Below are 283549 nucleotides of genomic sequence, written 5' to 3'. Positions count from 1 at the left end.
ATGAGATTGAGTATCTTTTCAGATACTTACTGGCCATTTTCTTTCTTTCTTTTTTTTTTCTGTGAACTGTCATGTAACTGGTTTAATTTTTGCTTTTTTTCACTTAATATTATAATGTGAAGATTGCCAAGAGAATGGATCTTGAAATTTCTCATCACACACACTCACAACATTTTTTTGTAACTTTGTATAGTGACTAGACTTATTGTGATGATCATTTTGCAGTGTATAGAAATACTGAATCATTACATTGTACACCTGAAGATAATAAAATGTATGTCAATTATACCTCACTATATATATAACATTGTTGATGTAAGAAATGTCCAAACTTATACAGAATTTTTATGAATTTATTTGAGCCAAAATTGATGACAGGGAAGCAAAATTCCAAATGCTCCGGAAAATGACAGTTTTGCAGGTGCTTTTTTTTTTTTGAATGTTTTTTTAAAAAAAATTTAGAAGGAGAGAATAAGAGAGAGAAACATCAATGTGAGAGAGAAACATCAGTCAGTTGCCTCCTGAACACACCCTAACCAAGGGCTGAACCTGTAATTTGGGCATGTGCCCTGACCAATTTGGAGACCTTTTGGTGCCTAAGACGACGCTCAGCCAACTGGGCCACACGGCCAGGGTTTGCAATTTCTTTTAAGCGTTTGAAATTAAGAAGAAAGAGTAAAGAAGATTATATGAGTGTGGGAGAAAGCAAGATGGGGGTTGGATTACAAGATCATGTTCTTTCTTAAAGGTGGGTATACCTTTAAGGGGTATTCTAGCATTTCAAAGGTGTTTAACCTGGATGCATAAGAACAGTGGACAAGGCTGGCTTAAACCCAAGAGCTGGGGCATGACCCCACCATGACCTGCCCAGTTAGGAATTTATGATTTATTACAGTACCCCTTTTTTGTCTGCAGCATGAACTTTATCTAGATCAATAATATAAAGCAACATCATCATGAAGAACTGTATATTATTTCATTCTATCACTATACCATAATTATTTTATTTTTGGATAGATTGTTTTCAATATTTTCCTTAAAAATTATAAATTCTTAGCCCTGGTCGGTTTGGCTCAGCGGTTAGAGTCAGCTAATCGTCCAGATAGACCCGGGTTCAGTTCCCACTAAAAGCACGTACCTCGGTTGCAGTTTGTCCCCGGCCCTGGTTGGGTTGTGCGGTTGGCAACCACTCAATGTGTCCCTTTCACATTGATGTCTCTCTCTCTCTCTCTCTCCCTCCCACTCTATCTGAACAAAATATGGAAAAATGTCCTGGGGTGAGGATTAAAAAAAAAAATTATAAATTCTTAGATGAGGAATTGTCGGATCTTAAAGGTGTGTGTGTGTGTGTGTCTGTCTGTCTGTGTAATGCTTTTTGAGGCTGCCCAATGAAAGGTTCACCCCATTTTGCACTCAGACCAGCAGACTAAGGGTGCCCATTTTTCCATACAAAGGTTTTCAGCCAAGAGGTAAATTCTGGAGTTTATATCATGAACTCCACATGCCAGAGGCTACCCTGTCCTGCAGCAGCCCCAGAAGTCTCCAGTATTGCAGGCTTGAGCATATTCCTTTGTCTATCACTGTGAAGTTGAAACTACAGACCAACCCTTTTTAGTTACATGCTCATTCATTCCGCAACTATTTATTGAGCATCTATTGTGTGCCAGGGGTGTTTTCTTGCCCTGGAGATCTCCACTAAAAATGGTGACAGCAACAGTTACACATAATTAAAAACATTATAACATTAAAAAAAAATTGTTTTAAGTTTTCAATTACAGTTGACATTCAATATTATATTAGTTTCAGGTGTGCAGCATAGTGGTTAGACATTTATATAACTTATGAAGTGATCACTCCGGTAAGTCTAATACCCACCTGATACCACATATACTTATTATAATATGATTGACTATATTCCCTATGCTGAACTTTGCATTTCATGACTATTTTGTAACCACCATTTGTACTTCTTTTTTTTTTTTTAAATCCTCACCCGAAGACCATTGATTTTTAGATAGAGTGGAAGGACAGAGGGAGGGAGAGAGAGACACACACACATCCATTGGTTGCCTCCCTCATGACCCAGACCAAGGCTGGGAATTAAACCTGCAACCCAGGTATGTGCCCTTGATCAGGAATTGAACCCGAGATGTTTTAGTCCTCGGGCTGACGCTCTAACCGCTGAGCCAAACCAGCCAGGGCTGTACTTCTTAATCTTAGAAATACCATAATAATAAGAAACTGCTTGGTTTTTAGAGAAAACCCAGTTACAGACTGTGTGAACTTGGACAGGTTGCCCAATTTCTCTGAGCCTCAGTTTTCTTTTACATTTAATTGAGATTATCAAACGTATGTCAGAGAACTGATTTAAAAAGGCCGACTGCCTGGTTAGCATAGGGATTAAAAGTATATGCTCTGGGCCCTGGCTGGTTTGGCTCAGCGGTTGGAGCATTGGCCCGTGGACCAGAGAGTCCTGGGTCTGGTTCCCGCTAAGGGCACGTACTTCGGTTGCAGTTTGTCCCTGCCCCGGTTGGGTCGTGTGGGTGGCAACCAGTTGATGTGACTCTCAAGTCAATGTTTCTCTTTCTCTTTCTTCCTCCCTCTCTCCCTCCTGCTCTATCTGAAGATAAATGCGAAAATGTCCTCAGGATGCCCTGGCTGGTTTGGCTCAGCAGTTGGAGCGTCGGCCTGCGGACCAGAGAGTCCCGGGTTCAGTTCCCACTAGGGGCATGTACCAAAAAAAAAAAAAAAAAGGATGACCTCCGGTGAGGATAAAAAACAAAAAAAGTATGCGCTCTGGGGTTGGCTTTAACTCAAGCGGTTACTTTGTCATGGCAGACATTAAAAGTATGCGCTCTGGTCAACAATAAAAAATAAACTTAAAAAATAGCCCTGGCCGGTTTGGCTCAGCGGTTAGAGTGTCAGCCTGCGGTCCAGAGAGACCCGGGTTCGGTTCCCACTAAGGGCATGTACCTCGGTTGCAGTTTGTCTCCGTCCCTGGTTGGGTCAGGGCCATGCAGGAGGCAGCCACTTGATGTGTCCCTTTCACGTCAATATTTCTCTCTCTTCTCTCTCACTCTTCCTCTCTCTCCCTCCAACTCTATCTGAACAAAAAATGGAAAAATGTCCTCAGATGAGGATAAAAAATAAATAAATATATATATAAATAAATAAACTTAAAAAAAAATAAAAATAAAAACAAAAAAGTATGGACTCTGGAGTTGCCTTTGTGATCACAGACAAATTACCTAACTTCTCTGCACTTTGCTTTCCTCATGTTTAACGTAGGCATAATCATACATACCTTATAGTGTTATTGAGAAGATCAAATGAGGTGACATCTGTAAAGTACTTAGCATAGTACTGAGAATCCAGTGAGTGCTCCGTTAATGTTATTTTTAAAAAGCTTTATTGCAGTATAATTTACATATTGTTATGAGATGAATTGTGTCACCCCAACATTTTATATGTTGAAGTCCTAGCCCCTGCTATCTCAGAATAGAACTTTATTCAAAGATAAGGTCTTTAAAGACATAATTCCATTAAAATGAAGTCATTAGGGTGGACCCTAATCCAATATGACTGATGTTTTATAAGAAGAGGACATTTGAAGACACACCTGTACGGGGGAAGGTGATGTGAAGATAAAGGGAGAAGACGACCCTCTATAAGTTGGAAAAGAGTCCTGGAACAAATCCTCCCCTCGCCGCCCTCACGAGGAATGACCCTGCCAACATCTGGACCTCAGATGTCCACCCTCCAGAACTTGAGAAAATAAATTTCTGTAGTTTAAGCCCCCTGGTCTGTGGAACTTTGTTATGGCAGCTCTAGTGAACTGATGCACATACCATAAAATTCAACCATGTCAGTGTTTAATTCAATGGTTTGCTTCAGTGAACAGAGTTGTGCAATCTAATAGGAGAATACGTTCACTTCCGCGAGAAATCTTGTCCCCATCCGCAGGAACTCCCCATTCCCACCGTCAGCCCCAAGCAAACACGGACTTTCTCTTTGTCTCTATAGATTTGCCTTTACTAGACATTTCAGTTAAAACATCATCTCCAATGATTAAGAAATTTTACATTTTATATCGTGATCCTCTGTTACAACTTCTTATGCTGAGTCCAAATTTACTGCCCTGTGACTTCTACACAATAACATATTCCAATTACAGTTTATGTGTAATGTAAAAAAATTACGGTATGTACCACAAAATAATTGGAACGGCACTGAAATATTCTGTCCAAATGACCACTGTAATCATAAATTAAGAAATGATCCCTTTGTTTCATGCAAACAATCAGGAAAAAGAGTGACAAAAGAGACTAGGAGGGAGATGCCTTTTGGAGTTGCAGGTCAGAGACAGCTCAAGAAGGATTTCAGTAGAGCTGCTAATGAGAAAACCTCTCTCCGTGGTGAGACCTGAACTGACAAGCTATTCCCCCAGAGCTGCTCAGGCACATCTGATAACTAATCAAGACATTCCATCAAGACCACGTGCTCGGGGCCACTCCCAGACGCAGAGCGTCCCCACTGCCAAACAGCGTGGAGGCTGCCCGAAGACCGGGCTCTGTGCGACGCCCCTCTTGTTGAAAAGATCCATTCAGATGAAATCTATCTAGGCCCTAGATTCTAGGGCATTATGTCAAAGCTGCAAATGAAGAAGTCTTTGCTTTCTCACCCAGGTGAATTGCCCCCTACTGACCTTACCAGCCCTGAGTAACTACAACCCGAAACCATGCGTAGCTGTCCGTCTGCACGCACACGTAACCGCTTATCTGAGACCATTTGTGAAGGGCGGTGTGCGAGCCAGGTACTGTTCTGAGCGCTTGGGAACCAGGAGTAAACAAAGGTCCCTGCCTGTGTGGAGCTAGCATTCTAGAAGAGAGTCAGAAAATAAACACTAGACACAGTAAATAAGTTAACTAAAGTGTTGCATTGGAAAGTGTTATATTAGAGAGAAGGTAAGAGGGACTGGAGTGCTGGAGGAAAGCATGGACAAGGTTGCAGTTTTTTTTTTTCTGCTTTTTTAAAGCCACTATTCAGGTATGACTGACATACCAATGCTGTACGTATTTAATATGTATGACTCCATGGGTTTGGAGACACATATATGTCAGTGAAGCCCTGGCCAGTTTGGCTTAGGGGTTAGATCACTGGCCTGCAGACCGAAGAGTCATGGGTTCGATTCCCAGTCAAGGGCACGTACCTCAGTTATAGGTTTCGATCCACGGCCCCGGTTGGGGTTGTGCAGGAGGCATCCAACTGATGTGTCTCTTTCACATCTATGTGTTCTCTCCCCCTCCCTCTCTCCCTTCCTCCCTGCCTCTAAAAACCAGTGGGAAAATATCCTCAGGTGAGGCTTAAATAAAACCAAAACAACATATACGTTAGCGACACCATCACCACTCTGTACCTTAGACATATTCATTACCTCCAAACGTTTCCTTATGCCCTCTTTTTTTTTTTTTATCCTCACCCCAGGACATTTTTGCATTTATCTTCAGATACAGGGGGAAGGAGAGAGGGAGGAAGAGAGAGAGAGAAACATTGACGTGAGAGAAACACATCAACTGGTTGTAACCTGCACGACCCCCACTAGGGCCAGGGACAAACTGCAACCGAGGTACGTGCCCCTAGCGGGAACCGAACCTGGGACTCTCTGGTCCACGGGCTGACGCTCTAACCGCTGAGCCAAACTGGCAGGGCCTTCTGCCCTCTTTATTATTATTTTTCCTTCTTCTTTTCTTTGTGATGAGGTTGCAATTCTAAATAGGGTAATTTCCATAGGCCTGATTGAGAAGGCGGCATCAGAGCAAGACATCAAGGAGGGGAAGGAGTCAGTCAGCAGTTATCGCTGGGGAGAGGGGTCGGGGCAAAAGGAACAGCCATGGTAAAATCCCTAAAGCAAAAGCATTCCTGGTGTGCCCGGGGAACGTCCCAGGGGCCAGCGTGGCTGGAGCAGGGGGAGGGCAGCAGAAGATGAGGTCAGGTGGGTAGCAGGGAGCCAAACTACGTAGGATCTTGGTGTCCCTTGCAAGGACTTTAGTTGTTATTCCAAGTGAGATGTGAAACCAGGAAAGCAACCTGATCTGGCTTAAGTTTGTAAAAGATCCGTCTGGCTGGACTGGAGGGGAACAGGGATAGAACAGGAGCATTGGTCAGGAGCCCAGTTCAGAATCCAGACAAGAGATAATGGTGGTTGGGATCAGGAGCCATGGACGTGTTATGTTTGTGCAACTCGAGATTTATTTACCCAGCAAATATTTATAGGCACTGTGCAATGTGCAGGGATGCTGTGGTGACCAGATTAGTGATGGTCTCTCCCCTATTACTGTAAACAATTAATGGTAATGGTTAACATAGGTAGAGGGCTTGCCCTAGGTCAGGTCGGCTCTAAGCAGTTGAAAGGTATTCTCTCAGCCCAGCCGGTGTGGCTCAGTGGTTGAGCGTCATCCCATGCACCAAGAGGTCGCAGGTTTGATTCCAGGTCAGGGCACATGCCCAGGTTGTGGGCCTGATCCCCAGTTGGGGGCATGCAGGAGGTGGCCAATCGATGTTCTCTCTCATCGATGTTTATTTCTCTCTCCCTCTTCCTTCCTCTCTAATATCAATGAAGAAAAAAATTAAAAAAAAAAAAAGATATTCTCTCAGTGATCCTGGACCTACCTCAAAGCTCAGGTGCCACTGTTCTCCCCACTGAAAGGTGAGGAAAGTAAAAAACTGAGAGGGTTAGTATATAGCCTGAACGTGCACAATCAGAGGGTCAGAATGCAAGTGCTCAGGGATGGGCTCCACAGCGCCTCACTTAAAGACAGCAGGTGTGATGGGGGCGCTCCTAGGCTGATATGAGAGGGAGGAGATAACACCAAAGCTGAAACTTAATAGGAGTTTGCCCCCGGAAGGGTGGGTGTAGGTAGAGGAGAAACAGGGGTGGAAGGGGTGTGTTCTGGGTACAGGGAAGAACATGCACAGACAGACCTAGAGGTGAAAAAGCAGGACCTTGGGAAGACTGAATAAAAATCCCACGATGTTGTTGGAACCTTAAGTGTGTGGGAGGTGATGGTGGTGATTTAGAATGAACCAGAAAAACAGAGAAGAGAACTTTGGGGTAATAAATCTATGGATCACTAATCTACTAATCACATATTTGTCTTTAAATTTTTCTTCCTGGGATCTAGTGCTGCAAATATATCAATTGAAAGAGAGTGGAGGGGGGTGGGAGCAGAAAGGAGGGTGTCATTGGCGGGAAAGAGGTGGTGGTGGTGGTGGTGGTGGTGGTGAGTGGATCTTGGAGTCAAAGAAGCAATGGCAGCCCAAGAAGTAGATTGCAGTGGGGAGGCTAAAGGACCCCCTTATCTCCATCACTCCTCCGATCTAACCCAATAAATATACTTAGTAAAGCAATGAGCGAGCTATGCAAACACAACTTTAAAGAAAGCCCCCCTGCCCACGTTTCCATCAGACTCTGGCCTCTGTTATGGACAAGCCTAACTGAATCCTGCTCTATCATTGATTAGCTTTGAAATAATATGAGTTCTTTCACATCTAAAATGTTTGTTTCTCTACTCTTTAAAATTGGCGTGCTATTACCCATCACTTCAGCTTGTCATCACTCAGCTGAGCTAATGCATACAAATCACATGTTTGACAGTTTCCTTTACAGAACTCAGATAGCTAAACAACAACTGCATGTCCTGACAAAGAGGACATTTTTTATTATCCCACAAATTGGACAAGTGTGATGGGAATAGAAAAAAGATTGAAATGTTCAAGTTCCATAAATTCTATCCATGTCTGTCCAAAACTTTCTATTTAACTTACTTCAGAATAAGATGATAATTTCTTGGCATCTGATGTCTGGAAGTAGGAGAATGCACTGACTTCTTAAGCAGAGACTCCCCTGGGCTTCCAGAGTGAGACCTGGCACGGCCCACTGAGAAGAGCCCAGACTTTGAAGCCAGCCTGGCTTGGGATTGATCAGGATGATGTAGTTGATTGCTCATCAGTGGCATCGGGAATGGATTTGTACTGCCTTGCACTCGCATGGCTTTCCTTCTCCGGATACTTGCCCTGAATTGCTTCGTGAGATAGCAACAACGTGGCAAGGAAGAAAGCCTTCTACAAAGTATTGTAGTCTTTGGGAGGGAAAATCTCTGGGAAATTCTACCCAAATTCTTGTGGGATGCAGACAGGTGTCCACAAAGGACGTCAGCAGGGCAGTTCGGAGGCCGTGGGACCGTGCGTGGTGCAGGCCTGCAGGCACGTGCAGCAGGAGCAGGACTGCACCCTCAGAGCCAGGGTCCCAGATGCAGTAAGAGGAACATGAGAACCTGCTTCCCCCGCTGGCCTTTGTACTCTTCTGTTCACGTATTTGTAACTTAAGTAGTTAAGTGGGTAGAAGTCCAGTGTGCTCAGTGATTCCAAACCTACATTTAGTGTCACAAAGAGGACCTAGTAATGGGTCTAGTGACAATGACAATTTCAAAGCAAGTATGGATCCCAAAACAGGAGAGATGTGGCCTCGATGCTTGGTGAAAAGTGGTACATCTATGAAAACCAAGACTGCCTGTGTGTGGGGACAGTTGGGGAAAAGCAGGTGTGCTGGGGGATGACCACATGTGAAATGAATTCTGAGGCCAAAGATGTCTGAAGGGGGGGGCCTGTCCAGGGCTCCCAGGCAGGATCAGCAGCCCTTATTAAAATGCCATGTGCATTGCTGCCTGAAGGTGGCATCTCTCACTCTGAAGGATTCCTATGAAGATTAAGAAGCCTTGAAATACATTTTTGGGAGGTCAGTTCACATCTGTTTTCTATTTGACATGTTCTGTCAGCACTTCTGTGAGAACACAGCCATTACCCCAGCCTTGGAAGCCAGAGGCAGCTGGCTCCTCCAGCCGGGCACCTCCCGGGCCCTCAGTCCCACCTCAGTGGAAGAAGAAAGGAAAATGCAATTGCATTCCAGCTTCAACACTGTTTGTGCCACCCTCCTAACTCTCACCTGTACACTGTGCTTCAAAGAGCAAACAGGTGGGAAGAAATTGACCTGGTTAATTGGTTGTTCTCCCTCCCATAAAATAACAACAAACAACTTAGAAGCTTTTCAATCATCTGATGTGTTTAGTTTGTTATCTAGCAAGCGGTAACAAGAGAGAAATTCTCCTGATTTTTACATTTACAGTCCACTAGCTAGGGAACTGGAGTTTTCCCAGGAGGCATATTGCAAAGTGACTGGCCCTAGGGGAAGACCCAGAACTCAGTAACACAGTGACCTAGTGATGTTTATCAGAATGAAGATTTCCAAATGGCACTTATCAGTGTGTGAAGGCACTTATCACAGTAAAGAAACATTTCCATTGATTTGGTTCAAAGGGCAGCTCAAGACACACAGTGAGTCACATCCCTCCCCCCCTGTCTACCTCCCTGCAATCCTCCCACCACCCCTGGGTGACCTAGGCTGGCTTCACCAGGGTCTGGATTTGAAATTACAAGGCATCTGTGACTCCACTTTCCACTTATGTCAATGTTTAATGACAGACCGCCAATGCTTATGACAGACCGCCAATGCTTAATTCTGATGATAAGAATGCATTGGGTGGGAGATGGACGGTCAAGGCTAGATTATCAAGATCTTGGCTGAATACCTTTCAAGCTTTTGAGCAGATGAGAAAGAATGACCAAGTACTGATGCATAAAGGCTGCGTGGGTGGGAGGCTAAAACCCCCATGACCATAAATACTTTGCTTTTCAAGTCTAACTGTTTGTGTTTCCACTAGTAATTCTGTGATGTTTTAAAACTAGCTTTAAAATGAAGAAATGTTTAATTTTATTGATCACTATCCACGTGATGTGTTTCTAAGACTGTTTATTTATTGGTGTTTCTGTAAAAACAACAGCAACCACTTGTTATTGTGGAAACAGTCTCGGTGGAAATCAGCAGGACTTCCTTTGATGTTGGCATTTTCATTGCATGCCTCCCCAGAAATGCTTGACTTAATATTTTTACAATAGAAAAAAAAGCAATAAAAGATTTTGCAGCCAGATGTCCCTTAAAAAAACAAACGAACTGCTGATGGAGAAGCTTTTCTCATGTGGAAAGACATTTTAGTTAAGATGATCAAATGAAATCAGTTATACTTAAAATTTCTGGCTTTTTAAAATCTTAGTCAAATAAAGCTGTGTATTCTAAGGCATAAATCAAAGGTCATTCTTCCGATAAAGAAAGATTCTGGGGATTGCCTTGTATTAGGGAAGGCATTTGAGTAGTGACTTCAGCCTTGGCAGGTGATAATGCTGTTGAAGTCATGTTCAGAGGATGGAAGAATTCCAAGATCTAAGTCGGTTTTGGACTGCAGACACTATGCTTGCAATTTGTATAAGGCGCTTTTTACTAGTTTTCTGATCTGCACCAAACCATGGCTGCCAACTCTCTCTCCTTTTTAAAAATGTCAGTAATAAATAACTGCTAGTCTAAAACATTCACCTGTCAACAAAGTGATGTATCTAGTGGAGGGAGTCAACAACCAAGAATGAGAGAGACTTCAGTTGGTTTCTCCCCCTCATATTTCTCTTGGTAGAATCCATCCCTGTGTAATAGTTAACTCTCTTTTATCTATTTCATACCAAAGCAAAACCTACATAATCTAAATACACTTGAGCTAATCCTTCAGCCTTGCTACCTTACCACTATTGTAACTGCCAAGAAGTTGTAAATACAGCTGACTTAAGTTTCACTTTAATCAGTTCTCCTGCTCATCGCTCTGACCATTCTTCCTTCACTGCCCAATTTAAATAAAAAATTAAAAAAAATGTTTTTCGTTATTGATTTTAGAGAGAGAGTAAGGAAGAGGAAGAGAGAAACAGAAACATCGATGAGAGAGAACATTGATTGGCCGCCTCCTGCATGCCCCCTATTGGGGATCGGGCCCACAACCTGGGCAAGTACCCTAACTGGGAATTGAACCTGAGACCTCTTGGTGCATGGGTCGATGCTCAACCACTGAGCCACACCGGCCGGGCATCAGTGCCCAATTTAAATGTCACATCCTCTGAGCCTCACTTTCCCATTCTCAGTTGCCCCTCCATGAATAAGTTCTCCTTTACTTTGCATATATCTCCGCTGTGCTCATCACTCTTGGCAGGCGCGTGTTTATGTGCCATCAGCAGGGGCTGTGCATCATCCATCTTTAAGTGACAGCACTTGGATCTGTGTCTGTCTAAATATTTGTTGATTAAAAGGGTGTCACATGCTGGGCACTCTGATGGGATAAAAGATGGAGGAGTCGGTCCCTACTCTCAAGGAGCATACAATGTAGTAGGGCCAGAGAAGATCTGGCCATAAGTACAATATAAGAATGTGTTTGGCAGGTGGCGTTATCAGTGAAATATTTGATATGGGCTTTGAAAGATGACTTCCAAACTACGGATCTGCATCAGCAAAGGGAGAGAGCATGTGGTATATTTAAGTTGTCTGGTGACTCTGAAGCTGTCCACGTGATAGGTAAGTGGCAGGTAAGGTTGGAAACTTGGTTCAGCCTAGATGGCTGAAGGTCATAGGTTTTGGATTTCCTCCTTTGAATGATGGAGAGCTAGTAGAAGTCTCTGAGGCACCAAGAATATTGTGGGTAGGGTGGACTGCCATTGCTTTGAGGATTACATATAACTGGATTGCTGAGAAGAACATGGACAGGAATCGTGACTAAATTGCATGTCTCATTCTTGCAGCTACTGAATGTAGAGCAGCAGAAGGACATGATCACAGCAGTGTGTTAGAGGGGTGATTTTGCCAGGGTGCGAGGAATGAAATTTGGATGAGGGTCAGGAGGCAGGTGGACCAGTTGGGAGGCTAGGAGTCTTGAGGACCTGAATAAAAGCTTTTTAGGTCCAAGGAAATGGGTAAAGTGATTTGCAGCCTCGATCAGTGTGAGAACTCCATCAACAGTTACCTAGTTGGAAGGGACCTGGTTTGGTCAGGGGGAGGGGTGAGAGGTAAGATGAGAAGTTGTAGTTCAGATGTATTAAGTCTGAGGTGCTGGAGGTATCACCTCACACCTGTCAGAATGGCCACCATCAACAAATCATCAAACAACAAGTGTTGGTGAGGGTGTGGAGAAAAGGGGACTCTAGTGCACTTCTGGTGGGAATGCAGACTGGTGCAACCACTATGGAAAACACTATGGTGTTACCTCAAAAAATTAAAAATTGAATTGCCATTTGACCTAGTGATCCCACTTCTAGGAATATACCCTAAGAAGCCTGAAACACCAATCAGAAAGAATATATGTACCCTTATGTTTATAGCAGCACAATTTACAACAGCTAACATCTGGAAACAGCCCAAGTGTCCATCAATAGATGAGTGGATAAAAAAGCTATGGTACATATACACAATGGAGTACTATGCAGCAGTAAGAAAGAAAGATCTCTTATCCTTTGAGACGACATGGAGGGACCTGGAGAGCATTATCCTAAGTGAAACAAGCCAATCAGAAAGACAAATGTCACATGATCTCACTTATTTGTGGACTATAATGAACAAAACAAACTGATGAACAAAATGGACCCAGAGACATAGAAGTAGGGTACAGACTGACAAACCTCAGAAGAGGGGATGGTGGGGAGAGGGAAGAGATAAACCACAGAACTTATATGCATGTATGCGTAACTATGGACATAGACAACAATGCTGGGGACAGGGAAGGGGGGGATTGGGAGGAGGGTGTCAATGGGGGGAAAAGGAGAAACATCTGTAACAAAAATAAATTAATAAAAATAAATAAATCAATCTCAGGTGCTGGAAACACATCCTACAGGATATTTCCAGGAGGTCGATGGAGATATGTGAAAACGACATGAGGAAGAGAGAAATTTGGTTATTCTTCACATAAATGGGTGGGTGACAAAGCCACATGACTTGGTGAGCCCATGGAAGTGAGTGGGTCTCAGATAGAAGATTCCAGGACCAAAACTTAAGAAAAGCTTTCATGTAGGGGGAAAGAGGGAAAAAGCCAGCAAAATTGGCATTAGGGTTCTAAGAGGGCCAGGAACAATAGGTGCTAGAGAGATGCAGACAGTTCAAGGTCCATGAAGATGAAGACACACCTGTGTGTCTCATAACTGGAAAATCACTGTTGAGTTTCAAGAGGGCATTTCAGTGAGTTGAAAGATAGGGACATAACCAAAAATCCAGCAGGGAATTGCAAACTCAAATGCTTACAAGGACCTGAGAGGTAACAGGTGAGCACAGAGGGTCAGAGGAGACTGTGATGACCAGGTGATCACATGTCCCACCCATGAGTAGCAGCTGTGCCCAGACCATTGTTGCCACGTGGAAAGGGCAGCCCAGGGCAGCCAGCTGTCTGACCTTTACAGAGAAGACCAACTGAAATCCTTATTTTTAAGTGAAATTTCCTAATTTAAGAACACTGTGAGAGTCAAGTGAAACACTTTTATAGGCTGTATCTGGTATTTGCGCCACCATTTCTAGAAACCGTTGCTAGGCTTGAAGGCACTGATGACAGGTCAGGAATCCTTTGAGAGGAAAGGCAGTGCAAGAGTAACCAGTCTGGTGGGTGTTTTAGAGACTGAAGTGCTAGCAGGTGTCAAAGGGAAGATTGAATATCCTGGGAGAGAAGTCCAAGGAGGGGGCAGAAGGCATGAGATTTTTAGGGAAAAGAGACACCTTTTCTTTTCAGAGGAGAGGGAAGAAGAGAGTGAGAAACAGAGAGATGTTCAATGTTGACAGTGAGGGTTGAGGTAAAAGACGGAAGACTAAAGACTATGAACTGAATGTCACCAGTGAACTCTACGAAGAATATTTTGGGATTACTGGCTGAGAATGAGGTAGGCAAAGATTACACCTGGGCCATGGGAGGATAGGTAGTGTTTGCAACAGTTCCCACGGTCAGGAGTTAATATGTGACAAATTAAACAAATAAAGACCTGGTTAAGATTGATTGCAAACATCCATTGGGATTTTCCATTCAATCAATACTTTTTAAGTGGCTTCTGCATTCTGGGCACTGGGCTAAGCCCTGGGGATTTCCAGTCAAGTTAAAGAGATAGTTGAAGAAATAAGTAATGATCACAAGACTGTACATGTCCTAAAAGGCCTATAAAACAGGGTTCTATTGAGAAAATGAGGAGAAACATCCTGGAAGACTTTCTGAGGAGGGGGCATTTAAAGACTGTGTTTGAAAGATAAGTTGTAGTTACTATGAAAAAATGGGGAAAAGTCAGAAGAGACAATATGTACAAAACATTAGAAGTAACAACAAACATGGTGCATTCTTGGAATTTCAGCTAAGTCTGTGTGTCTGAAATGGATTGCCCTTGGCAGAGTGAGGGATGAAACTGAAAAGTCAGCATGACGAAGCATGAATGGTCATGGAACTTGGATTTTCCCTATAGACAAGGAAAAGCCATAGAAGAATTTCAAGCATGGCAGTTACATCATCCACTTGTTTGTTAGAAAGAGCACACTGGCTAGAAGCAAGAAGATCAAGAAGGAGGCCAATTCTGATGTGCAATTGTGTACCTAGCCACAAAGGATACATCTTGATTGATTTCAGTTAATGATAGCAATCTCAATCTCTTTATCCACTGATTGATTAAGGGTTGGGGTATGCAACCCACTTTAGGTTAATAGGGTATAAAATGATATCTACAAGATGTTTCTTGGAAAGAGTTCTCTGATAAGGCGAAATGCTTGAGAAGAAAGCTTCTATTGCCCCTTTCTTCCTCTCTTTCTGCTTGTTGCTCTATAAAGATGTAATGTCTGGAGCTGTAGCAATCAGTTTGACAATATGAGGCAATATGCCTAAGGATGAAAGCCAACAAGTCGAAAATGGCAGAGCAGAAGAAAAACCTTGGGTTCTTGGTGTTGGAGGAGGTCGTTGAAAGGATGTGACTGCCAGTTGACCCTCAAACTGGACCCAAGCATTTGGCGACTCCTTCTCCTTCCCCTGTCCTTGGAATGTGCATTCTGTCCACCATTCCTATAGCCAAAGCCCTTTCAAGGACACAACCTTGAGAGAGTACTATGTTGTTGGTGGAGACCATCTGGACTGTGAACCTATTATAGCCTCTGCATAAACTTTTAAGATTCTGGCATTCTGGTAGATGTGGAGAGCTGCTGAGTTTGCAGACAAGACAAGCCTTCAATGTAGGTTCCCTTGCTTATAAAACTGCCACCCCAGCCCCACAATCTGGAGTGGTCCACCTCACTCTTCAATCTGTCCCTGCTCTCCCTGTAAGGGATCCACTTTTAGATTTCACCCAGGTTGTGAACCAACATTTGGTGACACTTTTGTTTCCAAAATCACTCTGGGATGGCCTGTCTTAAACTTAACCAAGTCCATGACGAGTGCCCTTATGGTTTAAATCATGATTAGCTGGATTTTTTGTTAATTGCCACACTGCCTTATATGGGGCCATCCTAGTAGAAAGTCTAATGAGCAAGAGTTCTCAAGCAGCTAGAGGGACTGCACTCATGTAGCACACTATTTCTGTGCTCAGGAGATAAGAAGCAAACTCTGGATAATTTTTTACCTCTCTTACCAGTCTTTACTCTTCCCTTCTGCATGTCTTCCCTGGAGTAGCAAAAACTGCTTTATTCATCCTTGTGCTCTTTTTTGTAGCTTTCCTTTCTTTCTCCCAAACAGAATTCATTTCTCTCATTTAAAGTCCCAGTGTCTTGCCCGGCTGGTGTGGCTGTTTGAGCGACATGCACGAAGGGGTCGCCAGTTTGAGATTCCGGGTCAGGACACATGCCCAGGTTGTGGGCCCAATCCCCAGTGGGGCGCATGCAGGAGGCGGCCAATTGATGTTCTTTCTCATCGATGTTTCTCTCTCTCTCCCTTCTTCTCTCTCTAAAATCAGTAAAGAAAAAATAGTAAGGTCCCAGTGTCTTGGCATTTATTATATTAAATTATAGTTAGTTAGGGGGCCACAGGTCTTATTTTCTTTATCTTAGTGCCCGTGGCACAAAGGCTGAAAAATAATAGATGCTCAAAAAATGTGTTTTAAATGGAATTTTGAGATGGGGGGCCTGGCCCAGCCAGTGTGGCTCAGTGGTTGAGCATTAGCCCATGTACGAAGAGGTAGCTGGTTGGATTCCCGGTCAGGACACATGCCCAGGTTGTGGGCCTGATCCCCGGAAGGGGGCATGGAGGAGGCGGCCAACTGATGTTCTCTCTCATCGATGTTTCTATCTCCCTCTTCCTTCTTCTCTCTCTAAAAAAAAAGAACAAAAAGAGATAGGGGGGTCCTGAATAATTGGACTTATTTTATGTTTCCCCAGATTTGCCTCACTGACCTCCAAGCTGCTTGCTAAGTGGAGAGTCCTGGTGTTTACCTCTCCTGGGGTGAGGACCATCTCAGCAGGCCTCCACCGCACCCACACAGCGGAGCTGCCCTGCAACCGGGAGCCTCAGGCCAGCTCAACCTGACTCATGAGTTTCTGTCTCCTCCCACCACTTCTAGGCAGTGCTGTGGCTTCTCCAGTGGCTGCCCGGAGAGGTCTTGGGTTACAAGTCCAGGAGTGCAAGGGAGTTATCACCCCTGTGGGGTCTACTTTCACCAAAGTGAGACAGCAGGTGAAACCAGCACATGAACCCCTCCCCCTTTCTCCCTGATGGACCACTCTGTGCACATGATGCCACATGGCCTGACCCAGCGACTCGCTGGGTTTTCTCATGAAGCCAAAGCCAATTCCCTTATGCACCACTTTGTGTTTGTGTTTCTCCATCCCTGACTGATTTCCTCTTGCTGTCCTGGAATTGTATCCTCTTCTTTCCAGTAACATTAGCATATAGCCTGGCCTCAACCTTTGTGTTCCAGACTAAGACAAAGAATTACAGCTATTATTCAAAATCACTTTTCTCATTGTACACTTGTGGACGCCACTTCAGTTTAACTTTTCTTTCAGACATAGGCATCCAGGGGTGCCAAAGCAGCACAGGACTTTTAAAAGCTCTTTTTGTGTAAGTAAACCATTATTCACGAGTGGCATTTCTTAAAAATCAGTCTGTCCCTTTTTTAAACACTCTAATGGAGGTGAAACGAGGTCTCAAGGGCAGTAAATTAACTCCTAGGATAAGCAAATATTTAAGTATCCTTAATTTTGAACACTGAGTTGTTAGTTTGAGCTTGATAATGATTCCTTTAAAGTGATATTATTTCTCAAGGCATCAAGCCTGTGTTGACAAGTTTCTTGAAAGAGGGTTGGAAGAAGAATTGAAAGATACATAATTATCCTTTGCTTGATGTCTGGTTATCTTAATGCCATCTAATATCAGGAAAAGCTACAGCAAGTGATCAGAGTATTTGAGTTATTTTCTTTTGACAGATGTGGAACACTGTATTATTCTGTAAGCATTATTCTATTAATCATAGACATCTTTTTTTGATGTTGTTAAATTTGTTTTATATTGAATACATGCAGGAGTTATGTATAATTCATAAAAAGGTCCTCAGGGGGGAAATGAAGCTTCAGTCTCAGGGGCAGCACAGTCATCTGGCATTTATATGGATGTCCCTGAAGAGATCTGGAGCCATTAGCAAGATAAATGAAAAACATAATTTACAATAAAGCATTAACCTACATAATCTTGTCTGAGATATAAACACCATAGTGTTAAACTGCCCAGAACAGAAGCACATGGACAAACTGAAAAAGAAAAATAATATATATATTGAGTCCACTCTGGGAATGACCAACAGGGGAGTTGTACAAGTTGAAAGAGACCCATCAAGAAAAAAATCAAATATAATAAATCTGGCAAAGATTACATTCTTGATCGATTTAATTTCAGATTATTCAACCATACTTTCTTGAGAATAGAAAAATCTTCAGAACTCTCCTAAGTGAGATGAGAAAATAATAGCATTCATACTGAAATATATACATGTTAAACACAGCCAACTCTCAACCATCCTAATGGATGAGGGTACAGTACACCTCAAGTCAATTAGCAAATGTTTGTTAAATGCTAATCATGGGGATTTTGCCTAGAGACCATGGCCTAGATTCCTGCATGTCCCCTGACCAAACAGGAGAGTCCTGCAACAACTATGACCTGCTTTATGATTTAGCTTGCCTAATCATCAAGGCCCTCTGGAGAAGGTGACAGACCGGGAAGGAATGGTAAGGGACGTAGGATGGGTTAAGGGAAGAGAATTTTAAAAAGACGGTGACCCAGCCCTAGCTGGTTTGGCTCAGCAGTTAGAGCGTTGGCCCACAGACCAAAGAGTCCCGGGTTTGATTCTGGCCAAGGGCACGTACCTCAGTTGCGGTTTGTCCCCTGCCCTAGTTGGGGGGTCGTGCAGATGGCAGCCAATTGATGCATCTCTCTCATGTCAATGTTTCTCTCTCTCTCTCTCTTCTTTTTCCCACTTTATCTGAAGATAAATGGAAAAATGTCCTCGGGTGAGGATTTTTTTAAAAACACGGTGATCCAAACTTTGTCCCAAGAATAAGAGGAATAAGAAAAAGCCTTTGGATTTACTCAGAAGCAGTCACTGGTGTTCTTCAAAAGAGCAGTTTCAGACACTCTATCTTCTGACCATAATGAAATAATCGGAACTGGGATTACCCCTGAACAACTAGAAAACTGGAAGAAATATATGAAACCACTATTTTCAGACTTTGGACTGACTACAGGTAGTGTGGAACTGTGATGTCTGAGAGAAGGTGGCCCTAAGGTCAGCCCGGCTTTCTGCCTGGAGACACAGGCCTGGCCATGAAGCAGGGGAGGGATCTCAGGTAAAACTCAGTGGTCTTGTTGAGTTGAAGAGAGAAAGATCAGAGTTCAGAGAGCCGGAGCTGCTGGAAGTTGTAGGGCAGAGGTGCAGAGAGGAGGAAAGTACAATACCCAGAAAAAGAGCTCCACAAATCTGCATGGGCTCATTCTGAGTTTTTGCTGAACACAGCGAAACGGAAAAGTGCCTGATCTTAGCCCAACAGAGGATACACCTGGAAGCAAGATCCCAACAGACTGAGAATAATGCTTCCTAGACTGGCGGTTCGCAGCTCCTTTTACACATTTTGAATTAAAGAGGGAACTAAGAAAGATTACATGAAGGTAGGAGAAAGCAAGGCAGGGATTGGATTACAGAATAGTTCAGATTGTGTGTTCTCTCTTTTTTTTTTTATCCTCACCCGAGGACATTTTTTCGCATTTTTTGTTCAGACAGAGCGGGAGGGAGAGAGAGGAAGAGAGAGAGAGAGAAATATCGATGTGAAGGAACACATCGAGTGGTTGCCACCCACACGACCAACCAGGGCCGGGGACAAACTGCAACCGAGGTACATGCCCTTAGCGGGAACCGAACCCGGGTCTCTCTGTACCGCAGGCCGACGCTCTAACCGCTGAGCCAAACCGGCCAGGGCAGATTGTGTGTTCTCTTGAGGGTGGTTTCTGAGGGGTCTGAAAAGAGGCATTTCAAAGATGTGTTAACCAAGATGCACAGAAACAATGAACAGAGCTTGCTTAAGGCAAAGTTAAACCTTTTACTAAAAAGTTATGTGCCTGGGGCATGACTACTCACCATGACCTGCCCAGTTAGGAATGTATAATCAGATCACACTGTGTGAGTTTACTTTCCGTAGAACCCTTTTTTCATCCACATCCTAAAAGGGTCATGCTTTAGTAATGTTACCAAACGATTCCTGGAATAAAGGTTACTTTATGTCTCCCCTAAAAAGGCTTCAAAACAAGCCCCAAAGGATCAAGTATCTTTACTGCCTCCTCGACAAAACATGACAATCTTTAAAGGAAGCCAACAAAATCTAGACACTCAACAATGTAAAACCCATAGTATCTAGCATCCAAAAATAAATAAGTAAATAATAATAATAATAATAATTAAACATGCCAAAAAACAGGAACATGACCTGTAGCCAGAAGAAAATTCACTCAAAGGAAACAGATCCAGAAATAATAGAGATGGATAGAATTAGCAGACAAGAATATTAAAGCAGCCCTGGCCAGTGTTGCTCAGCAGTTAGAGCGTCAGCCACAGACTGAAGGGTCTCAGGTTTGAGTCCCAGTCAAGGGCATGTACCTGGTTTGCAGGTTTGATTCCCAGCCCCCGTCAGGGTTGTGCAGGAGGCAACCCATTGATGTGTCTCTCTCACATCCATGTTCTCTCTCTCTCTCTCTCCCTTCTTCCCTTCTACTCTATCAAAAATCAATAGAAAAATATCCTCGGGTGAGGCTTAATAACAGCAACAACAACAAAAGATTGTTAAAGCAGCTATAATAACTATGTTTGACTAATTAAATGAAAACTTTTTTTTTTTTTTTTATCCTCACCTGAGGACATTTTTCCATTTTTTGTTCAGATAGAGTGGGAGGGAGAGAGAGGGAGAGAGAGAAACATCGACGTGAAAGGGACACATAGAGTGGCTGCCACCTGCATGACCCAACCAGGGCCGGGGACAAACCGCAACCGAAGTACGTGCCCTTAGCGGGAACCGAACCCAGGTCTCTCCGGACTGCAGGCCAACGCTCTAACCGCTGAGCCAAACCAGCCAGGGCTTACATGAAAACTTGAACAAAGTGAGACAAATGGAAGCTTTTATTTATTTATTTTTATCCTCACCTGAGGACATTTTTTGATATTTTGCTCAGATAGAATGGGAGGGAGGGAGAGAGAGAGAGAGAGAGAAACATCGATGTGAAAGGGACACATCGAGTGGTTGCCACCCACACGACCCAAACAGGGCCAGGGCCAAACTGCAAACGAGGTACGTGCCCTTAGTGGGAACCGAACCCGGGTCTCTCCAGACCGTAGGCCAATGCTCCAACCACTGAGCCAAACCGGCCAGGGCCAAATGGAATATTTTAAAAAATTCCTTTCTGTGTGTGTGTGTGTGTGTGTGTGTGTGTATTCCTTTTTTAAAAGAAAATATTTATTTATCTACAAATTTTTTAATGTATTGATTAGAGAGAGAGAGGAGAGAGAGAAACATTGATTTGTTTCCCTTATCAATTGATTTTTTTTTTTATATCCTCACCCGAGGACACTTTCTCCATTTTTTTTGTTCAGATAGAGTGGGAGGTAGAGAGAGAGAGAGAGAAACATTGATGTGAAAGGGACACATCGAGTGGTTGCCACCCACACGACCCAACGAGGGCTGGGGACAAACTGCAAACGAGGTACATGCCCTTAGTGGGAACTGAACCCGGGTCTCTCTGGACCGCAGGCCGACGCTCTAACCGCTGAGCCAAACCGGCCAGGGCTATCAATTGATTCTTATATTTGTTCTGACTGGGGATCAAACCCGAAACTTTGGCATATTGGAATGACATTCTAACCAACTGAGCTCCCAGCCAGAGCTTGGAAGGTATATCACCCTAGGATATCTTTTCATTGATTTTTTTTAAGATAGAGTAGGAGGGAAGGTGGGAGAGAGAGAGAGAGAGAAACATCAATGTGAGAGAGACACGTCGATTGGTTGCTTCCTACACAACCCTGACGACAAGATCTAGGCATCAAACCTGAAACCGAGGTATGTGCCCTTGACTGGGAATCGAGCCTGCGATTCTTTGCTCTGCAAGCCGATGCTCCAACCTCTGAGCCAAATAAAATTTCAGCCCTGGCTAGTGTGGCCAGATGGACATCCTTCCATGAAACAAAAGGTTGCCAGTTCAGTTCCCGGTCAGTGCACATGCCAGGGTTTGGGGATTGATCCCCAGTAGGGAGCATGCAGGAGGCACCTAATGGATCTCATGTGGATGTTTCTCCCTTTCCCTCTCCCTTCCATTCTCTTTAAAAATTAATAAAATAAATAAATATCAATAATTAATTAATTAAATTTAATTAATTAAATTTTAGCAAAGTGTGGAGAGGGAGGACAGAGTGGAAAGGGAAGACCTGAGGGGACAAGGTGAAGGTAGTGGGCAAAGACTTTTTATTCATGGCGTGTGGCCGCACAGACAGAAAGGGGCAGCAAGACTACCAAAGGCTTGGGATGTTGTTTTTTTCCTAGGGGGAGGGAAAAAAAAGAAAAGCTAAAAATGAAAGCCAAAGAGAAAGAGGCAGTTGAGAAAGGAAGATTTAAGTTTTAGAAAGAGGAAATTATATGAGGCTAATGGTTCTAGGAAGCTTTAGGAGAGAACACTTTTATCTCTGAAGAGAAGAAGAATGACTTTTTCCTCACATAATGGAAAGAAGATGAATATAAAATAGAGACAGAAAGTTTAAGGGAATGAAAGCCAGGGTAACTAATGGGCTTTCCGTAAACAGGAGGCAAAATCATTCACTGAGAGACCACAGGATTGGGGAATCCAGTGAGTGAAAAAAGGAGACGAGGGAGCCCGAATCTCTTACAGGAAACAAGCTCAGAGAAAATATAAGAGATAATAAAAGGACTGCAGAGGCGTAACACCAATTAGCCCCATTTACTGAACATGGGGAATTGATTAGATTCAAGAATTAGGAAGAAGGAAATCATCGAATGCAAAGGAGGAGAGATTTGAGTTTAAATGTTAAAAGGAAAATGGTTTTTCTTTTGAGTTTGGTATGCTAGATCCTAGCAAAAAGGTTCTGGGGGAACGATGTTGTCGAGGGGGTTAGAACTGTGAGGGACTGTACACTGTACTACACGGTGAGGTGGACGTCAGGCCAAGAGTCAGAAGACAGAATGTTGTGCCTGGTCTCCGACATGGCCATCATTGTGGGTTAGTCATCTCTTCTCTGTGTCTGTTTCTGCATCTGTGAAATGGGCAAAGTGCCAGTTACGCCTACTCTGGATGAATTGGCACAAATCAAATGAGAGTGCACATGAAAACACTTTGCATGCTGCTAAACGCTGTCAAATGTGTTTTAGACCTTTTAGGGGGTATTTATCCAGCTTACAATAACTCATCTTTCTGAGAGTTGCCTTCCTGTCATGAGATGACTCCACTCTCCCAGTTGTATTGACTACATCACTATGCTCACCTACCCACCATTGAACCAAGACTGAATACCTGATCTTGAATGTGCCGGTCAGAAAATTTAGAATTCAGATCAGGTCATCCTATTTGAACCGGTCATTTGAACATAAATGTAAAGTCTGGAGCAATGAGTTGGTCATCTTCTGCCTGCTGAGGGCATAGAAATGCAGAGAAAGCCAGGCAGGGGAACGCTGAGCTAAGCGGAAGAGAGAGAGGACTAATACTTCTGATAGCTGTGAAGTGTCAGGTTCTTCCCCCTGAGGGCTGACTGCTGTATGCCTCGGGAGTCTGTAACACATTCCTGTGTCCTGGTAATGCAATCCTTTTTTTTTTTTTTTTTGGCATAATATAGCTCAAAGTTTGTTCTGTAATTTTCAACTAAAACATCTTAACTAAAGCAATATAGTGGGTTAAATAGTGTCCCCCACTTCCCCAAATCATGTCTACCCAGAAGCTCGGAATGTGACCTTACTTGGGAATAGGATCTGCAGATATAATTAGTTAAAATGAAGCTATCCTGGATTAGAGTGGTTTAATCCAATGGTTGGTGTTTTTATAGGAATAGAAGACACAAGAAATACACACAGAAATGGCTGCCATCAACAAATCATCAAACAACAAGGGCTAGTGAGGGTGTGGAGAAAAGGGGACTCTAGCACACGGCTGGTGGGAATGCAGACTGGTGCAGCCACTATTGGAAACAATATGGTGTTTCCTCAAAAATTAAAAATTGAACTGCCACTTGACCCAGTGATCCCACTTCTAGGAATATACCCTAAGAAGCATGAAACACCAATCAGAAAGAATATATGTACCCCCATGTTCATAGAAGCACTATTTACAATAGCTAAGATCTGGAAACAGCCCAAGTGTCCATCAATAGATGAATGGATAAAAAAGCAGTGGTACATGTACACAATGGAATACTATGCAGCTGTAAGAAAGAAAGATCTCTCATCCTTTGAGATGACATGGAAGTACCTGGAGAGCATTATCCTAAGCAAAACAAGCTAATCAGAGAAAGACAAATATCACATGATCTCATGTATTTGTGGACTATAACAAATAAAGCAAGCTGAGGAACAAAATAGACCCAGAGACATGGAAGTGGGGTGCAGACTGGCAAACCTCAGAAGAGGTGGATGTGGGGGGAGGGAAGAGAGAAACCACAGAATTGTTACGCATGTATGTGTAAACAAGGGCATAGACAATAATGCTGGGGGTGGGGAGCGGGATTGAGAGGAGGGTGTCAGTGGGGAGAAAAATAGAAACATCTGTAACAAAAATAAATAAATTTTGAAAAAGAGAGAAAGAAACAAAGAAATACACACAGAGAAGAAGGCCATATGAAGACAAATGTAGTCAGAAATTGAAGTTTTGCTGCCACAGGCCAAGGACTGCTGGGGCCACCGGAAGTTTGAAGGGACAAGGAAAGGTTATCCCCCAGATCCTTCAGAGGGAGCGTGGCTCTGCTGACGCCTTGATTTTGGACTTCCCACCTCCAGAACAATGAGGGAATACATTTATGATGTTTTAAGCCACCCAGTTTGTGTACTTCATTACAGCAGCCCTAGGAAGTGAATCTAGGACAGTTCACCTCCAAACTACTGCTTTCGAGCTTGTTGCTGTGGAAAGGGCTAAACTCTATGGCGAGGAGAAACTCTTGGGGCTCTTAAGTGCCTTCCAGACCCATGGCCCCCTTTTGAGAAACAAGCCTCTAATGGTTTGCTCTGCATACGGTTGTTATATTTCTTGTCACGTAGAACCAAATCTACTACTCCAACCACTCTTCACTGGAGCCAAAGTCCCCTGGGAATGGGCTACTCAGAAGGAGGCAAAAAAGAGCTTGGTGTTGCCGTGGCCGGTTTGGCTCAGCGGTTAGAGCATTGGCCCATGGACCAGAGAGACCCAGGTTTGGTTCCCACTAAGGGCATGTACCTTAGTTGCAGTTTGTCCCCGGCCCGGTTGGGGTCTTGTGAGTGGCAGCCACTCGATGTGTCTCTCTCACATCGATGTTTCTCTCTCTCTCTCTTCCTTTCTCCCTCCCACTCTATCTGAAGATAAATGCAAAAATGTCTTCGGGTGAGGATAAAATAAATAAATAAAAAATAAAAACACACCAAATGGAGATATCAGCGTAAGTTAAAAAAAAAAGAAGAGCTTGGTGTCAAACTGTCTAATGGGGACACCGTGCATTAGACAGTAACAAATCAATTAAACTCAACCAGGAAGTATAAATACTAAATAAAAAAAAAGAGTAGGCAATATCCCCACTCCATGCTGAGCCTTTGTTTTATTTCTCTATGAGCCTATTGACATCCCTGTCTGGGAAGCTCTGTGATTAAGAATGGCTGCCCAGCCCAGCCAGTGTGGCTCAGTGGTTGAGCGTCAACCCATGCACCAAGAATTCACTGGTTCAATTCCCGATCAGGTCACATGCCCAGGTTGTGGTACATGCCCGATCCGCAGTAGAGGGTGTGCAGGAGGCAGCCAATCGATGTTTTTCTCTCATCATCATTGATGTTTCTATCTCTCCCTCTTCTTTTTTTAAAAAAAGAAGAATGACTGCCCAGCTAAGGAAAGAGGACATCCTATGCTACCCCATGAATCCTAGCAACAAAGTCCCATTGTTAGGGATCATATGGGCATGCTTCCTGTTTCAACCTGTCATAGTCTTCTCAGGCTGCCATAACAAAATATTGCAGACTGGGTGGCTTAAACAATAGAAATTTATTTCTCACAGTTCTGGAGGCTGGTAAATCCAAAGATCAAGGTGCTGGCCAAGTCTCCTGATGAGAACTCTCTTCTTGGCTTGCAGATGGCTGCTTTCTTATGTCCTTACTTGGTCTTTCCTTAGTGTGAGCATTTAGAAAGAAAGAGAGATCTCTCTCTTCTTATAAGGCCACTAGTCCTATCACATTAGAACCCCAACCTTATGACCTCATTTAACTTTAATTACCTCCTAAAAGTCCCATATCCCAATTCAATCACATTGTGGGTTAGGGCTTCAACACCTGGATTTGGGAGAAGAGGTACACAATTTAGTCCATAAGGTTCAGCAAAACGTAAAGGATTTAACCATTAAAGGTTAGAGCATGTATGACTGTGGTGACCACAGAGATGTAACGTACATTTTGGGGAGTGTGACAAAGCAAATAAAACTTGTCCTAAGCTTTGCCATTGCCTCCTGTACACCCTGGTGATGCACATACCATCTCTGGTTCTCTAAAGCCTTCCTTCTAGAATGTCGGCCAGGGAGCTTGTTCCATGGGGTTGGTTCAGCCCCACCTGAAGGAAAAGGGCATTCTGGGAGTGTGTGCAAAGGGTCAAAATTATTTTTTCTCATAAATTCTTTTTTTTTTAAATCCTCACCTGAGGATATTTTTCAAATATCTTCAGATAGAGTAGGCGTTGGAGAGACAGAGAAACATCGATGTGAGAGGGACACATTGACTGGTTGCTTCCCGCATGACCCGACCAGGGCCGGGGACTAACCGCGACCGAGGTACGTGCCCTTGGCCAGAATCGAACCCACAACTCTTTGGTCCGAGGGTCAACGCTCTAACTGCTGAGCCAAAACGGCCAGGGCTTTTCTCCTAAATTCTTATTAGAATCTTCACCAGACAAACAACTGTCTCATTATTGATTCCAATGCAGGGGTCAGAATGCAAGAAAATATTAGATTAGTTTTGTCATCTTGCCATGACACAATGTGCTTCTAACTACATATATATGTGAATGTATACTTACATACATCTATTTCTGTTTATTGTCATACTTCCTACACGCTAGGCATTATGCTAGGTGATTTGTATATATTAATTTATTTTATCCTTATAAAAATCTCATGAAATAGGTAATATTATTATACTCATTTAACAATCTAGAAAATTAAAACACAGAGAAGCTGAATAACTTGCCCAAGCTCATACATAGAGTTAATAAATGCTGATGTTGGGACTCAATCCATACAGTCTGGCTTCAGAGTACATGCCCTTAACTACTAAAGCCTGTTATAAATAAACAACTACAAATGTAAATAAACTACAGTGAAAATGTAAAAGGTACTGGACCAGAAATTATGTAAAAAGAGATATGGAATCAGAAAAGTATTATGTTACACTCTTGTGGATGAACCATCTCTCAGCCTACTAGTCTCTATAGACTTTGATGGTCCTATGGAACTCTCGGTCCCAGAAGTAAATACAACTTGCCTTGGAATATGACTGTACTAGTGTCTGGCTCCATGTGTTAACTTGATCTGTTTTTGGACAGTGGGCAAGCCATTTGGTCGATGTGGAAAGACGTAGTCTTTCTTGTCACATTCTGCACGTCCTGAGCAAAGAGCTGCTAGCTCCGGGGCTTTGTCCCCAGGGCAGAAAGGGAAGAAGATTGTGCTCCTTCCCATCACTCTTACTAATCAAGTGCCCCTGTGTGCTCCAACAAGAGGTTCTTCTTAGTTGAATGAATGGATGTGTAGAGAGGCAAGAGGCCAGGACTTATGGGCTCAAGAATGTGCAAGATTTATTGGAGCTGCTGGTTAGAACACTGCTGTTTTCGTAAACCGGACCAAAATGCTCTCACACCAAGCTTTCAGCAATAAAATAAATAGCCTCAGGTGTCTATCGACCTAAGAGGACCTGCTTGTAGTTGACATAATTGCCAAACCACTCGCTGGGAACTTGACAGATGAATCCTTTAGCTTTCAATCCAGGATGAGAATTTGCACCAAAAAATAAGACTAATGCTTCTTAAAGAGAAATATAAATTTCTGTTTTCTTAACATTTCATTCATTCATTGAACAAATCTTTATTGAGTACTTACTATGTGATAGGCATTGTTCTTAGGGATTGGACATCAGTGAGCAAAACAAAGATTCATGCCCTCAAAGGGTTTATACTCTAGCATGGGGAGATAGGTGATAAAAAAAATAGACATAATAAATAAGTAAATTATACAGGGTGCTAGGAAGCTCTAAGTGTTATGGAAAAAGAAAGAAGTAGAGCAGAATAAGAAGAGTTGAAAGTATTTAGGGCTGGTTGCAATTTATTTTATTTATTTAAGACAGTGTTTATTTTATTTTCTTTTTCTTTTTTCTTTTGATGTTGTTAATCCTCACTTGAGGATATTTTTCCAATGATTTTTAGGGAGAGAGTAAGAGAGAAAAACATGGATGTGAGAGAGAGACATCAATTGGTTGCATCCTGCACAACCCTGACAGGGCCCAGGGATCAAACTTGCAACCAAGATACGTGCCTTTGACTAGAATCAAACCCAAGACCCTTTCTTTGGTCCACTGGCTGACGCTCTAACTGCTGAGCCGAACCAGACAGGGCAAGGCTGGTTGCAATTTAAATAGAATAGTCAGGGTAGGCCCTATTGAGAGGTGACATTTGAGCAAAGACTTGAAGGAGTTGAGAGGATCAGCCAAATACACATCTGAGGAAAGAGCTTACCAGGCAAAGGAAATAGCAAGGTAGGAGTATGTCTGGTGTGTTTGAAGAACAGCAGGAAGCCAGGGTGGTTAAAGCAGAGGGAGGGGAAGGGTGTTGTAGGACTTTTACTCAGAATGAGAAGGGAGTCTATTGGAGAGTTTTGAGCAGAGGCATGATATATTCTCTCTTACAACCAGATCACTCTGACTGCTGTGCTATGAGTTGGCTGTATGAGAGCCACAGTGGAAACAGGGAAACCAGATAGGATGCAATCACAATCGTCAAGAAGAGAAACAATGTTGGCTTAGACTGGATCGTAATAGTGGAGGTGGTGAAACGTAGTCAGTCAGTCAGTTTTGACATAGAATTTAAGGGTAGAGCCAGTTAGAGTTGCTATAAGTTAGATGTGATGTGTAAAGGGGGAAAAATGAGTTAAATAACTACAACCATCAAGATAGAGAAGGCTGTAGGTGGGGCAGGTTGTTGGATAGAGGAGTCTGGAGATCAGGGATAATGTTTGGGCTGGAGATGTAAATGTGGGAGCTGTTGGCATACAGATGGAATTTAAAGGCAAAGCCTGGATGAGGTCACCAAGGAAGTGAGTGTGGATAGAGTGGAGGTCCAAGGATTGGGCCTTTCAGCATTCCAACATCAAGGGGTTGGGAGAAAAAGGAGGATTCAGCAAAGGAGATCAAGATGGAGTGATCAGAGGCAGGAGAAAAACCTAAATGCCAAATTTTGGAAACCAAATAAAGAAAGTGTGTCAATGAGGAGGTAGGTGTCAACTATGTCAAATGCTGCCAAGAGCTCAAGTAAGAGGAAGACTGAGAATTGATCATTGGATTCAGCAACATGAAGATCACTGGCGATTTTGCTAGCAAATGTTTTGTTGGAGTGGTGGGGAAAATCCAGATTGGAATAGATTTCAGTGTGAATGGGTACATTTTATTTATTACGTATAAATTATATTTCAATAAAGTTGATTTAAAAGCACAAAAAGAGGGGAGGTATGAAATAGGATAACCAACACTTAGAAATAACACAAGGCCTTCTGCGCTCACAGCTCATGTTAGCTTGTTCTACGCCGGTGGGCTCGTACATTGATGGAAATAGCACAAATGTCCATCAACACAGAATGGATAGATACATTATGGTGAGTTTGTTCGGTGGAATGTTATAGACTAAGCAGGGCTCAGCAAACTACAGTGTAAAAGTCAAACCTAGCACAGGCCCCATTTTTAATGCAGTTTCACTAGGACATAGCCACAACCCTTTAAATATTGTCTGTGGTTGCTTTTGTGGGCTACAACAGCAGAGTTGAGTACTCGTGCTAAAGTCCTTATGGCCCACAAAGCCTAAAGTGTTGACTGGTCCTTTACAGAAAAAGTTGCCAACCCTGGACTGGAATAATCAGAACGAGTGAACTATTGGTATTCATAACAACATCGACTAACTTCACAAATATAATCTTGAGGGAAAGAAGCCAGATGCAGAGAACACACTGTATGATTCTACTTGTATGAAGTTCAAAAATCGGAAAATTAATCTATGGTGCTACAAGTTAGAATAGTGCTTACCTTGGTGTTAGTGACTGGAAGAGGTCAAGAGGTCAGCTTCTAGGGTGCTGATGATATTCTAATTATTTTCTAGTTAACATCCATCACCATAGTTACAGAATTTTTCTTTTGTTGCGATGAGAATTTTTAAGATCTACTGTCTTAGAACTTTCAAATATGCAATACAATAATATTCTCATTCTTGATCTGGGTGCTGGTTAGCAGGGTTGTTCACTTGGTCAAAATTAACTGAGAGCTTAGGATTTTGTGTGCATTTCTAAATGACTAAAGTGAAGTTTACTAAAAATTAAAAATGGAGCCTGGCCAGTGTAGATCAGTGGTTGAGCATCGACCTATGCACCAAGAGGTTACCGGTTCGATTCCCAGTCAGGGCACATGCCCAGGTTGTGGGTTAAATCCCCAGTGGGGGACATGCAAGAGGCAACCAATCAATGTTCTCGCTCATTGATGTTTCTATCTCTCTCTCCCTCTCCCTTCCTCTCTCTCTAAAATCAATAAAGAAAAAAATTTTCAAAATTAAAAAAACATATATATATGTTTTTAATATATATATTAAATATGGTGCCCTGGCCGGTTTTGCTCAGTGGTTAGAGCGTCGGCCTGCGGTCCCGAGAGACCCGGGTTTGATTCCCGCTAAGGGCGCGTACCTCGGTTGCAGTTTGTCCCCGGCCCTGGTTGGGTCATGTGGGTGGCAGCCACTCGATGTGTCCCTTTCATGTCGATGTTTCTTTCTCTCTCTCTCCCCTCACCCCCATTCTATCTGAACAAAAAAAAAATGAAAAAATGTCCTCGTGTGAGGATAAAAAAAAAAAATAGTAAGAGAGGAACTGGAGACAGGGGATATAACAGATGAAGTAAGATTAAGAAGTTTTTTGTTTTTGTTTTCTTTAAATATTTTTTCTTTATTGATTTTTAGAGAGAGAGGAAAGGAGAGAGAGAGAGATAGAAACATCAATGAGCGAGAATATCGATTGGCTGCCTCCTGCATGCTCCCCACTGGGGATTGGGCCCACAACCTGGTCATGTGCCCTGACTGGGAATCGAACCAGCAACCTCTTGGTGCATGGGTTGATGTTCAACCACTGAGCCACACTGGCTGGGCAAGAAGTTATTTTTTTAAGTTGGGAGAAATAATAACATGTTTGTATGTTTATGGGAGGAGAAAAGGGAAGATTTCAGAAGCAGGAGAATGCTAAAGTGATGTTCTTGGCTAGGTGAGCGGGCATGCAATCTGGCGTCCCATACAGGAGCTGGCTTTGGACAGAGTGCAGGGAGTTCAACTATACTAATAACACAGTTTGGATAACGGAAGGCACCTACCACCAAGTGCTTAGCTTTTTTCTTTTTCTTTTTTGGTGCCTATCTTTTCATTTTGTTTTGTTTTATTAATCCTCATCTGAGGATATTTTTTCCATTTTTTTTTAGAGAGAGTGAGAGGAAGGGAGAAAGGGAGAAAGAGAAAGAGAGAAATATCAATGTGAGAGACACATCAATTTGTTGCCTCCTGCTCCCGCCCCAATCAGGGCTGGGGATTGAACCTGCAACCCAAGTACTTGCCCTTGACCGGGAATTGAATCCTCGATCCTTTGGTCTGTTGGCCGATGCTCAAACCACTGAGCCACACCAGCCAGAGCTGGTGCCTATCTTTGTATGTAGTAAAGAATAATTCTTGGGCCCAGCTGGTGTGGCTCAGTGGTTGAGCACTGACCCATGCACCAAGAGGTCACCGGTTCAATTCCCAGTCAGGGCACATGCCCAGGTTGTGGGCAAATTCCCAGTGGGGGGCATGCAGGAGGCGGCCAGTCGATGTTCTCTCTCATTGATGTTTCTCTCTCTCCTTTCCTCTCTCTCTCTAAAAATCAACAAAAAATATATATTTTTAAAAAAGAATAATTCTTGGTCCCTGGCCGGTGTGGCTCAGTAGATTGAGCATTGCACCATGCACTGAGAGGTTGCCGGTTCAATTCCCAGTCAGAGCATAAGCCTGGGTTGCTGGCTCAATCCCCAGTAGGGGGCATGCAGGAGGCAGCTGATTGATGCTTTGCTCCCTCTAAAATCAATAGAAACATTTAAAAATAAATAAATAATAATTCTTGGTTACCAAGAAATTCCCAAAGCAGTTCGCTGTTGGCCACTTGGTGGATAACGATCTTACTAATGGTATGTCACAGATGCTTTCTCACAATCTCATTCAACACTCACCTTCCAATAAGCATAACATGTTTTCCATCCTTCTGATGAGATGGCAAAGGGCAACACAGAGTAGCTAGTGGTCGTCTAAGGACCCCATGACCAAGCCACGATTGCAACCAAGGTCTCTGCATTCATTTGCTAGAGCTGCCTTAATAACGTACCACACTCTGAGGGGCTTAACAGAAATGTATTGTCTGAACAGTCTGGAAGCTAGAAGAGTGAGATCTAGATGTTGGCAGCATCAGTTCCTTCAGAATCTGGGAGAGAGAATCTGCTCCATGCTTCTCTCCCAGTAACTGGTGGTTCTCTGGTAATCTTGGCTGTTTCCTAACTTGCAGATGCATCACCCTGATCTCTGCCTTCATGTTCACACAGTGTTCTCCCTGTGTGCTTGTCTGTTTCTGAATTTTTCCTCTGTAGAAAGACAGCAGTTAAATTGGAATAGAGCCTCACCTTACTCCAGTCTAACCTCATCTTAATTTAACTGATCACATCTGTAATAACTCTATTTCCAAATAAGGTCACATTTGGAAGTACTGAGAATTAGAATTCAACATATGTGTTTAGGGCAGGGGGACACAGTTCAACTCTTGGCGGTCTTCTAATGCCACATTTAGTGTCAGCTTTAATGGCAGTAGGTTAGGCAATTGCAAATCAGATAGGCTGGAGGATCAGTGGGATTGGAAAGGTCCTCCTCGTGCATCTCTCTGATGCCTGCCAGTAGTATCATGTGAACCTGTTGTCTTTAATGTAACTCTCAAGTGACTGTTTGACCTGTTTTACAAGCAGAATCTTGAAAAATAAGAGATAACTACTGGGAACGCGAAGAATGAAGGAGTTTGCAAGGAGAAATGTTACTCTAAAGTAGTGTTTCAGTTTGGTCCAGGATCATATGTATTGAATACATGTTTTAGAGAGAGAGGGAATCAAACCCACAACCTTGGCGGATCAGGACAATGCTCTAAGCAACTGAGCTACCCAGCCAGGGCCATTATGTCTTTCATAAAGCAGCTTCTCAGGCCTCACCCCTGAGATTCTAACTAAGCAGGCCTGGAGCTCAGGAATCTGCATTTGGCATGCTTGAAGGTGATTCGGATGCTACACTTTGACAAAATTTCCCTAAGGAGCCAGTGTCTACTGGTTTAGGGAAACTGAAGCAACAAGACACTGGGTTGGAGCCAGACTGAGCCTTGTCATCGAGAGAGAGTGAACAGACCATAGAAGCCCTGAGGTCCAAGCTACAAGGGCTAGAAAAGACCATTAAGACCACCTCCTCGCCCTGGCCGGTTTGGCTCAGCGGTTAGAGCACCGGTCTGCGGTCCTGAGAGACCCGGGTTCGGTTCCCGCTAAGGGCACGTACCTCGGTTGCAGTTTGTCCCCGGCCCTGGTTGGTTGTGCGGGTGGCAGCCACTCGATGTGTCCCTTTCACATCGATGTTTCTCTCTCTCTCTCTGTTCCTCTCTCTCCCTCCCACTCTACCTGAGCAAAAAATGGAAAAATGTCCTCGGGTGAGGATTAAAAAAAAAAAAGACCACCTCCTCATTTTCCAGAGGAGAAAACAGAGCGCAGGGATGGGGGAGCCAGGGCATTCTGAACACTTAAGAGCACAGACAGAAGCAAAAACATTATTTCTATATAATAAGAGGATTACAATGGATAAAATGAAAAGAGAGAAGAGAAATGTGAGGAGCTGGCCCTTAAGCCCGTGTCTAGACTACATAATGTCTCCTTTTCTTTATCAGATCACAGAACTTGTCAAGCTTCAGAGAAGGGCCACTTCCATGCATCTGAGGTGGGTCCTGGGTTCCAGAAACAGGCATTTGCCCAGAGAATAAATAGGCCTATTTTGTTTTTATTTTTTATCCTCACTTGAGGACATTTTTGCATTTATCTTCAGATCGAGTGGGAGGGAGAGAGTGGGGAAGAGAGAGAGAGACACATCAACGTGAGAGAGACACATTGACTGGCTGCCACCCACACCACCCCAACCGGGGCAGGGGACAAACTGCAACAGAGGTACGTGCCCTTAGTGGGAACTGAACCTGGGACTCTCCGGTCCTCAGGCCGACTCTCTAACCGCTGAGCCAAACCGGCCAGGGCTTATTTTTATTTTTTTAATCCTCACCCAAGGATAATTTTTCATTGACTTTTAGGTAGAGTGGGAGGGAGGGAAGGAAGGAGGGAGGGAGAGAGAGAAAGAGAAACATCCACATCGATTGGTTGCTTCCCGCACAACCCAGAATCTAACCTGCAACCGAGGTATGTGCTCTATACTGAATTGAACCCCAGACTCTTCGGGGTTCAATTCTAACCACTGAGCCAAACAAGCCAGGGCAGAATAGACCTGTTTTTAGTGGTTATTTGTTGCAGTCCGCTGCTTTTCATGGCACTGCATTACCCTTAGTGTGCAGAGATAGAATAAGAGCCCAAGGAAAACACTTTGAGCGTGTGATTAAATTGAGTGATGATCTTCCATTAACACTGATCAGGCTTAATCATTAATTAGAATTTCTGACAAAATTCTGAGTATACTAATATATATATCTGCATCATTTCTTTACCGTTCTCACATCTTGTTGGCCTCATTTAAGGCTCACGATAACCCTGTAATAGGAATTATCCTCACTGGACAGACCTCTCAAGATGAAAGTCTGATCCCGCCCTTTGGCTGCTTACGATCCTCAGCACTTCTCACTCTCCATTCACTGGCTCACCCATCCTCTGGGAAATATGTTCCAAGTTAATGACCCAAAAGAAAAAAGAGCAATTTTGTACTAACGATTTTATTCACTATATTAAAAAACTAGGAACAACCCCAAACCCAACAATAAACAACAGGGTTCTGCAGAGCCCGCACTATCAATACGCTGAACACTTGGTACCTACTTCAAATGATAAGAATCTGGTGTACACTGAGGCATGAGTGTGTGTCTACCTGTGTGCGTCTCAAGGAGGTACATGTGGAATAAATATAATAAACAGGATAATGAACACCCTGATTTCAACTCTGTAAAAGTATACACGTGTATACTGACAAAGACTAGCCAGGAAGGAAAAGTGAGCAAATGTTTGGTATTGTTTGTAAATCAGATCCTCTGTTTAAGTGTGACATAAAAATTTAAATATAGAAAATAATGCCTTTGGGATTTTCCTGTAGGGCCACTCACACAGGAATTTATACTGTGAAGAGGAAACTAGACGTGGAGCTGAAAACCTGAAGACCTCGTACATCAGGGTGGGCTAAGGACACAGTGACAGGAGCTTGTTGAGATGCAGTGTTTGGGTCAAGTCGGAGCAGGGCTGGGCATGGCCGCCGACGGCTTTGCCTCGTGTGCTCACATACGCAGTGCACATCTGGCCCGGAGTTACACCAGTTCTTGCTGCCGCTGCAGTTCAAGGCCAGAGAGGAGTCACAGAGCAGGAAGAGAACTGCCCTATTCACCGAGACAAAAACTGGTCAGACTCGATCAAGCAGAACATTAGTGTGTGATGTCAAACTGACCTTATACACAGTTTCAAAGAAGCCCCAGAGCAGTTCACCAAACTCTCTTCTCTGTATTGGTAGTTGTCAGGGTTGTGGGCATAAAAGCATGATACTGAAGCCTCTGTTCATGTACACATATGGCAGAAGTCCCGGAACTTTAGTATCTGTTCAAATATGTTCATGAGGTTCCTTCCTAGTTCTCTTTCAAGCTTCTCCCTAAATCTTATGGCATTTGCCTTTTGTACTTTTCAGTAAACAATGTAATCATTAATGGAGTCCTCTTTACATTTACTGTTTCATTGTGTAGAGACGAGGAGTGGGCAGATGGTCAGGAAAGATGTTGCCCTTCTAGATCTCTCTGGGTTTTCTGTCTTTGTAAATCTGGATCCTCATTCTTGGCTTATCCTGGCTTGATCAGGCCCAAGAAAAACTGGCTCATGCATCCCAAACTCATGTGAGTCGGATTTGTATCAGAAAATCAATTTAATTATTTACAATGAGAAATGTAGCAGCCAAGTAGGGCAATATATTTATGTTGGCCAGTTTGCAAGTTCTCTTCCCACGGAGGAAACCAGACAAAGATGAGAAGTCTGTTGCTGTGCAAGCACAAAAAATTGGTACACGGACAGGGTCTGAGAGAGATGTTTTCACAATTTGATCTACCTGGAATTCCCGATTTTCGTTCAATGTCTGCTCCTTCAATCTCACGTCTCACCTATTCTCTGAACCTTCTCCTAGCCCTGGACCTTTGGGAAAAATTAATCACTTGCCTGGCCAGGCCACCATAACTTTTATACCTCTATTATAGCACCAATCACCTGGTAGTCTAGTACTTCTCGATGCACCTGTGCCTGCTATTTCAATAACTGGGGCAGGGACTTTCTTATGCACTTTAGTTTCCTCATTTCTAGCACATAATAAGTACTCAGTGCAGGGTTGCAGAATGAATGAATGAATGATGAAGTAAGGAAGAAACTTATTTCTCCATTTACCTTAATGACCTTTCCTAAATTAGATTGTATTAAATGGATGTAGATAAATATTAAGAGCAATTGTGTGTGTGTGTGTATGTGTGTGTGTGTGTGTGTGTGTGTGATGGTCCTTAACTGTGAGACACTGGTCCAAACATGATACCATGGGGAACCTATAAAAGCCAGTTGTAGGCAACACTCAATGCTTAACATTTTCACTCAGACTGATCTGCTTATCTGATCCATCTCTATTATTTTCTGGCTTCACTTTAGGCCTTGGCTCATGCCTTAGCCTGCCTCCTTGTTTTAGTGAACAATTTGACCCCTTCCACAAGCATATTGATTTGGATTCTCCTAACTCAACTTTTACCCATCTTCTCTGTTAACCTCTGCCAAGCCTCAGGGCACTTTAGACTCTTGCTTCTCAAAATACTAGCCCCATCAGCATGACCTGGGGACTTGCTAGAAATGCAGCACCTCAGGCCCTGGCCAGTTTGGTTCAGCAGTTAGAGCATTGGCCCGCAGACCAGAGAGTCCCAGGTTCGGTTTCCGCTAAGAGCACGTATCTCGTTTGCAGTTTGTTCTGGTCCTGGTTGGGGTTGTGTGGGAGGCAACCACTTGATGTGTCTCTCACATAGATGTTTCTCTCTCTCCTCCCCTCTCTCTCCCTCCCACTCTATCTGAAGATAAATGCAAAAATGTCCTCGGGTAAGGAAGAAAGAAAGAAAGGAAGGAAGGAAGGAAGGAAGGAAGGAAGGAAGGAAGGAAGGAAGGAAGGAAGGAAGGAAGGAAGGAAGGAAGGAAGAAAGGAAGGAAAAGAAAGGCAGTACCTCAGGCCCCAGAACTACTGAATCAAAATCTTAATTCTAACAAGACCCTGGAGTGATTTGTATGCATCTTAAAGGTGGAGAAGCTTTAAATCTTTATGAACCAACTCCTGGCTCATGTTTTTCCTCTCTATCTTATCTCATGTTATTCTCAACACAGTCAACATCCCTTGTATTAGTTATCTATAAAATCACCCCAATTTATCAGCTTAAAACAAACATTTATTTCCTCACAGTTTCTGTGTTTCAGGAATCTGGGTGAGATTTATTTGGATCCTCTGGCTCAGGATCTCTCACAAGGCTGCAATCAAGTGTCAGACGGGGCCGCAGTCATCTAAGGCTGGTGGGGAGGAGCCGCTTCAAGCTCGCTCATGTGGTTGTTGACTGGCCTCATGTCCTCCTGGGCTGCTAGACTAAGGGCCTCCGGTTCTCACTGGCTGTTGGCCAGAGGCCTTTCTCAAGTCCTTGCTGGACTGGTCTCCCCACTGGGCATCTCACAGTGTGGCAGCTGGCTTCATAGAGCAAACAAGTGAAAAAGCAAGTGAGGCCAAGCAAGATGCAAGTAGGAGTCTTTTGGTGACATAATCTCAGAAGAGATAGCCTATCGTTTGTGCCTTATTTATTTGTCAGAAGTAAGTCACTAGGTCCAGTCTACACTCAGGGGAGGGGGTCATACAACGGTGTGAGTAACAGGAGGTGGGGATCATTGGGGGTGATTTTAGAGACTGTCTACATCCATGCTCATTTTCATCTAATAACTTGGCTAATTCGTTTCTAGTACTCCAGTTACACATCTGTATGGCCATAGCGGGGACCTCAACATAACTTGAAATTTTACATTCTCCAGACTTTCTCCCTCTGTACTTCTTGTCTTGACTACAACTCATTCCCTCTACTTCTCCCCCGCATTCACTCCCATTAGCCTTCCTTCCCAGCAAACATGACTTCCTAACCCTTTCAGACTTTTTTTGTTCTAATCCATGAACGCCTTTCCAGTCTTACCCAAAGACGTGTGAGCAATGTCTTATGTTTTATGTTACACTGGGGGCTTCCTATGAGCAGCTAGTTACATATGACCTTACTGAAAACCTAGAAACACCCACGATCACCCATTTAATTTGTAGGAGTATCTCCTTTCTTCTTGTTCTTCTTGTTCTTCTTGTTCTTGTTCTTCTTGTTCTTCTTGTTCTTCTTCTTCTTCTTCTTCTTCTTCTTCTTCTTCTCCTCCTCCTCCTCCTCCTCCTTCTCCTCCTCCTTCTCCTTCTCCTCCTCCTCCTCCTCCTCCTCCTTCTCCTTCCTTCTCCTTCTCCTTCTCCTTCTCCTTCTCCTTCTCCTTCTCCTTCTCCTTCTCCTTCTCCTTCTTCTTTTTTTGTTAATCTTCACCTGAGGAAATTTTTTGCATTGAATTTTAGAGAGATTGAAAGGGAAGGACGGAAGAGAGAGAAGAGAGAGAAACATCTATGTGAGAGAGACACGTGGATTGGTTGCCTGCCTCCTGCATGCCGATTGGGGCCAGAGATAGAACCTGCAACCCAGGTACGTGCCTTTGACCGGAATCGAATCCACAACTCATTGGTCTGCGGACCGATGAGCCAAACTGGCCAGGACCCTAAATACTTTAGAATGCATCTCTTAAAAAAAATTATTATTGCAGTTAACAAAACTTATAATAATGCTTTCATATTATGTACAGACCATATTCAAATTTTCCCAGTAGTCAGAAAAAATATTTTATGGTGTTTTTTTTCAAGTCAGTATTCAATTAATGACCATGTGTTGCTCAGGTTGTTGTATGGCTTAATTCTCTCTTTTTTAAAAAAAAATATTATTTTTTTAATCCTAACTCAAGGACATGCTTAAAAAAATTATTTTAGAGAGAGAGGAGGAAACAGGGAGAGAGATAGTGAAACATCGATTGGTTGCCTCCTGCACATGCCCCGACTGGGGATGAAACCTGCAACCTGGGTATGAGCCCTGATGGGCAATGGAATTCTCGACCCAGTGTATGGGGCAACACTCCAACCAGCTGAGCCACACCAGCCAGGGCTTAAGTCTCTTTTGATTTCAACATTGTTCCCTTCCTTCTTTTTAATGCTATTGAATTGTGGAACTTGACCCATTGTCCCTATCTAACATCCCACTTCTGGATTTGTCTGATTGTTTCTTATTTTGATGTCATTTAACATGTTCACTTACCCCTTATTTTCTGTAAACTGGAGATTTCAATTCAAGTTAAACATTTTTTGTCAGGAATATTCATAGCTGATGCTGTGTACTTTTCATTGCATCACATTTTAGTCAAGTTACTTCTTTTACAAAAATTTTTTTCTTTATTAATTTTAGAGAGAGAGGAAGAGAGAGAAAGAGAAAGAAACATCAGTGAGAGAGAATCATCAATTGGCCACCTCCTGCATGCCCCCAACCTCGGCATGTACCCTGACCAGGAATTGAACCAGTGACCTCCTGGTGCATGGGTTGACACTCAACCACTGAGCCACACTGGCAGGGCCTAGTTACTTCTAATTGTATCACTTTTAGTGATGCTAACATTAATTACTGAGTTAAGGAGTCAACAGCCAGATCTCCCCAGTGTTGCTACTTTTTTTTTTTTCCACTTTCAATCAGTGATACTTTGGCACCATGGAATGCCAAGAATTTTTTTAAGACTCTCATATTGCTGCCTCATATCCCATTCCCTAATTCTTCTTCCTCCCTCACTAGAATAAAACTCTTCTGTGGAAGGTCACTAGTGACTTTAAAAAGAAAAATAATGAAAAGTCTTTGACTTTTCATGGAGGGGACAATGAAAGCAAAGAAGGAAGTCCTTGCTTCTTACCCTCACAAAGCTGAAGCCAAAACAAAGGCTTTGAAGGCAAAGAAGGTAGTGCTGAAAGGTGTCCACAGCCACAAAGAAAGAGAAAGACCCGAATGTTATCCAACTTCCAATGGCCCAAGACACTGAAGCTCAGAAAGCAGCTCAAATATTCTTGGAAGAGCGCCCCCAAGAGAAACAAGCTTGACCACTGTACCATCATCTGGGTCACCCTGACCACTGAGTCAGCCATGAATAAGATAGAAGACAACCACACACTTGTGTTCATTATGGATGTCAAGGTCAACAAGCACTAGATCAAACAGGCTGTGAAAAACTCTATGGCATTGATGTGGCCAAGGCAACACCATCATCAGGCCTGATGGACAAAGGAGGGTATATGTTCTCCTGGCTCTTGACTATAATGCTTTGAAAGTTGCCAACAAAACTGAGATTATCTAAACTGAGTCAAGCTGACCAATTCTAAATATAATTTTTCACCATATTAAAAAACAAAAATAAAACCAAGGGCCTTTGCTCACCTTCCTTGAGCTTCCTGAAACATTTATATTAGTACATATTTTTTGAGAGTTTCTTTTCCCCTGTCTCCCATGAAGTTTCCTATTTCAAGTACTTCTTCTAACTACTGATTTACATCTTTATTGAATACTTTTCTTCCTCCCACTCTAAAAAGCGTCCAGGTTCTATTCTCAGTCTTTATCTTGGTCTCTACAATGCCCCCTCTAGTAATCTCACCCACTTCCCCAGCTCAAGCAGATTGCTGAAAAAAATGAGAATCTCGCCCTGGCCAGTTTGGCTCTGCGGTTAGAGTGTCGGCCTGCGGTCCAGAGAGACCCGGGTTTGGTTCCCACTAAACCTGGTTGCAGTTTGTCCTCGGCCCTGGTTGGTCGTGCTGATGGCAGCCACTCGATGTGTCCCTTTCACATTGATGTTTCCCTCTCCTTCCCACTCTATCTGAACAAAAAATAGAAAAATGTCCTCGGGTGAGGGTAAAAAACAAAAAAAATGAGCGTCTCAACCCTGACCAAGTTAGCTCAGTTGGTTAGAGCACCCTCCTGTTATGCCATGGTTTCATGTTCCATCCCCAGTCAGGGCACATACAAGAATCAACCAATGAATGCATAAATAAGTGGAATAACAAATTAGTATTTCTCACTCTCTCTCAAAATCAATCAACCAATCAATCAATTTTTTAAAAAGAGCATTTCTAGCTTGACATTCGATAGTGAGGTCATATGATACTTGTCTTTCTCCGCTTGGCTTGTTTCACTTAGGATAATACTCTCCAGGTCCCTCCATGTCATCTCAAAGGATAAGAGATCTTTCTTTCTTACAGCTGCATAGTACTCCATTGTGCATATGTACCACTGCTTTTTTATCCATTTGTCTATTGATGGACACTTGGGTTGTTTCCAGATCTTAGCTATTATAAATAGTGCTGTTATGAATATGGGGGTACATATATTTTTTCTGATTGGTGTTTCAGGTTTCTTAGGGTATATTCCTAGAGAGAGGAATGGAGAGAGAAGGAGAGAAAGAAACATTGATGTGAGAAAGAAACATCAATTAGTTGTCTCCCTCAAGCTCCTCAGCTGGAATCAAACCTGCAACCTAGGTATGATTCTGATAGGGAATTGAACCCACAACCTTTTGGTGTACAGGATACTCCAACCAACTGAGCCACCTGGCCAGGGCTGGTGTGTGATTTTTTTTTTAATTCTCATTTTTATAGAGTTTTGGGAGAAAGAAGAAATAAAGACCTTTTAAAATCTACTTTGTTCCAGACACACCTGCGTGATAGGATATTGTTCCATGTCCCCGTGTGAAGGATTAGGATGACAGTGAGATAGACTAGCATACCAGAGTGCACATATTAAAAAATTTTTAAACTCCCTTCGGTAATTCTGATAAAATCTAACAATACCACTATCTTTGTATTAGTTATCTGATGCTGTATGCCACACTACTCTAAAACTTAATGGCTGGAAAAAACAAACATCTCACAAGCAACATATATTATTTCACATTTTTTGTGGGTCAGGAAGCTGGGAGTGGACTAGCTGGGCGCCTCTGGCTTAGAGTCTCTCATCGACTGAAATCAAGTTGTTGGGAGTGCTGCAGTCTTCTCAAGGCTTGACTAAGAGAATCTGCTTTCAAGCTCACTCACATGGCTGTTAGGAAGCTTTGGTCCTTGCTGGCTGTTGACCTGAGATGTCAATTCTTGTCACATGGACATCTCAATAAGGATGCTCATGACAGCTAAAGATCCAAGAGAGGGAAAGCATGAGTGAGCCCCCAAAACAGAAGCTACAGTCTTTTTTTTTTTTTGCCACCGTATTTTTACATCCTAATTTTGGAAGTGACAGCCCATCAATTCTGTGGTATTCTCTAGTCATTAGAAGTGAGTCACTAAATCTAGTCCTCACTCAAGGGGAGGAGATTACGCAGGGACATGAATACCAGGAAGCAGGGATCACTGGGGACCATCTTGGAAGCTGCCTACCCCATACATACACATCAATACTTTCCCCAAGTTGAAAATTATTGTTTTCAGTGCTTGCTTTTGACCTTTCTCACCTCTACCCCCTTAGATTAGATGCACACCACCTCCTCCTTGGAGTTGGATAGAATCTAATTGGCAGTGTTATAACAGATAATATAGCGGAGAGTTAAAGTACAGTCTTTGGAGTAAAAGAGATCTGGATTTGAAGGACTGCTCTAGTATTTTTTTCACTATATGACTGTCTGAAATTAACTCTCTCTGAATGTCGGTTTTCTATCTTAAAAAATTAGGATAATAAGATCTATTTCATAGATATGTAATTCTTATTATAAGAATTAAATGAAATGATACATATAAATCAGTTAACATAATCTTTTTTTCTTAATAAGTAGATAAGCTTTCAGACACCCTTTTCCAAGCTAATCTGCATTGCCAGTAACAGTTTGTTTCTCTGTAACATTTTTTTTTTTTTTTTTTTATCCTCACCCGATGACATTTTTCCATTTTTATACAGATAGAGTGGGAGGGAGAGAGAGAGAGAGAGAGAGAAACATCGACATGAAAGAGACACAACGAGTGGCTGCCTCCCGCACAACCCAACCAGGGCAGGGGACAAACTGCAACTGAGGTACGCGCCCTTAGCGGGAACCGAACCCGGGTCTCTCTGGACTGCAGGTCGGTGCTCTAACCGCTGAGCCAAACCGGCCAGGGCTCTGTAACATTTTTTGACCAAATTATTCCCATATCAAAACCTATTAAGTAAAGTTAAAACTACTTAGCATCCCTTTCAAGATTCTTCAATATAGTCTCAACCTTTCTACTTCCCTTTCCTCCCTATTTTCCCCTGCACTTCTACCTGCACTGGATGCCCTTTTTGAACCCGTTATGCTCTCTATCATCACGAGGTATTATTCATGAACTTTTCCCCCTGTACGCCCACAGAATCCTTAGCCACTTTCTAAAATATAGTTGAAATTCTACTTTCTCCTAGAAATCTTCTTGTCTACCTCAGTCAAAAGCAATCCCCTTCTGGCCTGAGCCACATCGGCCGACGCTCAAACTACTGAGCCACGTCAGCAGGACTCAGTTGGTTGTTTTTATGTTTCCTTTGACATGCTGGACTGCTTTATACATTCTAGATATTATACTTTGTTAGTTATACTGATCCTCTCATGTGTTTAATGAGCACTTACTATGCTCAGTGGATATACCAGTGAACAAGACAGACCCTCAAAACTTGGAGTTCATGAAGCTTAAATTCTAGTATAGGGAGAGAAACAATGAACACAAAACATAAACAAAGGTTATGGTATGTTAAATTTTACACACTCTGTGATAAATGCTATAGAGATGCTCTTGGACTTACAGTGGGGCATCTAACCTACTGAACATCATAACTTAGCTACATTACCTTAGACATGCTTAGAAAACTTACATAAGCCTGCAGTTGGACTAAAGCATCTCATTGTACAGTTTCTACTGAATGCATATCACTTCTGCAACATCATAAAGTTGAAAAATTGCAAATCAAATCATCTTAAGTCAGGGACTGTCTGTAAAGATAAATAAAACAGGGACGGGGGATAGGGAGTTCTGGGGAAGGGTTGCAATTTAAAATAGGGTGGTCAAGGAAGGTGTCACTGAGAAGGTGACATTTGAGTAAAACCCTGAAGGAGAATAGGACACAGGCCATAGAGATACTTAGATAGCATCTTAGATAGCTAGAATGACAAATGCAAAGCCCTGCAGTTGAAGCATAAATGACGTATTCAAGGCATAACAAGGAGGCCAGTATGGCCAAAGCTGAATGAGAAAAATGAGTCATAAGAGATGAGATTTGAGATTTGGGATTTGAGGTGGAGATGGTGTTTGTGCAGAAAGTAAAAGACATTGTAGACTATCATAAGGACTTGACTTTTACTCTCAGTGAGGTGGGAAGCCATTTGAGAAAAAGAAAAATCTAACCAAAGGAGTGACACAATCTGACTTACTGTTTTAAAAGGCCCACTGTAGGGGACAAAGGCAGGAGTAAACTAGGTGGCTTTCAAAATCCAGGTCCTTGGAGAATTAAATTAAGTAAGATTTTGGAAAATGATTCGAAATGCTTGCTGACTTGACCTGCTTGGTCAGATATTTGAATTATGGCGTTACTGGATAGATTCTAACCCATGATTCTAATTGTGGAATGAAGACTATTATAGAATATGAGTCTATGTTTGAGCACTCACCCTTTGTTTATATTATGTATTAGCTTCCATCATAGCACACTTAAATTTCCAAGTTGAGCAGTTCTGAAATTATAACTATTGTTGCTGTTCATGTAACAAAACATGCTTACAATAGTAAAATAAACAGAAGTGCCCCCAAATGCCATTTTTTAAGTTCACTTGTAACTGTTGTTCTTGTAATTGTGTATGACAATACAATTTGTAGAAATTTTAGCATGAGAAATGAAATTTGTATCAGTCAAAAAATAATTATCCAGGTAAGAGAGATTGGTGGCATGAACTAAGATGATACTGAAATGGTAAAAAGTGATTAGACAACATTAAAAGATAACTCATAACTATGACCTAGCTATGGTCAGGTGGTATTTGCTGGTTAGTTACTGATTAATTTTTGTTTTCCTATTGGAAAAGAACTTTCTCTGCTTATGAGCTGAAACTGAGGATGGAGAAAACAAAGGTGACCAAACTCATTGGTGGGGGGGATTGGTATGGTTATAACAGTAAATAAGTAAAAGTGATGATGGCTTGGGCTAAAGTGGCACCAGCAAACAGGGAGTGAGATATTTTCAAAATCTAGATTTATTTTGAAAGTAGAACTAATATGATTTGTTGATAAATTGGGCAAGAAATATAAGCAAAAGTAAGAAATCAGGGATGACTGTAGGTTTTTGTCCTAGAAGGTTAGAATTTCCATTAGTTCATAATGGAAAAATCTCAAGACCAGATTTGTAGAGAAGATCAAAAGCTTATTTTTGGATGTATTGAATTTGTGTTGCCTTTTAGACATTCAAGTGGAGGTGCCCAGTTGGCAAGTGGATATATGAGTCTGGCATTCAAGAAAATTTAAAGGGAGTTTTATTAGTCAACATTGTTGATATAACAAACAACCCCCAAATCTCAGTGGATTACAGCAACAAACATTTATTTCTTGCTCTTATTACACATGGGCAACAGGTTGATTATAGCTCTGCTTTAGGCTGTGGGCTAGTTATGTGTCTGATTCAAGTATCTTCTAATTTGGGGCCTAGGCTGAAGAAACAGCCACTCTCTGCCACATGCCATACTCACCGCAAAGGGTAGAAACTAAAGAGTCCAAACTAAACAATGTAATCCAATTTATTTTTTTTTTAATTTTCTTTATTGATTTTTAGAGAGAGAAGAAGGGAGAGGGAGAGAGAGATGGAAACATCGATGAGAGAGAACATCAATTGGCCACCTCTTGCATGCCCCCCACTGGGGATTTGGCCCACAACCTGAGCATGTTCCCTGACCGGGAATTGAACTGGTGACCTCTTGGTGTATGGGTTGATGCTCAACCACTGAGCCACACCGGCCAGGCAATGTAATCCAATTTAAAGCTTTTCCTTATATGTGACATATAACACATGCTTCCATTTCATTCTACTGACCAAAGAAAGTCACATAGTCCATTTCTACAATAGAACAAAGATGCATATTGTACACTGAAGAGGCATATCAAGACAAATCCAAAGGATGTGGATACACAATCCTCAAAGAAGGGAGGGAGCAAATAGCTGTAAAACATTATTTAATCTACCACAAAGTGAATGTAGACATGGAAGAGAAGAAATCCAAAGACCAATATATTTCAATGTTCAGAGGTCAGGGAGGTAGGAAAAAAACAACAAAGGAGACTGAGAAGGACAAATAGCAAGATAGGGAGAAAACCAGATTAGAAGCCAAACAAAACATCTCAAGAAGAGAGAAGGGATAAATTGTGTTACATGTTGCTAATAGGTCAAGCAAGATGAGGACAGATATTGGCCATTAGGTTTAGCCATGTGGAAATCTTTGGTGATCTTGACAAGAAAATTGATGACATGGTGCAGGGCAAAAACTTGATCAATGTGGGTTCAAAAGAGAGTAGAAGGAGAAAAGGTAGAGATAGTGGGTATAGGCAGACTGTTATTTCAAGCACTTTTGCTGAAAGGTAAAGGAGGGAGACAGAGGGTTGACTGGAGGGAAAAGTAAGGTCAATGCAAAGTAGGTGGGATCACAATACCGGATATCAGGTTATACTATAAAGCTACTGTAATCAAAACAACCTGGTATTGGCACAAGAACAGGCATATAGACCAGTGGAACAGAACAGACAACCCAGAAATGAACCCAAGACATTATTCTCAATTAATATTTGACAAAGGAGGCAAGAGCATAAAATGGAGTAAAGACAGCCTCTTTAATAAATGGTGTTGGGAAAATTGGACAGCTACATGCAAAAAAAATGAAACTAGACCATCAACTTTCACCATACACCAAAATAAACTCAAAATGGATAAAAGACTTAAATGTGACCCATGAATCCATAAAAATCCTAGAAGAAAATGTAGGCAACAAAATTTTGGACATAATACACAGAAGAATTTTCACTGATACATCACCTAAGGCAACAGAAACAAAGGAAAAAATGAACACATGGGACTACATCAAACTAAAAATCTTCTGCAAAGCAAAAGAAACAACCACCAAAATGGAATGGGGAACCCACTGTATGGGAGAACATCATTGCCAATGATACATCAGATAAGGGGTTAATTTCCAAAATATATAGAGTGCTCAAACAACTCAACAAAAGGAAGACAAAAAACCCAATTTAAAAATGGACAGAGGGGCTGAATAGACACCTCTCCAAAAGGACATACAAATGGCCAAGAGACATGAAGAAATGCTCCACATCACTAATCATCAGAGAGATACAAATTAAAATAACAATGAGATATCACCTCACACCAGTCAGAATGGCTACTCAACAAATCATCAAACAAGTGTTGGCAAGGGTGTGGAGAAAAGGGGACTCTAGTACACTGCTGGTGGGAATACAGATGGTGCAGCCACTATAGAAAACACCATGGTGTTACCTCAAAAAATTAAAAATTGAATTGCCATTTGACCCAGTGATCCCACTTCTAGGAATATACCCTAAGAAGCCTGAAACACCAATCGGAAAGAATATATGTACCCCCATGTTCATAGCAGCCCTATTTACAATAGCTAAGATCTGGAAACAGCCCAAGTGTCCATCAGTAGACAAATGGATAAAAAAGCAGTGGTACATATACACAATGGAATACTATGCAACTGTAAGAATGAAAGATCTCTTATCCTTTGAGACGACATGGAGGGACCTGGAAAATATTATCCTAAGCGAAACAAGCCAAGCAGAAAAAGACAAATACCACATGATCTCACTTGATGGTAGAAAAGATTCAGTAGAGCCCTGACCAGGTAGCTCAGCTAGATAGAGCATCATCCCAATATGCCAAGGTTGTAGATTCACTCCCAGGTCAGGGCACATGCAAGAGTCAACCAATGAATGCAAAAATAAGTGGAACAACAAATCGATGTTTCTCTCTCTCTCATATCAATAAATAAATTTTAAAAAAGAAAAGGAAAAATCCAGTAGAGAGGGAAAAACTGGTGATGGCAGAAGAAAGTAGGGATTTACTTTATACTGAAGCCCCTGAGCAGGCTACAAGGGATGGGATCTAGTGTAAAGTGGAGAACGGGTCTTCATTAGAAGTATAGACACTTCATTTATAGTCGCAGGGGAGAAGGCAGAGCATATGGACACAAGTGCCGTGGGTGAATAGATATGATAGAGTTGGCAATATAAAAACTTCTTTTCTGATTTCTTCTATTTTTCAGGAAAATAATATGCAAGTTACCAACCGAGAGTCAGGATAAGGAGAAGTTGTCAGAAGTTTGAAAGTAAGAAGAAAGCATGAGTAGTCTAGAAGAATGAGAGACTGAATGCACTAGGGAATAATGATGATTGGTAGGTAGCATAATCTACTTGAGGTTAATAATGGTTGTGTGCTTTTTCTTCTCCAACTACAATCAGCTGCAGTGGTGTGGGCACAGAGTTAAGAGAATAACTAAATTTATCGAGGTAACAAACAGTCAGAAAGTAAGATTTAACCAAAATCTGTCAAGTTAAAATAAAAAGAACAAGAGGGACAAGGTTTAAGGTTTAAGGTGTCTGCAAGGGAAGGTTCATAGTGGTTGGTTATGACATTTAAGTTGGAAAATAATGAAAGTGGAGCATGACACAGGTTGGGAACAATAAAATGGTAGAAGAATCAATAGGTTATCTAGGAAAATTTGACAAATTGTTGGTGTCAGGAATAAGCTTAAAAAGTCTTGACTAGATCTGGCTGGTGTGGCTCAGTTGGTTGAGCATTGTCTTGTGCACAGAAAGGTTGCAAGTTCAATTCCCAGTCAGGGCACATGCCGAGGTTACAAGTTCAGTCCCAGTTGGGGTGGGTGCGGGTAGCAAATGATTGATGTTCTCTCTCCCTTCCTCTATCTAAGTATGTCTTTGGGTGAGGATTAAAAAACAACAACAGCCCTTGGCTCAGCGGTTAGAGTGTCAGCCTGCGGTCCAGAGAGACCCAGGTTCGGTTCCCACTAAGGGCGCGTGCCTCGGTTGCAGTTTTTCCCCGCCCTGGTTGCCCTGGTCGCCCTGGTTGGTTGTGCCGGTGGCAGCCACTCGGTGTGGTGTAGCTCAGTGGTTGAGCAGCAACCCATGCACCAAGAGGTCTCAGGTTCGATTCCCAGTCAGGACACATGCCCAGGTTGTGAGCCCGATCCCCAGTGGGGGGCATGCAGGAGGCGGCCAGTTGATGTTCCCTCTCATCGATGTTTCTATCTGTCTCTCCCTCTCCCTCTAAAATCAATAAGAAAAAAAAAATTTAGACTTCCGGTTGAGATGGCAGGGTAGGTAAACGCGGTATGGCGTCCTCCCACAACCACATCAAAGTTACAACTAAAAACTACAGAACAATCATCATTCAAAACCACCTGAAATCAAACTGAATGGAAGTCCTACAACTACGGAATTAAAGCAGCAGCCACATCCAGACTGGTAGGAGGGACGGAGGCGAAGGGGCTGGTCCCACACCCACGTGTGGCAGATAAAAATCAGGAGGACACCTCGGCTGGGAATGTCCTCCCTGAGGAGTGAGGGGTTCCTGTCCCACACCAGACGCCCTGCTCAGGGTTGCAGTGCCAGGAAGAGAAGTCCCCATAACTTCTGGCTGGAAAAACCAGCGAGAACGAAGGCTCAGGGAAGCTGAAGCGGCTGGAGCCCCAGGCAGCTCCTTAAAGGGCCCGCACACGGACTTATCGGACTCTCTCCCTCTAAGCTTGGAGAAGAGGCAGCTTGATGGGCACCAGAGACATACAGGGAAGAACTGAGCTGTTTGGCACTGGAGCAAGGGCTGGAGAGGGGGCTTTCTTCGGGACAAACATGCTGTCAGAGGCCTTTGTTCCTTTGGTGAGCCCTTCCCTGGGGCGGCAGACAGTTACCACATCTGGGACTCCAGCAACCTGGCTCACACTGGTAGCCCCGCCTTGGTGACTCCCTGAGGCCCCGCCCCACCCAACTTTTAGGCCCACCCAAGCTGTTGCCACTTGCTTAACCATAGGATTGGCCTGTCTTGGATTCTGCTTCAGGTTTTTCCTAAATTCTTTCAAACGAGCAGCATTTGGTCTCAGCTAGCCCCATATCTCTCATTAAGTAATACACAGAAACAAACACAGGGAGGCAACCAAAATGAGGAGACAAAGAAACAGATCCCAAATAAAAGAACAGAACAAAACTCCAGGAAAAGTACTAAGCTAAATGGAGATAAGCAACCTAACAGATGCTGAGTTCAAAATACTGTTCATAAGGATGTTCAATGAACTTAGTGAGAACCTCAGTGAACTTAGTGAGGGCCTCAAGAGCATAAAAAAGGACCAGTCAGAAATGATCGATGCACAGTCAGAAATGAAGGAGGCATTAACTGAAATAAAGAATAATTTACACAGATTCAATAGTAGAGTATGTAAATCCAAGAAGCAAACCATCGATTTGGAATATAAGGAAGCAAAAAACGCCCAATCAGAAGAGCAAAAAGAAAAAAGAATCCAAAAAAATGAGGATAGTGTAAGGAGCCTCTGGGGCAACTTCAAGCGTGCCAACATTTGCATCTTGGGAGTGCCAGAAGGAGAAGAGCGAGAACAAGAAATCGAAAACCTGTTTGAAACAATAATGGCAGAAAACTTTCCTAACTTGGTAAAGGAAACAGACATACAAGTCCAGGAAGCACAGAGAGTCCCAAACAAGATGAACCCCAAGAGGCCCACACCAAGACACATCATCATCAAAATGCAAAAGGTTCAAGACAAAGGGAGAATCTTAAAAGAAGCAAGAGAAAGGCAGCTAGTTACCTACAAGGGAGTTTCCATAAGACTGTCAGCTGATTTCTCAAAAGAAACTTTGCAGGCCAGAAGGGAGTGGCAAGAAATATTCAGAGTGATGAAAAACAAGAACCTACAACCAAGATTACTCTATCCTACAAAGCTGGCGTTTAGAATCGATGGCCATATAAAGACTTTCCCAGACAAGAAAAAGTTAAAGGAGTTCATCACCACCAAACCGTTATTATATGAAATGATGAAGGGTCTTTTTGAAGAAAAAGATAAAATATATGAACAAACAAAATGGCAATGAATACATATTTATCAACAATGGAATCTACAAACACAATGAACAGGTAGAACAGAAACATTCTCATAGATACAGAGAACATTTTGTTGGTTGCCAGATGGGAGGGGGTTGGGGAAATGGGTGAAAAAGGTGAAGGGATTAAGGAGTACAAATTCATTGCTAGACTGACAAACCTCAAAGGGAAAGGGGTTGGGGGGTGGGAAGAAATAAACCAAAGAACTTATATGCATAACCAATGGACACAGACAATAGTGTGGGAAAAGGCGGGAGGGGGGTTGGAGGGGGGAGGAGGAGGTCAAGGGGGGAAAAATGAGGAACATCTGTAATACATTCTACATTCAACAATAAAGATTAAAAAAGAAAGAAAGAAAAATTTAGAAGGTAGTTTATTGAAAGGACCATATCAGTAAGTGGATATTGAAATCACCAAGACTTGTGATGAGAAGAGTATTAGAATGACAGTGAGGTACAAGCCAAAATCTTTAAGGAAACAGAGATCTCAGGATAGGAGGAGGGTATAACAAGAAGCAAAGGGATGGTATAGCCAGATAATATGTTAATCAAGACAGAGAGTTTTAAGAAGAAATGAGCAAGTTTAGAACCAGTGATGTAAGGAGGATGCCTACCCCTTGTCTAGGTCCAGTGGTGTAATATATGCTGTTCTCATGTCTTTCACTGCTAAGAGAAGTTTGTGGATTGTCTTATCACTTATTTATGGCATCATTTGTTGAATAAAAGTTTCACTTCTTAAATTTAAAAAGTTTATTCTTCCTCTTTTATGATTCTCATTTTATATCTTAATTAAGAAATTCTTTTCTACCCTAAAGTCATAAATATATTCCCTTATATTTTCTTCTGAAAGTGTTATAGGTTTACTGTTCATATTTAAGTTTTTAATTTCTTTTGAATTTGTTTTTATAAATGGTATGAAATAGAAAACAATTTTTTATATAATCTAATTTCTGAGGCACCACTTATTGAATTCCACTGTTTCTTACACTGCTACCACCATCATATTAATTTCTGTAATAGTTTTTGAAATTAGTTTTTTATTCCAGATTATTTTTATTTTATTAGAATGTATATAGTTGCAGATTTATATTAATTTATCTTGTGTGTTACTCAGTGTGTGTATATTTCAATTCCACAATTTCCTGGTATTATTTCTTCAACTATTGTTTCTATACCATTCCCTCCATTCTTCTGGAACTTTTACTGAATGTGGGTTGGAGCCTCTCAATCTGTTTTCTATGTTTCCTCTTTCATTCATATATATATATATATATATATATATATATATATATATATATATGAATTTCTTTGGCTTGCTGCTGTATTCTAGATGTATCTCTCAGCACCATCTTCCAGTTTAGTGAACTCACTCTTCAACAATATCTACTCTAGAACTTACTCATTATTAAGTTTTTAATGGATATAAAAATTTGCAAATTCTTTTTTTTTGTTTTTTGTTTTTGTTTTTGCATCTATCTTCAGACAGAGCAGGAGGGAGAGAGAGAGAAACATCGACGTGAGAGAAATACACTGACTAGTCGCCACTCACATGACCCCAACCGGTCTGGGGACAAACTGCAACCGAGGTACGTGCCCCTAGCAGAACCAAACCTGGGTCTCTCTGGTCCACAGGCCATTGCTCCAACCATTGAGCCAAACGAGCCAGGGCAAAAAATTTGCAAATTCTAATAGTCTCTAGTTGCATCATTTTTTTAGTTGTTTTTTATTTTATTTCTGCTTATTTCTTCATAAATTCTTATTTCTTTTATTTATAACCTTGCCTATCCTAAAATATTTATTGTAAAATAATTGTCAAATTATTCTATAAAATTAATTTCAGTTGTGGTGAATTCATGTATCAATTCTTTATATATATACCCCCCCCCCTTAGCCTTAAGTTTTCATGTGTTTTAGAATTTAGATTAATTTTGAATAAGTTTTTTTTTGTTTGCTTATTTTCTTCTCCCGTGTTCTGTGCTCACTTCTTACTTGTCAGTTTTGTGGCTACCTCCACTAAGACTCTGTTTCCTCAATTCAAAATCATGTCCTATAGCGGCATTGCAAAGTTCCTGTCCTAACTTTTGGGATATAAAGGATGTTACAGATCTAATCACTGAGACAGTGGTCAACTTTGTTTAGTTCCCAGTTGCTGTGCCTTTGTCCTCCTCCCTCCTCAGGTCCACAGCTCTATATAATGCCATAACCTTGGATGGCATTGACATCAGCATTTTTTTGTCATTGTTGTTGTTGTTAGTCCTCAACCAAGGATATTTTTTTAGAGAAAGTGGAAGGGAGTGGGGAGGAAGAGAAATAAAAACATCGATGTGAGAGAGACACATCAGTTGGTTGCCTCCCACACAACCCTGACCAGGGCTGAGGATTGAACCTGCAACCCAGGTACATGCCCTGGACGGGGAATCAAACCCAGACCCTTTGTTCCATGGGCTGATACTCTAACCACTGAGAAAACCAGCCAGAGCATCAGCTTTATTTTTTGTTGCTGTTGTTTCTTTATCCTCACCTGAGGACATTTTTGCATTTATCTTCAGATAGAGAGGGAGGAAAAGAGCTGGAAAGAGAGAGAGAGAAACATGGACATGAAAGAGACACATCAAGTGGTTGCCACCCACACGACCCCAACAGGGGCTGGGGACAAACTGCAACCAAAGTACGTGCCCTTAGTGGGAACCAAACCCGGGTCTCTCTTGTCCGTGGGCTGACGCTCTAACCATTGAGCAAACTGGCCAGGGCTCAGCTTTATTTTTGTTTTTTGTTTTTTTTTATCCTCACCCAAGGATATTTTTCCATTTTTTGTACAGATAGAGTGGGAGGGAGAGAGAGGAAGGGAGAGAGAGAGAGAGAAACATCGACGTGAAGGGACACACCGAGTGGCTGCCACCCACACAACCAACCAGGGCCGGGGACAAACTGCAACCAAAGCACGTGCCCTTAGCGGGAACCGAACCCGGGTCTCTCCGGACCGCAGGCCAACGCTCTAACCACTGAGCAAAACTGGCCAGGGCTCAGCTTTATTTTTTAGCTTAAATGGGTGAAGTGTACCTTTGGAAGAGATGAGGTATATCTAAGTGTCATGTTAACCAGAAATCTTTTGATAGTTTTATAATTTTATTTTTAAAATACATTAAAAATTTTAATTTGTATAGAGTTTATTGTGATGTAGTTTTTAATTAAGGATCTAACTCTTCTCCAAATATCTAACCATTTGTTCCCACATCATTTCTCAAATTACTTATTGAATTGCTAATTGCCACTACAACGTTTTAAATGGCCTTCAAATCTGTCTTATTCTTCATATTCACATTGTAACTGACCTAGTTTGTCACCCTTATCCTGTCAACTTTCACCTAGCTTTTTGCCATAGCCTCCTAACTCTTGTTCTTCAATCCCTTATATACCCTGAAGATAAAATGACTTTTGTGTAACACAAAACTGCTGATGTTACTCCCTGCATAAAACCTTCCAATGACCATCCCATTCTCTCGCAAGATGAAGTACAAACTGTTTAATGAGGTTTGCCGCTCTATCAGCTTTCCATAGCATTGTCTCTTACCATTCATCCTCCTCACCCTTATCTCTACTGTCCACCCCTGAGGCCATGCTCTGCCGCATTTCCAGGAACCTGTTTTCTTTGCCTCTGCCCTACTCCTACCCCACTGTACCTTTGATGACCCAGTCATCTGCCCTGCAGCTTTCACGATGACGTCACATTTTCCAATAAGCCTTTTGTCATCTTCCTTGAGCCCAGATTAGGGATTTCTGCTATAGGATATTTTCCCCATTATAGCACAAATCATGCAAAATTGCACTTTCTTACTTCCCTATTTACCTCCCTTCCAGATTATGAGCCATTTGAGGAAATTTTGTGTTTTACTTCTGAGTTTCTAGTACCTAACATATAGTAGATTTCTACAAATATTTTTAATTCAATAAAAATTTATCAAGTACGTGGTACATAGCAGACACTCTGCTGGGCTGTAGGAAAATGAGAGAAAACAAGAAAGGTCAGATCACTCCCTTCACACAACTTATTCTCTAGTGAGAGAGACAGACGATAAACCTAATAAATAAATAAAACAATTGCAGCTTGTGTTAGGAAAAATATAAACAGCTGGCTGTGATAAAGAACACTTGAGGGTCCTACTTATATAGAATGGCCAAGAAATTCTGCTTTGAGGAATTAACATTTAAGTTAAGAACTAAAAATAAGAAGAAGTCAATCATAGAAATGCTGAAAGAAGAGCAAGTGCAAAATTCCTGAACCAGGGAAGAGCGTGGTGTGTTCTAGGAACTTGGACTGCAGAGTTGTAGCGGGTGGGATAAGGTGCATGGTACGAAGTTGGAAACCTTAAGCAGGTGGCCAGATCATGCAGGGTCTTTTTGGCCATAATCAAGCACTTGGATTTGTTCTAGCAGGTTGGAAAATCATAGAAGGGTTTTAAGGAGGAGAACAGCATTCTCTAATTACATTTTAAGAGTTCACTCTAGCCCTGGCTGGTTTAGCTCAGTGGTTGGAGCATTGGCCTGCAGACCAGAGAGTCCAGGTTCGGTTCCCACTAGGGGCACATACCAAAAAAAAAAAAAGTTCACTCTGGCTGTGTTGATAAAGGGATGTAATGAGGTTACCATGGAAGTAGAGGTACCAGGTAGAAAGCCATTGCAGCCCTGGCTGGTTTGGCTCAGCGGTTAGAGCATCGGCCTGTGGTCCAGAGAGACCCAGGTTCAGTTCCCACTAAGAGCGCGTACCTCGGTTGCAGTTTGTCCCTGGCCCTGGTTGGTCGTGAGGATGGCAGCCACTCGATGTGTCCCTTTCACATCGATGTTTCTCTCTCTCTCTTCCTCTTTCTATCTCCCACTCTATCTGAACAAAAAATGGACAAAAATGTCCTTGAGTGAGGATAAAAAAAAAGAAAGCCATTGCAGTAATCCAGGAGAGGGAGATTGGTGGTTTAAATAACATAGTAACAAGTGGAGATGAGGACAAGTGAATGAATTCAAGATCTATTTTGATGGTAGGACAAAATGGTCTTGCTCATGGATTGACTATGAAGGATCAGGGAAAAGGGAGGAGACTAGGATGACGCCCAGACTTCTCACTTTAATGACTAAGGAATAGTGCTACTATTTAAAGATAGAGATAATGGGGAGGGATGGCTAGGGCACAAGGAAATCAAACATTCTACTTTGATTATGTTAGGTTGAATTTATTAATCCGAGGTTCAGATAAAAGGTTTAGTCTTGACATGTAAATGTACATGTCATCAGCAAGAAGCCTTAGGAATAGAAAAGCTCCCTGAAGCACAAAGTCCATGTGGAGAAGAGAAGGCAGTATTTAGAAACCAAGATGTAGGCACTAGATCAGTTACTAGGAGTGTCCCTTCTCCCAAGCCTTCTCACTGGACTGAGCTAGAAATATATGTATGCATATACATATGCACATTAATATGTATTTACAGACATATTTACATACATATACACACATTTACATGTATATTTTTTTCTGTATCTATCTACCAGTATTGCAAACCATCAGTTCACCCTGACATGCTCCATTTCAATCTATTAACACAAGGCTCATTCTAGTTTTTCTTTATCCATATTTATTTCTCTCCTATTTCATAGGGAAAAACCTGACTGTCATACTAATTTTCTTGGTCTCCCTGGGTGTAGCCATCTCCTGACACCTTTGGGCTGCTACCTCCTCTTTGAGCGGGCCCGGTTTTCATGATGTTCTTCTGGTCAGGAAGGAAGAAAAATTATTTTATGTAGGTTCTGCACATGTCTAATTATGTATTTTCTTTGATATTTTATTTTGTGCTATTTTGAAAAGGTGCTTTTTTAAAACATTACAATTTGTTTATTGCTTGTGTTTGAAAAGGTTACAATATAGTTTCATTTTTTTATATTTGCCAATAGAAGTGAAAAAAAATTTATTTCATTGTTCGTATTGGTATTAGTAACTGAGCATTTTCAAATGTTTATTAGCTATTTTAATTTGTTTCTGAGAAATGTATGAATATTTTGTTTTTTTCTATAGTAATCTTAGTGCTTTTTTAAAAAAGATCAACTTCCTTGAGTTACTTGTAAGTTCAAAAGAAAAATTGCCTGGTTTTTGTAAATATTTTCCAAGTTAATTAGTATTTTCCTAGTTTTTATTTATTTATTTTTTTTTTCTTTATTGATTTTTTAGAGAGAGAGAAAGGAAAGAGAGAAAGATAAAAATGTCAATGAAAGAGAACATCGATTGGCCGCCTCCTGCAGGAGGATTGGGGATCAGGCCCACAACCTGGGCATGTGCCCTGACCGGGAATCGAACCAGCGACCTCTTGTTGCATGGGTTAATGCTCAACCACTAAGTCACACCGGCTGGGCTTTTCCTAGTTTGCTTGTTTGTTTGTTTGTTTATTTATTTATTTATTTATATTGATTGGTGAGAGAGAGAACCTAGTTTTTTATTTTGATTTTATTTTAGAGAGAGAAAGAGACATCGGTTTTTGTTGTTTCACTTATTTACATTCATTAGTTGATTCTTGTATGTGTCCTGACCAGAGATTGAAGAACCTGCAACCCTGGCGTATGGTGACAAGGCTCTAACCAACTGAGCTTCCCACCCAGGGCCTTTTTAGTTATTTTCAAGCTTCAAACTCCTTGCCTTCTCCAGATGACAGATATTTACCTATACTTTAATTTTGTTAAAGATTTTCAGAAATTTTACATTTTCAGAAATCTTTTTTTTGTTTGTTTGTTTGTTTTATCCTCACCCGAGGACATTTTTCCATTTTTTGTACAGATAGAGTGGGAGGGAGAGAGAGTGAGAAACATCGATGTGAAGGGACACATCGAGTGGCTGCCACCCGCACGACCAACCAGGGCCGGGGACAAACTGCAACCGAAGTACGTGCCCTTAGCGGGGACCGAACCCGGGTCTCTCCGGACCGCAGGCCAACGCTCTAACCGCTGAGCCAAACTGGCCAGGGCCATTTTCAGAAATCTTGTTAAACATTTTTGTTAAGCATTTTTAGAAATTTTGTTAAACATTTCTTTATCCATCTGAAACTTATTTTGTGCAGCCAATCTGTAGAAAATTCTAAGAGTATTAATCCTTTACCTGTCAAAGCTGTCACCAATGTTTTCGCCAGCTTTTTATTTGCCATTTAAGTCATCTTATTTTAATTTTGACATGTAGATGTTTTCATTATTTTTGTAGTTAAATTTACTAATCTTTACTGACTCCTTCCCTTGCTTTTATGCTTAGAAAGAGATCCCCCCATCCAGAGATTTAATAAACATATTTGTATTTTCTTTTTTCTCTTCCTTCCCTTCCTTCCTTCTCTCTTTCTCTCTCTCTCCTCTTTTTCTCCTCCTTGTCTTAAGGCCAGCTTTAAGTAAAATGAGCCACTAAGCTACCCCCAATCACTTTGGTCTCTGGGGGATTCTGTAGACCAAGAAAAACTTGGGGTTGGGATGGATTTCTCTACAACACAACCCTCCCTCCCTTTCCCTCTTCCATAAAAAGCAGTTCAGTGTCGAGCTCCCCAATAAGTGCATGTATATCTGACAATTAATAAACTGCTGAAGTGAAAGGTGGCCTTTAGATATTCTGTATATGAATTTAGCCAGTTATACAGAGAGAATGAAAGAAAATATGGCCTGATTCTGATCAGATGCTGCTTGTTTCTTCTTACACCATGGGGTTCTGTTCTATGTCATTTCCTTTGAAGTCAGTGGGGGCTCTGTGCAGGATGGCGAGGCGAACACCGGCCTCTATACATGAAGGTGAGAACTGCCATTACGATAAACTATTCGGCAATGCGGTGGAGGGAACATTGGTTTAACACACTTGGTGGCTACCCTGCAGATCCCACTGTCTGTGAGAGCTTTGTTCAACCAGAGCAAACAAGAACTTTTTGAATCTTGACATACAAGGGCTCATTCAGCAGAGCATCCCCTGTTATGAGAGGAGGCACAGTGCTGGGCCGGCATTGCAGTTTTCAGCCAGCACACAGAGGGCATTTCTCTCACATTCTCTCCATCTGTAAAGAGACTGTTTTCAAGACCCCAGAATGGTTTTCTATAGATTGGAGAGATGTATAAATATTTTTACATGTTTGAACTCACATATAATGGGGGCAGGCTACAGTCATATCAAAGTAGCCAGACCTTTTCAATATGGAAAGAAAGAATTCTTTGCAAATTTTAGCTGAGGGTGTTACTTGGAGAAATACAGAGCTTGTAACAGAAACAAGGGAGAAACTTGAACATGGAAAATGTATTGGAAATGAAGAGTCATGTGCGTTTGCTTTCTGTCCCAGGAAATTGGCCCACAGAGACTTTCTCCCTTTTTCCCCCACAATTTTTTTAGAAACCCAAATCAAATCATGTTTTCAGGTTGTTATACTACAAATGTAAGAATGAATATAGGTCAAAGGGCAAATTTGTTCAAATTTGGTGATTTTTCCACCCATCCCATCCCTTGACTTTTTTTTTATCCTCCCTCAAGGATATTTTTCCATTTATCTTCAGATAGAGAGGGAGGGAGAGAGAGAGAGAAACATCAGTGTGAGAGAGACACATCGAGTGGTTGCCCCCGACATGACCCTGACCAGGGCTGGAGACCGAACCACAACCGAGGTACATGCCCTTGACCAGAATCAAACCCACGATTCTGGTCCATGGGGTGATGCTCTAACTGCTAAGCCAAACTGGTTAGGGCCCATCCCCTGACTTTTAAAAGTCATGTCCCTTGCCCTGCCTGGTTTGGCTCAGTGGTTGGAGCGTCGGCCTGTGGACCAGAGAGTCCTGGGTTCGGTTCCCGCTAGGGGCATGTACAAAAAAAAAAAAAAAAAAAAAGTCATGTTCCTTTACTGATTTCTTCATATCATTCTGCTCCTGTCTCCACACCCCTGCTTAAGCTGTAGCATTCACCCAGCTTCAAAGCTCAATTCCAAGGACCCCTTCCAGAGCTGGACACCAGCATTTTGTATTTGTAATTTTTCCTATTCCATAGCATGAGAGTGGAGCAGGTGTCTTATTTTTCCTTCAATTTTGAATTCTTTTTCAGAAAACTTCTATCTACCTCTGCATATAAAATCCTCTTTCCATAATGTATCATCCAGTGGCTAGCCATGTAGACAATATTTAAATCCTAGGGACTGGATGAGATCATCAAGGGAGGAAAAATAGTTGGAGGAGCAGAGAAAGGACTAACTTTGGAGTGCTCCAAATTTAAGAGATTAGGGAGAAGAGAAAATATGCTTTGTAAATTATTCCATAATAGTACATAGGGAGCAGCAGCATTCTTGAAAATAACAGTTATATTTCAATATAATAGTTACAAACTAGTGTGTTCTACGTGAATATGCTCTAATTTATATAAACAGTCCTCTGCCACTAGCTTCTTTTTTTCTTTATTTATTTTATTTTATTTTATTTATTTATTTATTTTATCCTCACCCGAGGACATTTTTCCATTTTTTGTTCAGATAGAGCGGGAGGGAGAGAGAGGAAGAGAGAGAGAGAGAAACATCGATGTGAAGGGACACATCGAGTGGCTGCCACCCACACGACCAACCAGGGCCGGGGACAAACTGCAACCGAGGTACATGCCCTTAGTGGGAACCGAACCCGGGTCTCTTTGGACCGCAGGCCGACGCTCTAACCGCTGAACCAAACCGGCCAGGGCTCTTTATTGATTTTAGAGAGGGAGGAAGGGAGAGGGAGAGAGAGAGAGAAACATCAATGAAAGAGGACATCGATTGGCTGCCTCCTGCATGCCCCACACTGGGGATTTGGCCCACAACCTGGGCATGTGCCCTGACCAGGAATTGAACCAGTGACCTCTTGGTGCGTGGGTCAACACTCAACCACTGAGCCACACCAGCCGGGTTCTACCACTAACTTCTTACAACTGTTCCTCCTGTTCTCACTTTATCCTCACTCCAATCCACTCTACATATTAAGTTAACCTTGGATTAATTTTAGTTATTTGCAGGGAGGGAAGAGATAAACCAATGGACATAGACAGCAATACTGTGAAGGGGGACAGGAGTGGGGAGGAAGGTGTCAATGGGGGAAAAAGGAGAAACATCTGTGACAAAAATAAATTAATTAAAAAAAATTTTTTAGTTATTTGTGCCTGAATAAAAAACACAAAATTGGTTAAGTATAATATATTACTTTTCTCTGATGAAATACAGTACAATTATGATTTTTAATTAAAAAATACTTGCAAAATAATGTTGAGTGAATAAAGCATAATCCCAACTTAAACACAAACATTTACACACACACACACAAGCAGAAAAAAATTCTGAAGTTTATCCATCAAAAGTGTAACATTTCTCGCCCTGGCTGGTTTGGCTCAGCGGTTAGAGCGTTGGTTTGCGGTCCAGAGAGACCTGGGTTCTGCTCCCGCTAGGGGCACATACTTTGGTTGCAGTTTGTCCCCGGCCCTGGTTGGGTCGTGTGGGTGGCAACCTCTCGATGTGTCCCTTTCACCTCGATGTTTCTCTCTCTCTCTCTCCCCCTCCCACTCTATCTGAATAAAATATCAAAAAAAAAAAAAAAAAAAGTGTAACATTTCTGGATGTTGGGTTTCCAGGTTTTTTTTTTTGTTTTTTTTTAATGCTTTTCTGTGTTTTGCAAATTTCTTTCATGAAAAATAGTTTTTCTAAAAGTGTACTTTAATTGTGTTGTTTCACAGGCAGGAAACCAGCTTTGGTTCTTTATTGCCTAAAAAGGTAATAACCAAATTTCTTAATCTAGTGGTCAAGACCTTTCAGACTAAAGGCCCAAACTCTTTGTTTCAGTAAAAAGGATCTGTTTAATGTCTTCCGGGTGTTCCCTGTATTTTCTATTTCTATACTTTTTTGAAAGCTGGGATTTTAAAAATATCCCTCCTTTCCCTATAATTTCTACAAATCCTTGAAGACACTGTTTAAGTTCTACCTCTTACTTGGTCCTAAGACCATGAATAATGGAAGAGGTCTCTGAAAATTAGTGCCTCTGTTATCCATTCAGCATTGAACACAGGATGCTTTGCATTATTATAGTTCTTTTTCTATGAGTTCATACCTTATCTGACATTTTTGTTTCTTAGAGGACAGGTTCTGTGACTTAGAGTCACACTCTGTGGGGATTAAAACAGGATTGTATTACAATGGCAGATACTGGTACAGGGCTCTACATGTATTGTCTTAGTGTCTCTTGAGCCACTGTCTTGTTCACAGTAAGCGTGTAATAAACATTTGCAGTAGTTATTTATCTATATAACCCTGGATTCGCTTTACATATATGTTTGTATCTCCTAAATGTTTGCATTGAGCTTATTGAAAGAATAATACAATTTCAGCAGTTATTTACTGTAAGGGAACTATTTTAAAAACATGTAGTCATGAACTATTGCTTCAGCATTGTTTCTTCCTTCACAAAAGGTCCTTGGCCTTTTCTTCAGGGAATGTTCTCTTCTCACTGTCTCCTGAAATACAATGTAGCCTTACTTTTCTTCCTTATTCCCTGCTTCTCAAATATAATCTCCACATGTGCTCTATCTTCGTAGGTGAAGTGCTTCCTGCCTCAGTGAAATCTAGCTCCCAAATGGATTTCTGCTGGTTTCGGGAGCAACTTGTGGAGTTTGCACTTGGCACCGTTCGATTTCCTTGGCATCTCTCCACAGTCACCATTTAGAAAGCTCCTGGTCGGCAGGATTTCTCTCCATCATACACTCTGTGGAGATTAAAGAAAGGATTGTATTACATTGGCTTGAAAACGTGATGGAAAATGAAATTTGTTTTACCAAGAAAGGAAGCCTTTGAAACTCAAATTGTTCTAATAAGACCCTTATACCGGGATAGTTCTTGGTGGAGTAAAATGGCAGATATGGTGAGAGTTCTTTCTCATTTAGATTGCTGCAAAGTAAATACCACTATGCTTAAAATCACTCGCACAAATACAGCAAGTTGCAAAACAATATGATTATATTCATGTTCTAAAAAATATGGGTGTATATATACTTATGAGGTAAGCTTGGATTAAGATCTTCAGGAAGGTACTGAGCACTGAAGAGCTTATGACGCATATGAAAAATATCCTATTATTTACTTTAAGATTAAAACCATGTTAAAATTAAATAAATATAAGGAAGTCCCCAAAAAATCTGATTTTTTTTTTTATGTCTATGCATTTGTAAAAATGTCAAATTCTTTATAAAAAATTTTTAGGTCCTGGTCTGCTGGTGCCTTAAGTACATACTTCATCTACCTTTTGGGTAATTCTGTTTTGTTTAAGTGAATGTAAATGCACAGAAAAAGGTCTGGAAAGGTACACACCAGATCATTAATAGTGGTTACACCTACAGAAAGGAGTGAGCTGGAGTATTCTATTTTACACTCTCTATTGCTTTCCCTAATCATCTGTATCCAAAATATAGTCATTTGTTTCATGCACAACTATTAAAACAAACAAACAAACACACTGGGCAGGTAAAATGCTTCACCTTTTCTTTTTCTATCAAAATTTAATATTAAAGTGCTTATATTTGATCAATGTTAACGTAATCTAGGGGGCAGCTCAAATTATCCTCCAAACTGAGTGCGTTGATTTTTCTTTCTCTTTTGTCCAATAATATGGTTAGATAGTTGCCCATTATTGTTTTTTTTCCGATATGGCTGCTAGTCATCATCACCAGTAACATTCACTGAGCTCTTACAGTCTGCCAGGCTGAACTCTCACAACAATCCTGTGAGGTGGGAATTATTATTACTGTCATTTTACAGCTGAAGAAAAAGAGCCTGAAGAGGTCTCATTATCTCATGCGAGCTGGGTCACAGCTAGCAAGTGGTGGAGCTGAGATGTGTCTCTGGCAGACTGACTTTATATTCTGCATAGGAAAGAAGAAGGGAGTGGAACTAGTCTGTGGTTTAAAATTTTTACTTTATTTCAGAGTTGGCATATATACTTTTGTCTAATTGGGAGCTGAGTAAAGGCATCTGGGTCTGGTTGATGTGTTGGTTGAAAATTACTATTATTATGAAGATGATTATTAAAGTATTATTATAGTATTTAGTAATTATGCAGTGCTTTATACTTCAAAGAACTGTACTTTATGATCATTTATTAGTTATGACTCACAACATCTCTACCATATAAAGATGCACTTACCATGCATACTTTGCAGAAACAGAAACTGAGGCAGAGTAAGATGAGCCACATCTCCATCATAAAGAATGAAGGTAAAATGCAATTTTTAAAATTCCTGAGACTCAGAGAAACAGCTCAATCTGGGCAACAACAGGAGTTTAATCCTTTAACTTTTTAAAGGACTGTGTCACTTCCAATATTTTTCTCAATAATTACTTGAAAATTAAATGTAAAATATGCTAAAAATTGATGACCATTTCCATTTAGGTTCTTTATTTTTGAGCTTTCACTGCATTCATGCCATGTGACATTTTTGCTCTAATTCAACCTTGCTGTCTCTCATTTCTCCACACAAGCACAATTTGACTATAGATACTGGTTTTCAGTGTCAATATTATATTGCTTCAGATTGCTTCCATTGTCTTCAAAAGATGCCTTTTGTTCGCCACAAGCACAAGACTCTTCATAACTTGCAATAAAAACACATTTTATGCAAGAATTGTATTGGAAGTAAAGGGAGTCTTAGATGTCTGGCAGTTTGTACACTTCAAAACTGAAGATTATAAACATGTCAGTATGACTTGGGATGGGAGAGGGAGAGCGATGAGAAGGAGCTGTGTGGGTTTATTGCAGCACCCTATAAAAGGCCTGGAAGAAATACACATTCTCTTCCATAAATCTGGTAGTCTCCTTCAGTTGGGAGGCAGTCATGACCATAGCATATGGGAAAGACTCAATAAACATTAGTGGTTGAGACCATGTCTGTAGAGACAGACTACCTGGGTTCTAATCCTGACTATATTACTTGCTAGTTACCTGAAATAGCTGTGCTTATGTTTCTCCATCCAGAAGAAGAAAGAAAGAGGATCACACATTATAAAGTTAGTTATTATAAAATTTATTCAAGTGTTTGTTATTATTTGTCTTTTCTATTTCCAAGGCAGTTGACAAGTAACATCAGCTATAACTCCATTAAGATGTTGGTGGTAATGATACTTATAAATTGATGTCTGTACTTGCCTAGCTTGTTTAGAAATGGTACAATGTGGTACAACACAATTTTCTACCCTGGAAAAACAATTTAAAATGGCCTTAACATACATCAGAATACATAGTTAGGAGCACATGTAAAGTCTATAAGGTAAAATTTTATACTTGTTTCTCCAAAACACCTACATGATTTTTCACACACGGGTGGCTCCAAACTCAGTGCCCACCATGAAGACTTCACATGTGAGTAAAGCCAACTCACTATCCAACCTGAATAAAACTGCTGCATCTGAGCTCAAGACACTAATGCCTTGTGGGATGCATGCCCAGTTGGCCAGTGTCTAAATGTTCAAGGGACTCCAGAAACTGGGATTACTTTTTTTAATGTGACATTTCTCAATTTAAAAATTTTGGCTCAATATATTTCTTGGTACAAAACCCTGTGGGTCAAACAACACACGTGAGGGTCATTTGTCAAATCCCTGCCAATTACACTAGTACCTACATAGGAGTACACTGTGCTGTTATTCATATCAGCAAATGCTTTTCAAGCAATTGTGCCAAGGCACAGATATAAGGTAAGGAAGACAAAATATGACGAAGTCTTCACGAAACTCACAAGTCTAGTGGGGAGATAGGCAATAATATCACAGGTCAGAGTGAAATATGCTATAGCAGAGTATGGAAGCCAGGACTTAAACCTGGTGGTTTAAGTATTTGATCAGGCCCACTATAAAAAAACTAAAAACAAAGAAACCCATTATTTGAAAGCTTGGCAAATGGTGATACCCAAGTAGATGGCTCTTTTGTTTAACAAAACACCTTAATGGATTTGGGGGTAGGAGCTATGCATAGAAAGGGCCACAACCTTGCACAGTTCCACCTGTCCTGTTGTGGCCTCTGCAACTGGCACCCCCTTGAGCACCATTCAGGTTGTATTCTTTGTGAATGGTACCCCCGGAATTGTGCTACCCGGATGATTCTGTCAATAAACATAGACCTGGAGTCTGGCCTGAGTGGAGGATTGACAGCTAAATCCTTCTACATAATAAAGTAAGAGGGAAGAAAAAAACAAACAATAAAGTAAGAGGAATTTAAAATCTTTACCTAGTGGGTAGAGCAGGGGGGTGGAGGGGTGAATGTAATGGGGAGCAAAAAAAGGATTGGAGCAAACATCTCTAGGATGAGGATGGGCCAGCAATTGGGCAACAACCTGGAGCCTATGAACCTGGTGAGAGATTCCCTGTAATTTTGAAAAGCGACGCATAAAATCATCTGTCATCTTCTTTAACCTCCAGGAGACAATGACAAATGAAGTCAAACAACTTCTTCTTTGGCATCAAGTATAGCCTTTGGACCTTTTATGCATTAATTAGGAAAAACCAGGGAAGATGCAATGCTTACATAGCAACACGTGGCTAAACATACAGTACTGTAACAACTTGCCTTTTTTTTTTTTTATCCTCACCTGAGGACACTTTTCCATTTTTTGTTCAGATAGAGTGGGAGAGAGGGAGAGAGAGAGAGAGAGAGAGAGAGAGAGAGAGAGAGAGAAACATCGACATGACACCTTGAGTGGCTGCCACCCGCACAACCCAACCAGGGCCGGGGACAAACTGCAACCGAGATACGTGCCCTTAGTGGGAACAAAACCTGGGTCTCTGTGGACCACAGGCTGATGCTCTAACCGCTGAGCAAAACTGGCCAGGGCACAACTTGCCTTTTTACTGTTTTTTCTTCAAAAAGCTCAAAGTACTTACACTTTTATTTCCTCATTTGTTCTAACATTCCAGTGTGGGAGGGGCAGATTTATGATAACATTATTTATAGACGGAGAAATTGAAATGGAGATTAAATCACTTACTCAATGTTGCATAGTTGGGGTGGTGGAGCCCTCACTGGAATTTGGTTCTCCAAGCTCCTGCCACGAAGTGGAAAGATCATGAATTTTGGAATTAGAAGGATCTTTGTTTGAACAATCCTGATTTCTGCCCCTTAAAAAGAATGTGGCCTTATGTCAATTACTTCATCTAAGTCTTAGTTTTTCTCTTATGTAAAATTAAGACCATAAAACCTCATAGCAGTGTAGTGAAGATTAACTTAGAAAATGCATATAAAGCCCTGGCACAGAATAGTTCTCAAATAAGATTAGTTCCACCCCCAACCCAGTATTATCTGGTTAAATTTCAGTACAAATTTAAAGTAATAATAAAAAAAAAAAATCCCACATTAATACTATTTTGTTTTTCTAGCCTCATCTCCTGCTGAGAGCAAAACATGAATAAAAATGCTGCAACACATCATTTAATTCAATGGCAAGAACTTTTGCTTCTGTAGAATTATTCCTATTGGGGGCAATTAGAGAAAAAGAGGAGTATGTGGAAGACAAGAGTAGATTGCAATGGTTCTAAAACTTGAGAATGTACCAGAATCACCTAGAAGGCCTGTAAAAACATAGATTTCTGGGCCCCACCCCAGAGTTTCTGATTCACAGGATCTGGGGTGGGGCCTAATAATTTGCATTTGTAACAAGTTCACAGATGGTGCTGATGCTGGTAGTCCAGGGACTAGACCTCAGAGGAGCACTAGCATGGTTAAATGTAATTCTGGGGTTGGGGTCCTACAATCCGTGCTTTACCAAGGCCTCCAGGTGATTTTCATGCACTCTCAAGTTCGAGAACCATTGGTGTAGTGGTGAAAAGCATCTGAGGAGATGAACCCACATTCAGATCCTAACTGCACCGTATACTAGTTAGAGGAGCAGGTTCAGTGACAAACCTCTAGCATTTTTGTGTCTCTCAGGGAGCCTGAGAACGTCTGTGATTCAGGATTCCTCTCAGTTTTCCTCCAAGCCCCAGGTAGAAAGAGAAGTTAGTGAGTCTTGCCAACGCAGGCTCTGTTTTTTATTCCTTCACACTCCAAGGAATAAAAAAGGCTGCTTAAATTTGGATATTAGGGAGGTATTTACAAACACTTCTGTGATCACAAAAATAAACAAGGGAGCGCTGTAAACAAAGCCGATAGCAAAGGCATTGGTTTGCATCTTAAATTCGTAATAATGGCTGTAAACTGTTTCCATTTCTCCTGCCTTTTTAAGTAGAAAATTAAAAAAAAAAAGTTCCTCCCCCACAGTTTTAAGAGATGCTTGCAAATTTGTTTGGCATAGTGTGCATGCTAAGAGTCTTTATTTCCCCCCATATCTGGCCTGAGATATGGATTCTGACTCAGATGTTTGATGCCTTTCTGATTTTGTGGCTGAGCAATCCCTTTTTTCTTTTTTTCCCCTCAGTTCTGTGCTTGGCAAATGACTGTGGGTCCTTATACTGTCTTGGCTCATAGTGTCACAAGTATCCAGGCTGGCCACAGGACATTCTTTGGCTCACCTACCTTCATTTTTCCCATTGCAAAAACCTCTACTCTTTTTTTTTTTTTTATTTCCTTAACTAACCGTTTCTGTTGCCTATTGCAAATTAATTCCCTCCACTGGAAGAGAAATTGTTCCCACTGATGATGAGGTATGAGAATCATACTTTTTTTTTTATCCTCACCGGAGGACTTTGACTTTTTTCCATTCTTTATTCAGACAGAGCGGGAGGGAGAGAGGGGAGGGAGAGAGAGGAAGAGAGAGAGAGAGAAAATGTGAAAGGGACACATCGAGTGGCTGCCACCCGCACGTACGACCAACCTGCAACTGAGGTACATGCGTTTAGCGGGAACTGAACCCACATCTCTCTGGGCAGCAGGTCGGCGCTCTAACCTTTGAGCCAAACCGGCCAGGGCCAGAATCATCCTTTTATTCAGTCCTATGTTGGTACTAGGTACATGGAAGTGTTTATCGTACATTTTCACTTTGACTTCCTACAACAATCCAGAGATTATTATATATGTAATGCACACAATCATAATCAGATATATTACAAATGAGAAAACTGAGGCTTGGAGAGGTCAATGAGGTAAACGTAAATGACAGGACCCACGCAGTAAGATCCCTGAGCCCCCAACTCTTGGCCTCTGTTGAAGTTCCAAGCAATGACGGAATATAGGAACATAATTTGGTCCCTGCACTTACAGAATTTAAAAACCTAGTTAGGGCTAGATGAGATTTTACACACAACACAAGTTAAAATCAAGAGCCAACGTTTGTGGTATTGAGTTTGGCATCTTTGACCGGTTTTCTCATCTGCAAGATGTACCAGCCTCAAGTGGCTTGGGGATGATTCACTGAGTTAAGCACTTGAAGCGCTTAATAGGGTACCTACCAGGTAGTAAGCCTTCAATAAAAGTGAACTATCGTTATTTTAAAAAGAGGCCGATTGGAGTGGAGCGAATACTGGAGAGATCAGAGGCCGGGTGTATGTGCTGGACCCTTGTCCTAAATTCTCCGAGCCTCGATTTCCTCCTACGTAAAATTAGGTGCTGGGAACTGAACAAACCGAAGAGCGGCAGTAGCCGGGGGAACAAGGGGCGGCGGGGCAGAAAGGGTTATCCACGAGTCCGGGGGCGGATTGGCTGGCGCCCGGCGGAGAGGCCCCGCCCCGCCCCGCCCCGCCCGAGAGGCCTTGGCAGCTCCAGCCCGCGAGCAGTTCCGGTGCCAAAACCCTTCCCTCGCCCGCTCCCCCGGAAGTGATTTTCCAAGGTTCGGGCCGGAGAGAGGCCTGGTAGGCACAGCCGCTGAGGCTCGATCGCCTCTGAGTAGGGGCTCCTGCCTGGGTCGGAGCTCGGGGATCCGCGCCCGCCGACCTGCGCCCTGACCCCTCCCAGCGCCCGAGCCGACGGTGAGTGGCCAGGGGAACGGCCTGGGACGGCTGCGGGCCGTGTCGGGACTGGAGCTCTCGGGCCCCCGCTGCCCCCTCCGAGCTCCGGGCTCCTGGCTGCGGGCTGGGCTGGGCTGTCGGGGTTCAGGGAAGCGGGTTGTTGCCCGCCGCGGTCTTTGCCGATCCCGCCGGCCGGGAAGGAGCGGGCGGCGGGGCCGTGGGGTGGGCGGGGCGGAGCCGGGGAGGGGGTTCCCGGAGCTGTTGTTGCTGTTGGGACTGGAGAGTGGGAATGGGCTGGGCCTCGGTCCATCCGATCCCCTCTTTTTTGCTCCCCCAAACCTTCGCGCTCCCTCCCAAATTTGGTTTTCTGTGTCTGACCTGGGTGGGGCTGGGAACCTGGACACCAGACTCAATCTTGGGATCCAGCTCCCGACTTTTTCGTCCTCTAGATCTGCCTTCGTGTCTCTTAGTAGCTCGGGTCCCAGAGGTGTTGTCTCCTCAACCCCAGGGCGGGGCGATGCGTGTGTAGGTGCCGGGGATCTTTTGCAAACCTTTTCATTCAGATGCGCTTAAGGGTTGCCCGGGATCGATTTGGACTGCGCTTGGGACCGGTTCTGGGTAGGTCAGTGTGGCACCAGCGTTCCTCTCATGATTTTTGGTGACTGGAAAGCTTGTTCACGCTATTGTTAAAGTCACATCTTAAAACAAACAACTTGAGGAAAATCGGTTCAGATAAGTTTCCTTATTTTCTTGCGGACGTAAAGAATGATGCTGTTCTCTAATATGTATTTCTAATTCCTGTGGCTATTTGAAGTCACAGTTACATGGTGAGTTCGTTCAGCCTGCGGTTATTGCATGAATGGATTTCAGAGGGTTGAAGAATTATACTCCCTGTTCCCCGAAGTCTGTATACCTTCGTGTTTGGAACTGTCATTTCCCCTAACTTTTAAAGAAGAGTTGGTTTCGGTAACTCCTTAGAGGTTCCTTATACTGTTACAGCTGTTGCTGCAATGCAGAGTTCACACAGGTGGGCAGAGGTGATTTATTTATTTAAAAAACTTCTACTATGAAGTGTTTAGCTCAGATAAATTGAGAATTTTCTAAAGGAGATAGTAATATAGGTATTTTTAATGGACAGATTTTAGGTAATAAACTATTATGAAAGGTTTGTAGGAAATAAGGGTTTTCCACATTAATACTGATTTTTCAATTACGATCGTAAGGGAATGCAAGTTACTGCAGGTTATGACTGTCAGTAGATGACCAGTGTTTTTGCAGTGTAAAGTGTGCACAAATCACCTTTGTGAAGCAAGTGACACTTGCCTTCATTTCTTACTTGTGCTTATATTAGGACTTATACTGTAGTTTTTTGGGTACTTATCTAATTTTCTCTCCTCCCACCACTGGCAGGGGAGGTAATATGAATTAGGGAAAATAGACTGAAGTGACAAGTTCAGTGAGCTTTCCTATGCAAAAGAAAATTTATTTCAGGGTTGTTGATCTTCAACAGGCAAAGGGTGGATGTTTTTTAAGTTCTTGGAAAAGATTGTGGAAGGAAGGTTAGTTGCCCTCCATTGACATTTAGATAGAAACTGTAGATTCTTAGCCATTTGAAGTGGTTAATTGTTTAGAGTGTATAGTTGGAATAGTGTAATTGAGAGAATCTGGAAAAGGAGTCAAGTTAGATATGGTTATGGATTCGTACTGATGGCAGTTAATGTGTTTGAAGGGAAATATTTCAAAAATTATAACAGCAGAAAAAGATACTTGGGGAAAATCAGATACTCTTAGGCATTATAAATTTTATTATGTTCAAGTCAATTCAATAGATATTGAACATTTGCATTGTAAATTATATTATTCAAGTTAATTCAACTGATATTGAACAGTTGCTATGTTAGACAACCATGTAGGAGCAAATAAAAGATATAGTCCTAACAATAAGATTCATATTTTGGCAATAATTTTCTGTGATGTGTCAGAAATAATGAAGAGATGAATTGTATTGTTTAAGCATATTAAACAGTTTTTCTAAGTGAAGGTAGTGGTATGTGATTCATGAAAAGCATTATTAGACTTTATAGGATACAAAGATTAAGTCTTTGGTCTTTAGGAATTTGAAATCTAGAGGGGATGTAAGAGATTTGCATAAAAATTTACAACAAATATATGTAAATATATAGACTTGACCTAAAGTTTGGAGTTGTAAGAAAGGAAAATGGGTTCATTTTTAGTTAGAGTAATTATGGAGAGTGGTGGAGGTATAGTAATACTTCTGAAATTAGCCCTGAAGCTATTACTAAGTGAGCACCAGGCTCTCTGCTAATTTGGGACTATGTAGCTAGCTGATAACTGAGCCCTAATTTGAATCCAGATCTGCCTGTGCGTTTCCACTACATTGTGCTCTCTCTCAATAAACTGGTAACCTGAGTTCAACATTGCAGAGGGTAAGACTTTTCTAAGACAAAAATTTAGGAGTTGGGAATTGGTGGATGAAGAAGGCTTTTTCCAGCCCTGGTTGGCTTTGCCCACCTGCAGTTCCGAGATACCCAGGTTTGGTTCCTGCTAAGGGCCCATACTTCGGTTGCAGTTTGTCCCCTGCCCTGGTTGGTCGTGTGGGTGGCAGCCACTCGATGTGTCCCTTTCACGTCAATGTTTCTTTCTCTCTCTGTTCCTCTCTCTCCCTCCCACTCTACCTGAACAAAAAATGGAAAAATGTCCTCGGGTGAGGATTTAAAAAAAGAAGGCTTTTCCATTAAAAGGAATGATGATGAGCACAAGTGTGGAGGAGGGAAAAGTTAGTGACTAGATTACCTAGCATATGAGGTTCATTTTGGGGAGTAAGAGGTGAGGTTTGAAATTTAATTAGGAGCTGGAACATGGTTAAATGCTGTATTTAGGAGTTCAGCATTTGGGAGGTAATGAGAAACTGCTAAGGTTTAAAAGTGTAGTGTGTAGAATTTTTTGTTGTAGAAAGCTGACTTTCTATATATATAGAGTTGGCCCTTGAAAAACATGGGTTGAAACTGTGTGGGGCCATTTATACATGCATATTTTTCAATAAATATGTACAGTACTGTAAATGTAAATTTCTTTTTTAAAATGATTTTTATTTATATTTTAGAGAGAGATAGAAACATTGATTTGAGAGGAAAACATCAATCGGCTGCCTCCTGCATGCCTCCTACTGGGGATCATGTCTGAAACCTGAGCATGTCCTCTGACCTGGAATTGAACCAGGACCTCTCAGTCCATGGGACTACACTCAGTCCACTAAGCCATACCGGCCAGGCTAAATGTAAATATCTTAATAACATTTTCTTTTCTTTAGCTTACTTTTTTGTTAGGATGCAGCATATAATACATATATTATACAAAATATACAGGATTGGGCAAAAGTAGATTTATAGTTGTTAGAATGGAAAATAATACAATAATTAATAAGTGATAATACAAGAATAAACTGTTTCGAGTATGCACAACTGTAAACCTACTTTTGTTAATCAGCTGTTTATGTTATTGGTAACGCTTTTGGTCAACAGTAGGCTATTAAGATTTTGGGGCGTCAAAAGTTATATGTGGTTTTTTAACTATTGGAGGGCTGTTGGTGCCCCTAATATTCACATTGCTCAAGGATCAACAGTAGTATAAATACTGGACAAGCCCTGGCAGGTGTGGCTCAGTTGGTTTAGTGTCGCTCAGTGCACCAAAAGGTCACTGGTTCGATTCCCAGTCAGGGTACATGCCTGGGTTTGTGGGCTAGATCTCCACTAGGGGCATGCAGGAGGCAATCAAATGATGTTTCTCACATGGATGTTTCTCTCGCTCCATCTCTCTTGCTCTCTTTCTAAAATGAATAAAAACATTAAAAAAAATACTGGGCAAGCATAATGGCATTGGGATGATTTTAGTATGTAGTGGAAGGAGGGATTGTTGGGAAAGGCTTTGAGGAAGTTGAATTTGAAGGCTATATTCATTTTAAGTGTGAGTGATGGTAATGGTGGTACTAGTGCTAGAAATATGGGCAAGGGGTTGCATAATGAGATTAGTTTTGAATATGTTGAATATGTTTTTTATATACTTGCCAAACACTGGAAATGCCCAGAGGCTTTTGGAAGTGTAATTCATAAGAGGTCAGTGCTAGGCATATATATTAAACATGGATGTGGATAATAATACAATACTTGTACTAGTTGAGTCTATAGGAAAGAGATAAAAGAATCAAAGGAGAGTGTAGAGGGGAAAGAAAAAACTCTTTTAGATGTCATCTGTTTAAAACAGACGGAAAAGACACTAAGTAATTGTATGCTGTGGGTCAAAAACTTGTTTAATCTGTACTGCTCTTCACATTGCAGATTCAGATAGGATAGAAAGAATCTGATCATTGAAAATCCAACTGGGGTCCTGGCTGGGTAGCTCAGTTGATTAGAACATCGTTACAATATGCCAAGGTCGCCCTGGCCGGTTTGGCTCAGTGGTTAGAGCGTTGGCTTGTGGTCCAGAGAGACCTGGATTCGGTTCCTGCTAAGGGCATGTACCAAAAAAATGGAAAAAAATGTCCTCAGGTGAGGATTTAAAAAAACAAAACAAAAAGATATCCTCTAGTGAGGATAAAAACAACAACAATATGCCAAGGTTGTAGGTTCGATCCCTGGTCAGGGCACATATAAGAATCAACCAATGAATGCATAAAAAGTGGAACAGTCTGGCCCTGGCCGGTTTGGCTCAGCGGTTAGAGCATCAGCCTGCGGTACAGAGAGACCCGGGTTCGGTTCCCGCTAAGGGCATGTACCTCGGTTGCAGTTTGTCCCTGGCCCTGGTTGGTCGTGCGGGTGGCAGCCACTCGATGTGTCCCTTCACATCGATGTTTCTCTCTCTCTCTCTTCCTCTCCCTCCCTCCCGCTCTATCTGAACAAAAAATGGAAAAATGTCCTCAGGTGAGGATAAAAAAAAAAAAAAAGTGGAACAGTCTGGCTGGTGTGGCTCAGAGGTTGAGTGTTGACCCATGCACCAAGAGGTTGCTGGTTCAATTCCTGGTCAGGGAACATGCCCAGGCTGTGGGCTCGATCTCCAGTGGGGGGCGTGCAGGAGGCAGCCGGTTGATGTATCTCTCTTACACGATGTTTCTATCTTTCTCTCCCTCTCTAAAAATCAATAAAGACAAATATTAAAAAAAAAAGTAGAACAACACCCTGACCGGTTTGGCTCAGTGGTTACAGCGTTGGCCCTTGGACGGAAAAGTAGCGGGTTCGATGCCTGGTCTGGGGCACGTGCCTTGGTTGCAGGTTTGATCCCTGACCCCCGTCTGGGTTGTTTGGCATGTGTTTCTCTCACGTTGATATTTCTCTCTCTTTCTTTCTCTCTCTTCCACTCTATCTAAAAGAACAAGAAAAAAAAGTGGAACAACAAATTGATGTTACTCTCTTTCTCTCCTTTCCTCTCTCTAAAAAGCAATGAAATAAAAAAGAAAAGAAAATCCAATTGGGAATAAAATTTTCTTGCCATTGCTTTCTAGAATGCTATGCTATCATTGCCCTGTTTCAGGGAGGACAAACTATTTCACACTCATTTGGTCTAGACTGTCAGACTTTGGTTACTGAAGAACTGTTGGTTGTTTCTTTTGGACGTTCACTGGCAAGTGATATGTGAGGATTTGGAAGCAAATCTCTGATACAGAATTCTGTTTATATGTGTGGACTTTCAATTTTGGTTTCAGTATCTAAATATTAAAAGATAATTTTTGTGTCTCCTATTATTACTGGCTGCTAATAGTTTTTTATAGAAAACGGTATTTTTTTTTTTTTTTTTTATCCTCACCCGAGGACATTTTTCCATTTTTTTGTTCAGACAGAGTGGGAGGGAGAGAGAGGAAGAGAGAGAGAGAGAAACATTGATGTGAAGGGACACATCGAGTGGCTGCCACCCGCACAACCAACCAGGGCCGGGGACAAACTGCAACCGAGGTACATGCCCCTAGCGGGAACCGAACCCGGGTCTCTCTGGACCGCAGGTCGACGCTCCAACCGCTGAGCCAAACCGGCCAGGGCAGAAAACGGTATTTAATTACACATTTTTTCTCTCTCTTTAATACGTACTTTTGATTAACATGAATAGTTTTGTCTCTAATGTATTGGTTATCTTAGAGGGATAGAATGATAAGACACTTTTAACCATCATGTAATGATACATATATAACATCTATTTTAATTTGGAAACTGTTTTAAGAACTATAGAATTATGTATAGATATTTAAATAAATAGGGGATCTGTGTTAATGAATAAAAGATTGTAATAGTTTGCAGAATGAGGCTTATGGTTGTAACTTTTTGAGGGAAAGTTTATTAATTTTAGACTGAGTTACCATAGAAATATTTATTTCCTTCTTGAAATTAATACGTTCATTTTGTTTTTTTTGAATATATTTTTTACTATATCACAGGCACTTTGGAATGCCCTAGGAGTCCTGCGTCAGTGTTGTTGGAGGCAGGGAGTTTTGTGTGTGCTTTGTCTGGGCTGGTTGGCTTAGTTGCAGTGAGCCTGGTATTAATGAGGCAAAGGTCAGAAGTTCCATTTAGCTTCAGTCTGGATGATGGCTACGGAGTACACCTCTCACTCCCACCAGCAGTCTTGGAAATTCCTCAGTTGTCATTGGTCACAAAAGTGACTGGATTAGGGCGGATTTTTATAGCACTGGAAGAATATTAAAGGAAACTCAGTAAAATTGTTAGGGACTCTGACTCTGGAATGAGATAGACCTGTGTCAAATTCTTCGTCTGTGACGTTGGGAGAATCCCTAAACCCCTGCAAGCCTCTATTTTCTCATTATTGAATAGATTAATATTTTGTCTGGGCATGTCCTACGGTTGCTTTCTTTTTCCAAGTGGGAGTTAGTTGCTTAGACCTGTGATTCCCAAATGCTGTACTATGGAGTGGTGTCAGTCCATGACAACATTTTCACTTATCTGAAGTGGGAATGAGAATGAGTTAGCTTTTCTTAAAACTGAATCTATTGAATTTAAAAGATATTTTTTAAAATTATATTTTACCATTTTTGGTATAAGCATATTAGTTCTTTTATTTCATAAAATCAGAGATAGTAATTGGTAGTTTGTTTTTTTTAATGTCTTTGACAAAATTAATGTGGCACCTTGGATTTAACGAATTTTTTTTTAAGATTATGGGTCTGTGAAGTCTGATAATCTTGGTTTAAACAGAACCAAGGGTTTGGGGGCGAGTACTCATCCAACATACTTATGCATATTCAAGTTAGATTTGTGTTAGTCTGCCCTTGTATTACCCTACAGGGACTATATTGTGATTCTCATCAACATTGAATTGAATTTTGTCAAGTTTTATATTACTTATAGCACATTTCAAAGGGCAGTTCGGATTGTTTTCAGTTGAGTTCAAATAAGTTTCTCCAAATTACTTATTTAAGGCTGTGTTTCTCAACGAGAATCCCAGGAGGACACCGATGAACTGTGGGGGCTGCCTGAGGGTGCTGCTGTAAGTCATTACTCTGTTGATTAGCCAACAAGATAAATAACTTGCCTTTGACATAGTGGAGTAGTAGATACTAGTTTTCCTTTTTACCTCTTTTGCAAGAAAGATCCTTGAAGCCTCAGCAAGAAAATCTTTTTCATTTAGCATAGCAAGTAAAACTTGTGCAAATATCAGTATTCAGAATACTTTCTAGAGAAAGAATAGTTCAGCACTTTGCATAATGGGTTATGTAAGTGGAGCCACAGAAGTCCTCCTGGGGACCCAAACCAGTTATTACCATAAGCGCTTATTGAAATTGTATTCAGTTGTCTAGATGAGAAACTTATTGACTCCCTGGTTCACTTAGCGTGTGTGTGTGTGTGTGTGTGTGTGTGTGTGTGTGTGTGTCTCGCAGGGGGGTGGGGTGGGGATATGGGATAAGGTGCAAACCTTGCCTGAGTGACTGTTAAATTAAGGCTTAACATTTGTCTCCTTTGAGTGTTTTTGGTTAGGTAATTTTAAAAATTGAGAGTGCTATAGAAATATATAGAAGTGTACGTTAGATCCCGTACAGCAAAATATTCATGTGGGGTGGAAATAGCCTAGGCCCTCTGTCCTTTAGTTTTTTAAAAAAATTGATTTTAGAGAGAGGAAGGGAGAGAGAAGGAGAGAAACATCTAATAGCTGCTTCCTGCATGTGCCCTGAACAGGAATTGAACTTGCGACCTTTTGGTGTATGGGATGATGGTTGCTCCAACCAACTGAGCCACACCAGCCTATAGTTTTAAAGAAAACTGAAGGTTTAAGAATGTTATTGTTTTATAAAGTTTTGCTGTATAGTATTACTTCTGGGAAATAAAAAATTCATATAGAATTTATTTATTTTCACAATGCTTAAGGTTTTCCTACAAAGTACTTCGAGTGGTAGAAATGAATGGTATGCTCAGAAGTCTAGTGATAATAGTCTTACTCTAAGTATTACCTAGCAAGGCTCATTGCCCCATTCACTGCCAATAAATACTATGGCGTCTGCTTTTGAGAAAAAAAAGTTTATATTGTGAGGTCAAGTGGCAAGAAGACAGGAGGCAAGACTCAAATCTGACTCCCTCATCCAGGGTTTGGGGCAAGATTTAAGGGGTTTCAACACCACATCTTCCTGGACAGTGGCCCCTCGGCTTCAGAAAGGGTTCTGTGTTCTGGTTCTGGTCATGGCTGCATCCTTTGGTTCTGGGTGGGGGGAGGAGCAGTTGAGGGTTCTACAAGTATTATTTGTGGGTGGTGTTCACAAGTGGTGTATCCAAGGTTCAGACTTTGGTTCCAACTCTTGTTAGAAACAGAATAGGACCAGTTTGAACTGGTTCTGCAGTTACATAAATAAGACATTTTATGATGCCTATAGGGTTTTTATAATTCATATGAATTTTTACACTGTGATTTTTAGAAAAAAATAGTTTAGCCTTGGTTGGTTTGGCTCAGCGGTTAGAGCGTCGGCCTGTGGTCCAGAGAGACCCGGGTTTGGTTCCCGCTAAGGGTGCGTACCTCAGTTGCAGTTTGTCCCCGGCCCTGGTTGGTCGTGCAGGTGGCAGCCACTCGATGTGTCCCTTTCACGTCGATGTTTCTCTCTCTCCCTCCCACTCTGTCTGAACAAAAAATGGAAAATGTCCTCGGGTGAGGATATTTAAAAAAAAAGAATATCCTTTTATAGAGGAACAGAGAAGGGGGAGAGAGAGAAACATCCATGTGAGAGCAATATCCATTGTCTGCCTTCTGCACGCCCCCTACTGGGGATGGATCCAACCTGCAGCCTCCTGGTGCACAGGACGATGCCCAACCAACTGAGCCACTCTAGCCAGGGCTTCACTACGATTTTAAATATGTTTTTATTGATTTTTTTTTTTTTAGAGAGGAAGGGGGAGAGAGATAGAAACATTGATGTGTGAGAGAAACATTGATCAGGAGATCGAGCCCACATTCTGGGCATGTGCCCTGACTGGGAGTCCAACTGAGACCTCTCAGTCCATGGGACAACGCTCAATCCACTGAGGCACACCGGCTGGGTCATTTTGTGATTTTATATGTATGTAAACAGTGTTTTAAAGTACTGTCAACTAAAATGGTGCCCCCCAAGAAGGGATGATATGTTAATCCTGTGAAGTTTTGTATTCCTGAGACATGGCTTATATTCAGTTTAGTAGCCCTCTGCTTGTTTAACTATTTAATTTTGGCTCATTAAAAAAAAAAGTCTTTTGTTCTGATGGTTTTTGGTGGAGCATAGGGAATGGTGAACAATCCCTGACACTTTCTATATATTTTTAACAAACAGCAAACTTAACAATTATTTGTTGATTGATGGGAGAGAGAGAAACATCAAATTTTTTTTGTTGTTCCACTTAATTATGCATTCGTTGGTTGATTCTTGTATGTGTCCTGACCAGGAATTGCACCCAATATCTGGACAGCATTCTAACCAACTGAACTACTTATCCAGGGCTCAAACAGCAAAGTTCTGTCAATTTTTTTGATACTTGTAATTGAATTTATTGGGGTTACATTGGTTAATAATCAAACAGCAAACTTTTAAAACTACTAAGGATCTATAGTTTCAGATAAATAAAGTGACTTTAAAAGAAGATTTAATTAGCCCTGGCCAGTTTGGCTCAGCGGTTAGAGCGTCGGCCTGCGGTCCGGAGAGACCCGGGTTCGGTTCCCGCTAAGCGCACGTACTTCGGTTGCAGTTTGTCCCCGGCCCTGGTTGGTCGTGCGGGTGGCAGCCACTCGATGTGTCCCTTCACGTCGATGTTTCTCTCTCTCTCTCCCTTCCTTTCTCTCCCTCCCACTCTATCTGTACAAAAAATGGAAAAATATCCTCGGGTGAGGATAAAAAAAAAAAAGATTTAATTAATTTTAAGATGTTCTTTTATATTTAAGATTAATTATGAATTTATTTCTAATGTTATAAAAATATAGCAGCAGTGTGTAATAGAACTTTCTGCAGTTATGGAAATGTTCTATATCTGTGTGATTCAATATAGTGGCCTTCATATACTGAGTACTAAAAATGTGTCTAGTGCTACAGAGGAACTAAGTTTTAAATATTATTTATGAATAGCCACGTGTGGCTAGTGGCTACTGTATTAGTGGAGCCCTCTAGGATGGGGAAGATGAGGGAGAAGAGAGGTTAGAAATATTCATGCCACCCCTCAGTTCACTTATAGGAGAAAATAAATGCTTGTTGTTATGAAACAATGAATCTTCTTACTGTTTCAATTTCAAGGACCAATTGTGTGAAGTATTCTAGATTTTTTTAGGGATCTCTGGTCATTTGATTTTTTCCCCTTTTGTGTTGATTTTTAAAATTTATTTTTATTATAAAAACATACAGTATAGTAAATGTAAAATGAACTACCATGTACCATTAGTAGTTAGCTTAGCAAATAGAACACTTCCAGCATCTTTGAAGTCCTTTATACTCCTCACTATTTGAGTTTAATCATTCCCCATTCCCCCTTCCACCAATGTCTGGCAATAGGTATTTTATTTTATTTCTGTGAATTTGACTATCTTAAGTATCATATAAGTGGATCATACAATATTTGTACTTTTGTGTCTAACTTATCTTGTTTGCCATGATGTCTTCAAGGTTTATATTGTAGCTTGTTCATTGAGTTTTAAAAATTTTTATGTACTAAATATTTTTTACTCATAGTAAATATTTTTTACTCATTTAGTTCCTTTTAACACTATCCTTTTTTTGTAGTCTTACTCCTTTCTTTTCTTTTTAATCTTCACCTGAGGATATGCTTATTGATTTGAGAGACACACACATTGATGTGAGAGAGAAACATCAATTGGCTGCCTCCTATATGCGCCCTGACGGGAGACCAGTAACCTAGATATGTGCCCTAACAAGGAATCAAACCCACAACCTTTTGAGCCACCTGACCAGGGCATTAACTTCTTTTCTTGATCATGTTCTCAAGATATTTTTTCTTAAAAAGCTATTAAGCCCAGCTGGTGTGGCTCAGCAGTTGAGCATTGACCCATGCACCAAGAGACTGCCAGTTCGATTCCCGGTCAGGGCACATGCCCAGTTTGTGGGCCTGATCCCCAGTGTGGGGCATGCAGGAGGCGGCCAGTCAGTGTTCTCTCTCATGGATGTTTCTGTCTCTCTCTCCCTCTCCCTTCCTCTCTCTCTAAAAATCAATAAAAATATTTAAATATATATATATAATAAATGTATATAATAACTTTTTATATATATGTTTTTTTCTTTATTGATTTTAGAGAGGAAGGGAGAGGGAGAGAGAGAAACATCAATGTGAGGGCAAGACATCAATTGGCTGCCTCCTGCATGCCCTGGCCCAACCCACTGAACCACACTGGCCAGGACTATTTATTTTACATTTTGTTTCTGATAATTCCAGTATCTTTGCATATATGATTTCTGCTGTTTGTTTTTGCTGGCTCTTGCTCATGTGCTATGCTTTCTTGTGTTTTTTTTTTTTTTTTTTTTTTGTAATTTAACTGTGAAGTTTCTTAGAACTATCTCTGTGTTTATTTTGCCAAGTAATTTTTAAAAGTAATTTATAATTGTATAATTGTATAGCTTAGAGCTTATAAGTAAACCCCTGGAGGTTAGTATCTTGTTTCTTAAACTTTTTATTTTGAAGTAATTTTAAACTTATAGTAAAGTTACAAAAATGATACAGTAGATGCTTGTGTACCTTCATTTTTGTAAACCATTGAAGAGTAGGTTGTATGCCCTTTTACCTCTTAATACCTCTGCATATATTTCCTAAGAATAGGATATTTTCTTATGTAATTACAATACTGTTATCAAATCCCAGAAATTTAACTTTGATACTTTAACATTTTTTTTTTTTTTTTTATCCTCACCCGAGGACATTTTTGCATTTATCCTCAGATAGAGCGAGAGGGAGAGAGAAATATCGATGTGAGAGAGACACATCGAGTGGTTGCCACCCACACAACCCCAACCGGGGCTGGGGACAAACCGCAACCGAGGTATATGCCCCTAGCAGGAACTGAACCTGGGACTCTCTGGTCCATGGACCGATACTCTAACCACTGAGCAAACTGGCTAGGGCAACAGTACCTTTTATAGTTCTGGAAATTAAGACTCAGAGACATAGCTAATAAGAGGTAGCACTGGAATTCAAAGTCTGGTTTTCTTAAGATTCTTTTTAACTAGCTGTAGTTGCCTTTTAAGTTACTAGATAGACTGTAAACTTAGCTATGATCTGTATCTTATTCACTGTTACATTGTCTCTACCTTGGACTGTTAAATAAACATAGACATGAGTTGCTGTTTGACTTAAGTGTCTAAAGTGGTAAGAGTTCTAGTGTAATTGCATTATTTATTTACATATTTTATATTTATTTTTGAATATATACATAATAATTAATGTATAAGTATATATATTGTATATTGTTGCTGAGAGCTTAAAGCTCCTCTGGAAGGGGTTTTCCATGCTTTGCATTACAAGCTAAAATTTTTTCAGATAAAAAAGTTGATAGATTTGCAGATAGCAAAGAAAATTTGGCTTTCTTGAAAGCATTATATGATCAAGATTAGTGAGGCAGATTTTCTGGTGCTAGCTCTGTTCTTTTCCTAAACATGTCTTTAAGATATGGGTGATAGAAGGTTTAAGGTTTCCTAAGTCAACTTTTGAATTGATACTAGAATGTAGTGTTGATTAATGTCATCTTGACCTGGTGGTAGAAGCTGGACCTTATCCAAATTTACCCTTTTTTTCTCTTACCTTCTACCTTCTGCCTCCCATTCTCAGTTAAAGCTGGAGGAACTTTGGCATTGAATCTTAGCTAGAACATGCATTTATCCGTTGACTAGTTGATTCAGTAAATAGTTATTGGGAGACTACTAGGTATCAAGAACAATGTAGGCTTTGAAATGAAAATGGTGACTTAAGATAGCGCCCTGGCCAGGTAGCTTAGTTGGTTAGAGCGTTGTCCGTATACACCAAGGTTGCTGGTTTGATCCCTGGTCAGGGCACATACAAAAATCAACCAATAAATGCATAAATAAGTGGAACAGCAAATCAGTGTTTCTTTCTCCCCACCCCCCCCATTAAAATCAGTAAGAAAAGTTAGATGTGGTTGCTGTCATGTAAGAAAATTCTGAGGGCTGTTGTTTAACGGATTATATAAGTATAGGGTTTGAGATTCAGAACTATTCAGTTAAGCATATTCTGAAAATCGACCGATACTTTAATTTAAATTGAAGTCTTTTATTCAAACCTGAACTAAGTAAATTCATGTTCAATCTAAAGATGGCCAGTTGCATCTTAGGGGGTTTTGTGAATAGTTAGTGGGTAGTGGTGCTTTGGAAGTTATAGTATATTACATGGCTCATTTTACATTCCCTTATCTCCTACCCCCTCAAAAGAAAGCTTAATATTATACATACAAGTATATTTCTTTTTAAAACACTTTTTTTTTTTTTTTTTTTGAGGTAGAGACCCAGGACGTTACAATAATCAACCAATGAATGCATAAATAAATGGAACAACAAATCAGTCTTTCTCTCTCAAAATAATCAATGGAAAAATATCCTTAGGTGAGGATAAACAACACACAAAAAAATGTTGCAGAAAACCTTTCAGAATATAGATTTCTTCATATTTTTTAGTTATTTCCTAGGGCAGATTCCCAGATGTGTAATACTGAGCCAAAGGATATGAGGATGTTTAGTCTTGAAACATTTGGTCAGTTCTTAGAAGGATGGTACTATTGGTATTATTTTACTGTATCCCTGTTAGATTGGATATTAGTGTTTCTGCCCTCCTCCTCCGTCCTCCAGCCCTCACCCCGCAACTTAATAGGTGAAAAAGGTACTTCATTGTTCTAATTTTAGTGTATTTCTTTATGTAACAGTTTTCCATGAATAGTAAAACTGATTGTAATGTCAAAATGACATAAACTTTTAAAAATATGATTTTGCTTTTAAGTAATTTGGAAAAGCATTTTAATATCTGTGCCAGTCTTCAAGAGTTCTGAGCAAGAGGTTGAATCACCAGATCTGTTTACCGTACCTATAACCCCTTTAGTTTACAGGTTTGTTGCCTACAAAATGATTCCCAGTTTCTTCATTGCTTCTCTCTCTAGTCTCTTCCATTATCTTATAGTTACTCTCCTCATTTTGGATCCTTGACCTTTTCCCATGTGTCTGTTCCCTCTTCAAAGAGCTGTTGCTCCCTCCACTGGTACCACACCAGTACCTCATTCATGTTTCTTGTGTTCTTGTCAGCTCATGCACATGTTAATGCATTGCCATAATGTTTCCTTGTAGTTGAGTATAACCTTGGGTGACTACACTCTCTTGGGGCTATGAGGAGTATTGGCTGTCTTCATTTTTTTGATAACCACTGCAGAAGTTATATGGCTAATAATCTATGGAGTATAATTAATGTACATGGATACAAAAATAACAGAATAATAAGAACAGTGCAACTTTTACTTTTTTGTGTGTATCTTTAAAGCAGTATATCATCACAGCCCTTGCTGGTTTAACTCAGCCGTTGGAGCGTCGGCCCACAGACCAAAGAGTTGTGGATTCAATTCTGGTCAAGGGCATGTACCTTGGTTACGGTTCTTCCCTGGCCCTGGTCAGGGGCATGCGGGACGCAACCAGTCCATGTGTCCCTCTCACATCGATGTTTTTCTCTCTCTCTCCCCCCCTCTCTATCCCCCCCTCCCACTCTATCTGAAGATAAATGGAAAAGTATCCTCAGGTGAGGATTAAAAAAAGCAGCATACCATCAGAGTAATAACAAAACCCCTAAAGTAAAGCAGATTTTAATTGAATATTACTAAGTTCCAGGCACTATGCTTAATTACTGTATTTATTCTTTACAGTATTCCTATAAATTTTTGTGGTAGCTACATATGAAGATCTTGTTTGTGATGTTGAGTAGGTAGTTAAAAAGTTGGTTAGCAGGGGATTATAAAAAATATACATATTTTATTTTTTATTTTATTATTATTTTTAAAATTAATTAATTTATTTTTGTTAGAGAAGGATACATATTTTAAATTTTAGTTTAGATATACAGTCTTTCATCATTTTCCCCCCTACAGGATCAAGGTTTTTTTTTGTGGATAGGTCCTTTGATTGGAGTTCTGGATTGTCTTTTTAGCAGAATCCACATCCATGAGGTTCCACTTATTTTATAGAAGAGAGAATTAAAAAGCACTTTCAGTGTGTTAAATAAAATCCTTCTACAGTTTTATGCTTTTTTCTTTTAAAGCTTTTACTTACACTTAATTCCATAATAATTTAAAAAAATAATTAGCCTTTGAATCTTTTTGAACTTTTCAACAGAATTTCAGAGAAACAATCTCTTTCACACTCATACTTCATCAGTTTACACAATCTTAAATTACATAATTACAATAACAAGTCTAGTTGGCATAAACTGGTTTGGGAACAAACAGCTGGCTCTTGTTAACTATCCAGCTCCTTTGGTGAGAACAACAGGGTGGGGATATATTAGAAAAGTGGTCTACTTAGAAGATTCTACCAGGTGCAAGTGATAACCCCGTGGTAGGCACGAGGGAGTGATTTATGGAGGGATTGAAAAGCTGTATTTCTGTAAGTTGATAAAGGAGAGATGTGTTAAAAGAGTTTCTACTAAATTAATTGTTCTTATTTCTACTTTATAGATGAGAAAACTGAGGCTTCAGAGAGTTAAGTAATAATCCAAAGGTCAGGCAGGTAATAAGTGATGGAGCCTCAGGATTTGTATCTAGATTTGTATAGGTTCACATATAGCATGTTCCCTTAACCTGCTGTAGAGATGCTAGATGCCCAGATGTCAACAGATTTACCCAGTCATCAAGTATTCTTGAGTGGTTTTCAGATCATGTTTGAGGTAGTGTTCTTGTAGTTATCTCTTATCTTGAGTCCTCGTTTCATTTTGCTCCTTAGTCTTTCTTTTGCACAAACACTGTCTAAAAATGAGGGTGCATTCCAAGGTGAAAATTAGGCTTATAATTTCTTTTAAATTTTTTTTGGATATGTATAGGTGAGAACTGTGGATAAGATCTTGTAGAGCTGTAACTGCTGAGGTAATTGTGAAATAAAAGAGAGTAAGGAGGAAAAATGGAGTTGGAGAACATAGACATAGACTCTTCCTCCTAAATTTCCTTGATAGTTTGGGATCTGATTGGTCATTTTGATCCTTTGTCATTACTTGTTCTTTCTTTTTTTAAAGATTTTCAATTTTTTTTTTTTTAGAGAGAGGAAGGGAGAAGGAGAGGGCAAAACATTGATCGGCTCCCTCCTGCATGCCCCTACTGGGCATTGAACCAGCAACCTTTTGGTACATGGACAATGCCCAACCAATTGAGCCACACTGGCCAGGGTACTTATTATTTTTTAAAGCATCAATTAAACCATTAGAATTTAAAGAAAACGATAATATATTTATATATTTTTATAATTCATACGTGTCTTTCTGTTCTCACCTAGCACATACAAACCTTGTCCTGATAAACGTTTTGTCAATGTGTAGAGTCTGGTATGTATTTTTAGTTTGCTTTTTGCTTTTCTAGAACATTAACTTTTTAGGTGTTAAAATCCAAAGACGTTTTTCCACAAAATAAAATACACTTATTACATAATTATTCATTGGGTTTTCTATTTTTTTAAAAATATTTATTTATTTATTGATTTTAGAGGGAGAGAGAGACAGACAGACAGATAGAAATATCAATGAGAGAGAACATTGATTGGCCGCCTCCTGCATGCCCCCCACTGGGGATCGGGCCCACAACCTGGACATGTGCCCTGACTGGGAATCGAACTGGAGACCTCTTGGTGCATGGGTCAGTGCTCAACCACTAAGTTACACCAGCCAGGCACTGGGTTTTCTATTTTTATTGTTGAAGCCTATAACTATAACCAGAGCTTCTAATCACTGTGAGGTAATTGGTATTACCACTTTAAGTTTTTTAAAAAATATGTTTTTATTGATTTCAGAGAGAGGAAAGGAGAGGGAGAGAAGGAAACATTGATGAAAATATCAGTCAGCTGCCTCCTGTATACCCCCTACTGGGGATCAAGTCCACAACCCAGGCATGTGCCCTGCCTGGGAATTGAACCTACAACCTCCTGGTGCATGGGAGGTGCTCAACCAACTGAGCCACACTGACTGGCCAACCACATTAAGATTTGATTCCAGCCCTCAAAATGAAATTTGGTTATCTTAGTGTACAAAGCTCTATTTCATACAGATTATGAGGCTATTAGGCTATTTTTATTTATTTATTTTTGGTATGTGCCTCTAGTGGGAACCGAACCTGGGGCTCTCTGGTCTGCAGGACGATGCTCCAACCGCTGAGCCAAACTGGCCAGGGCTATTAGGCTATTTTTAAATCTTGAAAATAGCTTAAGGAACTCTCTGTTCCTATCTTAGGTGGTCCTGGGTTCAGAATTGGAAACTATCGATACAAATTTATATGTTTATATGTATAGTGTTAATCCCTGACTTTGATATGATTAGCATTATTCTTTGAGTATCAGGTACCTCAGATACTCTTGAGCCATAAATATAAAATAATACAGAATAAAAATGAAAATTATTAGTTGATAACATTCTTGTCCTTTTTCTTTGTAAATGTCAAGATATGTAATACTAATTCTGAGGCAGTTTTTACCTCCTTTCTTTTTTTTTTTCTTTTAATCTTCACCTGAGGACATTTTTCCACTTTTTGTTCAGATAGAGTGGGAGGGAGAGAGAGGAAGAGAGAGAGAGAGAGAAACATCGATGTGAAGGGACACATCGAGCAGCTGCCACCTGCACGACCAACCAGGGCTGGGGACAAACCGCAACCGAGGTATGCACCCTTAGCGGGAACCGAACCCAGGTCTCTCTGGACTGCAGGCCGATGCTCTAACCGCTGAGCCAAACTGGCCAGGGCTTTACCTCCTTTCTTAAGTGTACCTTTATTTCATGAAGTTGGGTTTTCTTTGTTTGTTTTTTTGCATTAGTCTGAGTGATTGAATCTGGCAAATGAATGTACTAATTTTTTGTTTGCCAACTAGCATCTTTCATTTACTGAGTTTATTCTAGACCTCGTGAGACTGTAATTGATTATGTCAACAAACTTTTGGGCTATATAGTTTGATTTTTTTTTGTTTGTTTTTAAACCAGATCATTAAGTTTGTAAAATTAAAATTTGTTTGTAGTGATATAGCAGTCTGCTTACACGGCCAAGTCATAATGTTGTTAACAAGAGTCAATAAAAGGATTTTTTTTTATTCCTTACCTGAGGATATTTTTCTATTTATCATTAGACAGAGTGGGAGGGAGGGAGAGAGAGACACACACACAGACACACAGAGAAACATCGATGTGATAGAGACAGTTTAACTGGTTGCCGCCCGCATGACCTGACCAGGGCAGGGAGGAACCGCATCCAAGGCACGTGTCCTTGACCGGAATTGAACCCGCGACTCATTGGTCTGCAGGCTGACGCTCTAACCGCTGAGCCAAACCAGCCAGGGCAATAAAAGGATTTTTTAAAAACAAAAAATAAATATGATCTTCTTCCTAAATTTTGCCATATTATGTACCCCTCTTCAAGATTTTTTTTTTCTCTAGTTTTCTGGTTTTATAATCAAATAGTGAGATTGTAATACTTTTGAATCAGAGGAAGAAGAAGGGACCAACTTAGAATTAGCTGCTGTTACATTAATCTCTATCTAGTAGCAAAACCAAAAATCTCATTAAATAACATTTAAAAATTAGTTTGAAAAAGAGTTTGAATTGTTTCATTCACCTTTTTGAGTTCTAATTATGAGGGACAGCTATGTTTTCAGTTTTACTTGGAATTTAAGAGATAAAGAGAAAAATTCTATTAGAAAAACAGTATCTTAAAAGTTTGTTCTGCTCCAGCCGGGTGGCTTAGTTGGTTGGAGAATCGTCATGTACACCAAAATGGTTGCAGATTCTATTTCGGGTCAGGGCACATACATGGGTTGCTGGTTCCGTCCATCCCCAGTCGGGGTTGGTGTGGGAGGCAGCTGATGAATGTTTTTCTCTCTCTCAAATCAGTTTTAAAAAACCACAATCAATTCTGTTGTAATACTTGTTTTAAAAAAAAAAGTTTGTTCTTTTGGAATTTGAAATCTATTGCCCATGACTTTGTCCTCCCCTTTCCCTTGTTTTGAACTGCCTTTTGGATTCAGATGGCTTTGGCACTTCTTAGGTTCTTTACAAAATATTTCTGGTACATGTAGACCCTAACCAGAAAACCCAGCCAGATAGATTTTTTTCCTTTTGACAAAGCATGGTTTTTAGAGTGCTGACAAAATTATATCGTATCCAATTTTATTTCTGTAATAAAGGTTGCTTTGGGTAAGACAAATTCTTCATCTATTTTTTATCTATTATATTTTGTTTTGATTGATGTAAAGTTGCCATAGTTGTATCTTTTTGTACTTTGGAGGAAATGAATTTAAATTTAAATGTTAATGTGTGTAGTATACACAACCCTAGTATATTGGTTACTGGTAACCTCTAGATAATAGAGTCTAGTAGCTTAGATTCTTATTTTTAATGAACATTGTCTGCAGATAAGGATCTAGAACTATGATGCATCAGAGGATTGGCGTAAATGGTCTAAATACTTTAGCAAATTTTAAACTTATTTTTAACAAAAGGGTTATATGTGTACATCACCCAAAATTTAAAGGTACAGAAAGGTTTATTATGAAAAGCAAGTCTCTCTTCCTTACCTCCCTGTCTACTAGGTCTCCTCCCCAGAGGCAGTTGATATTTGTAGCAAGTTTTCCTACATTTACAACCATATCCACTCTTTATTGGTTGCATAGTACCCATTGTACTATAAATTAAGCTTGTTTCCTATTTTTTGCTTTTATAAATAACATGGCAGCAAGTATTGCATACATATTTCACATCTGTGCAAATATAGCAGTAATTTAAATTTTAGAGATGGAATTTGTGTGCCAATAGATACATGAATGAACATTTTTAATAGATATTGCCAGTTCCCCAAATCTCCTCCCCTCTGGCAGCCATCAGCCTATTCTCTGTATCTATGAGTCGTTTCAATTTTGTTTGTTCATTTATTTTGTTCTTTAGATTCTACAAATAAGTGAAATCATATGGTATTTGTCTTTCTCTGACTTACTCACTTAGCCATAATACCCTCTAGGTCCATCCATGCTGTCACAAATGGTAAGATTTCATTCTTTTTATGGCTGAGTAATACTCGTTTGTATTAGATTTATTTTATTCATTATGTGATTGCGAGCATGGTTTCATGTTGCACAAGCTACTGGCATTCACTTATTTACTTTGTTAAAAATGTATTGTTTTAATAACTAGTAGTTACTTTAATTTTACTCTTTTATATAGGTAGCCTCTATCTTGTAAATGAATTGTTTAAAAAGTATTTTGGCTAGGAGAATAGGGGGAAGGGAAATAGGTAGTTAAAAAGAAGAATTTGGAATTAGGCCTATATTTCTAATAAGTCATTTAAGAATGTTGTTAAGCCCTGGACAGTATGACTCAGTTGGTTGGGCATTGGCCTGTGTGCCAGGAGGTTGCAGGTTTGATTCCTGTCAAGGGCTCATGCCCAGGTTGAGGGTTCGGTCCCTAATAGGGGGTTTACGGAAGGCAGCTGATCCGATGACATTGATGTTTCTCTCCCTGGCCCTTCCTGTCTCTCTAAAAATGAGTAAATTATTCTTAAGAAGAAGAAGAAAAAAAAAATTCTTAAAAAACAACAACAATGGCGTTTATTTCACTAGGTCAGGCAGTAAAAATGACGTAACCCATTCTATCAGTATATTCTAACCACCCTTTTTTACACTGTGGAAACTCAGTTTATCTTGCTACATCCCTGTGTTAGGTAACTGGGTCTCCCTAAAATCTAGGCCCTTGGTTGTGACTTCAATGATCTGTGGCAGGGGAGTAGAGTTACATAGGGTGATGCCCAAGGAGCTGATGCCTAGAGGGAGCAGTGAATTGAGTTAGAGGTAAGTGAGAAATAGCAGAATGAAATTAAGGTGGTGTATTCCTCCCATTTGTTGCTACTCTGCAGGGCTGGACAAAGTAAAGGGAGGGAGCAAGGAAATGGGAAAGATGGGATTTTCCTTCCTTTTCTTTCACAGTAACTTTCTTCTTTTATTAGTCCCATTCGGGAGATCCTGATACCTGTGATTCAGGTGAGTTGAGATGAATTAGGGCTTGTTGGAGGTGATGGAGCAGGATGAAGAGTGACAATGTCTGTAACTGTCAGGAAGGTTTATAGAGTCTGAGAATAGGGAAACAGAATGGAAAAGAATTCTAGTGCTAAGACGAAGAACCATCTGTATGTTAAGCATTTAGCTTGTTCTTTTTTTTAAATTGATTTTTAGAGACAGAGGGAGAGAAAGAAACAATGATGTGAGAGAGAAACATTGATTCATTGCCTCCCACATATGCCCCTCCTGGGGGTTGAATCTGCAACCTGGGCATGTGCCCTGACTAGGAATCGAACCTACCACCTTCTGGTGTATGGGATGAGGCTCCAACCAACTTAGCCACACTGACCAGGGCATGCGCTCGCTCGCGCGCTCTCGCTCTCTCGCGTGCGCGCGCGCTCTCTCTCTCTCTCTCTTTCATCTTACTGTTTTTGTTTTGTTTTGAGACAAGTGGGTGGGCGTTGTTGACGGCATTTAAGCATTGTTTTTGGAGGAGAAGACAGTAATAGCTTGGCTCCCTGTGCATATTTCTTTAAGGGTACTCTAACCATTCTTCCCTGAAGTGAAACACACACAGTCTCTGACTTAAAGAGAATGTTCTGTCTGTTATATCCTAGTTGGTTTAAAGGTATCTGTTCTGGTCTCACTTGAAGTAGTAGCAATAATTCTCTTTCTATTCAGTTCCACGGTGGAGCAAAGCAGAGTTAACTATACGGCCGTTGTCCTTCAGACATGTCTAAATTTCTCAGTCTATTTATGAGCATCAACAAACACTTTGTGCATACTTCTGCCATGGGTTGAATGAGTCTCTTTTCCTTTAATTTAGCTGAAAACTAGTAATGGAATTCCTGAGGTTTTGAGAGGAATAGTGTTGGCAAGTTTAGTTTTGAACTAAAGGCAAATTAAGATACCGAGCAAAATAGAGGGAGACTATTACTTTAGAAAGGGATCTTAAAAAACTCTGCTGACATTTGCAAATGTAGTGTCATATTTATATAAGCTTTAGCTAATAACTACTATTTTTCTAAAATTGTTGGTTTAAAAATAATTGTTATATTTGTGCATTTAAAAAGTTGCTTCTAACACACTTTGGGTATGCTTGAGCTCAGCCTTTTAGCAAAGTATTCAGACATTTGGGCATGAGCCCTTTTGGTTTTATTCTTTCTCAGGCCATTTAAGATAATTAAGACGGATTGTGGATGTCAGGAATTTGATAAGTTTCCATTAAAATCCAGTGTGGTTTAAAAATTGCTTAAAATGGCCTTTGAACCTATTAAAATATGCTACCATCATCTGAATTATGAAATTTGGCTGAGTATTGCTAACATGACAAATGATAGAACTTGTCATTTTGATGTTTCTTCTTTAAGTATACTGTTTCACTGTCTTTGTAAGATATTAGCTGCATGTACTCTGAAGGATTATACTAATTAAAAAAAATAGGCCTCCCTGATTAAATCTATTTAATTCTAACTTTTGTGTGCATCTAATTGGTATACATTTGTGACTTAGCTATTTATGTGAATTTTACCCATCAATCTATGAGCTTTTTTTTGAGTATCTTTACTTGTTAAATCTGTTTTGTTGTTAGGCATCTCTTACTATTTTAACATTTCTCCAGGCCAGAAATTGTTTTCATACATTCTTTGATATTTCTCCACAGTGCAGTGCAATGAATGCTTTGTTGTTGTGGGTAGATACTGAGAGCCCATTTGGCCATTTAAAAGCTACCCAACACTTTGTTGTAGAGGCTGAGGATACAAAGTCCAATAAGGTAAGGACCCTGCCTTCAAGTTGCATAGACTTTGACAGGAGATTCAGACAGTAAATCATATTTTTAAATGATCTCTGAAAGGACCAGAGCTCTATCTCTGATAGAGAAGATTTTTGTACTCACTCTGAAGAATGGAACCTAACATTTGTAGAGTGTCTGAAAGGCTTCTGTATCAGTCTATCCTCCTAAATCCTTCAACATAAGCATGTTATCCATTTTATACATGAGGAAGCTACCTTAGAGAGGTTATATGATTTGCTGAAGGTTACTTAGCTAATATGTTATGGAGCTGGGATTCTTTCCCACTTAGTGTTATTACCAGGGTTTCTTAACTTTAGCACTGTTGACATTTTGGGCCAGGTAATAGTCATGGGAGACTGTTCTATGCACTTTAGGATGTTTAGCAGTATTCCTGGCTCTACTCTGGGTCAGGACTAGGGTGAAGCAAGGTGGCACCTAGGGCACAAAATTTAAGGAGTCATTCTCATGGCCTTTAAAGTACCAACCTGGCATTTAATCCTCACAATATCTGAGAAAATACTTCCATACCTGCTTGTTGCTTCTAGGGTTTTTTTTTAATCCTCACCTGAGGACATTTTTTTTTTATCCTCACCCGAGGACATTCTTCCATTTTTTGTTCAGATAGAGTGGGAAGGAGAGAGAGAGAGGGAGAAACATCGACGTGAAAGGGACACATCAAGTGGCTGCCTCCCACATGACCCAACCAGGACTGGGGACAAACTGCAACTGAGGTACGTGCCCTTAGCGGGAACCAAACCTGGGTCTCTCTGGACCATAGGCTGACGCTCTAACTGCTGAGGCAAACTGGCCAGGGCTGTTTCTAGGTTTTGATTCGGTAAATTCCCTAGGCGTTTGGATGTTCCTGGGGAGCTGAAGAGCATTAATGAACAGGAACTTTTTGCAACATTTGTCTCTATCATCCAAGAACACATACTCTTAGGCAAAGTGACTAATAAGAAATGGCATGTATAAGTGCTAAATAAATACCTTCTAAGTATTACAGAACTAAGAATCTTTAAGTAATATGTTATAGGCCAAAAATACCATTTGTGCGCTGGCCAGTTTGGCTTAGTGGTTAGAACATCGGCCTGTGGTTCCAATTGGTCTCGGTTTGATTCACTGTCAAGAGCACGTACCTAGGTTGCAGGTTTGATCCCTGACTTGTGCGGGAAACAACCAATCGATTTGTCTCTCTCACATCGATGTTTCTTTCCCTTCTACTCTATCAAAAAATCAATGGAAAAATATCCTCGGGTGAGGATTAACAATAACAAAACAAACAAACAAAAACCAATTGCTTCAACTAGTAAGAACTCAAAGCAAAAACTATACATTGAATATTCTCAGCTTAATTTATTTTGTGCCTGGTGGCCTGGCACTTACCTGCCAGTATTGACTAAATTATAACATTAGAAATCCCATTAATTTTTTCCCATATCTTTGTTTCAATATAAGTGTATCCTTGTATTATGGATAAATCTATTAATACCTTTTGATTACTGGCTTGCTTCCTAAATACAATCTAGGTATTCTAGAATGGAGTATGTAATAAAAACAATTTTAGGAGTATTAACAAACAGTGCCCAACAGAATTAATAGTATGCCAGATTTTTGACTCTTACATAGTTTTGATTTATATTTAACTTTGTGATAAAACACTAATATTTGACTTGTGATAATGCTATTTAAATTTTTTTGTTTTTTATACTCATAGAATTGTGGCTAGATTATAGAAGTCCCTGAAAAGCTGTTAGAGCAGTCAACTCTTATTATAGGCAATAGAGAGCCATTCAAGATTGTCAAATAGAAGAATAATTTAGTAAAGATAAATTTTAAGAAATATTATTCTGGCCCTGGCCGATTTGGCTCAGCAGTTAGAGCGTCGGCCTGCGGTCCACAGAGACCTGGGTTCAGTTCCCTCTAAGGGCACATACCTCGGTTGCAGTTTGTCCCTGGCCCTGGTTGGGTCGTGCGGGTGGCAACCACTCGATGTGTCCCCTTCACGTCGATGTTTCTCTCTCTCTCTTCCTCTCTCTCCCTCCCACTCTATCTGAACAAGAAATGAAAAAATGTCCTCAGGTGAGGATTAAAAAAAAAGAAATATTATTCCAGCAGCAGTGTGTATAATGTATAATGTATTGGGCAACGACCCTTACAAAGGTCAGTTTAGAGGCCAGGCAAGAAGATACGACGAGAGTCTGAAATTAGGATGCTTGCCCCATCTTGTGTCCTATTCCTGCCCATCCCCAATTTTTAGAGAAAGAGTCCACAAGGCTGCCTGTCTCTTCTCATAGATTGTGAAGTTTTTAAAGAAATGGCTTTCTAAAACGATATAATTTTATTTATATGCAGCAGGAAAACAACAGGTGTTTGTGGAATGAATGATTAAATTGTAGAATTAATGAGTTAGTAGCTGCTAGAATAATACAAAAAGCAAATAAAACAAGGAATAGAGAGGGATGAGTCAAAGATAATGTCTAGGTCTTGAGAGTGTGTGAGTGGTGGTAAAGGAGAATTTGGCTAGTTTTTGATGGTGAGGATGGAAGTGATGCTGGAGAGAACGGGTTTCATTTGGAGGTATTGAATTACATGTGCTGGTACTGTATTGAAATCTGGAACTTCACTGAGAATTTGGTGTTATCACAGAAGTAAGAAAATGTGAAGAAAGAACTGAATTTAAAAACAGCCAGTTTGGGTCAGAGCAGTGTTTCTGACACATCTGTTTTTGAGGACCACTCCAAAATGCAGTATCTTTCTTTAAATGACTCTTTTAATTAAATACATTTATTTTAAAGGGAAGTTTTATATTGGCACTGTAAGTGGCAAAGTAATATCACTTGCTTTAAATACTTGCCAATGGAAAATTAAAGTGATGACAACAAATAATCGTATTGAATTTTAGCTAGATACTGTTGCCTGCTAAATCCTCTGAGCCTGAGTTTACTCCGGTTAAATAAGAAACCAGAATGAAGTGAAAAACAGTAAGACTTTGTAATTATAAGGCTTGAGGGCCTGACAGGCTAATTTTCTCATGACATGATTCATTATTATATATGTGCCACCTAAAGTGGGTATAGATCCCATGCTTTGGGAAGCACTGAGGTGTGCCAGAGGAAGAGGAATCTCTGCTGTGAAAAGAGAGGCAGCTAGTGATGAGACCAATGAAAACCAGGTGAGAGTGATGATGTCCTGGAAGTCTTAGGGAGGTAGGAATTTCAAAAAGACACGTGTGGTGCTGTTGAAAATTCAGGGAAAGGTTTGTGATAACTTGCATATTGATATGTGATACTATTAATATACGCCAAGAAGTTTCTACATTTTGGTGATTCTCATATATTTGAATTTAGCCAGTTCACATTGATCATCATATAGGAATTGATAGAATACTTTTTTGATGTATTAGCAACTTGTATCTGAAATAAGTGAATGAAAGTATGGAGAAAGCGTCTGACAATAATGAGGAAAATACATTCCTGGTTTTCAAATAAGTAACTGTTAGAACATCCTTTGGTCATGTTCTCTATATATATATATATATATATTTTATGATGGAGACTTAGCAGGACTAGATTATTCAATAAATGAGTTTTTAGATCCAGCCATAAACATGAATTAGGCTGCCATATATGGACACACACAATTCTTGTTTCTCTAAAGAGGAAGCATTACCCCTCCCCCATTCAGATCCTACTTTTAGGACATTTGATTGTATATGTTCATAGGGATATGAATAAATTTCACCCCATCAGATGATAATCTCTATTTTCGCAAATAGTAGTAGTAATAATAGTCACTTTATTTTACAGTTGGGAAACTGAAGCCTCAGAGAGGTGGTGAAGCCTGCTTTGGGGCCATGTGACAATAATATGGGGCTAATAATGGTCTTGCTGTGAGGAGGAACTAGAAGAACAATGCTGTGCCCTGAAACCAGATTCAGGTGTTTTAATGCCAAAGCCTGACTTCTTTACGAAAATCCCTGGTTTTCTGTATTTTGAGGGTAAGGCTGGTTGGTGTCACTATGTACCCCTTCATTATCTGATAAAAGGTGCAAACATTGTTAAAATTACAGTAGTACAGATTTTACACTTAAGTTTAAAGAGACTTGCAATCTTTATGATGGCCAACCATGGCCTCCACATCAGGACCCCCATGTCTGGACAATGTGCCCCACCCCAATGACTGCATTGAACTTGCCCAAGTGCCACCTTAGAGACTCTCCTGGGGATATGAATACTTTTTTAGGAATAGTTTTGCATGGTTTTTGACTCTGACTCATATGTCAGGGTATGGACCAACACTGGTCACAGATGTGAATGAAGTTCTTTTACTTTTGGTGAGTTGGTTTGGGGTAAGTGAGTGTATTAACAGTTCACTTATACTTTTGTTATCCTTAAAATGAAAATTTGTCCCTGACTTCTGAACACATTTTAGAAGTTATTTGAATTTATGGTGATAAAATAATTCTAATTTTCTGTGAATTGCCCATAATAGTACTTTATTGTTCTTTGCATTATAAAATGTATTTTAAAGAATATATATATATTAAAAATGTTTTTTCTTTATTAATGTTAGAGAGAGAAGAAGGGAGAGGGAGAGAGAGATAGAAACATCTATGAGAGAGAACATCAATTGGCCACCTCCTGCATGCCCCCCACTGGGGATTGGGCCCACAACCTGGGCACGTGCCCTGACTGGGAATCAAACCAGTGACCTCTTAATGCATGGGTTGACGCTCAACCACTGAGCCACACCACCTGGGCAAGAATATATATATATTTTTAATCCTCACCTAAGGATATTTTCCCATTTATTCACAGATAGAGTAGGAGGGAGGGAGAGAGAGAGAAATACCAATGTGAGAGGGACACATTGACTGGCTGCCTTCTATATGACCCTGACCAGGGGTGGGGATGAACTGCAACCAAGGTATGTGCCCTTGACTGGAATTGAACTTGCGACTCATTGGTCCGCGGGCCAATGCTTTAACCGCTGAATCAAACCGGCCAGAGCTAAAGATAACATGTCTTTTTAAAAAAAATATGTTAGAAGAGAAGGGAGAGAGAAAGATCTATATGAGAGAGAAACATTTATCAGCTGTCTCCTGCACACCCCCTACAGAGGATTGACCCCCACAACCTGGGCATGTACCCTGACAGGGAAAGGACCCCAGCAGACTTTGGGTACAAGGGATGACACACTCAACAAACTGAGCCACACTGGCCAGGGCTCAAACCTTATTTTCAAGCTGAATTTAGGTGGTTGGCCCCAATTTAAGATTAAACTTTTTATTTATTTATTTTTATTTTTTTGCACAGATAGAGTGGGAGGGAGAGAGAGAGAGAGGGAAACATCGATGTGAAAGGGACACATCGAGTGGCTGCCACCCGCACGACCAACCAGGGCCGGGGACAAACTGCAACCGAGGTACATGCCCTTAGCGGGAACCGAACCCGGGTCTCTCCAGACCGCAGGTGGACGCTCTAACCGCTGAGCCAAACCGGCCAGGGCTTAAACTTTTTTTTAATCCTCACCCGAAGATATTTTTACATTTATCTTCAGACAGAATGGTGGGGAGGGGGGGAGAGAAAGAGAAAAAGAAACATCGATGTGAGAGAGACACATCGACTGGATGCTACCCGCAGGACCACAACTGGGGCAGGGGACGAACTGCAACCAAGGCATGCGTCCTTGGCTGGAATCAAACCCGGGACTCTTTGGTCCGCAGGCTGTCCTCTAACCGTGGAGCCAAACAGGTCAGGGCTAAGATTAAACTTTTTCAATGAAAAAGACTTGTTTAGACATTTCAGTACTAAAAATTTCATTAAATTGTTTCATACCATAATTCATCTGTAAACCCCCTCCTCCCGCCCTTTTAATGAATGAGACAAAGTGTAAATAAATGAAATACGTAGTGGTGGTTGCCAGGCCACAAAACCCTATGATGTACCTGTAGTACAGTACTAGACTGCATCACCTCACCACCATTTATAACAACGATGCCCTGGGGCAAAAAGGCATTCATGATGCCCAAGCAATGAGCCAACAAATCACTTTTGGAATGTACTATGTTTAACTTGGGAACTGCTGTAGAAGTAATTGATTTTAGCAGAAAAGAGATGTGTAAAAAGAGAACTGGGTATCTTTTTTGCTATTATCTGCTCTTGAAATTGCCTGAGTCTGTAGTCTATATCGAGTAGAAGGTATGACTACTAATATATTCGTTTGTATTATATTAGGGATTCTAAACTTATTTTGAGCAGCATTCAGTTTAGCACAACAAAGAAACTATATGTAAATATAATCCATTCTGTAGAAATATACTGTACTGCTCATCTGGAGATTTTCTGGTCCTGAATTTCTTCAATCATATTAAGATTCTTGAACTCTAGTTCTGCAGGGTATAGGGTAATTGTGTGGAAAGAGGTGATGACTTGAATTGGCTCCATCAACTGAAAATAAATTCTTTATCCTAATCAACTTTATTTCATTATATTGTTTGCTAAAAGATCATTCTATTATTGTTGGTAAGTTTTCCAGGCTACAAGCATTCTTTAAATGGACTGTATCACTGCAGGCATTTATGAAAGCTATGTATGAAACAACTATGAATGGAAAAACACGTCTGTTGTATTAAAGGGAGTTTAGTGGTTAGGATGGAGTTTGTTGTTTGTAGCATGTCCAGTTGATAATGTAGCTATTTCAGTTCCTAATTCTAAGAAATCTCATATATGGCACAATTTACTCTGATTTTTGGTTATTTATTATTCAGGAAATATTTATTGCATGCCTGTGTGCCAGGCATTTTTTAAAGTGTTGGGTATTTACCAGAGAATAAAAGACCCTGTTCCCTGTTCTGAGGGAGCTTTCATTCGATGAATGAAACAAACAGCTAACAAATACAGTAAACCTTCGTATGTGGACCTTGATTTAACTGATTTTAGATTTAACGGACAAAAATTTCTGGTTCGTATGTCATATGTGAAAATTAACACTCTGTTCATTTAACCAAGATTTTCTTATAATCATATTAACAGGTTTTTTTGTTTTTTTTTGCTATTAATTCACTGTTAATTTTAACACATTTTAGTTAATAGGCCATGTGTTGGAAAACACTGTAGTAATTTCGCTCACATAAATAAATACTACATATTTGCAACTATAGCCTACATATTTAAATTCAAGAGTCACCGCTCGTTAGTAATGTTCGGTAAATGATGAGCAAGTGATCACACCACATAGTATTTAGTAATTGGTAATTGCTTCTGTTGTCCTGTGGCATGACTTTCTGCAGCAGTTTTTTTTTTTTTTATCTTTATTGTTGAATGTACTACAGATGTTCCTCATTTTTCCCCCATTGACCCCCTCCTCCTCACTCCCACCCCTCTCCCTCCTTTTCCCAAACTGTTGTTTGTGTCCATTGATTATGCATATAAGTTCTTTGGTTTATTTCTTCCCACTCCCCAACCCCCTTCCCTTTGAGGTTTGTCAGTCTAGCAACCAATTTGTACTTCTTAATCCCTTCACCTTTTTCACCCATTCCCCCAACCCCCCTTCCATCTGGCAACCAACAAAATGTTCTCTGTATCCATGAGAATGTTTCTGTTCGGCTTGTTCATTTTGTTTATAGATTCAATTGTCAATAGATATGTATTCATTGCCATTTTGTTTGTTCATATATTTTATCTTTTTCTTCAAAAAGACCCTTCATCATTTCATATAATAAGGGTTTGGTGGTGATGAACTCCTTTAACTTTTTCTTGTCTGGGAAAGTCTTTATGTGGCCATCGATTCTAAACGCCAGCTTTGCAGGATAGAGTAATCTTAGTTGTAGGTTCTTGCTTTTCATCACTCTGAATATTTCTTGCCACTCCCTTCTGGCCTGCAAAGTTTCTTTTGAGAAATCAGCTGACAGTCTTATGGGAACTCCCTTGTAGGTAACAAACTGCTTTTCTCTTGCTGCTTTTAAGATTCTCTCTTTGTCTTGAATCTTTTGCATTTTGATGATGATGTGTCTTGGTGTGGGCCTTTTGGGGTTCATCTTGTTTGGGACTCTCTGTGCAAGTCTGTTTCCTTCACTAAGTTAGGGAAGTTTTGTGCCATTATTGTTTCAAATAGGTTTTCGGTTTCTTGTTCTCTTTCTTCTTCTGGCACCCCCAAGATGCGAATGTTGGCACGCTTGAAGTTGTCCCAGAGGCTCCTTACACTCTCCTCATTTTTTTGGATTCTTTTGTCTTTTTGCTGTTCTGATTGGGTATTTTTTGCTTCCTTATATTCCAAATTGATGGTTTGCTTCTTAGCTTTACCTACTCTACTATTGAATCTGTGTAAATTATTCTTTATTTCAGTTAATGCCTCCTTCATTTCTGACTGGTCCTTTTTTATGCTCTTGAGGCCCTCACTAAGTTCACTGAAGTTCTCACTAAATTCATTGAGCATCCTTATAAGCAGTATTTTGAACTCAGCATCTGTTAGGTTGCTTATCTCCATTTCTCTTAGTTCTTTTCCTGGGGTTTTGTTCTGTTCTTTTATTTGGGACCTGTTTCTATGTCTCATTTTGGCTGCCTCCCTATGTTTGTTTCTGTGTATTTTTTTTTTTTTTTTTTTTATCCTCAGCCGAGGACATTTTTCCATTTTTTGTTCGATAGAGCGGGAGGGAGAGAGAGGGAGAGAGAGAGAGAAACATTGACGTGAAGGGACACATCGAGTGGCTGCCACCCGCACGACCAACCAGGGCCGGGGACAAACTGCGACCGAGGTACATGCCCTTAGCGGGAACCGAACCTGGGTCTCTCTGTACCGCAGGCCGACGCTCCAACCGCTGAGCCAAACCGGCCAGGGCTGTTTCTGAGTATTACTGAATCAGAGGTATGAGGCTATCTGTGACCAGATGCTGCTTGTTTGAAAGAATTAAGGAAAACCTGAAGCAGGATCCAAGACAGGTCAATCCTATGATTAAGCAACTGGCAACAGCTTGGGTGGGCCTGAAAGTTAGGTGAGGCGGGGCCTCAGGGAATCACCAGGGCAGAGCAACGAGTGTGAGCCAGGTTGCTGGAATCCCAGATATGGCTTCTGTCTGCTGCCCCAGGGAAGGGCTCACCAAAGGAACAAAGGCCTCTGACAGCACGTTTGTCCCGGAGAAAGCCCCCTCTCCAGCCCTCGCTCCAGTGCCAAACAGCTCAGTTCTTCCCTGTATGTCTCTGGTGCCCCTCGAGCTGCCTCCCCTCCAAGCTTAGAGGGAGTGAGTCTGATAAGTCCGTGCGCGGGCCCTTTAAGAGGAGCTGTCTGGGGCTCCAGCCACCTCAGCCTCCCTCAACCTCAGTTCCCGCTGGTTTTTCCAGCCAGAAGTTATGGGGACTTCTCTTCCTGGCACTGGAACCCTGAGCTGAGTGCCTGGTGTGGGACCGGGATCCCCTCAGTCCTCAGGGAGGACCTTCCCAGCCAAGGTATCCTCCTGATTTTTATCCGCCACACGTGGGTGTGGGACCAGCCCCTCCGCCTCCGTCCCTCTTACCAGTCTCCATGTGGCTGCCTCTTTAATTCCGTAGTTGTAGGACTTCCACTCAGTTTGATTTCAGGCGGTTTTGAATGACAGTTATTCTGTAGTTTAGTTGTAACTTTGATGTGGTTGTGGGAGGAAGCGATACGGCATTTACCTACGCCGCCATCTTGACCACTCTGCAGCAGTTTAGTTCTGGCTGACATTCCACATGCGCTAAGCCACGCCCCAGCCATGTGCATTTGTTTACTCAAGGTGACTGGCGAATGCATGCATTTACTAGGCCTATTCAATATAAATTTAAAATTACATAATGAATATAGAACACTTTTCTGTGAAATTAAACGTTTCATACATACTTAATTTTAATTACACAAATGTGTCTACATATGTAAAAACAGGTAAACTAATTTGTCAATTTTTTCACATACACATTTGGAAAACCTATTTCATTATATAATGGACTTTCGGCTTTAATGGCTATCTCCTCGCCCAAATAAGTCTGTTATATTAAGGTTTTACTGTATATACAGTCTCGTAATGATAAATATGAAGAAAATGAAATTAAGACAGTATTCAAGTATGTTCCCATTACAGTGACCCTTCTTTAGTTTTCAGGCAAATTTATGTTCTGTCATGTCTTCCTGTTGTATTGCGGTTACTAAAAGGAAATCTATTGCCTACATTCTTATCAAGGAATCCTTGTATTAGTTTTCTATTGCTCTATACCATTTACCACAAACTCAGTGGTTAAAAAGAACACCCATTCATTATTATTATTATTATTATTATTATTATTTTCTTTTGTTTTTGTTAATCCTTACTTGAGGATATTTTTTCATTGAGTTTTAGATAGAGTTAAAGGGAAAGAGGGAGGGAGGGAGGGAGGGAGAGAGAGAGAGAGAGAGAGAGAGAAACATCGATGTGAGAGAGACACATCAACTGGTTGCTTCCCGCATGACCCCAACTGTAGCCCAGGTACATGTCCTCGACTAGGCCCACCCTTTGGTCTGTGCGCCAACACTCTAACTACTGAGCCAAATCAGCCAGGGTTATTATTATTTTTTCAATTTTTATTTAATGATTTTAGAGAGAGTGAGAGGAGCAAGAAAAAAAGAAACATTGGTTTGTTGTTCCACTTATTTATGCATTCATTGGTTGATTTTTGTATGTGCCCTGACCAGGTATTGTACCCGCACCCTTAGCACACCAGGACAGTGGTCTGACCAACTGAGCTACCTAACCAGGGCAAGACTACCTTTTTATTAGCTCACAGATTTCTTTGTCGGAAGTCTGGGCTCAGTGTGACATGTTTCTCTGCTCAGGATTTCACAGGGCTGAAATAATAATGCTAGGTGGGCCAAGTTCTTGTCTGGAGGCTCTTCCAAAGCACATTCACATTGTTGGCAGAACTCTATTCTTTGCAGCTGTAAGACTGCGATCCCATTTCCTTGCTGGCTATCAATTGGGAGCCACTCTCAGCTCATAGGTGGCTTATATTCTTTGCTACGTGGCCCCCTCTGTCCTTAAAAGAAATATCTCTCACCTTCCAACCTCTCTGACTTCTCTGTCTTATTTCTGTACTCAGATGAAAAGGCTCTATATCAGTGGTTCTCAACCTTCCTAATGCCGTGACCCTTTAATACAGTTCCTCATGTTGTGGTGACCTCCAACCATAAAATTATTTTTGTTGTTACTTTATAACTGTAATTTTGCTACTGTTATGAATCGCCATTGGAAATATGTATTTTCCGATGATCTTAGGTGACCCTGTGAAAGGGTTGTTTGACCCCCAAAGGGGTTGCGACCCACAGGTTGAGAACTGCTGCTTTATGTGGTTAGTTCAGGCCCACATGGATAATCCCCCTTTCTTAAACCAACTTTCTTTTTTTCTTTATTGATTTTAGAGAGAGAGAGGGAGAGATAGAAACATTGAAGAGAGAGAACATCGATTGGCTTCCTCCTGCATGCCCCCCACTGGGGATTTGGCCCACAATCTCAGCCTGTGCCCTGACCAGGAATTGAACCAGCAACCTCTTGGTACTTGGGTTGATGCTCAACCACTGACCCATACTGGCCAGGCTTAAACCATCTTTCTTTTTATTGATTAATTTTTGTTACAGATGATTCTCCTTTTTCCCCCCACTGATTCCCCCCTCCCCCTCCCCTCCCTGCCCCTTCCCCAGATTGTTGTCCATGTCCACTGTTCATGTTAAACCATCTTTCTTAAAGTTAACCTAATCGTGGGAGTGAAATCTCATCCAAATCTCAGTCCCAAGGATTATGCAGGGTGTATGCATCAGGGAGCAGGATTCTTAGATCTTAGATTTCTGCCCACCACACAGTCCCCATTGCATGGCTGCCAATAATGCAATTCAGTTGCCTCTGTTGTGTGTGAAGAGGAACATCAGCAGCCCTCTTTAGTACATTTATCTGTGGCCAGAGATCATGAGTTTCTGCGGCAATAATAATAGATTCACCTTTGGGAAATTTCTCTTCTGAAAGGAGTTTGGGCAGAGTAGTAAGTGGCCTGAGTGGTGGAGTAGTGTCTACATTTTCCTCTTCAGTGCTAGGAGTGAGATGGGGAATGGTGGCTTAGGGGAGAAAACAGAGTCAAAGGTTAGGTTCTCAAGTCCTACTTCACTCCTGGGGCTCAGAGTTTAGCGGTTTTATAGAAGTGGGAATGCTAGGTATCATCTCCCTAACCCTTAAATGAAAATTAGTATTAGTTAATTTTTTTTTTTTTAAATAGAAAGCTTTTAAAATAATTTAAAGCATAGATCTGGGAGACTGAAATGAGAGTTTATTTAGAAAGACTAAGAAAATAAATTATAAACTATAGAGGAAAAAACCTAAGTCTATGTTAGCAAGTGTGTCCCTTTATAAAAAATATATATTTTTTTCAGAGAGAACGATTCTTATAGTATAATGAAATAATTTTGTTTAATGCATATTTTTATAACTTTAAAAACATGCATGTAGATTTTCCTTCTTCCTCGAAGTAGAATCAAAGAGCCTGATGGGAGTAAATGGGCAACTAGTTTCAATTACACACTTTTAAGTTGCTCACAGTAGTGCATCTGGTTATAGACATTTTCTAATTCTTAATATGTTTCCACTTTGCATTCCTTAAAAGTACTGGATCTCATGTGGTATCTAATATTCCAGTGAGGAAATGGAAGCAAAGTAAGTGTTGACTTTCTTTTGTAATAGACAGTTTTGGGCTTAATTTTTTTTAAATATGTATTTATTGGTTTTTTAGAGTGAGGGAGAGATAGAAACATATTTGTGAGGGAGAAACATCAATCAGCTGCCTCCTGCATGCCCCCCACCGGGGATTGAGCCTGCAACCTGGGCATGTGCCCTAACTAGGAATCGAACCCGGATCTCTCAGTCCATGGGATGAAGCTCAATCCACTGAGCCACACTGGCCAGGCGGGCTTAATGTTTTAGGAGTCTATTTCTATAGGAATATTTCTCTGCTTTGGCAGTTGTGAGAAAGTAGGATATTACTGTGTAGTTAACCTTGGAAAACTAATTCCGTAATGAAAGATATATGCAATATGAATTAATCTGTTTCATGATTTGGTTTAGTGATAAATAGTACTAAGACTGTATTCTCATACTAGGGAAACATTCAGATTGGTTATATCAGTGAGCAATGTGTCCCATAAGTTTTGATTTCTATTTAAAAATATACAGGTGGTCTTAGTTAAATCTAAACAAGAATACCACTTAAAAGACTTCTAGTGGAGCATAAAAATTCTATTAGACATGGAGTTATGTTTCTGCCAGTAACTCGACATTTTGAGGACAGATAGCATCCCATTTTCAATTTGAATTGGGTACAAAAATATCCTAGGGCTGAGAATAGGCGTAGTAAATTGCACCAACAAAAATCTTTTGTGTATTTATGGTGGAGGAAAAGTCTTCACTGAGTGTGCATGGAAAAATGATACAAATGCTGTATGCTTTAGCACAGTAGATGCGACTTCATTTATGATGGTTACTCTGTATGATTAATTTTCTATGCAAGTTATAAACATGTTTATGCACATGAGTTCCTTGACTTTTTTCTGTTATTTTCTTTTACTTTTGTTTGTTGATTTGAGAGAGAGAGAAAAAAACATCAATTTGTTGTTCTATTTATTTATGCATTCATTGGTTAATTTTTTTTTTTTTTTTTTTAATCCTCACCCGAGGATATTTTTCCATTTTTTGTTCAGATAGAGCGGGAGGGAGAGAGAGGAAGAGAGAGAGAGAGAAACATTGATGTGAAGGGACACATCGAGTGGCTGCCACCCGCATGACCAACCAGGGCCGGGGACAAACTGCAACCGAGGTACGTGCCCTTAGCGGGAACCAAACCCGGGTCTCTCTGGACCGCAGGCCGACGCTCCAACCGCTGAGCCAAACCGGCCAGGGCCTGAGGATATTTTTTAATTTATTTTCAGAGTGGGAAGGGGGGGGAGAGAGAAACATTGACGTGAGAGAGACACATCCATTGTTTGCCTCCCACACGACCCTGACTAGGGCTGGGGACGAACCACAACTGAGGTACATGCCCTTGACCGGAATCGAACTCTTTGGTCTGTGGGCCGACACTCTAACCACTGAGCAAAACCGGCTAGGGCTCATTGGTTAATTCTTGTATGTGCCCTGACTGGGGATTGAACCCACGTCCTTGGTGTGTAGGGACAACACTCTAACCAGCTGAGCTATGCAGTCAGGGCTCTGTTGTTTTCGTCTTTGGTTAATTAGAGTTCTACTCTTCCTTTTGTTCCAGAAATGTTTCATTAATTTTCCTTTTCTTATTTTTATCTTCATATTATCTTTAATTAATGTTTTTATACTACTGTAAGCTTAAATTTTCTCCTAGAGTTTTAAAAATTACGGGACAGTAAAGTTGTCTTCAGATGTCTTTTATTTTCACTCTAACAGTGTTGGAGTTGGCTTTTAAGACATGCTTATTTTGCATAAATTTCTCTTCAAGGAAAAGAGTCACTTCTAGCACTAACACCTCTGGGAATTGTTTCAGAATTTAGTTTATTGTCTTAATGTTAATAAGATTTCCAGAAGTCTGGTTTTTGGTTCTATATTCCCAAAAGAATAGATTTGATTTTGTTGTTTTAATTGGGTTTTGTATCAGTTGGTTTAATCCTAGATCTTTCAAAAAGTTACAATTAACTTTTAGACTTCTTTCTAGTTTATTCATTATTTTAGAATAGTACAGCAAATACAGTTATGCTGATAAATTGGGAAAGTAGTGATTTGTATTCTTTAGGTAAAATAATTTTAATGAAATATTAATATAATTAATAACTTCAGTATATTTAATGAGACTTTAATAAATGTTAATACAGTGGCAGCCACTCAATGTGTCCCTTTCACGCCGATGTTTTTCTCTCTCCCTCTCCTTCCACTCTATCTGAACAAAAAAATGAAAAAATGTCCTCGGGTGAGGATAAAAAAATAAATAAATACATGTTAATATTTTATTCAACTATTAGATAAAACTTTGTGTGCCCCGGCTGGTATGGCTCAGTGGTTGAGCATCAACCCATGAACCAGGAGGTCAGTGGTTTGATTCCCAGTCAGGACACATGCCCGGGTTGTGTGCCAAATCCCCAGAGGGGGCATGCAGGAGACAGTCAATTGATGTTCTCTCTCATCCATGTTTCTATCTCTCCCTCTCCCTTCCTCTCTCTCTAAAATCAATAAAGAAAAACAACAACAACAAAATTTTGTGGTGGCAAGAAAAAAATTGTGTGATATAATTTTTATTGAGCTATAGAAATTTATATAGCTTCTTTTACAGTTATTGGTGAACTGTAACTACTAAAGTTAAATGGTATCTAACTGTCCATTAGGGCATATTTTATTGATTGAAATATTTAGTATGATACATGATCATTGAAACAGACTAGTAATTTAATACATAATAGTCCATGTCGTGTGTGTTTGTGGGCACACACGAACCGATACATTTTCAGAGAATTAAAAGTAATAAATTCCTGAATGGCAAATGAAGTATTTTTAAGTGAATGTTATTATTCATTATTGGTTTTCTGAATGTGATTGATAAAACACTGATTCTAGTTCCTGGTTTGCTCTTGATGCCCACTATAATTATTTCCTTATTGATTTTATTTTTTTGGTACGTGCCCCTCGTGGGAACTGAACCCGGGACACTGGTCCACAGGCTGACGCTCCAACCGCTGAGCCAAATTGGCCAGGGCTTCTTGTTGATTTTATTATTATTATTTTTTTTATCCTCACCCGAGGACACTTTTTCATTCTTTGTTCAGATAGAGCAGGAGGGAGAGAGAGAGAGAGAAACATCGATGTGAAAGGGACACATCGAGTGGCTGCCACCCACACGACCAACCAGGGCTGGGGACAAACTGCAACCGAGGTACATGCCCTTAGCGGGAACCGAACCCAGGTCTCTCCCGACCGCAGGCCGACGTTTTAACTGCTGAGCCTAACCGGCTAGGGCTCCTTGTTGATTTTTTTTTTATCCTCACCCGAGGATATTCTTCCATTTTTTGTACAGATAGAGTGGGAGGGAGAGAGAGGAAGGGAGAGAGAGAGAGAAACATCGACGCGAAGGGACATATCGAGTGGCTGCCACCCTCACGACCAACCAGGGCCAGGGACACCCGCACGACCAACCAGGGCCAGGGACAAACTGCAACCGAAGTACGTGCCCTTAGCGGGAACCGAACCCGGGTCTCTCCGGACCGCAGGCCGACGCTCCAACCGCTGAGCCAAACTGGCCAGGGCTCCTTGTTGATTTTAAATGTTAATCTAAGACAGACATAATCAGGAAAATGTGTGCTACAAATCACATAACATAATATCATAAGGTAAATAGAAATAATGATCCATCCACTACTGCATGGCTGCTTAGTGGAGTGATTAAGAGCATGGCTAATATCAAAGACTGCTAAGTTAAGGTAGTTTCCTAGATGTGCCATTGGAGGCTAAACATGGCAAGTTCAAATGCTAGGCAAAGGAGGTCACTCAACTGAGAAAGTCAAGTGTCAAGAGCTGGGATTAAGACTGTGCTCCTTAACTCCAGGTACATTACTTTTTTTGCTATGCCACAGCTACTCTAGAGGGCTGAAGGCTGTCTTTCTTTGGCTCTTTGGTGCCTCCATTTAAAACTTCCTGTTACTCCTTATCACACATAAACACACATAAAAATACTGGAAGGAAATTTAGTTTCATTCTTCTGTATACTATGTAAATGGGATTAGTTAATTCAGCAGTGGATCTCTGTGGCTACTGTTCAGGTGGGAGTGTAATGGGAGAGCGTGAGACTCTCTTATGCCTTTGGGTGTGGGGAAACAGAAGGAAGTGAGAGAATATAAAGGACCATGACTCCTAGATGCTGGACCAATGAGTGTTTTTCAATTTATGATGAATGTTAATCTGGTTTGGCATACACTGATAAATATAGATACCTATTTGTAGATGTGGAAAAATTTATAAGGTCTTATTAATTTTGAGAAGGGAGAAATTTAGTTTAGGTGTTAAAAGTAATATTAATTGTAATTCCTGAGAAAGCTTATAAGTTTGTGACTAATATGGCCTAATTACTAGTGTAGTTCATGAATATGATTATTTTATAGTGTTTCATTTAGCTATATTAAGTATGTATTTTTCTTTGCATTTCAATTCCTATCTATGCAGTTGTCAGCATACAACCAAAATAATTTAGATAAAACATTGAAAAAGTTTTGTATATGAATTCTTTGGAACTATGACTAGCTCTGAAATTTGCCTGAGCTATCACCCTCTCTCCTTCTGATCATGAGAATGACCTGTTGGATAGAGGACACACTGTAATAGTTGCATCTCAATTTACTGGAAAGGCCACAAGGTTCTAGTCATAAAAGTTTTGTGGTTTAAATGAGAGCCATTTGGCTCTTAAGTATTGCAGCATACTTTAAAAAGGACATTAAAAAAAAAATAGTAGCTATAGAATCCTAATGTTTTTGGTTTTATGGGAGATTGAAGTTGATAATGAAATAAGTCCACTGCAAAATACTTAATAGGTAAAGTAGTGTGTAGGATAATGGATAGATTATAGGACTGGGAATCCGGAAGTCTTAGCTGTCCTTATGTAGTTTTGTTTCTAAACAAAACTTTTTGTCATTCTGTTATTGTGGAAGTGGAATTATAACTGTTTTATTCTTTTATTCTCCCTCAATGAAATGGAATGAGGGTAATCAAAATACTGTGAACATTTATTGATACACAAGATATATGGTTGTTTGTTTTATTTTTCCTTTGTTTTTTATTTTTGAAGTTGTGGATAATTTCCCCTGTTTACTATGTTGTTTATTACTCCTTTTCTGGGTCAGTTCTCTTCATATAATTTTCCTTTTTTGATTTTACATACATTTGTCCCCAGAATTTCATTATGAAAAAATTTTAAACATACAGCAAAATCTAGAAGGAGAGAATGGAGTTGATCTTTTCCCCTTATTTCTTTAAATGCTTTTCTAATTCTTTTGCGGCCCACCTATTTCAACGCCTGTTTCCTTTCAAACCAACTATTACCTTCCTCTTCTAAATTTATAGTTATCCTTTATATTTTGTAGTTTAGTACTCAGTCATTTCATAGCTTTATATTGCTCATGGTCTTTTTTCATGTCTTAGGTTTGGCATCCCTACCACCATACACTTCACATGGCTAAATTTCAAACTCACTGCATCCAGGACTTGTCTCCTGTGCATTTCTTTCTTATATTCCCTGACATGTGGGCACTTAGTGATAAATACTTGCTTTTTTTTGGTTGCTGTATTTCTGACTGTTTCTCATTTGATTATGTGAATGCGCAGTGTAAAAATAACATGATTTTAATGCTCTTAAGCCTTTGTAATAATTTAATTTGTAAATTTGTTACATAGTTGATATGGAAATTGAAGAACTATATGTTGTAGATTAGCACAGTTCATTAGTACTGTTGAAAAAGCTGTCTCATAATTTTTATATGAAGAGAATTTCATTAATTTTTTAAAAAATTCAATAGATTCTGATGTAGTTGCTCGTGGTCTTTTAATCTTGTGCTTTGAAGTTTTTTTTTCCCCCTTTCTGGAATGAGGTTCTTGGTTTTGGCTGTAGAAGAAATATGTTAATTAGATTATACTTAGTTGGTGAATTTGTGCCCACTAGAAGTAACTTTTAAAAAGTTGCAATATCTTCTTAAAGATAAGATTGTTTCCTGTTTTCTTTTGCGTATTTAGTACTTTATTAATTTATTTTCCATGAAGTAGCCTTTTAGTTTGTCCATCTGTATAGTTTGACATTCAGACTGTAATAAACTCAACTCTACCGTCACTGGTGCTTACAAATGCTAGTCATTCAAAGTGTCAAAATTTGGATTTGCCCCAAGAGTTACAAATAATATAAACTTTTATATAAATACATCCAAATATATGTTCTTAAGGGAATAGGAATAAATAAAATACTGTGTTTATGGAGTGGGTTTAAACAGTTAGCCTTTAGAATTGCTACATGCCCAAAATATTCTCCAGTGAATTGCATACTCTATCAGTTCATGAATTGTGTTATAAGAAAAGTAGTTAGTACTACTGATCTCAATACTACTGAAAATTCTACTGAACAGAAATCAATATAGTTTGGAAAAAAATGATGTATACTCAATTTAGACAGTTTTAGATCTTTTTAACAGCATGACAGAATCTGCTTTGCCTTTTTAAATTTTTATTTTAAAAATACAGTATTTGTACATATGTAGTTTTAAAAGTCAAGTAATTCAAGGCTTCTAAAAACAGCAGTTACCCATCTCTTCTCTTCTTACCTCCAATTCCCAATTTTTAGAGGTAGTCAGCTTCAATTTTTTTTTTTCAGTTCTCTTCTGATATGTGCCTTTATTTGTCTGTCAGTTCAGCTTTGTGTTGTAGCAGCTGTCTATAATGTGCACATGCTTCCCTTTCTGTCATAGTCCTTTTATAGGATACCAGATTTTGGGGGTATCAGGAAGGTGTCAAGGTTAGTCATACTTAACTGAAGGCCTGTTTTCCTCTTATATTTCTTTTTTTTTTTTTTTTTAATTTGGGGTTTTCAAAATATGTTTTTACTGATTTTTTTTTTTTTTTTTTAAGAGAGAGAAAGAAACATCATTGTGAGAGAAAAACACCGATTGGCCACCTCCTGCATGTCCTCCACTGGGGATTGAGCCCGAAATCTGGGCATGTGCCCTGAACAGGGACTTCTAAGTCCATAGGACCATGCTCAATCCACTGAGTCACACTCACTGGGCTAAATTTGGGGTTTTTTAAATTAGGAATTTGAATACAGGTATGCCAAACAAATAAAAGCAGTTGTATAGCTCTGTTGGCTATAAAATTAAACTTTATATATGGGCATCTTTTTTATTTTTTTTAATCACTGGATCGCACAGTGTTGACAGGGGTTTGATTCCTGAGACCTATTGCAAACCCTGCAATCCCCTTTCATCTCCCCCTAGCAAACCTAAGATTGCCACTGTTTCAGGACATGTTCTGAGCTACTGCAGCAGTTTTCATAGCAGTGAGAACCTGGCCCTTCCATGGGAAATGATTTGGGGAGATGGACTATTACCTAGAAATTTAGTAAAAGTTTGTTATTCAAAGTTGCAGTTGAAGTAGTTCCTCCTCTGTGCAACTTCTGAGTACCCTAGGCGGAGTTAATTACTCCTTCTGTGCTGTGACACCCCTGAATAATTCTGTTTTATTCGATTGCATTAGATTTCTCTATCTGTACTGGCTTTCTGCATTATATAATTTGTCTTGATCTTTCTCTCTTAGACCTGATGTTTCTCAGAGTTTGAAGAATATTCTGATAGCTTTTGGTCCACTATAGGTAATAAATAATTGTTTACTAAATGAATATATAGTCCATCTGGATTGATTGAATTTTTTTTTTCTGGCAAATATATTGTCATCATGCCCTTCATCACCAGTGTCCACTAAAAGCTGTGCCAGAAATTGTTAAAGGCTTTTTGCTTGTTATTGGGAGTCAGTCAGTTCTGGGTAGTGATTTGAGGTGTCTGGGTTAAAAAAATTTAGCAAGTTTCTTAGCCTCCAGTGTCATTACCTATAAAAGAGAGATAATAGGAATTGCTACCATGTAATGTGAGGATTGCATTAATAATCCTAAAGTATAAGATCAATCCTGGCACATTGTTTTGTAGTGAATCTTTTTCATCTTTATGAGGACATTGCCTTCTATTATAGCATTAGAACCTGATTATAATAGATAATGATTTTTGATAGGAAAATCTAAGTAAAATGACAAATCTAACTATTCTTTTCTTTTTTTTATTTTTTAATCCTCACCCAAGGACATTTTTGCATTTATCTTCAGATAGAGTGGGAGGGAGAGAAGGAGGAAGAGAGAGAGAGAGAGAAACATTGATGTGAGAGAGACACGTCGACTGGCTGCCATCCACACGACCCCATCCGGGGCCGGGGACAAACTGCAGCCAAGGTACATGCCCTTAGCGGGAACCGAACCCAGATCTCTGCTGAGCCAAACTGGCCAGGGCTACCTATTCTTAAAAATATTTAGCTCTTTGAATTTTGTATATGAACATGTTCTTAAAGGAGCTTCATGGGCAATAACAGATTGTGGCATTTAGACAATAACTAAAACATGTCTTTAATTTGTTGTATACCTACTAAAATACTATATTCTTCAAATATAAGATATCCAAACTCTTTTAGACATAAGGAAATATATTGAATGGCACTTAATATTTATGCTCTTCTCTCCCTAAAAAAGAGTTTTATGCAGCCCATTAATGAACTTGATATTTGTCCTGATTACTGTCTTCTAATTGGGGAGAATTTTATTCTACTTAATTTTATTTAATTCTCCCTTCAGACAAGAAACCTTCTTCATTCATTGAATACTTACTTGCTCATGTGTGTAAGCATTTTGGATATAAGGGAGAGTAGGCATGGTTGTTTCTTTCAATGAACCATCATCTCCATCATTTTAGTAATATTAAAATCAGATGTTGGCAGAATGTATTCACAACTCCTTGACCCAGAATTCCATGTATAATACTTTATAAAGGGAATAAAAATGTGCACAGAGATTTATATGTACAAAGTGTTCATTAAAATATTAATTATAAGAGCAATAAAGAGAAATGAATTTTAGTACTTCCATTAAATTTTCTGTATTTTTAATTAGAAACATGTTATTACTTAAATAATTAAAATTTTATTTAAAAAAAATCTGTTCTGGTGGATTTACATGGATAAGTGGATAGAAGGTAGGCCAGTTGTTGAATTCCATGATCACCTAAGTAAAAGTAGTGGTAAAGTGCTCATGTTAGGCCCCAGTTCCACCACTTATTGTATGTATGACTCGAGCAAGTTGATGGTTTAAAATTCTGTACTCTGTTTTTTTCCTATATATTAAATGGGCATAATAAGTAGTTATGAAATTCGTTGTTAGGATTAAATGAAAGAGTGTATGTAATCTAGAAATATAAAATAGGAAATAAATAGCTCAGTAAATACTTGAGGCTCTGTTACTGTTTTCCCTTATGCCCATTCCTTCCTTAGTAGTTTTTCTCCATACCCTTCCTCTCGTCAGTCCAAATCAGGAATGGCAATGTTTTGTTTGGTCTGACAACTCCTGTTGCTATGTAATAGCGTTCTAGAGGTTTTTGATGCTTTTGCCAGGCTCCATAGAGCTGACACCTGTTACCTGTGTTGGCCACTTTTGAAGGAGGGGAAATAGTATATGTGCCTTGGGGTTGCCATACTTGCTGTAAACCTTCTTTTGCCTCTTTATACATTTATTCTCTCCCTGTTCTCTTTTGGGTTTTATGTACTTTCTGTTCTTGTGCCTTATTTTGATAGAAGTCTGAATATTTTGAAAGAAGTCTGTTAGCTCTCTCTCTCTCTTTTTTAAATGTTTTGGCTGTTACTGTTGTTGCATTATAGCATAAATTACTCTTCATAATGAGGTAGTAATCCAGAGCTAGCCTTAGGTAGTTTTTAGTCCTGTTGCTAATAGGCCTCTTATAAAATGCAAATATAGCTAGTTTGTAAGGCTGACTTGGCCATGAGTCATTTAAAGAAGATTTGATTTTGTGTGATTTTTTTCTTCTTCTTACTCCCCTGAGTAGAAAGTCCCTGCCATGTTTAATATAAGGTAACCAAATGCAAAAGGGAATTTTTCCATAAGGGGTTATAGGTCTTTTAGGGAACATAGATTATGACTAGAAAAAAATTATTTTTTTGTTAAATGGGATAAATTTAAATTCATGGTTTTTAGGTATAAGTTATGTTCTGAGGGCATATAGTAAATAATAACCAATAAATTATAATTGGTGATTAATGAAATAGCTCCTAGCATACAATGTAAAAATGATTTTACTTTTTAACACATTTTGGGAATTACTTGGAAATGAATATATGGACACCATAAAAAGGATATTAGATAGAGCTCTGTGGTTCATCAAATTGTTCCAAGGGTTAGTGAACCAGATTTAGGATGAAGCAGCCAGAAACAATGCCCTAGATCACATTGCATAATGATTCCCACGAGGATACCAGCACCATCTAGAGACAGACTGACAGACGCCACAGCCTGCCCCAGTGACACTAGCTCTGATGACTCTAAATGCTGCCACCTCTGCCCTGGACCTGACCTGGCTGCAATTATTCCACCATTAGTGTGAGAGAGAATTCCTTCTGGTGTCTACTTTTCCTGCTCTCTAGATGGCCATTTCTAGCCTGGGCTGTGCATGTGTGTTTGGCAGAGCCCATGTATAGGACATGTGGGAAAGGATTTGACCTTTTAAAATCATAAGATGAGGGGAAGTTCTTAAATTTAAGTTATGGAAAACTAATTGCCTTTCTGATATCATAAAGTGGGTAAGTTCCCAAACTTAAGAAGGGAAAGTTCAGATGCTAGGCAGACAGAACGAATGAATGAAAGACGTTCACTGCATCTGATGTTTCAGATGTCATATGTGTTAAGCCTTCACTATGTGCTAGGCACTATGCTAAGTGTCTTACAGGCATTATCACACATCATCCCAACGTTAGACATGAGGTAATAGGCCACGAGAGAGTAAGTAACCCAGCCAAGATCATAGTCAGTCAGGGCAGAGCTGGGACACAAACTCAGAGCTAAGATTCCAAAGACTTTGCTCAAAACCTCTGTATTAAACTATTACCCCCCCCCCCATATATTTAACAAAATCCTGTAAATAAATTTGGTAGGTTGACTCTACTACGTTTATTAAAATCTTATGTGTGGCATGTAGATATACTTCAGCATTTTAAAGGAAGTTGAAAATTTGTGGCTTTAATTTGATCTATTTTTAACTAATTGAATAGTTTCTGATTCTTTTTCTCATTTTGTGACTCACTGTAATTCACTTTGCCACATGCTACAGCCTGATAGAATTCTGTCTCTCTGAGTATCAGTGTTTGGAAGCCAGTTACTGAGTGTAAGAGAGACAGGTCAACAAGAAGGAGAGAGGACATAGAGTGACCAAGACTGAGGCAGGGACTAATATGGGAGACAGACATGTAAATAGTGTATTAGGATGCACTAAGTGCCATAATGAGACACACACACACTCACAAGAGGGAGCGGCAGAGGCCAGACAAATATATATTGAAGAATTGGGAACATGTTATCCTACAAAGTGGTATTTTTTTATATCCTTTGTTATTTGTAATGGTTGAAAAAACAATGAAATTTTTCCTCTATTTAGGAATGTCATTGAGGACTTTTTTTTAAAGTTAGAATTAATGCTATCTCTAATGTTAACAGTAAGTTTTAAGCATCTCTACCAGTTTGTATTTTAAATTGACTTATGTACTTGAATTTGAAAGCTAAAAAAATACGTGATATCTAGGAGTAATAAACAGGAGCTGTTATTTAACTTGGGATATATCCAACTTGGTTTTGGGGGAAAAGTCATAAAGACAAACTCCCATAGTTACTATGATGTCAACCACGCTAGAGTATTTCTTCATAAATTTCTTGTTAATTATTCCTTTAGTGCAAGTCTGTCTGTACTGCAGATTTTTCTATGCTACCAAAGCAACATTTTATAATAATGTAATTTTATTCACTTGTGCCTTTGGGACTAAATGGGCAGCTCTAATTTTTGTTAAAGTGAGAAGATCAAGTACCCTTCTACACACATACTCTTGTAGATTATCTACATGTGGGTTGAGTGTTAGAGAAATACTTGATACGAGGTAAATGTGAAATTTTTGTCCTCTTTAAGTAGTACCTTTTTAAAAAATCCTCACCTGAGGGTAAATTTTCTATTGCTTTTTAGATAGAGTAGAAGAGAGAGAGAGACATTGATGTGAGAGAGACACATCGATTGGTTGCCTCCCGAATGACCCTGACTGGGGCTGGGGATTGAACCTGCAACCCAGGTCCTAGCCCTTGAATGGAAATTGAACCCTCTAACCCTTAGCCTGCAGTCCCTCACTCTAACCGCTGAGCCAAACTGGCCAGGGCAAGTATTACATTTTTTAATATTGAATATGCTATACTTTTTGTCCTTCCCCCCCCCCCCAATCTTTCATAGGATATGAGTTTTAATTTGAGAAATTTTATTTCTGTATGAATTTTTGTTTTTGGTCCAATGCAGGTTGTATACAAAGGATTTTTGTATCAGTGCAATTGATGTTATATACTCCGGTATTCCACTACTTTACTTGAGAGTTATGCCTCTTTAATGAACTTTTTTAGTGGACCAACAATTTTCAAATTGGCAGTAGTCCTTTTATTAAGCTATCATGTTGAAAAAAGAATATTGGCATATACACAGTTTCCTATCTTTTTTTTTTTTAATCCTCATTTGAGGACACGATTTTATTGATTTTAGAGAGAGAGAAAGGGAGAGTGAGAGAGAGAAACATTGATAGGTTTCTTCCTGTTTGTGCCCTAACTGTGAATTGAACCTACTACAACCTGGGTATGTGCCCTGCCCAGGAATTGAACCTGCAACACTTTGGTCCCCCGCGAAGCTCCAACCAACTGAGCCACACCAGCCAGGGCCACTATTTCTTATCTTTAAAAAAAAATCTTTGTTGTCGAGAGTATTACATATGTCCTTTTTTTTTTGTCCCCATTGCCCCCCACCAGCTGGTGCCCACCCTGCCCTAGGCCCTCACCACTCTATTGTCTGTGTCCATGGGCAATGCATATATGCATATAACTTCATTGGTTAATCTCTTCCCTCTCCCCTGCCCCCTCTGCCTCTGAGATTCGTCAATCTGTTCCATGTTTCCATTGCCTCTGGTTCTATTTTATTTATTGGTTTATTGTGTTCATTAGAGTTCACATAAAAGTGGTATTTGTCTTTCTCTGAGTGACTTAATTTGCTTAGTATAATAATCTCCAGGTCTCTTCATGCTGTCTCAAAGGGTAATACAGCCTTCCTTTATTTATTTTATTATTATTTTTTATCCTCATCCAAGGACATTTTTTGCATTTATCTTCAGATAGAGCGGGGGGGGGGGGGAGAAAGAAACATCAATGTGAGAGAGAGACATCTACTGTTTGCCACCCACACAACCCCAACTAGGGCCGGGGATAAACTGAAACCGAGGTATGTGCCTGCATTTAGTGGGAACCGAACCCAAGGACTCTGGTCCGTGGGCTGATGCTCTAACCGCTGAGCCAGACTGGCCAGGGCTAGAGCCTTCTTTTCTTTAATAGCTGCATAGTATTGCGCTGTGTAAAGGTACCCTAGCTTTTTTACCCATTCGTTTACTGATTGGCATTTCCTACTGATAGGCATTTAAGCTGTTTCCAGATCTTCGCTATTGTAAATAATGCTGCTATGAACATAGGGGTGTATATATTCTTTCTGATAGGTGTTTCAGGATTCTTAGGCTATATTCCTAGAAGGGGGATCACTGGGTCAGATGGCAGTTCCATTTTTAATTTTTTGAGGAAACTCCACATTGTTTTCCATAGTGGCTGCACTAGTCTGCATTCCCATCAGCAGTGTAATAGGGTTCCTTTTTCTCCACATCCTCGCCAGCACTTGTTTGTTGATTATATTGATGGTAGCCATTCTGGCAGGTGTGAGGTGGCACCTCGGTGTTGTAATTTACGTCTCTCTGATGATTAATAATGTTGAGCATTTTTTCATATGTTTGTTGGCCATTTGTGTGTCCTCTTTGGAGAAGTGTATATTCAGGTCCATTGCCCTTTTTTAAAAAAAATCCTCACTCAAAGATATTTTACCTTTTTTTTTAGATAGAGTCAGGGTGGGTTGGGGGAGAGATTGAAAGAGAGAAACACTGATGTATGTGAGAGAGACACATCGATTGGTTGCCTCCTGCACCACCCTGACCAGGGCAAGGGATCAAACTTGCAACTGAGGTACGTGCTTTTGACTGGGAATTGAATCCAGGACTCTCTGGTCTGAAAGTCGACGCTCTAACTGCTGAGCCAAACTGGCCAGGGCCATTGCCCATTTTTAATTGGATTGTTTGTCTTCCTTTTGTTGAGTTGTATGAGTACTTTATATATTTTGGAAATTAACCCCTTATCAGAGGTATTACTATTATTTTTTTAAAGTTATCTTTATTGTTGAATGTATTACAGATGTCTCCCTTTTTTTAATTGACAAATATGTTCTCTTATACCATGGGTCCCCTTTTGATTTTGATACTGGTTTCCTTTGCTGTGCAGAAGCTTTTTAGTTTGATGTTGTAGTCTCATTTGTTTATTTTTTTCATTTCTTTTGCCCTTGGCGATGTATTGGTGAAGATTTTGCTATGTGAGATGTCTGATGTTTTGCTGCCTACATTTTCCTCTAGGATTTTTATGGTTTCACGAATTACATTTAAATCTTTTATCGATTTTGAATTTATTCTTGTGTATGGTGTAAGTTGGTAGTCTAGTTTCATTGTTTGCATCTACCTGGTCAATTTTTCCAACACCGTTTATTGAAGAAACTCTCTTTACTACATTGTATGCTCTTGGTTCCTTTGTCAAATATTAATTGAACATAATGTCTTGGGTCGATTTCTAGGTTCCCTGTTCTGTTCCACTGATGTGTATGACTGTTCCTATGCCAGTACCAGGCTGTTCTGATTACAATAGCTTTGTAGTATACCTTGATATTCGGTACTGTGATCCCTCCAACTTTGTTGTTCTTTCTCCAGATTACCGTGGCTATTTGGAGTCTTTTGGTTCCATATAAATTATTGGAGTATTTGTTCTAGATCTGTGAAATATGCTGTTGATATTTTGAAAGGGATTGAATTAAATCTATAGATTGCTTTAGGTAGTGTGCCTATTGTAATGATGTTAATTCTACCAATCCATGAACCTGGTGTTATTCTCTACTTGTTTATGTCTTCCTCTATCTCTTTATTCAAATTCCTATAGTTTTCTGAGCACAAGTCTTTTTTTTTTTTTTTTTTAAATCCTCACTCGAGGATATTTTTCCATTGATATTTTAAAATTTATTTTTTATTTTTATTTTTTAAAAATACTTTTTCCTTATTGATTTTAGAGAGAGAGGAAAAGAGATAGAAACATTGAGAAGAGAACATTGATTGGCTGCTTCTTGCACACACCCCACTGTGGATCCTGGGGATCATCAAGCCTACAACCTGGGCATGTGCCCTGACTGGGAATCGTATTGGCAACTTTTTGGTGCATGGTCGATGGTCAACCACTGAGCCACACTGGCTGGGCTGATTTTTTTTTTTTTTTAGATAATATGGGAGGGAAGAAAGAGAGAGAAAGAAACATTGATGTGAGAGACACACATTGATTGGCTGTCTTCTGAACAACCCCAACTGGGGTGGGGAATTGAACCTGCGACTCTTTGGTCAGCTGAAACAAACTGACCAGGGCTCGATGGCTTTTTTCTTTTTTTTGAATAATTTTTCTTTATTTACTTTAGAGAGAGAGAAAGACAGAGGGAGAGAGAGAATCAATTGGCTGTCTGCTGCATGCCCCCCACTGAGGATTTGCCCATAACCTGGATATGTGCCCTGACCAGGAATTGAACCTGTGACCTCTTGGTGCATGGGTCGACGCTTACCACTGAGCAACACCAGTCAGGCTTGATGACTTGTTTATACACCAATAATGAACTCTCAGAAAGAGAAAATGAAAAAACAATCTCATTCACCATTACAACAATTAAAAAAAAGATATCTAGCATAAACTTAACTAAGGAGGTAAGGGTTCGATTCAGGTTAAGGGCACGAACCTCAGTTGGGGGTTCTATCCTAGGCCGTGATTGGGGTCCTGTGGGAGGCAACCAATTAAAACGTCTCTCACGTTGATGTTTCTCTCTCTCTCCCTCCCTCCTTTCCTCCCACTCTATCTGAAAATCAGTGGAAAAATATCCTCTGGTGAGGATTAAAAAAAAGCCATCAATTTCTGGATGTTAATTTTGTATCCTGTTATATTGCTGAATTCATTTATTAAATCTAATAGTTTTCTGGTGGAGTCTTTAGGGTTTTCTGTGTACAATATCATGGTCATCTTAATAAGTGTTAATTTATGCTGAAAAGTCCCAGGACATAATCAAGTCAGGTTTCTCCCACTGTCTGAAAGTAATGTTCCTATAAAACCTTTGTAAGCTCAAAAGGCATAAAGCGAAGAAGCAATTATCGTTAATTTACATGAAAAAATTTGGACTGTGCCCAGACCTAAAAAATAACCTACCAAGTCCTACCAAATAATAACATTGAACTAAAATAACACTAACATAGTGAAAGCATGAATGATATAAATACACAGCATGCTTTGTACACCCATCTGTGCACTCAGTCAAGAGACTTTCCATTTTATCCATTACTGAATGTCGACTAAACAAGACCACTTTGCTACTAGCAGAACCAACAGTAACTTCAGCAGCTTTCAAGATTCTTTCTGAGTGTGAGAGTAGAAGTGGTGGATGCAGGCAAGGAGCTTGGTGGTGCCACTCTGGCTGTTTGGGGTACACACTGCCTCTATGATGGGGTACACACTGCCTCTGTGATGGCTCACTGTAAAAAAAAACATTGAGTACTGTTTTTGCTTTTTTTTTTGTAAAAGTAAAAATCCTCTTCCATTTTTTCTGTTAGCAAGACAGGTGCAGCAGGTCCTCAAATGACATAGTTTCATTCAATGTTGTTTCACTCAGTGTTGTTTTGTTGTAACATTGAGGAGATGCTGTACAAACTTAACTCTTGTTTATATCAATTAGTCTTTGGTCAAATTGGTGTCATTATACGTCGTTTTGCCACAGTTCCAAGAACCTATCCACAGTGTTAAGTGAGGCCTAACTGGATTCATGTAGCTCTTTAGTAAAAGTGACGTGGTATAACAAAATCTTTCAAAAAGCGGGGGATACTTTTACTTAGAAGACTAGCATGTGGATGTATTTGCTGTAAATTTTAAGAAATTGATGGAATACTAATGTGTGTATTTATATCTATTATGTAAAGAGAGAGAAGTACTTCAAACATCCAGAAAAAGTACAGAAACTTTTGATGAGTGGGCTATGTTCCCACTTTATTAAATCTTAACATTTCTTCCCTGACTTCTCAGTGTATAATGGAATAGCCATCACTTAGAGGTGATTAGGTTAATTGTGAATGGATAATTAGTAAGCTGTGCTATGCCTAGCTTACTCTTACTCAGTTCACCTAGACCCGAATGTAACATATTCTTCTGGTTCATCCCTTGATGGCACGGTTTTCTTCATGTGTAACAGTAAACCTTTCCTTTTTGTCCTTTTATATATTTGGAAGAATGGAACACATTTCTTTTTTTTTTTTTTTATCTTTTTATAATTTTATTTTATTTTTTTATTTTATTTTTTTTAATAAATTTTTATTTATTTTTTTTGTTACAATATTTTACCTTTTTACCCCATTGGCACCCCCTACCCCACCCCACCTCCGCCCCGTCCCCGGCTTAGTTGTCCATGTCCATTGGTCATGCATACATGCATATAAGTACTGGGAACACATTTCTTAAATGAGCAGCCTGGATTTATGTTACTCCTATGGGGCAAATGTGGTATTTGTGACTAATACTTTTATTCCAGTTTACTGCAGATTATAGTAGTGAAAAAGAGAGACGAAGACTTTGCATCCAGCGCTGTATCTTTCTGGTTTTGACAAGATATTTAACCACTCTGCTTTGTTAATACCTTTCCCATAGGGAAAATCTGAGAACTGTGAGCTAATATAAATATCTGGTACACGGACGTTGCTCGATAAAGGATACTTTAAAATCACCAGCCTTCTTTCAGGCAAGTGGACATGTTAAAGTCTGATTTCCAAATAAGTGGGGGCATTTCTGCAAAAAATTCAAGAGTTCTTCCCTCCTCCCCAGACAAAGCAGATTTTAACATTAAATTCCATCCTCCAACACTTAGAACCCCTGGTGATTGTTTTCATTGTCCTCTTGGTTTATTTTTGTGCCGAAGGTCTGATAGGCACATAACAAGTATTTTGTGAACCTTAAACTAAGTGAAAAGAAATTGTTCAGATGAAAGGTATGTGGATAAGTCAGTTTTGGGGCAATTCTAAAGAACTCTTGCCAGAACTGGTATCTTTGTTTTGGTCTCAGAAACTATTAAATGTGATCATTGAGTCATACTTGCTGTTTTCTCTGTCCCCTGGCTATCTCTCTTAAGACCCTGAAGCTTGGCAGCCATAGAATGTTTAAAACAGAATAGGCCTTACCCCAGGGGGAGTTTGTTTATTTAAAGAAAAATAATTAAGTTCAAACATCCCAACCATGCCATAGCTAGTCTAGTCATGTTAGAGTTAGTGAGTTCTTTTGATTCTTTCTGGTGGTCATGGTGCCTGAAGGTAACAGATACATTTGAAAGTAGTTAAACTTTTCCTGGGAACTTGATCATGTAAACCCTAACAGAAATCCTTCAAGGATTAAAGGAGTGGGAGGAAAGGGAATGACATTTATTTTGCTAGTTGTTATTTTTTAACGGGACCCATTTAAGTAAAATCTTTAACCCTCTCTTTTCTAGTGTTACGATATAAATGATTTAAAAACAAAACAAAAGCACTTTATGGTAGCTGTATCATCATTCTTTGAAGTTGGGACCAGAGAATCTTTTGGCCCAGCTGGTGTGGCTCAGTGGTTGAGCATCGATTCATGCACCAAGATGTCGCCGGTTCGACCTCATGCCCAGGTTGTGGGCCAGATCCCCAGTGAGGTACATGCAGGAGACGGCTGATCGATGTTCTCTCTCATTGATATTTCTATCTCTCTCTTCCTCTCCCTTCCTCTCTCTAGAATCAATAAAGAAAAAAAAAAAGTCTTTTGGACAGTGTAGTTCTATAGATGTTTAGACACAAAGATATGGAAATTGATGACTTTTGTGTTTCAAGTGATTGTCATTGCCAAAATTTATGATTGATTTCTCCTGGCATATTCTCTCCCAGATAGGAAAATCTAAGGCAGATTTTGGGCTTGCCTGGAGTACCAGGGCATATCTCTTTGATTAGATAACTTGTAAAAACTGAGTCCTAAGAGAGTTGGAGGAGGAATAAGCCAGAGAGATATCTGGTGTCATAGGCAGAGGGAAAAATAAATCCTGAGGCCCTGAGAACATGTTTTATGTGTTTAAGGATAGGATAGGAAGGAGACCAGTGTGGCCAGAATGGAATGAACAAGGTGGAGAGTGGTAAGAAATGAGGTTAGAGAGAAGGGAAATACCAGATCATGATCTTATGCCTTTGTAAGGACTTTGGCTTTTAGACTGGTGACATGGATTCAATTAGAGGGTTTTGAAGAGAAGAATGACATGACCTGATTTTCTTTTGAAAAGGACTAATCTGACTGATTTGTTGAGGTGAGCAAGGGAGGGGGAGGCTGGGAGATCAGATAGGAAACTATTATAGTAATGCAGATAAGAAATAAGGTGGCTTGAACCATGATGGTAGGATTGGTAATATTGTGATATCATTTGAAACTGGAGCTCCCAGGATGAACACTTAATGGATAGTGATGAATACTTATGCACATAATATCTGGTTGACCCATTTTTAATGGTGTTGAGATTAATCACTGGGTTCTAGTTTTGTCAACCTGATTTATCCATTATAAAGTTTCCCGTCAGCCTTTTACCTAACTGTTTTAGCAATTATTGATCACTTTTAAATATCCATTATTTCATTAGGGATTACAAAAGACTGATTTTCAAATCCTCTCATTCCTATAAGTTTGGAATTCTATAAAAAAGAGCTTTTATTTATTGACTTCTTGATTACCCTAGGGTATTTTTCATATAAAAAAGCTGGGACAAATGCTTGATTATTCCTCTTAATCTTCAGATAATAAGTTAGTGCCCTAGTAACTTCCAAAGATGACCATGAAATTTTTTATGTGTTTAATGTTTTAATCAATGGTAGTTTGATGTTCATTTGATTTTAAAACATGTCTTCAAAGTAAAAACTATAAAATAAGGTATATTCTGAGAAGTTCCATTTCTATCCCTTCTACCCCATTTTTTCTTTTATCCATCGATAACCATTTATTTAATTAATTAATTATTATTATTATTTTTTTTAATCCTCACCCGAGGACATTTTTCCATTTTTTTTGTACAGATAGAGTGGGAGGGAGAGAGGAGAAGAGAGAGAGAGGGAAACATCGATGTGGAAGGGACACATCGAGTGGCTGCCACCCGCACGACCGACCAGGGCCGGGGACAAACTGCAACCGAGGTACATGCCCTTAGCGGGAACCGAACCCGGGTCTCTCCGGACCGCAGGCGGACGCTCTAACTGCTGAGCCAAACCGGCCAGGGCTAATTAATTAATTTTTTATTAATTTATTTTTGTTACTCCTTTTCCCCCCATTGACACCCTCCTCCTCATCCCTCTCTGCTCCGTCCCCAGCTTTGTTGTCCATGCCCATTGGTTATGTGTACATGCATATAAGTTCTGTGGTTTATCTCTTCTCCCCCACCCCCTTCTGTGGATTGTCAGTCTGTACCCTACTTCCATGTCTCTGAGACTACCCCATTCCTCAGACTGTTATGCTCATTATATTCCACAAATAAGTGAGATCATATGATATTTGTCTTTCTCTGCTTGGCTTGTCATTGATAACCATTTAAAAATGGTTTCAGTTTATCCTTTCATTGCTTCTTTTTGAAAGTAAAAAAAGCAAGTCTGTTTTAATATTTGTATTCTCCCAATTTTTTTTTTTTTTTTTTTTTTTTTTACAAAAAGAGTAGCATTTAATGGAATACTGATTTAGGGACAGGATGGAAAGGAACTCGTGGTTCCTTGAGGGTTATTTCTGAGACCTGTCATCTTGTAGCTCCTTATGAAAGATTTGTTCGTATATTCTTAATTGTCCTCACAACCAGCACCTGAAACAACATACGTATTTATTTATTTTTAAAGAAAGTACATTTTATTATAATTCCTTATGAAGTAAAAACAGAGGCAGACCCTTCTAAAAAAAGGATTGTAAGACAACAAAGGTCCATTCCACTGAAAATCAAATATTTAAAAATTTAAGATAACAAACAGGATTCTCAGACATAGGGATTATATCAGCTTCTGAATTTTCAGGTGGAGAAAGATGAGCCAAGTGATTTTTTAAAGTAGCAAAACTGATCATTGCTCTTAACTAACAACATACATATTTAAAAAAGAAAAAGACTTCACACACACTGTTAGCAATTTTTAACAAAATCGCATGTCCAGCAATTTCCCTTCCAGAAGTCTTTCACAAAAGTTGCACTAACAAAATTACAAAGTGATATATGCCTTTGTTCTATGCCTTGAAAGTTGGGGTCATGTCTTTTAATTATGGACTTTGTATATTGGAGAACAAAGCAATAAAGATGATGTAATTGGTATTAACATCAATGGTGTATGTGTGGAAGAGATGCCATTTTAACATTTGGCCATTTTGAAATACTGTAAAGTTAAATATTTCATTAATGTTAAATCATTCATCAATTTATTCATTTTTAAAATAAATATTTACTGAACATTTTACGCATGGTAGTAGTCATTGTCTTAGGCATTTGAAAATTATCAGTAAATAAAACTGACAAAAATATCTGGAGCTTACTTTATAGGTGTGAGGAAGAAACAGATAAACAAGCATAACAAATAAGCAATTTAATGTTTTCAGATGTGCAGTTTTAGGGCATCTCTTCTGTGTCTTCCTTTTATATTTTTCCAATCTGTAAATTGCATTCTTAGGAATTGCAAGACCCTGGTGAATGAAAGGGCTTGAGGACTGAAAAGGTTATGGATTTTTATATGCAGTACTTGTAAAATAACTATCGAATTATGGGCCTGTGGGACAATAGTCTATATTCCATCCATCCCACCTTACTGTCAGTCCTGTTAATGTTTTTTACTAGAAGGTTGCTCAAGAACTGTTTTGATAGTTCCTTGTAGTTACCGAAATTCAGATAATTGTCCTTAAGGATTTCATATTTTTGTTATAATATATTCTTAATTCATCTTTATTTCAGAAATGACCATTAAGAAGTAGATGCCCAGATGCAAAGTGATGAAACAGCCAATTTGTCATAAAGTAAAATGCAGCTGTGGCTTTTCAACCAGATTAGTAAGTGTGGCCAACATTTTTTTTTTTTTAACTTTGTACATATTTTATCTATGTTGAAAAACATTTAATACAAAAATATAGTGGATATTTTAAAAGTGTCAATTTGTATTTCTGTGTTTTTTTTTTACTGTGGATAATAGTACAACTTTTAGCATGTAATTCTAGAAAACACAACTACTCTTACAATTTTTGAATATTTGTTTTCCTATCGGTCTTTGTTCTATACATTTAAAAGAAAACATAATTTTGATCATAGAGCTGCCAAGAGTATGCTTCTTTTAAATTAATTAAAACATTTTTAATTAAATTAAATTGTTTCAGATGTTATCCCTGGGTGTGTGTGTGGGGGGGGGGGGGGTGGTAAATGTTTGCTTCAGTACAGGGTTTCTTACTGGGGTGACCAAAATGTTTTGGAATTAGATGACAGTGAAGGTTACACAACTATGAATATAGTAAAAACCACTGAATTTTGTACGTTAAAAGGATGAATTTTACAACATGTAGATTAAACGTAAAAAGTTCCATTCAGAATATCAAATCTTGACTAGAGTAAACCCAATTGAGTAATATTTTAGAATATGAAAATGTGCCACACATCTTTATATAACTAGTAAAAATGATTTGATAAGTATTTTTGTAATGAAAAAAATATATTTTATAATAAATATTTGTATTAAAAAAGTACTTTTATTATTAGAGACTTACTGTCTCCTACTTAAGCTTTGGTAATACCAAATGTCATAAGTGTCTGTATGTATTATGCTAGAATTTTGTAACTTTACATTTTCAAGATACTTTCTGTTTTGAAACTAATGTTTCAACTTTTCTACTTGAAATTTTTTTAGGAACAAAATTTTATCTATTTTTCTCAGAAGAGAATTCCACAAGGTAAGAAATTATTAATATAGTAATAAACCAAATATAGCTGAATATAGGCTTAATTGTTCTAGTTTCTTTCCTTTGAGTTATTTTGTGTTGACATAGTAATTTCATTATTTTCACTTTATGTTAGTGACACATGGCATAAGTAAAATAGTGTTCTCATTTTACACATGATGAAACCAGTAGTGGAATTAGTGCTTTAGGTTCTTTATACTAATCTGTACGGCTGTCCTATCACCTGATCCTTTGTTCTTTACAGAAGATGTAATTGTTAAGATAATTTTAACTTGAAAGAAATGTTTCTAACCAGGAAGAACTTCATTGCCTGAGAAGTTTAAAAACACACATACAAACAAAAGTATAACCAATGAATAATGTAGGTGGTATTTACTTAACCTTAAATTTCACTAAAACATTTTTAAAAACTATATTCATTGAATATTGATTCAATGGATATGATCAAGTAGTGGAATTAAATACGTTTTATGTAATTTTAACAGTTAAACAACTAAAATGGCAATCAACACATCAGGCAATAAACACTTTAGTATTTGTGGTTATTGTAATTAGTACAATTCTAAACTATTATTTTTAAAAATCCTCACCTGAGAATATGTTTTTATTGATTTTGAGATGGGGTGGGGGGAATATTGCCTTCCGTTACGTGTGCTGACTGGGAATTGAAACCTCAACCTTTTGGTACATAGGAAGATGCTCCAACCAATTGAGCCACCTACCAGGATTAATTATTCTTAATGTACAACTTTCTAATATATTGACTGATTTTATGTGTATATAATTGAGCATTTATTAAATTAATAACACTGTTATATAGAAAATTATTTCATAAATATTTCTCATGTACAATGAAGCCCATAAATTTAGATGTTTTTTAATTTTGAACATGCCTATATACTTTCTGTAAAGATTAGGTATCTGATTTTGATGGATGGCAGATAAGAATCCGTTTGTGGGCATGGAACAAGCCATTTTACCCCCATATTTCAGAATATGGTAATTCTTTCTCTTCAATTTATTTATATATAGTATAAAAATCAGGCAAATGTATTATAAACCTGTATCTTCTGTTTCAAGAGACTTAATTGGTTCAGGCCCAGTTTTCATGGTAAAAGCATAAGATTAAGATTGGTTTTGAGTAATCCAGTACTATCCTCGATTATTCTAGCTCTGCAGAATTCTTAGATATACTAACCATTTGGTTTTGATACCTAGTTTACATTTGAGCCTTTGGAAAGATTGTGAGATTTTACATGTAGGTGGTGGGGTGAATCCATGGGCTTACAGTGTATTGAGTAGATTGGAGTTATAGGACTTTGAAGTATAGCAATGTTTTTGTTCAAAAATAAGCTATGATGTTAAAAAAGACAGGTCTTCTGACTCTTGATTTCTTATTGCATATTAAGGCTTCAGATTTTACAGTTCCATTTAAATAAATTTGAACTTCCAAAAATGTGGATAGCTTTATCATTTTATAAAAGAATACAATTATTTCAGATACCTTTATTTTTCATGTTCTACTCTTCCTTAGAATTCTATCAGCTGCCTTTATTTTATTTTTAGCCACTTGCTTTATTATTTATTTATTTATTTTTAGCCACTTGCTTCAGATAAACACACACACACACACACATACACACCCAAACTCAGAATAGGTTGAAACTCGACACAAGTTGCTGCCACAGAATAAAAGTGCTGATCAAGTTGAATCAACCCTGTAATGTGTATTGAAAGGAAAACCTCTTCTTTCTCCCCCAATTTGAAGAACAAGCATTTTCCCTGCCAAATAGGGCTGACTTAAATGGACCAGCTGTCCATATTAGGAGCAGAGTGTTGCTAAGGTGACCATGGCTGTTTGGAGAAGAATGCAGCTGAGAGGGCAAGTTCTTGATGTGTGAGCTGAGGGAAGGAATGTGGTGTGATTGTGCATCATTCCTCCTAATCACGTGCTCACAAAGTGCTGTGTGGGCAGCATATAGAAACTACAAGTCTGAGTGCTGGAACTTGTGTGGTTAAAGTCATTTTGATTTCATGTGAGCCCGAGGCTTAGAGTTTAGATTAAAAATATCTACTTTGTATTTATGTGTGTTTTTGGAGAAATTGAGGGAGTTTTGGTTGGTGAATGAAATGGAAATGAATTTATTTCGCTTGATGGACACATGCTTTCATAATATTAAAAAATTATCTTGGCATGATTGTTTTTTCTAACTCATCCCTTTCAGTCACATATATGTAGTTAGTAGTTTCCCAAGTGAATGATGTATTCCTTGTATTGTGCTTATTTCCTTGCCACTTTGCATTTCAGAATTATTTGAAAGTCCTAAAAATATGGTGTCTGTTTTTTAAAAAAATATTTTCTATTCTTTCCAAAGGAGATTTTATCTTAATGTATTAGGTATTTTTTCCCTGAAGCATCCAAAGTCTGGCTTTTGGTAAAAAAATATGATTCAAGGAGCAATGGGAAGGTTCAAACCAATACCCCACTTGTTTGAAGCAATATTTAGATTTTACCATGGGCATCATTACTAATATTTGAAATGAGATATAGACACAAACATTGATATAGACACTTACTGAACCGTGAGTTTTTAAAAAATTCTTGTTAACAAGTTCCTACAATAATGTGTTGATTTTAAACGGGAACATAAATGTAGTATATGTTTAGGATGTGAAGTTGTTGGAACATTGAAGGCTCTATATTACATTAGCATTATATTTTTATTTATTTATTTATTTATTTATTTATTTATTTATTTATTTATTGTGGTTTTTTTTTTATATCCTCACCTGAGGACATTTTTGCATTCATCCTCAGACAGAGCAGGAGGGATAGAGGGAGAAATGGAGAGAGAGAAACATCAATGTGAAAGAGACACATTGAGTGGTTGCCATTGACATGACCCCACTGGGGCCAGGGACAAACTTCATACGAGGTACATGCCTTTAGCGGGAACTGAACCTGGGACTCTGGGACTCTGGGACTCTCTGGTCCACAGGCTGATGCTCTAACTGCTGAATCAAACAGGCCAGGGCAGTATTTTTTCTTTATTGATCCCAGAGAGAGAGAGAAACATTGATGTGTAAGGGACACATCGAGTGGCTGCCACCCGCATGACCCAACCAGGGCCAGGGACAAACTGTAACTGAGGTACATGTCCTTAGCGGGAACTGAACCCGGGTCTCTCTGGACTGCAGGCTGACGCTCTAACCACTGAGCAAAACTGGCCAGGGCTGTTTCTCTTGCCTTTGGTGTTCACATTTAATTCTTAAATCTCCTAGTAATTGTTTTTTGTGAAAGGTATAGGATGCAAATTCACTCTTTCCATATGGATAATTGGTTATCACAGCACTATTTATTAAAATAAATAATTCTCTCTGATAGTCAAATTCCCTGTCATAAACCAAGTTTTCGTACATGGCTAGTTTTATTTGTGTAAACTCTCTTCTGTACCATTGGTCTATTTGTCTACCCCTGAACCATTAATATACTGCCTTAGATATTTGCAGATACTCCAAGATTTGATTCTTGTCTTGTGTATGACATCAAAGGAAATGCTTTCAAATTCACCATTTAAAATGATACTTATAGTTTTTTTTTAAGGTGGCCTGTATTAAGTTAAGGCAGTTTATTCTAATATTATTGCTTGGAGTTTTGTTGTGTTTGTTTGTTTTAAATCATAATAAACAGTGAGTACTATTAAAAAAGGCTTTTGTATAACTCTAGAGATGATCCACATGTTTTCTTCTTAATCTGTTAATGTGGTCAGTTACATTGATTTTCATATTAGACTTACTAAGCATTTCTAGGATAGCCCAATTTAGTCATGATGGATTATTTTTTTTATAAATTACAGGGTTTGGTTTGTTTGCATTTTTTCTCCCCTTTATTGATTTTAGAGAGAGAAAAGTGAGAGGGAGAGAGAGATAGAAACATTGATGAGAGAGAACATACATTGGCCACCTCCTGCATACACCCACTGGGGATCGGACCCACAACCTGGGCATGTGTCCTGACCAGGAATCAAACCGGCAACCTCTTGGCACGTGGGTCAATGCTCAACCACTGAGCCATACCAGCCAGACAGTTTGTTTGCATTTTGTTTAGGATTTTTAAATCGGTATTCACGAATCAGGTTGGCTTGTAAATTTCTTTTCTCATGGTCTCCTGGTTGGCTTTTTTAAATACAAGATTTACCATCTTACCTGTTTTTTAAAAGTGTACAGTTAAGTAATTTTAATTATATTCCCATTGTTGTGCAACCAATCTCCAGAGATAATGGTTAAAAATTTAACATAATTATTCAAAGACATCCTATTCTACCTCCTGACATTTGTTTTTCTCAAAACTGAATTAAGTGAGCCTAACACTTCAAGAAAAACAGTTATACTTATAGCCAGTGATTGAAAAAAATCAAGTTTTCAAGTGAAATTTAGAATTTTGGTAAACTTGTTTCTAACATTGTGAGCTTGACTGACAATTTCTCAGTTAGGCTTTTTCTGGTGGGATGTGTAATGATTTTAAGAATGTGATCTTTTCCCTTGATATTGTATTCTGAATTGTCAATTTGGAATATCTGCATAATTCAGTGAACCATTATTTACCAGATGATCAATGTATGATGATACACAATCACATGGGTAAAGATGCATTCAAAGTAGAAATAAATCAGTGGATTTTAATGTAGTAGAGTATGAAAGTTCATTGGTATGATTTTAGAATCCATGTTGTAGCTAACTTTCAAGATGCTATCTTTTTCAAAGTATAGTATGAAGAATATCAACAGTTATTTGAAATGATTATTAAAATATTCTTTTACAACTATATATCTTCATATGCTTATATACTTTGTAACCAAAATGATATATCACAGAATGTCAAAAAAATACCATTTTATAAAGCCAGACATTAAAGTATAAAATACTGTTACTTTTCTCACTGAGTGTTTTTGAAAGATAGATTTTCTGAAGTTATTTTTTTTTAATAAAAATATTTATATAATGTGTGAAACGCTTATTGTTTTAATTAAACTAATAATTATTTAAAACATTTAGCAGATTTAATTTCTAATTTGGTTAATATGAGTAGATAGAACTCAGGTAAACAAAAGCTCTTTGTAAAATTCTCAAATAATTTTTATAAGTGTAACAGGGTCCTGAGACAAAAAGTTGCTGACCTACCTGCTGATCTACAGAAACCGTGATATTTCATTTTCTTTCCTGACAGTATGTATTTGTACTCCCGCCCTTTAAAAAATAAAAGGGCATGTTCCAATCTTATATTTTTAAAGAATTCTCTCTTCCTTATATTTTAAAATTATGTTCAAAACACATCTGTTGAAGATGATAAATACATCTATAATTGCATTAATTTTAAAATTCCATAAGCCTAGTAGTCCTAGTCTCTGCATGAATTTATTTCTATATTTTATATGCAAATATCCACCAAATAACCTAAAATTCAGCTAAAAACTGAGGCTCTTCCAGAAGCAGTGAACCCTAGCAGCAAAAGCATACCTGCTGCCCAGATCTTGGTTTCTAATACAATTCTCCAATGAAAGGAACCAGGGCTCCTTGGAGAAGTGGCTGATTTTATGACTGGGGCACGAAATTTTTTTTTTTTTATCCTCACCCAAGGACGTTTTTCCATTTTTTGTTCAGATAGAGTGGGAGGGGGAGAGAGAGAGAGAAACATCGATGTGAAAGGGACACATCTAGTGGCTGCCACCCGTACAACCAACCAGGGCTGGGGACAAACTGCAACCGAGGTACGTACCCTTAGTGGGAACCGAACCCGGGTCTCTCTGGACCGCAGGCCGACGCTGTAACCACTGAGCCAAACCGGCCAGGGCTGGGGCAAGAAATTTTAAGAAACCCACAAAGATTGGAATATGTCAAAGGGATGGTGCCAACCAAAAGAGTTCCCAGTGGCCAAAGTGGGAATAATTTGAGTAACAAAACAATTAAAGTATAAAGTAGCATTGGATTATAACCCAAAGTATAAAAGAAACATCCAAATAAATGGTTGGATGGATGGATGGATGGATGGATGGATGGATGGATGGATGGATGGATGGAAAAGAGACAAATCTCTTTTGCAGAACTTAAAATAATTTGTCTTCAACAAGGTAATAAAGCATACATTCCCACTCCTTAAATGGGGCTATTCATAATAACTTACTTTCAAAGAGTACACTAAGAAAAGGAGGTTGGGAGGAGGAAGTTTAGTGGAAAAACCTGACAAAACACTAACTCAGCTAGGTGGTCAGGATTAATATCAACAGGGATATTGATAATGTGCTTCAGGGGATATGATGTAATGAAAATGGTACTTCATCTCTGGTCTTCCTCATAACTTACTCATGAAAAAAACATTAGACAAATTCCAGTAGAGGGACATTCTACAAAACCAGTATTCCCCCAAACTGCCAGCGTCATCAAAAACAAGAACAAAATCAAATACCTAAGGAGATATGATGATTAAATGTAATGTGCTATCCTGGATAGGATCCTGAAACAAAAAAGGACATTATGTAAAAACTAAGGAAATTTGAATAAAGTGTGGACTTTAGTTAATAATGTATCTATGTTGGTTTATTAATTGTAACAGATGTACCATACATCAAAAGATACTGAGTCTCTCAAGTATTTTTTTATTTTATTTAAAAAAAATACTTTTGCTGATTTTAGAGAGAGAGAGAGAGAGAAACATGGATTGAGAGAGAAATATCGATTGGTTGCCTCCCTTATGCACCCTGACAGGGGACTGAACCTGCAACCTGGGCATGTGCCCTGGCTGAGAATTGAACCAGCGAACCTTCAGGAAAATGCTCAACTAAGTGAGCTGCACCAGCCAGGGCTTTCATGTGTTTTTTTAAGTCCAGAAATTATGTATTTCACACTTTTACCAGGTTTTTGCTCATATTTTATTATTTAACACATATTACTCTTGGAGCAACTCAATTTTTAAAAAAGCTAGTAACAGCCAGGCTGGTGTGGCTCAGTGGTTGAACATCCACCCACGCACCAAGATGTTGCCAGTTTAATTCCCGCCTAGTCAGGGCACATGTCCAGGTTATGGGCCAATTCCCCAGTGAGGGGCATGCAGGAGGTGGCCAATCAATGTTCTCTCTCATCGATGTTTCTGCCTCTCTCCCTCTCCTTTCCTCTCTTTATAAAAAAAATTTTTTAAAAAGCTAGTAACAGAGTAATTTGCTTGAGGGTATTACATAACTGGTTCTTGAACAGGCCTAACATTTTTTATGCTGCATTATAATCTTAACATATTTTTAATAATTTAAAGAGAGATAATGGTTTCAAATAAGTATTTCTCTATTTCAGAATAATCTTGCCTTGGCACTTGAATGAGGGTTTGGTTTTCTTTTCATTGCTTAAGCGTTACTGAGGCCATATACAGGATGGGGGAAAAGGAGTTTTACAGTTGTGAAACAGTTTTTTTTTTTTTATCCTCACCCGAGGACATTTTTCCAGTTTTTGTTCAGATAGAGCGGGAGGGAGGGAGAGAGAGAGAGAAACATCGACGTGAAGGGACACATCGAGTGGCTGCCACCCGCACGACCAACCAGGGCCGGGGACAAACTGCATCCGAGGTACGTGCCCCTAGCGGGAACCGAACCTGGATCTCTCTGTACCGCAGGCTGACGCTCCAAACGCTGAGCCAAACCGGCCAGGGCGTGAAACAGTGTTTTATTGTATTCTTTTTAAATTATTGTATTATTTTCCATTAAAAACAACAGTAGACCTCCTTTTGTCCCACCCTTTATTAGGAAAACGGCATTTATTGCCTCCAATCCAGATATTTTCTTGGGTTGTGGTGGAGTGTGTTCTTGACATTTTTCCTTACTAAGACATACTTTGACAAAGTAAACATTAATTTGTAGAATTTAATTAACTAAAAAGTAAAAATGCTAGCAAACTCTTTCTTAAACAATTTTAGCCTTATCTACAAGAGGAATTTAAAGCCTTACTTTGTTAGCTTTACCTTTGGTTTATTTATAGATGAAAAAAGAAAAAGATGATCTCCTTTATTTTTTGAATTTTTAAAGATTTTTTTTTTTTTAGTGATGTAGGGTAAAGAAAGAAAATATTTGAAGAAACAATTGTTGTAATAATTGAACCATTATTTTAGTAGTGTGATGTTTTACAATTGTACTTTTCACTTACATAACCATATTCCTCTTTTCGCTGAAATAACTACCAAATACCTAAACCAAAGAAATCCCAAATAATTAAGCCAAAGATGTTGGTATTGGCATTGCATATGGCGGGTAATTCAAGTGATGTTCAAAGAAAATATTAGTTAATATTAGGTACCTTTTAAGGTTAAAAATGAGAAGAACTTAGGGAAAGCAATAGGATCAGAAATCCAACATAAGTAGTGGTCTCAGCCTTAGAGTTTCTCACCTTCACCTAGACCCATCCTAAGATTACAAGAACTTCGAGGAGTTACCTAGCTTGGAGGAAGTGATACAGATTGGAAAATGACTTTTAGGCAATTGACTTGTCCAGATAGAATCTTTAGGCGTCACATCTGTTATAATAACTACAATCCAAATGACAGTTTTTGAATTTGTGTAGTATGAAAAGGAGGACATCTGGTGGCAGCTAAATCTTGTGAATATGCTTGCTCACTTTGGCAACCACATTGCTTAGAAGCATTGCTTCTGAGAGAAATCTGTGATACTACATGCTAAGTTTCATTTTGCATGCCGGGTTGTCAGTGTTCAGGCAACTCTAAGTGATCATTTTGAGCTCCATTTAAAAAAGTAATCGATAAATAACTATTAAGTAACATGTTAATTAGTAAAAATGTAAGATTATTTGGTTGTAATTTTATTGATATGTTTTCATGTTACAGAAGTTCAGGGACAAGATTTATCAATAAGTATGCTGCTATTTTGAGACATTATCTAATACTCTAGTATTAGATAATTTATTGAGCATTTAATGTGTTCAGCATACCTGGCACTGGGCATATAGCAGTGAAAAAAACAAAATCTTTGCCTGAATGGAGTTTACATTTTGTTGTTGCTTTGGGATAGAGAGAGACAGGGACTCAAAAAAATAAAGAAGTCAATGTATAGCGTGTCCGTTGGCAATAAGTCATTTGAAGAAGAATATAGCATCATAAGCAGGAAAGGGAGTACCGTTACAGGATAGGGGTCTGCCTGTTTTATATAGGATGCCCAGGGAAGTTCTCTAATAAGTTAATTTGTGAGCAAAGATCTGAAGCAGGTGAGGATGCAGGCTCTGTGGGTATCTGGCAGAAGGGTGTTCCAGACAAAACAGCAGTTGCAAAGGATCTCTGGTAGGATCATGCTTAGTGTATTCAGAAAGAGCAGTGTGGCTGGAATAGAGTGTGGAGGGAGGGAGAGTTGTAAAGGACATGTGGTTAGTAGTGGAACTGGAAGGGCAGGAAATTATATAAAATATTTAGGACCTTGCAAGCCATGTCATTTTTACTTTCAGGGGAATAGGAGAGCCATGCAAAATTTTTTTCAGGAAAAATTGTGAATGACTTTGAAATGGGCAGAAAATGATGAATTGGGTGTCCTGTCTTGTTCATTGATTTATCTCTGTCTCATTTTCTTTGAGTTATTTTACAGTTTTATATTTATAGAAAACTTAAAAATGCACATGAGTCTTATCCATAGAAGTGCAAATGAATTGTGTCCAATGGAATGCAATTGATTGTTGCCCTGTAAATAATAACTGCTTTACATCTACTTGTAAATTCATTTCAGAATTCCTCACTCTCTGTATATCGCTGTGGTTCTTGGAACTCTCCTTTGAACCAGTTATAACATCTTAATAGTTCCCTCATTAATTAATAAATTAGATAATATCTTTGACATATGTTCATTTTACCATGTTTGTAAGAGTCATGATTTTTACCATTAAGAAATATATCCAATCTTGCCCAGCTGGTGTGGCTCCGTGGATTGAACATTGTCCTATGGACTGAGAGGTCCTTATTCCATTCCCGGTCAGGGGATATGCTTGGGTTGTGGGCCCTATCCCCAATAGGGGGCGTGCAGGAGGCAACCAATCGATGTCTCTCTCCTACATAAATGTTTCTCTCTCTCACTCCCTTCCTCTCTCTCTAAAAAAAATCAATAACATATATATATATATATATATATATATCCCCAATCCAGTAACAATTTTTAACAGAAATACCTGGTTGCTCTGTTGAGAAAAGACTGGAGGAGAAGAGCAGAGGCCAAAGCCTTCACCCTACTAGAAGGCTGTTGCAAAAATTCAGACAAGAAATGATGGTAGCTTGAACCTGAGAAGTAGTGGTGGAGATGGAAGGCAGCTAGCTGTTAAACTGGGATATATTTTGAAGATCTGAAAGGATTTACAGATTGGATATGGGATGTGAGAGTGATGTGTCAGGGATGACTGCAAGATTTTTGAGTATTAATCTTAGTGAAATTTACAAATAATTCCTTAATTTTATCCATTTTTATATTGGTAATATTTATTCTCCGTTCTTAAGAATTTAGTTTGACAAAAAATGTAAAAGCTGATGACCATGGCTCTTTTCTCATGTGGTATGTTCTATGATGGTTATATAGTACAATATATAATTACTGTATTGAAAACATCAGTAACAACTGTTAGTCAGTGTTCTGTTTGCTGCCAGAACCCTGACTAACAGTTGTTACTGATGTTTTCAATACAGTAACAACTGTTAGTCAGGGTTCTGGCAGCAAACAGAACACTGACAGTGTTAATAGAAAGTAATTTAATGAAGGGGTTATTTGCAGAGTTTAGGCAGGTTAAAGGAAACCAGCAAGCCATGATGACCAGGCTAGCTATTAACAATAGGAACTGTTACCACCTTGGTCTAAGAGAGACAGGGGAAGGGAGTGATCACCTGAACCAGCAAGAGCTATAGGTGTAGGAGAGGGTTGCTTATAGGAGCCATCATTAGAGAAACTTCAGCAAGGAATGGAGGCACAGCCAACCTGATCTGCTGGTGCTCCATGAAGTCAGGCCCCCAGGCACAGAGCAGGGTGGCTCTGGAGGCCAAATGGAAAGGATCCAGTGTTGCAAGTAATGTTTATAAACTCTGCTGTTAAACAGACATAAAACCTAGTAACAAATAGATACAAAGCTAACATGAAAAACAAACAAGCAAGCAAACAAAACCAATGTGCCTGAACTTTAAAATGAAGAAAAGAAAGAACATAATTTTTTAGTTGTAGAAAGTTATAAAAACTCAGTTGGGTAGGTTTTAATGACATGGAACAGAAGTATTACAACTAAAATCAATCATAAAAGTTTTTATATCATGGTAAGTGTTTTATTTTGGACTCACAAGGTTATAAAATTCCTTTATCTTTTTTTATATGTTTTACTTAGAATTAATTTAATCTAATTTTAAAACTTTATGCAACCATTACTTTATATTTCTAAGTATTTAAAAGCTTTTTTTGTTGTGTCTTTGCCTTTGTTCTTTTTAATACAAAGTATTTCATATTTAGTTTGGTCCTTGAAATTTACTTAAATTGAAAGAAAGCTCAAGTCCCCTCATCTAGTTTCTTAATCAGTAGTGGAATCTACTGAACATTACTAGCAATTTGGAACTCAGCATTGAAGGCAACTTAATTCTTTGTTAGATAGGTGGAAGTCTGTTTTATTCTCATATACTTCTGTGCTTTGGTCTACCTGCTGTTTCAGGAGCAAGTCAAATGATTACATAAAACAGAAATTTGAAAACAGCTGACTATTCTGTCTTACTCTTCTTTACTGCTAAATTTTTTTTCCCTCCAAACTAACTTACCATTGTTTCTGCAATCTTACCTTACTAATCAGATACTGTTATCCGATTTCACTTTGAATTACTCTCTTCCTTAGGCGTCTGTGACACCACACTCTTGGGGATTTTCTTCCTGCTTCTTGGACAGTGCCTATTCAGTTTCCTTTGTGGGCTTCTCTCCCTCTGCGAGTTCCCTTAAATGTTGGTGCTTAATAAGTTTCTTATATATATATATCCCCAATCCAGTAACACTTTTTAACAGAAATACCCTGGTTGCTCTGTTGAGAAAAGACTGGAGGAGAAGAGCAGAGGCCAAAGCCTTCACCCTACTAGAAGGCTGTTGCAAAAATTCAGACAAGAAATGATGGTAGCTTGAACCTGAGAAGTAATGGGCAGTTACATCTTGTCCCATGCCTTACAACCGTAAGCCGATGACTCTCGGGTTCATATCACCAACTCACATCTTTCTTCTACCTCTGTACCTGTATTTCAGTTTGCCTGTTGACCATTTTCACTTGAATATCTTACAGATACCACAGTATATTCAAAACTGAGCTTATATGCTTCTCTAAATCTTGGTTCCCTAGCTCAATAAGTATATTATCACCGAAATGGACATTGTGGGTATGTTCCTTGACTCCTGCTTTTCTTCCCAGGCTAGTTAATATTGCTTGTTATTGATACTGATAATTTCTAAATATTGCTCTACTCCATCCTGTACATCTTCACTGTTTACTACCCTAATTAGGGTACCCCCCATTATAATTACTACAATGGCCTCCAAACCTAACAGCCATGTGAGGTAGGTAGCGGTGGTAGTGTTTTAACTTACCTATTAGGAAACACAGATTCAGAGAGATTACATAACATAAAACCTAATAACAAATAGACATAAAGCAAATGTGAAAAACAAACAAGCAAGCAAACGTTATCAGAAATTGATATGGCCTTCTACTGGAGGAATTTAGGATGCTAAAAACAAAACCTTTTATTTTAGATTCTCGTGTGCTATTTTAAAATAAATTTAGATGGTAGAGCTGTTATAGTTCATTTATCAATTATATGAGAATTAAAGTCTTGATTTAGCCACATCCCACCTTCTGTTTAGCAGGGTTAACAGTTTCAGGGAATTCAAATTTGAAATTTGCATGTGTAAATTACAATTTTTAAGGTTTTGACAAGAATATTTATGTACTTGATTTTGTGAGACTAGTATTATTTATAGCTCACTATTGAATTAATTTCACAGATTTTATTTTTAAGAGGATTTAAAGTAGATAGTGTTTCAGTCAGTCAATATTGGTACAAAAACAATTTGAAAGTAGAACAGAGTAAAATATCTTCTTAGAAATTCTGGCTGTTTTTTATAGTGATTTCTTTTATTAACATTTGTCTTTTTATTAAAAAAAGGAAATAAGGAAATAGTCTCACTGTTGTTTTCAAATTATATATCTGTATATGTATGTGTGTGTATAATATATATGTATGTATGTGTGTATAATATATGTGTGTGTGTGTGTGTGTGTGTGTATATATATATTTTTTTTTTTGTAATCCTCACCCAAGTATATTTTTTCCATTGAATTTTAGAGAGAGCAGAAGGGAGGGAGGGGGAGAGAAAGAAAGTGAGAGAGACAGAAATATCAATGTGAAAGAGACATTGATTCGTTGCCTCCCACACGCACTCTGACCAGGGCCGGGGATCAAACCTGTGACTCCTCGGTGCTCAGGCTGACACTCTATCCACTGAGCCACACTGGCCAGGGCTTAAATTATATTTTATCATAAGTTGTGCTCAGAGGGACTAGCCCCAGTGACTTTTGAATATAGCTCTTCAGAATTACCTTCACCACGGATGACTGATGTCCTCTGTTTAAGATCAATATAAAGCCGAAGGAAAACAAAACATGAAAACTTTAGGGTAGGAGTACATATTATCGTTGTTAAAGCAATAGAAAGTGTAACTAAAAGTTTTAAATTTGGCTTCCAGCCCTTTCTGGTTTGGCTCAGCAGTTGGAGCGTCGACCTGCAGACCAGAGAGTCCTGGGTTCGGTTCCCGCTAGGGGCATGTGCCAAAAAATAAATAAATAAATTTGGCTTCCAGAAAATTTTGATTAATCTTTTACTTTATTTTACCATTTTAAGACTGGATAAAATACTTCCCAGCAGTCTGCACTACAAGATTGTTTTCTAGACAAATATTTATCACAGCTCAGAAGAACATTGGATCTCAGATGCTCTGTTATCCTGTCCATTGGTTGTAACTATCTTATAGTATCTGATAAAGAGCAAGGAAAAGATATTTTTACATCCTTTTATTACTGTAATTTGTGATGAGTTGATAGTTTTCATTGACTGTATACATTGACTGTGACTGAGACATTTTCCAATTTTATTCACTAAAATTTGGCTGTATCTTACAATCAGTGGCATGTCACAGTTTGATTAGCAACTTATTTACCAAGTGGTTATAAAATATCTGCCTTAAAATTGTTTCTCAGCTTTGATGAAAAACTATATATTTCCATTAGTATTCAAAATAACAACAACAATAATAATATAGTGGTCTCCATATCTGAGGATTACTGTTTTGGTAAGCCTCTATTTGCTTAAACACAATCAAGAACTGGAAAGTAAGCAAAAAGGCTTCTGGTGATTGAAAAAAATTATTGTTATGAAGCTCATGAAGTAAAGATTATGTACTTTAACATACCGTATTCTTTTGTCTCTGAATATAGGGCTTTATTTTGCACCTAGTTTTAACAGGCTTGGGTGTCTGATTACAGAGTTCACAAGGATTCAAAAGCATAAACCAAAAATAAAAGCAAACACACAAAAAAAGACATATGCATGTTTATTAAGTGACAAGTTTAGGACTAGCCATACATACTGTCAGCTGAAAGTGAGGGTGACTAACAAAGTAGAATTAAAAACTATTTTTAAAAAACAACATAGCCCTGGCCAGTGGTTAGAGCGTTGGCGCATGGACCAGTGAGTTGCAGGTTCAATTCTGGTCAAGAGCACATACCTCGGTTGTGGTTCATCCCCAGCCCTGGTACAGGTCGTGCGGGAGGCAGCCAGTTGATGTGTCTCTCTCTCGTCAGTGTTTCTCTCTCTCTCTCTTTCTATCTCTCTATCTCTATCTCTATCTCTATCTCTATCTCTATCTCTATCTCTATCTCTATCTCTATCTCTATCTCTATCTCTATCTCTATCTCTATCTCCTCCGCTCCCATCCTCTCCCCCACTCCCTCCTACTCTATCTGAAGAGAAATTGAAAAATATCCTTCAGTAAGGATTTAACAAGCAACAACATAAAACCCAGAACTAGCCACATATCCCTATTTCAGTAGGGACAGACAGCCTGATGACACATATAAATCAACGATTACAGCTTGGAAAGATTCTTTATCAACATGCAGTCTGTCTGATTCCCATAGCAATTTTTTAAAGGACAAAATGTATTTTATTTTCTCATTTTGCTTGGGGAACATTTGTTGTTGATTAATTTCCCCCTCTTATGGCCTCATGGATTTACCTAGAACATATTTTGTCCTGAAAGTATTAGGGGGGTAAAAACCTTTTGATACCTGTCAAACATCTGAAATAAGATTTGATTCTGTAATCCAAGTGGTATCTAGGTCTTGATCTTTCTACGCAAGCTGCTCAGTGGCACGGGAGTGCCATTTTTAAACCTTAGGGCTAAGGACTGGGAGTTAGGAAGGTTTTGGAGAGGAAAGACAGTAGAGGAGAAAAGCTTAGAGAACAGACTGTGGTATTGAAGAGTGTTTCTAGAAGCTCTCAGTGGGCAGTTGTGCACCAGATGGCCAACTGCATTATTTTTGTTTGGAGTAAACCCAGGTTATGTATATTCAAAAATTCTTAGCATTAGGGGGCCTTTCGGGACATTCCCCTAAGACATGTGAATTCTGAGAATAACTTTGCTGGCTTGGAGCACCTTTAGTGTAAGTGTGAATGTTAAGTTCTTTGCATTGGCAGATTTCCAGCATTTGCTAATTAGGTTTTGCCTACTTAAATTCTCTTGGCAATTTCCCTTGGCCACACTCTGCCCTAACCTGTTTAGTATGTAGTCTGCCTCTGGGCTCTGCATAGACACTTATAGCTTTTTCTTTCTAAAGAAACCTTTAATTAAATATTGATTTGTATATTCTTTAGCTAATAATTTATTATTGATTATAAAAGCAGTTCACACTCTGCAGAAACTATAAAGAGAAAAATGCCTTTCATCTTACCACCAAGTGAACTAGCATTAACATTTTAGTATGTTTTAGTCTATTTTTCCCCTATTCCCCTGGGTTTATGTATTTGTGTAGGGATAGGAGAGACAGATAAGTGTGAAGGCTATTTATTTAATCCTTACCCGAGAACATTTTTGCATTTATCTTCAGATAGAGCAGGAGGGAGAGAGGGGGGAGGGGGAGAGAGAGAGAGAGGGAGAGGGAGAGAGAGAAACATCTACGTGAGAGAAACACATCGCGTGGTTGCCACCCACACGACCCCAACCGGGGCCAGGGACAAACTGCAATGTAGGCACGTGCCCTTAGCGGGAACCGAACCTGGGACTCTCTGGTCCGTAGGCCAGCGCTCTAACCGCTGAGCCAAATTGGCCAGGGCATGTGTGAAGGCTATTTTAAAAAAAATAAGAGTACTCTCAAATTTGCTACTGGTCACTAAGAGTTAATTTTTAAAATAAACTTTTTTTTTTTTTTTTTTCAGAACAATTTTAGAATCAGAAAAACTAGAAAGATAGTACAGATATTTTCATATACCCTTTACCCAGCTTTCCCTAGTGTGAATCATACACAACCATGGTACATTTGTCAAAACTAAGAAATAGACACTGGCATGATATTATTAACTAAACTATAGGCTTTATTTGGATTTTGCCCATTTTCCCACCAATGTGCTTTTTCTGTTCCAGGATCCAATTCAGGATACCACATTGCATTTTAGAAGAACTGTTTGTTCCTTTTTTTCTGTTTTACTTTCTACCATGAACATTTTTTTTTTTTTTTTTGTCATTACATATTCTTTAAACAATGCTTATTAATGGCCTCATAAAAGTACATCAAATGGATTGATGTACTCTGATGTAAATATTTCTGATTAACTTGTTGGGGGCATTTTGTGAGGGGGGGAAGTGTTAGAAAACACATGTATACATCAAATATTTTTATTAGTGGTGTATTTGAATCAGGTGAGTTTGCTAGATTGTAACACTTTAATGCATTGCTCTGAAAGTCAAAAATAATCATTTATTTTTCTTGGAGAAAGAACATTTTAGATTGAGTTAAATGCAGAAATTGATGAGCTGCTCGTGAAGTAATTTTTTTGAGGGGTAGAGTTGCTTGGCATTTGGCTTAACTTATTTTGTGCAGATTGTGTGTGTGTACATTTTATACACACATAGTCAATATTTAGGGTTTTATTGTGACTAGTAACGAGATGACAGTCACCTGAGTTTGGAAATGCAGATTTACGGTATAGTCCTCTTATGAACTTGTATATTCAGTTTGAAACTTACCCTTTTTTACGTGTTATCTTTAGTTGTTTACTTAGTTCTGGGGTAAACATATTATATAAAAAGTGAAGATGCCGCCCGGCTAGTGTGGCTCAGTGGTTGAACATCAACCCATGCACTAAGAGGTCGCTGGTTCGATTCCCGGTCAGGGCACATGCCTAGGTTGTGGGCCAAATGCCCAGTGAGGGGCATGCAGGAGGTGGCCAGTCGATGTTTCTATCTCTTTCTCTCCCTCTCCCTTCCTCTCGCTCTCTAAAATCAATAAAGGAAAAAAAAATTAAAGAAAAAAAGTGAAGATGCCTAGACATTTTCTTGCATGTCTTGTATTGTTTTGTTGATTGGTATAGCTTGATTGATACTAAGTTGTATAATTAGTTAACATGAATTGTAAGGTCAGAGTGCTGCTCATTTTGGTAAAACCTCATTAGTTAAAACTAGAGCCCTGGCCGGTTTGGCTCAGCGGTTGGAGCATCAGCCTGCGGTCCAGAGAGACCTGGGTTCGGTTCCCGCTAAGGGCACGTACCTCGGTTGTAGTTTGTCCCTGGCCCTGGTTGGGTTGTGCAGATGGAGGCCCCTTTCACATCGATGTTTCTCTCTCTCCCTCCCTCCCACTCTATCTGAACAAAAAATGGAAAAATGTCCTCAAGTGAGGATTAAAAAAAACAAAAAATAAACTAGAGATTTATTATGAGGATTTTAAGCAATCATTTCTTAATTTGACGAATTGTATGGATTTATATATAGAAATAATAACTGAGTTGAAGAATACAAACATGGGATTCTGATATACAATACTTACAGAAAATTGAATGCACTATCTTTGTAAGATCAAATATAGTCATTGCAATTTTCAGAATTAATGATAAATGCTTTTTGAAGAATGCTTGTACTTTCTTCTGGTATCTTACAGTCACTTGTCTTTTTATGGTGTAATTTGAATTTTTAGTGGAGAGAGCGCCATGATATATCATACAGAATGTTTGTCACTTTGATGTTGCTGGAGGGGACAGTATTTGATTTTCTTGTACATATTTTTATATTGCAAAATAAAACACTAAACCAAGAGTTTTTTTGAGAGTTCCCAAAGCTGATGATATTTTTTCCTGTGACTGAAAGTGCTGGGAGTTTTGTCATTGGCACTGATCACATTATCTAATTAGCTAAGGTGGAGTGACTCATCTGCTGGGTTTGCACATCTGTAGGTGTGTTTTTATATCTTAGGGCAGAGATTATGGACATGCTGATGTAATTGTGTAAATTTCATCACCAGTGTGTCTGGGTGTAAGTATGTTCCAAGATTATAGATGACTCTAGGATTAAATTAAGGCAGAGTTGTGTTTTATATCATTTGCCATTTTAGTACCATTTTATCAGTGTTTACTAAGTTCAGACAGTTGATTAATAGATTGATATATGATAGATAAGGATATATAGATATAGATTCTTTTGTTTCTGCTCCTAAAAGCCAAAATGCATAATTGAAAGTGACTTTGTCAATTCATTGTGAAAAATGAAGTTAAAATGGGTAATTTTTTATAGGTCTGGAAAGGGTACCTGAGGTTTGTGTCTTTACCCTACAATGGTACCCACTGCAGGTCCAGATGTTTATAGGAGAATGTTAATGTATATGGATGGATGCTGTTACTTTTAGCTTAGACTTTACTTTGTGCATCATAGATAATAAAACAATATTAATTTTAGTCATAGGAATTGGAAGTTCTTACATATACTCTTGGTTTTCTGCCTCTTAAGAAAGTATTTGGTAGGACGTTAGTGATGTCTTTAAGATTATAAAGAAAACGTGCTTTGACTAGGAATCAAACCTGCGACCTCTTGGTGCATGGGTTGATGCTCAACCACTGAGACACACCAGCCAGACTGAACTCATTTCTTATTCTCTCCTTAATATTCATAGCTTTACACATAATTTTTGTTTACTAGGTAATCTTTTGTTATTTCAAACAACTATGTCTGAAATAAATGTTACTTTATTAATATTTTGGATTTATCCATAGGAAATTGAATTGATGGCAGTTTTTTTTTTTTTTTTTTTTTTTAATATGAATTTTTATTTATTTTTTTGTTACAGATATTTTACCTTTTTACCCCATTGGCACCCCCCACCCTACCCCCCCTCCACCCTGTCCCCGGCTTAGTTGTCCATGTCCATTGGTCATGCATACATGCATATAAGTTCTGTGGTTTATCTCTTCCCACCCCCCCACCCCCCATCCCCTCTTCTGAGGGATGTCAGTCTGTGCCCTACTTCCATGTGTCTGGGTCTACTGTATTCCTCAGACTGTTATGTTCATTATATTCCGTATATAAGTGAGATCATGTGGTATTTGTCTTTTCCTGCTTGGCTTGTTTCACTTAGGATAATACTTTCCAGGTCCCTCCATGTCGTCTCAAAGGATAAGAGATCTTTCTTTCTTACCGCTGCATAGTACTCCATTGTGTATATGTACCACAGCTTTTTTATCCATTCGTCTACTGGTGGACACTTGGGCTGTTTCCAGATCTTAGCTATTGTAAATAGTGCTGCTATGAACATGGGGGTACATATATTCTTTCTGATTGGTGTTTCAGGCTTCTTAGGGTATATTCCCAGCAGTGGGATCACTGGGTCAAATGGAAGTTCAATTTTTAATTTTTTGAGGTAGCACCATATTGTTTTCCATAGCGGCTGCACCAGTCTGCATTCCCACCAGCAGTGTATTAGAGTCCCCTTTTCTCCACACCCTCGCCAACACTTGTTGTTTGATGATTTGTTGATGGCAGCCATTCTGACAGGTGTGAGGTGATACCTCATTGTTGTTTTAGAATTGATGGCAGTTTTAATACATGTAAGCATGTACTTAATTTTTTGATCATCCTGGTTTTACTTGCCTTTTACAGAGAAAACACAAATGAGAGGAATCTCATTTTAATTATAGTACAAGGAATTAGATTAGACTAAGAATTTCCAGAAAATAAATTACCAGGTATTGAAGTGATTTGTAAGTAGTTTAATTGATTTTTTTTTTTTTTTTTTTTGAGAGTTAAAAAAGTGGGGTATGGCCTGGCTGTTGTAGCTCAGTGGTTGAGCCTCAGCCTATGCACCAAGAGGTCACTGGTTCGATTCCCGGTCAGGACACATGCCTGGGTTGCAGGCTCAGTCCTTAGTAGGGGTCGTGCAGGAGGCAGCCAATTGATGTTGATGCTTCTCTAATTGATGTTTTTGTCTCTCCCTTTCCCTTCCTCTCTAAAAAGTAAATGAAAATATTTTAAGAATAAAAAAAAAATAGTGGATATAGATGGAGGTTTATAAATTGCAAACTGGTTCACAAACATTAACCCTAATGGACTAAAAAACCTAAAGGAAGAAAAATTTATTTAGTAATATACAGTTACAACCCTATTCACGGGTAGATGCTTAAAAAGAGTTGGTCACTTCTTTTGGTTTTGTGTGTACATTTGTGCTTTAAATTTTCAGCTAGCAAGGAAATTATATTGCAGGTGTCCCTACTTTTCACAGAATGGCTTTGGTTTAGGTGATGAGCAGAATGTACTGAGAGTAGTCTCCCTCCTTAGCTTTTTTTTAAAATTCCTTTTTCTTAGAATAATACAGTGAAAAATCCTTAGTGGTGTTAAGAATAAGCCAAAAACTAATGTATATCAATAAAAAAAGACCAACCCAATAGTTTAAAAACAATACAGCCAGACCATTGACACAAAGAACAGGTTTTGAATGCCATTCTCTTGATTGTATTAATGTAATTAAACATGGCAGTTAGCTGTGCCCATAATTTAGAGTTATATTGCTAAGCTTCTAACTATAGATATTCTATCCTGGCTATATCTGAACAGAACTACTGTAGTACAGGCCAAATTCACCCTCAATACTAGTGAACTGAAAGAGCAAATATACCTTACTGAGCACCAAATTTATAATCACACTTATGAATAGAGTTCAGTGTTCTCTTTGCTTGTCATTCTGCAAGAATCATATTGGAATAATTCAGGATAGTCTTACTAAATGTATTAATGTAACTCTTGTTATGAGGATGGTGCTTAAGCTTTAGCATTCTGTGCTTATAGCGCAAAAAGCTTCTTTGTGTTGCCACAGACAGGATTTTACTGGTAGCGATAATATAATAATGTGATGTCTTTTTAAACACTATATATTTTTCTAAATGTCTCCATAGCCAGAATTTATTTTGTCTTCATAATACCTTTGTGAAATAGCTGTCCTAATCTTTAAATGAGGAAATTGGGGTATAGAAAGGTTGACCAACTGCCAAAGACGTACAACATAGCTAACATTTACTAAGTGTTTACTATATGCTAGGCACTATTTTAAGCTTTTTACATATATTAAGAGTTAGATCTGGATTTAATTCTGGCTCTTCCCCTTATCAGCTATTGGCCTTGGGAAAGCTACTTAACTTCTTCAAGCCTTGGTTTCCTTATTTGGAACAAGGAAATAATGATGGTGCCTATTTCATAGGGCGGTTGTAAGGATTGAGATAAAGCAAATGCTTCTGTGTCTGGCATACAGTGAGGGCTTTAAAATCAGTTTACTATTTAAAAATAAGGTGTTAGTTGACAGCATTTAGTATAATTTTAAGCTTCTTGATAATTATCCTGTTAAAATCATTGTATTTTTCTTGAGTATGGAATCATAGTAAATGCTGCTATATATACCTATTTTATAGAAAAACATCCATATTACAACAAGATCATAGTTCCGGATAGTGGCTATATGGCTCTCTCTTCCTTTTATTATCTCTCAGTCACCTTTTGGTTCTAAGGCAGTGGTTCTCAACCTTCCTAATGCTGAGACCTTTAATCCAGTTCCTCATGTTGTATGTGGGTATATCTGCATGTGGGCGGACCTGGAGACGGATAGAGGAGCGGTGTTTCGATTCCTAAGATCATCGGAAATATGTGTTTTTCGATGGTCTTAGGTGACCCCTGTGAAAGGGTCGTTCAACCCCCAAAGGGGTCACGACCCACAGGTTGAGAACTGCTATCTAAGGTCTTCCAATAGTAGGAAAAAACTGAAGAGAGTTATTTAAGAAGTCTTGGAGAGTATCTAAGGTATCCATGCTTCAAAATCAGTGGCAGGATACCTGCAGGCCATTGGGTTATGTTCATTCTAGAAGTACTGTGGTATATCAGTTATTTGGAATCCAAACATGTTGTTTTTTTTTGGTAGAAAGTATCCTTTTATTTTATTATTTTATTTTTTGTTAATTCTCACCTGAGAATATTTTCTCATTGATTTTTAGAAAGAGTGGGAGGGATAGAGAGAGGGAGAAATCAATGTGAGAAAGACACATAGATTGGTTGCCTCCCACATGCACCCTAGCCCTGACCAGGGATGGTACCTGCAACCCAGGTTTGTCGGCCCATGCTTTAACCACTGAGCTGCACCAGCCAGGGCTAGAAAGCATCCTTTTAATCCTCACTGAGGACTTTTTTTTTTTAAATCCTTACCCGAGGACTTTCTTTTTTGCATTTTTTGTTCAGATAGAGTAGGCGGGGGAGAGGGAGAGGGAGAGGGAATCGATGTGAAAGGGACACATCGAGTGGCTGCCACCTGCACAACTAACCAGGGCTGGGGACAAACTGCAACTGAGGTATGCGCCCTAGCAGGAAACGAACCCGGGTCTCTTTGGACTGCAGGCCAACTCTCTAACCGCTGAGCCAAACCGGCCAGGGCTCCAGGACATTTTTTGCTTTTATCTTCATATAGAGTGGGAGGGAGAGAGGGAGGAAGAGAGAGAGAGAGAAACATCGACATGTGAGAGAGACACATCAACTGGTTGCCACCCACACGACCCCAACAGGGTCCAGGGACAAACTGCAACCGAGGTACGTGCCCTTAGCGGGAACCAAACCCAGGACTCTCTGGTCCATGGGCCAACGCTTTAACCACTGAGCCAAACTGGCCAGGGCAGAAAGCATTCTTATGAGGCACACATTTTTTAAACAACTGACATGGTGGATATTTGCATTGAAAACCAATACAAACAAGTAAGAACTCCACAGTATTTTGGCAGGGCCAATAATCAAAGTAATTAAAACAATAGAATTGAATATATATTGATCCTCACAAAGAGGTCTGGAGAGAATTCTGGGGAAAATCGTGGAATAGCAAGCATTAGGAATCTGTCTCCCCACCTATATAACAATTGCTCTGGCAGAATCGATATAATAATTCCAGATCTCTGGAGTTAAATTGCTCTTAATTTTTATCAATTTCAACTTTTAACACAGTAGCAACTACCCGTGATCTATTCCCAGCCCTATACAGATTATACAGTTTGTAGGAGTGAGGGTAGGTCAAAAGGACCCGCCCCTCCAAATATCAGGGATCTGTGCTTGGATCACTGATGGCTGCTTTTGATAAACAGTTGCAGACAGGGAGGTGGGCAACCATTGTTGTTGCACTTCCCCCCTAGCCAAATTGCCTCCTGCATCATGCCCCCCCCCCCCCCCAGTCCCGGCTCCCCGCACTGAGGATTTGGCCCACAACCTGGGCATGTGACCTGACTGGGAATTGAACTGGTGAACTCTTGGTGCATGGGTTGATGCTCAACCAGTGAGCCTCACCAGCCAGGCTACAGAAAGACTTTAAAACAACTCTCTTAAAGATGCTCAGAGAACTAAAGGGAGATTTGGAAAAGTCAAGAAAACTATGTATGAATAAAAGAAATGTCCATGAAGAGACGGAAAATATAAAAAGCAACCAAATAGAAATTCTGGATCTGAAAAGTACAGTATTTAAAGTGAAAACAAGTTTTTTTTTTTCTTTTGGTATGTGCCCCTAATGGAAACCAAACCCGGGACTTTCTGGTCTGTAGGCTGATGCTCCAACCATTAAGCCAAACCAGCCAGGGCTAAAGTGAAAAATTTAGTAGAAAGATTCAAAGTCTGATGTGAGCAGACAAAACAAAGAATCATCAGAGTTGAAGATAGGACAATAGAAATCATATCTGAGAAACAGAGAAGATTGAAGAAAAATGAACAGCCTAAGGGATCTGTGCGACATCATCAAGTGGACTAACATACCTATTGTAGAAGTTCTAGAAGGCGAAGAGAGGGAGAAAGGGGCAGAGAGACTATTTGATTAAACATATGAACATAAACATCTAAGTAGATCATCTTATTTCAGATAAGATTAACCCAAAGAGACCCACTCCAAGATACATTATTAATCCAGTTTTCAAAAGCCAAAGATGGGCCCTGGCCGGTTTGGCTCAGTGGTTAGAGTATTGGCCCACAGACCAATGAGTTGCAGTTTCCATTCTGGTCAAGGGCACCAAGGGCACATACCTTGGTTGCGGTTTGTCCCAGGCCCTGGTCAGGGTCTTCGGGAGGCAACGACTCAGATGTGTCCCTCTCACATAGATGTTTCTCTCTTATCTCCCTACTCTCCCTCTCTCTCCCTCCCTCCCACTCTATCTGAAGATAAATAGAAAAATATCCTTGGGTGAGGATTAAAAAAACAAAACAACAAAAGCCAAAGACAGGAATCTTGAAAGCAGCAAGAGGGAAGCAAATTATTATTATTGTACATACGAGGGATCCTCAGTAAGATTATTACCAAATTGCTTATTAGAAACTTTGGAGGCTAGCCAGCAGTGGACATATATATTGAAAGTGCTAAAAGATGCACACACACCCCCCCACACAAAACACTGTCAACCAAGAATTCTGTATCTGAAAAACTGTCCTTCAAAAATGAGGGAGAAATGAAGACATTCCCAGATAAAAGCTGAGGGGGTTTATTACCACTAGACCTGCCCTGTAAGAAATGCTTTCACTAAGGAAGGGAGTGTTGCAAGGTGAAGCAAAAAGACACTAGGCAGTAACTTGAAGCCATATGGAGAAATAAAGATCTCACCAAAGGTAAATACAAGGGGACTTCTAAAAGCGTGTACTGTTATAACAAAGGTCGTAGCTGCACCTTTTGTTTTCTGATTTAGTATTTAAGAGACAAGTACATTTAAAGAAAAAATAACTTACCTAAAAGCTAGTATTTTAACTTTGATTTGTAACTTTGTTTTCTATATAATGTAAGAAATGAATACTTTAAAAGAATTCTTTGTTTATGTTTTTGGTACACTGTATAAAGGTGTGGTTTTGTGGCATCAGTAACCGAAAGGAGTGAGGGCAGAGCTCTGCAGCAGCACAGTTTTGTATATTGTTGATGTTGAGCTAGTATAAATTCAGCTTGGACTGTTACAGCTCTAGGATGTGAAACATAATCCTCATGGTAACACACACAGAAAATAACTATAAAATATATACAAGAGGTAATGAGAAAGGCATTTAAACAACTTACTCCAAAACATTAAACACAAAAGAAGACAGGAATACAAAAAATGAGGGACAGAAAAGCTTAAGGCATATAGAAGACAAATAGCAAAATGACAGAAGTATGTCCCTCCTTATCATTACTTACTTTAAATATAAATAGATTAAACTTTCCTATCAAAAGACAAATGGCAGAATGCATAAAAACAGACGATCCCTCTATATGCTGTCTACAATAGACTTGAGAATCAGAGACACAAGTCGATTGAAAGGGAAAATACAGAAAAAGATATCACATGCAAATAGTAACCGAAAGAGGGCAGGAATAACTATACTAAAATCAAACAAGATAAACTTTAAATTTTAAAAAGTTACAAGAGATTAACATTATATATTAATAAAATATTCAGTAGAGCAAGAAAGTAGAACAATGATAAACATTTATGTACCTAATGACGGATCAAAATATCCAAAGCAAAAACAAGCAGAATTAAAGGAAGTAATAATCAATTCTACAGAAATAGTTGGAGACTTTAATACCCTACTTGCAATAATGGATAGACTAACCAGACAGGACACTCTACCCAACAGTAACATAAACATTTTTCTCAAGTGCACATGGGGCATTTACCAGGCTAGACTATATGTTAGGCCACAATGTCTATAGATTTTAAAAGATAGATATCATGCAAAGTATCTTCTCTAATTATAAGAGGATAAAGTTAGAAATCAACAACAGACGAAAAATTGGAAAATTAATAAAATTGTGGATATTAAACAACACTTTTATTTTATCTTATTTTTATCCTCACCCGAGGACATTTTTGCATTTATCTTCAGATAGAGTGGGAGGGGGAGAGAGAGAGAGAGACACATCGAAGGTTGCGCCACCCACACAACCCCAACTGGGGCTGGGGACAAACTGCAACCAAGGTACGTGCCCCTAACGGGAACTGAACCTGGGACTCTCTGGTCCGCAGGCTGATGCTTTTAAGTGCTGAGCCAAACTGGCCAGGGCTAAACAACACACTTTTAAACAACCAGTGGATCAAAGATGAAACACAAGGTAATTTAGATAATACTTAGAGATAAATGAAAATGAAACCACAACATACCAAAACTTAGGGGACATAGAGAGAACATTGCTAAGGGGGAAATTTATAGCTATAAATGCTTACATTACAAACAAGAAAGACCTGCCCTGGTTGGTGTGGCTCAGTTGGATGAGCGTCGTCCCATGCACCAAGAGGTTGCCTGTTCATTCCTGGTCAGAGCACATGCCTGGGTTTCGGGCTCGATCCCCAGTAGGGGGTGTGCAGGAGGCAGCCAATGGATGTTTCTCTCTCTCACATAGATGATTCTCTCTCTCTCTCTTCCTCTCTGTCTCAAATCAATAAAAACATTTAAAAAACAACAACAAGAAAGATCTGAAACCAACATCCTCACTGTAACTTAAGAAACTAGAAAAAGAACAAACTAAAACGAAAGCTAGCAGAAGGAAAGAAATTATAAAGTTTAGAGCAGAGATAAATTACATAAAGAATAGAAAGATAAGAGAAAATCAATTTAGCCAAAAGTTGGTTCTTTGAAAAATTCAACAAAATTGACAAATTTTGGCTTGATGAATTATGAAAAAATAAAAAATAAAAAAAGAGGGAAGACTCAAATTACTTAAATCAGAAATGGAAGTGGGGATATCACTACTGATTGTGCCAAAGTAAATAGGATTATAACAGTAAATGTGAACAATTGTACACTAGCAAATTAAATAACCTAGATGAAATGGACAAATTCCTAGAAACACAAAACCTACCAAGACTCAATCACAAAGAAATAGAAAATCTGAATAGAGCTATAGCTAGTAAAGAGATTGAATCAGTAATCAAAAATCTCCTCTGACTTGAAAAGGCCAGGCTTCTCTGGTGAATTCTGCCAAACATTTAAAGAAGAACTAATTCAGTTCCTAAACTTTTCCAAAAAATTGGAGATGAGGGAATACTTTTCTAATTCATTCTATGAAGCCAGCATTACCCTGATACCAAAGCTAGACAAAGACACTACTAGAAAAATAACAGACCAGCATTCCCTATGAACATTGACTCAAAAGTCTTCAACCAAAACCCTTAAGCTCAAATAAGTTTTGACAAGGATGCCAAGACAATTCATTGGGGGAAAAGGGCAGTTGTTTCAACAAATGGTGCTGAGAAAACTGGTTATCTACATGCAAAAGAATGAACTTTGACCTTTCCTAATATCGTATCTGAAAATTAACTCAAAGGGTAGAGCTAAATATAAGACATAAAACAATAAAATTTGTAGAAGAAAACATAGGACAAAAGCTTAACATTGTATTTGGCAGTGCTTTCTTGGATATGACACTAAAAGAACAGGCAACAAAAGCAAAAGTAGACAAATTGGACTTCCTGAAAAATAAAAATATTTGTACATCACATCAAAAGACACTGTCAACAGCCCTGGTCAAGTTGCTGAGGTGGTTGGAACGTTGACCTGATCCACCAAGGTTGCGGGTTCGATTTCTGGTACAGGCACATATGAGAATCAATCAATGAATGCATAAATAAGTAGAACAATAAGACATTGTCTGTCTCTCTCTCTCTCTTTCCTCCTTCCTCTCGCTCTAAAAATCAATAAATAAAAATTAAAAAAGAAAAAGAAGCCCTGGCTAGTTTGGCTCAACGGTTAGAGTGTTGGCTCGCAGACCAATGAATCTCGGGTTCGATTCCAGCCAAGGGCACGTACCTTGGTTGCAGTTCATCCCCGGCCCTGATCGGGGTTGTGCGGGAGGCAGCCAGTTGATAAGTCCCTCTCATGTTGATGTTGCTCCTTCTCTCTCCTACTCTATCTGAAGATAAATAGAAAAATATGCTCCGGTGAGGATTAAAAAAGAAAAAGGACAGAAACTTTGACACATGTTACAACGTAGATGAACTTTAAGGACATTAAGCTGAGTTAAATAAGGCAGACACAAAAAGATCAATATTGTATGGTCTCATTTATATGAGGTATCTAGAGTACTTAGACTTACAGTACAAACAGAAAAGAATGGTGGTTGCCAGGATTTGGGGAGAGGGGAAGTGTGTTGCTTAAGGGGGTAAAGTTCAATTTTTCAAGATGAAGTAGTTCTGGATATTGGTTTGCACAACAATTTTGAATGTATTTAACAGTACTGAAATGTATACTTAAAAGTGGGAAAAACGGCAAATTTTATGTTATGTGTATTTTACTGCAATAAAATATTTGGAAAAAGAAAAAAAAAAGAGTTCTGAAAGTAGGACAGAATAAAAAGTTTCCAGAGAGCCCGGTTTGTGTGGCTATGTGGATTGAGTGTCTTCCCATGGACTGAAAGGTCTTGGGTCAATTCCCAGTCAGGTCATATGCCTGGGTTGTGGCTGGATTCCCAGTAGGGGGTGTGCAGGGGGCAGCTGATCAATGTATCTGTCTCACATCTATGTTTCTTTCTTTCATTCTTTTTTTATCCTCACTCAAGGACATTTTCGCATTTATCTTCAGATAGAGCAGGAGGGAGAGAGGGAGGAAGAGAGAGAGAGAGAAACCTCGACGTGAGAGAGACACATCAACTGGTTGCCACCCAGACGACCCCAAGGGACGAACTGCAACCAAGGTACCTGCCCTCGGTGGAAACCAAACCTGGGTCTCTCTGGTCCGCTGGCCGATGCTCTAACCGCTGAGCCAAACCGGCCAGGGCTCACATCTATGTTTCTATCTCTCCCTTCTTTTTCTCTCAAAAAAATTAATAAAATTATTTTTTTTAAAAGTTTCCAGAGATCCGAAAGGAAACTTTTTTATGTTTTCCAGAGCTGTATAGGTTGGTGCACTGATTCTTTAATATGTGTCATTTCAAGACTTAGGACTTTCCCTTGATACAGGGTTATAGATGGATCGCTGTCATTGTCATACTTTTAATTGTATTTGCTATGATTAAATTCATTTCATAATGGGGTTTGTGGGATGCTTGTAAGTGGAATGAATAAAGAAAGGAAGAGAGATTTTCCTGAGTTGATTGGCTAAATTTTCTTAAAAGAGGGAGATGGACAAACAGAATATGTATTCATATAAAAAGCAATGGATTATGATAAAATTAGCTGGAAAATTTTGCAAGCCAGAGACAAAGCATTATGTGTGTTGAGTCTCTGGAGAAAAGAAGGGTGTGCTAAGGAATAGGCACTGTGTTGCTGCCCACCCTAATGTTGTGGGTAGCAACACCTTATGAGGGGTGCAGGCATAAGCTGAAATGCTATTTTATATGTAAGTTAGAAATCCAGAATTGAAATTTTTGATTAAGTGTTTATGGTTTTGGAAATGTTCATTTTGGATATCAGTCATGTTTGTTAACTCTAGTTAATAGATTAAAATTAGACTATTCATGAACCTCTAACATAATGCCTGCTATAGTGTAGCAGTAAATGTCAGTGCCTGTGTTTGAGTGAGTTTAATTTTTTTCTGTGCTATAATTGACCAGGAAAGTTTAAAGAGAGTCAGCTCTTTGGAAGGGTAATGGTGAGGTTTAAGAAAAGTGATTAAAGGTGGAGAATTCGCCTGCCACTGACTAAAACAGGGTTTTAGAGCTGGAAAGGAATATTGGAGGTGATTTAGCCTAACTTCTCTTTTATGGTTGAAGAGATAAGTATAGAATAGTGGGTTATCCACCCTGGCTGGTATGTCTCAGCAGTTAGAGGATCAGCCCGCAGACCAAAGAGTTAAGGGTTTGATTCCAGTCAAGGGCTTGGACCTCGGTTGGGGTTCAATCCCCAGCCCTGGTTAGGGTTGTGTGGAAGGCAACCAATCATTATGTGTCTCTCTCCCATCGATGTTTTTTTTTTTCTCTCTCTCACACTCTATCTGAAGATAAATGGAAAAATATCCTTGGGTGAAGATTAAAAAAAATAAAATAAAAGAAAGAAAAAGAAAAGTGGGTTATCCGAAGTCATAGCTATAGTGGAGAAGCCAGAATCAATGGCTTCTGAAAGTCCTGATATTTCCAAACACCACAGAACTCAGACTATTGCAGTTTTACCTTTTCTTTTTTTTTTATCCTCGCCCGAGGACATTTTTCCATTTTTTTGTTCAGGTGGAGTGGGAGGGAGAGAGAGGAGTAGAGAGAGAAACATCGATGTGAAAGGGACACATCGAGTGGCTGCCACCCACACGACCAACCAGGGCCGGGGACAAACTGCAACCGAGGTACATGCCCTTAGCGGGAACTGAACCTGGGTCTCTCAGGACCGCAGGCTGATGCTCTAACCGCTGAGCCAAACCAGCCAGGGCTAAAAAATATATCTTATATATTAAATAATTTTAAGCAAATTTTAGACATTTGAACTTAAGTAGATAATTTGAACTTATAGTACTGCCAGAAGTCTCATAAGGAAAATTATTATTTTAAAAGAAATTAAAAATTCTCATCCTTTTTTAGGTTAAGTCATCAAACAAAGAAAACATGGTATGTTGAAGTATGATTAAACTCCTGATGCTGCAGCAGAGGCTAAGAATATTAATGGCCAGATCTAGGTAAGTTAAAGTTTACCTTAAAAAAGAATCATTAGGCCCTGGCTGGTTTGGCTTAGCCGTCAGAGCCTCAGCCTGCGGTCCGGAGAGACCCGGGTTCGGTTCCCGCTAAGGGCACGTACTTTGGTTGCAGTTTGTCCCCGGCCTTGGTTGGTCGTGAGGATGGCAGCCACTTGATGTGTCCCTGTCACGTCGATGTTTCTCTCTTTCTCTCTTCCGCTTTCTCCCTCCCACTCTATCTGAACAAAAAATAGAAAAATGTCCTCGGGTGAGGAAAAAAACAAACAAACCAGAATCATTAGGTCCACAAAGTATATTTTTTAAACGAGATTTTGATAACGTTTTCTTTTTTTAATTTTAATTTTTCAATTACAGTTTACTTTCATTATTTTTTATTGGTCTGAGGTATACAACATAGTTGTTAGACAATCATATACTACAGTGTTCCTCCAGATGTTTCCAGTATCCAACTGGCACCATAAATAATTTTTATAATATAATAGGCTATATTCCCTATGCTGTAATTTACATCCCTGTGACTATTTTGTAACTACCAGTTTGTACTTCTTCATCCCTTTCACCTCTTTTTCCCAGTTCCCCCAAATCCCCTTCCAAGCTCTGGCAACCACCAGTCCACTCTCTGTGTCTAGGTGTCTATTTCAATTTTGTTTGTTTGTTTATTTTCTTTAGATTTCACATGTAAGTGAAATCATATGATATTTGTCTTTCTCTGACTGACTTATTTCATTGAGCATAATACCCTCTAGGTCCACCCATGCTGTTGCAAATGGTAAGAGTTTATTCTTTTTATGGCTGAGTAATATTCCATTCTATATAATACCACAGCTTTTTTATTCACTCGTCTGTTGATGGGCACTTGGGTTGCTTCCATATCTTGGTTATCATAAATAACGCTGCAATGAGCATAGGGATGCATATATTCTTTCAAATTAGTGATTTGGGATAAATCTCCAGAGGTGGAATCACAGGGTCGGTCATAAGGCAGTTCCAATTTTGTTTGAGAAAATCCCATACTGTTATCCATGGTGGCTTCAGTAATCTGCATTCCCTCCCACAGGGCACAAGGGTTCCCTTTTCTCCATATCCTAACCGGCACTTGTCATTTGTGCATTAATTGATGGTGGCCATTCTGATAGGTATGAGGTGATATCTCATTGTGTTTTTAATATGCATTTCTCTGACAAATGATGTTGGGCATCTTTTCATATGTCTACTGGCGATATATTTGTCTTCTTTGGGGATGTGTTTATTCAGGTCCTCTGACCATTTTTTTTGGATTGTTTGTGTGTTTTTTGGTGTTGAATAGTATGAGTTCTTCATAAATTATAGATATTACTCCCTTATCAGATGTATCATATTCTCCAATTTAGTAGGTTGTCTTTTTGTTTTATTAATCGTTTCTTTTGCTATGCAAAACTTTTTAGTTTGGTGTAGCCCTATTTATTTTTTTCTTTTGTTTCTTTCACCCAAGGAGATATATTAGAAAAAATATTGCTAAGAGAAATGTTCAAGATTTTACTGACTATGTTTTCTCCTAGGATTTTTATGGTTTTGAGTCTTACATTTAAGTCTTTAAATCCATTTTGAGTTTATTTTTGTATATGGTGTAAGGTGGTTTAGTTTCTTTCTCTTTTTTTTCATGTATCTGTTCAATTTTTCCAGCACTATTTATTGAATAGATTGTTTTTATCCCATTGTGTGTTCTTGCCTCCTTTTGTCAAATTGACAGTATAGTTGTGGGTTTATTTCTGGGTTCACTCTTGTGTTCCATGATCTACATTTCTGTTTTTATGCCAGTACCATGCTATTTTGATTACTGTGGCCTTGTAGTATAGTTCAATATCAGGTAGTGTGATATCTCCAACTTTGTTCTTCTTCCTCAATACTCCTGAGGCACTTTTGTTTTGTTTATGGTTTCATATAATATTTCAGATTATTTGTTCTAGTTCTGTAAAAAATGCCATTGGTATTTTGATAGGAATTGTGTTTGATCTGTAGATTGTTCTGGGTGGTATGGACATTTTAATGACATTAATTCTTCCTATCTGTGAACATGGTATTTGCTTCTATTTATTTATATCTTCCATCTTTTTCTTCAGTGTCTTACCATTCTTTGAGTACAGATCTTTTACCTTCTTGGTTAAATTTATTCCTAGGTATTTTATTTGTTTTTGATGCATTGTAAATGGGATTAGGTTCCTTTTCTAATAGTTAACTATTGGTGTATAAAAATGCAACCAATTTATGAATATTAATTTTGTATCCTGCTACTTTACTGGATTCATTTATCAGTTCTGGTAGTTTTTTGGTAGAGTCTTTAGGGTTCTCTCCATGTAATATCATGTCATCTATAAATAATGACAGTTTTACCTTTTTCTTTCCAATTTGGATGCCTTTTATTTCTTCTTTTTGTCTGATTGCTGTGGCTAGGACTTCTAGTACTCTGTTGAATAAGAGTGGTGAAAGCAGACATACCTGTCTTATTTCTGACCATAAGGGAAATGCTTTTAGTTTTTCATTGCTGAGTATGTATGGTACCAGCTGCGGGTTTGTCGTATATGTTTTTATTATGTTGAGGTATGTTCCCTCTTCCCACTTTGCTGAGAGTTTTTATCATAAATGGGTGCTAGATTTTGTCAAATGCTTTTCCTGTATCTCTTGATATGATCATGTGATTTTTATCCTTCATTTGGTTTATGTGGTGTATCACATTAATTGATTTGTGGATATTGTACCAACCTTGCATCCAGGAAGAAATCCCACTTAATCATGCTTGTGATCTTTCTAGTGTATTGCTGGATTTAGTTTGCTAATATTTTGTTGAGGATATTTAATTTAAACCTCTGTTCACCAGGGATATTGGCCTATATTTTCTTTCTTTGTAGTGTCTTTCTGGTTTTGGAATTAGGGTAATGCTGGTATCATAAAATGAGCTTGGGAGTTTTCCCTCCTCTTGAACTTTTTGGAATAGTTTGAGATGGATAGGTGTTAGTTCTTTTTTTAGTGTTTGGTAAAATTCCCCTGTGAAGCCATCAGGGCCAGGACTTTTGTTTACTGGAAGTTTTTTTTTTTTTTGTAATTACTGCTTTGATATCATTAGTTGTAATTGCTGTGTTCTCATATTCTGATTTTACTTGATTCAATTTTGTAAGAGTGTATGTTTCTAGGAATTAATCCATTGTTCCAGATTGTCCAAATTTTTGTAATATTTTCTTACAATCCTTTGTTTTTATGTGGTTTCAGTTGTTATTCTGTTTTGTTTCTGATTTTATTTATTTGGGTCCTTTTTTTTTTCTTGATGAATCTGTCCAAAGGTTTATCAGTCTTGTTTATCCTTTCAAAGAACCAGCTCTTGGTTTCATTGATCTTTTGTTTTGTCTTTTCATTCTATTTTGTTTATTTTCATTCTGATCTTTATTACTTCCTTTCTTCTACTCACTTTGGGCTTTGTTTGTTGTTCTTTTTTCCAGTTCTTTTAGGTATAAGATTAGATTGTTAAGATATTTCTTTCTTCTTGAGGTAGGCCTGGATTCTTATGAATTTCTGTCTTAGGACTGCTCTCACTGTGTCCCATAGATTTTGGGTTGTTGTGTGTCACTTTCATTTATTTCAAAGTAACTTTTGAGTTCTTCTTTAATCTCATTGTTAACCCATTCATTGTTTAGTTATGTGTTGTTTAGCCTACATGTGTTTGTGTGTTTATCATATTTTTTCTTGTAGAGTTCTAGTGTATACCATTGTGGACAGAGAAGATGTTTGATAATGATTTTAGTCTTCTTCAATTGATTGTGACTTGTTTTGTGTGCTAGCATATGGTCTATCCTAGAAAGTATTCCATGTACACTTGAACAGAATGTATACAACTTGCTACTTTGGGGTGAAATACTCTGAAAATAGCAGTTAAATCCATCTGATCCCACGTGTCATTTAAAGTTGTTGTTTTCGCCCAGCTGGTGTGGCTCAGTGGTTGAGCATCTACCCATGCACCAAGAGGTCGCTGGTTCGATTTCCGGTCAGGGCATGTGCCCAAGTTGTGGGCCTGATCCCCAGTGGGGGGCATGCAGGAGGCGGCTGATCGATGTTCTCCCTTATCGATGTTTCTCTCTCTCTCTCCCTCTTCCTTCCTCTCTCTCTAAAATCAATAAATAAAAAATCTTAAAAAAAATAATAAAGCTGTTGTTTTCTTGTTGACTTTTTGTCTGGAAGATCTATTGATGTAATGGGGTCTTAAAATTTCCTGCTATTGCCCTAGCCGGTTTTGCTTGGCGATTAGAGCGTTGGCCTGCGGTCTCGAGAGACCCGGGTTCGGTTCCCACTGGGGGCATGTACCTCGGCTGCAGTTTGTCCCCAGCCCTGGTTGGGTCGTGCGGGTGGCAACCACTCGATGTGTCCCATTCACTTCGATGTTTCTCTCTCTCTCTTACTCTCTCTCCTTCCCACTCTATCTGAACAAAAAAATGGAGAAATGTCCTCGGGTGAAGATAAAAAAAAAAAAAATTCCTGCTATGACTGTATTATTGCCGATCTGTCCCTTAATAATGCTTTCTTTTTAAAAAAATTTTATTAATTTATTTTTGTTACAAATATTTCTCCTTTTCCCCCCAATAATATTTTCTTGAATACGGTCAGTTTATCTGCTGATTTGTTGTCAGCTCCCACCCCCAGGAATAAGGACAGATGGCTTTACTTAAATTAAGACAGTGTTTACTAATATAAAATATTCAGTGAACTTTTTGAATGTTGATCCTCCGAAACAGTAGCTATCTTTTGTTCTTGAATGTTCTTGAACTCTACTTAACTTTCCTAAGTTGTTTTCTCTAAGGGAGCATAGTAAGTCTGTTTGTGTTTTTACTGAGTTATGAGCTTGGCGTTGTGAGATGATGAGATCATATGGTTTCTCATCAAGTGTTTACAATATTAGTGTACATTATTAGGTCTTTGCATAGCTCAGATGTAGTCTCCAGGTATTAGTCTGGTGGTCATAAATGCAGAATACCTAGTATCTTGTTTTTCTCCTTGCCCAGGAGTTTGTGGTTAGGAAGAGAAGTGAGGGATGTGGATGAAAACTCCACATTACAAAAAGGTTTCTTTTTATATTGGAAATGGAATGCAGCTGCCTGTTGTTCCAGCTGTTTCAGTCTCTCATTCAGTACTAAGCCTGTTCTTCAACCTTACTAAAGCCTCCTGTTTATTTTTGCCTGCATTTTCTCCCATTTTATCAGCCCTCTTCTTTACATCTATCCTGACTAGCCTGATGATCCATCACTTCAAAAACTCCTCCCTCCCCCACCATATTGCCAATATTCTTTAATTTTCTTGTCCTCTTGCTGATCCTGGGTCATTTGAACTTTCTACTCTCTGTACTGCTGAACAAAGCTAGAAAAGAGCATAATCTTACTTTGCAGTCTCTCTGATCTCTCAGTGTAGCCTGCAACCTTCTTTATTCTCATTCCGTAAACTTGCCTTCTGTTTTACAAAGGAAATAGGTTGATAGTTGTTCATCTCCTTCATCTTCTCTACTGTGCTCTACACATCCTTATTTTCTTTCCTCCTTCCTCCTCCTCTGGGCAGTCTGGGCCCCAGAACTCATCTTCTTTAGTCTTCCCCTCAGCGTCGACCCATCCTTTGTTTCCCTTCTCTTTCCTTTTCCCCTCCCTATATTTTAGTACCTTTCCTGACCTGCTGATTGCAAACCTGCATAAATCTGTCATTTTAAAACAGCAAATAACTCAAGTATCATATTTTCTTTGAAACTATGTCTGTCCATACCCTAGTGCTGTACTCTTTACTTCCTCAACTTGTTCTTGAAGAGCAGTTTTCATTCTCCAGAGGCTTCTTCCTTATCTTTCATTTGCTCGCGGCAGTTTGGCTTCTGCCTCTACCACTCTAAGGATGGAACTCTCCTTCTTGACACTTTCTTTTCGTAGTTTGTACTATTCTGATTTTTATTTTCTTCTTCACTTGTTTCTCTCTACTCCAGTACGTATACATTTGTATTCCTCAGAATTTCAACCACAGACCACTTTTTATACAGTCTTTGAGCAGTGCCTTCTGTTTTATGTTTTATGGCTTTAAATACCACATGTGTTCCAATATTTGACCTCTTTCAAACCCATAGTCATGCACTATGTCCCTATTGCATATCTCCATTTTATTGTTCTCTAGAATCTCAGTTTAGCATGTCTTAAACTGAATTAATCATCATCACTTCCACTTAAAGACACTGCTTTTTCCTATCTCAGGTGATGGAGCCAGCACCCTGCCACACGGGAAACGGTCTCTGCCTTTCCTTATACCTAGACAGCCACTCAGTGCCGCCAGCTTGTCTTTGTAAATATTTTTTTCACCCTTATCCCCATTGTTGCTACTCTGGTTTTAGGTCTCTAGCATATTTCCTTTTCAATAGTCTCTAACTGGTTTCCCTTCTTCTGAGCTAAACTTTTTACTTAAATTCATCCTGCAGATAGATGTATTTATAATGAAGTCCTGACCACCACTTTCCTGCTTAAAATTCCACACTGGCTTTTCATCATGGGTAGGATAAAATCCATTCTCCTTGGTGTGGCACACAAGGCTTTTTGTGTTGCATATTAGGCTTCTTATAAATTGTTGTATTGAAGCATTCAGGGTCCGTAAAGTCCCCAAGTAGGTTGCACCACCTCCCATCTATCCCAGCCACCAGGGAGGTGCTGCCTTAGGTAGCCTGTAAAGGGGACAAGTGAAAGAATGATTTTTCTACTGCTTTTGAGAAATAGTTTAAAACATTCCTTTGAGGCACCATCTTTTGGGGCCAAAGCTACATCGTAGTAATCTTTTAGCTCTTTATATTCACAAGGAGGTCAGCGGTGAGGAGGGACATGTAATTTCAAGAAGCCTTTTTTTGTTTATTTGTTTCTATCAATTATCCTTCTTTAAAAAGTTTTTAAAGTACTTTTTTTTACTTCTCATCCTATAATTTATTAAAAATTTAATTTAAAAAATTAAATATTATGGGGCATATGCTATGTCAGGCAGTACGCTTAGTGCCCTAGAAAATTAGGAAGGCAAGGTTCTTATTTTCAGGAAGGTCACAGTGAGATGGGTGGTAAGACAGATAAATATTACAGTAGAATAAATAAACGCCATGATAGAGTCATGTCCATTTGATTGTGGGGACACTGGAGGCAGAAAGGCTTCAAGTTGTTTGGAATCCCAGATCCCGGCATGCTTTCTGGTTTGGCCCCTGCTTGTGTTGTAGTTTACCCTCGACTCTGGTTGTATTGGATGCCTCGCTTTCTCCTCAGTGTAGTGCAACCTTTCAGGACCTTTGTCTTTGCACATAGTCTTTTATTTGTCTCAAGTGCTTATTTCTATTTCTTGCCTAGCACACTGTTTCTCCTCACCTTTTTTTTTTTTAATCCTCACCCTAGGACATTTTTTTTTTTTGCATTTATCTTCAGATAGAGCGGGAGGGAGAGAAGAGGGAAGAGAGACAGAAAAACATCGATGCGAGAGAGACACATTGACTGTCACCCAGACAATCCCAACCGGGGTTGGGGACAAACTGCAACCAAGGCACATGCCCCCAGCGAGAACCGAACTCGGGACTCTCTGGTCCGCGGGCCAATGCTCCAACCGCTGCACCAAACTGGCCAGGGCTCTCCTCCCCTTTTTAAAAATTCTCACTCAAGGGCATGGTTTTTATTTTAATTGATTTTAGAGAGGAAGGGAGAAAAAGGGAAACATCGATAAGAGAGGGAAACATTGATTGATTGCCTCCCATATGCATTCCAACCAGGGATCAAACCTGCAACCTAGGTATGTGCCCTGATCAGGAATAGAACCAGCAACCTTTTGGTGCATGAGATGACACCCAACCCACTGAGCCACACTATTCAAGGCACTCAAGTACCAACTCAAATGGTGCTTCCTGCCTAACCCACAAAGTTAATCGCTCCCTTTTTTGTACCCACAGAACTCTTTTTATATTCTAATATAAAGTTTATCATAATGTATTATGATACTTAGGTGGCGTATTAGTTAGAGCAAAATAACAAAATTAGTTTTAATTTTATTATTTTATTTATTACTTCTTTTGGTTTATACACTAGTACACTTTTTTGTCTTCTTAATACTTATGCCTTTCAGACATTCTTTACCTTTGTTTAGTACAGTTCATTTAGCTTACAAGAGACTTAGAGCACCTACTATGTGCTAGATGTTGTGTTGGGCATGGGCAGTGCAAAAATGTATAAGGTTCATTCCTGCTGGACAGGAGCTCCTTGTGGAAGAAAGAAGACAGATAAGTAAACAGACAGTCTCCCACAGTTTCTACTAAGTAGACAGTGTGAAAGATGCTGTGATACTGGGAAGCCCAGGGTGCTTTAAGGGTTATATAGGAAGTATAATTCTCCCAGTTGGCTACATTCAGAGAAGGCTTCCTGAACACACAGCACTCTGGGTTCCATCCTGAGAAAAGAAAGAAGCAGAAGGGGAGCAGCATGGAAGGATGTGAGAGAACAGGTGTTCTGGGGAAACTGTTTAATATGCCTGGGTAAGGCCTGATGCAGAGAAGGAGAGTTTAGCCTAGATCTGTAGACTGGGAAAGACTTCATGGCAAACTGACAGGCTTTGAATTTTCCCCTGAATGTAGTAAAGAGCCACTGAAGACTTTTAAACAACTTTTCATCAGATTGATGTTTTTAATGTTTGGTAGATTCTTGTGCTTTTTCCTCCCTCCCCTTTTTCAAATATTGTCACATTCATTCTTTCCCTTGTCTGGAAGTGACATTTTGAATTTCTCCTTGGTTCCTGTGGAGTGTTCTTGAACACAGTGTCACCCAAACCCTCTTATCTGTAACCTGTGGGAAAGAAGGATTTGATAGATACGCTCTGTCAGTTTTGCCAATATTCTCTTTAAGTTATTGCTTGAATTTTGAGTTGTCTTTCTCTCTTAGTGAACAATTCCAAATTTGTTTATATATCATATTTATCAATGAACTCTTATCTGGTGGAGTACATAAAGGATTCTATAATGAGTAATAAAAAATACCTGCTAAGCCAGAAATCTAGCATCCCTTTGGAAATTTATTAAAAAGGAACATGATTGTGGAATATAATGAACATAACAGTCTGAGGAACGGGATAGTCCCAGAGACGTGGAAGTGGGTACAGACTGACAATCCCCAGAAGAGGGGGTGGGGTGGGGGAGAGATAAACAACAGAACTTATATGCATGTATGCATGAACAATGGACATGGACAACAAAGCTTGGGACTGGGCGGGGAGGGAGGGAGTGGGGGGAATCAGTGGGGGGAAAAGGAGAAACATCTGTAACAAAAATAAATTAATTAATTAAAAAAAATAAAAAGGAACATGAAATTTCTGTTAAGCCATAAAAGGTTAATTCCATTAATGACTTTATTTAAATGGTGCTACATATGAGACCTTAAATTGGTTTGCTTTTTAAGATAATTTAAAAATAGGTAGATTTTTGAAAATTAAACTGAAAATTTGAGATTTCTGTGACATCTAACTTACAAAATTATTATCATTGTCACTAAGCAAAATTCACCAGCTAGATGTGTGAAATCTAGCTCCAGCCATATACTTTCTTGGGTTTAATTTTCCTCATAAAAATAATGTAGGGGTTGTGTTAGATTATTTCTATAGCCTTTTTTTATTTTGTGATTTTTATATCCTACATCTAATATTTTTTTCCAAACTGTCTTTTGTGTAGCGCTCACATGGTCTTCTGAAAGAAGCCATGGGTAGCTGTTGTAGCTGTCCAGATAAAGACACTGTCCCAGATAACCATCGGAACAAGTTTAAGGTCAGTAAAACTGCTTGAATTACATCTCTTATTGCCTACTTGGATATTCTTTTACTTCACTTAATATATCTTACTTTTTCACTTTTTCTCTAGACCTTTTATTTCCCCTTTTTGTTCACCCTGCCTTTTGTTTTAACAAATGATGATGACATTTTTTCACTGACAATGTGGAATCCTCTTTTACTTTCCTTTTGGTCCTCTGTATTCAATTAATCACACAGTTCTGATAGTACTTTGTTTAAGACACCATTCTATAGGTTTCTCTCTAGTCCTGTCACCACCTCCAGTAATTGATTCATGCCTGGATAATTTCTTAACTGGACTCTACTTTGAGTCACCACTGTGATCTGTCCTGCAGTTCACATCAAATTAATCTTCCTCTTTCATTCTGAAATTTCCGTGGTGTTCTGTTACCTGGAAGCTAAATGCTCCATTTCTTACTCATCTACAGCTATTTAGTGTCTCTGGTAGTCTGGCCTCAGCCTGCTATAAATCATAGCCTGTGGATCATACAAACTTAGGTATAGGTCATAACCCTGTTGCTTCACAGCTTTGCAAACTTGGACAGGTTACATTATCACTAAGTCTTTGTTTGAGTTTTGTAGGATGGAGAAAACAGTATTACCTGCAGTTTAGGGTGTTATGAGGATTAAATGGGAAGAATATATGTATACACTTTGCCTGTTCCAGGGGTATAGTAAGTTCTCCCTAAACAATATCCTATCTTCATAGTCTCTGGCCATTTTCTGAACTCAGTAGTACAAGGCCTTATCTTAACATGAACTTATCTCCCCAGTGGGAATGTGAGTTTCTTGCAGATACGAACCAGGTATTATACTGCTGCATAATCCTACACACACATTGGTTGATAAATGAACTAACAACGGAGTAACTGAACCAATCATCAACAGCGTATCTTCCTGACAAATTGGTAAAATACGTGTATGGCTGTCAAGTGGAAGCATTAGGTTAGCACTAATTAAACTTTCTTTTTTAGGTCATTAATGTGGATGATGATGGGAATGAGTTAGGTTCTGGCATAATGGAACTTACAGACACAGAACTGATTTTATACACTCGCAAACGTGACTCGGTAAAATGGCACTACCTCTGCCTGCGACGCTATGGCTATGATTCGAATCTCTTTTCTTTTGAAAGTGGTCGACGGTGTCAAACTGGACAAGGTAGGTAGAGCCTTTCATTTTTTTCTCCAAACCTTGTCACATTTGAAATATTATTCTTTCAGTTATTCTGTATATAATGTTTAATATTTTACTTTCTCCTGACAGAAAAAAATTACCCAAATAAGTGCCTCGTTAAGAAGAGGTATAGTAAACTATGTATTCATTTAGCAAGCATTCATTAAGCACATTGTGTATGTCTAGAATTTCGACTCATTAGTTTTAAGATTGCAGTAAATGATTAGTCTTAATAAACTGTGTTTTTTCTGTTATAACTTATTGGGCAAAGAACCTACAATTTGAAAGGTCTATGTCAAATGTTAGATTTTTTTCCTCTGTCAGAGGTGAATGATAATCTTTGCCTTACAGAACTGTTAAAATAATTAAACATGATAACAGAGTCGGGGCCTGTCAAATGGTAAAGGATCACCTTGGTAATGATGAGTTGAGCTCCCCCTGCTATTATAAAGTAAACTGAAGGAAGTATGCAAATCTTGTTTTTGTCTGCCTTATTCTAGGCCTTGTCCCTTAGAGAAATGAAAATTATTCTGTGAACTTTCTTTTGGGTTTATGTTTTGAAACAGGAAATATCATTAATTTATCAGACATTTATTTAAAAGGCTCTTCTTGCTATTGGTACACAGAATCCTTATTTTACAATTTTATTCTTTGACAGGTGCTCCTGTATCTTTTTAAAAGATGTGGTAACTGTTGTTTTCTTCTGGTTTATATTTGTAGGAATCTTTGCCTTTAAGTGTGCCCGTGCAGAAGAATTATTTAACATGTTGCAAGAGATTATGCAAAATAACAGTATAAATGTGGTGGAAGAGCCAGTTGTTGAAAGGAGTAATCATCAGACAGAATTGGAAGTCCCCAGAACACCTCGAACACCTACAAGTAAGTACCCATTTTTCTTCTTATATGTTGATTAATAGCCATTTATAAACTATAGACTATGGATATTTAACCTATAAATGTTAGAAATCACCTTTGGCTACATAGGAGTAATGGTTGTCAGTTTTAAAAAGTTGTTAACTATAATTATAAACATATTTAATACTTTAAATGTGACAACATTAACTGTTCCATTTTATCTAAACTATGAATGGAAAGTTAGCATGGAGGGGGTGCTGTCTGTGCTCTGGGTTCTGCTATGTCTTGCCAGAAACACCTTCTTTAATCTTGCCAGTGCAGATTGGATTCTCATTCATTTTTATTCTCTCTCCCCTACCTCTGTATCCTGCTTTTCTTCTTAAACCAATAAACAAACAAAAACTCAGCTCCAGGATTTGCTGCTCAGAACTTACCTAATGGATATCCCCGATATCCCTCTTTTGGAGATGCTTCATCCCATCCTTCAAGCAGACATCCTTCTGTGGGAAGTGCACGCTTGCCTTCAGTAGGTGAAGAATCTACACATCCTTTGCTTGTGGCTGAGGAACAAGTAAGCATGTGCTATACTGTCTAACAGGATAATGGCTTTTGTGGAAGGGTTTAGTCAGTTTGAATTTAGCTTTCACTGTTTGTATATAACTTTTATAGTGAAGAATCAGAGGAAATAGCATATATTTGCTGAAATATGTACAGATGTAGAGGGAAACAGCATTACAGTAGTTTGTGGGTTCACAAGAGAGGTATATCTGTAGATTAAGACAGATATAACTAATGGCCAGTTCCCATTTATAATAACTTCCAGTTAATTCAAAATTTATGCTACTGCTTATATTAAAGTTTTTATAATTAGTGGACTACTAGCAGGAAGGTAGATTTTGGTTTTGGTGTTTTTATAGAACTATATAATATTCCTGACTATTTTTCATTTGAGGAATGAAGTATCTGGTTAAACATTGTCTGTTTATTAATTAGTTATATAATTATCTTTTGTAAACCACATGGTCATTTATCATTAATAAGTTTTTATTGTTTTAAAGTTCATTTCTTTGTATTCTTCACACAGTACATGAGTTTTTACATTATTTACTATAATTACATTTCTCTCAATTTTGCATTTTATTTTTGAGTTTTTCAGATTCTTATAGACTTTAAATTTTTTTATATTGCTCCTAAAATATTGAGCTTTTTGTTTTATTTATTTATTGATTTTTAAAAAAATATGTTTTTAGCCCTGGCCGGTTTGGTTCAGCAGTTAGAGTGTCGGCCCATGGACCAGAGAGTCCTGGGTTTAGTTCCCGCTAAGGACACATACCTCAGTTGCAGTTTGTCCTCAGTCTTGGTTACAGTCGTGTGGGTGGCAGCCATTCGATGTGACTCTCTCACATTGATGTTTCTCTCTCGCTCTTCCTCCCTCTCTCCCTCCCACTCTTTCTGAAGATAAATGCAAAAATGTCCTCGGATGAGGATAATATATATATATATGTGTATATATATATATATATATATTTCTATTGATTTATTTTAGAGAGAGAGGAAGGGAGAGAGAGAGAAACATCGATTGGTTGCCTCCTGCACATGCTCCACTGGGCATCGAGCCCATAACCTGGGCATGTGCCCTGACTGGGAATCGAACTGGGACCTCTTAGTCCATGGGATGACACTTTATAGAACTCTTATTAAATCTAGAAGGGTTTATTATAGTCAAATTATCTATAAATAATGGTAAGTTTGTCTTTTCCTTTTTAATACTTATTTATTTCTGAATCATTGTTTAATGTACTCTTGAGAATTTCTAGAACAACACCAAAATGAAAATCCCTATTTGTTCCTGATGTGTGTTTTTTTTTTTTTTTACAGAATGCTTTTCATATTTTACTAACAAGTACAATGTTGCATGTTAGAGCAGTTACTTTTTTTATAAGTAAAAAAACAGGTGCAAAAGCTGCAAAGCATGAGCATATTTAGAAAGTTAATGAGATTAACTGATATGGTCAGACTTTTTATTTTTTAAGCAATTTACTGACTCACTCCTTGTTTTAGGTACATACCTATGTCAACACTACAGGTGTGCAAGAAGAACGGAAAAATTGCACAAGTGTGCATGTCCCGTTGGAGGCGAGGATTTCTAATGCTGAAAGCAACACTCCAAAAGAAGAACAAAGTGGTCTGGAGGACAGGGACCCTCAGATTCTTCTTGAACCCGAAGTAGTCAGATTTGTCTTAGGACCAACTCCTGTTCAAAAGCAGTTAATGGAAAAAGAGAAACTGGAGAAAATTGGAAGAGATCAAGTCAGCGGAAGTGGTGCAAATAACACAGAATGGGACACTGGATATGACAGTGATGAACGAAGAGATGTACCCTCTGTTAACAAACTAGTGTATGAAAATATAAATGGGTTATCTATCCCTAGTGCCTCAGGGGTCAGGAGAGGTCGTCTGACATCCACCAGTACCTCAGATACCCAGAATATCAACAACTCAGCTCAGAGAAGAACTGCATTATTAAACTATGAAAATTTACCATCTTTGCCTCCTGTTTGGGAAGCCCGCAAGCTAAGTAGGGATGAAGATGACAATTTAGGACCAAAGACCCCATCTCTAAATGGCTACCATAATAATCTAGATCCAATGCATAATTATGTAAATACAGAGAATGTAACAGTGCCAGCAAGTGCTCACAAAATAGAATATTCAAGGCGTCGAGACTGTATACCGACAGTCTTTAACTTTGATATCAGACGCCCGAGTTTAGAACACAGGCAGCTCAATTACATACAGGTTGACTTGGAAGGTGGCAGTGACTCCGACAACCCTCAGACTCCAAAAACGCCTACGACTCCTCTTCCACAGACCCCTACCAGGCGCACAGAGCTGTATGCTGTGATAGACATCGAAAAAACTGCTGCTATGTCAAATTTGCAGAAAGCACTCCCACGAGATGATGGTACATCTAGGAAAACTAGACATAATAGTACTGATCTGCCCATGTGAGCCTGGAAAGCATTACATTGTTTGCACCTTTGTGAATTTTTAAAAAATGAAGATGCAAGTGCTTCATTTTCATTTCTAAACACTAACTCCTTTTATAGACTGATAAATTTTTTTTAATATTTCATGTGCTTCTTTAACTAAAGGGAATTAATGTAGAGCAGGTACTCATTAAAGAACACTAATTTCATTATATACTACTCATTACTGTACAGCAGCACTCCCATTTTCACAGTGCCTATTAAAGTGAGAGTTGAAGTGAGTGACATGCTGGTTGATTTTTATCAATTTACTGGACTTATGCATATCATTCATGTCTAAGTCATGGTTGGCATTTCAAACATTTTATAAAGCCTCTTGATAATGTGCATTGCTAACAGATAATTCTAGGCTTTGAAAGTAATATTTGTAGATTCACTGTTCATGGTATGTGATGTCCAGCATGTAACATGAGAAATCTTTTATTTCATTAATTGTAGGCTTTTTGACTTGAGCCAAACCATATGTAAAGGAAATAGAAGTACCACACTCCTTATATACCAGTCAGCTCCTTTGCCTTCAGCTTACTAGAAAGAGCCCTGTGTCCATGAATATGGTTTGCTGTTGGTGTGTTGAAAGGTGGAAAGGATACAAGATTTTCTGTTTATTCATCTCATGATGTCATTGGAAGGGCATGCCCAGATTATCTTAATCAGAATTACAATAGGCTCAAGAATCAGTCTCAGGTCACTTTACCCAAAAAAGCATTTGAAAATCTGAACCATGATCTCTTGAAAGTGTCTCTCCTATGGATTATTAACAGTAAATTGTTTCTGGAGGTATTTGTGCTGTTAGATTGCCATTTACCTTCAGTTTTTTTCCTTTGGTGTTTGGGATGTCTTCTTTTGTTGCTTAATGTCTTTTTCAATTTAAAATGTTTGAGTTTGTATATAGTTTTAAATTGGATTATGTGTTTATGGTTATTTAGTTTGCTTTTTTGTCAAATTGTGGTTTTGAAGGTTCATTTGGAACTTACTGTTATTCTATAACAGGGTTGCCCTTGTCCAGTATTTATTTATATGCTGTTTACTTTTCAAGTTGTTGATAAAAACATTCTCTCAGTTTTAAATTTTACTTGTGTCCATAGGTGATCTCGTTAGCAGCTGAGATAAAAAAGGAAGCTACTTTTAACATGCAAAGTTCCCTAAAGGTACTGTGTTCTCTCTGTGGGCACTCTCCCCAGCACTTTAACAGGGATTCCCTCAAGTCACATGGCAGCAATGTACTTTGCCCACTGTAGCGCTCCTCAGCTCTGCTGTCCTTTCACTCATAGCTGGATGCTTGATTATCCCTGATTTCAATGGAATGTTAAGATTATTGCCAGCATAGCAGGTACAGTGGAAGTCTTGTAGCAATGAGATTATGTATAACTTAGGATTTTAAATGAATTAAAGCTTTTCTAAAATAATGAGAGGTCGTATGTCCAACTCTTGGAAAATCAAGAATGTTCCAGTTTCCCAAACACTAGAGAAGACAAGAGAAGGTAGAGTGAAAAGAAGGTTAGGTAACCTTGCAAAATATTTTACCGTTTTCTCTAAATATGAGGAAGTTTGAGATTATGATCTGGATCTACCAGATGTAACTAAGGTTAATTCAGCATGAAAAAGTCTTAGTCATATAGCATCCAACCTGTTCAATAACCAATTATAGGGCAGTGAATGGATTAGCAAAATAATAGAATGGGACCATTATAAAGAAAATAAATTATTAAAGGTGTCTATTATTTTCAGTGCCATTGGTTTATGTGCATAGCAGAATTTCTTTTTTTTTTTTCTGTGAACTTGGTGCTTACTAAAGTGTTCACTGTTCTCTAAAAAGAGAACAGTGGTATAGGTGTGCAGTTTCCATTTTTAATATATTGTTGCATTTATGTTTTCTTCTGACTAGATTGCTAATTGTGCCAAATTTATGTGATTTTTTAATGTGGAATAAGAATTGTGATGAAATTAGTACACATGGTTTTCTCTGAAATAAGCAGTTGAGACAGAACATCAACCTCCAAATGGAAGGGCTGACCTATTTATTCATTTTGGAGGTTAGATACTTTATTTCCTTTTTCTCATCCTTTCCATTTTTCCTTCCAGATTCTAATTAGTTTTTATATTTTTTAGGTAACTCCAACGTAATCATTACAGTTTATGCTTTAAATACTGTGTGCTTTAAAAATGAAAATGGGACCAATTTGTCTGCTAAGAATTTGATTTTAAAGGTACTATGAGTATTAGGAAGATGTACACATACAACTGGTGTTAATTTCTAGATGTCTCTGGAAATCACCTGTGTTTCTATTTAATAAAAAGTAATGTAGAACACTCCTTGTCTTTTGCAGTAGTCTAGTAATGGGCATTAAGCTCTATCCTGGAAGAATGTACCTATTACTAGGTGCATTTTAGAGTGAGATATTTTGTTGGGATATAATTGTGGCCATATGTTTCAGATTTTCTGAGACAGACCTAATTTTAGATATTCTGTTCTGTTGCTAGACCATGTGATCCCACTTTTCAGTTTTGGAAATATAATCATTGTTCATTTATTTTCCCAAATAGAATCCTCTTTTATCTATATAGATCATAACAGCTTTTATCCCAGACCAGGGTTGGAAACTGATATGGGTATTGACTATGTTTCTTAATGTGTTTTATTTCCCAGTTTCCTCTTCCTTTAAAAATGAAAATATGGTGCCTTCTCTCCCTCCAGGAAGATTGGCAAATAGTTCCTTTTATTTACTGCTGCTGTGGAGTGATGAGATATGCACTTTACTCTTGAAGACTCAGCAAAAAGCTTTTCACCTCCCAGTATATCCAGAATAGATCACATTTGGGACTTAACTAAAATTTGCCAAGCAATCTTTGTTTTTATAGATATTGATGTTGACGCCCACAGTTCAATGTTATAAGTCAAGCTAGTGTTTATTAACCCCCCCCCAAAGAAATCTGTGGCACAACGTATAAAAATGTACCTCAATAATGTTCTATTAAAAATGGGACAGGGGCCTTATGTTTTCATAATTTCTCAATAATGTGCCACCATATTTTTGCCTCAAGGTAAAAGTTTTAACAAGCTAAAAAGTACTTCCCACTTCTCCCGTGCTGTTCCTAACCCATAATGCCCAAGTGTTTTGTGCAATGTGTAGTATGTGTGTATGTGTAAATATATATGTATATATCCATATATCCATATATATATGTATACATATATATATATCCTTGAAATAGACATACCATCAGAGACATCATTCAGAAGTAACTGATATATTGGCATCTCATTCATATTTCTGATATGTGAGGTATATGGTACTAATTACCTTTTCCCTGATGTTTACCAAATTTGAATAAAGGCATTGGTACGAAATTCCAGAATGTATAGAAAATGTTTTTGGCTTGAAAAATTAACAACTATTTTATGACATACCACAAATACTCTGCCCAAACCAGCACCATATCTATCTTTACTATTCTTTACATCCCTATTCCCCATTCCTACTTCCCCATTTTTGGGGGTTATAACACAGTTCTTTTGTAGCATCATTATGATTGCAATTCTGTGATGGACTGGTATTAATAGTACAGTAGTCACCGGTGTGCCACATTTGCATTAGTAAATGCAAAATATACATTTTATAAAGGACAAATTTTGTGTTATGTTTTTATTTTCATTACATTGTATAATACTGTAAGATTATTGTATGTCCTGATTTGCATTATAAATGTTTTTTTCCTACATAAAGGCATAAATATAGCAACTTTGTATAAAGGTAGCTTATTAGATTTTTAATTTTTTTCTTTTATAAAAAAATTGTCTAACAGTGGGACTACCATTGCCAAATTGTATATGAAATATGAATTTTACCCCCTATGGTTAATTTCTTTTATAAACATTCCACATTTCTCTAATAAAAGACATAAGTGATACTGTACTATGCATACATTGTATTTTAATGCTGTTTCATATCAGCATTTTAAATTTGGTTTGCATTTTTAATATTGGCAAAATTTACCACTGTTGATTAAAACCTTGTATATGTAACAACATCTTTTGCCCTCTCTCCCTCCCCACCCTTATTCTCTGTTTCTCCCTATCAGTGCCAACTTCATACATTTTGTAGCATGGCAATAAAATATAACTTTTACACTGAGGCCGAGTGTGGCTTTTTGGAGGATGTGGAGATGGGAGGATTGCCCTCTAGCTGTTCTTTGCATATGACTTTTTGCCATATGAACCATGTCTCCAGGCAAGAGAAGTTATCTCATATATGCTTTTAAGGACAAGTGTGAATGTGCTTTTAAGCTTAATTTTTGTCATAACAAATGACTAATTTTTTTATCTTTGGAAAAGTCAGAGTTCTTGAAGTACAATCAAACCTTTATTAACTGGAGTACTTAAAGAATATGCTAATAATTGAATTTAGTTCAACAAGGGCTAAGTGATACATTTTTAAATCCTTATTTATTACAGAGTATTAGTATACTGTCCCCAAAATTATATGTAAAATATGGTTTAATCTTAGATGATTTAGGATCTTGTGATGGCTTACTGTTGTCATTCTGGCCTAAATTTCTATCAAGAGGTACTCAAGTTGATACTGGAAGCTGAGCTGACTATATACTGACCTTAAGCATTCATGAAAAACTGCTTTGTTGAATAAAATCTGGTCGGAGTTCTTATGTTACTTTCCCCTTATTGATGAAAGTAGATTGCAATAAAACCCCAATAAAAGTTTGGTTGGATACCTATTTACAGTTTTACTGTATTTATATTTCACACATTTCTTGAAACTGTGATAAGAGGTTTTATTTCTTATTCTCATATCACTGTCTTCGTTTCAAAGTGAACATATAAAGGGTTAAGGATTATGTTTCATCCAAGTGAAATTAAATTTTAAGTATTTGACAGACTCTCTCAGTTTTAAATGCATGGTCATTCAAACTAGTAGTTCTCAGCTCTGGGTCCCCAAACCTGTTTTTAGTCACTGAGTGACACTGCAAAGCCTATCTGAATACAACTCAAGATGGAGATCATTTAAATAATAAAGGGGAAAGACAAGTCCACAAACGATTGGGTCCTTACTAGGTACCAGACACCACGGAACACATAATTAGTTGGTAAAGATGTGGCAGAGACCAAATCTAGGAAAATTTAGATTTGTTCTCAGAAGTTAAGAAATTTGGATTATTTTTGTATTTCTTCTTTGAATTCCTTAATAGACAGTAAGTATTCACATGCTCTTATTTAATGAATTGAGCATGAACTAGGCCTTACGCTGGTAATGAGCATAGGCCCAGGCAGGGTAACTCTGTTGGTTAGAGCGTCGACCCAATATGCCAAGGTTGCCAGTTTGATTCCTGGTCAGCGCACATACAAGAATCAACCAATGAATGCATACATGAGTGGAATGACAAATCAGTGTTTTTCTCTTTCTCTCTCCCTTCCTTTCTCTAAAATCAGTCAATAAAAAAACCCAAAGGAAATTGTCTTTGATGAATTAACTTCTCTCTGATAATCTCTAGAATGGTAATAACTATATAGGGGAACTGATAATCTAGTGGTATGATAAAGGCGCACAAAAAGGAAGAGCACCTAATTCAGCCTGAGAATGGAGGTTTTCCAGAAAAGCATGAAGGAGGTAATCCTGATGAGGTGGCTTTTGCAGTAATGGAAGCAAAACTAGATAAATGCCTCTTCAAAGGCATCGTTAAAGGAGTGTTTGTTACTTATTGCTGTGCGCCAAACCACCCTAAAACTCTGGCTTAAAACAAATCATTTTGTTATTTCTCCCATTGCTATAGATCAGGGTGGGTGGGTCTATGGAACTCACCCCAAATTACAAAACCAGTAAATAGAGCTGAAATCCAGAATCTGAGTGTTTAAATCCTGGGATAGGCTGCAGGGATGGGGGGTGGTCTTGACACCAAAGGAGGTAGGAAATGAAGAATCAAAAACATGCAATGGGCCCTGGCCGGTTTGGCTCAGCGGTTGGAGTGTTGGCCTGCAGACCAGAGAGTCCTGGGTTCGGTTTCCGCTAGGAGCACGTACCAAAAATAAATAAATAAATAAATAAAAATAAAAATATGCAATGGCCCTGGCCGATTTGGCTCAGCGGTTAGAGCGTAGCCCCGTGGACCAGAGAGTCCTGGGTTCAGTTTCCGCTAAGGGCACGTACCTTAGTTGCAGTTTGTCCCCGGCCTCGGTTGGGGTCTTGTGGATGGCAGCCAGTCGATGTGACTCTCTCACATTGATGTTTCTCTCTCTTCATCTCTGTCTCCCTCCTGCTCTATCTGAAGATAAATGCAAAATAAATGTCCTCGGGTGAGGATTAAAAAACAAACAAACAAAAAACATGCAATGAATATAGGACACATTGCTGAGTCCTCTCATAGGGGTCTCCTAGCTGTCTCTGGCTTCAGCTCCACAGGTGGCAGGGCCTGCCTCCCAGTCTCCACCCAAAGCCTTTGGCTGTTTCCTCCCCTCTAAAGCCCAGCAGGGAAGTGGGATTGGTTTCTCCATCACCCACAGTCTCAGACTTGCCTGCCAGAGTATGTGATTTGCCCACAATGAAAACAATCGTTTTCAGTATCATGCAGGTATCTTAGCTTCTCATTATTGTAACTTCTCATTTTAGCGTATGATTTGAGATAGAAAGAAGAGCAAGTTTTCCCATGAACTTTTGGTAGATTTAAAATAACTTGTCGCCCTGGCCGGTTTGGTTCAGCGGTTAGAGCATCGGCCTGCAGTCCTGAGAGACCCGGGTTCAGTTCCCGCTAAGGGCACGTACCTCGGTTGCAGTTTGTCCCCAGCCCTCTTCGGTTGTGCCCGTGGCAACCACTCGATGTGTTCCTTTCACATCGATGTTTCTCTCTCTCTCTCTCTCTCCCTCTCTCTCCCTCCCACTCTACCTGAACAAAAAATGGAAAAATGTCCTCCGGTGAGGATAAAAATAAATAAATAACTTGTCCAGTCTGAGTCTCTTTTCATGATGGGCCTTGGAAATAGTACAAAGCAGGGTCAGCAAACTTTTTCTATAAAGGATTAGATCATAAATATATTAGTCTTTATGGGTTATACAGTCGGTCACAACTACTCAACTCTGCCCTTGTATAACAGTATTGTATTGCACAGTATTAAAAAAATGAATGGGTATGCTTGTGTTCCAACAGGCTATGGACACCAAAGCATAAGTTTCATATAATTTTAATGTATCATGAAACAGTCCTTTTTTCCCCTAACCATTCAAAAATGTAAAAACCATTCTTTACTCCTATCATTCAAAAACAGGAGGTAGACAGGTGGGATTTGGCTCCCCACAGTTTGTTAATCTCTGGTGTAAACTAACCCTCAGAGCATATCTGAAGGATAGAAACAATTAAAAATGGAAAACGTTTATCAATGTTAACAATTGCCAAAAATCCAGGAGCTTGCTAATTGTTCAGTTAGTCAAAGGGAGAAAAGGATATCAGTAGATGATGGAAAATGAATAAAAAATTTTTAAGAACAAAATTTTGCTTTAATCGTCCTAAGGGATTAATTTACAGAAAGCAGACACCTGTTTTTGATAAACTGAAGTGTTTAAGATTGATCTTGGTCTCTACCAAGACATTAAAAGTATATGTCAGTCATCTCTACTAGGAGGGGGACGAGCGCAATGCAAAACCTTCTGGATGATCAAGCAGGGCAGAGATAAAGTAATTATCTCCATTGGAGTTCACAAAACCTTGTCCTTGACAGTCAATGTCCAATTAAAAACAGCATTTTAAAATTCAGTAAAAGGGCCCTGGCCGGTTGTAGTGTCAGCCTGCGAACCAGAGAGTCCCGGGTTTGGTTCCCACTGCAATACTTCGGTTGCAGTCTGTCCCCGCCCCATTGGGGCCATGTGGATGGCAGCCACTTGAGTGTCCCTCTCACATGGATGTTTCTCTTTCTTCCTCCCTCTCCTCCTCCCGCTCTATCTGAAGATAAATGCAAAAATGTCCTTGGGTGAGGATAAAATAAATTCAGTAAAAGGAATGTAAGTCTTCCTCTGTAACATTCAATAAATAATATGAAAATAACAATTAAAATATTACTTAGGAATTTGATGGAAAGTATCCCCCCCCCCAAGAAACAAAGCCAAAAAAGTCGAGAGTGATGGCCTCTGGGGAGAGGAAGGGATGGGGCTGGTGAATTATGTTCTTCATTACTAGTATATAACACTTTAACGTGTATACATGTGGAACTTTAAATCAAAATTTTAAAGATTAAATTTAAGAAAAACGTGTGAGCAGGAATCCCAATACCATGGCAAGCCCAGAGCGCAGCGTCTCTTTTGTTCTTGGGGCTTCTACAGCCATCCGCCTCGCCCCACGCGAAATGTCAGACCCACCCCTCTCCCCTCCGGAGCCGTTGGTGCCACAGGGGGCGGGGCGCGAGCCGAGGCCCCGCCCCCCCGTGCGATGAGCTGCTTTTACGACCCGCGGGGCTCCCTTCCCTTCCCCTGCGAGCGGCGCTGGGCAGGAGCGGCTTGCGGGCCGAGGCTCCGCCCCTGCGGCAGAGCGTGTGGCGTCACATCCGGCTTCTCGTCCCTCTGATCCCGGGTGTGAGCTGTGAGGGAGTAGCGTGAGTGGCCGAGTCTTCGGAACCATGGTGAGCCTGGCCCTCCTGGGCCTGTCCCGCCATACCCCGCCATACCCCGCCATACCCCGCCATACCCCGCCGTGCCCTCCGCCCCCCTAGCCCCCTCTTGTCCTCGCAGCGCCGCAGGCTTCCTGTGTCTGCCCCCTGGAGCCGCCGCACATGGCGCGGGCCGCGGCGTGTGGCCTGCGCCCCTCCCGCCGGTGAAGCCCTTCTTCTGGGCCAGGGATTGGGGTGGGTCTCCGAGCCCGCGTCTAGTTCTGACACGGGCTCTCCTGTCTCACAACTTTGAGGCCCCGGGCACCTCAAGCAAAGAAATTTCTAGTGCCCGGGGCGGGTCGGCGAGGCAGGCCCCGCCTTCCTCGGGCGGAGCCTGGAGCGGCCGGGTCGGGTGGAGACAGGGCCGCTGCGTTGCCTCCTGTCTGGCGGTTGTTCCGCTAGTGGCCTAAACCCCGGCCTGACTTACCCTTAGACTGAAATCATCTTTCCTCTTGCTATTCTTAACAGTCAATCTCTTTAGTGTATAATTTTTATTCCTTGAGCACTTGTAGATCCAGAATGCAAGGTCGCCTTCTTTATACATCTTTTAGAAGTCCCTCCTCCCCCTTAAATAAATGACTGCCCGATAAACAATTTCATTTGTTTGAAAAAGTACACTACGTATTCTGTAAATTAATTTTTTCTTATCTACCTACTTGTAAGTCTAATGGAAGACATCTAAATATATGTATTAAAATATATTGTCATTCAGGTGGGTACTAGACTTATCCCAGGGATCACGTTCTTATTATATAAATGTTTATCCACTGTGCTGGACACCTGAAACTAATATAAAATAATATTGAATGTCAACTCTAATTGAAAAGTAAAAGATGACATTTAAAAATGTTTTAAAGGATATTGGTATTCAAACTGGTTCTTGATTTTTCTTTTTAGGCGTCCCTTTCCCTTGCACCTGTCAACATCTTCAAGGCTGGAGCTGATGAAGAGAGAGCAGAGACAGCTCGTCTGGTAAACTTTGTTTCCCTTATTCTTTTAAAGATACAGTTGTACTTTTACAACTTCAAGACTCGAACTGATTTTGACAATCTCTTTGCTTTTTACTCCAGTCTTCCTTTATCGGGGCCATTGCTATTGGAGACTTGGTAAAGAGCACCTTGGGACCCAAAGGCATGGTGAGAAAAAAAGGAAATCTCTATTTTTTTTTTATATTGTTTTAGAACCCTTAGTGGCAGTATACACAATAAATAACATACTTTTTAAATGCTTTTTTATTTTTGAAACTCTTAATTATACAGGTGTGACATGGATATGTTCTCCTTACTGAAAATCTAAACAGTACCCGTATTGTTGAAGTCTCATTCACTCCCACTCCCTTCCTAGTGACAGCTACTATTACCTTTAGGATGTAAATCTTCTCAAAATTTTTGTTCATTTATGTGTATCTTACATATTATGTATATTCTTATATATTTGTAAGATAATACTTTGTTTTATCATAGATATTATTTATATGTAACTTCTCTGCAGTTTGCTTCGTTAACATTCTGCCTCTAAGTGTCAAATTAGTTTTACGTTTATGACTCAATTAAGTGACACTTAGTTTGTTTCCATTGTTTTGGCTATTATAGTGCTGAAACAATGTTGTTCATGTCTCCCTTGTTCTAGTGTTTTTAGGGATAGATACCAAGATTTGCTTGTGGAGTGTATGCACTTAAAAAATTTGAATGGATGCTGCCAAATACAGGATATTTACCCATTAACAGTATATGAGGATATTGATTGACCTGTGCATTGTTCAAGATGTACTTAGATCCTAACTTGAGCCAAATATGTATGTTCCTTTTAGGACAAAATTCTGTTAAGCAGTGGACGAGATGCCTCCCTTATGGTGACCAATGATGGTGCAACTATTCTTAAAAACATTGGAGTTGATAATCCAGCAGCTAAAGTTCTGGTTGGTGAGTCTGAAGATGATAGTGTTTTGTTAACATTTTGAAACATCGTTTTTTTTTAACTTTTATTTATTGATTTCAGAGGAAGAGAGCGAGAACATTGATTTGTTGTTTCACTTATTTATGCATTCATTGGTTGATGCTTGTATGTGCCTTGACCAGGGATTGAACCTGCAACCTTGTTATATAGGGATGGCGCTCTAACCAAGTGAGCTACCTAGCCAGAGCTTGAAACAAAATTTAAATAGGCTGTGTTGACTAACTGTACTTTCGATGAACTGTTTTCCACTTTTTAATTATTGCCATTATTAAAATAAAAGCTTCTGGAGTGCCATTTATTATTGATGGTAAAAGTATTGCATTTTAGACTGAAAAGTTACAAAGAATTTGTCAGGTGAGGGAACCTAAAGTAAGATTTGGATTGTAGTGGGTATATTTGGAGGATTAGGTAGGCTACAGAGAAGTCATTTAAGAGGCACAATCAAATATAAGTGAGTTAATGACTAACTTTTTTTTCTAGATATGTCAAGAGTTCAGGATGATGAAGTTGGTGATGGCACTACCTCTGTTACTGTTTTAGCAGCAGAATTACTAAGGGTAAGACTATGAGCAATTTCAACTTCATTTTATTAGTTGTGTTTGCTTCTGTGGTTTTAAATGTCAGAAATAATGAAGTCCTTGCATCCTACATTTTAACAAGTATTTTCCACTATTAATAGGAAGCAGAATCTTTAATTGCAAGAAAGATTCATCCACAGACCATCATTGCGGGTTGGAGAGAAGCCACAAAGGCAGCAAGACAAGCTCTGTTGAATTCTGCAGTCGATCATGGGTTGGTATACCAAAACATTACTGTTTTAAACATTTGACATTCTGTCCAAAGAATGATCAATGCACAAAGGCTAGAGAACAAGAAAAACATATACAAAAATGATACTGCTGCTTCATCCCGCCCCAACCAAAAAACCCACGTTACCCTCCAGAGAAACCCACAAAAGTTAAAGTTTGGGTTTTCATTTTTTTGCCTAGATAATCACAATAAGTAAAACAAGTAGTAGCATTGTGTAGAGGGATATTAGCCTCTTTAACGAAGTTGAATAACAACCACATAATCTGGATGTCAGTATTTTCTATATTTTTAATTGAGGAATGCATTTGATTATATTACTTTAGTATAATTTACCTATCTGTAGTTGGAGATTAGTGTTTTGACAGTGTTTAGCTTTATGTTGTGATGAACTTGTTACAGAAAAATATTTCAAGAAGTATTGCTGGGTTCAAAGATAATGTGTGTGCTTTAAGTTGTTTTTATTTACATTATAAGTAATCCAGAAAAATACTGATTAATTTGCACTTCTCTGTATAATAGTGCCTGTTTCTTAATGTTCTTGACGGTGTTTGGTATGCTTTTGTCTGCTTGGGCTTTTTTTTTTTAGTAGTTTGCCAGTTTGGTGGGGAATACAGTATTCTTTAATTTGCAATTCTTGCTTATTGGTGAGGTTTAATTCTTACCATGTTAACCCTGACTGGTTGGGGTGAAATTATTGACAGACATGTATCTGAATAAGTTTTGAAGAGTAAAATAGGGCTGCTATCTTTGAAGAAATATTTAAGAATGAAGAAGCAAATACAAGCATTTCATTTGAAGAAAGTCATGAGGTTTTTTTTTTTTTGTTTGGTTGTTTTGTAGTTCTGATGAAGTTAAATTTCGCCAAGATTTAATGAATATTGCGGGAACAACGTTATCCTCCAAACTTCTTACTCATCACAAAGATCACTTTACTAAGTTAGCTGTTGAAGCTGTTCTCAGATTGAAAGGCTCTGGTAATCTGGAGGCAATCCATGTCATCAAGAAGCTCGGAGGAAGTCTGGCAGATTCCTATTTAGATGAAGGTATGTATGTATGTATGTTGAATGTGGGAAAACGACCTTTTTTTTTTTTTATAAATAAATTTTTTTTTCTTTATTGAATTTTAGAGAGAGAGGAAGGGAGAAGGGGAGAGAGATATAAACATTGATGAATGATAACATCTTTTGGCCACCTCCTGCGTGCCCTCCACTGGGGATTAGGCCCACAACCTAGGCATGTGCCCTGACAGGGAATCGAACTGGCGACCTCTTGGTGCATGGGTCGACAACCGGTGACCCACACTGGCTGGGCTGTAAATTTTTTCTTTTTTTATCCTCACCCGAGGACATTTTTCCATTTTTGTTCAGAGTGGAAGGAAGAGAGAGGGAGAGAGACATTGACGTGAAAGGGACGCATTGAGTGGCTGCCTCCCATACGACCCCAACCAGGGCCGGGGACAGACTGGAACCGAGGTACGTGCCCTTAGCGGGAACTGAATCCAGGCCTCTCTGGACTGGGGGCCGATGCTCTAACTGCTGAGCCAAACCGGCCAGGGCTATAAATATGTTTTCATTGATTTTTTAGAGAGAGAGGAAGGGAGAGAGATAGAAACCCTATCTTTAAGGACAAAAATATTGCATCCATTTTTGTCATTTTAATCCATTGTTGAATTGACAGTGTCCTTCATCTTCTCACACCATACCAGCATTTCTTTGATAATATCTACATTTTACTTTATATCATGAAGATATTTTTGGTCTCTAGTAAAGAGAAATTACAGTTTTCTTTTACTAGAAGTCAGCTGTTTTCAAATGGTACTTTTTTCAGAATTACATGTGTTCTCCTGGAGGGGTCTGGGTTGAGTCAAATCATTTAGTTGGCAGGTGTTGAAGATACAGTTCTTGATATTCTCAGAGAGTGATAAATGAGTCTTAGCAACTGCTGTGTCCCTAGTACTGGTGTATTTTGTTCATAGGAATTTTCCAAGTACCTTTACATTGTGTTTGTTTTATAAGATGGCCTATAGAAGGTGGTATAGGGATTCTCTTCTATAGAGAAGACAAAAAAATAAGTTGTGCTTTACAATTTCTGCTTTACCAGTGATTTAGAGTCCAGGTGTTGCTGTACATCATTTGTATCTTCCAAGGGAGTAACAGTTATAAAAACATTCTTGGTTGAATTTATGTTCATGAGCTCTAGCATTTTTAATAGGGGCTGGTGGTAGGAAAAGATAAAACAAGGATAGCTACCATTCTTTTAATTTCTGTTCTGTGCCAGGCATTCTAATAGGAATTTTACTTAAAATCTTATTCCTTATGATATTGATCCAGTGAGTGAGAATTAGATTCAACTTAATAGAGCATAAAATCCAAGATGATGACGACTTAATAAGGTAAAATTTACGTATGTTTCTAAAAGAAACCTGAAGAGAGAGGCAATACTATGCTTGTATGATAGTATTGAATCAGCAGGGCCCTACACTGGTAACTAATATCTATGTCACTGGTTATATTCCTGTTTTCCAGATGAGTAAGGTTGAATAAGTTGTCCAAGTTTGCAGACAGGGACATGATTGGGGCTTTGTTTGTCAGACTCCATTGTCCATAGCTTTTTCATTTTATCACCAGCCTCAGTTCTTTACAAATCTCAGTCATTTCTAATAATACCTTGTGTATCTAAATTTTCACAGCTTGTTTTCTCTTGTGTTGGTTTTAAGCTAGTAATAGTGGACTTAATACTTTTTTTTTTTTATCCTCACCCGAGGACATTTTCCCATTTTTTTGTTCAGGTAGAGTGGGAGGGAGAGAGAGGAACAGAGAGAGAGAGAGAAACATTGATGTGAAAGGAACACATCGAGTGGCTGCCACCCGCACGACCGACCAGGGCTGGGGACAACCTGCAACCAAGGTACGCGCCCTTAGCGGGAACCGAACCCGGGTCTCTCAGGACCGCAGGTCGACACTCTAACCACTGAGCCAAACCAGCCAGGGCTGGACTTAATACTTTTACATTGCAACTCACATCGGTGTGTATGTAATAGACCGTGTATCTGATAAAAGTTTTAAAGTACTATGTTTACTCTTAATATTTTTGCTGTGCTCTAAAATTTTTCTTATATATATTGTTTTTTAAATGACCTACTAAATTGATTTTTGTGATCACTGTTCTAATGGAGTCCTTTATAGGATGTAGGAGCTTAGACTTAGTCTAACTATTAAAGTCTTAAATTAGACTTAAATGCATTCTTTGAAAGTAATTTGATTATGCATACAACTTTGTAAAAATTAACTCAACTGTAAAGTATTTAATACAATACCACCCTTACATTGTAGGCTTTCTGTTGGATAAAAAAATTGGAGTAAATCAACCAAAGCGAATTGAAAATGCTAAAATTCTTATTGCAAATACTGGTATGGATACAGACAAAATAAAGGTATGTTTACATTTTTTGAAACTAGTGCTAGCTGCTATAAACTCGGGCTGGGAATACGTTGCACTAAAAAGTTTAGAATATACATGAATATATACACACATGCATATATTTTTTGGTGTATTTACATAAAAATGTTTACATATGCTATGGGACTCTGAAGAGTAATGAAAGTGATGCTGTTTTTCTGCTTTCTTTTTAGATATTTGGTTCCCGTGTAAGAGTCGATTCTACAGCAAAGGTTGCTGAAATAGAACATGCAGAAAAGGAAAAAATGAAGGAGAAAGTTGAACGTATTCTTAAGCATGGGATAAATTGCTTTATTAACAGGTCTGCCTATTTTTGTGCTAACAATATTTGTAATGATCTAAGAAAGGATTTTTTTCTAAAAAGGCTTATGAAAATACCTTATATTGAATTAGCGATTTATTTAGGAACTGCTGTTTTTTTCAAATATAAACATAATTGTACAGTAAAGCATTTGCATTACAATGATTTTAGTGATATTTTGTGATTATACTTTACTAAACCTTTTTATGTTAAAAAGAACAGTTTCTGATTTGGCTCTTATGTTACTAGTTTTGGCTATAATATACACATGTTTGGAGGAGAATTAATTTTTTTAAGTGATCGGAGTCTGAAGTAGCAAAATGCTAATAGCATAGAAATAAAACAAGAATGAGATGAAAATATTAAGAATATTTAGGACTTTTAATTTGTATGAACAAAAATATATGTAAACCTTTCTTAATTATTCTTAACCGTCAGTAATTAAGGCTTTTATAGATTGTTTTGAATGGGGAAAATACCATAAGAAACATCACGTTTTAGTGAAATGGCTGCAGAGATAAATTTTAATGAAAAATAATTGTTTTAGGCCAGATGTTTTGGGCTTTTTAAAAGTAAGTTTCTAAACTTCTATGTGACCTGTGACTCTGATAAGACATTTTGCCTAACAGTGCATTATACTAATTATAATTGGGCAAACATCTTTACAAACTTTTTTTTTTTTTTTAATCCTCACCTGAGGCCATTTTTCCGTTTTTTGTAGATAGAGTGTGGGAGGGAGAGAGGAAGAGAGAGAGAGAAACATCGACGTGAAAGGGACACATCAAGTGGTTGCCTCCTGCACGACCAACCAGGGCCAGGGACAAACTGCAACCGAGGTACATGGCCTTAGTTGGAACTGAACCGGGGTCTCTGGACCTCAGGCCGATGCTCTAACCGCTGAGCCAAACTGGCCAGGGCTCTTTACAGACTTTTAACAGATGTTCTTTTTACTCTTGTTGTAAAAGTAACATATGCTCATTTTGGAAAATAGAAAAGGATAAACAATCTAGGGTTTTATTTCAGGGATTCTTTCCTTTACTAAGTTGACTTTTTTTTTTGGTACGTGCTCCTAGTGGGAACCGAACTCAGGACTCTGGTCCACAGGCTGACGCTCCAACTGCTGAGCCAAACTGGCCAGGGCCTAAGTTGACATTTGTGTGTATGTTTGTGGTGTTCTAGTTTCAGTTTTTCACTTAGTGGTGATCATGTGCTGTGAACTTATAACTTACTTTTTAAATCTAGCAGTAGATATTTTTACTTAAAATTGCAAATTTTTTATAATTTGTAAATTGTGATTTATACAAACACACTCCTAGTGGACATTGGGTCACTGGCAAATTTTGTTATTCTGTATAAAAATTCTTACAAACAAACGTCTTCATTACATGTTTTTATATCTAATTTTCTTATAGATTATCAGGAGTGGAATTAAAGCTTATGAATATTGACATGCTTTTGTTGCATTACTGTTAAATTGTTTTCTAGGTTATACCACCAATAGCGATATTTTAAAAACATCTTTTTTTAATACTAGCAGGGATGCACTAGTGTTATAAATTATTGTATAGGTAAGAAATGGTGTCTTTTTATTTTTTTTAATCCTTATCTGAGGACATTTTTGCATCTATCTTCAGATAGAGTGGGAGGGAGAGAGGGAGGAAGAGAGAGAGAGAGAAACATTGATGTGAGAGAGACACATCAAGTGATCGTCACCCACACGACCCCAACCAGGGCTGGGGACAAACTGCAACTGAGGTATGTGCCCTTTGTGGCAACCAAACCTGGGACTCTCGGGTCCGCAGGCTGACGCTCTAACCGTTGAGCCAAACTGGCCAGGACAGAAATGGTATGTTCTAATTTGCATTTCTTTGATTACTGTTGCAGTAACAGTTTTTTCTTTTTGGTCTAATGTATTTTATCTTGTGAAGTGACAATATATTTATGTATTTTATTTTTAGGCAGTTAATTTATAATTATCCTGAACAGCTCTTTGGTGCTGCTGGAGTTATGGCTATTGAACATGCAGATTTTGCTGGTGTGGAACGCCTGGCTCTTGTCACAGGTATGGGCCAATTTCTAACAAACATAATAATCACTCGTGGATTTATTGAGTTTTAGTACAGTTGATCTTGAGCAACAGAGGGTGCATTAGGGGTGCCAACTCCCAGCCCTGGGCAGTCTCAAAAATCCACATATAACTTGACCGCAAAAATTTAATAGTCTGCCCTTCCCACCCAATTGTGATGGAAAAAGTTGACCCTTGAAGATGATAGGTTTGAACTGCATGGGCTCAGTTTTTTAAGCCCACTCATAAGTAGACCCATGCTGTTCAAACCCATGTTGTTCAAGGATCAACTGTATATGTAACTCTTCGGAGACTAGAGAAATCGTTTTAAGGAATTTAGAATCTAAACAGTTATTCTGAAATCTGATTTACACTTTCTGGATATCTTTAGTTACATTATTTTTAATATACTAAATTATATGCCAGGTTTCTTTTTTTTGTATTGTTTTTAAGATACATACTGCATTATTTCTCACAAACCCACAGAACCACTATTCTAAACATGAAGTCTATATAAACTGGAGCTTTAAGAAAAGGATTTTACATTTTACCTGGTTTATTCACTCATTTATTTCTAGTGCTGAGTGAGTAGTTTAATGTGTTGTGTCTGGTATGGTACTAGAGTTATGATAGAATCTTTACTAAACATTTAATGATCTGCCGGAGAGTGGGTCAAGGACTTAAACATTGTTTTGTTATTTTTAAAACATTTCTGAGTGTTGTCCTGTGGACTGAGAGGTCCAGGTTTGATTCCTGGTCTGCCCGGGTTTCAGGCTCAATCCTCAGTAGGGGATGTGCAGGAGGCAGCTGATCAATGTGCCTCTCTCACATCGATGTTTCTGTATCTCCCTTCCTCTCTCTAAAATATCAATAAAAACATATTTAAAAAAATAAGTTTGAAGCAGTTCATCAATGTATGATGAAAAGTTAGTATACTCCAACACCCTTCAGAAGAAGTATGAGTTGTATTAATCCCAGTTGTGTAACAATAGAAATTATGTTTACAGATAAAGTATGTCTAAATAAAAATGACATAGAGTGCAATTTATTTACTTTTTATTGTGGTAATGTTTTTTTAATTAACCTCTAATTAGCCTTGGAAAAACTAAGTATTAAAAACCTTCTTTTAATTTTCATGTCCTTAAAAATGAATGAATGGTTTGGAAAGTTGGTCTGGGATCTGGCGATGAGAATTGAGGAGATTGGGGTTTGGGATGCAAAGCCACTGGTAATGTTTCTTATTTTTTATTTTTTTTACTTTTTTATTAGAAAGAGGAAGGGAGAGAGAGAGAGAAACATTGATCAGCTGCCTCCTGCACTCCCCCTGCTGGGGATGGAGCCTGAAACCTGGGCTTGCACCCTGACCAGGGAATCAAACCAGGACCTACCTCAGTCCATGGGATGATGCTTAATCCACTGAGCCACACCAGCTGAGTGGGAATGTTGAATTCAGTTTGGAGCCACCAAGAGTATTAGAAGAAATTAAAGGATACTCATTAATGTAGAGAGTAGAATTGGTCTTATCTCGGAATTACTTCTTAAGCCATTTTTAATCATCTGAGAAGCATAATCTTCTGATCTAAAAAGAGACTTTTTTCTTATTACTTTGAAGTGGATTTACCTACACTCTGATTAAGGTTCTTTAAAAGCCATGGCATACTTGAATCTTACGGTGATAAAACTTAAGATGCTCATATATTTATGTAATTCTTCCTTCAATGCAACAAAATTAAAGACATAAGAAATGTGTATGATAGCACATTCATGGGATAAACTGATGTCATAAGGACTTGATGCATGAAATTGCCACATATACTCAAGAAAATTGACTGCACCAATCACACCAACTGAAGTTGATTACATGGTGCCTCCCATCCTGTCAGCCTATGTGTGTCAAGTTGTGTGAAATTGATTCTTGCAAATATCAAGAAATACCTTGTAAGCAGATGTGGATGGATGGGTGGGTATAGGATAAGTGAAAATTCTCAAAAGGTAAATTAGTCTCACATTTTGGATATGATGTCCCACATATCTATTGGATCTCAAGTCTAGAAAACAAAGTCTCAGGAATTTGCCAAGCAAAAAGAACTTCAGCTATACAGATGAATATAAATTACTAGAGTTTGGAAGACCAGAGTTCTTTTTATAAATTAATTATAAAATAAATGTAAAGCATCAATTATTCAGCATTTATATTGGGTAAGGAGTAGAAAAGGGATTGGTCGAAGATAGGGGGAATCTACTTTGTTAAAAGAGAGAGTAAAGAGTTAGAGAAAAGGATTTTAAAATGGAAATCTAACTTTTGCTTAATAACCAGGAAAGGAAATGGCTGACCCTTTCAGTTTATAGCATGGAAGATGGAGGAAAAATAGGAATAGAAATAAGACATAGGGAATAAAATGAACTTATTTAATCAATCCTTTACTTTTGTTAAATTTATTGGGGTGACATTGGTTAATAAAATTAAATAGGTATCAAGTGTACATTTCTATGATACATCAGCTGTAGATTGCATTGTGCCCACCACCCAGAGTCAAGTCTCCTTCTGTCACCATGTATTTGATCCCCTTTTCTATTTTCCCACTCCCCTTCCCTCTGGTAACAACCATACCGTTGTCTGTGTTTATGAATTGTTTTTCTTGTGTGTTCATTTGTTGCTTTCAGTTTTATGTCCCACATATGAATACAATCTTATTCTTGATTTTTTTTTTCCGACTTACTTCACTTAGCATGATATTTTCAAGATCCATCCATGTTGTTGCAGTGGCAGTATTCATCTTTTATTAGTGCTGAATAGTATTTCACTGTATACGTGTACCACCTCTTATTTATCCAGTCATCTACTGAGGGACACTTTGGTTGTTTGTTTCCATCTGTCACTGAATAATGCTGAATAAGGCTGAAATACAGTGTGAGCCTGTTTTCGTTAACTTCATTAGCCCACAAGATCTTTAGGAGCCGTCTTGGAATCTCACTGCTGTTTTCAGGTTCCGTCTTGTTGCCAAAATTGTCAAATGACCAAACTAAAACAGTTTAGCAGTGAGTTTGATGTCCATTATTGAGGGGAAAACAGTCTATGGATTGGGGGAGTACAGTGTCTAGTAAGCAGTGGAGTACTCTTTTTCAGACAGCTTACTTTTTTGACACCTCAGTTAAGTTTGCTCTGGGAAATTCTCAGTATACCATCACCCCTTTTCTAGGCATTACAGGGGCTTTCTGACATCTCAGTTATAGTGGTAATTAGCAGATATCAAGTGTATCTGTTGACATAATAGGACTAGTTAAATATTTTCATTTTTGTTTTGGAAAATTGAGTTATAAGATTACTGGTCTTCTAGACTGGATTCAGAAGAGAATTTGTATTTAAATTCAGACTTCAAGGTAAATGTTAAAGTTTCAATTTAACCTTTGGGAGGTGAGTAGTATACAGTATCTGCATATAGGTTTGAAGCCACTGCTTGGATTTGAGTCCCAGCTTTATTTGTTGAAGCTATGTGACCTTGGATAAGAAAGTAAACATCTTTTTGCCTTAATTTTATTATTTCTAAATGATAGTAATGGAACCTATCTTATCTGAGTTGTTAAGACTAATCAGCCAATTCATACGAGGTGCATTAAAGAGTGGTTGGCATATAATAAGAAATCAACTTTTAGAAATGTTATCTGTTTGTTACTACTTGTTTAAAAAAACAAGTTTGAACCTGTTGTGCATTTAATTATATTTGTGTTCATAGGTGGTGAAATTGCCTCTACCTTTGATCACCCAGAACTAGTGAAGCTTGGAAGTTGCAAACTTATTGAGGAAGTCATGATTGGAGAAGATAAACTCATTCACTTTTCTGGGGTAGCCCTTGGTGAGTGATCATGTAGATTCTGGTATAGGTTCCTAAATCTTTAATAGGCTCTGGTTAAGTGAAACAAACAGTTACATAGTTACTAGAATATGATGTGTTTTAATTCTTGTGAAGCATGGTATATGTTAATTTTAATCTCTTTTGAGGTCAGCCTTATATTAATTTTATCTTTGTGAACAGTGCATTTTCAACATAATTGTTTTTTACATAATTTATAACTGTTATGAACATGAATTGTTAGCGAAGGGAATGTAACAATGGAAGAATGTCAGCTTTCAAAATAAAGTAATATAACCAATACCTACATAAATGATAGAAGGCAAATTTTTATGTTTTATAATTAAGTGCTCATTGTGACATAAGAATATTATTTTTTAACATCAGGTGAGGCTTGCACTATTGTTCTTCGTGGTGCCACTCAACAAATTTTAGATGAAGCAGAAAGATCTTTGCATGATGCTCTTTGTGTTCTTGCTCAAACTGTGAAGGATTCGAGAACAGTTTATGGAGGAGGTAAAACATATTTTATTTCTTAAAGTATATTATAAATTTTCAGTGGTTTTAATGGTTCATATAGAAACTATATATTGCCTTTGCACTTAATTTTAAAATGCTTGACTTATCTAAGGGAAGTCGGTCATTTACTATCTTTCGAGACAACTAAGCATAATGGTATTTTACTGAATTTTTAATCCATAGGCTGTTCAGAGATGCTGATGGCTCATGCTGTGACACAGCTTGCCAGTAAAACACCAGGTAAAGAAGCTGTTGCAATGGAGTCTTATGCTAAAGCACTGAGAATGGTAAGTTCATTTGAACAGAAAATATTTTCTTGGCTTTAAGAAAAAGAACTAGTTGACAACACTTTTAAATTTGATTCTGGAGTTTATCCTCTTTATGGACAGTAATTAAAAGGAAGCAGATTTTACAGTGTTTCCAAATATGTAATTTTTAAAAGCTATTCTAGTTAGGCATAAGTGAATTATACTAGACTAGACAGTAACCATTTGTCATCTTCACTTTATAGTTGCCGACTATTATTGCTGACAATGCAGGCTATGACAGCGCGGATCTGGTGGCACAGCTCCGAGCTGCCCACAGTGAAGGCAAGACAACTTCGGGACTGGGTGAGAAATCAATTGGGACCTTGTAGTTGTTAAAACTAACTCTTTACCAAGTTCTTTACCTTTTTTCTGAAAACGAATTCTCATGATAACCATATAAAAGACTCCTGTGGCCCTTTTGTAAGCATTATATATTCTAGGAAAGTGTTTTACTTCATATTCTCGATACTGCCAAACTTTGTTACTTCATAAAGGGTATAAATCTAGTTGGAAGACTTGTAAGTAGTTTGTTAAATTACAACTACAGAATTTAATTTAAGTACATAAACTACTTATTATATCTGTTAAAATCACTGTCAACTCCTAATCTCACAGTATACTTATTCTGAGAACATTCTTGAGTGCAGATCTCTGATACATAGATAGAAGTGGCCAAAAAGGCAAATTTAATTCAGATTGAAAAATATCAAACTATTCAATCCTGTTACTAGACAAGAGAGAGCTGATGAATAATGATTTGAACACAGATGAAGTAGGATTCTCAAAAAACTAGATGACTTCTAAATTCTCTCTTCCAGTGCTTAAGAATTCATGGCAACTAGTGACGAGCGAATCTGTAAGGATTTTATATATATGTTGATGAAGATAGGTAATCTAATGTTTTGTATGTAATTTTTATTATTTGACATAGTTGCCCTCCATTACTACAAATAATCAGTAGTTGATGTTTTGATTTATTATTATTTTTTTTAATCCTCACCTGAGGACATTTTTTCATTTCTTGTTCAGACAGAGTGGGGGGGGGTGGGGAGAGAGAGAGAGAGAAAAACATCGACGTGAAAGGGACACATCGAGTGGCTGTCACCCGCACGACCCAACCAGGGCCAGGGACAAACTGCAACCTAAGTACGCGCCCTTAGCGGGAACCTAACCCAGGTCTCTCTGGACCGCAGGCCGACGCTCTCACTGCTGAGCCAAACTGGCCAGGACGATGTTTTGATTTTTTAAAAGGCTTTTCTTGAGTGATAGAGTTGAGTCATTAGGTGTTTTATTTTTATAACAGGATTAATTTCATTTGTAAGTCATTAGTGATGTTTTGATAATTGTTTAAACTGTATTTAGTAAATACTTTTTCTTTCCAGATATGAAGGAAGGTACTATTGGTGACATGGCAATACTGGGTATAACAGAAAGTTTCCAAGTGAAGCGACAAGTTCTTCTGAGTGCAGCTGAAGCAGCAGAGGTGATTCTGCGTGTGGACAACATCATCAAAGCAGCACCAAGGTATTGGAGCATTTTATGAAATATTAGAAAAATTATTAACATGGAAACAAAAAAATAGGTAGTTGCATATATTTAATAATGGTATTTGATAGAAAATGTAGCCATTTTTGCCTAGATAAAAGTATTATGCAAGTTGTTTAAAATAGTAATCACAGCTCTTAGATTTAAGCCAGAAAAGCTTAGCGGAACATCGTTTGGTGACACAGGGTAGCTCTCAGGATTGAAAGGGCACATAAAGAGCCAGGCTAGGAAAGGTCAAGAACCAGAGAGCTTAGGGGAAAGGTATGTGGTAATAAGAACTGATGTCTTTTTATCATAATGAGTCAGCTCTAGTCATTTTCTGTCCTGGTACACTTTTCCATATCGATATTCTTAAGCATATAATGATCAGAGTTCCATTCATGTTCCTACATCAGCAGCTTTTCTGAGGTGTCACATTCTTTTAAAAACTCATTCATGTAAAAGTAATTTTATTAAATGGCCCAGAAATCTTAACTTTTGAAAATTCAGTTAATAATTTTAATGGTTTTATTAATAGTTACCAAAACTATTTATTTTACCTGTTTGTGGTGGTTCGGGGAGAAGAGGAGATGGTGGCTTGGACCAGGGGATAGGAGTGAAGGTGGTGAAGAGTGGTTGATGAAAGATCTATATTTTGAAGGTAGAGCCAGTAGGATCTGATTATGGGTTGGATACAAGGTATGAGAGGAAAGGGAACTGTGGATAATTCAAAGTTTTTTGTAGGGAGAAATAAAGAGTTTCTGAGATGGGAGAGTCTTTGGGAGGGAAGAAGAGGATTTCAGTTTGGGATATTTGAGATGTCTTTTAATAATTGAATTGAGTAGTTGAGTCTGCACTTTGGGAGAGAAGTTGGAGCTGTAGTTTTTATTGTAGGAGTTATCAGCCTATATGTGGTATTAAATACATTAGACTGGTCTAGTCCCCAAGAGAGAATGTAGCTAAAAAAGGATAGCAGTTTTAAGGACTGAGCACTGGAGAATTCCATTTATAAGTTTGGAAAGATTCCCAGAGCAACCAGCAAAGGAATGTGAAGTATGGGTATGTATTTATATATTTTTTTATTAATCCTCACCCGAGGATAGTTTTTCATTGATTTTTTTTTTAGATAGAGTAAAAGGGAGGGAGGGAGAGAGAAGGAAACATTGATGTGAGAGAGAGACATCAATTGGTTGCCTCCTGCACAAACTGGACCAGGGCTGGGAATTGGCTACTCAGGCACATGTCCTTGACCGGGAATTGAACCTTCGACCCTTCTGTTTGTGAGCTGATGGTCCAACCGCTGAGCCACACCAGCCAGGGCTGGATAATTCTTTAAACTGGGTGATGGCTACATGAGAATTCATGATATAGTCTCTGCTTTTATATACATTTGAAATTTTCCATATTACAAAATTTTAAAGATTGGAGTGGTCAGGGCTGTTTCTGAGGTAGGAGGGAAAACCAAAGGAATATGTGTCCAGAAGCCAAGTGAAAAAGGGATTTATGGAGGAGGAGTGATCTGTCAAAATGATACAAATAGGCCCGGTCGCTGTGGCTCAGTGATTGAGGGTTGTCCCATGCACCAAGAGGTCACCAGTTCGATTCCCGGTCAGGGCACATGCCCAGGTTGTGGACCATATCCCCTGTGCGGGACATGCAGGAGGCGGCCAGTCAATGTTCTCGCTTATCGATGTTTCTCTCTCTCTCACTTCCTCTCTCTCTAAGTCAATAAAAATAAAATAAAAAATTTTTTAAATGATGCAAATAGGCCAAGTAAGATAAGGACTGAAAATTGACCCTAAAATTGGATTTAATAACAGAGGCCTTTGGTAATCTTGACAAGTTTTAGTGGAATGGAGGGGGGCAGAAAAAGAGGAAATAAAGACAGTTTATATAGCTTTTTGGGGGAGTCTTGTGAATGTGAGCAGAGCGGTGGGATAGTAGCTAGAGGAGGTATGGGTCTTTACTTTGAAAATCCGGTGTAAGTGGGAGCAGTTTCCAAGAGTGAGGAAATGATTGATGCAGAAGAGGAGAGTTGTCCACTAAGCAGCTAGGAGAGGGAATGGGAGATCAGAGAGCAAGAGTGGGACTTGGTTTTAGATAGAACAGGGAGTTCATCTGGAGAAGTAGGAACGCTACTAGAAAATTCTATCTTAAATGCACAAAGTTACAAATGACTTTTTATGTGCAGAACCCTGCAGTACTCATTTCATTGACTTCTATGAGTAACAGCTAGCTTAATACTATTAGAGGAAGGAAAGAATAGAAAATAGTGATTTGGATGTAGAGAGAATAGGTGAAATGCTATTTAAATCTACTTTGATGTGTAGTGGAAAGAGGACTGGAATGAAAAATCTAGAGATTCTCTGCTTCTGGTATTGGGAGGATAGGATAAGGAGGAGTACTTTCCTTACCAGTTTTCCATATTTTGAAATGGAAAATTGGTGAGGGAAAATGTTGACAGAAAGGTTTTTGGAAATAGTGCCACCAAGAATGGTTAAATGCAGTTATGATTTCTATTGTCTTTAAGCAGAATGATAGCAAAAGGAAACAGTTCTGTAAACTTCTCTGAGTTGGGGTAAAGGTTACATAGCCATACTCAGAAATCTTCACAATAATTCAGCTCCCTCAACCACCTTTGAAAAATACACTATAATACCTCACTTGATTTGGTAACACTGTTTTAGCAGGTTAGATGTCCATTAAATATATAAAAATTCCGATATACTGGGCTGTACTGGGCTGTGGACTTCCTTTCATACTAGTTAAGAATATCTAGGGGACTTGTTTTCCGGATCAGTGCCTTTTGACAGCTGCTTGATAACTTTCTGTATACACATCTTTTGGCATCTTTTAGTCATACTCCCATAAGCTACTGAGGTTGGAAGAGTTTATCTCTTTATATAATCCCAGTATGCTGTGCTCCTTGGGTCTGTTTTCATGCTTTTCTGCTTCTCTTAACTGTTATGTTTGCCTCTAGAAGCAGTGTTTCTCAAGCCCTAGCTCCTTGAACAGGCATTAAATACATAATTGCAGTAGTACCCCTACCGTGCCATCTTCCTGAGCCATTCATTATATGGTTAGCAGAATAAAAGTTTTAACAACTAAGATGCAAGAGGTACTATTGAGGAGTTAATTGATCCCATTATCACCTTACCTATTGGCATTTGTTTTGTTTTTTTGTTTGTTTAGAATGGTGATCCAGAGATTTTCATCTAGAGGCCTCAAAACCTTGTCATTTACAACTTCTGGTTAAGAGTAACAGTCTTTGACTAATTTAGTAAAATTCTATAACACATATTAGTTGAAAACATGAGTTAACCATTTTCTGGAAACTACATATTAGTCATCTTCTGGAAAATAAGTTGAGAACTGCTGAATTACTACAGGCCTTCATTTTTCACAGATTTTGTGTCCTTTTAGTAAAATGATAATTGAGATGTTATGAGGTTAGAGACATCTTGTAGAGGATTGGGTTATAATGGTCTTAATAAAAGTAGAATTCTAGCTATGATTGTATTTGATACAAACTCTTGGTTACAGTCATGTGTTTAATTTTCACTGTTGACTTTTTTCTTAAGTGTATGTTGTGTAATCCTTACAGGAAACGTGTTCCTGATCACCACCCTTGTTAAGCATTCCTATATGCTGTTATGCTCTGGACCAGTTCATAGCAAAGTTGTGTGAAAGACTTCGACTTCTTAAAGAAGACTCTGGAATCGAAATTTATCTGTGGTTCTTATATCCTTAGGTTTGGACATTTAGCTGACCTTTTATTTTAACTTGGGTCTAATTTATTTGCTGTTCATTTTCCATAAAATTCAGTTGACTTGAAAGTCCATTTCTTATACTATGCATCAAAATAAAAATTTGAATACTTAGGTCTTACCTTTTTTTAGTGATTTGTTACTTATTATAACTTAATGGGTATGATTGATTGCACTTTCAGTATAGAGTTGTTTCAACTTAACTACTGATTGACCTTAAACATTTATGAAATAGTTATCTTGATTAATATAAGTCCAAGTCAGATGTGATAAGCATACACCAATCTTTTGGTTCTGAGTTAGACACAACCTTTGTTAACTAACCATTTATTTTTTTTTAGTGAAAAGTACCATAGTATTTAGTACTCATTTAATTTTGTGTAGTCTAAGTACTTTCTCTTGTATAGAAAAATTTATGATGGTTTCTGTTAACTTTAACTTGGAAAGAGTCATTTTTAATGTTGGTTGTTGCAAGCTGCTGTAAGTATCTCTGATGCTTTATAAGGTAATGTTCTTTTAAAGAGGATGGATATTGTTAGACTTAAGCATTGTCGCTAGGGTTTTTGTTTTTGGCAAATGGATTCTAGAGAGAGAATGAGAATGGGTATGTACTGAGTTTAATGGTCAGTTTTGGTTTGGAGGTTATTTATGGAAGAATGCACAAGAAATGAGAAAACTCAGCAGTAGGTTACAAATTTTTACTGGGTATCTTTGATAGCATCATGGAAAGACATTTTATTTCCAGAAAGGAACAAACAGATTTTAAAAGAAACACTGAAAAACCAACCTTTTTTGTGTTTTTGTTTAAAAGCTTGTTTCAACATTTTAATACTGCTTTAAAAACTATTAAAACTAGAGAAATTTGGTTTTCTCTGTTGTGATACTAGTTTTTGTTCTTCAACATTTACGTAAAGAAGAAATTTGCTGAGATCATCAAAGATAATTATTTTTTTAACTGATTTTTTTTTTTTTAATTTACAGGAACATTACTAGCAGTACTGTTTGTTGGGTGACTTTTTAAAAGTACTTTATCACACATGATAATATTAGTTTACTTTCTACAGCTCAGGTGGAGCAGGTGAGCATATCATGACCAGAAAAACCTTCAGAGGTTTCACTGGGAGAGGTGGGTTTTAAACATCTCTCCAAGAAACCAGATAGTGTACTGTAGGATTTAATCAAAAAGTGTACTTAGTCACATTTTCTCCAAACATCTTATAAAGAATATACCAGTTAAAGTTCATCTAAATGGTAGAAACACGGGCGCTTAATTGTTATATCCAACAGTACACCCATGTCCCTTTCTTATTTTGAATTCATAATCTTGGAAGTCCAAGTGCCCAGGATTTTAAAATCTGTTCTGATAGCCTTCAGGGTTTGTTTTTATTTGAAGGAGAATGTGTGTGCTGGTTACTGTCTCTACAGCTCTCCTCAAGCCAGAATCCATTCTTGGGGCCTGCTTGGATGTCATGGGGCTTCTCCTTGATGACTGCCTCACAACTCTCTGTGGACTGGTTTCCTGTGGTTTAGCTTACGGAGGCACTGGCAGGATATGGGGAGAAGGAATCACTATTTTCTTAGTGTTTTTACTGTCTCTGGAAGTGGCTGCATTCCTACAAGACCTACCAATACTGTTGCTTCGTGAGGCAGCTCTTAGCTCTTACAGCTCTTGGCTCTTACTGGATTTGGTAACATTTCTGTTCCTTTTTCAGTTACCTGTACAAGTGATGGCAGCTGCTGCTGTTGCTCTTTTTTCTATGCCTCAGTATTACCACCTCAGTATTGGGTTTTTACCCCCCTTAATCCTATCTAGTAATAGTTCTTTGTTAAAGTCTCTTCATGTAAACTATATGGGGGTGAATTAATAGGACCCTGGTTGATAAAAGTCAGTAGAGTACTCTTTGTACAGCTTCTTTTCTAAAATCTGCCTCATCTTCTACCTATACTAGTGTATTAGAACATTCAGAGAACAGAAATGTAGAGGACTTAACCTTTTTAAAATTAGAATTACTAAAGAGCATTTCAGATTCTCAATGTGAGGAATGAAGCAAACCTGATTTTACAACTTCATTTTAAAATTGTAAAATTGTGAGCAGTATAGTACACGTGGATATTGAAAAGGTTGTTTGAATTGCCTTACATAAGACTCTGAGAATAGTACCATGCCTGTGCACTGGGTGCATGAGAAATCTCTAAAATTCAGGTAACTTGGAATTGTACTAGGCACTGGGGATTTAAAGATTTATCACCTGGCTTCCTGTTCTCCAGAAGTAGACAGTCTAGAAGGTAAAAACATATAAATTGAGTTGCTTTTCAATAGTATTAATATCCTTTCTATGGTAGTGAGATTATAAGATGCGTGCATTTTTTTTTTTTGGAGTGACAAAAGCCAGAAAGTAAAGTGTAGTCTCATGCCTCCTGCTTCTCAAGACACACAGGATTTAGTGCCAAGGAATAGTTCAAGTACAGCAGTTCCTCATAATACTCTTATTGATGCCATTTCATTATAATGTTGATAAGATGCCACAGGAACTTAACTCCTTTCTATATAAGCCTACAGTAAGATTGGTTTTATATGTTGTTTAAAGTCATAGAACCTATCAACAATGTTAAGTGAGGATTTACTGTACTTTGATTTTCTGATTGTACAATAATAGGGAAAAGTGCAAAGTATATTCATTTAGAAATTTAAAAATGAAATCTTTGGTAATTTTGTCTGTGCTTTCCTGTTTAGATAAACCAGAAGTATTTGAACACATTGCAGTTATATTTCTCATATTCAAGACTATAGATACTGTTGAAAATTTTATTAAAAATAAAACTTTTTTGTTTTGCATGTTTTTTTTCCTTTAGGCAAGGAATTATACTGATTTGTAGGGTAAATATAAGTGTTGTGATGCATGGCATAACAATAAAAGAACATGGTATGTAAATATTAACTGTCACCTGCCAGGCACTGTTCTGTGCACTTTATACACAGTAATTTGTGTAATCATTGTAGTAGCCTGAGAGGTAGAAATTTTACTGATGAGAAAACTGAGGTACACAGATAGTAACTGACCAGTAAATGGCAAACCTGGGATTGGAACTGAGGTAGTTTGAAGGCCGTGCTCTTAATCATCAAATTATACCACACTTTTGGTAAAATTTGAGTCTGGTTGATTTTTAGGACACAAGCCCACTTTTTTAAGAAAAATTTCTTTTAATTTTTTTTTTTTTTTTTATGTATAGAGAGAGAGAGGAAGGGAGAGGGAGAGAGAGAAACATCAATGAAAGAGAACATCAATTGGCCGCCTCCTGCATGTCCCCCACTGGAGATTTGGCCCACAGTCTGGGCGTGTACCCTGACCGGAAATTAAAACTAGTGACCTCTTGGTGCATGAGTCGATGCTCAGCCACTGAGCCATACTGGCTGGGCACAAGCTCACTTTTTAAGTGTGAGATTACAGTGATGTTACATTTTAGGACAAAAGAGAAAAAGAAAAAACATTTATTTCCATAAAATGCAAGTTAAAGATCTTAGTTGGCATTTGTATTTATGGAAGCTAAAATTCTGTGCTAACTTCTGAAAGAGATTGTCCTCTAATGTGTAACACTTTTAAGTTTCAGGACTTTTAAAATCATAAGTAAAATTTATTTGGTGCTTCAGCATTTTCCTCTTTTTCTATTTGTGTCTGAATTTCAAGAAAATGTCAGGGTAATGGAAATGTAAATATGCATTTATATAGTTACTATATATAATTGATTGAAACTATAGTACAGACATTTTGGACAGCTCAGCTGGTGTGGTTCAGTGGTGGAGCATCGACCCATGAACCAAGAGGTCACTGGTTCGATTCCCAGTTAAGGCACATGCCCAGTTGTGGGCCCAGTCCCCAATGTGGGGCATGCAGGAGACAGCCAGTCAATGTTCTCTCTCATTGATGTTATCTCTATTTCCCTCTCCCTTCCTCTCTAAAAAAAATATATGTATGTGTGTGTGTGTGTGTGTGTGTATATTTTTTTTTTTTTGGTACATGCCCCTAGCAGGAACCGAACCTGGGACTCTTTGGTCTTCAGGCTGACGCTCCAACCGCTGAGCCAGACCAGCCAGGGCTAAAAAAATATTTTAAAAAAACATTTTGGGCCCTGGCCAGTTTGGCTCAGCGGTTGGAGCGTCGGCCTGCGGTCCGGAGAGACCTGGGTTCGGTTCCCGCTAAGGGCACGTACTTCGGTTGCAGTTTGTCCCCGGCCCTGGTTGGTCGTGCGGTGGCAGCCACTCGATGTGTCCCTTTCACGTCGATGTTTCTCTCTCTCTCTCTCTCTCTCTCCCTCTCTCTCCCTCCCACTCTATCTGTACAAAAAATGGAAAAATATCCTCGGGTGAGGATAAAAACAAACAAACAAACAAAAAAAACATTTTGGACAGCAAAACCGTGAATTGTTAACCATATTGTTTGAGAAATGTTTATAGTGTATTTGTCTTGTTTATAATTTGACGTTTGATTCAGAACAGTTAGCTCATTATATGGGTACTCTATATTAGTCATGTGGCTTTACTTTGTTTTATGGCTTTAGCCTGTGACTACACTGGAAAATGTGGGCCTGGTAATCTTGGGAGGGGGAAGACAGGGTCAAAAGAAAGTCAAAGTGTAGTCCTGTACACCAAAAGGTTGCAGGTTTGATTCCGGGTCGGGATGCATACAGGAGGCAACCGATAAATGTTTCTCACATGGATGTTTTTTTTTTCTCTCTCTCCCTTCTTCTCTCTAGAAAACATATACTCAGGTGAGGATTGTTTAAAAAAAGTCAAAGCCAGCATCATAAGGCTGGCTATTGGCAGAAAATTTCTAGCATGAACTGAGTGTAGTTTAGTTTTAATCATTAGGAATGAGAAAATAGGCTAAAAATCCTAGCTGTATAACAGAAATTAGTAGTTTAATATTTGACAACCTATTACATTTAATTATTAAAGTCTAATGGGTTACAGATACTCTACAGACTAGGAAGTGACAATAGGAAGATTATAGTGATATGAAACTTCCTCTGGTTTAGCAAGAAATATTTGTGGTGGGAAAACATGAGATGCTTTTATAGCGAAAAACTGTTTTAATTGAGATGACACTTTTTGTGTCTTTGATTGCGGAAAAGGTTTAAAGCATTGTTATCAAATCCTGTTTACATAAAGGATTGTTATGAAATCAGCCATTGACAGCACTTTTTTTTCCAAATAGCAAAAGAAAATTTTACTTGAGCTTTTGTCCAACAGCAAGGAGTTAATTAAAATTGAGATACATTACTAAAACCAAGTCTCTGTATACATAGCAATGGAACACCTGCTCTGTGTTTCAAATTAATGAAATGACAAGTTTCTGTAAAGTTGATGTATTCATAGAAAGAAGGTCACAATTTAATTTCTAGGTGTATACACTGATCATCAAAAGGATCCTATCTACAAAACAATCAAGACAAAACAAATCAGAGATACTGACAGGCTAAAGGCTTATGCTTTCTCTGTACACCACAACCTGCAATTCAGATTTCCAAGTGTTTGTTTCAAGTGAACAGATTTCTCACTATTAACCTTGTACGATTCTGGAGACATTTTGCTCCATGGAGGGGAATTCAGTTCGGTTCTGGTTTGTTAATGTGAATGAACAGCAGGGCTCTGTTCCACAGAGGCAGCCAGCGTTACAACTAGGCTTGATTTGAAAGACCACTTGAGGTTGCACTTTCTAGGTGACTTCTAGCATTGTCAGTCATAGTAAACAGTTGAGAGTAGCCCTTGGGTCAAACCTTTTACAGGAAATGAGCTAAGTCAGCATAAACCACCTTCAAGTTTAAAGTGGCAATTGGGCTCCACCAGGAGGCATTCTCCATTGGGAGTCTTAACCAGCCTTCGCTAAACAGGTAAAAAGCTTAATCTTGAACCCTTGCAACAAGGTCTTTCTGTGAGTGACTGACTAGGTAGAAATGTACTTTTAAAGAGGCCTGAATTAGTAATATTTTCATACCGTTTGTGATCACCCATAGTAAGAAAATACATCGTGCAAAGGGCTGGAGACAGTCCTTTTAGATGAGTTCTATAACAAATACCTTATTCGAGCTCACAAGCCTCATGACCAGCCACTTCTGGAGAGTAGGAGGCCACAGTATCCCAGCCCTTCTTGGTCTTTACTGTTTCAAAATACCTGCTTAGACAGACTGTTTTTCTTGTGAGGAAGGCATACTTCCTGTAACACAACAACCATTTGGAAGAGATGTTTTCAGATGTTTCTTGGTGTGATCTAGGGATTTCATCTGGCTCCATCAGCCCTACTGGCAGAGATACCCCTAATGTCCCAGAGCAATCTTTTGTATTCTGCTGGAGAGGCCTCCAGAAGATCCTGGAGCTGTGTTCTTGGCATTGACCTACCACTGAAGCTCCTCAGGAATTGGTAGAAGGAAGTGGAGGAGGCGGGGCAGATGCCTGTGCCTCCTGGCTTTCCTCAGCCAAAGCATAGCGCCTGGCTTTTCTGTGGTTAGGCTCTGGTGTCTCCTCTGCCCATCTTCCCACACGACGCACACCTTTGGCCACCTTGGGTGCATTCCTGCAAGGATTGTGGTCATAGATAACCAGCTTCAGATTCGACAGGTGGGCCAGGCTGGGGAAGTAGCGGATGCTGTTCCGGTCCACATCAATCACCTCCAGGAAGGGCATGTGAAGCAGCACAGGGGGGAAGTCGGTCAGCTGGTTGCCTGAGAGCCAGATGGTCCTCAGCTCCCGGAGGTGCCGGAACTGCCCTGGTAGCAGGCGCAGGGCGTTAGAGCCAGCATGCAGAGTCTTAAGGAGACTGAGCTCACAGACCACATCTGGCAGCTGGGTGAGGCAGTTGGCTTCGACCCACAGAGTCCGGAGATTCTGGAGCAGGCTCAGTTCATTGGGGAGATCACAGAGTTTGTTGTTGCCCAGGTAGAGGATGCAGAGCTCTTTCAAAGTACACACCACCTGGGGCAGAGCCTTGAAGTTGTTGAAGTCCAGGGCCAGGATCTGCAAATTTTGTAGCTGCCCCAGCTCCAGAGGCAGGCTGCTGAGGTGGTTGTCACTCAGGTAGAGCTTGACTAGCTCCCGGAAGGAGCACACATGCACAGGGACGCGGCGCAGCTGGCTCCCACTCAAATCCACCATCTTGTCCAGCGGCATTTCCTGGAGGTCTCTGACCACGTAGTTCTGGCAGCGGTCAGCAGGAATGAAGGCCACCAGGGCCCTGATGATGTTCCCCATGCGGAGGCTGGAGGCATGTGAGCTCCAGCCCACCAACTGATGGGGTTGCTGCTGACTGCTCTGGGGTCTATCCTCCCCTCCCATTATAACCTGGGATGGCGTGACAACAGTTAGTCACGTCAACAGAGAAAAGTGCTTCTGATAGCAACTTGAGTGTTAGTGACAGGCCCAATAGACAGGCAAGGTCCAGGAAGCCAGGTCTGACTCACATACTTGCTTTGAATCCTTTAAACCCTAATCTCTTTTATCTACATTTTAAAAAATCTGTTTCAAACTGAAAATAGCTTCACTGTTTTTTTTTCTAGTGAAAAAACAGTGAGACATTACATAAAGATGTAAAAGTAAGTGGAAAACACCCATAGTCATACTACTCAAGGATAAATACTGTAAACAATATATGTCCTCCAGCCTTTTTGCTATAAATAATCAACTTATTTTAAAAATTTATACTGTGTAGGAGTATTATGTTTTATTATAACATATGGACATATTTTTATGTTTGCAGGTATTTACACCATTATTATAAACACTTGCAGAACCTATTGTATGGATGCACTGTAATTTAGACAGGTCTATTGTTGGGTGTCTAGATTGCTTACAGGGTTTCACTATTATAAATATCCTTGTACATACGTTGTGAGCAGTAACCCACTCATTTCTTTTATTTATTTTTTTATATCTTTATTGTTGAATGTAGAATGTATTACAGATGTTCCACATTTTTCCCCCATTGACCCCCTCCTCCCCACTCCCGCCCCCCTCCCACCTTTTCCCACACTATTGTCTGTATCCATTGGTTATGCATATAAGTTCTTTGGTCTATTCCCCCCCCCATCCCCTTTCCCTTTGAGGTTTGTCAGTCTAGCAATGAATTTGTACTTCTTAATTCCTTCACCTTTTTCACCCATTCCCCCAACCCCCCTCCCATCTGGCAACCAACAAAATGTTCTCTGTATCTATGAGAATGTTTCTGTTCTACCTGTTCATTTTGTTTGTAGATTCCATTGTTGATAGATATGTATTCATTGCCATTTTGTTTGTTCATATATTTTATCTTTTTCTTCAAAAAGATCATCATTTCATATGATAACGGTTTGGTGGTGATGAACTCCTTTAACTTTTTCTTGTCTGGGAAAGTCTTTATATGGCCATCGATTCTAAATGACAGCTTTGCAGGATAGAGTAACCTTGGTTATAGGTTTTTGCTTTTCATCACTCTGAATATTTCTTGCCACTCCCTTCTGGCCTGCAAAGTTTCTTTTGAGAAATCAGCTGACAGTCTTATGGGTACTCCCTTGTAGGTAACTAGCTGCCTTTCTCTTGCTGCTTTGAAGATTCTCTCTTTGTCTTGAACCTTTTGCATTTTGATGATGATGTGTCTTGGTGTGGGCCTCTTGGGGTTCATCTTGTTTGGGACTCTCTGTGCTTCCTGGACTTGTATTTCTGTTTTCTTCACCAAGTTAGGAAAGTTTTCTGCCATTATTGTTTCAAACAGGTTTTCAATTTCTTGTTCTCTCTCTTCTCCTTCCGGCACCCCCAAGATGCGAATGTTGGCACGCTTGAAGTTGTCTCAGAGGCTCCTTACACTATCCTCATTTTTTTGGATTCCTTTTTCTTTTTGTTGTTCTGATTGGGCGTTTTTTGCTTCCTTATATTCCATATCAATGATTTGCTTCTTGGATTTACATACTCTACTATTGAATCTTTGTAAATTATTCTTTATTTCAGTTAAAGCCTCCTTCGTTTCTAACTGTGCATCGATCATTTCTGACAGGTCCTTTTTTATGCTCTTGAGGCCCTCACTGAGTTCATTGAGCATCCTTATAAGCAGTATTTTGAACTCAGCATCTGTTAGGTTACTTATCATCATTTTGCTTAGTTCTTTTTTGGGGGTTTTGTTCTGTTCTTTCATTTGGGACCTGTTTCTTTGCCTCCTCATTTTGGCTGCTTCCCCGTGTTTGTTTCTGTGTATTACTTAACGAGCGGTATGGGGCTCGCTGAGACCAGATGCTGCTCGTTTGAAAGAATTTAGGAAAAACCTGAAGCAGGATCCAAGACAGGCCAATCCTATGGTTAAGCAACTGGCAACAGCTTGGGTGGGCCTGAAAGTTGGGTGGGGCGGGGCGGGGCCTTTCGGAGTCACCAGGGCGGGGCTACCAGTGTGAGCCTGGTTGCTGGAGTCCCAGATATGGCAGCTGTCTGGCGCCCCAGGGAAGGGTTCACCAAAGGAACAAAGGCCTCTGACAGCACGTTTGTCCCGGAGAAAGACCCCTCTCCCGCCCTCGCTCCAGTGTCAAACAGCTCAGTTCTTCCCTGTATGTCTCTGGTTCCCCTCGAGCTGCCTCCCCTCCAAGCTTAGAGGGAGAGAGTCCGATAAGTCCGTGCGCCGGCCCTTTAAGGAGCTGCCTGGGGCTCCAGCCTCCTCACCCTCCCTCAACCTCAGTTCCTGCTGGTTTTTCCAGCCAGAAGTTATGGGGATTCTCTTCCTGGCACTGGAACCCTGAGCGGGGCATCTGGTGTGGGACGGGGACCCCTCAGTCCTCAGGAAGGACCTTCCCGGCCGAGGTAGCCTCCTGATTTTTATCCGCCACACGTGGGTGTGGGACCAGCCCGTCCGCCTCCGCCCCTCCTACCAGTCTGGATGTGGCTGCTGCTTTAATTCCGTAGTTGTAGGACTTCCATTCAGCTTGGTTTCAGGCGGTTTTGAATGATGGTTGTTCTGTAGTTTAGTTGTAACTTGGATGTGGTTGTGGGAGGATGCCATACTGCGTTTACCTATGCCGTCATCTTGACCGGAAGTCAATCCACTCATTTATTTAAGAAATGCCCTTAGAAGTGTTTCTGGGTCAAAGACATGTATCCTCGTAAGGCTTTTCATTGACGGTGTCTCCTCCCTACCCCCACCAAGTCTGACCAGTGTGCACACTCTGCAGGTGTCTAATTTCTTATTTCTTCATTCTTACCAGATAATCATTTTCCACACTTTAAAAATTTGCCTTTAACGCCCTAGCCGGTTTGGCTCAGCGGTTGGAGCGTCGGCCTGCGGTCCAGAGAGACCCGGGTTCGGTTCCCGCTAAGGGCACGTACCTCGGTTGCAGTTTGTCCCCGGCCCTGGTTGGTCGTGCGGGTGGCAGCCACTCGATGTGTCCCTTCACATCAATGTTTCTCTCTCTCTCTCTCTCTTCCTCTCTCTCCCTCCCGCTCTATCTGAACAAGAAGTGAAAAAATGTCCTCGGGTGAGGATAAAAAAAAAAAATTTGCCTTTAACACCTGAAACCTTTTTTAACCAATGTCACCTCAATGAAGTCAATAAAAATAAAAAATAACACACAGACACACCACATCCCTACGTGTTGACTTGGACATTCCACTTTGGAGATACTCTTATACAAATGATAATAGCAGTGTATAAATATATATGTGCTTCTTTCACTGTTGGTTGTAATGACAAACTGGAACACACCTGACTGTTTGTTAGTAGGGCAATGGTGGACTACATGATAATTCATCTGTGGAATACTGTGTTGCTCTTACTGGGATGAGGTAAATCTGTATTGTTCTCCCCTATCCTTAGTCTCTGCCCCATGCTGTGTCTCAATAAAATCTTATTACAAAGTATTTTTACTTTTATAACAAAGGATTAATAAAGATATAGTTTTAAAAGCTAAAAAATTTGCCTTTGACAAAAGATAAGTAGAAAAGCAGAAAAAGAGGAGGAAAGCCAGCCTCCTAAAGCTTAGGTGACAATATTCCTACAGTACATCAAAGGCTGGGCTTCCCTGCCGTGGTGTGGAGTTGTAGGAAGCAGCTGTCCAGCTGGGACATTCTCTAGTACCAGTCTAGGGCAGGGAATCTTATTCTGGCCGGTGGAATGTGGGCAGAGGTGATACATGTCACTTCTAGGCCTGGCTCTTTAAAACAAACCTCCCCTTCTTCCACACTCTGTCCCCATCTGCCAGCTGGATATCAACACCTAGGGTGACCTTAGAAGCCACCAAATGCGTGGAAGTCACATGTGGACGTTGGCAGGGCCTTGGCCATCCCAGATCCCTGAATAAATGCTAGGATCAGGATATCTCCCGCCTCCCCAAAACTCCCTACCAACAATAGGATTTAAGTAAATGAGAAACAAACTTCAATTATGTTAAGCCATCCACATCTGGTGGCTTATCTTAATAGAGCAGTTGTTAAAAATAGTTAAAACTACAGCCCTGGTTGGTTTGCTCAGTGGTTAGAGCGTCGGCCCATGGACCAATGAGTCTCGGGTTCATCCCAGTCAAGGGCACGTACCTCGCTTGCAGTTCATCCCCAGCTCTGGTCTGGTCATGCGTGAGGCAACCAGTCGATGTGGCTCTATCACATTGATGTTGCTCTCTGTCTCCCTTCCTCCCGCTCTATCTGATAATAAGTGGAACGATATCCTTGGGTGAAGAATAAAAAATAATAAAAATAGTTAAAACTACATATATTGATAAGCAAAGGTATCAGGATAAAGTGGAGGGAAATAAGCAAATTCCAGAATAGTTTTTTTAATCCCATCTGTAGAAAATATGCATGTATTCTTATATATGCATAGAAGTATCTAAGAAATAACAGTGTTTATCTCTGGGGAATCTGCCTGACGGTTTGGGGGTGATAGGAGTGCTGACTTTCCTAGTTATACCCTTTTGTACTGTTTGATTTTTAAATTTTATTATTTTTTATTGTTTTTTTTTTTCCTTTATTGATTTTAGAGAGAGAGAGGGACAGAGATAGAAACATCGGTGAGAGAGAACATCGATTGGCCGCCTCCTGCATGCCCTCCACTGGGGATGAGGCCCACAACCTGGGCATGTGCCCTGACTGGAAATTAAACTGGCAACCTCTTAGTACATGGGTCAACATTTAACCACTGAACCACACCGGCCAGGCCTGTTTGATTTAAAAAAAAAAACTATAGACATATATTCCTTTTAAATTAAAAACTCTAGCCCTGGCTGGTGTGACTCAGTTGTTAGAGGGTCTCAGGTTCAATTTCTGGTCAAGGGCACGTACCTGGGTTGCAGATTTAGATTCCCAGCCCTAATTGGGGCGCATGCGGAAGGCAACTAATCCACGTGTCTCTCTCACATCAATGTTTCTCTTTCTCTCTTTCTAAATGTGGATGGAAAAAATATCCTTGGGTGAGGATTAAAAAAGAAGAAAAATAAATTTAAAAACTCGAGTCCATGCCCGGCCAGTGTTACTCAGTGGTTGAGCCTCCACCCATGCACCAAGAAGTCGCCGGTTCAATTCCTGGTCAGGGCACATGCCTAGGTTGTGGGCCCAATCCCCAGTGGGGGGCATGCAGGAGGCGGCCAATCGATGTTCTCTCTCATTTGTTTCTCTCTCCCTTCTCTCTCTAAAATCAATAAAGAAAAACAAACAAACAAACAAAAAACTCAAGTCCAAAAGAAACAACCCATCAACCTGCCTGCTCTCTGGATAGTGTCCGAATTTGGCACACCCTTTTAACCTCCTCGGCTGCCTCTACGTCACCCTGAAGCCAGTGTCCTTGGACTTTCTACACATTGAATGTCAAGGGCTGTTATCTTGAGTTTTCTCCTTGCTTTGTTGATTTGTACTATAATAACTAGCCTCTCAATAAGTACTGTGCTTTGCCTCTATATTTAGTGTGGCTTGTGGTGACCACAAATGGTCATGAAGCAGCCACCCTGCTGTCATCTCTAGAAATGATAATGATGATAATGATTGTTACTCATTATTTATAACTAATCTGCTAAAACTGAGACTGTGCCAGGTGCTTTACATATCTTTCCTCTCACAACACCTTCCAGATAAATATTTTCATCCCCAATTTTCAGATGAGAAAACTGAGGCTCAGAGAGGTTTAATAATAACAGCAAGTATTTATTGAGCACCCACTATGTTCTAGATTCAAGGAGAATGGTGGCTAAGAAGACAGGTAGATCTTACAGAGTATCAGTTCTGTCAGTGTGTGTAGTGGGCGCTCTTCCTGGGGTTAGGTCACACCAGTTGACAGACTGGCCTCACACATGGAACTTTCACTCAGCACTTCAATGCTAGCCCCTAAACGTGAGCAGATGGCTAAGGATAACCAGTAAGTGGCGAAAGGCCTTTGACAAGAACGATGGAGATCCTGGCAGGTTTCCAAAGGACTCTGCCTCACCGCCCTCCCTCCCTCCATTGATTGAGATCTTGAGGCTTCAGGAAAGAGCACTGGCCTCTTCATCTCCAGTGTGTTCTCGTTGGCACCTCTCTTCATTTCTCACTTGTCAGCTTCACCCCTCCTCCTGGGGCCACGCAAAGCATTGTCTCTCCCCACCTCTAGCCCGGGCAGGGGCTTCTGATTCCCATAGATCGAAGCCCAGTCTCTTCAGGGAGACTCACAGGACCCTCCAGGATCTGGCCCTGCCCATCTCTCCAGCGCCTCGGGGACTATTGTCCTCCCCTTCCAGCCCCTCCCCATCGGCCCCTCTTCCTCTGGCCCCTCCCCCTCCGACACCTCACCCTCCTACCCCTCCTCCTCTGGCTCAGTCTGGGTCACCCAAAGTGCCAACCCTCCTCCCGGTCAGGGCCTTCCTACAGGCAGCCCCCTAGGCCTGGAGTGCTCTCCCCCACCCGCCACCCTCTCTTCACTCTTGCTCATTTGTGCTGTCCCACCCCAGGTCACTTGCTGACCCCTCAGACTGAGTCAGTGAGTTTATAATGTGCTGTCAGTACTTCTCTCTGTGTATATTTGTTGGCCGCCCATCTCACCCACTGGATGTCATCTCCAGAGGGCAGAGGTTAGCTGGGACTTGCTCCCTGCTGGGTCGGCAGGTCTCGGCCTCAGTGCCTGGTACCCAGTAGGTCCTCAGCAAGCACAAGTAAATGAGCCGATGCTAACTGGCTAGTGAGGTAGGTGTTTACTTGCACACACAAAATTATTTTTGAAATACTTAAAAACAGCTCTAACTATAGAAGAACACACATTTAACTTATCCCTGGTTGGTACTGCTACATATAGTAGCTTGTATACAGACCTTCAGTTTTACATATATGATTGTATTTACAATGTATTTATAATGTGACATATAGGATATATGTAGTTTAACATATAAAAGTTAAATCTTTCATTGGGAAATGGGGAGTAATAGAGGTAAATAATTTCAGATATAGAATAATCAACAACAATAAAGTTACCTTTCTAGGTGGCATTTTAATCATAATATTCTTTTTCCCCCTTAAAAAAAAACTTTCTATGCCCATACTCGTAAAATCTATACCTTTGGGAGTAAACCCAGGCTTAGGCCCAGGAAGAAAGGCTTTGCTTTTTCTATCACCTCCGGTATCATTAATAGTTCAAGGTCTTCTTACACATTTATCACCCAGTGTTATGGGAACTACAGTTGTTATGGGAATAGAGTGTCTTCCTGCCTTCTTTTTACTGAGTAATATAAACAATAAGTCTCAGGACCTTTGTGCTGAAGCCTTCCCTCAGCTCTGAGATGTTCCCCTGAAGCAAAAGGTGCAAGTGTGCATGAGTGTGAACGGTGTGTGTGTGTTATATGTGTGTGTGCATGTAGTGTGTGGTGTGGTGTGTGTGTGTGGTGAATGTGTCTGTCCCCTGCACATCTTTTCAGGCCAGCTCCTCATCTTCAAGTCTCTGCTTAGTGGACAAGTGCGCACAGAGGTTTCCCCGCTCACCCTATTTAAGCGAGGCTGCTTCTACTCTGTTTCTCTCCATCTGAGCTCTTTCTGCAATCTGTGATTATTTCATTTATTTATTCGTTCTCTTGCTCCCCTGCTGGACTATAAACACCAGGAGGCCAGGGATTCTGTCACTCTTCTTCACTGCTATATCTTTTTTTTTATCCTTACCCGAGGAAATTTTTTTTTTCCATTTTTTGTTCAGATAGAGCAGGAGGGAGAGAGAGAGGGAGAAACATCAATGTGAAAGGGACACATCGAGAGGTTGCCACCCACACAACCCAACCAGGGCTGGGGACAAACTGCAACTGAGGTACGTGCCCTTAGCGGGAACCGAACCCAGGTCTCTCTGGACCGCAGGCCGATGCTCTACCTGCTGAGCCAAACTGGCCAGGGCTCACTGCTATATCTTTAGCACTAACAACACCTCCTTTTCTGGAGAATTTGAATGAATGAATGAATGAAGTATTACTCTCAGTTTGGTAATGTAAACAAATTGCTAGCAGCCAGTGACTTAGTAAATACAGGGTGTCCCAAAAAATGTATTCAGGGTGTCTGTAGATTCTATTACATTTTGAAAATGAAATGTATTTTAATAGACACTGGCTTTATAATTATTCAGTTATTAAAAAATATAGATATATTTTTGGGACACCCTATTGATTTTTCTTCTATCATTGATTATTACTGAGGTAAGAGAGTGAGTGGTTCCAAGAAAGACTCAAAATATGTATATAGATAAATATACAGGGGTGGGCAAAAGTAGGTTTACAGTTATATGTATGCAAAAGTTGATTCTGTATTATTTATTAATTATTGTATTATTTTTCATATGAATAACTGTAAACCTAATTTTCCCATCTATATCTGTATCTGTATCTCTATCTCTATCTATATTTATATCATCTATATCTATAATTGGAGAAACCAGAAAGGAAATCACATTTGCTTTGCTTGGTAACCTGTAGGATAAACTCCAATTTTGTACTTTCCAGAGCACAATGCTGGGTTGGAATCCAAGAGTTTTTCCTGAGAATTCACCGTATGACTATGAAGTTGTCCGAGCCTGCTCTGTGGACATGTCCAAAGCTGGATTCCAGAGAAGTCTCCCAAAATACAGTGAAGTTAATTCGCTTCCCTCTCAATGTTGAGCTGCTGGAATCTGTGCAATGGCATCCACTGCGCTGAGACAGGTCCCTGAGAAGAGGGGGCTTCCAAAGTGATACAGGAGCCCTGACGGAGGCTTGTGACTCACACCCTCCTGCAGACCGGGGAACAATGAACTTGAGTGGGAAAGGCAGCCTTTCACAGCCTGCGTGGGAGTGACAGAAAGTAAGGTCCGAAGGAGGCCTTGAGGGGACCTGCCGCAGCCTCTGGGAAGCAGAGTGTCTTGGTGGTCCGGACAACAGGCCTTGTCCATGAGCACGGCCCAAGGCCATTTCATTACCAGCTGCTTCCTACGTAGGGGGTAGGAAACAGGGGTCTCTACTGCTTATTGCATTGGAGGGTTTCACGGCTCTGTCAGGTCTAATGTAGCCCTGTAAGTAGCTGGGTCCTTCCAATGTATCAGCCTTTATCCGTGGTTCCTCACTAGTGGTGGGTGGGCTTGCCCTCCAGGAGACAGTTGGCCATGTCTGAAGACGTTTCCGATGGTCACACTGAGAGTGCTCCTGGCATCTCACAGGGAGGGCCTGGACGCTGCTGTTTTCCTACAGTGCCCAGGACAGAGCCTGTGACAAACTGTCAGGCCCGAAATGTCAGTAGTGCCAAGGCTGAGAAACGCCGGGCTATCCTCATGCCAGCCAGTCCTCTCCCAGGGAAACACGGCACTAATCACCAAGCACAACTTATCTTCTTGACTGGGATGTACTGTTTTCAGTTGTAGGGAACATTGCCTTTCAATTTGATAAAGCAGAATGGACAGTAGAGAAATACGTCAGATGAACTTTATTTTCAGGACTTTGCTTTGGCATTCTTGCCATTCCCAGATCTCCCGGGTGAGTAAAGGGTTGGCCATGTGAGTGCGGCTTTGGGTCTGCACCTGTGAAATTTGAATTGACTGTGAACCTTATACAGTGATACCTCGGTTCTCGAACATAATTCGTTCCAGGAGGACGGTCGAGAACCAAATTGTTCGAGAACCGAAGCAATGAAACCCAATAGGAAATAATGGAAACTGGATTAATTCGTTCCAAGCCCCAGAAAATGCCTATTTACTGGCCTAATTTGTATATAATATGTAGAAAAACATAAGTCTCAACAAGAAATAAAAGTGTACAGTATGTCTAAGGGTTAAATTCAGTGTAAAGCGTGACTCTCTCCACAAAGCGTGACTCTCTCTCTGCACGCACACTGATGGCGCAAGCAAGGCGCGCTGGGCCGAATGAAAGCCATTCGGCTCAACTCGGCTCATCTCGGAAGTTCGAGTTCCAAATATTTGTTCGGATTCCGAGACAAAAGTTTCTCGAATCTCCTGGTCGAATACCGATTTGGTCGAAATCCGAGGCGTTCGAGAACCGAGGTATCACTGTAAAGGACTCACGAAGTCTCCTGTAAGTTGTTGGCTTTGTTGGAGGGAGGCAGTAGGGCGCAGGGGGGCAGGTGGATCTTATGATGCATTTCCCGGTAGAAACAATGCTGTAAATGGTGGTAGCCCAGGCGAATTGACAAGAGTTGGTGTAACCCGTAGGACAACAGAGGCGGAGTGGTAATACGGTGGCTGCAGCCTCTCCGACTGCCGTGCCTAAGGCGGTTTCTGGGAGATGACAAATTCTGAGCTGCAGCTCAAGCATCAGGCCCAGTAGCTAGAGATTTCAGCAGATGGCAGGTGCTGGGCATATTGCTGCCTCCATGCGACCAGGGTTCTAGCAGCGAGGAAGAAAGAAACGGTTCCGTAGAAAACCAGTCGTTTCTGCCACAGGAACAACCGGTTGGCAGGTGGTGCCCTGAGGTGGCGTTTTAGTTCCACTAGTTCCTGTCTGTCTGGCCTTGGTGAGGTTGCTGAACTTCTTGGGAAGTCTTTCAACATTTGTCAGATGAAGATAATAACAATGACACGGTGAGGATTAAATGACAGGAAATACCCAGGACACAGTAGGAGCTGAACACATGTCAGCTTTCCCCCTCCCACTGCGAAATTCCTCTCAGTACTTGTTTGGAACCACCTCGCATCTTTAAGAAATGTTCATTTGCCCAGGGCACACCATTAAACTGCTGCCAACTTAGAAGCTCCTGGAACTGGTTGGGCAAACTCATAACTTTGGTAACTGGTGAGCCATCAAAAGGCCTGGTGAGTAGTGACTGGCCATTGAACAAGGACAGTGAAGCTTGTCTTGGTGACTCGTGTGCCTTCAGATCCTCGTGGCGTGAGGAGGTAAGGGAACCTTGGCACAGCCGGCGTGACATCATCTCTCCTAGACTGTCGCCCCTCATTCCCCACCCACCTGTGAGCTGACAGTGAGACAAGTTGAAGCTGGGATGGACTGACAGCACCCGCGCACTCATTTATCCCTCTTTCTGGGTTTCTGCGATCCAGGTTCAGTCCAGGAGGTACCATTTTGGAGAAGCAGGGACCCTGGAGGGGGTTTGGGAAAGACCACCAGCTTTTGGTTTTGCTCGTAGACATCTTTGATGTTCCTCGGTTATGCGACTGTGTGAGTAGATTGGGGATCTGGGGACATCTGGCTCTGAAAGGCCACAAGCCCACGGGCTTCCCAGAGGTCTCAGATGATCTGTGTGTTTCTCCTGTTGGAAAGCTTCTCCCATCTACCTTTGGAAGAAGGAGTGACATTGGTTCAACACTGCCTTATCTCAGAAGTCTTTCGACAGTGGGGTTCAGTTTGAACACTTCGCTGAATCTCGCCCAGATGGAGCCATATTGATGGGGTGGGATGGGGTGTTATTGTGGGAAGGGTCCCAGACTTAGACTCTCGAGATCTGTGTTTGAGTTTCTGTAATTGCAGTGTGACCTTAGACCAGTTGTTTAACTTCTCCGGCTCGCCTTTTCCTCATCTGGAGACAAGAGGGTTGGACTAGGTGGTCCCTTGGGTTCCCATCAAGCTGGGCAGCAAGGACCTCCCACTGTGTGACTCTGTGTCACCAAACATTTTGTCACCCAGGTGCAAGTGTATGTTAGGGGTGAGGCAAGTTGGTGGGGGGGCTTGAGAAAAATGTTTTGTTTTAGTGTGAATTCTGGAATAGAAAGTTGGCAAAGACCTCGACCCAGCCTTCCTTTTGTGTGAGCTCCCTCCTCCCCGAGACACTTGGAGGGGATGGCATGACCAATGGAAGAAGAATGCATGGGCTTTGGAGTCAGAAAGTTTGAGTTTGCGTATCAGCTCTACCATTTACTAGGGTAAGTTCAACAGTTTCTCTGAGCCTCAGTTCACTTTCCTGCAAAGCTGCAATAATAACACCCACTGCATGGGTTGTCCTGCGGTCTATAAGATAATGTGCCTAACATATCTTGCATGCAAAAGGCACTTGAAAAATGGTTGCTAGTATTATCCTTTTGTTATTAATATTATTATTAGCTGCTGGGCTGGGATTATTCCAGAGAGTCCTAATGGATGCTCAAGTGAGTTGAGCCCTGAGCCAGCTCTGGGGCTGTTTCTCTCAATTTCTGGGGCCCATTTGGTTCACTATTCTTTTGGTTCACTATTTCAACTCCTCCTCCCACCATGATGTACTAGAACATAACTTAATCCTGTGGGCTCCCAAGCAGGTATTTGCTTCCTTACAAGAGAAAATGGCTTTTGGTTCACCTTGAATGGTATTCTTTGACCTGCTGGCAAGATGCTCTTGTTCGAGCAGGACAATGTCTTATGTCTTCCTTCCCAGGACAGAGCACAGTATCACACCAGGTACCATCGGCTGGGGAACGAGCTATCTTGTAAACTCCTTTGGTCAAATGCTTTGAATATTGGTCCACAAACAGAAAATGAGCCTTAAGTCAGGCAAATGAGTGGAGCAGCTAGATGTTCTGAGGCTGTGCCTTGGGACAGAGCTGGCTGGCTCCTTGGTCAGAAGCAGAGCCTTGGAAAGAACACCTTCTTCTAAAAATAGGACAGTGAGAGGCATAGCTGCACCAGAGATAGTCTTCCCAGTGGCTTTGGGACAGGCCAGCTGATAATGCTTTCTGCTCTGGGTGCTCCAGATTACTCACAGCTGTTTTTCAGACCAAAGGACCCTGGGGATGCTGGCCTCACGCCACACGTCAAGTGCTCTTCACCAGACACTACACATGAGGCAGGAGTCGGCGTAATCAGCCTTGAAGCCTTGCCTGGCCCCTAGCAAGGATTAGGAAGGGCTGGAAACCTTAACTGTAAACACATTCCACACCCCAGCAACCTCCTTGCTTCACTTTGCATGTACGTATTTTTCTCTTTTTTACTTCTATTAGAAGTTGGATTTTCCCTTCCATGAGAAGTTGAGGAGTAGTATAGCACAGTGGTTAAAGGGATGTGCCAAACTTCCTGGGTTTAAAGCTTGTTTATTTTTAAATGAATACTGTTTTTAGAGCACTTTTATGCTCACAGAAAAATATAGCAGAAAGTACAGAGAGTTCCCATGTATCCCTCCCCTCACCCTGCCCACACAAGCTCTCCTACCGTGGTCATCCGGTACCACAGTGGCACATTTGTTACAGGCAAACCCACACTGACGCGTCATTATCTTTCAAAGTCCATAGTTTACTTTGGGGCTCACTCTTGGTGGTGTGCCTTCTATGAGTCTGAACAAATGTATGATGACATGTATCCTCTATTGTAGTATTAGCAGAGTAGTTTCACTGCCCTAAAAATCCCCCAGGCTCTGTGAAATCACCTCTACCTTTCTCCTAACAGGCAACCACTGATCTTACTGTCTCCGTAGTACCCCCCCCCCCCAGAATGTCATAAGGTTGGAATAATATAGTGTGTAGCCTTTTTAGATGGGCTCCTTTCACTTAGTAATATGCATTTACGTTTCCTCCATGTCTTTTCATAGCTTAATGGCTAATTTCTTTTTTAGTGATGAATAATGTTACGTTGTCTAGATGTACCACAGTTTATTTATCATATACTGAAGAACATCCTTTTTATTTTATTATTTTTTAATTTATCTTTATTGTTGAAAGTAGTACAGATGTCCCCCCATTAATCCCCCTCCTTCTTTCCCCACACTATTGTCTGTGTTCATTGGTTATGCGTGTATGCATAGAAGTCCTTTGGTTTATCTTTTCCTGCACTACCCTCTCCCCTCTGAGGTTCATCAGTCTAACCAATTCGCACTTCTTAATCCCTTCACCTTTTCTGCCTTTACCCCTAAGCCCTCTCTCATCGGGCAACCATCAAAAAGTTCTCTGTATCTATGAGTCTGTTTCTGTTCTGCTTGTTCATTTGGTTTGTAGATTCAATTGTTTATATGTATTTATTGCCATTTTATTGTTCATATTTTTTATCTTCTTCTTCAAGAAGACCCTTCAACATTTCATATACTGCTGTTTCGGTGGTGATGAACTCCTTTAGCTTTTTCTTGTCTGGGAAACTCTTCATATGGTCATCGATTCTAAATGATAGCTTTGCAAGATAGAGTAATCTGGGTTGTAGGTCCTTTTCATCACTTTAAATATTTCTTGCCACTCCCTTCTGGCCTGTAAAGTTTCTTTTGAGAATCAGCTGACATTCTTATGGGAGCTATCTTGTAGGTGACTAACTGCTTTTCTCTTGCTGCTTTTAAGATTCTCTCTTTGTCTTTAACCTTTTGCATTTTAATTATGATGTGTCTTGGTGTGGGCCTCTTGGGGTTCATCTTGTTTGGAACTCTCTGTGCTTCCTGGACCTGTATGTCTGTTTCCTTCACTAAGTTAGGGAAGTTTTCAGTCATTATTTTTTCAAATAGGTTTTCAATTTCTTGCTCTCTTCTCCTTCTGGCACCCCCATGATGTGAATGTCAGCACACTTGAAGTTGTCTCAGAGGCTCCTTAAACTATTCTCCTTCTTTTGGATTCTTTTTTTTTTTTTTTTTTGCTATTCTGATTGAGTATTTTCTGTTTCCTTATATTCCAAATTGATGGTTTGATTCTCAGCTTTCCCTACCATACTGTTGATATCCTGTAAATTATTAATTTAAGTTAGTGCATCTTTTATTTCTGATTAGTCCTTTATTATGCTCTTGAGCTCCTCATTAAGTTCCTTGAGCATCCTTATAACCACTGTTTTGAATTCTGCATCTGTTGGATTGCTTATCTCCATTTTGTTTAGTTCTTTCCCTGTACTTTTGTTGTGTTCTTTTATTTGGGACATGTTTCTTTGTCTCCTCATTTTGGCTGCCTCCTTGTGTTTGTTTCTATGTGTCAGGTAGAGTTGCTATGTCTCCTAGGCTTGGTAAGGTGGCCTATTATAGATGTCTTGTAGGGTCCATTGGCACAGCCTCCCTAATCACCCCAGCTGGCCCTTGAGGTGCACCCCTAGTGTGGACTGTACATCCTTCTGTTATAATTGAGTCTTGATTGCTGTTGGCACATCAAAGGAACATCTGTCTAGAGAAAGCTGCCCTTCCAGCTCTTGTCCTGATGCCAAACAACTCAGTTCTTTCCCATGTGTCTCTGATGCCTTTCAAGCTGCCTTCCCATCACTGGAGCCTAGAAAGAGTGAGTCCAAGTAAGTCCATGCATGGGCCTTTTAAGAGGAACTGCCTGGGACTCCAGAGGCCTCAGCCTCCCTCAGCCTCAATTCCTGCTGGTTTTTACAGGCAGAAGTTATAGGAACTTCTCTTCCTGGCACTGAAACCCTGAGCTGGGGGGGCCTTGCTCCTCAGAAAGGACCTTTACAGCCAAGGTATTGCTACTGATTTTTATCTGACACACATGGGTGTGGGACCAGTCTGTTCATGCCTCCATCCCCCCTACAAGTCTCAATGTGGCTTCTTTCATTTTGTAGCTGTAAGACTTACATTCAGCTTGATTTCAGGCTGTTCTGAATGATGGTTGTTCTATAGTTTAGTTGTAATTTTGATGTGGTTGTGAGAAGAGGCAAGTACCTCATTTACCTATAGCACTATATTGCCTGGAAGTCTGAAAAACATCTTGATTACTTCCAAATTTTAGTGATTATGAATAATGCTGCTATAAATATCTATGCTCAGGTTTTTGTGTGGACATACATTTTAAACTCCTTTGGGTGGATACAAAGGAGCATGATTGCTGGATCATATGGGAAGAGACTGTGTGGTTTTGTAAGACTGTCTTCCAAAGTGGCTGTACCAGTTTGTATTCCTACCAGCAATGAATGGAAATTCCTATTTCTCCACATCCTTGCCAGCATTTGGTGTTGTCAGTGTTCTGGAGTATTGAAGACTGTTTTTACTTCCTCTTCATTTTTGATGACCTGAGGCAGGTCACTAACCCTCTCTACCTTGATTTCCTGGTTTGTGAAACCAGGAAAATAGTGGTGCCCCCCATTACTAGATTGTTGTGGGAATTACATAAAGTAACCCAAGTAAGGCATGTAGGACAGAGCCAGCATATGTGATTCTCAATACACACTAGCTATGATGTTTGGAGTAGGTTGGATTTCTTTTCTAAAAAACACTTGACATTCTTGGGCACCACATGATGTTTAGGTGGGGGGTGGATTCCACAAATTTATATACTGTCTCATTTGAATATCACTGCTGTGCTACAGAGTAGATACCAGCATTGTTATTCATTTTTAGATAAAGAAACTACAACCCAGAGAGGTTGAATTTACTTACCCAAGCTCACCTAGCTCCGAAGAGGTGAAGTTGGGACTTGAGCCTGAGTTTATGCCTTCTAACTTGTTCTCCCTGCTAACCAGCACCTTGGGCTGGGAAACTTAGATTTATAGCGTTATAGTCTTTCCAAGCCATTTTCTAATTAAGCAGGAAGCCAGGCCTGTGTTAGTATTAATTGCACTTCAAATTTGACATATCAAAAGGATTATGTTAAAGTTCATGTCAACTGTGTTGTTCTTCTGATGTCTCAGCCAGCCTCTGGTCTTTGCATGTGTTGCTCCACACTTCCTCCACCTCTCCATCTGGCCAGCTCACCCTCAGCCTTCAGATCGTGGCTTAGACATTACTTCCTGCAGTGAGACTTCTGGGATAGGTGCCCTTCTTTGCTCTCTTAGCACCCTGTCTTCCCACTGTAGATCTAATCACCCTGTATAGTCATTTTTTTTTATGTCTGGCTCCTTTACTAGGCTGAGCTATTAGTGCAGAGACCTATTGGTCTTGCTCACTGTTGTATGCCCAGCCCATAGGACAGCACCTGGCACCTATGAGAGCTTAACAAATTTTAGTGGAATAAATGGCTGAATGACTAGGCATGAAAGCTGGTGTTGGCTACAACACAATTTGGCATATTCGTCTTCTAAGTCCATTACTGTGGCTTTATCAGCATTGGCCCTAACCTCAGAAATTCACTGTGGTGTTTAACTTGGGATCATCAAACTTCTGGGTCCCTTTCTCCTATTGCATCAGCAAGGCAAGCAGTAAGGAATGATGTGGAAATTTTTATTTATTGATTTGAGAGAGAGAGAGAGCCATCAATTTATTGTTCTACTTATTTATGTATTCATTGGTTGATTCTTGTATGTGCCCTGACCAGGGATTGAACCTGCAACTGTGGTGTATCTTTAAGAAGCTCTAATGAACTGAACTACCAGGCCAGGGCCTTGATAGGGATGTTTTAAAACTTGAGTAGCCTCCTGGGCTCTAAAGTCCTTCTCCCCAACTCATCCTGCAAGCAGGGTATGAACACTAAATGGGCTTAATCTGAGCTGTGGTCTCCTGCATTCTTCATGGAGGTTTCACAGTGACTTTCTTGGGGTCTCAACTGGTGATAAAGCCATAGGTATCTGGTGGTTTGGCCACACTGGTTGTTAAAATGTCAACATACTTCCATTCCAGTTGGTAAAGAACCCTTGCCCAGAGCCTGCTGCGTATTCTCCTCATTGCTCCAGTTTCCCTGGCCCCTCTCCTGGGACCTCTGACCTCCCCACAATCCAGGTACTAAGATGTAACACCTGGCACAACAGGAGGCTCCCAGAACCCTGCCTCAGGACTATGGCTGGCATCGTACCGCTCCAATCCGCGTCTTTACATAGCGTATTACCCCTGACACAGTCCTTCCTGTGTTCTTAGGAAATGGCTCGAGGACGAGGGGAGAGGGGTGAGGAGGAGTGGGAGAGGACTCAGGCAGTGTCCCCGCCCCGCTGGCACTTGCTCAGAACAACCACGTGGTCTCCAGCGACCTGCTGACAGACAGCTCTACACCGTTCTTCATGGCGGTCTCCCTGGAGCTGGTTCTAAAACAACGGCCACCATTTCTGAGCTCTTACTATATGCTCAGTAGTCAGACAAATGTCCATTTACCTCTCCTAAGAGCTCTGTGGGTAGGAACGATTGCTGTGCTGTTTTGCAGGTGAGAAACCAGGTCTCAGAGCCTGTAGAGGCAGAGTTGGGAATCTCACTCCAGAGGCCACAGCCCCACAGGGACTCCGTGGTGGGGAGGATCCTAGTGCTCAGGCAGAGGGACAGCGGCTTCTGGCAGGAGGAGGCACTCTTCCAGGAGAGAGCACGGGAAAGTGAAACAGATTTATGGAGAGGGCCGCCATGGGAACACTTCCCAAGAAGCCTAGGCCTGCGGATGACTGTGTGGGGCTCTCCATGCCCTGAGCGTCTGTGCTAACCTCTGCTGGAAGTGAGCTCGCCACCAGTTCCCAAATGTGCCCTCTGGGACCCCTGCCCTGAGGGCAGTGCTCTCACCTGGCCCCTAAGGACTGCTCTGAGGTATCCGTCTCCAAAGCAACCCTGGCTCTCTGGGAAGCACCCCGGGGCAGGCTGGGATTTTACAGACTTCGGGTATGGGTCACACTCTTTCTTCCTTGATGTCCCCAAAGACAGTTCCCGTTGCTTTGACTTAAAACACTGGAAATCACTTCAAAGAATAGAAAATTCTTAAAGGAGAAACATCTTCAGGAATATTCTTTACCTGGCCAGGTGGCTCAGTTGGTTGGAGCACCATCCTGTATACCAAAGTTTTGAGGTTTGATCCCTCATTGGCATGCATACGGGAGGCAACTAGTTGATGTTTCTCTCTCTCTCCGAACCACCTTCTCTCTCTAAAAATCAATAAAAACATATTCTCAGGTAAGGATTAAAAAAAAAGAATAATCTTCAATGAAGAGTTTATATTACATCTACAGTACAATTATGAAAAGAAGCTGCAAAGGATAAAAAAGATCGGAAGAAAACATGTTAAATGCTAACAGTGCTTTTGATAATGGGCGATTTATTTTTCTTTCCAATTTTTTAAAATGGGTTTACTTTATAAGGAGAAACATATATGTTTAAATCCCCCCTTTCCTTCTGGAATGGCTTATGTTTATCTTAAGCAGGTAGAAGGGGGTAGATGACCAGGAGGAGACCAGCCGACCTCTCCCCATTGTCATTTTGAGTAAGTCACCTAACTAACTGCTTTGATCAGTTTCCGCATTTGTAAAATGGGAAACTATCAGAACTGTGGGGCTTTATAAAGTTAGGATGAACATTTGATGAGATAATCTGAGTAAAAGTTTATTACAAGTCTGGTTCATGATAAATGCTCACGGTGTTAGTTATTATCACGATCACTAACTCACTGAAGGTGTTATTCTCATGAGCATCACTGATACTGTGACCAGCAGCTCCTGGCCCAGGGAATCCACTGCTCCTGGGGACACCAGGAGTCCCGCACTGTGCTATCCTAGGTGGACAGGTGTGAGGAGAAAGTACAGAAATGCCCCTTCCTTGCTTACTGATCTCCAAGTTCCCAGCCATGTGCTGAGAAAGGAATCAGCTTTAGAGCTGGAAGAGGCTGACTTTCTCCAGCAGTAGAAGAAGCTGTCCTGGTTGCTCCCAGGAATGCACATTTTTAAAAAATATATTTTTTAATTGATTTTTCAGAGAGAGAAGGGAGAGAGATAAAAACATTGATGTGAGAGAAAGATAGCTAGACTGCCTCTTGCACGCCTCCTACTGGGGATCGAGCCTGCAACCCGGGCACGTTCCCTGACTGGGACTCGAACCAGGACCTCTCAGCCCATGGGGCGACGCTCAATCCACTGAGCCACACTGGCCAGGCGAAAGCACATTAGATTTAGATCTTTCCTCTGGAGTTCCTGTGGGCAAGGAGGGCAGCCATTCCCCCTCAGTATGAGATGGGGGCTCTCCCAAGGACAATGGGGAGGAGAGGGGAAGGTGAGTGAGCCTGAGGTCTCTGCTGCTTGGGTTGGGTGGGGGGTGGAGGAGAGGCCGATGTTCTCTGCCACTGTCACTGGCTCCTGGGTTAGGTGAACTCCTAGGCAGGTGCACACAGTACCGTGGCCTCATTCTCTGTGAGCTGGAGACCCCTCTGGAGCCCTGGCCGCTCCTCTAAGCCCAACTTGTCCAGTCGTCTATCTGATATGTCTACTTGGATGGGGTTTATATACCAGAAATAAAACTATTCCTCCACCGACACTACTACTACAACTAAAACAAAACAGAAAACAAGCCTATACTCTCAAAACGTCACTCATTTATAAAACAGCACTGCAGTGCCGGACAGTGGGCCAGCCCCGGGGTCCAGCCGCCAGGAGCAGGCAGACGCCCTCCCCTGCGGCCACGGGCCAGAGGCTGAGTCTGCGACCAGGAGGCCTACCGAGCGGCTCTGCTGTGGGCCGGCGACGAAAACACACACACACACGAACTGGGTACACCTTTGAGGAGGGCCATTGAAATGAGGACACTCAGTGGAGAAAGATCAGGATGGTGAAGAGTCTCAAGATTGTAAGATGTAAAGAACAATTAGGTTCTTAGTTTGACAAGATTTGGTCTCAAGAAAAAAGGGGTGTGTGTGCGCACGTGCATTTTGGATGCTTATACTGAAGCCACACGATGGCATTCTGAGCTGTCAGAGGCTGCACCTGAGCGTGGAAAAGGAGGGACTAAGTACACACGGACCCAGAGGCGGAAGGACAACCAGTGGGATCTGATTGCCAGCAAGCAGCTTTCAGCTGTGTGGAGTGTGAGGTCTCAGCTCCCAGTGGGTCACCTTGGGAGGGTGGATGGTCTTTCACTGAGTGATTGCCGCTGGATGGATCTTGGCAGTGACAGTGTAGAGAGAATTCCTTCACACAGTGGGACACTGGACTGGTCACACCGAAATTTCCTTCCCACCACAAGGTCTAGGAACTGGCCGATGGGTGGCATGGGGACCTCAGGTGAAGGCATTTACAGTGACCAGCCTGGTGCCAGTGACTTCCAGCCGCCTCTGAGGTCTGTTTCTTAGTCTCCTGCAGGTAAAGAGACTCTCTATACCATAATGTCAAACTGATTCAAAAAGGGGACCCACGGGGTCCGAGGGGTCTCAGGATGTGGTGCAGGCCGAGCTCCCCAGTTCTGCTCAGACTGTGGGTGAGACTTATTGGTGCAGCCTTGCCCCCTGTCCCCATCCTGACCCTCCTCAGCCCGACTAATGGCCCCCGGTGCCGAGCACACCCGGAAAGGGCCGGTGGCATCGCTCCTTGATCTCAGATAACACATTGTCTTCATTGCATTGTTCCCCCTCCTGATTAAGACTCTTAGCTGCCAATTTCTTAGATTCTCTCTTTGATGAACAACCTGTTTGGTAGAGATTTGAAATGTTAACAAATGTTTTAAGGATGTGTGCATGACTGGGCTGTTCTCAGTCCCCATATGGGGATGCACTTGGATTACAGGTGGTGTCTGGGCCTTTTGTGCAGAATTTAAGGAGGAGGCAGACCACCCATGGTGCTGGGGTTACTGAGGGGGCCTGGGAGATTATGTGGGACACCCCTCCCATTTTTGCTTTTTCTGCTTTCCTTCTACTCCACCCATACTTCCTTCTTTTTTTTTTTAAATAAATTTTTTTTTCTGTATTGATTTTAGAGAGAGAGGAAGAGAGAGAGAGAGAGAGAGAGAGAGAGAGAGAAACATCATGAGAGAGAAGATCGATTGGCCTCCTCCTGCATGTCCCCCACTGGGGATTTGGCTGACAACCTGGGCATGTGTCCTGACTGGGAATCGAACCAGTGACCTCCTGGTGCATATGTTGACACCCAACCACTGAGCTACACTGGCCAGACCTATGCTTCCTTCTTTTAATTTCCCCTTTATATCTTAGACCCAGAGATGTAGGACCCAGACCCCTAGCAAACCTCGCTCCCGTCCTCAAGCCTGTCCATCTCTGAGGTTTCACGTTCAGGCCCCTCTCTGGTGCTGGCACCAGGGGGGGCTGGCAATGCCATCCTGGCAGAGCATCCTGAGGCTCATGGGGTTGTCCTTTGGCCTGTATCAGGCCCTGCCAGGAGGGACCTGTCTGGTGAGTGGATCCCTCCTGGGCACCAGTGCGGTACGTATGTATGTATGTATATATGTATGTATGTATTTATTTATTTTGTGTGTGTGTGTGAGAGTAGGCCTCCAGAAAGACATGCTGATTTGGGGTGACTTAAATTGTTTACATGGGCAGGATCCCTGCACAACCCAGGATGGTCCAGATTGCCTGCAGCCCCGCCTATGTCCCAAACCCCCTCCCCCAGGGGCAACTCCCCATGCATCTGAGCACCTGGGGATGCACATGGCTCCACCCTCGGGCTCAGGTGGGTAAAATTGGAGGGTCGGACTGAGCTTTTCCCGCTCAGCATCTGACATGCTGTCCCTGGAGGCAGCTGGGTTGGGCCGTTTGAGAAACTTGCCACTTTTGTTCTCCTCTTTGGCCTTTGCTTCTGCAAGTGGAGTGTGCTATACTCTGTTTTATCAAATCGGTCTAAGGCAGGATATTTAAGAAATTATGTACCTAGATCTTTGACTCAGCAGAAGAGTCATTTGTACACCTTCTGGGAAGTAACGTTCAACATTCTCAAATTCTGCTTTTGCTCTAAAGTCAGGCTCATCTCAATAATCAGAAAGATCATTAACAATTAGTTATGACTTTGCATCAGGCAGTGTTAATTGCTTTATATAACTATTTCACTTAATGTTTAAAACAACCTGATGAGGAAGTACTGGCACAGACGCACTTGATTGTTGATAAGATCGAAGCTAAGGCACGTCAGGTAACGTGCTCGGTCACACAGCTGGGAAGTGTCTGAGCCTGAAGAGAACCCAGGGCCCTGGATCTCAGTCACCGTACTATTTAATAACATAATAGCATAATAATAAGAGCAAACATTAAGTGTTTACCAAATGACAGGCAATGTACTATGAGTTTTGTATGAATGAGCTTATTAAGTACTTGCAAGAACAGGTATTACTAATATCTTCATTTTATCTGTGAGGAAAAGTTAAGTAACTTTTCACAAGCAGCGGTGAAGCCAGTATTTCAACCCACGCAATCTGATCCCCAGGGCTTACATTATTACCTTTTGTGTTCAGAGACTTCTCTGCTTGACAAAGGTTGTTTAAGCCATGTTTGAAATGTGCTTTTATGAGTGGAACATAATGTGCAAATGAGCTCGTTCTGCCCTCTGTGCCCTGGGACACTGGACTCCGGAAGGCTGTTGATTTGTCTTCCAGAACCTCCGCCATCAACCCACAGAGTACAGGCCACCTGCTGCAGAACACTTTGGCAAGGTGAGTTCCTTGTACCCAGCTGGCATCGTGCAGATGGCATGATGCCCACGTGATCCCTGCCTGCTCTTTTTGATTCTAGGAGGGATGGGATTGTGTGTATCAGCAGTTTCAACTTCTGGAGGTCACCACCCACTCTGGACAGCTCCGGATCTTAGGAGCCGTGTTTATATCCAAATTTTGTGTGTTTGATGGGGTAACGACAGAGTGTTTGCAAAAGCCGTGCTTGGAGGTGGCATTGACCCCCTTGGCCTCAGGTAGCAGAGGTGAGGCAGATGCCAAGAACTGCGTTGGTGGCCGGAGGCCAGATTCCACAGATGCCACTGGGACAGCTGAGGGGGTGCCAGTCCTGATCTGATGTTGGGCTTCCTACTCTTTGTGCTCAGACCCCGCAGGGCTCCTCCCACGGGCTGAGCATCCACTGAAGAGGTCTGGGGAGAGGGACCCTAGACTCGATGTTGGCTACACACAAAGCTGTGTCCATCAACACAGGAGTGTCCTTGCCTTTGTATTTGGTGTTTCTCCTGAGATACTATCTTTTATCAACTTCTGATCCTCTATGGCTTTTAGAGATTTTGTTTCCCAAGCACTGAGTAGGTTTGAGCTTCTTCCCAGCCATCTCTTCCCCACACCAACAGGGCTCACCAACTCGAAGCTCTTTCTTCTTCCTCTACATGCAGACTCATGCTGTTCTTGGGGGAATGAAGCTGGCTTTTAAAAACCACATAGTTTTTCATCTGCCCGCCCTGAGCAGCTGTCCCTGCTATTCAGCGCTCAATGCCACTTGCTCTGGAGCTGACCTTGGAGTGGCTGATGGATCCCAAGGTGGAATGTCTGGAAGTAGCAGGCTCCGGGCTGCCTTTGCTCTGGGCAAGAGACAACCAGCCTGCCAGCTGCCATGAACAGCAGCTGTGGCTCTGTGAACCCGAGTGGGGAGGCTCTCAAGTTTCTCCAGTGGGAGTGACACAGAAATGACATGCTGTTCCTGGTCGTCTGGGATCGATCCAACATCTCTGCAAGGCCTACTGCCAGGGGGGCCTGGTCAAGCGAGGTTGATCAGTGCTGGGAGTCCCTGCGTCTGGAGAGACTTGCCCTGTCACCAAGCCAGGAGAATACTGAGACTGTACACCCAGAGGGGCAGGTCAGGCAGAGACCAGAGTCCAGGTGTAACGTGTCTGAGGGGTAGCACGGGGCTGCCGGGGGATTGCAGCACTGAGTGGAAAGACGACCTGAGGCTTTGGCTTTGCATCTTATTCTCTCTCTTTGCGCCTTATTCTTTCTCTTCGCGCAGTTTAGGGAACACACAGTGGCTGAGGTCTCCATGGAGCTGGAGATGCTTTAGTAAAAGAATTGAAAGCAGGCCAAGACAGTATGGCTCAGTGGGGTGAGCGTCATCCCAGGGACTGAGAGGTCCTGGTTCGATTCCTGGTCAGGGCACATGCCTGGGTTGTGGGCTCAATCTCCAGTAGGGGGCGTGCAGGAGGCAGCCAATGGATGTTTCTCTCACACATAGATGTTTCTATCACTTTCTCCCTTCCTCTCTCTCTAAAAAGTCAATAAAAACATATTTAAAAAAAAAAAAAAAAGGAATTGAAAGCTCAAGATACCCACCAGGATCAAGTAGGCCACAGCCAAGTGAAGCAGAACTAATGGAGGGTGGTAGGGAGTGGTGGAGACTGTGGTAAATTGAAGAATCCCAGCTAAGCAAGAGCATTCAGAAAATCAGATTCAAACTACCATTTGAAATTTCCCACTGCAGACCAAAGTTTTTTGGTTTTTTTAAAAAATATTTTTGTTGATTTTTAGAGAGAGAGAGGAAGAAGAGAGAGAGAGAGAGATAAACATCTATGTGAGAGTGTAACATTGATTGATGCAAACCAAAGTTTTATATCTAATTTTGTCTCAGATTGCTAAGTAAACGAACTTATCAATAACATTATTCTGCTCAGTGTTAAAAAAAAAAAAGACAAAAAACCAGGTTCACTAAAAATTTTTAAATACTCCTACTGTTATACTTTCTCTTCATGGAAACCGATGCTTCTGGAATGCCCCAGGATGGGCTCTTGGGTAATGAACATATCGGTGACCTTATGTGGGGGCTAGGCCCTACATGCAACACATAATGAGAAAATTAATAGAGTAAAAATTAATTACCATTGAAAACTCCTTAGAAAGGAAGCATGTTGGGCACTAACAAAGTACCTTTCTCAGGCAGTCCACAAGCCCGGATGGTAAAATCAGTGAAGATTTGTCAGTGGGCTGGCGTCTGGGAGCCAAGCTGTTTGAGCGATTCTAGTGTTGTATCTGTAAACACCAGACTCACTCTGAGCGCATCCGAATCGAGGCTGATCGAGTGGGATTTCCACTTCCCACTCCCACGAGGCATGTGTTCCCTGTGGAGAAGGGTGGACGTGAACAGGGTCTTTTCTTTCTGCCAAGCTCATCGTTGGACTCAGACAGGTTACACACATTTAGTGCGACTCCAGCAGTCTGAGAGATGAACTGATACGTCTCACATGCGCACAGAAAAGAAGGAGTTGGTGGTCTGGCACCGGATCCACACACTTGTTTCAGGCGCCCAAACTGCTTTGGCCAATGACAGAGTACAACCCTATATTACATCCAAGAGTTTAAGTTGTTCCTGATGAAGGAAGGGATCATGAGAACAGGGGTAACTGCAGGGAAGGTGTTTATAGAGGAATAAGCTCTAGGGTTGGGCTTTCCAGAAAAACCGATGTATTTGCCTCATGATTTATGTGCAGACCTGGTTTTGAATCCCAGGTCTGCCAGCTCTCAGCTCGGTGACATGAGCACTCTATTTCACTTCCCTGAGCCTCAGTTTCCTTATCTGTAAAATGGACATAGTGACACCGCCCAGTTTGTTATGAGAATTAAGTGTGATCATGTGTGTACAGCACTTGCCATAGCACCTGGCACATGATAGGTATTCAATACATGTCGGCTTCCCAAGGTTCCCCACCAGCCTTCCAAGGCTAAGTCAGTGGAGCTGGTTGAGTAACTGTATAATTGACTGTATAATCTGTTGTTCTACTGAGTTACGTTTTGATGCAGTGTGGAACAGTAGAATCAGCAATGAATCTAAGAGGTCTGGGTTCAAATCCCAGATTGAAATTTTAACTTTTTTGAAACTTTCAGCAAGTAATTGAACTTCTCTATACAATGACTGATCTTTGTGAAGATCGATTGAAGTGACACATGAAAACACCTGGCACACCAAGGTGCCCAATAGGCATTCATTCTGCCCTTCCCTACCCCACTCCCCTTTTTGTGTCTTTCTCCATTTTCTCAGTATCCATGTATAGAATTGCCAGAAAGGGACTGGAAAAGCATTGAGAGGAACCTTAAATCACTTAATCTAACCACTCACTTTAGAGCTGAGCAAGATGAAGTCCAGAGTGTTCAAATAACCTGATTGAAACCATACAGTTAAGGTTGTGATCACCTTTGATTGAGATTTTAAAATTAATTTCATAGAGAGAGAGGAAGAAAGGGGGAGAGATAGAAACATGGATGTGAGGGTGAGACATTGATCGGCTGCCTCCTGCACTTATGGAGCATGAAACCCAGGCGTGTGCCCTGACCTGCAATCAAACTGGCGACCTCCTGGTGCACGGGATGATGCCCACCCAACTGAGCACACCAGCCAGGGCTTGACTGAGATTTTAGGTTTCCTAACTTTGGATCTAAATTTAATTTGGTTCATTTATTCATTCATTCTTTCAAGGATTCATCCATCAAATTTTCTTTTTTTGAGGGGTGTCAGGCACAGTCCGAAGCCGGGCATACACTGGTTGAAGACAGTGAACAGAGCTTACCTCCGGGGGGGAAGGGGCGTGGCTGCCTCCTGGGCAGGAGTTAGGCCCCACCTCCACTGTGCCCTGAGAGCTGCATTATCTCACCTGAGCTCCCTCAGCTAGACCTGGACCTTCCTCCTGGACAGAGCAGCAGGGGCACACGGGCTCTGGATTGGGGCCAGGGGGTGCAAATTTGAAGAGAGGTGGCTGTGTCATTCAGGAACTTGCCTGTGTTCTCACATTTTTTTTTTTTTTTTTTAGTAATATAAGTAGTCAAAATCCATTTTACTAGGGAAAAACTCTGACTGGTCTTTTGTTTAAAAGTGTTTTCTGATCTCGAAAAGTGTTTTTCCCTTTGGGATTTACAGGGTCCAATGACCACGTGGATAAATAGTGAGCTTGTTATTAAAATCAAGGATGCTGCCAATTGGGGAAAGCTTCATTTCTGGAGGAATAAAGATGAGATTAACTCTTCTGAAACCATCAGCAAGTGTCTCAAACAAGGCAGAAAACACCCAATGCCCAGCCATCTTGGAGCACAGCTTGTCACAGGAGGGCACAGAGGAGGCGGGGCAGGTCCCCGAGACCCAGGGCGCATCTCCACCCCCACAAGAACGCGATGCAGACCTCCTGGTGTGCCGCCTGCGCCTCTGCTGACCCCAGGCCCTAAATATAGCCTGAGGGTGGACTCCACCTGTCCGGATTCCATCCTGCCTCCTTTTGAGTGTTGAAGGATCCTGAACCATCCCTGTAACACCATCCCTGTCCTTTAGCAAGCGCTCCGCATGTAGCAGGCTTTACCCTGCGATTTAGGCTCAGCCTAATCACAGACAGGCCATTTTTAGGTTTTTTTTTCCACTGAGGAATATAACGAGTTTACACACTCCAGGCACCGGAACGGGGGATTTCGCCGGGGAATTTCGCCAGTTGGAAGACAAGAGAGGATGACGCATTTGGAGATTTGTATTCAGTGGGGAGGAGCTAGAGTTTTATGAGGTTAAAACAGCTTTCTTTTTTCCATTCATACACCCTGTCTTTTAGTTCTCTCAGAAGCTATTTTGTTTCATGCCAGTGTATCTGGTTTGCAAGAAATATGTGGAACTTATCACTTGTCGTTTAGTAGGAGGGGTTGTAGGGATACTGGCTCACTCTATGGAGAAAAAGAAAACTGAATTCCTACCTAAGGTTGTAAAGATAATAGAAAAAATGGTAGGTGAACAATCATGACATAGGGGTGGGCAAAGATTGTTTTTCAAAACTTCAAAAGAATAGTACAAGCAAAAAATTGATGAACTTGATTATATCAAAATTAAGGATTTCTGTTGAACAATGAACACCAGGGACACTTTTGACAGACACACAAAGAATTGGAAAGACTGTTGCAATGTCCAAAACCAGCAAGGGACTATTATCAATCTGAAATATAGAAGGAACTCCTGGAAATCAACAGGAGAAATATAGATAAAAGGGCAAAGGACTTGGAAAGGCAATTTTAAAAATAGAAGTCCCAACAGAATTAAGAAGAATATGAAGGGATGCTGAATGTCATTAGGAAATCAGATAAATGTCATACGCCAGTAAATGCCAATTGAACAGTAATGACGTGTCACTTCACACGAGTTCGACTGGAAAAACCAGAACTCCAGGTGATAGGCTTGTCGAATGAATCATTGTCCAGTTTTCAGTGCGAGGAGGAAATGGGAGGCCATCACAGATTTTGATGAAGTGTCAAGAAAATTAAAGAATTCTCTGGACAGCCCTGCCGGTGTGGCTCAGTGGATTGAGCATCGTCCCATGGACTGAGAAGTCCCTGTTTGATTCCCTGTCAGGGCACATGCCTGGGTTTTGAGCTCAATACACAGTAGGGGTGTGCAGGAGGCAGCCGAACGATGTTTCTCTCATTAATGTTTTTCTCTCTCTCTCTCCCTTCCTCTCTCTCTAAAAAAATCATTAAAAACATATTTAAAAAATAATTCTCTGGAAAAAGGTGCATGAGGGAAGGATGGAAGCAGAGATAAATGAACATTCTCTTAGTCCGCCACAAAATGTATGATTCTATCTGTGTGTAATTTATCACCTTGCATTTAGGCACAAAAACATTGATTATATTTCAAAAGCAGTTAAGTAGAAACATTTGCATCTGAGCAATAGATAAAACCAAAGAGAAAAGAGTAAAGTGACTTAGGTTGAAACATCCAAGAGAAGAGCATTAAGAGGCTGCGAGATGGTTAAGCTTCCTGCCTGTAAAAGTGTTATACTGGGCCTTGAACCTGGGTCTGTACGTAGTGCTTTGGGAACATCAGTGCCTTCCCAGGTAGCAACACTATCGACCAACATAGAAAACCATCGATTGATAGCATTTCCTTCAATGTTACTTCCTTTTAGTCCTTGGAGAAAGGTCAGTAAAGTAAACGTCATTGCTGTTGTGCGGCTGAGTGGTCCGCTGAGATGCCTTGTAAAATGTGCTAATGATAACACTGCATATCAGGAGGACCTGGGGGTGGGGGGAAGGGAGGGTCCTGCCAACTTTCTTCTTTCAGAAAAACGAAGAGGACCATGGCTGGGGCTCCGGGGTGGAGCAATGCCCCCCTGTATGAACGCATAAAAGATGCAGTGAGGATGGAGGGAGGCCTCCGAGGCTGGAGAAACGTAGGCATGGTCCTCTCAGGGCATCCTCCCGAGTTCCGGATAGATGGGCAGAGTCAGGCCTTGCAGACAGCACAGCTCAGTGAGGGAGACACTGGCTGAGAATAGGGGCTCTCGAGTCAGCTAACCCTTGAATCTGAGCCCTGCCACTTCCTAGCTATGTGGATTTAGTTACATTACTGTACCTCTCCAAAGTCTCTGTTTTCCTTGTCTTGAAAATGCAGGTAATCGTTTATCAGCTCATAAGATTCCCGTGAAGATGAGTGAGGTCGTCTGTGAACTTTCCGTCTCCTGCCTGGAACACCATGAGCACTCCATAAACGGTAGCTCTTAGTTGGGGTTACTTTATTTCTGAAACCATAGATAGTCAAGCTCCATCACAGGACAGAAATAGTGAGAGCAGCACGCATAAGGTATGGCCTTCCAGACAAAAATGGGATTCCCCCACTAGCAGCCACCCCAAGAGCTCCTTGGAGTGAGTCCATCCACAACCCCTCCCCATTGTGCAGTCCTGAACCCCCTTAACCTCCCGGCTGCAACATCCTACCTCATCCCAAACAACCCGGCAGACACAGTAACTGGTCCCACGCTGTGACATGATTGGGATTTTGGCTTTAAGAGTTCGAGTTAAACACATTCAAGCTTTGGTATTCTTTGGTTCCATAGCATTTGGTTATTGAGGTTTCATGCCCATCTCGGCTTCGATTTTCTCCGGTGTTCAAGACCATAGAGCGGAAGAAACAGCCATGGCTGCCTAGGGTGCAGCGGGCCCATCGACTCCCACCCCCACCGTGAGGCTGGAGGTGCGTCAAGCTGGATTTGTTGACATCTTTGGTTATTCTGTAGGAGGCGACACCAATGCCTTATATTTCAAAAGTCATGGCAAAAGTAAGCAACAAAGTTGGCAAAAGAAAATATCATAACCTGCAAGGTGGGGCAGATTGGAGTCATTGGAGAAGGAGCGAAAGTAGGAAGAAGGGAATGAGAAAAGGATGAGAGAAGAAAGGGAGAAAAGAGAAAAGTGAAGTCGCGAAAGTGGGAAAGGAACAGGGAGGGAGATGCAGCTTCTTGACGCTGACAAAGCTCAAGAACGGGGACGCGGTGGTAACAGTTTAGAAAGTGGGAGTGAAATGGTGAGAAAGCCTCAAACCAAACAGCCACAGTGAGAATGTGGCTTTTGAGGCATTTTATGGACCATCTCCTTGCTTTTGTAATTGAAGAAAAGAAGAAGAAAAAAACCCAGAAACAAATAGGGAATTCTTTGTCTCCTATTGGCAAAACTAGGGGATTAGATAATGATCTCTAAGGTGCTTTCCAAAGCTAACAATCTATGAATTTGTAAGTCACGTATGCATTTAAGACTCCTTGTTTGGATGAGATACATCACTGCGGTCTCTGTAACATCCATGAAAGCCACTCGATGGTGGAGAATGTGCTCCACATCCTTAGTTCTGAAAAAGTCAGGATCATAATGCCCTTCAAAGTTTTAAATAGCTTATACAGTATGATTGCTTTTTTAAAAAAATTGACCAGTCCTCAGGTATGTTCTGGAACCGATGCTGGACTTCGGGGAAGTGAGGCTTTAGACTAGAACCAGGTCCCGGATCTTTCCCGCATCCCCCTGGGCGATTCCTCCGTGCGCTCGTTGTTAAATTCTACGATGTCCGTTTCCTTGGCGTCCAGGTTTTCCATTAAATACAGCAGGTCAGGAGAGGTGGGAGAGCCGGCCACAAAGTTGATGCCACTGGTCTCGGAGGATGTTTCTGTGTCGATTAAAAGAGCCGGCTCAGGGTTCGCGGGCTCCTGACTCGGGCCCTCCAGGGAGGCGTGGCTGGACTCCAGGAAGCCGGGGAGGCTCCACCGCTTTGGAAACGTGTCACTCTCAAAGGGGTCTTCCTCAGGCGCAAACTTGAAAATGATTTTCTCAGCTTTGGCTGAAGCAGTGTGGGGACTGGGGCCTTCAGGAGGTGTCCCCTCCCCTGAGGGGAACAGGATCAATCCCACGGGGTCCTCCTGCTTCCCAGTGCTGCTTGGCTGAAGCCCGGTGAACTGGAAGCTCTGGATGGAGCCAGTGGAGCCGCGCTGGTCCTCTGCCGGCGGCCCCGGGGCTGTGATCAGTACCTCGGGCACCTGAGGCATTTTGACGGGGGAGGCCCTCACGCTGGACTGTGGGGTCAGGCTCTGTAAGGTGCTTGTCCGGCTGGTCTCCCTGATTGTGGACAGCTCTCCCAGGCTGGCGTGCAGCTTGGGGCTCGCCTCCGGGGAGACCTGCTTCCAGGAGGCTGAGGCACGGTGGGGGCTTCGCGAGGGCACGTCCAGCAGGTCCCGGGTGGGGCTCAGGTCGCCAGCAGGGAAGAACGTGGAGCTCTCGCTGGCTTGCCTCCCATAGCGTCTGCCCCTGGGGCTGGAGGGGTGTTCGTGGGCACTCAGGAACCTCTTGACCCTTCTGATCATGGAATGGCGCTGGCCATGCTTCTCGTAGTCCAGTAGCCACTCCTCGCCAGGCAAATCGGACCCAGACAGCCTGAAACACAGAGTGACAACATGTAGGCAGAGCAGCTTCAGGGGCCTGTCTTTGGGGGCAGGGTCCCAAAGCTAAGGACAAGTTTGGTATTTTCACATTACAGATGTTGAGATGGGTAGGGAAGGTGACTTTGACTTGCAATAGTCCAGCAGAGGTTCCCAGTTTTTGGTCACGGGGTCCTTTAAACTCTTAAAAATTACTGAGCACCCACAAAGAGATTCATTTATGTCGGTGATAGCTATTGCTATTTACTCTATTAGAAATAACCAAAGAATATATAAAAAAAGACAAACACAAGAATGTACAAGCATACATTCCATTAACTGTTAAGTTCTATGCTATTGTTGAGGATTTTTAACATAAGACTCAAAAAATCCTACCATTTTTATTTTATTTATCTTTATTAGTTTTTTAGAGAGAGAAAGGGAGAGGGAGAGAGAGATAGAAACATCGATGAGAGAGAACATCAATTGGCCACCCCCTGCATGCCCCATACAGGGGATTAAGTCCACAACCCGGGCATGTGTCCTGACCGGGAATCAAACTGGCGACCTCTTGGTGCATGGGTCGATGCTCAACCACTGAACCACACCAGCCGGACAATCCTACCATTTTTAATCTTCTCCTTTGAGGCTGAAATGAAATGGATGATGCAGATAGCGATAAGGGCTACTGGGCAGTAAGGCCTCCTCCTGCCTCATGACATAGCATGTGGCCTCCGGGAAATTCCACTCCACGCTCATGAAAGAATGGGAGTGAAAAAGGCAAACAACATTTTAGAATCACAAAAGTGGTTTTGCAATAGCTAGCAGAGCTGCGTGATGTAGAGGGAAGTTGTTAAGAGTAAATCCTGAGTTCTCATCACAAGGAGAACATTTTTTTCCTTTTTTCTTTTTATTGCATCTCTGTGAGAAGCTGGATGTCAGCTGTACCTATGGTGGTAATTGTTTCACAATATAAAGCCAACCATTATACTGTATGCTTTAAACTTGTACAGTGATATGTATCAATTATTTCTCAATAAAAGAAAATAATAGTTTTGACCTCAAGGACATGGGTCTGGGTGATCTGCAGGAGTCCCCAGACCACACTTTGAGAATCACTGACGTAGAGACTTGAACATTAAAGAAAAAGATATAGTGTGTTCTTTCTCCCTTATTACAGATGAACTAAGGTCATATTTTCCCAGGAACCATAAAACTCCCCAAACAATGGATCATAGTTAGATTCAAGACAGTGCAACTAAGAGCTAACATTGACTGACCTCCCATGTGTTAATTCATTTAATTATCACAGTCATCACGTTGAGGTGGTATTGTTGTTACCATTCACACTTTACCGATGAGGAAGCTGAGGCCCAGAGAGACTTGGTAAGGCTATGCAGCAGCGAGGGCCAGACCCAGAAGTCTGCCTCCAAAGTCTGTCTTGACTCCCCTTGACACAAAGCCTGAAGGAGGAGTGTGAGCCTCATGCTGTGCTTGGGCTCCCCGTGGGATTCAGTTCTATGGATTTGCTATTGTTGAGAATTTTTAACATTTAAGACACGAAAAAGTCTCACCATTTTTAATCTTCTCTAAGGCTGAAATAAAATGGATAATTGTGATAATGCTAAGGGCTATGGGGTAGTAAGGCCTACGCCTGCCTCAGATGACACGGTTGTTTGTCTCACATCTCTGTGGATGACAGTCGTAATGAGGTCTGAAGAACGACTTCAAGCCTTGCCCTTACACTGCCCGTGCTGGTGTGGGCTCTGGGAGCAGTGTTCACAGAGACGCCCGTGGTGACAAGATGCTTTCGCCATGCCAGGTGCGTTTTACGTGCCATAAGGAGAAAGTAAGGACAGCAGACTGTTGGTGTGGCCTGGAAGGACAAAGGGAGCCGTCAAAAGAGAACGCCGCTCCTGGTGTGCTTGAATAAAGGATGGGTGATTGAGATGATTAACTGGCTAAATGTCCTGGGATGGCGTCCGATTACAGCCTTGTGCTGTTATCCTAAAGCCCCAGCCGTGCCCTTGGCTACCAGATAGCCCCTGGCCCGGCTCGCTGTGCGTGGCTCAGATTCTGTTACACAGACTTGAGAACCGCAGACTCATGCTTCAGCGGCCCCGGGTGACCCTGCTGGTTGGGTTTCATTGGGTCAGCCCTCCAGTCACACTCCAGGAGTTCACCAGAGGAGCAGTGAGCACAGCTGCTCACGGGGATCGCCTCGCTGGGCGCTGGGCCTGCTCTGGGAGTCAGGCGGACTGGCCCCAAACCTCCAGTGGGGAGCTTGAGTTTTTGTTCAGGTTTTGTTTTCTTCCGCTCCTTCTAAACCACACAACCTTGTAAGAAGGACAAAATCGGCTAGGACAAAATGTATTATTACTACTTCAAAACTTCAGGAATCCTAAAAAAGCAAACAAACCTCCCCCCCAAACTTTCTCACTATGCACTGATGTGATGGATATTCACATTCAGCCCAGGCAAACGGTAAGGCCCTGGGCCACAAATCAGCAAGGCCAGGGCTCTGCTAATGATCTACTGATTCACCAACGGACACTGAGACCCCGTTGCACCTCCTTGCAATCGTGACACGCTGTGGATGAATGAGATTCGTCCACTTACCCAACGAAATGTATTGCGCATCTACCATGAACCAATCTGTTGCCTTACGTACCACAATTTAAAAGGAGGGAGGAGCCATGTGCAGCTGACCCTTGAACGGGGGTGGGGGTGGGGGTGGGGTGGGGTGGGGTGGGGTGGGGGTGGAAGGGCACTGAAAATCCACGTATCACTTTTGACTCCGAAAACTCAACGCCTCACAGTCTGCTGTGGACCAGAAGCCTTACCGGTAGGTAACAAACTCTCAATTAATACATATTTTGTATGTTACCTGCATTATGTCCTGTCTGCTGACAAAAAGTAAGCTAGAGAAAAGAAAATGTTATGAAGAAAATCAGAAGGAAGATACGTTTAGAGTATTCATTGAAAAGAAATCCCATTGTGAGTGGACCCATACAGTTCAAACCTGTGTTGTTCAAGGGTTAATTGTCTATAAATAGCTGAGTTTGGAGCAAAGACTGTTTTGAAGCTGGACGCGGACACGGAGTGGGCCTGAGCCGGAACAGCGCACGTGCACGGGGGACGCAGCCCAGAAGGCGGCGGACGGTGGCGGTGTTTGCGGGGAGCAGGAGACCTGGTTCGTGTGAAACACACGGGCTAGCGTCCAGCCTGCAGGTGGAAAGGCGGCCTCGGACCGTGCAGTCTCACGCAGGTGGAGGGATCTGGACCCGAGGCAGAGCAGAGCTGAGCTGACCGCGCAGCCGGAGCCGGCCGTCGGGGCGCCCGAGCGGGAGCAGCTACGTGCATGGAAAGCAGCGTGACGAGCCCGACAAAGGCCGCGGATGAGAAGCACGCGTGGAACGCCCCATGCCGGCGGTCAGACTGGGTCTTGAAGACGACACTCAGTGGTCTGTGATCTGAGAGGCGCTTTTATGAACCGCATGCTGAGGTGAAGAAGGAAGCCCTCCCTCCAGTCTTTATGCCGCCAAAGAGCAGGGTGTCCCCCACCCCAGGCTGAACCCAAGGAACTTCCTACATGCAGCCTCCCTGAAGGGGCCGCCACACCAGGCCCATCTCCCTCGTCTGCCGGGCACGGCTCCCAACATGATCGCAGGAACTGTGGTTTAAGAACAAACTAGTTCAAGGTTTAGAGCATACAGAATAGGGTACAGTAAGTCCTCACTTAATGCCAAAGGAGGTTCTGTGACCTTAAGTAAAATGACAGAGAAGGAAACCAGTTTTACTGTAGGGGAATTGACATAAACAAGAGTTAAGTTCCTACGCATCTCATAAACGTTATAGTAAAACGACATCGAGGGAGAAGACATTATCCAAGGGCCTGCCGCACTTGAAAAGATTTTTCATTCTCCAGTTGGGAGACTTGGGTACACCTTTTAAGTCCTTTTAGACTTTCTACTTCTCCTCATTTGATTTTTAAAGTGTACCCTTAGTATATTGTCAGTACAATTCTGAGGCCAAATATAACACCACTTAAAATACCCCAAACAATGATCGCAGAAATATCATATGATAGAATGTCAGCATCCTCATTATATTGCTATACATTAGAGAAGGTCAGCTGAGAAAGCTGGGTCTTATGTTCTGGAATCACTTGGACTGAGACAGGCAGAAATTAGAGATGGGGGCACTCACAGAAAGTGCCATGCAGCATTAGTGCCCAGAGATGGAATTTGAGAAGTGCCTCTGTGGTAAGAAAAATGATTTATTTTGGAAGCTTGCAGATCCAGGATTGCTGCTGCCCAGGCTGTGTGACCTTAGGAAACCCACTTAACCTCTCTGTGACTTTGCATCCTATTTGGTAAACTGGTAACAAGTTTACCTTACTCTCGCTGCCTTACAGGTTGTTTGGAAGTTCAAAAGAAATGATATGTGTGCAGAAAGGCTTTGAAGAGTAGAAAGGATATAAAAAGAACTGTTTCAATGACTGGCACACTTTCAGAGGTAGTTTCCAAATCATCATTGATTTCTTGCCTGTGATTGGAGGAAACAGCAGTACCTGCCTCAAGGTCACTCCCCTTCCTCCTTCAAGAGTGTCCTTTAAAAAATGTTACTCACCTCAGAGCTGCTACCTAACAACTAACACATTAGAAGGGATGACGATAACAGCCATTTAATAGTAAGACTAGGGCACTGGGTGAATGAAGAAAAAACATAAGGATGAGAGGAAGCTGGATTCTTCGAGGGAAGCGAGATAGGGCCATTCAGGTGGTGGGACTGCATTGACCTTCCCTCTCAATGTTGTGTTTTACACTTTTGCAGACATTGTCAGGCCCTGCAGTACATACTTAGTGTACAATTTAAATCATCCACACAGAAATATAGAAAAAGCGAGCATGGGAAAGGCTGTGTCACACCGGGCTATTTTTGAAAGGGAGGAGAAGGGTAGGTGCAGGAGAGAGAATAGGTTATGTTAAGCTCATCAGGCTAGCTGGTTATAGTTTAGTCTAGAAGGAGGAAAAGCATGAATTATTTCTACAAGGTCAGATTATTGTCTGAATTGGCGTCTGTGTTCTTCCTTTCATCTCAAGTGTTAAAAAAGCAACCACCCAACTTTTAAAAATCTCTTTCGAGCACCTACAAAACCACCAGCCCCACAGTGTTCCTTGCCAATGACAATCTCTGAGGGCGGAAGCAGCAGGGATTTCACTGAGGCTCTTGCCAAGGTGCCTGGGCTCTGAGGGGCGCAGAGGGATGCTGTGTGCCTCCTGGTGCCATAACGAAGAAGAGGCAGGGGACCGACAGCTGAGACGCCAGCCCACTTTCAGACTTCCCGGGCTATGTCTAATACGGAAAGACCCAAACAGCTCTGGTGACACTTAGAGCAAATGTGTTTTTTCAAAGCAGCTTTCTGCCAAGAACCCTCTTCCCTAGAGTGACTGGGTAGATAGAGAGCTTCAAGAGAGGGATACAACCAGATGATGCTTGCCTTTCTTTCTCTGTGCCATTTTGAAAGTGGTGTTTTGACAGTTAAAATTAAAATAATAAGAGGTCATTTTAACAAAATCGAAATGAGAAATTTGGAAAAATGGTATCTACTATGGGTTCTTCTCACGTCAGATCTATTGTTTGCAAACAGCGAATGTCCTCAGAGTCAGGCGACCACCTTGGAGGGAGCCGGGATTGTGCCTGAAAGTCCATCAGGGCGAAAAGGCACAGTGTGTGGAGAAGCGGTTTATTCACCGGCAAGGCAAAATGTGCTCTGCAAACCCATTAGGGGAAACTGCTGTTATTTTTAACCTTCTGCACTGCAGAGTCACCGTCGACACTGCAGGCAAGGATTTATAAGATGGGCAAGGCAGCCCTCACGCTGAGCGGCGAGGTGTGGGGCTCAGCGTCGTGAGGAACGTCCAGTGGACAGAGGTGGGATCCTCCCAGCCCTCCTCTCTGGCCCCCTGTTGGGGACACTTTCAGTCTAGTGGGGCATCATACGGGGAGTGCTTAGCTCAGAAAGCTGTGCACAGAGCTGGCGGCCCTGCCGCTGCCTCTCCATGGACTCTGCCTGTTTGGACCAGGCGTCAGGCAGTCTAACCTCACCTTACACCCTGGTTATGCTCATCAGGCCTCCGCCAGCTGCTGCACAGAGAAAAGGTGGCCCCCAATAGGGGTTTACCTAATGTGCTCCACCTCTCAATGCTGTTGTGTTCTACAGTTTTGTTAGAAAAGAAAAGTTAGCCACCTATACCTCTCACACCACCGAAGGTCAGAGCACCGATGGTGACACCATGTCGGCCTATAAGAGAACCTGAGTCAGCTTTAAAATGATAAACTTTATGCATATTCATCTCCTTGGGAGGGCCATCTCTCCTTTCTTTCTGGGGTATTAAGTGATAATCAATGTTCCAAGAATATATTTTTGTTCAAGTTAGATTCAAAATTCAAGACATTCTTGGTTGTTTATGGTACACGGTGCAATATTATGTCCCCCCTTGCAAAATGAAAATATTTGAATATAGTTTGCTAAGAAAAGATTACTGAATAAAATATCCATCTAGAAGTATACTCAACCACACTTTATTTTTATTTTTTTTTTGGTATGTGCCCCTAGCAGGAACCAAACCCGGGACTTTCTGGTCCACAGGCCGATGCTCCAACTGCTGAGCCAAACTGGCCAGGGCAACGTGACCACACTTTAATAAAGACTTTCCTTGCTAAAATACATATTTTGGTATATTTGAACTAATATCACTTGACTACTTCCGATCTACTAGATAATTCTGAACACTTTGTGCACATTAAATACATATTGGTATACCTGCCAAAAAGTGACTGCATTACTGTTGTATATTCTTAGAACTTTTGGAATGAAGATAGAGAAGTAAAAGTCATTATTTCTGGGTAAGTGGTTCTAGTTTCACAGTAACACATACATCTTAAATGAATTCTTCAATTCCTAAATAGGGAGAACTCTTACAAAAGTTTAAATATTTCTCCTTTACTAAGTGGGTCCTTAGTTGACTTCATGGACACATTCCTTATGATCACTGTAAGTGTGAGGAAATCTTGACATGTTTGAATTGTGGCAGAAAGCCCAACAGAACACTGTTCTTTAAACAGAATTGCAGTCAGCAGTTTCAGGTCCACGGCTGAGCACATGCTTTTAGGTCAGGACAGTTAGAGTGGGCACAGGCCCATGTGTACATCCTCATACCCTCATGACCTGCTTGAGCGACCATTTCATAATCAACTACAGACTTTCTTCTCCAGAATTTTGAATCCTTTAGTCGCTATGGATGGATATTTTACTAAGGTTTTCCAATGCCTTTCTTCTGTACTGTTGGCCGTTCTGATTTTCAAGGCAGGATTAAAGGGAGTTACTAGACTTCAGGTCTTTAATTTCCATGTATTCCATTCCTCAGAGATTTAACAAGCTGTGCTAATGGATAATTCCCAGCATTTACAAAATTGTAAGAATTTTGGAGCGACTTGTGGAGGTATAATGTGAAGACAAGTGTTCTACCTCAAGCCAGCCGTGTGTGGTAGGCTAGGCCTGCAGCTTATTTTTTGTTGTTTGTTTTAAACAGAAATTTATTTTCAGCAATGCTGGCTCAAGTCAGAGCATTCTCAGTTTGTTTTGGGGAAGTGAGGTTTATCAAGCAGAAGTGTTTACTATTGCCCAAAGAAGACCATTTTCATTTTAAAGCTTTCTAGAATGTGTTTTCTTGTTGTGCATCTATGGACAATTCTTCTTTTGATTGTTTCTAGGCATTTTTTTAAACCTTGGTTAATAGTGTCTCCATGGTTAAACTAATAAAAGGATGCCTTAATTAAAACAGCATATCAGAAAGTGTTTTACATTGTGACAAAAGACTATACTAATAAAATTCAAATGAAATAATCTTTGCTGTGTAATTGGAAGAGTTCAAATAGAAAAAAAAAATTTTCATTGCCCAGTTAATTCATAGGATGCTTTATTAAGTGGACAATACTGGCCATTAAAGGCTCAAGACAGGTATATTTATGGAAATTAATATTTTGTAAATAAAAATTTCTATTTTGCTTTGTTCAAATTTTCAACTGCCCTTTTTTCATTCAAATTGATCATTCTGAAGATGATTTTTAATATTCCCCATATGAATATTGGGAGATAGAAATTCAGCAGTCATTTAGTGTTAGAAATTACAAAACAGTTTTAGAACAGAAGCCTTTTGGTCTCAGATTGGACAGAAAGATGGGCCTTGTTAAAGCTTCCTTTGGAGTAAGACATGCTGGCGACTGGACGTGATGAGAGCTTGGCTCCTGCTTCACTGGCTGCACTGGCTCCATCTCCCCACTGCCTGCTGCCCTTGACTCCGTCCGTCCTCAGCTCCCTCCCTTGGGCTCGGAGGCCCCCTCCTTCCGCCAGGTTTTCTCTAGGACCTTGCTCTGTCAACCCCCTGGTCCCGTGTCTCCCTTATCCTCCAGTGGGCTCCTTTCGCTCAGCCTGTCTTTTTCCTTCCTTTTCCAGAGCAAGAAGATTGATCATTTTGTTTCTTTATTACATCTTGCTTCACCTTATAAAGGATTTGAGGTGGCTTATAAAAGTACACACAATGCAATAATATATAAAATTAGGTTACTATAGGAGGGCCAGACTAAGGGGCAGTGGATGACAAGATGAGACCAACAGACACGGTACCTAGAAATACATGCCCCCAAGTCCCACGGAATTACTGAAGGTGGGCCACAAATTTGATTTTCAGCTTTCAGCAACCAAAATGAAAAGGAGACCATCCTCAACGATAAAACTCACAGTCTGTAACATAAACAGTGTAAGGGTTGCCCAGAAGAGGCAACGCTTCTTTGTTTTCCCACTGATGTCTGAGATAAATTTTTCCCTAATGAAAGGTCTGCTCCGTCATGCAGGGGACAGTCCTGCAGTAAATACCATAAGGAGTGTGTATGGATCTAATGACACCGTGTACTGACAGCAGTCAATGCATCCCCTGCTGGCCATCTGGGATCGCCCGGAGATGCCTCCGATTCAGAATGTGCACGAGGGAGCTCATGGTCTCTTCCTCGAGCAGCTCCCACTTTTCCCCTCTCTCTCGTCCTTTGTTCATTACCAATCGCCCAGTTGTGTTAACGCCTCCTTTCTTCAATCTGTCCCTCATGCTGTCTCCATTGTCTACATCCCTTGTGCTGCCACCCTGGTTCAGGCCCTTATCCGATCCTGTCTAAAGCGCACTCGCAGCCTGCTAACTGGTCTCTGGCTGCAGTCTTTCCCCTGGCAGTCCGTCGGCGAGCGGCTGCTGGGCTAACCCATCTAAAACACAAATGTGACCATGTCATTTCCTAGCTTTGGGAAAAGGCCAAAGCTCTATGCCCAGACTGTTAAACCCTCCATAATCGGCTCTCATGATTCATCTCTGGGCTCTTCTGCTTTGCATATCAAATTGTTACACTAATAGAAACAGAGAGTAGACACGTGGTTGCCAGGGCCTGGGGTGCGGGTGGAGGAAAAGGGAGACTTCCATACAAGGGAATACATTTTCAGCTATAAGATGAACAAGGTCTGATGATCTAATGTAAAACATACTGGCTATAGTTGATAACACTGTACTGTATAACTGAAATCGGCTAGATTGTAGAACTAAATTTTCTCACCCTTTCCTAAAAAAAAGGTAAAAATATATGAGGTAATAGATGTGTTAATTAAATAGAGGGGGGAATCCTTTCACAATGTGTATGACTCTTAAACCACCACTAGGTATACTTTAAATGTCAACAGGTTATATGCCAACAATGCTTCAAAAAAGTTTAAATGTAAAAATTGCTACTCTAAAAATAGTATTTACTATTCCTTTCTGTCTTTGCTCACACTGGTCTGGAATGTACCTTCTGCTAAGTCTCCACACTCCTATTTGTGTGTTAGCTCCTAATTAATTCTTACAGATGCATAATAGACCCCCTCGATTTCAAGAAGCCTTCTCTGATTGCTCAGGCTGGCTGAAATGTTTCTTCACTGTGCTCCCCTCAGACTCTGAGCATTTCTCATTTACCACATTAGAACTTGTCTCCTTGGCCTGTGAGCGTGAGAGGTGGTTTTGTGTTTTGCCTGTCTCGAGCATCTGGCATAGGACCTACCATATCAGGGGTCTTGAAAAGAACGTTACTGGAACAAATGAATGAATGCATTCCATGTGTGAGGATGTAAGGGAAAACATAATCTATTACATTTGTACTTGATAGGAAAAGGGGAAAACTTACTTTATTTCAGTAATGTATATTTGGGACGTGCATAAAAAAAAGGGCAATAGTTTGAACATGTTCTGGAATATGGAGAATGAAGAAATTATCTCGAAGGAGCTTCCTTTCTATGAGGAAATGAACAGTGTGCTGAACGTGAAAGGAACACGAGGCAGAGTGATTTCTCAGGTTGCCCTTGAAGAGCGCTTTTGCTCAGTTATTGAAGGGCACTGCTTTGATTTTAGGATTTCTGAGTCGAGAGAATTGTAATTACAAACCTAAAATGTTGATATTAAAATATAAATGAAATTGTTTTCTGAATTAAATATGCTAGGAACATACACCTTACATAGAATAAGAAAACAAAAAAAAATCTTACCCAGGAAAGGATTTTATCTATTCATCAAGCAGAAAACAGTTTCCTGAAATGTTTGCATCCAACTATGTTGACCCTTGGTCTTCACCTTAATATAAAGAGCCCAGCAGCTCAGTCATCATCAGCAAAACCATCTGCGCTACAATCACCCTTATTTTATTTTCCCTTTTACCGGAGCCTCAGTCAGATGGATCGCTTGATATTAACCTTGTATTTGGAGAGTGAACAATTCAATGCTTAGGAAATGATCTTTAACGATGTTGCAGGACATCTATTATCCTGCCAGTCCAGCAAACCATTCGTGCCTTTCCTGGTAATAACACCCTGATTTTTCTTAAGACATCACCTATTCTATATGGTTGGTTGGGGATGACCACACCCCTTGCTCCAAAGATGGACAGGTAAACCAGTCTTGGCTAATCAGAATAGTGAGTATCCCTGTCCGGAGTGATTGGTTCAGGAATGAGCATGTTAATTAAGCCAGCCAATCACAGCAAATCCAGTACTCTAGTTTTAAGAGTTGGAAAAGAGTTGTGCTCTTTCCACAGGATCTGCTGAGAAGGCAGGTACACACCTGGAGCTGCTGGCTGCCATCGTGTCATTTCACCATCAAGAGGGGACAGCTGCCTGAAAGCTAAGCCAGTGGAGAGAAAAACAGACCTGATAGGCAGGGAGGGTCATAGCAAGCCCCGGTGGCGTTCTTGGACCCTCTGGATCCAGCCACACCCAAAGCTAAGTTAGGTTCTGGATGTGACCCAACAAACCTCTTTTGCTCAAGTTAGTTGGAGTTGGTTTTCTGTCACAGGCCACCAGAAACATCTCTTCTAATAGCGCAGTCATGGGAAGAACGACACTAACGGATCGAAGAGGGCATTCCCGAGAACACGGCCTTCCGAAGGCCTGCTCCTGCAGGGAGCTTCCTGCATTGCAAGGCTGTCCTCCAGTGGCCTCATTCACACAGAAATGCAAGATCATGTCAGCTTTTGCCTAACCGTTTCTTTGATCAATTGGTCCTAGTGGAGTTCATTGAAATGTCTTATGAAAATCTCCCTTAATAGGCTCTGATCTTTGCCTGTGCCTGTCCCTGTCATGCTCGTAAATAGGGCATCTTGACGAGAAGAGTCTCTCTGACAACTGATACCTTTTGGCTGCATTCTTAAATATATTATCTCCTGATTTTCTCTCAAGCTTTTATTTTCTGCCCCAAATTTCCAGGGTTAGAGTTTAATATGAATATAGCTTAGCTTTGTTTAATCTTTCTGTACCTAAGTCTGAGATCCACAATTAAGAGGCCTGTACGAGTCAATAATAATACTGTTCTATGGTTATATTGAGAGTATTTTTATGTTTATAATCTTGTTTAATTTTCCCAATAATCTTTTGGGGTGGATACTTTCTGAGGTCTTGTAAAGCCCTAACTCTATGTTTCTATATTTAGAAATAGGAGAAATACATATTTTAATACTTGTTAAAGAATATGAACACATGCCCTGGCCAGGTAGGTCAGTTGGTTGAAGCTTTGTCCTGATGTACCAAGGTTGTGGGTTCAGTCCCCCATTAGGGGCACATACATGAGTCAACCAATAAATGCATAAATAAATGGAACAACACATCAAGGTTTCTCTCTCACCCTCTCTCTCTCTAAAAGCAAAAAAAAAAAAAAAAAGAATGTGAACACTTATACAGGAATGTAAAATCATGATGATTAGGATGTGTATGTAGATCATGATAAATACCTTGAGACCAAAAAAAAAATTGTTTTAACCAACACGCAAAAACAACCAAGTGGACACTAGAACTGGAGCACAGGTAGCATTTGCAGACTAAACCGAGGCATCACAATAATCCCCAGACCCCGTCAGCGGTGCTGGGTGCTCTTCTTTTACAAGTAGATCTTCAAATACTCTGCATTAATCAATGATAGGAGTGGAGGGGAAGGTTAAAGCATATTAATTATCTAAAAACAAACTCACAGAAAAGCATCTATTAATTTTCAAAATTGCAAAGGTTGCCAGACATCCATGAAACTGTCACTGCAGAATGCATTAAAAAATGCTAAGAGTGCAAACAACAGGAAATTACTATTCATGGCCACTGAGCAATGGGCTGGGGTGACTATGAGCTCCCTGGCCTGGAAGACGCTCTGGACAGCAAAGTCCAGGCTCAGCAGTCTCTCTACAAGCAAAAGCAAGTCTAGCCTGGAGTAGGCAACGTTCTCGAAGGTATTCTTGAGGACAGGGCAAATCTCTGGCTCCTAAATCATCTTATTATATAACACAGCTCCTGAAACTCTACTTTGTCATCCTTTTGTTTGGGTCTTCAAGGGCTTTCAGCCTCAGAGGCTCCTTTGGAGGATGAGCACCACAGATCCCTGTTGATGAGGATTAGGAGACACTCGGCTGGGGTAGAGCCTTGCAGAAACAGGATGGACGCTGATATCCTGACAGTAGTGTTAAAAACAAGGCAAAGGGGGTGGGGGAGGTAGAAGAGACTGTACAGGGGATACATGGTGATGGAAGGAGGCTTGTCTTGGGGTGGCGAACACAGTACAATATACAGATGGTGTATTATAGAATGGTACACCTGAAACCTATATTATTTTATTAACCAATGTCACCCCAATAAATTCAATTAAAAATAAAAAAATAAAAATAAAACAAGTCCCAAATGGAGTTGCTTATGGCAGGCCCCACATCACCAAATAGAGACTGAAATACAGTTTCGGCTCTCCCAGAAATGGAATCTTAAACTCGTCCATCAGGAATCGCCTACACAGCGCTAGTCAGTTAACGTGGCTGATGGGCCCCTGCCACCCTGGAAGGAAAGGAACCTTGTACTAACTGACCTGCCTACCTACCTAGTGCAGCGACTTCCTTGTTCCTGCTCCTTCCGTCTATAAAAGTCATTTTGTGTAACTCCTTGGAGCTCCCTTCTGTCTGCTAGATCGAACACTGCCTGATTCATGGGTCACTGCGTAAAGCCATTAGGATCTTTAAAATGTACTCAGTTGAACTTATTTTTTTAAACACCAGGGAAAGAGGGGGGCTAAACACATTGAGGGAGGGGAAGGAGGGTCACAACCGGCAACCACAAAATGCAAACTCGCTTCACAAATCTGTTCCCTCAGCGAACAACAACCCAGTTTTCCCAAAAGTTAAAAGAAAAATTCCTCAAGTTTTCCCTTTCTCTGCAATTTTGGGAAGGCTGCTTCTTGCTTTTCTAAATTTGTCCATATTCTTTTTAAGTTACTTGGAAACCGTGGCATCTGCCTTCAGCAAAAATACTTAAACATCCCCCATATTCACACATTTCTCAAAAATCAAATACATGATCAGATTTAATAAAATTATTCAAGAACTGTGCATAATTTGCTTCAGGCCTCAGCCCATGTATTTAAAGTTCATTGTACATAGGGATAGATTGGTATGTTAAAACCAGGGAACACAGATTGATTTGTATACTAAACATAGTTGGATTGAATTATAATCCATAGTTGGATTGAATTATAATCTTTTTTTTTATCCTTATCTGAGGCTATGGAGAGAGAGAGAGAGAGAGAGAGAGAGAAACATCAATAGGTTGCCTCCTGCATGCATCCCAACTGAGGCTCAAACCCAAAACCTAGGTATTTGCCTTGACCAGGAATTGAAGCTGCAACCTTTTGGTATATGGGATGATGTTCCAACCAACTGAGCCACCCAGCCAGTGTGGACTGAATTATAATCTTAGGGAAAACTTTTGATAAAACTCATCTCATTCCTTAAGATTTGCTTGTCTCCAAGTAGTCTAACAGTGCCTGCACATGGTACATGCTCAATAAATACTTGTTAAAAAATACTTTTAAACCCTGGCCGATGTGGCTTAGTTGGTTGGGCATTCCCATGCACCCAAAGGTTGTTGGTTCAATTCCTGGTCAGGGCACATGCCCAGGTTGCAGGCTCCATCCCCGGTAGAGGACGTACAGAAGGCCAATCGATATTCTGCTCTCACATTGACGTTTCTCTTTTCTTCTTTCCTCTCTCTCTAAAAATCAGTAAGCTATTCTTTTTTTCTTTAAAACATTTTTTTTTCCAGGTAGGCAAGAGCATCTAGCAAGAATTTAATGACATTATTTAGTTTTTATTTATTTATTAAAATTTCTTTTTCTTTATTGATTTTAGAGAGAGGAAGGGAGAAAGAGAAAGAGAGAGAGATAAAAACATTGATGAGAGAAAACATCAACTAGCCACTTCTTGCATGCCTCCCATGGGGATTTGACCCACAACTTGGGCATGTGCCCTGACTAGGAATCGAATCAGCGACCTCTTGGTGCATGGGTCAATGCTCAACCACTGAGTCATACCGACCAGGCAATAAACTATTCTATAAAAAAAAAATTTTCTTTTCATTTATTCATTGTAGAGAGAGAGAAATTGAGAGGGAGAGAGAGATAGAAACAGCAATGAGAGAGAACATCGATTGGCCGCCTCCTGCATGCCCCCCACTGGGGGTCGGGCCCACAACCTGGGCATGTGCCCTGACTGGGAATCAAACCAGTGACCTCTTGATGCATGGGTCAGTGCTCAACCACTGAGCCACACCAGCCAGACTAAATTATTCTTTTTTTAAAAAATACATTTAATCATGATAGAAGTTAGATAATAAAAGACTACATAATTAAACTACTCTTCAAACTGCAAGAAAAAAAAGGATAGTTTCACAGCTATTAGAAAAATTTTCCATAGAATAAAAGCAATGTAAAATGCAAATTATCCCTAAACAAACATGTGTGCACATTTCGTATTTAAACCAGAAACTACATCTCTTTACTCTCTAACTTCCTTGCGCATATTAATTATATCTGAAATTTATAAGGTATTAATAATAGAAAGTTGTAATGAAAGTTAATGTCAAGAACAGGGCGGAAAAAGATCAGACTTACTTTCTAAATATTGATGACTTTTTAAAAATGCACTTACGCCATTTGGACTGTCGACCCCAGAAATGAGGGGATGCAGTAGTCAGCAGCTGCCAGCGTGTATGGTGGGCGAGCAGCAGAATCATCCCAGTAGATGTCCTTCCTCATCTTGGGTAAGCTCATGTGCATTTCATCCACTGCTAAAAGAGAGACCTGACAGCATTGTTGTAGTGTTAGAACAATCCAGATGTGAGTTGGAGAAAGGAAGAGAACACGCTGCAGAGGGTGGACGGGATTTGGAGTGGGATGGAGCGCAGCCTGATGAGAGAATACGCCAATGTCTGGAGTTCTTATTGGCTGCAACCAGGGCTGCTGCGGAGAGCTGTAAGGTCATTTACTGCACAGAGCACTTGGCATCGGGGTTTGGGGAGTAAGTGGGGCTGTAAAACTGCCTGGCCTGGGTTCATCAAGCCATGGGCCTCAGAACAGGGCTGATTTTTACCTGGAGGCATGAGAAGCACCGTTTTCTTTGCTCGAAGTTACCGTATTGCCTATCCTGATGGCAACCGCAAATCCCAGCTATTGCAGGAAGCTGAAGATTCTCAATATCCCATTCTGTTGATTCCATAAACACCTTCATACTTGCTATCATTTCTTATGTGCCTTGAGCTTTTGTTTGTTTGGAAAAGTATATCAACACCCTATCCTGGTTGGGGCTATAGAGGTCTCTCCTCTTGACGTTGACAAACTGATGCATGAGTAAATTATTAAGCCTCTGGGAATCCAAGTTTTACGAAGAGGCAGTGTCTTAGGTATTATGCTTCCCTCCTAGCAGACTGACAATGTGATTACTGTGGGAGGTGATGGAGAGAATGTGACTGCCAGTTGGCCCAGGAGCTGGACCTGGGTAATCGGAGGTTCCTCAGCCTGCTGCCCTGTCCTTGGAATGTATGTGCTGGTCACAGTTTTCAAGGACACAGGCTTGAGGGAACAATGTGTTGTTGACACCATTGAACTCTGTGTAAGGACTTTATGTAAACATTTAAGCTTCTGTTAGGCGGGTGTGAAGATCTACCGATCTGGTGGTTGCCCAAAACGAGCCTTGGGTGTAAATGTCCCCTTGCTCATTAAACCTGCCGCCTACTGATCTGGAATGGTCTGCCCCTTTCTTCAGTCTCTCCTTGCCCTCCGGGTACGGGGGCCATTCTGGGAACCAACAGTGACTGATGGTGAAATGTTTGAAGCTGTTTAAGGGCTGAGGAAGGGTTTGAAACAAGCAGACAAGCTGAAGGTCTTTTCACAGTCTGTGGCTCTCGGGGTAGAGAATGGTCTGAGAGTCTCCCCTAAAAGGAAAATTACCTTATGCTGGTTTTTCATGGACAACCTCTCCAGGATAATGCTACAGAGAAGGGGCCCTGAGGTCCATTTGGTGCAATTCAGGCAGATTTGAGATACAGGCCAGTGTGGCCCATGTTCTTCGTGTCCAGCTGATGGACATCTGACTGCATGATGTGACTTTGGGAACCCTCACATCAGGTTGCCATTTACATCACTATTAACCTCTCTAGGTGGCAACAGAAAACAGATTAAAGAATGAATTAAAATATTGTTCTGTTTTGAGGTGGAAGAGGCTATATAACACTAAAAATAAAAGTTACAAAGAGCCTGGCTGGTGTGGCTCAGTGGTTGAGTGTTGACCCATGCACCAAGAGGTCACCAATTTGATTCCTGGTCAGGGCACCTGCCCAGGTTGTGGGCCAAATCCCCAGTGGGGGGCGTGCAGGAGGTAGCCAATCGATGTTCTCTCTCTTCCTCTCCCGTCCTCTCTCTCTAAAATCAGTAAAGAAAAGAAAAAAAAAAGTTACAAAGAAAACTGGCTTGAAATCCTGCTTAAAAGAGGCTGAATTTCCCAGGAACTGTGCCCTTGAAGCTGTGAGGTTCAGAAGGACCTAAGACAACGTACCAAAGAGCCAAACCTCCTTTTTTTGTGTGGCTAAAGCTCTGAAATTCAGGGGCCTGCATTCAGAGTCTGCTTGGATTTAAAACACCACAAGTAATTTATTATTAATGTCTGTAAAGGAAAGAAAAGTTCATCTCACCTGCAGATTTCTGTCAATGCACCAGTTGGTTTCAAAGTCATCGTCATCTTCTCCAAAGGGGTTGATCAGCTGCTCAGCTACCTGCAGTGAGAACACAGAATAAGTCAGTCACGATGCTTGTGAAGACTCAGAATAAAGGTTGAAGATGATTCCTATTTCACCCTCTGCTTTCTTTTGTCCCTTTCACCATATGAAGCCTAGAGGGCAGTGGGTTGTTCTACAGAAACAGCCATTTAGCAGCGAGGGAGACTCGACTCTCAGAGCGTGAATGATGCGCCTGCGCGGGCAGGCGTGAATGATGCGCCTGCGCAGTGGGCCTATTTAGCGGGTGACAATGCAGGCCCAGTACAGGAGAAGCCATGGGCTTCCTGGAGTCGAAGAATTGATGTTCAGGTACAAATCAAGCCAGTGAATACTGAAGGAGCACTGACGGTGTGTGAGGTCCTGCACCAGGCACCGTGAGGGGTGCTCAGCCTTCGCTCTTAAGGGATTTGCAAAGGCCCAGGTGATAAGTCAAAATGGAAACATGGGAAAGGTTGAAACAGCAAAGAAAGACTTAGATCATGATGAAAGAAAATAATATAAAGTGCTTTCATAATTACTGGACATAACTGTTAGAGGAACGAGTCAAAGAGCTAGTAAGTCATAAAGCTGGAATTTGTCTCACTTGTTTCACCCTAAAGGATTTACTGTTCTCTAGTGAGTGAGTTTCCCACTGGGAAAAAGTTAGTAGCTTCTTAACACTCGTCTTCTAATGGTTGGTCAATATCATACGTTCTTTCCATGCTCCTGAATTCAGTAGCCTTCTTGATGAGAGATGTATATGCCAAATATGACTCACCTGTTATTCTTATTTTTTTAGTAATTCCCTTTGATTTTTAGTGTGTGTGTGTGTGTGTGTGTGTGTGATTTTTAATTGGGCCTAGATGGAAAAAAATTACAAGTGTGTAAAATAAAGGCACCATTGATTAGTAGTTGCTAGATTCTGAGACTATTTAGTAAAAAATCTACCTATTTATTTTTTTAGGATTTGAGTCTAACCACTTACAGGAGTTGTTCTCAATCTTGGCTGAACATCAAAATCACATGGGAGCTTTTAAAATAAGTGATGCCTGGGACCCTCCCTCAGAAATTCTGATTTAATGGGTGTGAGGTTGGGTAAAACCCCAAGGAGGTGTTAATGGGTGGCCCCGGTTGAGAACCACCCATCTCCCTTATACTAAGGGGCAGCCCTAGGCAGGGCCTGAACCAGTCAGCCGCAGAGCAGTATCCATGTCAAAATCCTTTGCTGCAAGTCCCAAGGGGCTGTCTTCCCTTTCTCGCCTGGGGTTTTCCTTAAATTACATGGGCCACTGGATGGGTCTTGAAAATACTTTTGTTATATTTAGAATTTCACTTTTATGGGATTAGTCCTACATATAGTAGTAGAGTCTACATTTAACTACCAAAATTATATCTATGTCTCTGAATTGACTATCTCACAAAAACATTTTTTTTTACTTTCTTGGAGGCTCCATTCCCAGCAAATAACTGAATAATATACTGTTCGTAAGGTTAGATGGATTTTCTACACTTTGAAAAGAGTTACAAATATTAGAATGGCCAAACAAAACAGCTGTTCAGAAATTGAGATTCAATCTATGGTGGAAAAACGCACTTCTCTTAGGGTTGCCTATCTCTTAATGGAGCTAAGATGGTCGTTTCACATTCTTTCCTTACAAATATCGTATAAAGGAGAAGAGCCGTGATATTCTAGCTGGCACGTCAGGGGCAGGGACTAATGTTCCTTATAGACCAGCCGACTTCAGAGCAGGGGCAGAAGAGCTCAGCACAACTCAGGGGAAAGAACAATAAAAGACCAGAATGATTAGACATTTGGGCCAATTTTGGTGATTTTTCTGCTTATAAAAATAGAGTCTAGCCCTGGCCAGGTGGCTCAGTTAATTGGAACATCATCCGTACACTGGAAGTTTGGGGGTTCAATTCTCTGTCAGGGCACATACCCAGGTTTCAGGCTCAATCCCTGGTTGGGGCTTGTACAGAAGGCAACCAATCAATGTTTCTTTCTCACGTCGATGTTTCTTTCTCACGTCGATGTTTCTCTCTCACATCAATGTTTCTCTCTCTCTCTCTCTACATATATATATATATATATATATATATATATATATATATTTGATATACTACTTAAAATTTTTTTTCTTTATTGATTTTTTTTGAGAGAGAGGAAGGGAGAGGGAGAGAGATAGAAACATCGATGAGAGAAAACATCGATTGGTCGCCTCCTGCATGCCCCTCACTGGGGATTTGGCCCACAACCTGTGCATGGGTCGACGCTCAACCACTGAGCCACACCGGCCGGGCTATTCGGTATACTATTTAATGAAACATTCTCATTTCTTCCAGTCAAATTAGTCTTACTATCTCATATTCCCTTTTATAAAATCACGTAGACTTTTGAATATATCAAAGCTCACAACGGAATCAAACTCATTATTTTGGCAAATTTTTTTTTTTTTTGTATTTTGAAGAAAATTTAAGAAATACATGTAAGTCAACTAGTATTTTTTAAGCATCTTGTATTAGCCCTGTGGTGGAACAAAATGTGTACGAGTAAAAGAAAAAAACAAAAAGGATCACTGTCATCTGGTTAAAAATGTTTTTGTCATTTGTAAAAGATATGTCTTTACTCTTTGGAGTATAATTTGAAATGCCAACATAATTTATTTTTCCTCGTTGAGAGTCAAACCAATGAGAGTGCAGGGAGCTGCAGGAAGTGCTGCTGCAGCCTGGAGGCCTGGGCCGTGCACCCAGCCTGCCAGGTCAGACGTTTGCAAAGTCTATGTTCCATGTCATTAACGTCTTCTGCAAACTGTCATTAGATTTCAATTAACTTAACGTAGCCAAAGAGGCCAATTTTTTTTTTCTTTTTGCATCACATACTGCACTTCTGTTTTGGACGTTCCCCCAAGAGATGGAAGAATCAGACCTCTGAGATTTACACACACCTCTAGGGAAAGGTGAGAGGAGGAGGAGGTGGGGACAACTACATTTTACACTGATCGTTGGACAAGTCGTCCTCACTGTTCTAACTTGTTTTTAATTTCCTGGCAAACCAGATGTTGTCTTTAGTTCTGGTGTCTCTGGTTTTGGTTTCAATGCATTCTTTTCTGAGTCTCAGTCCTGGTTTTGAAAATGGGATGAATTTAATGTTGCAGGACAGCTAGTGGGATTTCAGGGAATCACAACTAACTATTTGCAGAGTCGAGCAGAACCAAGATAATAACATGGTATTAATGCTTACATCCAATAGACAAGGCTTCTTATTTACTCTCTTTTACTGCCTTTTAGTTGCATATCGCAGTAGAGAATATCAATGCAGGAACAGTTATTACTTTACTTACATTACTGTAATCCTATGGACTGAAAAAAATCAATAGCCATAAAAGAGTCTTCTTGTAATCTCTTTGCATAAATGAGCTGCTTCAGTTGCTACAGTAGGTACTCACCACATCCCTGACGCTTTAATCCCTGGTTGAAAAGTAATAACATCTCTGAGCTATTAAATGTTAAGTCTACCTTTGACTCATGCAGGTGTGATTTGCTAGACTCAGTGTGCAGAGTTTGGAACATGACAGAGACGACACAGTGGGTCTCATGACTCTGAGACTGGTGGCTACCTTGAGCCATCCTGCATAGAAGAAGAACTGTAGGAGAGTAAAGATTGGAATGTAAAGATCTAAGTCATGCCCTGCATAGCCTTCTGTGGGGTCCAAAAACTGGCGTCCAATCAGGCACGCGAAGAAGAAGGTGTAGACAGCCAGAGTGACAACCTGGAACAGAGAAAAACCCAAGTGAGAGCACAGTGCTGGCCGCCCACAGCACGTGCCAGGTGGGCGAGAGAAATCAACGTCGTGTGCACATTGTTCGATACCTGGGTGTAAACCAGCGGGATCCCAACCCAGTCGTACCCGAACAAGAGGCTGCACCAAGAGCGGTATCGGTTCATTTCCTACACCAGAAACAGATAAAGCACGGTTCACTGAAATGACCAGTGTGATCACAAATATTTACTAGGACTAGGAATGTGGCCATGTCTTTTATGACTCTGTCTGTAATGAGGGGACTGGTTTTGTAAGGCTAATAAATTGGTTCTGAAGGCCACCCCAGAAGGAAAATTCTGAAAATAACAAGCAATGAATATCATTCAACAATGTACAAAATGAAGTATATATTAATATATATTTTTAAATATTAAGGTAAATCAGGACTTTATAGAAGTATCTCCTATTGAATCCATAATATCCAACATGACATTAGTCCAAAGTGGTGATGGGAAGGCCATGAGTAATATTTCAAATAACTCACTTTTAGCCATTTTGGTAAATTATGTGGAGAGCAGATATTTTTCTTTGTTTTTCTCTTTTGAAAACATGCTTACTATGGATCTTAGAAAAAAGAAAGAAATCCATCCTAAACTCTTACCCTCCTCCAAATGAGGATGCTTATATTGACAGAAAAAAAATCTATCTTTCTTTGAAGCAGGAAGGACTGGGATCCATTGATTCCCCCCCTCCCCCGGCCCCCGGCCATTGCACATAAATTATTATCTGATACTGGGAAGAAGAATTCACACTCATTCAAGAGCTATTTTTTAAATCATTCACTCCTCTTAGCCTAATCCAGGCAGGAGACTATCATGGCACAAATCTATCTAGACTCCACATTAAATTGTTTCTCAGGTGAATTTAGGGTTATTTCATTGAATGATAACACAGTTTTGTTTCCTGGAGCCTCTGAAAAGCTGGCTTAACCTTGAAACATTCCAGTTCGGGGCACTGACTGGGGAGGTCCTAGAGCCAGGGATGCGAATATGCTGTGCGGGCACCAGATCCTCCTGAGCCCCTGGCAGACACAGCTCATCAGTCAAGGGACGCTTTCCTACAGAGCATATTACAAACCTAATACTGTTTAATGCAGGGTTTCCAAGCAACCACTGCCAATCACTCTGAATTAGAACCTGTGAGCTGTCCTTGTCCTGCATGGTGAGGGCTCTGAATTAAAGCATATCTGTCCTGTCTAACCTGTCACATCCAGGTCCCTCTTGGTCTCTGATAGCATCTTTTTTGTGTGTGACAATTTACAGTGTACTTACAGTCATCAATGATTGCAGATCAACACTGTCCCTGATTCTACCTTCCTTCCGGGCTTTGGCTGCCAGATTTCCAAACCAGATGAATGGAACCCAATATTTCAGATGAGGAGATTTGAGGTGGTCGAACAATTTTCTTTCATCTGCTGTCATAAAACCTTTATGAAAAACAAAAATAGCTGGATTATACAGACTTAGTTTAGCATGACTACATTACTGTAAACATTTCAGTATCTACTATGTGAGTGTATAGTGGGGGAATATTAAAGAAATATAGAGGTTCCTGTTGCAAGTAGTTTATACTTGTACTAGAAATAAGGAATGTGTTGGCACAAGCACATGCATGCAAACAAACACACAGTGCGTGAACACACAACTTATATATCACTGTATGAGGCAATACATGTTGGCAATCTGTAATAGAGATGGCCATTAGGGAATAAGGTGACAATAAGTGTGACTAGGATATCTGGGGAAGGTTTCTTCTTTAGGTTTTGATTTGTTCATCTAAAATTGTGAACAATAATACTTAGAATTGTTAGGATTAAAAGAATAAAAGATGATATGCCCGGCCGGTGTGGCTCAGTGGAGCATTGGCCCATGGCCTGAGAGATTCTGGTTCAATTCCTGGTCAGGGCATCTGCCTGGGTTGTGGGCTCGATCCCCAGTAGGAGATGTGCAGGAGGCAGCCAATGGATGTTTCTCTCTCACATCAATGTTTCTATCTCTCTAAAGAATCAATAACATTATTTTAAAAAAAAGAATAAAAGGTGATAATGTATACAAAGCACTTAGTATGGTGTGGAAACATGGACCACACGACTTTCCTCCTGACCACTCCCTTCCAAGTCCTAACTAACCAGGTCCTCATCTGTGAAGCCCTCCCTGAGATTTTCTCCTTCAAAGCTCCCACCAAGGGCTTTTTCATGCCTCGTATTATGCTTTGTTATATATCAATGTTTCCCCTGCCAAGTTCCTTGGGAAGGATAAAGAGCATATTATTTTCATAATTCTCATGATATTCTGCATCTGCTTGAAAGGTGCTTCTTTAATTTTGTGTGTCTGTGTGGATACGTGTGTGTGTATCACACAATTTGCTTGAGTTTGCAGAGATCTCTCTAAGCCTCAGTCTTCTCGTGTGTAAGAGGGGGATGATAATATGCACTTCACCGGGATGTTGTAGTTACCCGAGATGATGAAAACATGTCAGGATATCAACAATGCCTTGCACATACTTTGCACGTAGTCAGTGCTGAGGCATAATGTATTATGTGAAACTTTAGCTAGCTACCTTCGTTTCATCTGCGCAGCAAAGAAAGGAGAGATCTCACTGATAGGAGGAATAATGTAGCAGGTTTATTTGATAAACAAACATTTATTGAATGTCCACTATGTACCAGGGTTTGTTCATACAAATATTTACTTAAAAAGCTTGCGGTTTACACTTAACCTTTTATTAAACACACACACACACACACACACACACACACACACACACTTGATTAAGTAATTCAAATGGTACAAAAATCCAAAAGGGCCAAAGGAATATTAGTGGGGAAAGTGAGTCTCATTTTCCCAGCCACAAAATTTCCCTCTGTGAAGGAAATCACTACAACCAGTTTATCGTGTATCTTTCCAGAGAAAGACCACAAATTGCATACAGCCCTAATTTTTAAAAAATTTGTTTTCTTTTTATTGATTTTTTAGAGAGAGAAGAAGGGAGAAGGTGTGAGAGAGAGAGAGAGAGAGAGAAACATTGATGAAAGAGAACATTGATTGGCTGCCTCCTGCACGACTCCCCCCTCCCCCGGGGTTTTGGTCCACAACCTGGGCATGTGCCCTGAAAGGGAATCAAACCCGCGACCTCTTGGTGCATGGATCGATGTCCAACCACTGAGCCACACTGGCTAGTCACCCTTTGACTTTTTAAGTGGACTTTTAAATGTTCATTATGATTTAGTATAAACAATATTTTCTGCATTAAAGTTTATTTCTAAAACTGATTTGGGGTGAGATAATTTTATTGCTTTTTTCTCAGTAACACATTTTTTATCCTTAAGCATCTCAATGAGTTGATGAATCTGGCCATCTTATTTAAAATAATCCTCCGTCCTAACCATGAAGACTGAGTTTTATTTAAGAATTGCTATAGCACAAAGAGGTCAAATGAGAAGTGAGACTTGCTCATTTTGAGAGTCTCCAATTTATAGAGCTTTGGAATTACCCTGATTTTTTATATGATCTAGGCCAGTATGTTTGAAAATAAGGTCCATGCTGGAGAGTATTATGCTAAGTAAAATAAGCCAGTCAGAGAAAGACAATTATCACATGATTTCACTTTTATGTGGAATCTAATGAACAAAATAAACTGATGAACAAAATAGGTCCAGAGACAGGGAGGCAGGGAACAGACTGAGGAAGCTCAGAGGGAAGGAGGAAGGAAGGATGGGAAGAGATAACCAAAGAGCTTGCAAGCAGACAATAGTGTGGTGAAGGCAGGGGTAGGGATGGGAATGGGGAGAAGGGGATCAGTGGGAGGGAAAGGGGACACCTGTAATACTTTCAACAATAAAGATAAATAAAAATAAATTTATTATATGTACAGAAGGGAGAAAAAGAAGGTCCACGGATCATGGGTATCGAAATCATGTGTGACACCTATGCGGGGCCCACCCTCACCTACTAAATCATTCATTAGGCAGGACTTCTGGGCCTAGGCCTGCACCTTAGAGTCTCATGTGGATACTATTAGAAAATACCAAAGCAACGCATTGGCCGTATCTCCAGAGACTGAGCCGATTGGTCCAGAGTGAGGTCCAGGCATCAGCATTCTTTTCAATCTTCTTGGGTGAGTTCACGGAACTGGGTTCATGAAGTTGCAAGTTTACCCTGCTCTGCAGGAAATTCTGACCTCAGCAATGTTTGCAAATCCCTGCCCTGAGAACTGAAGATTCTGCTTGTTCGTATTTGAAATAAACAGAATAACAACTACAAAGCCAATATTTACCAACAGGAGATTAGTTTTAGATACTAGTCAGGTTATTCATATGAGCTTAGAAGGGTTCTGCCCATGCCTGGGGAATTCGACTCTCTTTGGAGGTCAAATATAAAAACAAGCCTGATAATTCTCTTTTCGTTTCTCAGCGCATTTCAAAGTTGTTGCACGAGCCAGATAATTGCTTTTTCTTTTCTTTTTTTAGACGTGCAGAACATGATTCATTCTTATTACGAGAAGTTAATAGATACACGTGGCCTGTCTTGGCTCTATGCTTTAAGACTTATTGCAGCGCGTCACCCTGTATGCCTGGACACCTATTCTCAGACATTTCATCTCAATGACCTAACAGCTAATTCTTGGGATTATAGTGCAAGTTTTCAAAAAATAATCCCAATTATGTACTGGCTGTAATCTTGGTCATTCAACCAAAGAATAACTTTACCTCTGGACATTTTTTATTCAGGAGTATGGGTCGAATTATACTGGCAAATCCTCTCTTGGCTTCTTGGCCAAAAGCAAATATGAAGAGTGAGAGTTTATTTAGTGCGAACGCCTAAGCTGGAGTTAGGTGCCCCCAGCATGCAGCACACTCACACCGACTGGAAGGGGACATGCAGAGCAAGGAAAGCTGGTGGGTTTTCATTTTAGCCCAAATTTATTTATTACTTTGCTGTGAAAGATGATTAAATAGACACTAACATGTCCTCCAAGTGTGTATAGGCAGAATAATTTTTGTTATCCACTCAGGGTCACACATCTTATCCCCATCTTTGGAAATCGAAGTTTTTGGTCAATTGAAAGAAAAACCTCTAGATCGTTGGTCAAATTGATTCAAAGAGCATTTGCTATCAAATACAGTGTTATCCTCATCAGCACTTTGAGCCATTTTAACCCGAGACCTATGATCTTTCTCAGAACGTGCTCATTATCCTCAGCTCTAAGGCTATGTTAAACACAGGTATTGATCTGCCACGGTTTGGCAGCACTGTCAACTGGCTGGTCATCACGCTGCGCTGTCTCCCTCACTTGTCTGTCATCATGCCACACTCCCTCAGGCGCGACCCATGCCCCTGACACTGCCGCTTTCTCTTGCCACTGCATCTGTCTGGAGTTTCTCTTGTTTTATCTTTCCTTCTGGCTTTCTGGCTGGTTCACCTCTGTTCAGTAATTTTCCTACTGCTCATCTCAAAGAACCCGCCTTACTATTTCATATCAAAGTAAATAAAAATCTACACACATATACATATATATATATATGTTTGTATTTACTTGCAACTAGAATTGTGGTTTGACAGAGTAAGTTCTGCTACTCAAAGGCAACATTTTATTGCCCTCAAGTGAAAAGACCAATTAGGTCTATTGATAAACACTATTCCAGTGGCCATAGATTTTTGTCTGTACAGTTCATCTGTTTTTCAGCTGCAGCCGAGGCAGCTGTCTTGCCTTTAAAGCAGAGTGTGCAGATGAGGCTCTGTTACCAGAGGAGCTAAAACTGCATTTCAACACTTGAAGGAAGAGTGGGTTTGTTGCCAGTTCTTTCTGAAAGAGAAAGTTGTGATTCAGCAACTGAGCCCTTCTCAGACACATGACTTTGTCAGGGACATCGCTAAGTGCCTGGCTCATTTTCATTTTTGTATTTTCCAAATGAATGGAACGATGGTGGAGGCTTAGACATCCCTGCCAAGTGGGAAAATCAAGGGGAGGCAAAAATGAGATCGGGAGAGAGATGGAATCACATTGTGAAGGCATTGTGTAGGGTTGTATGTCAGAAAGTTTATACTACCACCCCCAGTAAGATATGTGTGTCTCACAAAACAGTGATCAGCTCTTCTACACGACGCGCTCTCTGATGTTTTCTGTTCCACTCCACTCCACTCCGTTCCACTCCATCCATCCCACTCCACTCCATTCCACTCCACTCCACTCCATCCATTCCACTCCACTCCACTCCGTTCCACTCCATCCATTCCACTCCACTCCGTTCCACTCCATCCCACTCCACTCCGTTCCACTCCACTCCACTCCATCTATTCCACTCCACTCCAATCCACTCCGTTCCACTCTACTCCACTCCGTCCCACTCCGTTCCATTCCACTCCACTCCAGTCCACTCCGTTCCACTCCACTCCGTTCCACTCCACTCCACTCCGTTCCACTCCATTCCACTCCGTTCCACTCATCCCACTCCATTCCGTTCCACTCCATTCCACTCCACTCCACTCCGTTCCACTCACTCCACTCCACTCCACTCCGTTCCACTCCACTCCGTTCACTCCACTCCGTTCCACTCCACTCCACTCCGTTCCACTCCACTCCACTCCACTCCGTTCACTCCACTCCGTTCCACTCCACTCCACTCCACTCCACTCCGTTCACTCCACTCCGTTCCACTCCACTCCACTCCACTCCGTTCCACTCCACTCCGTTCCACTCCACTCCACTCCGTTCCACTCCACTCCACTCCACTCCGTTCACTCCACTCCGTTCCACTCCACTCTACTCCGTTCCACTCCACTCCGTTCCACTCCACTCCACTCCGTTCCACTCCACTCCGTTCCACTCCACTCCACTCCACTCCATACATTCCACTCCACTCCACTCCGTTCCACTCCATCCATTCCACTCCACTCCGTTCCACTCCATCCCACTCCACTCCGTTCCACTCCACTCCACTCCATCCATTCCACTCCACTCCAATCCACTCCGTTCCACTCCACTCCGTTCCACTCCACTCCACTCCGTTCCACTCCACTCCACTCCGTTCACTCCACTCCGTTCCACTCCACTCCACTCCACTCCGTTCCACTCCACTCCGTTCCACTCCACTCCACTCCACTCCGTTCCACTCCACTCCGTTCCACTCCACTCCACTCCACTCCGTTCACTCCACTCCGTTCCACTCCACTCCACTCCGTTCCACTCCATTCCACTCCACTCCGTTCCACTCCACTCCGTTCCACTCCACTCCGTTCCACTCTGTTCCACTCCACTCCACTCCATTCCACTCCACTCCACTCCGTTCCACTCCATTCCACTCCACTCCGTTCACTCCACTCCGTTCCACTCCACTCCACTCCGTTCCACTCCATTCCACTCCACTCCGTTCCACTCCACTCCGTTCCACTCCGTTCCACTCCGTTCCACTCCACTCCGTTCACTCCACTCCGTTCCACTCCACTCCACTCCGTTCCACTCCATTCCACTCCACTCCGTTCCACTCCACTCCGTTCCACTCCACTCCACTCCGTTCCACTCCACTCCATTCCATTCCAAGTGCTGGTTGTAAGCCATGAGAATGATTTAAGAACTCAATACTGTTACACCTCACAGTGTAAAAAGCTCAAAATAGGATATGGTTGAATAAAGTCAGTTTCTGGGGTAGCAATGCTAAACAAAGACAGGGAGGCTCCTCTGTTTTCCTGATGTGGGTCAGCAGTCTCCCATCCCCAAATTAGTCTCCTATTTGGTAATCCAGCGCCTTATACACATGACGCACAGGAGCCATCACACAAAATCATTGGTCTTACCTCCTCACTTGCCCAGGTGGCTGAGAATTTCACTTGCCCTCAGTGAATAATCTGACGTGATTTGCAGACAAGGCTGAAGAGTTCATAGTTGTACCTAGTGCAGTGGTTCCTAAACGTTGCTATATAAGAATGGTTTGGGGAGCTTTAAATAACACTGATGTACCCTATTCCTATTGAAACTAATTTCTGGGAGTGAGAACCAGATATCAGTATTTTTAAAAGACCTCCAGTGATTCCAATAGCACAATGACCCTGTGGATAGAGTCACATTGCACACTGGCCATGTCAGCATTGCTACTGGGGAGCTTGTTTAAAATGTGCATTTTATTTTTTATTTTTTTTATCCTCATTTGAGGACATTTTTGCATTCATCTTCAGATAGAGCAGGAGGGAGAGAAAGAGAAAGAGATAAAGAGAAACATTGATGTGAGAGACACATCGACTGGTTGCCACCCACACAACCCCAACCGGGGCTGGGGACAAACTGCAACCGAGGTATGCGCCCCTAGAGGGAACCGAACCTGGGACTCTCCGGTCCGCGGGCTGATGCTCTAAACACTGAGCCAAACCAGCTAGGGCGAAAATGTGCATTTTAAACCACAAGTCCCAGAGATTCTAATTCTGTAGGTTGTCTGGGTTCCTGCAGTTGAAATAAGTACCCTTGATAATTCAGTGAATATGGTCTACAATCATACTTTGAGAGACACTGAGTGGGTAGCCTTGATTTAACTCCTAAAACAGAGCTGTGGGGAGCCTTCATACACCAGCTGGCTGAGGCTGCCCATGTGTGGCGTCCATCCAAGGAGGGCTGGTTCTGCTTGCACTGTCTCTGTGTAACCAAGTGCACATGGGTGAGTCAGGTTTCGCTCACAGGATGACATTCTGTCTGTCTGGGCTCATCATGTGAGACTGTAGGGAAACTGACTCAGCCTGTAAAAGTTCAGCCAACAGAGGAAAACCTGGCACTGCTGTAAATACCACTGTCCCCTTGATCATCTGCTGAAACAGAGCAGGTGGAGATTTCAGACACCAGTGAGCCCCAGAGCCATGTAATTTGCCAGGACAAACTTGAACGGGAGACCGCAGGGCAGAAAGTCAGGATTACACAACATCCATTTGATTTTACTTGAGAGAAGATCACAGATTAAATGATCTAAATATGTCAGAAACTCAAATGGGGCTAGCCTTCCAGCCAGTGACCTAAAGGTAGAATTTTTATCTCACTAGCCAGTTGACAGCTGGGAGCTTGCTTAGTTGTATGAATGTCAGTTAACAATAAGCATTGATAAAAATTCCCATGGGTTCTCATTAAGCTCTTTCTAGTCATAGAAGAAGCTCAAGGAACTTCATGTAAAGATTCCAGGGCTTTAAGAAAATTAAAGAGTGCCCTTTACTCAAATTTTACTGTCTTCTAAGCATTTTTATGGCCATAGAAGGAAATCATTTTAGAGAAATAGAAATGCAATATAGAGCTATAAAATAGCTGTAACTAGACTTGTGATTGTCTCTGAAAATGATTCCTGTAAGAAAAGGTTTGTAATGATTTTTATTGACCGGGGCCATATTTGTCCTTGCTTACAATGTGCTCCGTGTTCAGCACAGTGCCTGGCATACAGTATACACTCACTTAACTTTGTTGAATGAGCAAATACACCACAGGTTTAGCAACAGCGTTGGTAATTTTTTTTAGAGGAATGTATATAATTTCCCATTGTCGATTTTTGTGCTCTGGTGAGTACATTTTGAAGAGAACTGTTTTCTTCTCCTGACCATTGTGATAGTAAAGTGTCATGCTATATATAAGGTAAGCATCCAATTAAGGCCACACTTGAGTCAGCAAAGATCTGGAATTGTGCACCTGACGTTCTTTGGATGAGTGTCATCTTCCAGGGCAGGTGATTAGAATTATTAGATTTTTTCCAGGGCAGGTTTGTAGCCAGTAGGTAAAATAACAGAGACTGTATTGCCATTCCTCTGGTAAATAACTGCTTAATAACAGACTAGTAGAGGGAATTTTCAGCAGAGTAGACATTATTTAGCATTCAATTGTTATATTTCTATTTTCAAGTGAGCAGAAATGAAAAGCTATATTTTTAAATGGAGAAATTTAACCTATAACATCAAAGCATATCCATTTCCCCAGGCATATGCATTTTGGTCCTTTCAATTTTCCAGAATTATATAACATGACTATGCAATTTCCAAGCAAAGAAAGCTCGGGGATTAGCCGGTGAGTGACCTAGCTCATCAGACTTCAGTCATGCAACAGAAGGAGAAGCTACTCTTCATCCTCACTGCCCCCACCTCCCCCCACCTCATTTCTTCCTGGCCAGCCCTGAAGCAAGGACAGGAGGTTGGAGAGAAACCCCAACTGCCTTAAAGCCCCCCGATTCTCAGAGTAGGATCCAGGGACCACCTGCCTCAAAGTCTTCAGAGGCTTGTTAAATACCCATTCCTGGACCTTACCGCAGACCTACTTAACTGGAATCTCTGGCGTGGTATTTTGGAATCTGCATTTTTAGCAATATTGATTTTTAATAATGTCTAATGCACACTGAAATTTGAGAACATGAACTTTTCCAGACAGGTGATATTACGCAAGGGAGTCACCTGACAAGAGGTGTTTTTGTGCCCTTGGCGTTGCATTCTGTCTTTGCCCCCACCGCTTGGGTGCCCCTGGGCTTTGCTTCCCTGTCCTCTCTGCCCTCCAGCGCAAGTGCCCTGGCTCTGGGCTCAGGGGACCTGCTAGACATTTTCTGCCACCCTTGAACTTCTGTTCTTCCCAGAAACATTGGCACAGGCAAGAGACAGTTGGAAAGTGGTGGAGGTATGTGTCCAGTTGGGAGAGCTTGGAGACCGACCCCGTGCAGACTGAGTCAGCTTTCTCCAGTGGGTAAAGAAGCAGGAAAGGGTGAGCCCGTGGACAGAGAGGGCCCACCCACATGGCCAAAACCTTTGCCCCATGGCCTCACACACAAACCTTCTGCTCCGGGGGCACAAGCTGTTCTGTTTCCCCTTTTCCTGAGGTTTCAAGAGAACTGTAGGGACCTTTTACCTGTGATGATTAGTGATGGTCCCAGAGGGCGCTTGCTCAGGCTTTAGACCCCCTCCTGTCTCCCTCTTTTCTTAGCAGCTCCACATAAACCGACAAAGCAATGAAAGTCGGAATGATACTCATATGTTCAATCTGGTCTAATTCAAATCTCCTGGGCTGTAGCCTCCGACCAGACTGCTGCCCCACAACCCCTCTATAATTCTGGAGCCTCTGGTGTGGCCCAGACCTTGAATTCACTCTCTTTCTTAATCACTGCTACTTTTTAATAGTAATGAATTATTTGATAGTTGCCAAAACCTTTTACACCAGGGGTGAGAAAAAGGTTTTCAAAAATAAGTATCCCAGAAAAGACTCAGTACTTGTCAAACTTCAGTGTTCAAAAAGCAGCGTAGGAACCTGTTTAAATGCAGGTTTTCTAGGCCTTAAGTCCAATGGTTCTGATTCAGTGGGTCTGAGGTGGGACCCAGGAATAGCTCAAGTTAAGATGTAAAGGGCCTGTGGGTCTTTGGATCACACCTTGAGACACCCTCGTTTACACACACCTTCAAGGAGTGAATGGCTAATCTCCAGACACCCTTGGATCGGCTGGGGGATTCCAATATCCCAGTATCTCAACTGCCTTACAAAGCAAAAACGGGTGGACACGTCAGGCATTTACACAAATATGACGAGGAGTGAGCTTTGGTATTATGACAATTACACCTAAAGGGAATGAAATCTCGTCATTCTCCTAATCACCTCTCCCTCTCTACTTGCCCCTCAGACCTGAGCACAACTCAGCCGTCCTTTTTTTTTCCTTCAGAGAGAGAAACATCAGTGTGAGAGAAAAACATCAATCTGTTGCCTCCCGTCCCGGGGATTGAACTCATAACCTAAGTATGTGCCTTGATTGGGAATTGAACCCGAAACCTTTTGGTGTACGGGACGTGCTCCAACCAACTGAGTCCTGGCTAGGGCACAACTCAGCCTTCTTGAGCTCAGGCCCCCAAACCTCTCCATCCCCAGCCATTCTGGCTTCCTCTTGATTTGCTTTTAATAAGAAGATGATGCAAAGAAGATGAGATTTGCTTTGAGAATTGTGCCTGGTGTCTGGTTCCTGTCAGAATGCACTCTCTTCATTTCAAGGGTGCATCAGGACTAGAGAAAGATCACCTTTATCCACCCAAGTCAACTTTAGCTCTCACTCATCAGTTTGGAATGGGTCAAATCTTTCCTGTCTATTTTTAGGTCTTTCTTCAGATGTGGTGATTCTTACCACATTTGATCCTATAGACTTTAGGGTAAGAACATGAAGTTATCAAGTGGCATTTTCAACTTGGTCATTCTGAAGCAGTATACAACTTATAAATTTGGAGGAGGTGTGGCAGTTCATGTTTTGAAATTCCTGCTGGTTTTACATCACAATACATACACCTGCACCTGCACCAGGCCATCAGTAACGTCCACCTGAATCCGTAACTAACGCATTGCGCCCTGTTACTTTCTCACATCTGCACCCCTCTTTCTTTATTTCTACCTTGACTTTCTCAACCTCCTAGTCATTTATTTCAAGAAGACCTGGGATGTCACATCAAATGAGTTTTCTAAAGTGACCAAAGGGTTATGTTATGCTATTGTACTAGGTGATTGCAATATTATTAGCAAGATCTCTATAACATTTACCAAGTGCCGGATGATGCTCTAAATATTTTGCAAATGTTCACCTAACAAGCCAATGAGGTATATGAGGTAGGTGATATTGTAAATTACTATAAATTCATTTTGTGGGTGAGGAAACTGAAGCATAGAAAAGTTAAGTAACTCACACAAGGTCATATAGTAAGTGGTGGAGTAAGAATTTGAACTCTTACTCTGTGTTCTTAGTCACTATATTGTCCATCTAAGAAGGCAAAACCAAACCAAACAAAAGCCACCCCCCACAAAAAACAAACAAACAAACAAAAAACCTGTCCAAAAACAAACCCCAAACACCATTCTTCAAAAAAAATTTTTTTTTTCAAGGACATTTTAGAGAAGGAGAATAAATACAGAAACCTAATTTGACAGCATACTCAATATAAAGATGGAATTATCTCATGATTCTTTCATCTTCTATACATTCATTAATTCATTCCAACAAAACCTATTTATTAACAAGAACCCAGAACAACAACCAATATTTATTCAGCACATACTGAGAATTATCTCATTTAAAGCTGGTTTAACTAACAGTTTCCTCGCTAAATATTAACACACCAATAAGAACCATCCTTCCAAGATAATTTGTACTCAGCATAGTGTGTCTAGGAGCCCAAAGAGAATAATTGCATCTACTTTGAGGAAGAGGAGAGACAACAGACCCACAATAAAGGGGCCTTTTACTGCCACCTCTCAGGTCTGTCTAGATAAAAACCCACATTGCTGGTTCCCACCAAAATCTCCTTATGTTTTGGGAAAAGTATTAGCGTGAGAGTTCTGAGCCTGAATTATCACTGTGAGCTGTATGATCCAGGGCAGGTCATAACCTTTCTGAATCTGTTTCCTACCTTTCACTTTTTTTTAAGTCCGAAGGAATTAATATTTATGAAAATAGATTAACCGTGAAGCGGTAGAAAATGTAATATTATAGATCGTTTAAGTGAACATGATAATTAATCTATTTACCTCGCGGTCATGTGACTGCTGTTTCTCCTCCTCCGCCCCAAGTAAACTTTTTTATTTTATTTTATTTTTTTTAATCCTCACCCGAGGACATTTTTCCATCTTTTGTACAGACAGAGTGGGAGGGAGAGAGAGGAAGGGAGAGAGAGAGAGAGAGAAACATCGATGTGAAGGGACACATCGAGTGGCTGCCACCTGCACAACCAACCAGGGCCGGGGACAAACTGCAACCGAGGTACGTGCCCTTAGCGGGAACTGAACCCGGGTCTCTCCGGACCGCAGGCCGACGCTCTAACCGCTGAGCCAAACTGGCCAGGGCCTCAAGTAAACTTTTTGAGGGCAGGAAGCATGTCTTATCATTTTTGCCTCTTAAGACTGTTTCTGACACACAGTAAGTAATCAATACATGTTTCTTGAATGAATAAATAAGCAAAAAGGAGTTTCCAAGGCATTTTGAAAGTTCCCATCTAGGTGAGGGGAGCCCATGAAGGGAAAAGCCGTTCACGGTACCTGCTTCCACCACGTGGTCCATGGTGGGAAACCTCTTGTACACGGCGGTGCTCACCGAGCGGAAGATGAGCAGGGAGGTGAGGTTGACGTAGCGCATGAGTGTCCTTCGCAGCAGGCGCCCGTGCTCGTCCCTCCCGTGGACGCTGCTGGAGATGAGGAACATCAGCCTGTCCGGCCAGGGCAGGTTCACAAACTGGTTCCACCATCGGTTCACTACCAGAGTAACGTAAAACCCTGCAGAACAACAGGGAGACTATAAAGCACCTTCTTAGAGCAGACACGCCAACACTGATGCTTTTAGTGGAATTTTAGCCTTTTTAGGGATTGGGGTGTAAAAATACGTTGTTATCCATATCTTACGATTTTTGCCCTCCAGGAAAAAAAAAAAAAAAATGGAACGTGTGCCTGGCAATGCCGTGGCACCCAGTAAGTGGGTATTAGAACTAAAAAATGGGCAGCAAAATGGAAGGTTAGTGAAGAGAAAGCTTCATTGTCCAATAGCAGATTATTACCTCAAACTTGTTTGGTGTTAATTTAGCGAAAGCAGCCCTGAAGGCGAACCTTACGGACGATTCTGGTTCTAAGCAAGCGGTGGCTTCAGGCATGCCTCTCAGCTCGGAAACACTCCCATGCAGAGTCATCGGTGCCATCCTAACGGAGACAGCTGTGTGGCTGCATTCTGCGTGTGACCTATACTTACCAAGCACAAAGGTTACTGGAATTTGTTCAGCATATCTGTCACAGTAAATTGATAATTTTTCAAAGTAACGTTTTTGGGCTCCTGTAAGTAACAATCTGGAGCAAAAATAAAATGCACAGCCCTTTATGATATTATACTTCTGCACCTGCTTTGCAAGTGATATTCAGTGCAAACAATTAAGCACATATAATCTTAAATTTCTTTTTTTAAGGAGCTATAACGTTTTCTTTGCTACCTAAGCTGATGTATCTCAAAAGCTGAGTATTTCAAGTACTAAAATTTTTAGTACATAAATGTTATTGGCCATTGGATTTATTAAACATTTTACTTTAAAATACTTCATATTTTTAGGCTTCATATGGTTAATGCAGTGGATTTGGAGCAAAATACCTCACAAAAAAGTTTGTTTAAAATCATCCATTAGGTGTACTCAAAGAGAAAAGAGAGTGTCTTGATTAAGAGGATTACAGTTATGATTAAATAATAACTTTGATTTTGACGTCTTAATCTTACTTTCTCCTGAATATGCTACTCAGCACATTCTTGATTTTCTGTGTTGTATTTCAAGGCATAGTATAACTTTATTTTAAAGCCTGTAATTATTTAAAATATAAAATATAAAATTATATGAAATAACAGATTTAATAATTAAAATTGAAAACTTTTATTATTATACTTGGTGGGTTTATATTAACATAATATAAATATCAAAATTTATATTATAGATACGACGCAAATTTATTTCATAGTATTACTAAACAAATTTATATAACAGACCTATTATTAATATTTATGTTGTCAGGAGGAGATTCAGAGTCAGAAGGAATGTCTCAAGGTAGGTTAATAATAATGATCAAAATCTAGAAAGAGAACAAACAGAGGTGAATCTGCATCAGTGAATGAGTGTAGCTGTTCCACAGGAGAAAGGAATCCCTTGGAAAGATCCATGTTAACATGCTTCAGAGGCCTATGTGGGTCAGTGGGACTTTGATAAAGGAAGCAGAATGATGACGACGTAACAGTGAGCCACCAATCAGATTGCAGATAAAGAAATGGGAGCTGGTGCTGACAAAGAAGGGGTATGGGATATGCAGTGTGGGTGGGCTTGGAGTTCTTGCCTCAGCTTTGGAGAAGACGTCAGAAATTCTGATCAGGAAAAGCTAACAAGAGAGGCATCACCTGTTGGCACAGCCTACCAGGTCATGCTGAGGAAAAGTTACAGCCAGAATGGTTTCTGAGTCTCAAATGGAAATAATCGAAGAGGCTTTAATTGTGGAAAGCACAGACCACAGGTCAGGGGAAGTCGGGTTTGAATTCCAGATCTGCCACTTATAGATTTGAACTTTGAGCATATTTTTAAATCTCTCTGAGACTCCGCTTTCCCATTTGTAAATGGGGATAATAGTATTTATGCATCAGGGATGTTATGAGGATTAAAAAATATACATTATATAAAACAACTGATGGTTTTATTATTAATGTGATTGTTATTAATAATTGGCCAAAGGAAAAAAATATTTAGCTAATAGACACAGAAATTTTACTAGTTAGAAAGTACTACAGCAATTACTTTGTCAAATCCATAAAAAAACAGGAAGAGATATAATCGAATTAATGAATTCTGGTGCTGTCTTATGACTTTTGCTAAGTATATTTATTTGCTTTTAATAGGGTAAAAACAGGGTCATTAGTAGATGTGAGAAGGAAACAATGTCTATATTTTTCTACACGTATATTTGACTTCCTTGACAAATTCAGCCTATAGTTCTTGTTACACCTTTGATCAAGATATAGGGATCTATTTTAAGAAGCATTTACAATTGGACTTCAAAAAATAAAGAATGATTTGAACTAATGGTTATTGTTATAAATGTAAGCACTCTTTGGTTTTTAGAAAAAATATATGCATAAATTTTGTGGAGTATAAATAAGATATTGGAGCAAAAGTTACATCTCCACGGAGCATTTCTGGCTACAATGCAACTGTTCTAAGGGCTATTCTATTCTAAGCAGCAGAGCAGCAATAAACTCACATTAGTAAAAATAAACTGAGACAATTAACGTCATGTGTCTTCTGTCATCTCATATTCTGAAGGATTAGGTAACACATAAGTAACTTGTCAAAATAATATTATAAGACATATCCGAAAAATTATTGGAGGTTTTTAATAACATTCCCTTTAAAGACATTGGCCAAAATGTATACGAATATATACATTTATTTGGAATAGTGGTTTTTATATTTAGCTAAATACATCTTCCTATTCTACTTTTGATAATTATCAGCCATCCAAATTAATATCTCTCTTCTTCAAATGGGTCCTGTTGCTGTGAGGAAGAATGTAGGTGAGAGCAAGGCTATACAAATTTGTTCATTTGTATGCAGAAGGAAAGTAACAAACTGATGTACGTAACAAGGTGGAAATACAGTCTCGAAAACCTTTAGCGCTTCTATTTTTAGATTTAATTCCCACCAGAGAAGAAATATATGCAATCAATTTTAATTTAAAAAACTCATAAAGCTTCTCTTTTATAATACTGATAACACTTTATTAAGACTATAATTTTTAGTCATAAAAGTATTTCTTGGACATAATATTGCTCAATTTTTCTGTTAATCTGACAGGCATAGGTTGTGAAGTTATAAGGAATAAACATCTCCTTTTGTAAATATAACATACCTCGAACTCAGAATATATATATAAAAAAAATCAGTGAGTTTTCAGGCCTTTTCTTGATTTGAGGTGTTGGCAAGGTTGGTAGGCACCGTCATTCCAGGCAAAAGGGAGGAAAATGCCTATATCAGGTGTAGATGCCTCAAACATTCACAAACATGTTCATTACATAGGTTACTACAAACTCTCAAATCACAGATTCAAACTATGATCTACAGAGTTGAGAGAGGCTCAAGTAATTATTCATTTGTAGACTTTGCCGTTCGTAATCATTGTGCAGAGAGGCTCTAAGTACAAATCTTCCATTTTGTGCCTCTAGCAACATTCTTGACACACAACTAATACCTCATCGTCATCACTTCATGTGGGGCTGGAGTGAGAGCCACCTAAATGTGACGGTTAGAGACTATTTAACATCCTAAAAATGGTTGGTGTGGATTAAAATACCCTGATCCGGGGAGAAGAAGGCAACACAGAGGATCATGCAAAGGAGGATTACATATGCGAAAGTCAGCAGCCACCGCGGGGCTCAGATTTTTGAGACTGTATTCTCACGTGATACTCGATGGCCAGTGAGGAAGACATGCAAAGAAAAGTACCTGTACACCAAACTTATTGCTGTGTAAAAAACAGCAAAAACAATAAATTCCCTGTATAGTAGCTTGTAGATGCTGCCTCTCCACTTGAGGAGTAACCTATGAAATCCAAAAAAAAGTCGCATTGGCTACTTTACTGGAGTAAGTGACAGTCATCTTGGATAGTTTTTTTCTAGAAGAGTAAGAAGACAAAATACAGGTAAGAAGCCACGTTTAAGACCAAGCATAAGTCTGCATGTAAGGAAACCCATACCAGCAGTCAGCCACCTCCCCTTTTTTTGCCTTTCTCAGTTCATGCAATTTGGAATTTGGAGATAACCACTGTCTTAGTGCTAAATTGTTTAGTAGAAGAAAGGAGGAAAAGCATCTCTGGAAAGAGTAATGTCAGCAAGTGTAAGCTTGCCTGAATTTCTAAGTATTATTTTTAGATTATATAGTCATTCTTTCATAAATAGTTGGATGGATAAATGAGATATATGAGATACATTGTAATGTTACTTATCATATGCTTTCTTAACCCACAGGAAGATTTAGGGTATTGATATGCTATATTGATTGACATTTTCTTTTTTAAATATGTTTTTATTGATTTTTTTTTTTTTTTTAAAGAGATAGATAGAGATAGAGAGACAGAGAATCGATCTACTGCCTTCTGCACACCCCACTCTGGGGATTGAGCCCACAACTCCGGCATGTGCCCTGACTGGGAATTGAACTGGGACCTTTAAGTCCATGGGACGATGCTCAATCCACTGAGCCACACTGGCCAGGCTTGACTGACGTTTTCAAAAGCAGTGACCAAACTTATTCTTGGAGCCTTTATTTGCTAAGGTATGGCAAGAGGTATTTATTTCATCTTTAAACTTCCTAAGGGGAAGTTACAACTCTTTCCTTAGAAATCAGGAGACATTGCTAGAAAGAAGCAAGCCCCTTGTGGGGATTTCACCGGTGGGTTATTTTTGCTGGTTTCAGTTCATAGTTGGCACTCTAGGACTTCAACGGGTGGACAAAATGTTGGGCCGCAGTGACACTAAGAAGGGTACATTTTCTCTTTGAAAAGTGGAACACAAAATGCTTAGGGATGGTTCACTTTCTGTTTGGAACTGAAAAAACGAGGCCACTATTTAGGACTCTTTGCAGTTGGATCTGCTCCAGGGATGCGGGTAGGATGAGAACTGGGCCCCAAAGCTCAGTTTTCAGTGAGTTCTTTGGAATTCCATTGCTTTTCACCAAGAAATCACACATTCAGGTTTTGAGAAGATGGCCCAAAGTTAATCTCACAGAATCCT

The 283549-nt window shown here is 40.3% G+C and overlaps 4 protein-coding genes across 12 annotated transcripts; 2 read left to right on the top strand and 2 right to left on the bottom strand.

Annotated features, from left to right (window-relative positions):
* The first annotated feature begins 77850 nt into the window (after positions 1 to 77850).
* Positions 77851 to 176916, top strand: FRS2 (fibroblast growth factor receptor substrate 2). 9 transcript variants are annotated; one of them, XM_036252014.1, is made up of 13 exons: positions 77851 to 77926; positions 92105 to 92138; positions 93820 to 93930; positions 97758 to 97948; positions 128962 to 129056; positions 129902 to 129944; positions 130866 to 130952; positions 161046 to 161140; positions 170877 to 170969; positions 171967 to 172153; positions 172889 to 173047; positions 173431 to 173594; positions 175085 to 176916. In XM_036252014.1, the coding sequence occupies exons 9-13, from the start codon at positions 170904 to 170906 to the stop codon at positions 176033 to 176035; spliced, it is 1527 nt and encodes a 508-aa protein (XP_036107907.1). In that variant the 5' UTR covers positions 77851 to 77926; positions 92105 to 92138; positions 93820 to 93930; positions 97758 to 97948; positions 128962 to 129056; positions 129902 to 129944; positions 130866 to 130952; positions 161046 to 161140; positions 170877 to 170903; the 3' UTR covers positions 176036 to 176916. The 9 variants fall into 9 exon arrangements, with proteins under 9 accessions (XP_036107907.1, XP_036107909.1, XP_036107905.1 ...); XM_036252013.1 differs by lacking the exon at positions 77851 to 77926 and adding an exon at positions 91399 to 91949; XM_036252016.1 differs by lacking the exons at positions 77851 to 77926; positions 92105 to 92138 and adding an exon at positions 84464 to 84500.
* Positions 176917 to 184584: 7668 nt separating this feature from the next.
* Positions 184585 to 203388, top strand: CCT2 (chaperonin containing TCP1 subunit 2). The gene is made up of 16 exons (XM_036251760.1): positions 184585 to 184687; positions 185612 to 185686; positions 185785 to 185850; positions 186525 to 186636; positions 187151 to 187227; positions 187350 to 187462; positions 188321 to 188523; positions 190813 to 190913; positions 191113 to 191240; positions 193199 to 193302; positions 197040 to 197159; positions 197544 to 197672; positions 197859 to 197962; positions 198187 to 198286; positions 199366 to 199507; positions 203112 to 203388. The coding sequence occupies exons 1-16, from the start codon at positions 184685 to 184687 to the stop codon at positions 203140 to 203142; spliced, it is 1608 nt and encodes a 535-aa protein (XP_036107653.1). The 5' UTR covers positions 184585 to 184684; the 3' UTR covers positions 203143 to 203388.
* Positions 203389 to 209539: 6151 nt separating this feature from the next.
* On the bottom strand, positions 209540 to 210517 carry LRRC10 (leucine rich repeat containing 10). Its single transcript, XM_036253053.1, has one exon. The coding sequence runs from the start codon at positions 210515 to 210517 to the stop codon at positions 209681 to 209683; it is 837 nt and encodes a 278-aa protein (XP_036108946.1). The 3' UTR covers positions 209540 to 209680.
* A 30772-nt stretch (positions 210518 to 241289) lies between these two features.
* On the bottom strand, positions 241290 to 282416 carry BEST3 (bestrophin 3). The gene is given in 10 exon segments (XM_036251927.1): positions 241290 to 242809; positions 258370 to 258521; positions 260408 to 260488; positions 264088 to 264240; positions 264342 to 264419; positions 265563 to 265717; positions 278290 to 278523; positions 278990 to 279084; positions 282264 to 282376; positions 282378 to 282416. Coding segments are annotated over 10 exon segments (2037 nt in total). The 3' UTR covers positions 241290 to 241872.
* Between the last annotated feature and the right edge of the window lie 1133 nt (positions 282417 to 283549).

The sequence above is a fragment of the Molossus molossus genome, unplaced genomic scaffold, assembly GCF_014108415.1.
Source record: "Molossus molossus isolate mMolMol1 unplaced genomic scaffold, mMolMol1.p scaffold_m16_p_10, whole genome shotgun sequence".
Lineage (NCBI taxonomy): Eukaryota > Metazoa > Chordata > Mammalia > Chiroptera > Molossidae > Molossus > Molossus molossus.
The sequence above is the reverse complement of the archived record's forward strand: the minus strand, read 5'-3'. Positions and strand labels throughout refer to the sequence as shown.

Bases quoted from the DNA above. Each gene is read 5' to 3' on its own strand.
- FRS2 (XM_036252014.1), top strand. From the start codon at position 170,904: ATGGGTAGCTGTTGTAGCTGTCCAGATAAAGACACTGTCCCAGATAAC. The intron at 170,970-171,966 runs GTCAGTAAAACT...TTTCTTTTTTAG, and splicing joins ACCATCGGAACAAGTTTAAG to GTCATTAATGTGGATGATGA. The intron at 172,154-172,888 runs GTAGGTAGAGCC...TTATATTTGTAG, and splicing joins ACGGTGTCAAACTGGACAAG to GAATCTTTGCCTTTAAGTGT.
- CCT2 (XM_036251760.1), top strand. The intron at 187,228-187,349 runs GTAAGACTATGA...CACTATTAATAG, and splicing joins TAGCAGCAGAATTACTAAGG to GAAGCAGAATCTTTAATTGC. The intron at 197,160-197,543 runs GTGAGTGATCAT...TTTTAACATCAG, and splicing joins CTTTTCTGGGGTAGCCCTTG to GTGAGGCTTGCACTATTGTT.
- LRRC10 (XM_036253053.1), bottom strand. From the start codon at position 210,517: ATGGGGAACATCATCAGGGCCCTGGTGGCCTTCATTCCTGCTGACCGC.